Raw genomic sequence first — 244,230 nt, 5'->3', positions numbered from 1 at the left:
AGTTTCGAGAAATTAAAGGATAAAGTGCGAGATTGGCTACATTACGCTCAGATCAGGGAGGTTTTTAATTTGGATAAAAAAATAGGTTTCCAGGTGGAAAAATCGAAACTAGAAACAGAGCTGTTAGAACCTAAGACCAAGGTACTTTCAAAAATGTATAACTTGCTGTTGAAATGGAATACCCAAGACGAAACGGTTAAATCAGCTATGATAAAGTGGGCACAGGACATTGGGTACAATATTATGTTTGCTGATTGGGAAAGGTTATGGACCACCAGTGTGAAGTTCACGGCATGTAATGCCTTGAAAGAAAATGTTATGAAAATGATATATAGGTGGTACATGACCCCAGTCAAGCTTGCAAAAATATATCACCTGCCTGATAACAAATGTTGGAAATGTAAGGAGATTGAAGGAACATTCTTTCACCTCTGGTGGGACTTGTCCGAAAGTGAAGGCCTTCTGGGAAATGATCTATAATGAGTTTAAAAGGGTATTTAAGTATACCTTCCCTAAGAAACCAGAGGCTTTCCTTTTAGGCATCGTTGGCCAGAAGGTGTTAAAGAAGGACAGAATTTTTTTTATGTATGCAACAACAGCAGCAAGAATACTCATCGCAAAGCATTGGAAGACACAGGATTTGCCCACTCTGGAAGAATGGCAGACGCAACTGATAGACTACATGGAACTGGCCGAAATGACTGGCAGAATTCGAGAATTGGGAGAAGAGATGGTGGAAGAGGACTGGAAAAAGTTTAAAGACTATTTACAAAAACATTATAAGCTGTATGAATGCTAAGAGAATGCACGAAAGAAAATAATACGGCGTCAGTAATTTAGTTGTAAGATATATGAATAAGTGATGTTTAAGGAATTGATGAAATTTGAAGTAATATTATGTTTAAGTTAAGCAGTTCAGCATATGATAAAAACAGCCAAAATTTGGGACATAATATTCGAGAACTATAATAATAAGAATTGAAATAAGGAAATAAATTGCTGCCTATAACTATATGACTGAGAACACAGGAAAGGGTGATGCAAGGAAGTCCAAAGATTATGAAAATATGATTTATGGATAATTGATTCTGTTGTACTTTTTTTCCCTTCACTCTATGTTTATTCTCTAAACTTTTTCTGTCTTTTTTTCTTTATGTTCTGTTTTATGGTGATGGTATTGTATATGTTTGATGGTTTGTTTTTTGTTGAAAATTTGCAATAAATATTTTATAAAAAAAAACAAAAAAACAAAAACGCCCTGTGCACAGATTCAGGTAGGTAGCCATGTTGGTCTGACAGAGTCGAAATAAATTAAGAAATTGTCCAGTAGCACCTTAGAGACCAACCCAGAACAAATTTTGTTGGTCTCTAAGGTGCTACTTGGGACGCGGGTGGCACTGTGGGTTAAACCACAGGGCCTAGGACTTGCCGATCAGAAGGTTGGTGGTTCGAATCCCCGTGACGGGGTTTGCTCCTGTTCCTCAGTCCCTGCTCCTGCCAACCTAGCAGTTCGAAAGCACGTCAAAGTGCAAGTAGATAAATAGGTACCGCTCTGGCGGGAAGGTAAATGGCGTTTCCTTGCGCTGCTCTGGTTCGCCAGAAGCGGCTTAGTCATGTTGGCCACCTGACCCGGAAGCTGTACACCAGAGTCGGCCATGACTGGACCTAATGGTCAGGGGTCCCTTTACCTTTACCTTAAGGTGCTACTGAACAAATTTTTAATTTATTCCCTGTGCACAGAAAGGTAGCAAGTCAGGGAAGAATGCACCCTAGCTTTCTCCCCACTGGGCTTATCTTCTACACTGGGTAACACAGCAGAGCATTCCGGTTTCCAAAAACGCCTTCACCCCCTGCCTCCCCGTTCGAAACTTGCGAACACCACAGAGGCCTGGATCCTGTTATTTTTCTGTAGCTGAGCATCTTAATCCCCTGGAATCTGGAGAGTTATAACTCTCTGAGGGGGGTGGAGAACCTTTCTGCTTGGGATATTTTGCCATGATTCACAGACTAATAAAACTTTGCGGAATTTGTGATTAACATAACGTTAAGACCAAAGAACCACATCGCACGCACGCAAGGTCCACGTGCGACTCACACTTTCCTCATTTTCTCTTTTTCCTTTCGGGGTAAAATAGTGAATCAGACATGGCCCCGATTGGTTAAACACTCTCCGTCTTACTAAACCACCACAGCCATGACCAGCTTTAAACAGCTTTATCACTCCTCTTGAGATAACTGGAGATAGATAGGCCTCTCTCTCTGTTTGTGTTGCAAACAGCTCCTTTTTCTCTAGTGGGTTCGTCTAGCAGTTTATCCCCCGCTCCCAGCGCACAACATCGCAGGTGACCCAGAGGTGGTTCTGATGGAGAGTTCGAACACCGACCTGTACGAGATAATTCCTGCCGGGAGTTGCTGGCAAGCTCTCCGGTTAAAAAGTGGCTTTATTTATTTTGCCAGAGTTATGCCATTTGGAAGTACAGTGGTACCTCGGGTTAAGTACTTAATTCGTTCCGGAGGTCTGTTCTTAACCTGAAACTGTTCTTAACCTGAAGCACCACTTTAGCTAATGGGGCCTCCTGCTGCCACTGCGCCGCCGGAGCACGATTTCTGTTCTCATCCTGAAGCAAAGTTCTTAACCCGAGGTAATATCTCTGGGTTAGCGGAGTCTGTAACCTGAAGCGTCTGTAACCTGAAGCATATGTAACCCAAGGTACCACTGTTCCTTCTCATGCATTTCTGACATTTTGGCATATAATAATTGATAGGTGTCCAAACTGAGGTCTAAAAAGAGGCTGAGTACGGAGGTAAGGACACCTTTTGGCCCAAAAGGGTGTGTTCTCTTGTTGCTAACCCTCTGAAGGCCAAATGCCAGAGATAGATTGACCTTGAGAGATGGAAAGGACCAAATTTGCCTGTGAGCAGGGTCTCCCTCTCTCCCATGGATGGCAGGCACAATTCCTCCTACTGCCTTAATAGGTTCCCAGTACGTTTCCGAGCACAATTCACAGTGTTGGTGTTGACTGTGAAAGCCCTAAATGGCTTCAGCCCTGTATACCTGAAGGAACGTCTCCACCCCCATCGTTCACCCGGACACTGAGGTCCAGCTCCGAGGGAGTTCTGGCGGTTCCCTCCCTGCGAGAAGTGAGGTTGCAGGGAACCAGGCAGAGGGCCTTCTTGGTGGTGGCACCTGCCTCCCATCAGATGCCAAGGAAATAAACAAGTTTCTGACTTTTAGAAGACATCTGAAGGCAGCTCTCCTTCATGGATCACTGCCTTGTTGTGGCAAAGGAGTTTGAATAACTCAGAGAAGCTATGAGCTATGCCGTAAAGGCCACCCAAGATGGACAGGTCATAGTGGAGAGTTTTGACCAAATGTGACCAAACCTGGAGCAGGAACCGGCAAGCCACTCCAGTATCCCTGCCAAGAAAACTCCATGGACAACAGCTATGGTTTTCCCAGTAGTGATGTATGGAAGTGAGAACTGGACCATAAAGAAGGCTGATCGCCGAAGAATAGATGCTTTTGAATTATGGTGCTGGAGTCTTGAGAGTCTAATGGACTGCAAGAAGACCAAACCTATCCATTCTTGAGGAAATCAGCCCTGAGTGCTCACTGGAAGGACAGATCCTGAAGCTGAGGCTCCAATACTTTGGCCACCTCATGAGAAGAGAAGACTCCCTGGAAAAGACCCTGATGCTAGGAAAGATGGAGGGCACAAGGAGAAGGGGACGAGAAGGATGAGATGGTTGGATAGTGTTCTCGAAGCTACCAGCATGAGTTTGACCAAACTGTGGGAGGCAGTGGAAGACAGGAGTGCTGGCGTGCTCTGGTCCATGGGGTCATGAAGAGTCGGACATGACTAAACGACTAAACAACAGCAAAGAAGGCAGCCCTTTTTAGGGAAGTTTTTAATATTTGATGTTTTATCATGCTTTTAATATTCTGTTGCGAGCTGCCCAGAGTGGCTGGGAAAACCCACCCAGATGAGTGGGGTATAAATAATAAATTATTATTATTATCGCCTACCAGGGATGATGATGATGATGATAATAATAATAATAATAATAATAATCAATATTATTATTATTTTGCCTTTCTTTCAGGAATAAAGTTCTCTCTCTCTCTCTCTCTCTCTCTCTCTCTCTCTCTCTCTCTCTCTCTCTCTCTCTCTGTATCCTGTTAATCTACCATAAATCTTCCACATTTGCTTCGTCATTTGAGTGCAGCCTAAGATGCTGTTATTCCAAGAACTATACAGTGGTACCTCCGGTTACAGATGCTTCAGGTTACGGACGCTTCAGGTTACAGACTCTGTTAACCCAGAAATAGTACCTCGAGTTTAGAACTTTGCTTCAGGATGAGAACAGAAATCGTGCTCTTGCGGCGCGGCGGCAGCAGGAGGCCCCATTAGCTAAAGTGCTGCTTCAGGTTAAGAACAGTTTCAGGTTAAGAACGGACCTCCGGAACAAATTAAGTACTAAACCCGAGGTGCCACTGTAATCCAAATGTGCAGATTGCTCAGACAGTTGGCATGTGCACGAACCCTACCGCTGCTGCATTTGCAAGTTTGTACCTTAACCCTGCGACACTCACACGTGACAACATCGGTCAAACCAACCTGTAGCAGCTGCTACCAACAGGGATGGCTTTAAAAGAAGGCTCGTTGCCACAATGGTGATGCTCTGCATTCACAGGGTTGGCTACTGTGAGAACAGGATGGATGGATGGACTAGACAGGCCATGGGTGTGATCCAGGAGGCTCGCCTTATGTTATTATTTATGCCCCGGAGTCTGCTTAAAGGTAAAGGGTAAAGGGACCCCTGACCATTAGGTCCAGTCGTGACCGACTCTGGGGGTGCGGCGCTCATCTCGCTTTATTGGCCAAGGGAGCTTCCAGGTACAGCTTCCAGGTCATGGCCAGCATGACTAAGCCACTTCTGGCGAACCAGAGCAGTGCACGGAAATGCCGTTTACCTTCCCGCTGGAGCGGTACCTATTTATCTACTTGCACTTTGAGGTGCTTTCGAACTGCTAGGTTGGCAGGAGCAGGGACCGAGCAACAGGAACTCACCCCATCACGGGGATTCGAACCGCTGACCTTCTGATCGGCAAGCCCTAGGCTCTGTGGTTTAACCCATGTCCCCGGAGTCTGCTTAGGTGGCATCAAAACACCACATGCCCAGCTATAGCCTCTCCAGCACCCACGCTGTGCAACATGCTCTGGCTTGAATTAGCTTGGTGCCCTCCTAACTGCTTCCAGGAACGCTCAGACTTCCTGTCTGGCGCGGTGGCTGTTCCAGCCCAGCAGCCCAACCCGGCCTTCACATTTTCTGAAGCCACTGTCAACAGCCTCCAGAGGCACCCCCCTAGCTGCCTCAACCCCACTGTGACCCAGGGAAAGGCAGCGTCAATTTAGGATGACCTCGTCTCGAAAATGCTGCTGGCTAGCCAGGGTCTGACTCGCACGGAGAGAGTCCGGATGCCAGGGAGCGAAACCGAGGCGGGAGTAGCTCTGTTGCAATATCACGGCCTTATTCAGTTCTTTCCTCCCTAATTATGTATTCAGACTTGCAATACGAAGCAGGAAGTGAGCTAATTCAAGCACTTAATCTGATTGCAAACAGACCTTTCCCCAATAAGATTCGGTGACGAAAAGTCCAGATTCTTTCCAGGCCACTCCTGATCATTGATGAATGATTCCTAGTCCCATCCAAGAAGCCCTTTTCCTGTGATTATATTTAAGGGAAGAAGAGAGAGGGAGAGCTTCTTTCCTGCTCTGTATGCCTCCAAATCTGTTCCTAGATTCACCTTATGAGGGATGTCTTGGCTACCGCAGGCTCAGGACCGCAATACCTCAAGGACCGCCTCTTTCCATATGAACCTACCTGGACCCGGAGATCATCTTCTGAGGCCCACCTTTGTGTGTCACTTCCCCAAGAGGTTCGGAGGGTGGCAACACGAGAACGGGGCCTTCTCTGCAGTGGCTCCCCGTCTGTGGAATGCTCTCCTCAGGGATGTTCGCCTGGTGCCTTCATAAAGTGAGATGAGCGCTGCAAACCCAGAGTCAGCCACGACTGGACCTAATGGTCAGGGGTCGCTTTACCTTTACGTTAAACATGCACATAGGACTGAAAACCGCATACAGTGGTACCTCAGGTTACAGACACTTCAGGTTACAGACGCTTCAGGTTACAGACTCCGCTAACCCAGAAATAGTACCTCGGGTTAAGAACTTTGCTTCAGGATGAGAACAGAAATTGTGCTCCGGCGGCGCAGCGGCAATGGGAGGCCCCATTAGCTAAAGTGGTGCTTCAGGTTAAGAACAGTTTCAGGTTAAGTACGGACCTCCGGAATGAATTAAGTACTTAACCCGAGGTACCGCTGTACAAAGATTGAGTTATATTTGGGGAAATTGCTTTGCAAAAATGTGTATATTAGGCAAAATTACATATACAACTGTGTACAGAAAATTGCGGAAAGATACTGATGAGTTTTCACGAGACCTTTCTTTTAAAAAATTGCAAACTGATGTGGAAATGTGGAGAACTGAACTCTAAGACTGTAGAAACGAGAAACCGAGAGAAGCTGAAATTGACATATTCGCCTGCCCCTATTGGAGTGTCTTAGAAATCATCTCTCAGGTGATCTACACTCTGCAGCCTTCCCGGGTGCCTGCATTTCCCATTCAAAGTCTGTCTTTACCATGAACTCACCAGGTAGCTTTAGGTGAGCTTCAGACCTCTCACTTTCAAAGCGGAGGTAACAATTGCTAGAGCAAAGTACGGGTGATCAAAATGATGTGGCGAAATGCTTGGAACAAAACGCTCAAGTGGTGTTGTTTGTTGTTATGATCGCGAGGAAATCGTCTGGCTGGCAGCATTCCCTTTAATTGGAACAAAGAATGTTTGCTGCCGCCACCGTCCTCGTTTCCAAGAGAACAATTCGGACCATATGCCATTCCAGCTCCCACCCCCAATCCGTCTGCATCCGGTTTGCTGAGAAACAATAGCTGGATATACAGATCATAAACTGTGCATGCGCTGGGCACTGATCTTGAGATAGGCCCCACGTCTACAGTGATGCTATCGGGCTTGCATGGAAAGGCGCTTCCAAAATACTTGCTAATTGCTTTGTTGTGTCTGCCGTGCATCGCACAGCCAAGGCTCAACTCAGGTCCTGCAGAACTTTGAAGGTCTGGTGCGATGCAACTGCGGCAAACTTCCTTTGAGCTTGAATTGTGTGGTGTGATTGAAAATTCAGCACCTTTGCAAACAGGCCTCTTGCCCTCTGCTCTGCTGTATCTTCCTCACATTCACCTTGCAGGCTCAACTGACAAAGTGCTTGGCCATATTCAAAGTGTTGGTGCTGACCTTGAAAGCCCTCAACGGCCTCGGCCCAGTATACCTGAAGGAGCGTCTCCACCCCCATCGTTCAGCCCCGACACTGAAGTCCAACGCAAAGGGCCTTCTGGTGGTTTCCTCACTGCGAGAAGTGAAATTACAGGGAACCAGGCAGAGGGCCTTCTCAGTGGTGGCACCCACCCTGTGTAACACCCTCCCAGCAGATGTCAAGGAGATAAACAACTATCTGACTTTTAGAAGACATCTGAAGGCAGCCCTATTTAAGGAAGTTTTGAATGACTGATGTTTTAATGTACTTTTAATCTTTTGTTGGAAGCCGCCCAGAGTGGCTGGGGAAACCCAGCCAGATGGGCGGGATGTAAATAATAAATTATTATTATTATTATTATTGTGCCGCCCTACACAACGGCCCTGTGAGGTAGGCCACAGAGCCTCCATAGACCTACCTCGTGCCTGTGCCTCCATAGACCTACCTCGTGCCTCGTGCACATCCATCCCCGTGTTCCATTCTGTGCTAATGCAGGCCACGCCACGGGCATTTCCCAAACACTTTCAAAGCCCTACTTGTCATCTCAAGGGCTAGAAACTTGTTTTGCTTAAATGAAAGGAGAGAAAGGGCCGAGAGAGTGAGAGAGAGAGAGAGAGAGAGAGAGAGAGAGAGAGATGCACGGTTTCTTTTTCTTTCTTGTGACTTTCCAGCTATGAATCTGAACGCACGAGATCCAGTTTCAGAAATGTGTTTTTTCCCCAAATACTGGAGCCCATAGGATGGTACTGAGTCACTCTCTCTTTCAGCCTGGCTTCCCTCACAGAGACGCTCTGAGGATTTATGAGTTACATTGCACAATCTGTTCTGCACAATCCCTTTGGGATTGGCTGCTCTAAAAAAACCCCATTCTCTCCGTAAGCTCATGTGCCATGTAGGTAGGAGGACTCAGCAACCGTTCAATGAGGGCTGCGCATGCTCAGAGGATACTTGGCAGTGGGGAAAAGATAGGGATTTCCCCAGCTGCTCCATTATTCCAGTTGGCAGCAGGGGGGTGCGGGTGGCGCTGTGGTCTTTTCCTCCAAGGGGCTCAAGGCGGTTCCTCCTGCCCCCCACCCCACCCCACTTTATTTTCACAACAACCCCATGAGGTAGGTTGGCCCCAGGGATGTTGGCTGGCCCACGAGCTTCATGGTTGAGAGGAGATTCGAACCCTGGTTCTCAAAGTCTTCGTCCAACACTCTAACCTTTATGTCACAATGTAGGACAAACAACTTACGCCTTAACTTAAAGAAAACAAAAGAGATCACTGTGGACTTTAGGAAATGTAAATTGAATATTCAGCCACTTATTATTGAGGGGAAGTGCGTGGAACAGGTCTCGGTGTTTCGATTTCTGGGAATGGAGCTGAGAGATGACCTAACCTGGGTAGAAAACAACAAAGACCTGATGAAGAGAGCACAGCAGAGGTTATATTTTCTGAGAATCCTCCGGAAAAAACAATCTCTCAAAGGACCTGTTGATGGCATTTTACCATTGTACTGTGGAGAGCGTACTAACCTATGGTCTCTGTGTGTGGTTTGGGAGCTGCACAGCCAGGGAAAAAACAATGCTGTCCAGGGTTGTAAAGACTGCAGAGAGAATAATTGGGTGCACTCTTCCCACCTTGGATCAAATCTATGCTTCCAGGTGCCATAAGAAAGAGGCAGAGATAGCGCAGGATAGTGCGCACCCCGGAAATGATCTCTTTCAGCTTCTGCCTTCTGGAATAAGGTATAGGGTTATAAAGACTAGGACTAGCCGCCTGAGAAACAGTTTCTACGCAAATGCAATTCTGGTTCTAAATACAGCATAAGGGGTCTCTATAGTCTAGTGTATTTTAAAGTAGGGTTTCTGAGTTTTTAGGGGTTTTTGAATGTTTTATGTAGTTTTTCAATTTCATTGTTATGCATGGGACAATGACAATAAAGATATCGTATATATATCAAGGCAAGCTGCCCTTAAACTTAGAAAGACGCTGCACACGAGGAAAGAAGGGTGGGGAGGTGAAAGAAACCAGCAAGTGCCTTAAAGTCACAGTTCCTATACAGACCAGCTGGGACAGAAACAGTTCAGGTAGCCCAGCCTTGACCTATTTCTGGCCCAGGCCGTGCCGGCAACTTGGGTTTAGAATCATAGAATCATAGAGTTGGAAGAGACCACAAGGGCCATCGAGTCCAACCCCCTGCCAAGCAGGGTTTTCCCAGCATGGGTGTCTGGTTGGCTCCTTTGAGAACAGGATACTGGACTTAGATGGGCCTGATCCACCAGCCTCCTCTTAGATTCCTAAACACTAGATCAGCATTGGCCAACGAAAGGTAAAAAGTCCATTGTGGTTTATTGCTTCGAAGCGTCAACAAACATTTCTCGTTTTTATTTTTAACAACTCCGGCTCTCGATTTTGCAGGATCAGAAACGTGCAAAATCTCTGATGAAACATGCCTGGTCAACCCACCCAGCAAGGCTCTTGATAAACCAGGGGGACCCCCAGCCTGTGGCCCCTCAAAGCTCCCTCTATGGCCCTTGAGACCCTCTCAGCCACAGTCGTCACTTGGCCATGCTTTGGACCAGCCTGGTGTATTTTTGCTGGCCTCAAATGTGCCCATTATCAGCTTGGATAAATGCTTCTTCTTTGCCTGGGAGCGGTTTGTGTGTCTAGGAAGCAGCCTATTCTTCAAAGGCAGACATTTGCATTTGTTGCTCTGTCCCCTTTTGCCTCTGAGCCCCCTAATGCCCAACACTGGCATGTGGCCCCCAGATGGTTGCCCAGAAGAGAATGTGGCCTCTTCTGAGCCAGTGTGGTGTAGTGGTTAAGAGCGGTAGTCACGTAGTTTATTAATCAGAGTCCAATCCTTCCTTGCTTTGGGAATGCTACACTCCATGTGCTCACCCCCCCCCAGTCTTCACCCAGACAAGCAAGAAGCATCGCCAGAGTCCGAGGACACATTCCAGCGAGGCAAAAATATTAGACGATGGTGGGAAGCAGGGCGGGTGGGAGATGTGTGCTGGGGCAGAGGACTTGTGTCTCAGAAGGGCGTGTGGCCTGCAGACAGTTCTGAAGACCAGGTAGATGGACCTTTGGCCCCTTAGCCTGAAATTTCCCACCCCTGTGATAGATGGGAGAGGAAATACGGGTGGTTTCTTAATTATAAGAATGATTGATGCACCTCCCATTCTAATCCAGAAAAAAATGGAGTCCCAGGTGTCAACAGTTTGAGAAATGTGGGTGGGTTGCTCTTCACAGTGGGAGGATCCCCAAATGAGGTGTTTTTTTGGGGGGACTGTTTCTCAGTAACCTGGTCACCAAGTGAGGACTTGCATGTATGCGGCTCCTCTGTTAGCTGAGGGGGCATCTATTTTGAGCACATTTTAAACCAGAACTGCAGGAGAACTTGAAGGTCTTAGTGCTTGTGGGCAAGGACAGGGACTCTGTCCAAAGACCCATTTGTAGCTTTGCACTTTCCAAGCCACACATCTGACCTGGAGTCCATTTTTGGTCCCAGCCAGCCCCATCTCTCTGCCCCAAGAAAGACAATAGCACTGCCTGTCTGGCTGGACTTGACTGTTCCAGAGCGTTGACATGATTCCTTTGCAAACTGTTCTGTAAACATATGTCTTATGCTCAAATTATTTAAGGAGATCATGTGCGCTATGCATCATTGCTCAGCAGCTCAAAAGATGAATGTACAATTTTAATTGGAAAATAAAGTAGATTTGTTCTGCATGTGTGAATGAGTCATCGCAGAGTAATCCCACAGACCAAGCTTTCATCTTCTCACCTCCCATGTTCTTCAGTGGGGTCTGTTCACACCTTTGGATGTGAGTCGTCCAGTGGTGAGGGATGTAGGGATGGAAGCCTACCTCAGATGTAAGACCTATGCCTTAAAGTGTCGGCCAAACATGTGCCTGCGATAGCAGCAAAACACACCCACCCCGACGACGACCAGGGACAGAGCCAGGACGGCCGCCACCAAGATCAAGACGCTCATCTTCTTGAGGTCCTCCTCGCAATCTTCTGGCCTGATGTCCCTGACCGCCATTTCTTCTTCGTAGCCAAAGCTCTTGGCGTACTGACATTTGGTGAGGTCCAAGTTGGGGATCTCCACAGTGGCCCTGTGGATCATTTGGGAGAGCCAAATGTTCCCGCAGCAACTGAGCGGGTTGCCCGCCAGGTACAAGTTCCGTAGGTTCTTCTCCAAAGTTGGGATCTTGCTACCTTTGAGGTCGCTGAAGCTGTTGTTCTGCAGATCCAGGACTTCCAGGACACAGCAGTTCTCAGACCAAGCAGGCAACCAGCTCAACCGGTTGTCTGACAAGTTGAGATATACGAGGTGCGGGAAAAGCGGGAAGTCGGTGCTCAGAGATGTCATGCCGTTCCCGTGCAAATCCATATATTTTAGAGACATCTCCAAGCCCGAGAAAGATTTGGGCTCTATGTGGAGTCCCCAGTTCAGAGAGAGGTCCAAGGCTACGAGTTGAGTCCTGTAGAAAGCATGCATGGGGATCCTCTTCAGCTTGTTGTCGGAAAGGTACAAGTACTGAAGTTCAGGAAGGTCGACGAACGAGACGCAGCCGCGGTCCTCCCCAGCGAGCCTTTTCCTGGCTAACCCTGAATAGAAGCCACAAAGACAGAGGTTGTTGCTTCGGAGGTTCAGGAGCGAGAGGCGAGGGAGGTTGGCAAAGATGTCTGGTGGCAGTGCTTGGAGACGGTTGCCTTGGAGGAAGAGCTTCTGCAAGTTGACCAGGGTGCCGGAACCCCAATCCAGATGCTGCAAAGAATTAGAACTGAGGTCGAGGATGGTCAGTGAGACCAGCTCGGCACTTGCCATGAAAGTCTGGAGGCAGTTTTTGCTGAGGTTGAGAACCTGAAGGGCAGACATGGAAGTAAAGAACTCGCTTGGGATGGTTTGGATCTCATTGTAGCTCAGGTCCAAATATAACAGTCCAGGCAGATGTGGAGAGATGGTGTTGTTCTTCTGAGCCTGCTTCTGAAGACCAAGAGTTGGGTCCATCCAGCCGTAGTCGCCATCATCGTCATCACGTGGAGATTCCACCATAACAAACTGCATTATGTTCTTGGATAAATTCAGGTAGGCCAGTTTGCTTGCCTGCGTGAGAAATGGGAAGCGGAGGAGCTTATTCTCGCTCAAGTCCAGCCAAACCAAGTTGAACTCCTCCTCGGATTTGGTGGAATGGAAGGTCTCGATGCTGTTCCGGCTGAGATCGAGAACTCTCAGCTGTTTCAGGTTGAAGCCAGCAATACAGGTGAGGGAGTTCATAGAGAGGTTGAGCTTGGAGAGCTGTGACAGGATCTCAAAGGCTCCTTCTTCTATCTCCATGATCATATTGCTGTGAAGGTTCACTTCAACCAGACCTGGAGACCCTTGGAACGTCCTTTGTGAAATTTCTATGATGCTGTTCTCCGCCAAGGAAAGATGCCGAAGCGAAGGAGCTTTGTGGATGAAATGTTCAGCCATCCCAGTGTAGAGTCTGTTGCGGGACAAGTCTAGCGTTCTGACTTGGGGGAGCGAGCCAAGCCACAGGTCGTGCTGAGCCAACTGGTAGAGCTGGTTGTCGGCCAAGTTGATCTCCTCCAAATTCCTCATATCTCTGAAGATTTCAGACTCGATGAAACCGATAGAATTGGAACTTAAGTCTAGATGGCGGAGGGAGGTGTAAAAAGCCAGGGGGCTTTCTGTGATGTTCAGGAGCTTGTTTTTGGAGAGGTTGATCTTACGTAAATTTGGGTGAAGCTCCGGAGGTATGTGGTGAAGATCTTTGCCGTGACAAAATGCCTCCATACTTCTCTACAGAAAAGGAGAAAGAGAGAGAAAGAGAGAGAGACAAATGAGCTAGGATGACATTCACATTGCCTACAGCTCAAAGGCATCCAACGAAATAAATGTTGGAAGATTAGGGGCATATAAAAGAAGGAACCTCGATACAGTGCACAGAATTAAATTATGGGGACCATAATAAATAAATTCCATTTTTTTTATTAGGAATTGTAGGTACTGATATTCCAAAAGAGCAGAAAAGACTTTTTATGTATGTGACAACATACTAGCCCCCAAATGGAAAGAAGATAAAGTCCCTACCAGAGAGAAATGGCAAATTAAGCTGTTGGACTACGCCGAAATGGCGAGACTGACTGGAAAGCTCAGGAAACCAAGAAAACCAAAACTTCAATAAAGAAAGGGGGAAATTTATAATTTATCTTGGATAACACTTGTAATGTAGCAAATGCTATGGATAAAATGGAGAGACATAAAATATGGATTATGAAATAATATGCAGTTGAAAAGGATGACAATAGGACCGGTGGAGGAGAAGATGGAAAGTCGAGAGATCAGGAGAAATCTCTAAATAAGGATATGTATTTTTGTATTGTACTGTTATGATACTATATCTGTAAAACCAAATGAAAATTATTTCAAAAAAATATTATGTGGATCATAGACTTGTAGAGTTGAAAGGAACCCAAGGGTCATCTAGTCCAACCCCCTCAATGCAGGGATGTTTTGCCCATTGTGTGGCTCAAACCCACAACCCTGGGAGTCTCACGCTCTACCAACAGAGCTATCCCTCCATAGTGTGCATGCAGTAATGTCCTTGCAGGAGAAGTTGTGATGACCGCAAACTTAGATGGCTTTAAAAGAGGATCAGACAAATTCATGGACATGGTGGTGCCTTGGTTCTCAAATGCCTTGGTTCTCAAACACCGAAAACCCGGAAGTGAGTGTTCCGGTTTCTGAATGTTTTTTGGAAGCTGAACATCCACTGACGCTGTCAGCTATTGTTTCTGGGGCGCCTGCACCAATCAGAAGCTGTGCCTTGGTTTTTGAACATTTCGGAAGTCAAACGGACTTCCAGAACAGATTAGGTTTGGCACTTTAGTTTTTGCTATTTATTCTGCGTTTTTGTTTTTGAGGCTTTTTTGGTTAATCTGTTTTTGTGACTGTGTGGAACCCAGTTCAGCTACTGATTGATAGATTGTGTGACTGCGGAAATAGTTAAAAGCCCTCCATCCAAACAATGACTATCATCAGTGCAGGTAAGGGGGGGGGATTAATTTTAATTTTTATCATCTACAATAATGTCTTATTTATTTTATAGTACAGTACATTGGCTATTGCATTCATTTTATGGATTGATGGTCTCGTTAGATAGTAAAATCCATGTTAAATTGCTGTTTCAGGGGTTGTTTTTAAAAGTCTGGAACAGATTAATCCGTTCTGCATTGTTTTCTATGGGAAAGAGTGCCTTGGTTTTGGAATGCTTTGGTTTTGGAACGGACTTCTGGAATGGATTAAGTCTGAGAACCAAGGTACCACTGTATTGGTAAAGTAGGCTTGTTTTTGACACATACCCAATCCTGCATACAGGGAAGCTAAAGGTATTATCAGAGCTCAAGAGCACATTTTAGCCAGATGGACACTTTCAAAGAAGGGTGCAAAGCAGGGCCAATGAGGAGAGTCCTGAGGGCCAGACGTAGAGGCATGGAGGGCCACGTTCAGTGCCCAGGTCCGGCATGAGTAAGCGTTCTCTGCATTGGGTCGCCTTCCACCTCTGCTCCTCACCCTTCCCTTCTTGTTTGCATCTGTCAGGGGTAGGCAACCTAGGGCCCGGGGGCCGGATCCAGCCCAGTCGCCTTCTCAATCCGGCCTGTGGATGGTCCGGGAAGCAGCATGTTTTGACATGAGTAGAATGTGTGCTTTTATTTAACATGCATCTCTGGGTTATTTGTGGGGCCTGCCTGGTGTTTCTACATGAGTAGAATGTGTGCTTTTATTTAACATGCATCTCTGGGTTATTTGTGGGGCATAGGAATTCGTTCATTTCTCCCCCCGCCAAAAATATATATATATAGTCCAGCCCCCCACAAGGTCTGAGGGATGGTGGACCGGCCCACGGCTGAAAAAGGTTGCATCTATCACTGGAGATTTTGCTGAGCACCCTCCCCACCCATCATAATTCCCAAACAAAGCCTGTCTATCTCTTTCCACTTTGGGGGGGGGGCTCCCCCCTTTCACCACCCTCTCCTTTCCTGCCCAGACATTACTTTTGAACCCCGTCCAAGTTTCTCCAGATCTCTCTTCTGCTTTGCAAATATAATCTCCTTTCTTTCTTGGCTCCGCGACCGCAGTCTATTCGGGGGTATTCCATATGGAATAGGAAAGAATGCCGAAGGAAAACAGGATGCGTGTCGTTCGCACGGGCTCCAGCCCTCGCAGGAACAGCCGAGGGAACTACTTGGAGGCTAGGCAATGCTTCGGACCTCTCAGAGAGACCCATCGTTTTCTCAACTTACTCATGTTCCTTTGATCAGCAGCTTTGTTCTAACACTTCCCAAGGGGAAGGTTCTTCCGAACTTGAGAAGCATCCTTCATGCTAAGACAAGTAAAAAGGTAAAGGGACCCCTGACCATTAGGTCCAGTCGTGGCCGACTCTGGGGTTGCGGCGCTCATCTCGCTTTACTGGCCGAGGGAGCCGGCATACAGCTTCCGGGTCCTGTGGCCAGCATGACTAAGCCGCTTCTGGTGAACCAGTGCAGCGCATGGAAACGCCATTTACCTTCCCGCCGGAGTGGTACCTATTTATCTATTTGCACTTTGACATGCTTTCGAACTGCTAGGTGGGCAGGAGCAGGGACCAAGCAATGGGCTCACCCATCGTGGGGATTCAAACCACCGACCTTCTGATCGGCAAGCCCTAGGCTCTGTGGTTTAACTCACAGCACCACAGACCATCCACCAAACGAAACTCAGTATTACCTGCACTGACTGACAGCACCTGCATCAATTGGGCTGCATCAATAGGAGTATAGCATCTAGATCAAGGGAAGTAATAGTGCCACTGTATTCTGCTCTGGTCAGACCTCACCTGGAGTACTGTGTCCAGTTCTGGGCACCACAATTCAAGAAGGACACTGACAAACTGGAACGTGTCCAGAGGAGGGCAACCAAAATGGTCAAACGCCTGGAAACGATGCCTTATGAGGAACGGCTAAGGGAGCTGGGCATGTTTAGCCTGGAGAAGAGGAGGTTAAGGGGTGATATGATAGCCATGTTCAAATATATAAAAGGATGTCACATAGAGGAGGGAGAAAGGTTGTTTGCTGCTCCAGAGAAGCGGACACAGAGCAATGGATCCAAACTACAAGAAAGAAGATTCCACCTAAACATTAGGAAGAACTTCCTGACAGTAAGAGCTGTTTGACAGTGGAATTTGCTGCCAAGGAGTGTGGTGGAGTCTCCTACTTTGGAGGTCTTTAAGCAGAGGCTTGACAACCATATGTCAGGAGTGCTCTGATGGTGTTTCCTGCTTGGCAGGGGGTTGGACTCGATGGCCCTTGTGGTCTCTTCCAACTCTATGATTCTATGATTGACCTCTCCAGGGTTCACAGCACTGAATCTCTCCCAGCGCTACCTGAAGGGAACCAACGTGCGTTTTCAGCATGCAAAGCAGATGTTCTACCCACTAGGCTATGGAAGCAGGTAGCTGCTACTTAGGTTAAGCAATAGCAGGCCAGATGTACCGATGGCCTGACTCAGTATAATGCAGCTTTGTTGCTGAGCAGATAGTTGAATCCTTAATAATAATAATAATAATAATAATAATAATAATAATAATAATAATTTATTTATACCCTGCCCATCTGGCTGGGCTTCCCCAGCCACTCTGGGCGGCTTCCAAAAAATAATAAAATACTACAATACATCAAACATTAAAAGCTTCCCTAAACAGGGCTGCCTTCAGACGTCTTTTAAAAGTTTGGTAGTTATTTTTCTCTTTGACATCTGGTGGGAGGGTGTTCCACAGGGCGGGTGCCACTACCGAGAAGGCCCTCTGCCTGGTTCCCTGTTGCTTTGCTTCTCGCAGGGAGAGAACCGCCAGAAGGCCCTCGGAGCTGGACCTCAGTGTCCGGGCAGAAGGATGGGGGTGGAGGCGCTCCTTCAGATATACTGGACCGAGGCCGTTTAGGGCTTTAAAGGTCAGCACCAACACTTTGAATTGTGCTCTGAAATGTACTGGGAGCCAATGTAGGTCTTTCAAGGTGTTATATGGTCTCGGCGGCCGCTCCCAGTCACCAGTCTGGCTGCCGCATTCTGGATTAGTTGCAGTTTCCAGGTCACCTTCCAAGGTAGCCCCACATAGAGCGCATTGCAGTAGTCCAAGCAGAAGATAACCAGAGCTTGCACCACTCTGGCGAGACAGTCCGCAACTGAGGTACCACTATATAAAGGAAACCACAATGGATCACTTCAGTCGTGCTTTTCTGCAGAGAAATAGCTGAGGGTAAGAGAGAGTTCCATAGTCTGATCTGGCCTGCAGTAAATGCACACCCAGTGATAATCTTTTCTACAAATCCTGTCCATAGTCACCTGAGTTTGCTGCCTTCTTCCTGTATGTCGCTGTCTCCCAGACTGAACTAAAGGCACCCAGTCTCAAGAAGCTGTCTTTGAAGGACTCAGACCATGGATTCATCGAGGTTCCTATAGGGTACACTGGCTGGCAGCTGCTCTCAGGGTTTAGGGCAGCTATGCCCTGTTAATGCTTCATTCTTGGCCAAGCGATTCTAGTGTCTCTTCGCTGGAACGAATCAAAGACCTTCAAAGGTAGCCCCACGTAGAGCGCATGGCAGTAGTCCAAGCGGGAGATAACCAGAGCATGCACCGCTCTGGAGATGCAGTCCGCAGGCAGATAGGGTCTCCGCCTGCGTACCAGATGGAGCTGGTAAATCCTTCTTTCAGTCCACCTGCTGGTGGCCCCAGATTGCTCTAGGTCAGGGTGGCCAACTCCCAAGAGACTGTGATCTACTCAAAACTGGCAGTGATCTACCCCCTTTTGGGGGGTTCAGGTCAAAGTTGTTGAGTTTTTTTCAGGGAGGAGGTAAAATGTTGAGCTTTTTTTTAGGAGAGCCACAGTTGTTCAGCTTCTTTAGGGGAGCCAATGATCTACCGGTGATCTACTGCAAACGTCCAGTGATCTACCGGTAGATCACAATCTACCTGTTGGAGATGGCTGCTCTAGGTGTCTTCATCCAGGACAACCCGGGGCTGTTTCCACACATCTTGGGCAAAGCCCAGATCCCTCAAATATTCAGGAATCCTATAATTCCCGAGGAGAACTGAGCGAGAGTTCTTCAGAATGACTGTTCTCTGGGAAAACCCTCCCCAAAACATCTGCTGGTGCTTCAGCGTGGACAAAATCAGACAGGCAGAATGGTTTCGAAGGAGCTGAGCAATGTCCAGCTCACTCGTGCCTGTGAGTAATGCAAGATGTGTACAACTGCAGATGAACAGGCCGGACGAAGCGCAGGCTACACCCAAATGGCACATTCCCCCAGAGGCTTGGCTCACTGACTCGGGCGACAGCTCACAGTTGTTTCCATGCTAGAGCCCATTGGCACTGTGAAGGGATTACTCTTCCACAATTAAAGGTAAAGGTAAAGGGACCCCTGACCATTAGGTCCAGTTGTGGCTGACTCTGGGGTTGCGGCGCTCATCTCGCTTTATTGGCCAAGGGAGCTGGAGTACAGCTTCCGGGTCATGTGGCCAGCATGACTAAGGCACTTCTGGCGAACCAGTGCAGTGCACGAAAACGCCGTTTACCTTCCCGCCAGAGCGGTACCTATTTATCTACTTGCACTTTGATGTGCTTTCGAACTGCTAGGTTGGCAGGAGCAGGGACCAAGCAACGGGAGCTCACCCCGTCGTGGGGATTCGAACCGGTGACCTTCTGGTCAGCAAGTCCTAGGCTCTGTGGTTTAACCCACAGCGCCACCCGCGTCCCTATCTTCCACAATTAACAGGGGTTAAAAGGGTGGTTCCACACTTAATATAGCATGATAGGGACCAGCAGTGCCCTTCTCCTTGGCCCAAATCCTGTTGTAACATACATCCTATTCAGCTAAGGTTTCCAGCAATGTTAATTAAAAGTTTCCTGTTGGCAGGTTGCCCCTGAATTAGTCCTCTTCCACCCTGGTGTATATCTGTGTTAATTATTACTAGCCTCCAGCCATTCTTGTTATAGTGTAATAGAAAGCAATTGAACAAATCTGAAAACAGGAAGCTTTTGATTAAAGGTACAGTTGCTCTTTAAAAGCCCAGGCAGCTCAAACCTTGCGCACGCCAGAAATGCATTTTCATGCTCTCCTCTGGCCAAATCAGGTCTGCAAAAAACAAGGGAAGACAACCCAGCAAGCACTGGAACGCAACCATTTGGCAGCAATGCCGCATGGATTCCCTTTCCAACAAGAACAAGCAAAAGATGGGATTTCCAGAGTTTGTGTACAACTAACTCTTCAAACAGGGCTTGTTGAAGACGACTCCGTGCACCCCTAAATTCCCTGATCAACTTGGGGCATAAATTTAACAGGAAACTCTTCCGAAGAAGCTTTGTGGAAAGGCACAGGAGAGCATGAGAATGATTTCAAGATCTGCCAACGGAGAAGGCTGCCTGTCCTTGCTTTATGTTACAGCTGGCTCTCTGGCTTGAAGACAAGACGGCTTAACGAAACCTGAATCTCCTGACCTCCCCACGTCCTCACAGAGCATCCCAGTCAACAACGGCGAGAGAACGAGAGCTTTACTCGGTCTTTGATTCGTTCCAGCGAAGAGACACTAGAATCGCTTGGCCAAGAACAAAGCATTAACCGGGCATAGCTGCCCTAAACCCTGAGAGCAGCTGCCAGCCAGTGTAGCCTATAGGAACCTCGATGAATCCATGGTCTGAGTCCTTCAAAGACAGCTTCTTGAGACTGGGTGCCTTTAGTTCAGTCTGGGAGACAGCGACATACAGGAAGAAGGTAGCAAACTCAGGTGACTATGGACAGGATTTGTAGAACAGATTATCACTGGGTGTGCATTTGCTGCAGGCCAGATCAGACCATGGAACTCTCTCTTACCCTCAGCTATATCTCTGCAGAAAAGCACGACTGAAGTGATCCATTGTGGTTTCCTTTATATAGTGGTACCTCAGTTGCGGACTGTCTCGCCAGAGTGGTGCAAGCTCTGGTTATCTTCCGCTTGGACTACTGCAATGCGCTCTACGTGGGGCTACCTTGGAAGGTGACCCGGAAACTACAACTAATCCAGAATGCAGCAGCCAGATTGGTGACTGGGAGCGGCCGCCGAGACCATATAACACCTTGAAAGACCTACATTGGCTCCCAGTATGTTTCCGAGCACAATTCAAAGTGTTGGTGCAGACCTTGAAAGCCCTAAACGGCCTTGATCCAGTATATCTGAAGGAACGTCTCCACCCCCATCGTTCTGCCCGGACACTGAGGTTCAGCTCCGAGGGCCTTCTGGCGGTTCCCTCCCTGCGAGAAGCAAAGCAACAGGGAACCAGGCAGAGGGCCTTCTCGGTAGTGGCACCCGCCCTGTGGAACGCCCTCCCACCAGATGTCAAAGAGAAAAACAACTATCTTACTTCTAGAAGACATCTGAAGGCAGCCCTGTTTAGGGAAGCTTTTAATGTCTTTTAATTTTTTTGGGGAAGCCGCCCAGAGTGGCTGGGGAAGCCCAGCCAGATGGGCGGAGTATAAATAAATTATTATTATTATTATTATTATTATTATTATTATTATTATTATTATTATTATTATTATTATTATTATTATCATCTCAGGTGTCAAACGTAATCCATTCCGGAATACCGTTCGACTTCCAAAACAGTTAACGACCGAGGCTCAACGGGTGGTTGGCAAATGTCATTGAGAAAATGGAGAAATGTGCCTCAGAAGCTGTTCGACTCCTGAGGCACATTCGAAAATGGAAGCATTCACTTTTGGTTTTTCAGTGTTCGAAAAACCAAAACGTTCGGCTTCTGAAGCATTTTACAACCAAGGCACCGCTGTATGTGATTGCAAAATACAGTGGTACCTCTGGTTAAGAACTTAATTCGTTCCGGAGGTCCGTTCTTAACCTGAAACTGTTCTTAACCTGAGGTACCACTTTAGCTAGTGGGGCCTCCCGCTGCCGCCGCACAATTTCTGTTCTCATCCTGAAGCAAAGTTCTTAACCTGAGGTACTATTTATGGGTTAGCGGAGTCTGTAACCTGAAGTGTCTGCAACCTGAAGCGACTGTAACATACAATTTGGTTTTTGTGCATGTGTGTGTGATATACATGGGTGAATGGATAGTAAAGGTAAAGGGACCCCTGACCATTAGGTCCAGTCGTGACCGACTCTGGGGTTGCGGCGCTCATCTTGCTTTAGTGGCCGAGGGAGTCGGCATACAGCTTCCGGGTCATGTGGCCAGCATGACTAAGCCGCTTCTGGCGAACCAGAGCAGCGCACGGAAACGCCGTTCACCTTCCTGCCAGAGCGGTACCTATTTATCTACTTGCACTGGCATGCTTTCGAACTGCTAGGTTGGCAGGAGCAGGGACCGAGCAACGGGAGCTCACCCCGTCGCGGGGATTCGAACCGCCAACCTTCTGATCGGCAAGTCCTAGGGTCTGTGGTTTAACCCACAGCGCCACCCGCGTCCGGGTGAATGGATATCTAACGATAATTGCACAAATGCCATGGGGAAGGCTGTGGCTCAGTAGCAGAGCCCTTGATTGGCATGCAGAAGGTCCAGAGTTCAACTTTTGGCATCTCCAAGAAGGGCTGCGGAAAGTCACCTTGCCCGAAACCTTGAACAGCCACTTTCAGTCAGTGGGTATAAAAGACAGCTTTCTGTGTTCCTACATTATGTTTGGGCAGTTTATTTTAATTGAATTTGCAATGCCTGAAAGAAGAAGTGCCAATCTGTACTCGGATGGGTAAGAACGAAACCAAGGTGAAAGCTGGCATCGTTCGGACGCTGCCCCAATCTGAGCTCTCTTCGCTTAGCACTGTTGCAGAAATGTGAAGCGGGCACAGTTCCTAGCTTATGAGAGCAACCCTACAGCAAGGATGTGTGCGGCTAGGAGCCAGCTGAGCTGGGAGGATCCTGGTGCGTTCAGGCTACGGTGGTGTAACTCTCCATCCTTCATGGTTTAAGCGGAGATACCTCCAGCAGATCTTATGCCAGTATAAATCCTGGAAAGGGGGAGTTCTTGGGGGGGGGGTATGAAATGACTAGAGAGGGAGGACTTAGACCGGGTCCTAGTAACCCTTGACCTGGTGACCTTGTGGCAGTGGCCCAAAGGGCCACAATCAATGTGACTATGTGTACCCCTGTAAATCCTTGAGTGTGCTTCTAATAGAAAAGTAGCCTGTCACAAGGCAGATGAGTTTATGGAGTTTATGGAGCTGGCTGATCTCACCGGGAGAATCCTCGACGAGAAGGTGGAGGAACACCAAGAAGACTGGAATAAATTCAAAGACTATTTGAATAAATATTGTAATATTAAAGATATGTAACCACTTGAAGGAATTAATTAGGCCTAGGACTAAATTAGGATTAAGTATTTAAATAAAAAAAAGTATGATAAGAAAAGTTAGAAAATATGATTATGACTATGATATGGTTTTATGAAATAATGATATTGGAAACTGCTATATATAATTACTAAGAAATTCAGATGGAAGAGATTAGAAGAAGTCAAGTAATATGTTGATCAAGATGGATTTTAATTAATTAATTAAGTCTTAATTTACGTGGTGGTTGGATGTATTTTATGTTTTATATTCTTTCTTCCTTTTTTTCTTTTCATTTTTCCCCCTTTTATTATTGTTTATTCTCTCTTTTGTTATGTTTTTGTATGAAAATAATAAATATTATTGTGAATAAAAGAAAAGAAAAGTAGCCTGTCACTTTATGAAACTGGTGATTTTGCAAGTTGCTGCCCCCCCCCCCCAATTGGGGCAGAAATACGGCTAATATGTGAATCACAAAGATACAGCTCAAAGATAGAACAGGGCTCAGCAAGGTTTATCTTCCCTGGGCCGGATCGGTCCCGCGGAGATCCCTCCATGGGCCGGATCGTGTGTGCACATGAGCGTGCGCCCCCGCGATTTTTGGCGTCTGCACATGTACAGATGTGACTTTCGGTGTCTGTGTCTGTGCAGACGCGATTTTCGGCACCACAGAAGCGAGTCTCTGTGCCGTGCTGTGCTGATTTGGCGCAGCATGAGAGTGGGCAACTCAGTTCGGGGGCGCCGAAAATCACATCTGCGCATGCGCAGCCACCAAAAATCGTGGCTGCACATGCTCATGCAAGCACACAATCCATGGGCCTTCGGTTGCTGACCCCTGAGCTAGAACGTAAGTTGCTGCATGGTGCAAATGGCTCCACGTAACACAGTTTCCCAACATGCACACTAACACAATGTAACAGAACACAGTGGGAATCAGAACTTAATCAGAAGAAATTGCCACTGCTTATTGCGCATGTGTATTAAACATGAAATGAGGTAATGATGTGTATGATTGGTGGAAATTGAAATGCTTTGTTTGCAATTTTATAAATACCACTGGCTGGACTACCGGGAGGGGTTGCAGTTTTGCGGAAAGATCCGACTGTAACCTATTGCTTTGCAATAAACAATGTTGGATTCCTAACTCCTCTCATTTCTGAGTTTTGTTGGCGTAAACTCAGGAGATAAGCCATTTTCTGGCTTACAACAACATGCCAGTTAAGCTGGCAAAAAGGACCATTGTGATAGGAATTTTATGGTCTTAGATATATGGTAATGTTCATACCAACCAAGCATGTACATAGATCAGCACAGGAAGACCGACCTGGAACCATTTTGATTCCCAAACTGACCAAATGTTTTCTCTGCAAGGTCAAAGGAAAATGGAAAAGCCTCCCCATTCTCTTTTCCTTCACAAATCCTGTCTTAAGGGTATGTCTGTGTTTGAACAGGGTGTGAGCCTGTGACCTGGCCCAGGAACTAAGTATTTGTCATTACAAAAGACTGGCCAGGCTCCCCAGGTAATCCAATCAAGTAACCTGCCAGACAGGAGATAAACAAGGACAGGAGAAAAACAACATTCAAAATTTCTGTTTTAGACCGCCTTTTTTGTGATGTAGGTATGATGTATCTGAGAGGTGGCCTCAGGTTACACCCCTTCTATGATGTATGTATGATGTTTCTGGGGGTGGTCTTGATCTACAGGGTAGCAATTTCAAAAGTCTTTATAAGGCCTTGCGCGCCATTTTTCTGGGTTCCTCCTCTCTCCTGCGGGTGAGGGGAGCACCCTGTTGCAACAGATCAATAAAGATCAAGCTTACTAGCTGCTTTGCTTCTCAATATTCTCTGGTTGGCCTCTGTTATTTTCTCCTACCAATAGGGAACCTATGTAAGGACTCTATATGGGCTCTTGGATACCCCATAAGGGGAAAGGGCAGATTTTTGTTTATAATACCATGCGACTCAAACACTACTTTAAAGGTGTGTTTTTCCTCTGCCAGGCTTAGCTACAGCCCTCCCAATTTGCTGCCATCTGCAAATTGGATGAGCATCCCTTCAGTTCCTTCATCCAAGTTGTTTATGAAGAAGAGGATGACGAGGAACCATTTGTGAGTACTCTTGGGGTTCGGTCAGTCAACCAGCTACAAATCCACCTGACCTCGTTTGGATAAATAAGGAAGTAGAAGGGAATATAAAAAGAATGAGACAAAGAAACTTTGAATTCACGAATAAATCAGGAAAATGGCTGGCGTGGCAGATTAAGAAGAGAAAGGAACAGAATACAGCAAACAAAATCATTATCGACGGCACAGAAATAGAAAACCCGAAACAAATTAGAAAAGGATTCTTGGATTTCTACAGACAACTATATAAAAGCAAGGAAAAGAATAATATGAGAAAGATAGAAATATTTTTAAAGGAAAAAGAAGTGCAGAAGATCCCGACGGAGAAAAAAGATTTTTTGAACGCCCCAATTGAAACAGAAGAAATAAAAGAGGTAATAAAGGAATTGAAAAAAGGGAAAGCTCCAGGACCAGATGGATTTACAGCCAGATATTATAAGGAAATGAGAAGCACCCTACCATTGAAAGAAGTCATAAACAACATATCAAAGAACTGTGAAATTCCGGAAACATGGAAAGAAGCCTTTATCACACTTATCCCAAAACAAGATTTGGATTTGACACAGGTTAAAAATTATAGGCCTATTTCACTGTTGAACATTGACTATAAAATCTTTGTGAGTATACTAGCTAAGAGAATGAAAAAAGTATTGCAAGAATTTATACATTAGGATCAAGCGGGCTTTCTTCCTGGCAGACAGATGAAAGATAATATAAGAAACATAATAAATATATTGGAATATCTGAATGCCAGAAATGAAAAACAAGCTATTTTAATCTTTGTGGATGCTGAAAAGGCCTTCGATAATATATCATGGAACTTTATGTTAAAAAACCTAGAGTATATGGAAGTGGGTAAGGAATTTTATAATGGGATAAAGGCAATATATACAGAACAGAAAGCGAAGCTAATAGTAAACAACTATACCACAGAAGATATTAAAATAACCAAAGGTACAAGGCAGGGATGCCCACTGTCGCCACTATTAGTCATTCTGGTGCTGGAAGTTTTGCTAAAATCAGTAAGAAAAAATGAAGATATAAAAGGGGTGTCTATAGGGAAAAATGAATACAAAGTTAAAGCATTCGTGGATGACTTGGTATTGACAGTAGAAGAACCAGTGGAAAGTATTGAAAGAATCTTAGAAGAAATAGAACAATTTGGTCGAGTTGCAGGATTTTATCTCAACAAAAAAAAGACGAAAATCATGGCTAAAAACATGAATCAAGAACTAATTGAGGAAATACAACAAAGGACAGAGATAGAAGTGGTGAACAAAGTGAAGTATTTAGGAATATGGTTAACCCCCAAAAACATTGATTTGTTTCAAAACAATTACTTACCTATGTGGAATCAGATAAAAAGGGATTTGGAGGTGTGGGAAAGACTGAAATTGTCCTTTTGGGGGAGAATATCCACAATAAAAATGAGTGTGCTACCAAAGATGCTATTCCTTTTCCAATCATTGCCGATAATTAAGGGGGCATCAATTTTTAAAGAATGGCAAAAAATAATTTCAAGATATATCTGGCAGGGTAAGAAGCCAAGGATTCAGTTTAAGTTATTAACAGATGCAAAAGAGAGAGGTGGCTTCGCCCTGCCAGATTTGAAATTATATTATGAAGCATCATGCCTCTGTTGGATAAAGGAATGGATTAAATTAGAGAATGGAGAGCTGTTAGATTTAGAAGGATTTGACAACAGATTTGGTTGGCATGCTTACCTATGGTGTGACAAGAAAAAAATTCACAAAGGTTTTGAAAACCACATCTTCCGAAGATCACTGATAGAGGTGTGGGAGAGGTATAAAAACTTGTTGGAACCTAGACTCCCCCATTGGATTTCACCATTAGAAGTGATGAGTGTGAAAAAAATTAACATGAGGGGGAGGTGGATAACATATGGAGAATTGGTAATAAGAGAGGGGGGAATGGAAAATGAAAACTTATGAAGAGGTGAAAGAATTTGTTTACGACTGGTTACACTACTTTCAGATTAATGAAATGTTTTAAAAAGATTGTAAAATGTGTGGGTATGAAGGTAAAGAATCAAAATTCCAAGTGGAGGTATTGAATAATGAGTATAAAAACCTGTCTAAAATGTATAAAGTGTTGCTGGAGTGGCATACAAAAGATGAAGAGGTAAAAGTAGTAATGATACACTGGGCAAGAGACTTTGGTTACAATATACAGTATGATGATTGGATGAAATTATGGAATGAAAGGCTAAAATTTACGGCATGTACTGCGTTGAAAGAAAATGTAATGAAAATGTTTTACAGATGGTATATAACGCCAGTTAAACTGGCCAAAATGTATAAAACATGCAATAAGTGTTGGAAATGTAAAGAAAAAGAAGGTACTTTCTATCATATGTGGTGGGAGTGTAAAAAGGTGAAAGACTTCTGGGAAATGATATACAATGAATTGAAAAAGATGTTGAAATATACGTTCGTTAAAAAACAAGAAGCCTTTCTATTAGGAATGGTAGGAAACGAAATCAATAGGAGAGACTGTAAACTGTTTCAATATGCAGTGACTGCCGCAAGGATACTTTTGGCCCAAAGATGGAAACAGGAAGAAATTCCAACAGTGGAAGAATGGAGAAGGAAATTGATCGAATATGCAGAATTGGACAAAATTGACTGGGAAGATTCGATACCAGAAAGACCAAATGTTTATCAAGGACTGGGGGAAATTTACAGAATATCTGAAAAATATATGTGATGCACAGACAACGCTTGTTGGTTTTGAAGAGACTCTGTGAAATAGTAAGAAATACTGCAAAAAAGAGAGTAAGAGGAAAAGGAGTGGGGAAAGGCAATTTCATGTTCAGAAATGCGTCAATAAATAGAAATTTTTCGAAAGATTGACAGAGAAACTGAGGGAAGTCAAAAATTGAAGCATGAGTGTAAAATAATTTGTTGACTGTATAAAACTTGTTTGGAAAATGAATAAAAATTATTTTTTTTAAAAAAAGACAATGACCTCGTTTGACCCCCATTTTGCCAGCTTCCTCTAGAGAATATCATGGTGGGTTTTGTCAAAAGCCTTACTGAAACCAAGACATTACACCAGGTTCTTGCAGGATTTGCCCTGCTTGGGTTCGAACCCTTTGCCAAAGTTCTTACAATTTCACAGGGCGACCGTTCCATCATTGAGAAGGTTGAGACGTCTCCATTCAGCGCTGCGAGGAAGAGAAAGAGGTAGAATTTCATGGCTCTGTAGAGTGGGAGACAAAGGGAGTCCAAGTTAGAGACCAAACCAGTTGTTTAAGGTAGGGGTTGGAAGAAACGGGTTTTTGAAAGCTGTGATAGGCATCATGAAGAACAAATAGCGGCTACGGATGGGAAAATTGGTCGATTTCAGTTTCTCATTTCTCCAATCTTAAATTCAGTTCTCCACATTTTCACGTCAATTTGCAAAATTGTTTTTGAATATTCCTCATGAAAATTCATCCGGATTTTAGTGTGAACTGAATGCACACATTTCTATACCACTTTGTCTATTATGTGCATCTTTGCAAAGAAACTTCCTCCCAAATAATTCAATTTTTCTATGCTATTTCAGCTACTATATGAATTCTTAAGGTACGCTTTTATGCCTTTTAGCACACGCCACTCGTCTGGAGAACTGTACTGCGAAATTCAGAGAATTTCGAATTTCAAAGCCTTGCCATGTTTCGGTTCGCATATTGTTTCTGAAAGTGCAAGCTAGGTAGCTTTGCTTTTAAATTTGAGTTACTTTGAGTGTCTCTTCCATTCCTTCTTGCGGCAGAGGATTGTCTAGGATGCCAAATTAATGCTTACTTTGGCTTCTTTGTTTGTTTTCAAATGTATTTCTAATCAATCAAAAATTAGGTGTAGCGTGAACATTTTTTTTATTCTGATATACGATATACAATATACAATATCTTTATTGTCATTGTTCCATGCAGAACAATGAAATTGAAAAACTACATAAAACATTCAAAACCCCCTAAAAACTCTGAAACCCCATTTTAAAATACACTATACTACAGAGACCCCTTATGCTGCGTTTAGAACCAGAATTGCATTTGCGTAGAAACTGTTTCTCAGGCGGCTAGTCCTGGTCTTTATAACCCTATACCTTATTCCAGAAGGCAGAAGCTGAAAGAGATCATTTCCGGGGTGCGCACTATCCTGCGCTATCTCTGCCGCTTTCTTATGGCACCTGGCAGCATAGATTTGATCCAAGGTGGGAAGAGTGCACCCAATTATTCTCTCTGCAGTCTTTACAACCCTGGACAGCATTGTTTTTCCCCTGGCCGTGCAGCTCCCAAACCACACACACAGACCATAAGTTAATAAGCTCTCCACAGTGCAATGGTAAAATGCCATCAACAGGTCCTTTGAGAGATTGTTTTTCCGGAGGATTCTCAGAAAATATAACCTCTGCTGTGCTCTCTTCATCTGGTCTTTGCTGTTTTCTCCCCAGGTTAGGTCGTCTGTCAACTCCATTCCCAGATATCGAAACACCGAGACCTGTTCCACGCACTTCCCCTCAATAATAAGTGTGCCCCAGAGAAAAAAGTTTGAGAACCACCACTCTAGACCTAGCAATGGGGTCCCCAGTGCTGGACAAGGGGTGGCAGCAATGGTGGAGCTTGGCTATTTAGGGTAAGTTTGGGGCAAGTGGTCTGGCTTAAAAAAAAGAAATACTCTTTTCCTGGTCAGCTGACTTTGCTCTTGGGGAATGGTTGACTTATCAACCATAGGTTTTATCAGAAGGGATCTGTCAGCATGGGTATTTACTTTAGGTTTTTCTGCGTCTGCTTGAAAATCCCCAAATATCTTTTTTAAAAAAACCAAAGAGTGAATGGTATAAACCTCAAAGGATTGGGGGGTGGAGGTTGCTGTAAAATCACTCAGCATAAAGATTGGAGATAGACTTTTACGGGAAGTTGTGATATGATGGAGCCCTTGTTGCTCAAAGTCCTTATACACTCATTATTTTTTCCTGTCTCACTGTCGTATCCAGTAGAACAGGCTTTGTAGGTCCGTCCGTCCCCGTTCAAGATCCTTCAAAACTGTGAGTTAAAATAACTCAGTGTGTCCATGATGTGAAATGGTGATTGTCAGTTTCAATTTCTCTCATTTTCTTATTTTTTCAGTACTCTACATTTTCATATCAGTTTGCAAATAATTTTCTGTCTTCTTTTTTATTATTCTTATTGCATTTGTATCCCACCTTTGTCTCCAAGGAGCTCAAAGTGGCAAACATGGTTTCCCTCCTACTGATTTAATTCCTGCAACAACTCTGTGAGGTAGGTCGCGAGGAGAGGCAGTGGCTGGCCCAAGGTCACCCAGCGAACATCATAGCTGAGAGGGGATTTGAACCCTGTACCTTCTGGGTCATAGTCTGATACTCTAACCACTAGACCACACTGTCTTAACGGCTCAAGAATATTCATCAAAATTTTAGAAGGACCTAACATAGAGTACATATGTTTCTATAATAATAATAATAATGATAATTTTTTATTTATATCCCACCCTCCCCAGCCGAAGCTGGCCTCAGAGCGGCTAACAACAATAAAAGTAGCACAGCATTCCAAAATCAATTCATTTAAAAATCAATTCAAAATCAAATTAATGGCAACCATTGGGCTAGAGTTTTGTGAAGATTATAGAAGGAGAGAGGGGGTCAGGCTGTGCCCTGGCCAAAGGCCTGGTGGAACAGCTCTGTCTTGGAGGCCCTGCAGAAAGATGTCAAGTCCCGCAGGGCCCTAGTCTCTTGTGACAGAGTGTTCCACCAGATCGGAGCCACAGCCGAAAAAGCCCTGGCTCAGGTTGAGGCCAGCCTAACCTCCCTGTGGCCCGGGACCTCCAAGATGTTTTTGTCTGAAGACCATAAGGTCCTCTGTGGGACATACCAGGAGAGGCGGTCCCATAGGTATGAGGTTCCTAGGCCGTATAGGGCTTTAAAGGTTAAAACCAGCACCTTAAACCTGATCCTGTACTCCACCGGGAGCCAGTGCAGCTGGTATAGCACTGGGTGAATGTGATCCTGTGGCAAGGAACCCATAAGGAGCCGCGCTGCAGCATCCTGCACCCGCTGGAGTTTCTGGGTCAGTCTCAAGGGCAGCCCCACGTAGAGTGACTATGCAATTCTCTGTTGGATCCCTCTATTTGCAAAGCAACCTTCCTGAACCCATTGCATTTTTGTACGCTGCTTCCGCCAACTTATGCACCTGAATGTGCATTTTACCCTAGCAAATGCATTTTGGTACGCATGACTTGGCTGGAGCGCTGCATTGCAAAATTTGGAGAAGTGCAAATTTCAAAGGATAGCTTTTGTTCTCGGACTGTTTCAGGGAGTGAATACGAGGTAAGTTTGCCTTTAAATGTGAACTGAACTGAATCCCCCCCCCAATCCCTAGTGGTGACTTTTAATTAAAAATAACAATAAGAAAGCCTTATGCGGATGAGTTGAGGGAGTTGGAAGTGTTTAGCCTGGAAAACAAGAGGCTGAGAAGAGATTTGATAGCCGTCTTCAAATGTCTCAAGGGCCGTCACATGGAAAATGGAGCAAACTTGTTTTCTCCTGCTCTGGAGGGCAGGTTCTGAACGACAGGATGAACTTTCCTAATGTATGAACTGTTTGACAGGGGAACAGATTCCCTCAGGAGGTGATGGGCTTTCTTTCCTTGGAGGTTTCTAGGCAGAGGTTGGGTGGCCATCTGTCATGGATGCTTTCGCTGAGATTTCTGCATTGCAGGCTTGTCTGGAGGCGGTTGGAGGATGAATGGCGGCTAACAGATTGAGGCTGAATCCTGACAAGACAAAAGTACTGTTTTTGGGGGACAGGAGGCGGGCAGGTGTGGAAGACTCCCTGGTCCTGAATGGCGTATCTGTGCCCCTGAAGGACCAGGTGCGCAGCCTGGGAGTCATTCTGGACTCAGAGCTGTCCATGAAGGCGCAGGTCAATTCTGTGTCCAGGGCGGCTGTCTACCAGCTCCATCTGGTATGCAGGCTGAGACCCTCTCTGCCCGCAGACTGTCTCGCCAGAGTGGTGCATGCTCTAGTTATCCCTCGCTTGGACTACTGCAATGGGCTCTACGTGGGGCTACCTTTGAAGGTGACCCGGAAACTACAACTAATCCAGAATGCGGCAGCTAGACTGGTTACAGGGAGCGGCCGCCGAGACCACATAACACTGGTCTTGAAAGACCTACACTGGGACTTCCGGGTTGGCGCGATTCGGAAATGGCGGATTCCCTCCGAGCTGCGGAGGGAATCGGCTCAACCAAGGACGGGTCTTTGCCGCTCCGGCGACGCGGGGACCCTTAAAAACCGCAGGCGCGGAAGCCTGCGGACTGAAGACTCGGCGGGTGCCTTAAGCGCCCCCGATCCACGAAGAGCCTTTTTAAAGGCTGCGGAGAGGATACGGAGGGCGGCGTGGCACTGAGAGTCGATCGCTACCTTGGTGGAGCGAAGCCGCGAGCCATGACCGGAGAGCGCTGACTTCCTTCCTTGAAATTTGGACTGAAAAGAATAACCCATGAGTAAGACGGAATTGGATCTTAAAAACATTACCTTGAATTGGAGACGACCGGGGGGTGTGCTAAAAGGAAGTCCGCACCCCCCCCTTGCAGACGATCTAAGCAACGACAAAGTGCTAAGCTGGAGAGCCTACCCTTGGAGGGGTGAGTTATTAAAGGACACTAACTTCCAAGATTTAGCTAAAAGAAATTTTGAGCTGGAGAGTGGAGACTGGGAAGCATTCTTTTTGCTTTAAACAACCCCCCCTCCCGGGCCCGGGAGCGTCCTGTCTCTGTGCCTGTGTAAGAGCTGCGGAGTTTGACAGCTGTCAAAGCTGTCTAAAGGGTGGTTTAGAGTGGAAAAATTGCTATTTAAGATCCCTCTGGACTAAGAGCTACAATTGAACCAAGATTGTTGGAAACAAAGTAACAAAAATAAGTTAAAGGATTGTTGGAGAAAAGACTAATAAGTAACCAGATTCCCCCTAGGGGGAATTCTGTGAAACTACAATGGCTACAATGGCTGTGGATGGAAAGTTACTAGTGGAAATCGAAAGGATGTTTCAATTGGTGGGAATCTTACAAGAGCAGAGCTTGGCTATGAATAAACAACTTGTGACCTTGACTTCTGGAACAGGCAGCTCTGCTGTATGTATTGAGGACCTGAATGAGAAAGAATCCACAGCTGAATGGGAAATGATATCTAAAGAGGTGGAAGAGACTAAACAAGAAAAAGAGAAAGTAAGGCTGGGAAGCAACAACCAAAAGCCGACATCTGTGGAATACAAGCAAGGAGACTTTTGGATTACATCTACCACAAGTCTGCGAAAGACGCAGAAGATGAAGGAGGAGGTCCCGGGAGTTTATGGAATACAGGAACTTAAAACAAAGAAATATGACTGGGGCCTCCATTCTGACTTTGACTCTGAAGATGCAGGATTTGTGGAAGTTTTCCAGCAGTTGTTTTCAAATGTCCTTGTGGGAAGAGAATATGGTTTGATGGCGAAAGAACTTTTTCCAGACTTGATGACTGACACAAAGGACTACCAACAAGACCGGCGGAGAGGGACTGAAAGAGACTTGAAAGCCTGGGACGTGAGGAACCCAGGCTAAGAACTGCTATTCTGGATATGTATTGGGAAGGGACAAAAACCGGGGATGGGAGGGAGGGAAGAAGAGAATCTTAAAAACACTCAAGACTTTTAGGTTTAGTTAATATGACTTCTAACTAAGACAAAATGAGAAATCGATGGAAGAGAATTTGAGTCCAACTTAGGAAAAATCTATATTTCTTTATAAAAAAAGGTAATAAGATGGTTAAGAGGAGAAACACCAATTTGCTGACACAATTTTGGGAATTGGGATGCACGAGGGGGGGTGGGGGGAAGTCAGGGAATAGGGTTAGGAAACTAGGATTTTCTGAATTTATACATGTTCTTGTCTTGTGTCTTTTTTGTGTGTGTTTTGTCTTTATAAAAGCGGAAAAACCAATAATTTTATTTTTTTTTTTAATGAAAGACCTACACTGGCTCCCAGTACATTTCCGATCACAATTCAAAGTGTTGGTGCTGACCTTTAAAGCCCTAAATGGCCTCGGTCCAGAATACCTGAAGGAGCGTCTCCGCCCCCATCGTTCTACCTGGACACTGAGATCCAGCTCCGAGGGCCTTCTGGCGGTTCGCTCTCTGCGAGAAGTGAGGTTACAGGGGACCAGGAAGAGGGCCTTCTTGGTAGTGGCGCCCTCACTGTGGAACGCCCTTCCACCAGATGCCAAAGAGAAAAATAACTACCAAACTTTTAGAAGACATCTAAAGGCAGCTCTGTTTAGGGAAGCTTTTAATGTTTAATAGGTTGTTGTATTTTAGTGTTTTGTTGGAAGTCATCCAGAGTGGCTGGGGGGACCCAGCCAGATGGGCAGGGTATAAATAATAAATTATTATTATTATTATTATTATTATTATTATTATTATTATTAGGCTTGATGACTTTCCAACTCTATAATTTTATGATTCTGTGCTGGCCTGGTTGCAGCCAGTTCCTGGATGGGAGGCCTAAGTAGCCTTCATCTACCACCTTGAGTGGTCCCAGGTCCAATTTCTGGTATCTTCAGGTAGGTCTAGGAGAGACCTTTGCCTAAACCCCCGGAAAGTCGCAACCATTCTGTGACAGATAAAAACAATGAGCCGGATTGGCCAACTGCCAGACTCAGTAGAAGACAACTTCTTCCTATGTTCCTCTGCAATAAATAAAATAAGCCATGCGCCAGCTTGAGGTCGTAAATGTGTCAAACAGTCGCGTTGCAACGGCTGTTGCCTGGAGGACAGCAAAGACCACATTTACCAGCCATACTCCAAACAGGAAATAGCTGTGGTAGCCCACAGAACAACAGCAAATGGGACACTTCGGTCAAGAATCAGCCCAAGAGGGAGGCCACCTAGGGGTGACACGAAGAAACCAAGTGATGCAACAATCCACTATTTCATGGGGTGACCCCCATCTTCCTATGAGGAATGGTTCCTCCCACTGACCCTTCTTCCCATCTTCCCAGAGCCATTCATAGATTCAGGGTTCCTCAACTCCAACTCTCTGCGTTGCAGGAATCTCAGCTAGAGCATCCATTCCTTGAGGCCTTCATCAAATGCCTTGTTTACAATGCAACTCCATACTTGTCAGGTAAAGGGACCCCTGACCATTAGGTCCAGTCGTGGCCGACTCTGGGGTTGCGGCGCTCATCGTGCTTTATTGGCCGAGGGAGCGGTGTACAGCTTCCGGGTCATGTGGCCAGCATGACTAAACCGCTTCTGGCGAACCAGAGCAGCACACGGAAACGCCGTTTACCTTCCCGCTGGAGTGGTATTTATCTACTTGGACTTTGACGTGCTTTCGAACTGCTAGGTTGGCAGGAGCAGGGACCGAGCAACGGGAGCTCACCCTGTCGCGGGGATTCAAACCACCGACCTTCTGATCGGCAAGTCCTAGGCTCTGTGGTTTAGACCACAGCGCCACCGGCGTCCCATCCATACTTGTCTACTCAGGGTAAAAAAACACACAATAACCATAGACTTGAATGGGATTGATTCCATGTCAATATGTATAGGATTTCAGCCTTCACGAAATATCGGCCTTTGGTTACGTATATTGTGAACGATGAAAGCCAAGTCAGCATCTGAAAGCTCACGTCTTCTTCTCATGTGAGATGTTTCAGGAGCACACCTGAAGTCCATGAGATGTTTGGAACATAGAATCACAGAAATTGCAGAGTTGGAATGGCAAACACTTCTTTGCAAACACACACACATTGCATTGGTTCATAAGAACATAAGAAGTAAAAGGCGAAAGTTTTATACGATGTGAAGAGAAACCAGAGTGTGGTCATGTAAGGTGATAAAAGCTTTCTGGGAGATGACATATACAGTGGTACCTTGGTTCTCAGACTTAATCCGATCCGGAAGTCCGTTCCAAAACCAAAGCGTTCCAAAACCAAGCCGCGCTTTTCCATAGAAAGTAATGCAAAATGGATTGATCCATTCCAGACTTTTAAAAACAACCCCGAAAACAGCAGTTTGACATGGAATTTACTATCTAACAAGACCATCGATCAATAAATGAAAGCAATAAACAATGTACTGCAGTCACACAATCAATCAATCAATCAGTAGCTGAACTGGGTTCCACATAGTCACAAAAACAAAAACCCAAAAGAAATAGCAAAAACAGACAGACCTCAGTGTAGCACTCAAATTGGAAGTCTGGCACTCTAAACGGAAACGTAACACTCAAAACGGAGCAAGTTTGGCTTCTGAAAAACGTTCGCAAACCGGAACACTTATTTCCGGGTTTGCAGTGTTTGGGTTCCAAGTTGTTTGAGTACCAAGGCATTTGAGGACCAAGGTACCACTGTAATTAAGTGGAAAAAAATGTTTTAAATAACTTTTGTTAAAAAACCAGAAGCTTTTCTATCAGGAATTATAGGTACCGACATTCCAAAGGAGCAGAAAAGACTTGTTATGTATGCAACAACAGCCGCACGGATGCTACTAGCCCAGAGATGGAAAGAAGAAAGATTTGCCCAGGTGATGGACGTGATCTTGCAGCGCTATACGATGGCAGGGGAATCTTTCAGGTAACCTGGTCCTGAGTCGTTAATCGCAAGACCTTGAGCATATCTAGGGATGCCATAAGTCCAGAATTTCCTGGAAATAGCCAGGATTCATCCTTGAAAAATGGATAGAATATTCACATTTGTGTCCGGGTTTCACTTCTTGAAATATGACAGCCATAGCATATCCCAGTAGCTATCTGGCAGCTAGTGATGTTCCTCCAGCACAGACATGATATTTGCCCATCCAAGTTCTCCATTCAGCAACTTGGCTGCAGCATCCGGACCCAACCCCAGGGGAAGCCCCACACAGAGCACTTTACAGCAGTCTAATCATGAGGCTGGATGAATCACGGTGTAAAACAGCCATCAGCATGAATAACCCTACCCTTCCCTAAGAGCCGAGCTGAGTCGTCCTAACCATGACATCACCCTTGTTTAGTCCATCCTCCATCACATTTGTTAAATGCACAGGATGAGACCTGGCTGAGTTGAACAACCCTGGTAGTGCAATCTCCTGCATGTTTACTCAGAAGTAGGGATGGGGAAGAAATTCAGTTCGGTTCACCTTTTAGCCTACCTAATTTGTACTTCCCAAAGGAAGCACCACACAAATATCCTTCAAAATTTGCACTTCTCTGAACTTTTCAGCATGGTTCTCCAACCCCCAAAAATTGTGTCCCCCAAAAAGTGTGTGTTAGGGGAAAGAGTCCATGAAAATGAATGTATTGGTGAAAGTAACATACAAAAATGTCATTCCAGGGGGAAGCAGAAATCTTATGTTGTTTTATATCAGGAGGGATGTACGTTAAATTCGCCTGAGAATTTTTGTGAGTTTTTTAAATGTTTCGTTCGCAAACTGATGTAGAAATGTGGAAGGACGGACATTTGACAGATTTGCCCCTCCTTCCTCAAAAGCAAGTCTCCGTGCTTTCAGTGGAGCTTACTCCCAGGTAAACGCATGCATAGGATTGCAGCCCTGACCCTCTTGATTTCAGCGGGCGAGACACCCAATACAGCCCTCAGTGTGTTTACTCCAAAGTCAGTTCCTCTGAGCCAAATTGGACTTTCTTTCTAGGAACTGTGCATGAGAGCACAGCTTTAAGCCAATGTTCAGCTGCCTCACAGTGGGAAATTAATCAGTTGGCAAACTGCTGCCCTTTGCTTAGCATAGCTGTCAACTTTTCCCTTTTCTTGCGAGGAATCCTATTTGGAATAAGGGAATTTCCCTTTAAAAAGGGGGAAAGTTGACAGCTATGTTGCTTAGACGGTGCCCCAGAGTTTTATTTTATTTTTCCTGCTGTTGAACGAAAAACAGAAAGGGAGCAACAGATGTTTCTCTTACGCCGTGCTGTAAGAGTATCCAGAACAAGTCGGAAAATTCCCAGGGGTTCCTTCCATCGGAGAGACGCCTGTGCCGATTCCCCTTCCCCTTTGATCCTATTCAGAGAAATCCTCTCCCATACTCACCTAGCGTTGTGGCAAAAGTGGCCGCTGTCAAGTCCTCCCTCTCCGTTCTTCACCAGAGGTGCTCAGCCCGTGAACCGCTGGCGCTCCTGACAGGGGGGTCTCGCCGTCTTGCGGCATTCAAGCGGACTGAGGATCTCGGAAAGCCAAGAGGAAAGTTAAGTCACTGGAGGAGGGGTGGGAGAAGGGAGAGAGAGAGTTCACGAATGAAGAAACTCCTCGCAGATCAGCCTGCAGTAGATTGGATTCCTTTGCACTTATCTTCTGAAGCTCCTCCAAAGCATGTGAGCTTCGCTGTAATGATTTCAAAGCATGTGTCTCTCTCTGTGTGTGTGCGCGCTCCTCCAGTGCTCTTTATGTTCCAAACGCTCACATTTTTACAGCGGCCAGTTTCCTGGAGCATCTCGCGTGGGTGAGGACTTCTCCTCTCACATTGACACATGCAAAGAATCCTAAGAATGCCAGCTGAAATTCCCTCTTTGCAGATGTGTGTCCCGAGCAAAACGTCGCTGCTTGGAGGTCGCAAAGATCGCTCGCCTGAGATACAGATGTGCGCGGCTGTGGGTGTCTGGGTCAAGTTGTGTTCATCTTAAAGCGTGGTGAGGGGGGTCAGGGGGTCGGGGAGAAGGGACAGCAGCCCCGCCGTGCAATAGACCCAGAGCATATGGTCCAAAGGGGGATGTGAATTGGCGATAATTCGTGCCTTCGCCCACGCAGCGTGGAAAGAAAGGGAATCTAACACTGCAACAGTTGTGTTTGGATTTTTTGGGTGTGTGTGTGTTATTCAAAACTAGCTCCACAAGCGTAACAGTTTAGTCTGTAGTAGCAAAACAAAAAAGGCAGTTCTAAACTGTTTTCATGAGGGATTCGAACACGAAACCATCAGATTCAGATTGCAAGATGAGAGTGGAGTTGGAGGTTTTGTGTAACAAACGGGCTCTCTGCCCCCAACCCCAACCGCCTGCTCAAAGATCTGGCTTTTTGCATGAAGGGAAGATTGCAAAAACTCCACTAGATAAGCGTCGGATAGTAGTTGCTCAATGCAAGTGATGTTAATCTATGGAACTCTCTGCCACTGGGGGCAATGCTCTGCCCTGCCTCCATACTTACAAGCAGCCATGCTTCTGAACGCCAGTTACTGGAAACCACAGAAGGGGAGAGGGTTTTTGTGCCCGGTTCCTGCTTGTGGGTTTCGTGCAGACATATGGTTGGCCTCTACGAGAAGAGGGTGCTGGGCTGCATGGGCCATTGGTCTGATTCAGCAGACTGCTCTTATGCTCTTATGAGATGCTCTACCACTGAGCATGGCCCTCCCGCAATGCGCTAAGGTTTTTTGTTTGTTTTTTAACTTTTATTTTTTTACCAACCACCAAAACACAAACAGTGAAACCCCCCTGGTGGCTGATACATTGGGTATACAATATTCAATAATATACCGTATTTTTTGCTCTATAGGGCGCACCAGACCATAGGGCGCACCTAGTTTTTTTTGGGGGGGGAAATAAAGAAAATATATATATATATATTTTATAATGATATTTATTAAAGTTTCCAATTTTTAACAAACAAAAAGAAAAAACCAACACAAAAATATTAAAAACACATAAAGTTCACAACTTATTTTCTTGTAACTTGTTTCCCCGACCTCCTCGTACCTCCCCTTCTTGTATACCTGGTTTAAGTTGTTTATACAGCAAATCCTTATCTCAACCTTTAAATTATTATAGCTTTAAATTCTTACTTACAAAAAATAGAAACATTTAATCATAATTACAACTTGAAACCCCTTAAGTTCAATCCAACATCATTCAACATTCCTTAATTTTACAATATTTTTGTAAATAGTCTTTAAATTTTTTCCAATCTTCTTCTGCCGACTCTTCTCCCTGGTCACGGATTCTGCCAGTCATTTCTGCCAGTCCCATTCAGTCAATCAGCTTCATCTGCCATTCTTCCAAAGTGCGTAGATCTTGTGTCTTCCAATACTTTGCAATAAGTATTCTTGCTGCTGTTGTAGCGTACAAAGAAATATATATATATATTCCCCCCCCCAGCCCCAAAGAGCAAAGAAGCCAAGACAGCCAGTGGGATCCATCCGGGCTGCGCTCCCCGGGATTCGGGCTGCTGCCTGCTATCCGCTGGGCTCCAAAGGCTTGCGGATAGCTGCCCAAAGCCCGGGGTGCGTAGCGCTGCGCTCCCGGGCTTCGGGCTGCAGGCTACTATCCACAAGCCTTGGGAGCCCGGCGGGAACTCCTGCCGCTCTCCGAAGGCTTGCAGATAGCTTCCTGAAGCCTGGAGAGCAAGAGGGGTCAGTGCGCACCGACCCCTCTCGCTCTCCAGGCTTCAGCGAAAGCCTGCATTCGCCCCATAGGATGCACACACATTTCCCCTTCATTTTTGAAGGGGGGAAAGTGCGTCCTATAGAGTAAAAAATACAGTACATATTCAATAATATAGATATTCAATAATATTCAATAATAACATATTCAAATTAGCCATATGTACACTTCTATACCCCTTAACACTCCTCCTTCCACAAGATTTATTTAACTTTTAACATTTTAATTGCCCCAAATTGTTCAAACCTACTCAAATAATTCAGTATCTTCTCAAACCAATCCTCTTTCTCACTGACCTTAAACCCTTTCATTCTATGTAGCTTCACAGTTAGGTATTCTAAAATTATAATATTATTCAGTTTTTTTCCTCCATTGGTTCACCCCTAGCTCTTCTGCATTTTTCCAATTACTCGCTATAACCTGGCTGCAAGTACCATCAATTTTACCCATTTGCATTCCTCTTTTGTTTTTAACTCAGCACTACTCAGGGTAATAAGAACCATTAATTTAGTTATTTCCACGTTCCTTCCCACAGTGCCCAATATTTCTATACCAATCTGTTTCCAAAATTCATTAACTAATGGACAATCCCACCACATATGACTGTACGTTCCCATCACTCCACATTTCCTCCAGCAATTCTTACTTCCAGATTTTGTAATATGATATAACCTTACTGGTATATAATACCATTTTTGTACCAGCGTCAACCCCTGTTCCTGGACTATCCTAGAGGTCGCTAAAGGTTTGACCTTAAGCCAACAGCAAGGTGCGTTCCATCTTGAATTATATCCCTGCTCCTCATGTTGCAGGACTCAAAATCCAAGCATTCCCTGGAGAGCTTAGCTAGGTGGACCAAGGGTCCAACTCTGTTATGGCAGCTTTCCATTTCCCTAGCATATTTCTAGGGCAGTGGTCTCCAGCAACTGGTACTCAGAAGCAGGTACAGTGGTGCCTTGCAAGACGAAATTAATACGTTCTGCGAGTATCTTCGTCTAGCGGTTTTTTCGTCTTGCGAAGCAACCCTATTAGCGGCTTAGCGGATTAGCGCTATTAGCGGTTTGGCGGCTATTAAAGGCTTAGCGGCTTAGCTGCTAAAAGGCTATTAAAGGCTTAGCGGCTTAGAAAAAAGGGGGGAAGCGAAAAAAAATCTCAAGACTCGCAAGACATTTTCGTCCTGCGAAGCAAGCCCATAGGGAAATTCGTCCTGCGAAGCGCATTGAAAAATGGAAAACCCTTTCGTTTAGCGGGTTTTCCGTCTTGCGAGGCATTCATCTTGCGGGGCACCCCTGTAAAGGTAAAGGACCCCTGGGTGGTTAAGTCCAGTCAAAGGCAACAGCAACCCGGGGTTGGTCCGGATGCTGCAGCCAAGTTGCTGAATGGAGTACTTGGATGGGCAAATATCACACCTGTGCTGGAGGAACATCACTGGCTGCCAAATAGCTACTGGGATATGCTATGGCTGCCATATTTCAAGAAGTAAAAACCCAGACACAAATGTGAATATTCTATCCATTAAGTACTTAATTCGTTCTGGAGGTCCGTTCTTAACCTGAAACAGTTCTTAACCTGAAGCACTACTTTAGCTAATGGGGCCTCCTGCTGCTGCCGTGCCGCCGCTGCACGATTTCTGTTCTCATCCTGAAGCAAAGTTCTTAACCCGAGGTACTCTTTCTGGGTTAGCGGAGTCTGTAACCTGAAGCGTATGTAACCTGAAGCGTATGTAACCCGAGGTGCCACTGTATATGTATGTGTTTTATATGTTAATAAAATAAATAAATAAATACATAAATACATAAAGCAAGCGAGCTGATCCTTTGGGCATTGTTTTTGAATGCCTTTTGTGCTGGTATTCTGTTATGCCGACTGTTTTTTTGTAAGCCCAGTCATTTTCTTCTTATTCACTATTCCATTTATATCCCATATTCCCCCCCCCAGGAGATCAATGTAAACAGGGAGGAAGAGGAGCTTATCGTCACAACGACCCTGTGAGGAAGGCTAGACTGACCCCCCCCCACAGAGTAGCTGGCCTAAGTGAGCTTCAGAGGCGAACCGAGTCCTAACCCAAGACACAAATTCTTTTTCGTGAACACCACCAATTCATTTCAATGCATGAAGCAACTCTGCAGTTTGTGGAGTTTACCAACCAATGGGGTCCTTACTTTGCATGACCATTTTTTATTTTTTATTGTTTGCAGGGCTTGCAGCTTTGGTCTTCTAAGTCTTCACTCCGTCTCAGAGTCCTGACCTCTGACCTCTGCCTGGACAATATCCTCTGCCTGACCCTTCAGCTTCTGTTCTTCTGTCCTCCTCGGTGAACTCTGCTGTGGACAGACTCCAAACCATATTCCTGGCACACTTCAGACCATCACACCTTCCTGTCCAAATCCCTTTTAAAAGCCATGCACCCTGTGATTCTCCCTGTGTTCTTAACCCAGATGTTTCCTTCTGCGGTCCCAGCAAGAAATCTTTGCACCACAGTCTTGTGGTGAGTGCGAAAGTTCGGATGTACAATTCCCGGCACCTAACAATGGTTTCTCCATTTATTTATGTACTTATGTGTAAAGATCCAGATCCTTTGTTTACTGGGAAAATCTATGTTTATTTTGGGACCCAATGTTCTATTTAAATCTAGTTTATTATTCAGAGGAAATAATATTACCCCTCTGTTCTGCCTTGGTGAGACTTCACCTGCAATGCTGTGTCCAGTTCTGGGCACCACAATGTAAGAAGGATATTGACATGCTGGAAGTTGTGCAGAAAAGGTCTGGAAACCAAATCCTATAAATTAACAAGCAATACACTAGTAGCTCTTACATAGCTTCCTGTGCAGAACAGAGAAATGAAATGTAAACGACAATCAGGGTTATAGCATTTACACTGCAACTTTAAACATTTCATCTCAGGAATTTTCCCACTTAGTTCAGTGGGCCTTCTTCCTTGGCCAATGGGCACAGGATCGCATCCTCCAATATAATGAAATCTTTCAATCAAGGAAAGTCTTCCTGCCGAATCAGCTAGGAGATTATTATTACAGTGGTACCTCTGGTTACGTCCGCTTCATGTTACGTTCTTTCAGGTTACGTCCTGCGGCGACCCGGAAGTACCGGAAAGGGTTACTTCCGGATTTCGCGACTCGTGCATGCGCAGATGTGCAAAATGACGTCACGCGCATGCGCAGAAGCGGGAAATCACGACTCACACGTGCGCAGACGCACCACTGCGGGTTGCGCTCTTTTTCTTTTTCTTCTTTTTTAAAAAATAAATTTTATTAGTATTTTCCACGCAGCAACAACACGAAAGATATCAAAAAATAACAATACACAACACACACAAATCAACATTTGAAAACTAAAGAAAGCAACAACAACAACAAAAACAAAACAAAAAACAAATCCATATCTTACAAGTTAATATTATAAACACTAAAACAACAACAAGACATTTTTTGGGGGGGGGTGCGCTCTTTTCATGTTGCGAACGGGCCTCCGGAACGGATCCCGTTCGCAACCAGAGGTACCGCTGTATTTATATTTTTTTAAACCAGCCATTTTAATTATTTGCAATACATTTGGCACACACACAACCCCCCCTCCCAAAAAAACCACCCTGCATACGGTAACCTCCTTTTTAGAAGAGGCAATGCGTGTCTCCTAAATTGTGATGTGAGTATCATCAAACACCAATCAAGGGGGTTGTTCTCTTAGGAATTATTTCATGCCGATGGATGGATTCCAATTGATACAATCAATCAGCTCTGGGGTTGTTGTTTTTTAATCTGCTGATGGTCTTAATATGAAGAATTAATGAATACAAATTGATCAGCCAGGGTTTTTCCCCTTCTTCAAATCAAGCGTCCATTACAGTAAAACCAGTCTGGCTGAAAGCAAGCCAATAAATGACCAATTGATGGCTGAATAAATGAGCTGAAATCGAACTCAGATGCAGCTGAGAGAGAAGAAGAGATTGGTTGGCAGCGTACATAACTGGGTGTCTGGATCTGCCCTGACTCAATGAGATATATATATATATATGCCAACTGCAAATGAGCTGATGGTCTGGTCCCCAGCGGATTACGATTCGGCCGAGAGCAGCCCAGTCTCCCAGACTTCGCTGTCCGTATGGCGTTTGCCTTCCAGATGTTTTACAGCTTGGAAAGACGTTTCTCATCCCCGAGAAATGTAAAGAATTTCTAAATAGGATTTTTTTTTAAGGGTTCAGCCTGCGTTACTCAGCAGGCAAAGTTAGCGAGGGATGTGATGGGGGATGAGAAAAGTTGGAGGGGGGCAGAGGGGAGGATCTAAAAAGGAAAAGATTTGGCAGCCGGGCCGTTTCCACCCGTTCGGAAGTCACAAATGTGAGCCTTGTCTACATGTGCTCTCGCGCACAGGCACACACAGATTTAGTGTGGATTTTAATGAGCGCTTCATGCCTGCCCCCTAGTGGAAAGAGATGTGCCTTCCTTTGCTATGTTCAGGTAGATGGGTGTTTCCCAAACTTTGGACTACAATTCCCATCGTCCCTGGCCACTGCTAAGGATGATGGGAGTTGTAGTCCAAAAATGGCTGGAGACCCAAATTCACAGGTGATAATAGTAGTAGTAGTAATATTTTTTTATTTATACCCCACCCTCCCGGGCTGGGCTCAGGGTGGCTAACACCGAATATAAATTACAATAAAACATAATAGAAAAAAACAAAAAAAGAAAAAAACAATTAAAGTACGGCTTAAAATACGGCTTAAAATGCAGCCTCATTTTAGTAGTAGCCCATAAATCAAGACCATAAAGGGAGGGAACCTCAGATATTCACCCGAGCCAGCTATCCATGCTGGTCCTACATGGGCCAGCAAAAAAGTCAAGGGAAAATATATATGCCAAATCCCATATAAGGGGTCAGAGTGAGTCTAAGCCAAAGGCCAGGTGGAACAGCTCTGTCTTGCAGCCCTGCAGAAAGATGTCAAATCCTGCAGGGCCCTCGTCTCTTGTGACAGAGTGTTCCACCAAGTCAGGGCCAGTACTGAAAAGGCTCTGGCCCTAGTTGAGACCAATCTAACCTCCTTGAGGCTTGGGACCTCCAAAGTGTTGTTATTTATGGACCTTAAGGTCCTCCTCGGGGCATACCAGGAGAGGTGGTCCCATAGGTATGAGGGTCCTAGTCTGTAAATGGACAGGATGGGCATTTCCTTAGGTTCTTAACGGGAATCTTTTCATTCTCAGTAGCTTCTCCCAGATGCTGAACAGGTCAACGCAGGAGGCAGGACACAAAATCCTTTAAAGATGTCACACGTTGATTGCAAGACGGCAAACCAGTCAGTCAAACGGTGTCAAAGAACGTCAAAAATTGTCAAGTATTTTAACACATTCATTTTATTAGAGCGGGATGTGAACACACAAAAATACAGGGATACAGGAAGTGGCCTTATCCAAAGCTGATCTGTCTAGCCTGTCTGCTGTTTGCCAAGGTTTCAGATGGGGATTTCTTGAGACACCAGGAACTGAACCTGGGGCAATCTGCCAGGTGTTCCACCACTGAGCTATAGGTCTTCCCCAAAGGAAATTTGTCTTCACCTGAGGGCTGGGACCATAGCTCAGGGTTTAGGCTCAGCTTGCAGACGTTCCCAGGTCCAATCCCTGGCATCGCCCATCAGAAGGATCAGGTAGCAGGTGGGCCGCAGGGACTGTGCCAAAGATCCCAGCTGGCCATTGCTTGTCAAAATAGACATGACTGAAGGAGAGTCTCCCCCCCCCCTCATTCTGCCCGGACGCTGAGGTCCAGCTCCGAGGGCCTTCTGGTAGTTCCCTCGCTGCGAGAAGCAAAGCTACAGGGAACCAGGCAGAGGGCCTTCTCGGTGGTGGCGCCCACCCTGTGGAACACCCTCCCATCAGATGTCAAAGAGATAAACAACTACCTAACATTTAGAAGACATCTGAAGGCAGCCCTGTTGAGGGAAGTTTTTAATGTGTGACATTTTAATGTATTTTTAATCTTTGTTGGAAGCCGCCCAGAGTGGCTGGGGAAATCCAGCCAGATGGGTGGGGTACAAATAATAATTTATGATGATGACGATGACTGAATTAGATGGGTAAACACCCTGACCTAATGCAAGGCTACTACTGTGTATGTTCAACAGATCAGCACCTGCCATTCTACATGGTTAAATACCTTAGAAAGCTTCTTAAGGCAGACATCAAGCCTTCTATTATCTTTCGTATTTTCCTCTAAAATTGATAGTGCTCTACAAATAATGGCCTGTTATTATGGTTTTCCAGAAATAACGTTTATAGACCTCACAGTCACAGAGATATGTCTGGATCAGACAAGCTGGCAGGGATGATTTCTCCTCCAGCAGCTGCCATAGTGCAGCACTCCATCCCCCTAAATTGCAGAAATACAGCACTGTGGCACATATTGCACAATTTTGGTTGTCCCTCTTCTTCTCTCTTCCTGATCAAAGCTTTTAGATTCACAGTGCTCAGTCCACCTGGCTGGGAGAAGATGGTGCAGAGTTATGGTAGCTGCATGTTCAAATCTCTCTCCCTCTCTCTCTCTCTCTCTCTCTCTCTCTCTCTCTCTCCTCCTCCTCCCTAAAAGGACTACAGGCGGAACACAGAGATCTCGTTCTCACTGAGGTGCTAAACATGGGCCCGTGGTCTTCCCCTGACAAGTTATTGTTTCTACGTGGAAGGATGTTATGGACTGTTTGGACACAGAGGAATGGTGGGCGGAAGCAGCTGGGGAACCACCAAGGGAAGACCAGTGGTGGGATGACAACAAGATGTCAGAAGGAGAAGAGGAACCAGACTAGGAACAGGTGTCGGAAGGTGGAGCTGCAACAGGGAAAAGTGAGCAGGGCGAGTCGGTGACAGACAGCAGTCCAGAATCAGAGGTAGAAGGTGAAGTAGGCTAGTGGATGGAGGGAGGCCAAGAGGGAGAGAGGAGTCGGGTTGGTGAAGAAACGAGGGTGTCTCCCTCTCCTGCTACAACAAGCGCCCCTCCCTGCTGGTCTCCCAGGACCCACCCAAAGAAGCACAAAGAGGGTGAGGCTGTGATCAAAGGGGGCATGTCTGTTGCATCCTCCTTGCGCTGCCCTACCAGCATGGGCTGGAAAGCTAGTAATATCCAAGTCAACATGATAACCAAATACAATGATACAATATCAATATACAGTGGTACCTTGGGTTAAGTACTTAATTCGTTCCGGAGGTCCTCTCTTAACCTGAAACTGTTCTTAACCTGAAGCACCTCTTTAGCTAATGGGGCCTCCTGCTGCCGCCGCACGATTTCTGTTCTCATCCTGAAGCAAAGTTCTTAACCCGAGGTACTATTTCTGGGTTAGCGGAGTCTGTAACCTGAAGCGTCTGTAACCTGAAGCGTATGTAACCCGAGGTACCACTGTACACTCTTTATATAATATGAAATATATGAAATCACATAAACAGAAAACTTGTGAATCTCTGAAAGACACAAAATATGCACTCTTAATGGATTCTCTTGAAAACATAAAACCAAATAGACATACCGTATTTTTCGCTCTATAACACGCACCCGACCATAACACGCACGTAATTTTTAGAGGAGGAAAACCCGTAGGCATGCCACCCATAGGCATTCCCTCCATAACACGCACAGACATTTCCCCTTACTTTATAGGAGGAAAAAAGTGAGTGTTATGGTGCAAAAAATACGGTAAGTCTTATAAGTCTCTGAAAGTCTTTGAAGACTATGCAAGTCTCTGAAAGAAGCAATGTATCAGATTCTTATCTGGTAAAAAGCAGGCTGTAATGATTTGCTTATAGCGTCCAACGCTGCCAAAGTAGTTCGCAAACAGACGTTGTGAACAGTGATTCTGGATATACCCACTGTTTCGTGGAATTCTTCTTCAGCACAGCAGGATACAGAAATGCTTCATAAACCCATCTATATGGTGAATGGAAAAGTATAACAACAATTGCTATGGAGCAGTGGTCATAAAGAGAATCCATTAAGAGTTCATATTTTATGACTTTCAGAGATTCATAAGTTTTCTGCTTATGTGATTTCATATATTTCATATTACATAAAGAGTGTATATTGATATCGTATCATTGTATTTGGTCATCGTGTTGCCTGGGATATCACTGACTATTGTTTGCAACACAGGGGTTACATGGGCTGGAAACAGGGGTTACATGAGATGAGGAGGAAGCAACTGATTTGCCGCAACGCTTTGCAAGAGGTGGGATCGGACCCTGGACCCCTATGCCCCCTATGCAATGCCACTGGAGATGCCATCAAGCTCAAACTCCTGCAATGCCGGAATCACAACTAAAACCGCATCATTTCCCCAGCCCAGGAATCCTAAATATTGCCACGGGGCTAGAATCCTGCACACAGATTTCCATGCTGGTTCCATCCAGACCTTTCTCAGCAGCAAAACCGAAGCAGGCACAGAGGTGGTGGCCCGGATCGTGGCGATCAGCCACGGCTTTAAAAGAAACAGAATTTACCGCTATTTCCCCGCAGTTCTTCTTTGCCTTCTGTCTCTTCAGGACTGTTTGTGGAGCTTGCTCATGGACTTTCTCTTGGAATCCCTCAAGGCGGCTTTGATTTCTTGAGTCACCGTGTCCTGCCATGGCTGGCTGTAAAAGATGAGTGGAAAATAGGAGACCACCTCTTGGGGGGGGGGCAATAAGGACTTTGCTGAGCTGAATCTCATTCGCTCCCCATGCCCAGAGCAACCCGCTCTAGTATAAAAACCTGCTTGCACAATCAACAGTCAGAACTTCCTGTCCTGAGATAACAGGAATTTATGTGCTTTGCTTTGGAAGGTTTATGAGCTGTTTCATCCAAGGGTTGCCAACATGGCGCCAATGGCAGGGCCAATGGTGGCCACATACCGCCCTGTAGTAATGAGCTTTCACTCTCTGGGAAAGTACATAGAGCTGAAGGAGGAAGTTGGAAGAACGGCGCTCTTCCCTACTTCCTCTTGCACCTCTATGGGCTTCTCAAGGCTCAGATTCATTCTAAGGGATCTGACTTTTGCCCACATTCCTTGGAAAAGTGAAGTATGTTGTTTCCACACATATTTTTGTGGCTCCCTGATCAGGAAGAGAGGGTGTCGCCCACAGTTTTCTCTTTTTGTTAAGCGCTTTGAGGGGTTTTGTTTGTTTGTTCACAATGTATAAATGTTAATAAATAAAAAATAAATATTTTGCTCATTCCAGGACTACCTTTGAAGGTGACCCAGAAACTCCAACTATTCAAGAATGCAGCAGCTAGACTGGTGACTGGGAGCGGCCGCCAAGACCATATAACACCGGTCTTGAAAGACCTACATTGGCTCCCAGTACGTTTCCAAGCACAATTCAAAGTGTTGGTGCTGACCTTCAAAGCCTTAAACAGCCTTGGCCCAGTAGACCTGAAGGAGCGTCTCCACCCCCATCTTCCAGCCCGGACACTGAGATCCAGCGCCGAAGGCCTTCTGGTGGCTCCTTCATTGCAAGAAGTGAGGGTACAGGGAACCAGGCAGAGGGCCTTCTTGGTAGTGGTGCCCACCCCTGTGGAATGCCCTCCCATCAGATGTCAAAGAGATAAACAACTACCTGACTTTTAGAAGACATCTGAAGGCAGCCCTGTTTAGGGAAGTTTTAAATGTTTGATGTTTTATTGTATTTTGAATATTCTGTTTTGAGCCACCCGGAGGTCTGTTCTTAACCTGAAACTGTTCTTAACCTGAGGTACCACTTTAGCTAATGGGGCCTCCTGTTGCCGCTGCGTCGCTGCTTCGTGATTTCTGTTCTCATGCTGAAGCAAAGTTCTTAACCTGAGGTACTATTTCTGGGTTAGAGGAGTCTGTAACCTGAAGTGTCTGTAACCCGAGGTACCACTGTGAATTTGTGTGTGTGTTGTTGTTGTTGTTGTTGTTGTTGTTGTTGTTGTTGTTGTTGTTAAAGCCCACAACTGTACTCACCCTGGTTTAACTTCAGGAGGACGTGGTAATGGTTTGGTGAAGCCCTTCTTTCCTACCAGCCAATAGGTTTCTTCCAACCCTTTGCCCTACAAGCATGGAAAAGGGAGACCATCAAAAACTCACTGGAAAGGTCAGTGCAATTTTGCAAATAATAACCAGAAGTCTTCTGACTGGGAAGTGCAGATGTGTTCGGCCCAGCAAAGTAATTGCACAAGCACAACAAATCCTGCATGTGCAACAGAATTTCCCCCAGTCCCCCTGTATACCCGGGAACCCCCAAAATCTGCAGATCTGCCCTGGGGGTTCCCCAACCCTCCAGATCAGATTTGGAGAAGTGCAGAAGCAGGAGGAGGAAGAGGGCACCTTCTGTGGTGCATAAAAGGTAAAGGGTAAAGGGACCGCTGACCATTAGGTCCAGTCGTGGCCGACTCTGGGGTTGCGGCGCTCATCTTGCTTTATTGGCCGAGGGAGCCAGCATACAGCTTCCGGGTCATGTGGCCAGCATGACTAAGGCGCTTCTGGTGAACCAGAGCAGCGCACGGAAACGCCGTTTACCTTCCCGCCGGAGTGGTACCTATTTATCTACTTGCACTTTGACGTGCTTTCGAACTGCTAGGTTGGCAGGAGCAGGGGCTGGGCAACGGGAGCTCACCCTGTCGCAGGGATTCGAACCGCCGACCTTCTGATCGGCAAGTCCTAGGCTATGTGGTTTAACCCACAGTGCCACCCAGGTCCCTGTGTGGTGCATAGGAAGGGACAAGTCCATCAATTTCACTTTCTTTCAGATCCCCATTTCTACATCCGTTTGCATAATTTTTAAGCCATCGTGAAAATTCATCAACCTTTTAGTGCAAATTTCCCCTGGCATAAATACGTTTCTGTGCAATTTGGCCCAAGAAACTGGTTTTTGCAAAGCCATTTCCCCATATTATACGTTATGTTCACTATTAGATGCATTTTAAAATAATAATTTATTATTTATACCCCGCCCATCTGGCTGGGTTTCCCCAGCCACTCTGGGCGGCTTCCAACCGAATATTAAAAACAATACAGCACACTGGCATGTGCATTTTTGCTCACATTATCTGGCTGGAGAACTGCTTTGCAAAATTCAGAGAAGTGTGACTTTCAAAGAACGGCTGTGTTTTGGTTCAGGTATCATTTCGGCAAGCAAAATATTCAGTAGGCTGGTCTTCAAATGCAAACTGAATTGAATTTCTCCTCCATCCTGAGTGGAATGAGTCGTTCCACTTGTACACTTCGGGCTGAGCAGCCTTCCCTCCACCAGGTGACCTGCAGATGTCTTGGACTAAGATCTACGTAGTTTCCCCTGCTTCTCCTTACATCTCATTTAAAGATCTCTGAGAGATCTGCATTGGCTCCCAGTACGTTTCCGAGCACAATTCAAAGTGTTGGTGCTGACCTTTAAAGCCCTAAACGGCCTCGGTCCAGTATACCTGAAGGAACATCTCCAATCGTTCAGCCCAGACACTGAGGTCCAGCTCTGAGGGCCTTCTGGCGATTCCCTCATTGCGAGAAGTGAGGTTACAGGGAACCAGACTGAGGGCCTTCTCGGTGCTGGCACCCACCCTGTGGAACACCCTCCCTTCAGATGTGAAGGAAATAAGCAGCTATCCTATCTTTAAAAGACATCTGAAGACCCTGTTCAGGGAAGTTTTTAATATTTAACGCTGTACTGTTTTTAACACTTGATTGGGAGCCACCCAGAGTGGCTGGGGAAACTCAGCCAGATGGGCGGGGTATAAATAAATTATTATTATTATTATTATTATTATTATTATTATTATTATTATTATATTAAAGCTAATCTCTACCAGTCCAGGGACCTTTTGGTCCACCAAGCTGAGTGTTGCCTCCTGGCTGGCAGAAGCTCCTCCTGGTTCTCCAACAAAGCTTTTCCCCATCATCTGCTTTCTAAGACCATCTAACACAGCCTTTCTCAAGCTGAACTACAACTACCATCACCCCTAGGTGGCAAGGCCAGAGCTCAGGAATGATGGGAGTTGTAGTCCAACAACATCTGGGGACCCACAGGTTGAGAACCGCTGATCTAACAGGAGAAGCTGGAGATTGAACCTGAGACCTCCTCGGTCCTTTTGCCTGGGGTTCCATACGCCCAGAATTTCCAAGACTTATCCAGGATTTATCTGTCGGAAACGGTGCGTGGGTGGAATTTCCTAAAATCGGTAAAAATGTCTGGGGAAACCCGGGCGTATGGCAAAGCATATCAGAAGTGTTGGTTTTTGGCGCGAATTTCCTAAAATGAAATGAACCTTCTGCATTCACAGCAGATGTCCTGTCTCCAACCTGTGGCCATTCTCTATTTTTGATGGTTGGTGTTTGTGCTGATGAACAAAGGAAACTGCCTTCTAATAGAATCAGTCTAGAGCATAGCTGTCAACTTTCAGATTTGAAAATAAGGGATCAGCAGCCTCCCCTGTCCCGGGAACAGTCTATGGGATATCTAACAATCCGGGATAGCAGCGGGAAGCCGCGGGAAACAGCGCTGGCATAAGGGGAAAGGTAAAGGTAAAGGGACCCCTGACCATTAGGTCCAGTTGTGGCCGACTCTGGGGTTTCGGCACTTATCTCACTTTACTGGCTGAGGGAGCCGGCGTACAGCTTCCGGGTCATGTGGCCAGCATGACTAAGCCGCTTCTGGCGAACCAGAGCAGCGCACGGAAACACCGTTTACCTTCCCGCTGGAGCGGTACCTATTTATCTACTTGCACTTTGACGTGCTTTCGAACTGATAGGTTGGCAGGAGCAGGGACCGAGCAACGGGAGCTCACCCCGTTGCGGGGATTCGAACCGCCGACCTTCTGATCGGCAAGTCCTAGGCTCAGTGGTTTAGACCACAGCGCCTCCCGCGTCCCATCCATACTTGTCTACTCAGGGGTAAAACAAACTAGGCTCTGTGGTTTAACCCACAGCAGGAATTTCCCGCAAAAAACAGGAAGGTTGACAGGGATGGCCTAAAGTCAGCCTACACCAGGGGTCAGCAAACGTTTTCAGCAGGGGGCCGGTCCATTGTCCCTCAGACCATGTGATGGGCCGGGCTATATTTTTTGGGGGAGGGGGGGATGAACAAATTCCTAATCCCCACAAATAACTTAGAGATGCATTTGAAATAAAAGGACACATTCTACTCATGGAAAAACACACTGATTCGCGGGCTGGATTGAGAAGGCGATTGGGCTGGATCTGGCCCCCGGGCCTTAGTTTGCCTACCCATGGCCTACACTGACTAGAAGCATCTCTCCAGGGTGTTGGGGAGGGAATATGCGCAACCCTACCTGAAAATGCTGGTGGCTAAACCTGAGACCTTCTACATGCTAAGCATATGTTCCGTCACTGAGCTACGGCCCCTCGTTGCTCTATCACTCCCCTGAAAGTGAGAATGTTGTCTTTGGCGAACTAAGAGGGTTGGCCAGGAGACAAGATCCTTACAGCCAGATGTCTCCGTCCAGCTCAGATTCCTTACCTTCAGCTCAGTCTTCCCCCTGAATTCTATTTTATAACCTTCGTTTAGGCTCTTCAGGGTTTTCATGGTGCTTCGGCTGATGTGGATTCTGTACGCTGCCATTTTTATTTTTTAAAAAAAGAGGGAAAAGGAAGAAAAGTTTCAACCTCAGATCTTTGTCATGTTTCCAAGGGTCGGAGTCCACCTGTCAGGGCCGGCCCACCCATCAACCTCGCTGAGGCAGTCGCCTCAGGCGGCAGGTTGGGAAAAGCTGGGTGGGGTGGAAGATCCGGAAAGAGAGGGGCATCCCTCACATGTCTTTGCTGCGCCTTCTTTGGCTGAGGAAAGGAACCACCGCCATCCTAAAGGTAAAGGGACCCCTGACCATTAGGTCCAGTCGTGGCCGACTCTGGGGTTGCAGCGCTCATCTCGCTTTACTGGCCGAGGGAGCCGGTGTACAGCTTCCGGGTCATGTGGCCAGCAGGACTAAGCCGCTTCTGGCAAACCAGAGCAGCGCATGGAAACACTGTTTACCTTCCTGTTGGAGAGGTACCTATTTATCTACTTGCACTTTGAGGTGCTTTCGAACTGCTAGGTTGGCAGGAGCAGGGAGCGAACAACGGGAGCTCACCCCATCGTGGGGATTCGAACCGCCGACCTTCTGATCAGCAAGCCCTAGGCTCTGTGGTTTTACCCACAGTCTCCCCCTAATGGGGAAGGTTCCTCCACCAACTCAGAAAGAGCCACCTGTCCGGGCAAAGACATACCACATATGAAAAAAACACAATCTTTTTATATGCAACAACAGTTGCCAGGGTAGTGATTGCTACTAAGTGGAAATCTCAGGACATACCAACCAAGGAAGAGTGGATTTGTAAATAAAGTGAGTATATAGAATTGGCAAACTTAACTTCGATTGTAAGATATTGATCAAATCAATAGTTAAGAATGGAGTGGAAGTATTTCGAAGGTTATACGTCAAAATATTGTTCTAAAACTGACACGTTAGTAGGCTTAGAATAAAAAGTGTAAGCCGTAACAAAACAAAGAAAGTAGGAAAAATCAGAATTTAACAAAAGTAGTTTATTATAGAATGCAAGGGAAGAAAAGGTGGAAAGAAATATAAAGAAGTCAAATTGCTGTGGAGGGAAGTGGAGGGTGAGTGGTGGGTTTTATAATTAAGTGTATAATTATGCAACTGTTGTAATTTAGATATTATATTTTATGTGAGGGAATCATTGGGAATTTTGGTTATTATGTATATATGTTAAGTTTCAATAAAGATCTTTGAAAAATAAAAATAAAGGAAGAGCCACCTGAGGAGAACACCACTTGCCACCTGGGATGACCAAGGCCGCTGCCGCCATGGCTGCTCCTTTCCACCACCCGTTTTCATACCCCTGAACTGTACCCAAAAAACCGGGACATCCCCTTTTTCACGCGAGATCTTGGCACCCAAAATGGCCGCCGCAGCCTTGGCCCCCCAAAAAGCTTTTTTTCAGGGCCACAATCTTGTATGGGGTAACATGACTGTTATGTACTAAGCTGAATAGGATCCAAAATGCAGCAGTCTGATTGGTCCTAGAACAATAGGATTCAGAATGCAGCAGTCGGATTGGCCCTAGAAAATTGGATCCAGAATGCAGCAGTCTGATTGGTCCTAGAACAATAGGATTCAGAATGCAGCAGTCTGATTGGTCCTAGAACAATCGGATTCAGAATGCAGCAGTCGGATTGGTCCACAGGAGCCACCCAATCCAGCTCCAGGTGGAAGTAAATCCGCAACCTGATTGGCCTACAGGAGAATCCCTGAATTAGCCAATCACGTGGGGCCCATTGTGTAAATAATGTATATAAAGCAGATATTGTGGGGGAACTTCCATTCCTCCTCACCACTATGGGCTGAATAAAGAGCATGAAATCCACTCTCAACTCTGAGTATATTTCAATGACTTGTGCAGGCGTGCTGCCCAGGAAGATGGCGTCCTGGTTTTTATCTGTGACGTGTTGAAGGGTTTGCTTTTCTCTCTCTTCCCTCCTGCTTTCAGCATGCAACTGCTTCCCTGGGCTGCCTCCAGTCACCTCAGCTGGCAACGGAGGAGGCAGGGACGCCATATTGTTTTGCCTCAAGTGGCAAAATGGCTTGGGCCGGCCCTGCCGTTGGTGCCTGTTTTCGAAAAGCGCCAATAGAGGTGGGGCAGGAATTAGTAGGAACTTCAGAAGCTGCCATTGACCGAGTCAGACCATTGCTCAATCTCTCTCACTGCGGCCTGCACTGACCGGCAGAGGCTCTCTAGGATTTTGGGCATGGAAACTTTCTCATCACTTCCTGGGGTTGCTACGGAAGGAATCTGGGATCTTCTGCAGAAAAGCAGGTATTCCACCACTGATTTATGTAGGTCTTTCCCCATCCAAGAGAGGACTAATCCATCTCTGAGGACGTTCCACTGGCAGGAAGAGCTGCTTATTCAATCATTCAGACAGGCCTTTGGCCAACGGGTTGAAATGTGTTTAAAAAATTGGTTTTAACATCGTTTTTATGCATTGATTTAATCACTTTGTTTCCCCAACTTCCTCCCCAAGGAGCCTAGAATGGCCAACAGCCAGAGAACAATACAATTACAATACAATGAAAATATTCAAAACATTCTAAAGCAGTTAAACTACACACATACCCCCACAGCTAATTACTGCAGCTCACTGGGAACGTTTTTCGATTCTCCCGGAGTGATCTACCTCAATTATACATAAGAACACAAAGAGAGCCTGCGGGATCAGGCCTATGGGCCATCTATACCAAGATAAAAGCACACCAAGAACTCAGGCCAATATAAGTTTCAGTAGTGGGAGTGGTCAATACTCGCAAATCAATAGTCGATTGTAACAAAAAATAATCCATTCAAAAGGCCTTGCATGAGAACGTTTTCAATACAGTGGTGCCCGGCAAGACGAATGCCTCGCAAGACGGAAAACTCGCTAGACGAAAGAGTTTTCCGTTTTGGAGGTGCTTCGCAAAACGAATTTCCTATGGGCTTGCTTCACAAGACGACAATGTCTTGCGAGTTCCTGCTGGTTTTTTCCCTCCCCCCTTTTTCTAAGCCGCTAAGCCGCTTATCAGCTGATCCGATCAGCAGATAAGCCACTAAAAGCTGCTAAAAGCTGCTAATAGCGCTAATCCGCTAATCCGTCAATGGGCTTGCTTCGCAAGACGAAAAAACCGCTAGACGAAGAGAATCACAGAACGGATTCTTTTCGTCTTGCGAGGCACCACTGTACAGTGGCACCTCGGTTTTCGAACAGTTTAGTTCACAAACAACTTGGAACCTAAATGCTGCAAAACCGGAAGTAGGTGTTCTGGTTTTCAAACTTTTTTTTGGAAGTTGAATGTACTCCGTTTTGAGTCCGCCTGGGTTTCCTGTTGCGCTGCTAATTTGCATCCCCCCATTGTAATTCAAGCCTTCCGTTTCCGAATGCAGTGTTCTGAGGTGATATTTGGAGCTTATATTTGGTCTTTTGTTTTTGCTATTTATTTTGCGTCTTTTGTTTTGAGGCTTTTTCAGTTAATTTGTTTTTGTGACTGCGTGGATCCCAGTTCAGTTGCTGATTGATTGATTGATTGATTGACTGATTGTGTGATAAATGGATAAAAGCCCCCCCCCGACAAACAATGACTATCATCAGTGCGGGTAAGAAATTATCATCATCATCTACAATACTGTTTTATTTATTTTATAGTACAGTACATTGATTATACTTTCATTTTAAGGAGCAATGGTCTCGTTAGATAGTAAAATCAATGTTGAATTGCTGTTTTAGGGGTTGTTTTTAAAAGGTTGGAACGGATTAATCCATTTTGCATTGCTTTCTATGGGAAAGCACGTCTTGGTTTTGGAACGCTTTGGTTTTGGAACGGACTTCCGGAAAAAGATTAAGTTTGAGAACCAAGGTATCACTGTGCTTGTGGCCAAGCCAGCATTTGCTAAAAAAAAAAAACCCCAAGAAGACTTACGCAACCCGGTGGACTCTATCCGCGAAGCTGTATTCACCGTGTCCCCAAAGAGACAGTAGCGTGGCATAGTGAGACCCACCACCCCAGCAGCGCAAGGACCTAGAAAACAGAAATGCATTGTGGGTGAAGGTGGAATGGATATGAGCTGCACCAGATATTGAAACACAGAAACCCTTAGTCCATCTAGCTTTCTAATGCCAACACTGACCGGCAGAGGCTCTCCCTGGTTTCAGACATGGGCACTGGTGCCAATTCTATGGGCAAAGGTGTCCCTCAAGATCTGTGGGGAGGGTCCCTTCAATGCTGAGGGGGCGGAAGGGGTCAAGTGTGGAGCTGAGAATGGTGTGTTTTCAGTGACTGGCTCCTCCTGAGTGCAAGAGAGGAGGCCACGCCACGCTGGGCTCCCCACTCGGCCTCCTCCCGGCGATGTGACATGCACCACGCACACGTCACGCATGCACAACGCACATCGCACACATGACATCACACAAGCACCAGGCCTTCTCAATCTTGGGCGCAAGTCTTCAGCTCTGGACATGGGTCTTTCCAGTCCTGTCCAGTGACACCAAAGACAGGGCCTTCTCAGTAGTGGCACTCGCCCTGTGGAACGCCCTCCCACCAGATGTCAAAGAGAACAACAACTACCAGACTTTTAGAAGACATCCAAAGGCAGCCCTGTTTAGGGAAGCTTTTAATGTTTGATGGATTACTGTAGTTTAATCTTCTGTTGGAAGCCACCCAGAGTGGCTGGGGAAACCTAGCCAGATGGGCGGGGTATGAATAACAAATTATTATTATTATTATTATTATTATTATTATTATTATTATTATTATTATTATTATTATCATCATCATCATCATCATCATCATCATCATCATCATCATTATTGGAACCGGGGTCTTTTGCATGCAAAGCATGGGCTCTAAGACCAAACTAGGTCCATTTCCCCTAAAAAATAAAGCAAGAATCCAAGGTTTGGAATAAAGGGCTGGATAAAAGAGGATTGTTGAATGTTGTAAACCGGCCTGTGATCTTCAGACAGAGGTTTTCCCCAGGCCTACCTAAAACACCAGGAATGGAACCTGGGACATTCTGAGCTCCTTGTTTGTTAATTTATAGACCACACACCCCCACACACAATACTTTCCCTCCAATTATCATTGGAGCATAATTATAAGACGGTTGTTTAATCTTTGATGGTTGGGTAATTTCAGAAGGGGCCGTGGCTGTGGGGGAGAATGGCTGTGAATTTCGTGAAGGCACCCTGCGCTTCTGAATTTTTGTCCCCACTCTTCTGTCTGTCACATGTCAGGCATGTCACCGGTTAAACGTTCTCAGCTGCTAAACACCGCAGCTCTTAAATGCTCTCTCCAATGCTGAACAGCTAAGCCGCCGTACACATTTCCACCGCTGGCTGGAAGTCAGACTCAAAACTCTTTACAATTCCTGGCAAAGTCTCGGACCACCCAGCCTCCCCCCTCCTTTTTTGGGGGAACTGGAGATCTGATTAACTAATCCACCAGACGAGCTGTGTTTTTCTGTCTGTTATCTTATCCCTGAGTGACAGCTTCATCCCTTCCAGAGGTAGTCCAGAAAACAGAAAATCCAAGCCATTTTTCAGGGTTCCCTCCCCAACCCCATGTTGAGAAATACAGTGCTTCTGAACACCCACACAACACACATGGCAGTCTGAAAATTATACTACCGTTATACATATCTATGGGGTGACCGCATTTGGGACACTGAATACAATTATAGGGGTTGGGTGTCATGGGTTGAGATTCCTGCATTGTAGGGGATTGGACTTGATGTCCCTTCCAACTCTATGATTCTAGGGAAACAGTGATCAAGGGGCTGGACCAACTCCCTTGTGAGGAAAGGTGGCGACATTTAGGGAAGCTTCATATCTTAAAAAAAGGTTCAGATCTTAAAATGTCCTTCCTTTTGTCTGTCCTTAACCTTCCAACAGTGAGAGATTTTACTTTCTTGGGCTCCATGATCACTGCAGATGGTGACAGCAGCCACAAAATTAAAAAACGCCTGCTTCTTGGGAGAAAAGCAATGACAAACCTAGACAGAATCTTAAAAAGCAGAGACATCACCTTGCCAACAAAGGTCTGTATAGTTAAAGCTCTGGTTTTCCCAGTAGTGATGTATGGAAGTGAGAGCTGGACCATAAAGAAGGCTGATCGCCGAAGAACTGATGCTTTTGAATTCTGGTGCTGGAGGAGACTCTTGAGAGTCCCATGGACTGCAAGAAGATCAAGCCTATCCATTCTGAAGGAAATCAGCCCTGAGTGCTCACTGGAAGGACAGATCCTGAAGCTGAGGCTCCAATACTTTGGCCACCTCATGAGAAGAGAAGACTCCCTGGAAAAGACCCTGATGTTGGGAAAGATGGAGGGCACAAGGAGAAGGAGACGACAGAGGACGAGATGGTTGGACAGTGTTCTCGAAGCTACCAGCATGAGTTTGACTAAACTGCAGGAGGCAGGGGAAGACAGGAGTGCCTGGCGTGCTCTGGTCCAGGGGGTCACAAAGAGTCGGACACTACAAAACGACTGAACAACAACAAACTTCCAACATTCACCTTCACTGGAGTTCTAGTGTTATGAGAGAGGAAGGAAAATTTTCTCTAATACACTTTCTCTATGGCATGTAAACTTTTAAACAAGCCATCAGCCCCTGCCCCACCCCTTGGTGCAGGAGTGTTCTCCCTTGTCCAGTCAGCCTCCATCAGGTGACTCTTGAGAGCAACAGGTTTCCAAGATGCAGTTCGGATGTCTAATTAGGTCAGGTTTCTCCTCCACAGACTCGTCCTTGTTGTTTTTCCTTACCCCAACGGCTGCTTGCCAGAAGCGCTGGATAGGCTGATGAGGCATGTTAGCTTATCTTCTGCAATAACCATCGAGGATGCCAGGGGGAACCTACAAACTCAGAGCAGGGCTGGGTGGCTACAGGCCAAAGATTTCAAGGTCTTGACAAACAAACACCCATCTGGGCCCCTCTGCTTGGAAAAGAAACTCCTCCTCCTCCTCCTCCTCCTCCTCCTCCTCCTTCCCTTTCTCTTCCTCCCTTCTCCTTCTCCTTCTCCTCTCCCTGTCCCTCTCCCTCTCCCTCTCCGATGGCCTGGGACTCGGACTTGGAACCAGAGGAGTCTCAGTCTGCACCGGATCCTTTGCCTCAGGCATCATCTGAACCAAGTCTGGGGCCTGATCCTGAAGAGTCCCAGTCTGCACAGGTTCCCCTGCAACAAGCACCAGCTGGGCCGAGTCAGGGGCCTGATCCTGCCCTGGCTCCAGATGCAGGGATGACCTCGTTGCCTTCAGCCGGGCCATCACTCACAGCTGCTCCACTACTGGTTTAGTCAGGAGAGGCTGAGGCGGCCCCTGGGTCTAGTAACCCATTGACGTCTCCCGAGCTGCAGAGAATGAGGTCTGAGAGAAGGAGAGACCTGAGTACTCACAGGAGGAGTGCTCGCCTTTGGGCTAAGCAGGGAAGCAAGTCGCTGGGGGATCAGGGCCGGCCATTACCCCGACAAAGATAAAAGGCCGTCAGACCCTGCCCCAGGTTGCGGGAGCGACATTGCTGTATGCTAGATCCTGCCTGAGATCCTGTACCTGTCCTTGCTTGGTTTCCTGCCTCGTGTCCTGCCTTGGCCCTGTCGGACTGACTCCTCACAGAACCCTTGGATTCAGGACCAGACCTGGACCGCGGTTCTCGGGTTACCCCTGGGCCCAGCACACCCTCTCCTCCCTTTCTCCTCCCTCTCCCCCTCCCTCTCTCTCTCTCTCTCTCTCTCTCTCTCTCTCTCTCTCTCACACACACACACACACACGACTTTCTCTCTATGTTTAGGTCCAGCCTGAATACTTCTAAGTTAGCTCCTTTCATTGGCAAGATAAAGCAAAATTTCAAAAGAAAAATAAACTGCTTTGAGGGTGTGTTTTTTAAAAAAGATACAACAGTAATCAAGCGGTGTAAGAAATTCATGAAATAAATAATAATAAAATAAGTGGCTGCTGTTGCTGGCCCCCCCCCCCAGCTTCCCTCTGCTGGGAAGACCCTTCCCCATCACCATTGCTGCTGCCGCCCGGCCCTAACCGGGGGTACAATATTTGGCTCCCCGCCCCCCCCGGGGCAACCTATGCTACACCACTGGTGATAGAGTCATCTTAGATCACATCCTGACTCAGAAGATGACCTTTAGAAAGCTCTCCAGTTCAATTCCTCAGCATTTCCAGTTCTTATGGAATGTCCAGGAACAGATACGGGAGACAACAGACAGTTGCACTAGAATCAGGGACCGGCAAAGTTTTTCAGCAGGGGGCCAGTCCACTGTCCCTCAGACCTTGTGGGGGGGCCAGACTTTTTTTTTTTAATGAATGAATTCCCACAAATATCCCAGAGATGCATTTTAAATAAAAGGACACATTCTGCAGTGGTACCTCGGGTTAAGAACTTAATTCGTTCCGGAGGTCCGTTCTTAACCTGAAACCGCTCTTAACTTGAGGTACCACTTTAGCTAATGGGGCCTCCTGCTGCCACCGCATGATTTCTGTTCTCATCCTGAAGCAAAGTTCTTAACCCAAGGCACTATTTCTGGGTGAGCAGAGTCTGTAACCTGAAGCGTCTGTAACCCGAGGTACCACTGTACTCAGGTAAGCCATTTCCCCCTGACTCTCCCCTCCCTTCTCCACAGCACTGGATGAGCCCCGGTGGCTGCCTACCTTTGCTTTGCAAGCAGCAGGGGCTGGCGGTGGCGGCAGGACGATGAGCGGTGTGTGAAAGGGCTCTGGAGAGGGACCAGCAGCAACAAAGCCCGAAATGAGTCCGCTTACAATCAGTGGCGTAGCGTGGGGGGTGCAGGGGGGACCGGGCGCAACATCTGGGGGGCGCGCGCTCGCGCTCACAGCTCTCTGCCCCTACCTGGCTCACTCACTCTCTCTCACTGCAGTGCTGGCTGTGCGAATCCGATCCGAGCCGCTGGGTCGCCGCCCACTGTGGAGGAGGGGTGCCAGGCATGCGGTGCGGAGAGAGAGCGAGGGACTATCTGGGGAAGGGACAGTGTAGCGGCTGCCCAGCGCAGCACTGAGCGCGGGAGAGAACCACACCAGACCAGACCAGGAAGCAGCAAGAAGAAGCTGGCAGCGGCGGCAGGTTAGGGGGCGCAAATTACTTGCCTTGCCCCGGGTTAGGGGGCGCAAATTACTTGCCTTGCCCCGGGTGCTGACAACCCACGCTACGCCGCTGCTTACAATGGCGGCCACTCAAGCGCTAACGCTGCTGCTGCTGTCCCCAACAAAGCCCAGTGCCCTTCCTCTCTGCTCTAGGCAGGGCAGGGAGAAGCCAGGAGGAGGGAGGGGGGAGGGCCGCTGAATGTGCACGCTGGCGCAGCCCAAACGATGAGATCCCCGGTGATTCCCGGACTGTCTGCGGGCCGGATCCAGAAGGCAGCTGGGCCAGATCTGGGCCCCGGGCCTTAGTTTGCCTACCCATGCACTAGGTGGACCAAGAACCTGACTTCCTGTTTTCCCCAAGACTGACAATTCCACTTTTTCCCCACTATGAGCCCAGGTAAGGCAGAGAGTGGGTTAACAGCATTACCTGAATGCAGCCCCATCCGTACCCTGATGGGCACGTGGGGGAGGTGTTTCGCTCGAAATGACCCCACGGAGCTGAGGATGTCCAGGGACATGTTGGCGATCTCGGAGGCATGTCTGCGGCCGTTGCGTTTCGGAAGCCCTGAAGCCACCATATAGGCGTCGCCGATGGTTTCCACCTGGAAATCAAAGAGTATTGCTTTTCCCCAAAGGGCAATTAGAACTGCAGATGGGTTGACTAAGAGCTGAAGGCTAAACGATGCTCACTTCTTGTGCGGGTTGTGGTGGAGCAGTAGGATCTGCGTCAAGCAAGGCTCGTAGGCAACCAGGCCAGGTTCAAAGTTCTTGTGATGCTGCACAGCTTGGGCCCAGGATACCTGAAGGACCACCCCCCCTCAAGCCCTTATATCCCAGCCTGAACACTCAGATCATCTGGAGAAGTACTGTTGGCTCTTAAGACTCCACCTTCACCTGGAGCCTTCTCTAGAACTTCATGTTTCCCTCACATACACATCCTCCTCCAAAGTAGGTGCGCCAAGACCTCACCTTGTAGACGTCATGATGGCCAATGATGGCATCAAACAGAGTGTAAAGGTCATTGAGAAGATCCACGATCTCGATGGGCTCGCTGAGGGCGGAGATGGTCGTGAAGCCAATGATGTCGCTGAAGTAGATGGTGACCTCGTCAAAATACTCAGGTTCAACGGTGGCCCCGGTTTTCAGCGTTTCCGCCACCGACCTGAAACGACACGAGGATGTCAACCTGAGCGACTGGAAGGGAAGAATCTTCTAAGGCTCAAGACATTGAGATGTCTTGGCAGGCTGTTTGTGGATTATTTAATTATTGCATTTCTATTCGACCTCCACGACTCTGAATATCAGCGGCTGGGAACTGTAGGAGGGAAGAGCGCTGTTGCGTTCAGTTCTGATTGTAGGATACCCACAGGCATCTGGTGAGACCAGGATGCTGGCCTAGACGGGCCATTGGCCCTGGTCCAGCAGGCTCTAATTACCTTCTCATGTTCTCACAAGACCTGGATTCCAGACCCCTCACCATGCTGGCCACCCTCCTCTGGACATGTTTCATTTTGCCAATGTCCTCCTTCAAATGTGGTGGACTGTGATTGGCAGAAATGACTGGCACAATCTGTGACCAGGGAGAAGAGTCAGTGGAAGAAGACTGGAAGACATTTAAAGGCTACTTGCAGAAATACTGTAAAATTAATGAATGTTAAAATGACGTTGGAACGGAAAATAAGTGGTATTGGTAAAAAGATTATTAAGGATATGCAAAAATGGATCGACAATGGTTGAAAATACATAGTTATAATAGGTTAAGATATTGAGTAAAGATAAATGATAGAGGGTAAGGATTTGCTGAAAGGACTTTTAAACGGGAATACAAAAGGGGAGGTGTGAGGAGGTCAAAGAAATAAGGAAACTAGCTGAAAGATTATTGAAGGATGGATTTTATTCTAATTTTTTTCCCTTTTTTTCTTTTTCTATTTAGCTACTATCTTCTCTTTCTTGTCTAGATATCTTTCCTAAGTGATTTTTTTCTTCTTTCTTTCTTTTTTCTTTCTTTTTAGGTTGTTAAGTTTTTTTAATTTTTTCTTATATTGTAAACTTATGATTTTGTAAACCCTATTGTGTAAACCTATGTTTTCTGTAAACTTATGTTTTATGTTAAACCTTAATAAATATTTTATAAAAAACAACAACAAAAAACCCAAATGTGGTGGACTGTGATGGCCTGGGACTCGGGCTCAGACTTGGAACCAGAGGAGTCTCAGTCTGCACCGGATCCTTTGCCTCAGGCGGCATCTGAACCAAGTCTGGGGCCTGATTCTGAAGAGTCCCAGTCTGCACAGGTTCCCCTGCAACAAACACCAGCTGGGCCAAGTCAGGGGCCTGAGCCTGCCCTGGCTCCAGATGCGGGGATGACCTTGTTGCCTCCAGCTGGGCCATCACTTACAGCTGCTCCACTGCCAGTTGGGTCAGGGGAGGCTGAGGCGGCCCCTGGGTCTAGTAACCCACTGACATCTCCAGAGCTGCAGAGACTGAGGTCTGAGAGAAGGAGAGACCTGAGTACTCGCAGGAGGAGTGCTCGCCTTCAGGTGAGACAGGAAGGTGAGTCGCTGATAGGACTGGCTGCTACCCCGAAAAAGATAAAAGGCTGTCAGACCTCGCCCCAGGTTGCGGGAGCAACGTTGCTGTTTGCTAGAACCTGCCTGAGACCCTGTGCTTGACCCTGCCTGGTTTCCCTCCTTGTGACCTGCCTTGGCCCTGTCGGACTGACTCCTCGCAGAACCCTTGGATTCGGGACTGGACCTGGACCGCATTGCTTGGGTTACCCCCGGGCCCAGCACATGGACAGAGCTGGACAAAATATCCCAGTGTCAGGGACGTGGCTGAATTGAATGCCTGGGAAGAGGCTGAGTCTGGAGACAAAGGAATGCCAGTACAGAGGGAGCCAGGGTCTGACTATGGAGACCAGGAATTGCAGCCACAGACAGAGCAGGAATGGGTTAGTTCGGGGGCCCCTTCACCGAGAGTTCCCAGACTCAGATAGAGCAGCAGACTCGGAAAGCTTGCAGGCAGAGGGAGGGGAGGAGATAGATGATATTGAGGGGGTTGCTATGCAACCAGGGAAGAGGCAATATTTGGAGGGATCTTGGTTTGATAGTGGGGGGAGTTCACCCACCTTCTCCCTGAACCATAAGAGCTGAAAGGGTTAAAATGCAACGGAAGTACAAGAGAGGAAGGACTGGACTTTGGCGCCCTTCATGCTGCGAAAGGGGTGGAGACTCAGAGTGACCAACTCATAGCAAAGAGTGGCAGGCTCAGAACCACGCTATGGATATAAATTGTAAATAAACATGCCATAAAACTGCTGCAGACTCGTTAATTCTTATGGGGGCTTGCTTGCCTTCCTGAGATCATTACACCCAGCAGTGGCAGTAGGCTTTAAAATCTCAGCAAACCCCTGTGCAATGTTAAAATCCAAGCACTCCTCACCTTCCATTCTACATTATTGTTACAACACCCTCTTGGTTCAGTGCCCAGTGCGGACAAACCAGTTGTGGTCCCCTAAAGCCACCTGTGATTCCAGATCTGACTTGACCAGTGCAGAAGATACAGAATTCTTCTGAATTTTTTAAAATTAATTTTCCAAAAAGTTTTTTAGACAAACAAACAAAAATCTCAACCTTATTTGTACCAATCATAGTAACATTGTTAAGTGACTTCCTCATATCCCCCTGGTTGAATTTCAATGTATATCCTATTAACAGTTTTCCAAAACCAATATTCTTATAAAATTAACTTAATCACTTATCATCTTTCTTTCTTTCAAATTTGGCATCAAACATAATAATTCATCACATTACATAATTAAATCCTAAGCCTATCTGACAAGAAATACCAACAGTGGAAGATTGGCAGATGAAGATGCTGGACTTTCCGGAGCTAGCCGACCTGACTGGAAGAGTCTGTGACCAGAAGAAGGAGGGTTACCAGGAGTAATGGAAGAAATTTAAAGACTATTATTTAAATAAATATTTGCAAGCTATTCCAATTAAGTTAATTTAACATATTAAATTAACTTAATTGGAATAGCTTGCCAATATGAGAAGATACAGAATTCTTGGAGGTCATTCCCATTTCACGCAAGGTTGACGTGACAGAGTTAAAGCGGCAGTGACCAATATTTGTCACTCGCTTCTCTTCCTTCTCCCCAGTCTGCAGCAGCAGAAGCAGCACTTTTTCCCACTTGGAAGCAGCTTGGGGCAGAGCCTACATGTGGCAGGGATATTGCCCTGACATTTCGACTTACAGGGGAAGCATCTGAGTCAGGAGTTTATCCGTCTTCTGCTTTTCCATCTCCAGCTCCTCCGTCCGCTCTCGGATCAACTCTTCCAGGTTGCTGGAATACTGTTCCAGCATCCGCAGCATGGAGTCGATGATATTGGTCCGTCGGCCTTTATTGATGGATTTGAACTGGGGTTGGAGAATTAGAACAAGGTTCTTTGGTGCTCAGTTCTCCAGCTGACTCAGGAAAACTAAGCTGATTGGCTAAAGAATAAGTTACGCACAAGAAAGAACAGATGGGTGGAAAGCATAAGGTTTTATCCAACGAAGTTAACGTATTTTTTGCTCTATAAGACTCACTTTTTCCCTCCTGAAAAGTAAGGGGAAATGTGTGTGCGTCTTATGGAGCGAATGCAGGCTGCGCAGCTATCCCAGAAGCCAGAAGAGCAAGAGGGATTGCTGCTTTCACTGCGCAGCGATCCCTCTTGCTGTTCTGGCTTCTGGGATTCAGAATTTTTTCTCTCTTGTTTTCCTCCTCCCAAAACTACGGTCTTACGGTCTGGTGCGTCTTATAGAGCGAAAAATACAGTATACCCAGAGCAGTCCTGTTGAAAATAATGGATTGAAGTTCATCATGTCCATTATTTTATCCATGCATTCATTCTTTATAAAAAATATTTATATACTGCTATTCGTTAAAAATACCAGCGTGTTTTACAACAACTGCATGTACAGTCATACCTCAGGTTAAATATGCTTCATGTTGAGCGCATTCGAGCTGTGCTCCGTGGCAACCCGGAAGTAACGGAGCGCGTTACTTCTGGGTTTTGCCGCTCGCGCATGCGCAGATGCTCAAAATGACGTCACACGCATGCGCAGAAGCGGCGAAAAGTGACGTGCACATGTGCAGACATGCTGTCGCTAGTTACGTTTGCTTCTGGATGCGAATGGGGCTCCAGAACGGATCTCGTTCGCATCCCGAGGTACCACTGTACAGTAATACCTTGGTTCTCGAACTTAATCCGTTCTGGAAGTCTGTTTGACTCCTGGAGCTGTTCGAAAACCAAGATGCAGCTTCCGATTGGCTGCAGGAGCTTCCTGCACTCAAACAGAAGCCACACCGGACGTTCAGCTTCCGATAACCATTCGCAAACCAGAACACTGACTTTCGGGTTTGCGGTGTTTGAGAGCCGATTTGTTCGGCAGCTAAGCCATTCGAGAACCAAGGTATTACTGTAGAACAAAAACCACCCCAAAATATTAAACTCAGAAATCAGCTATTATAGAAAGATGCATTCTTTTTATTATTATTACTAAAGATTTTCTTGATTTACAGAAGTATATGTAATGTCTCTCCTATTTTTTCCATGTAACATTTTTACAAATCAGTTTCATTTGTTGAGACATTAGAAAGAAAAGGGGTGGGGGTGTCGGGTGGGGTGGGGTTTGGTCGGGTGGCGATGTTTCTATTTTGCTTAATATATGTAGAGTTTGGTGTCAGCGTTACTCGTGCCGGTTCTCTGCTGTTCACTTGTGTTTCTTTGGTGGGGAGAGAGGTTGGGGTTGTCCCAGGGTGTGGTGGCTTGTTTGTGATGGGCTGTGGTCATCTTTGTTTTCATGTGTGAGTGGGGTGGGTGGGTGTTTTGGATCAGGTTAGCCATATTGATTTGTATGTTGTTGGTGGATTAATGTCATTGTCTTGTTGGGCTGTGTATGTGATAAAGGGGAGCCATACCAGGGTGAAGGTGTCTTCTTCTGTTTGTCCCTGTGTCAGTTTCAGTTTATTGGCTGATTTTTCTAGTAGGGCAGTTTCCCATACTATTTGGTATCATTGGTCCATGCTTACTCCTGACAGGTCTCTCCAGTGTCTGGTTATGGTGTTTCTGGCTGCTGAGAGCAGGTGGGTTATGAGTTCATTGTGGTGTAAATGGGCATTGTTGTCTTGGAAGATGTTTAGTAGGGCCAATTCTGGGGTGATGTCTAATACTTGCTTAGTTATTTTACATATTTCTTGTATGGCTGTTGTCCAGAATAGTTGGATTTTGGGGCACTCCCACCACATGTGGAGGTATGTGCTTGTGGAGGTGCACCCTCTCCAACATTTTGGTGAGGTTCCTGGGCGTATTAGCACTAGTTTTCTTGAGAAAGATGCATTCTTAACTGCAGAAGCCTGATGGAATGGGAACAAGGAATGACCTCTTGAAAGATCTCGTCAAAGCTTGGCCTACGATCTGGTCTCTCACTCCAGCACTGTTTCATGAGCTGAATGCATTCCAGCGGGGCATTTTCAGGAGAAACACTCGGGCGATACAACGGCGGAGGCTTCTTCAGTTTGCGGATGATTTCTGGAGCAAGGAGAGGGTTTCACAATGACAGCATGCCCTAACCTCGTACCCCACCCCCCAGTCCCTTGGACTACATACTGGGGTTCTCTCACCAAAGAGTATTTGCCCCAGAAGGATCTTCCTTCCTATATTATTTTTTCCTTGCCACCACCACCTTTAAAGTCATCCCATGTTGTCATAATGATGTAAAGTAATTGACAAGTGGGTGGCTCCGCCCATCTGTCGGAGTCGACCCATGAGTGGTGGGGGCGCAAGGATCTGGTTGACTGGCCTGATCCAGTTCCGCACCCCTACCAATGAGCGCACCGCCTCATGTGAACAAAACAAAAACTGCCTCTTTGGATCAGTATTGTCATTGAAATTCTACTCAGCATTGACCCAGAGCAGACTCCAATGTATAGTTAGCAGAGTAAAAACTTAGACATGTTGCAGGATTCCAAAAAAGTACAGGTGAAACTCGAAAAATTAGAATAGCGTGGAAAAGTTCATTGATTTCAGTAATTCAACTTAAAAGGTGAAACTAACATATGAGATCGACTCATGGCATGCACAGCGAGATATGCTTCTACTTCTCAGAGGTCCAATCTTGCTCTATTTGCAATCCTTGTTTTGCTGATTTCGTTGAATATTCTAATTTTCTGAGATGGTTAATTTGGGGTTTTCATCAGCTGTACGTCATGATCATCACAATTATAACAAAGAAAGGCTTAGCGTATCTCGCTTTGCATGTTATGAGTCTATCTCATATATGAGTTTCACCTTTTAAGTTGAATTACAGAAATCAAGAAACTTTCCCACGGTATTCTAATTTTTCGAGTTTCACCTGTAGACCAGAGGCAATTGATATTTCATCCAGCAGAGCTTTACTGCTTCTGAAGGCAAATGAGCATAATGGTCACAAATCCAATACATTCAGGATTGGCGCTGTCCATAAGAAATCCAGCTGCAGCAAACGTAACTTAAACTTACAATAACTTATAAGTCTAAACCTTAACACTAAGCATACTGTGTACAGAACACCACACCAGAAGGAAAAGAGATAGAAAAAGAAAGAGTGAAACATGGGCTCCTTTTGGCCCTGCTTTTATAGTCAGCATCACCTTAACAGAAAAGATAAGAGAACCAGTTTAAAGCAGCTGTACTCAGCTTCTCGGAAGGAATAACCCAAACATCAAGAACCTCCTGCTTGTTTCTTTCACAGAGAGAAGCTTCCAGAACCCTCTTGAATTAAGTAGAATAGGAAAGATCTCTACACACCTGATCAATACTTTCTGCACTAAGAAATTCAGACTGACAAGTACTGTATCTCAGTGTTTCCCAACCTTTTTTGGGCAAAGGCACACTTGTTTCATGAAAAAAATCTCGAGGCACACCACCATTACAGCCCCGTGACGTCAGCGCGCAGCGTCACGCCGGGAGGGACGCACGAAAGTGTAAGTTTCAATTTTTTCCCCTCCCCCTTGCCTTCCTTCTGTGCCAACCGCCAAAAAGCCAAGAAAAAAGCCAAGACTTTAGGGCAGCAGGTCGACACGGAAGAAGCTCCTACCTAAGGACAGGTGCGACGGCCGTGTCCTCTTCTGCCACACTTGGCAGCCCTGCCTCACGGTCGTGACTCCCACCCTGATTTCTCCCCGCAGGTCGAGCGGCACAGGCAGCCCAATGTGTCCAGCCCAGACACAAGCCCCGCTTCCCCACTCTAGATCCTGAATGCGACCAAGTGTTCTGGACTCCCGAGCAGGGTGGGAAAGAGGACTCGCATCTGGTAGCCTCCGGGCTCCTCGCCTGCTCGAGGAATGGCATTGCAGGCAAGCTGCCGGCCGTCACCATCGCCGCCCTGTCATGCGAGTGGACCTGCCCGGAGTGGTGGGCCGGGGGAGGCTCGCTCTCTGTGGGGATGTGGCCCGCACGCGCGGCCCCGCTTCCTCCTGCCCAGGGCTGAGCTCCTTACCCGCGATCTCGGTCTCGCGCATGCGGATCCCACTTATTCCGAAGCTCGCGCCACTAGCCGGGGCTCTCACACCGTGCCAGGGCGAGGCGGCGCGGCCCACTGACGTCACCGCGGCTCGCCGCCGCCCTCGACTTCCCTGTTCCCTCCCCTCCCTCGGGTCGCCGTGGTTACCGAGGACTGCAAGCTGCTCGGGCGAGCGTGGGGCATTAAGTGGGAGAAGGAAAATTAAAATTAAAACTCGCCTGAAGGCCGCCTCTCCGGATATGAAGCTATCTTTCGAATTTTTTAATTTTTACCGCGGCACACCAGGCAACGTCTCGCGGCACACTAGTGTGCCGCAGAACACCGGTTGGGAAACACTGCTGTATCTAGCCTAGTCTTCAACACTGGCCGGCCAAATCAAACGAGTGTGATTGTGTCTATTTTGCTGTACACATTCAAATACCGGGGCTGGAGGGGCGGATTGTGCTCACCTTCAGCTGACATTTCAGACATGCAGTATGGGGGTCCCCGAAGAACAACTTCTTGCAGGATAATAGCAAAACTATAGACGTCTCCTTTTATGGTGCCTTTCGGGGACGTCGCTGGATTTCTCAATATCTCGGGAGCTGTCCAGAGCAATTCTGGGAGAAAAAAGATCAATTTATCCAGAATCAACTTGATCCCCTCCCCCTCTTTCCTTTCTCCTTCTGTGATGGAACTCCTATTTGGGGACTTCCCTGGCTTTTTTCTGGCCCACGTAGGACCAGTCTGGATAGTTGGCCTTGGTGAAGATTTGATGTTTTCATCCCCCCAAAGTTTTTGATTTGGGTTTCTACTGAAATGAGGCTGCATTTTAATGTTACATTTTAATCTTGTTTTTAAGTTGTATTTTAATCAATTGTTTGTATACCTGGTGTTAGCTGCCCTGAGCCCAGTATTGGCTGGGGAAGGCAGGGTATAAATATAATTTATTATTATTATTATTATTATTATTATTATTATTATTATTATTATTATGCCTTGCAGGAAGGACCACTGTGTTAGACTGCAAGTAGTGAAGTCTCTTGGTACCATTAGAGACTAAGTCCCTATCTGTACTGAAGAATTTCATTAGCTTTTAACCCCAACCCCCCCCCAAATGTTTACTGTCATGGCTTCCTTAAAGAATCTGAGGGACCGAGTTCTTTTAGGTGAACTCAGAGCTGTTAACAACACAGAAACAGAAAATTGCCAAGCAACACGATATATTACAGTACTTGAATAAGCAGTCAGATCAGTGGTTCTAAAAAATAACAATTCTCGCCACACCCTTTGAGAACCACTGAGTTAGATGATTGAATCAGTAGTCTGGTTATTGGCTCAGCCTCTCCCAAAGGCCTCCCTAACTAGCCATACAGTGATGGGTCCCTGCAGGCCTCTCTAGGTAGGGAAAGTCAGACTGTCTGTGCCACCACCGAAAAGGCCCTGTTCCTTGTGCTGAACCTCAGCTGACGGGGAGGCCTGACCCCAGAGGTCAAAGAGAGCCTGTGGAAGGGGACCCAGAAGAGAAAGCGATCCTTTAAGGTTCCAGATCCTAAGCCAAATCAGGGCTGGGTGGCGAACCTCAGACCCAGGGGGCAAATGTGGCCCTTCAGACCTCTCCTTCTGGCCCTTGATAGTGTCCTCAGACCACGACTTCTCACCTCAGCCTACATCCATCACCGGCCTTGCTTCACACTCACCTTGAGTGTTTTTGCCTTTACTTCAATATGTCACTGAACTCTGAAAAAATGCCCTTGTTTGCCTGGGTGCAGGACAAAGAGGAGTGTGTTTGTGGAAATCAGCCGATGACATTTATATTCCTTGCTCCACCTACTTGTGCCTCTGGCCCCATCCTTCACTGGTGTGTGGCCCTTGGAAGGCTGCTCAGAAGAGGATGTTGCCCCCAGGCTTTAAGAAAAGGTTCTGCGCCCTTGATTTTGAGCTATTAAGGGAGAAATGAACACCTTGAATTGAGCCTGAAAATCAGTGGGTAAGAAGTGCAATGGTGCTGGTCGCATGAAGATCAAACCTCTCCATTCTGAAGGAAATCAGCCCTGAGTGCTCACTAGAAGGACAGATCATGAAGCTGAAGCTCCAAGACTTTGGACACCTCATGAGAAGAGAAGACTCCCTGGAAAAGACCCTGATGTTGGGAAAGATGGAGGGCACAAGGAGAAGGGGACAACAGAGGACGAAATGGTTGGACAGTGTTATCGAAGCTACCAGCATGAGTTTGATCAAACTGCGGGAGGCAGTGGAAGACAGGAGTGCCTGGCATGCTCTGGTCCATGGGGTCACGAAGAGTCGGACACGACTAAACGACTAAACAACAACAACAAGAAGAAGTGCAATGCAATGCGGATAGAACTACTGTAGGGTTATGGATGGGCAGCATCATTTTGCATCAGCTGAGGTTTCTGGACCCTTTCCAAGGTCAAAACCACAAACATACAGAGCATGACAATTACTTCTTACCTTCTGCAGGGGGCTGAACGCCTAAGTCACTCAATGTCGCCAGGAGCTCGCCGTAGCTGTAGTCGGTGATCTTCAACATAAACCGCCCGTCCACAACGCAGTTGCGAGACTTGAGACGTCCATGGGGGATCTCCTGGTGGTGCAAATATTTCATTCCCTGAAAAGGAGAGGGATCAAATGCTTCAGTTTGGGCATCTCCAGAGCTGAGGCACATAAACCCCAGTTAAAAACCTGCCCGGTCCAGCATTCTCTGCCGGCGAGATTCAGAGCTCGATGGTGAAAGCTGGCGACTGCAATTTCATGGTGTTTAGCTTGTGGTTTCCATTTTTAGCTGTTTGGGCTAACCTCTCGAGACAGAGCTACCCTCCCTGCCATGGACCGACCTAGCCTCCTTGAAGTTGCCCTGGTGCGATCAAGACAGGACTTTGGTGCAGTTGTCTAGGGGCTCAGTCTTGGCAGCCCATCAGCGATTCCTCCTTGGCCATCTCCCACTGTTGGAGATCAGAGGTATGTGTGCTACAGACCTCTGAGACACCCCCTAAATTAGCCTGCAGTTTATCCGTCCCCACGATGCATAAAGGTAAAGGTAAAGGGACCCCTGACCATTAGGTCCAGACATGGCCGACTCTGGGGTTACGGCGCTCAGCTTGCTTTATTGGCTGAGGGAGCCGGCATACAGCTTCCGGGTCATGTGGCCAGCATGACTAAGCCGCTTCTGGCGAACCAGAGCAGCACACGGAAACGCCATTTACCTTCCCGCCGGAGCTGTACCTATTTATCTACTTGCACTTTGACGTGCTTTCGAACTGCTAGGTTGGCAGGAGCAGGGACCGAGCAACGGGAGCTCACCCCGTCGCGGGGATTCGAACCGCCGACCTTCTGATTGGCAAGTCCTAGGCTCTGTGGTTTAGACCACAGCATCATCCGTGTCCAGCGCCACCCCACAATGCATAGCAGGGTGCTTATTCCATTAACAGAGTTGAAGTGTGATTCAACTAGCACTCATGACCTTTGGATACAAAGGCTTTTATCCAAAATTAGTCATACTCGAAGGGACCCACTGAAATGAGTGGACATGAATAACTTAGATCCATTCATTCCAATGGGCCACAGTTAATTAACCCAGTGCACTAGCGGAAACCAGAGTAAGAATTTCTACTAGTGCATTGGGGCTTTCCCTACTTCTCTACCCACCTGCACCCCCTGTGCCTCCCCCAAATCCACGCTGCAGGGGCAGAGAAACCCTCAGAATAGTGTGCAAGGAAGGGAAAGGGGGATAGAACAATTACCGAAGCCTGACGTTGGATTCCACTGAAAGCATCTACTAAAAGCAGGACTTAGTTGGATAAAACTCAAAACGTCTTGAGTTGGTTCTGCATAAAGGACCTTTTTAAGTCTTCCAAGGATCTGGCCAGAACCCATGGCTCATTTTCAGAGCTGAGGACAATATGACAGCAAAGATTCTCTCCCTTTGTATGACCCATTGTGCTCAATTTTGCATTTTTGATAGAACATCCTTCCTTTTCACCTCCAGAATAAGGAGAGAACTTACTTTAATTAAGTCCATCAGAAGAGATGATTTGAACATCCAGTCCAGCTTTATGTTTGTGTTTTGCAGCAAATCCTCTAGGCTCCCTCTGGAGCAAAACTCCATCACGATGGCAGAGAGACCCCCATCAGATAAAAGGCCTAGAAATGGGTTCACATTTTCATGGCGTACATCCTTCATCTGGGGACACAAGGAGCAAATTGCAAGAGAGATTGAGGATCTCTGACTTTCTTTTCTTTGATACTCAGGTTGAGATGCCCACAAGCAAAATAAAGGTATCATCATGTCAGATATGAAGACTGCAAGGATGCAGAATGCAGGTTGCTCCACAATTATTCTGTAAAGTTTTAAGGGCACTTCTGGAGTTGCATGTGATATTTATTTTGTTGTTTATTCCACTTGCTTCCCACCTTCCCATTTCAGAAAATCAGCAATGCATAACGCAACTGAACCAAAACAGCACAAAATAACAATGCAATCATCCAACAGAAAACTGAAAGTTAGTCCCACTGTCTGCTGATGGCAAATGATAAACTTGAGTGGTCACGGCACAGACTAAAGGCTGGCTGCCCTCTTTGCTGCTCTCAGTAGACCAGGTCAAGTGGCTGCAGCATGGACCTCCTCTAAGACCCATCTCTATAGCTAATTGTGAATTCAAAGATGGGCTTGGGTAATGTTTTGAAAGATATTTATTGAGATTTTCAAAAAAATTACCAAATATAAAAGAAAAAAAAGGGGGGAAAGAAAAAATACAAAATAAAAATAGTTAAAAACAATTCAGTCTTTCCATCACATATTATCATTTGCTTATTTCCCGGACCTCCTCATGCCTCCCTTTTCTGTATTCCAATTCAAATTTTTAATTCAGCAAATCCCTCCCCCTTCAATCATCTTAATCTTCAATTTTAAAATTTTATAACATTAAGTTTTTACCTGTTAATAACCATTTTCTCGTATTCTCTTATAACATTACAGCTAAAGACCACTTAGTTTCTATCCAACATCATTCTAACATTCATTAATTTTACAATATTTCTGAAGATAGTCTTTAAATTTCTTCCAATCTTCTTCCACCGACTCTTCTCCCTGGTCTTGGATTCTGCCAGTCATTTCCACCAGTTCCATATAGTCCATCACCTTCATCTGCCATTCTTCCAGGGTGGGTAGATCTTGTGTTTTCCAATACTTTGCAATAAGTATTCTTGCTGCTGTTGTGGCATACATAAAAAAAGTTCTGCCTTTCTTTGGCACCAATTGGCCGACTATGCCCAGGAGAAAGGCCTCTGGTTTCTTCAAGAAGGTATATTTAAATACCTTTTTCAGGGGGTTGGGTAATGTTTTGGAGCTGTTAAATTGGGCAGAGAGATAAAAATAAAGTAAATAAGATGCTGGGTTTGCCCCATTGAAAGTGTTCACTGCAAAATAACCTGCAGCTTCTGAAAATGCCATTGTATCTTAAAAAGCAGAGACATCACCTTGCCGACAAAGGTCTGTATAGTTAAAGCTATGGTTTTCCCAGTAGTGATGTATTGAAGTGAGAGCTGGACCATAAAGAAGGCTGATCGCCGAAGAATTGATGCTTTTGAATTATGGTGCTGGAGGAGACTCTTGAGAGTCCCATGGACTGCAAGAAGATCAAACCTCTCCATTCTGAAGGAAATCAGCCCTGAGTGCTCCCTGGAAGGACAGATCCTGAAGCTGAGGCTCCAAGACTTTGGCCACCTCATGAGAAGAGAAGACTCCCTGGAAAACACCCTGATGTTGGGAAAGATGGAGGGCGCAAGGAGAAGGGGATGACAGAGGACGAGATGGTTGGACAGTGTTTTCAAAGCTACCAGCATGAGTTTGACCAAACTGCAGGAGGCAGTGGGAGACAGGAGGGCCTGGCGTGCTCTGGTCCAGGGGGTCACGAAGAGTTGGACACGACTAAACAACATTATGTGTGGGAGTTCTTATTTCAGTTTATTGGAATGAGATCTTCCTAGCTATTGACTCAGCTGAAGCAGTGGAATGTTTATGAACATTCTGCTGTTTTGAGGTGGTTAAAACTCAGTTCCATAAAGTATAGGGATAGAGTGTATGGTGTTCTTTTAGTGGGAAAGCGAACACAAGAAGATGAAGGACATGCAGGCTAGCTCCACGACAACACCTTCTGCTGCCCCTGCAGCAGACACACACACCCCCCGCGCCATCCATGCATTGGTTCCATGTGGCAAAGAGCTCAGAGTTTTCCCATGTGGTTGGGCTAGTAGAGCTCTAAGCATGGATACCAGAATGCACATAGAGGTGTTTTGCACACTGGCTGAATGCACAGACTGGGTGGAAGTGTTTCCACTGTGAGCAGCAGGGGCAGGGTGGGCATAGACATGCCATGTATCGTTATAGGGATTTGGACTAATTCTGTGACCCCTCCTTTTGCATTTTTCTCAAAGCATTGGGGGAAAGTGTTATATGAACCTCCTTGAGAGCAGTCACGAAAAAGACACAGAAAATATGCAGTTCTGTGTATACATGTGAATCACCATAACAATCCCTACCTGGCTTAACAAGCTGGCAGTCCTCTGTCTCAGGTCACTGGTTGCTCCAGATTCCAGTTTCTTCAACCATACCCAGTCGCCCTGGCCAGAAAAGGTATCAGTAAATGATTAAGAAAGGCCCTAGGCTAATTCTAGAATTGAAACACAGGTATGCACCCTTTTGCAATGTTTACAAAACATCATGATTCAGATTCACACGTTGCATGTTTCCAGATTTCACAGATTCCAAATGGTTAGGGGCTGATTTGAAAATAGGGGGTTGTTGCTTGACAATATATCAGAATCAAAATTGTTTTTCAGATATCGTGGTGGAATGTCTGAAGGAGTGTTCGTTTTGGATCCCTGATTAGCTAGAATCATTGATGAGAAGAAGAAGAAGAGGAGGAGGAGGAGGAGGAGGAGGTGTTTGGATTTGATATCCTGCTTTATCACTACCCTAAGTGGAAAACAATCTCCTTTTCCTTCCTCCCCCACAACAAACACTCTGTGAGGTGAGTGAGGCTGAGAGACTTCAGAGAAGTGTGACTAGCCCAAGGTCACCCAGCAGCTGCATGTGGAGGAGCGGGGAAGCGAACGTGGTTCACCAGATCACGAGTCCACTGCTCTTAACCACTACACCACACTGGCTCAGCAAATAGCCAATTCACAGAATCATAGAACTGCAGAGTTGGAAGGGACCCCTAGGGTCATCTAGTCCAACCCCCTTGTGATGCAGGAAACTCAACTAAAGCACCCATGACAGATGGCCCTCTGAAACTAAAAAAGTCCCTGCAGAGAAAATCTCCCATCCCTTCTCTTTGCTTCCCTTCACCTAAACTTTGTTTCCCTTCATAATCTCCCCTTCCCCCTAGGATGAGTGTAACCTTTCACTTGCTACCCAGGTACCAGGCAGCGTCTACAAACAGGCTGCAAGTATTCACTGGGAAAGATGTTGTGACCAGTATGTGGTTCCTGATTCTGGGATCACATGATTCCTGCATTTCAGGGGGTTGAACTAAATGACCCTTGTGGTCCCTTCCAACCCTACAATTCTACGATTCTATTCCTCACCAGGCATAATTTTATACCCATTGTTCTATGGCCATTTGGAGGGACTAACGCATTTCTAGGCTCATTCTATGTTATTTTAAAAATATGTCTTAACAGCATCACTTTGGGATCCTGATATACCCACCCCCTAAAAATCCAAGAACGGCTAGATTTAATCAGTGTTCCACTACCTTGTATATTGCCACATTGGAGGTTTCGTATGTCACAGCTGTGCTTTTCACCGACAAAGAATGTGTGGCAGATCTCAGGCTTCGAACTTCCAAGTTGCTCTTAGAATCGCTCAGGCTATCCACCGCCAGTCTCTGTGAATAGGAAACACAGCCAGGGACGAATCACGGAGCGCGTCCTACTGATCAAGGCTCAACATCTCGTTCAGATTCAGTGTTGACACAATGGCAAGTCAGATGGCTAGTCGACGTTTCTCCCACCTCAAAGTGCCATGATTTCCAGTGCAAAAAAGCTAAAAGGTAAAGGACCCCTGGACAGTTAAGTCCAGTCAAAGGCAACTATGGGGTTGCAGCGCTCATCTCGCTTTCAGGCCGAGGGAGCCGGCGTTTGTCCACAGACAGGTTTCTAGGTGATGTGACCAGCATGACTAAACCGCTTCTGGCACAGACGCTTCTGTGACGGAAACCAGAGCGCACGAAAACGCTGTTTACCTTCCTGCCGCAGTGGTACCTATTTATCTACTTGAACTGGCCTGCTTTTGAAATGCTAGGTTGGCAGGAGCTGGGACAGAGCAACGGGAGCTTACTCCATCGCGGGGATTTGAACCGCTGACCTTCTGATCGGCAAGCCCAAGAGGCTCAGTGGTTTAGCTCCTTCTCATGAGTTATCTTTTCAGCTAAATGTCCACCCACCTACTCCCCCCATGTAAACTGCCCATATGACACCACAATCTACTCAGAATTGTTGGAGAAGCTGTGTGTGGGGGAGGCACTTTTTCCACATATGGTGGGAGTGCCCCCAGATATCTTGACAATGGCTTATCAAGAAATGACCAAAATACTCAGTTATCCCATTCAAACTTCACCACAGCTTTGTTTACTAAATCTATGGAACAATCAACTGAAATATTTCAGCTCTCAGGAACTTTTGTCAAGGGTGATGGCAGCTGCCAGAAGTCCAATTGCTCCCAAGTGGAAAATCTTGCAGGATTTGAAATTTTTGCTTTGCTATAAAAATATGTGCAGTTAACACTTAGCTGAAAAGATAACTCATGAGAAGGAGCTCCTGTGACGGTGTAATGAAAAAAGGTGGGAGGAAACTCCTCCCCATGAACAGATTTCGCTTAGGTGCAAAGTCAGTGCCAGCTGTTGCATGACTTGGATTGCCTACTGTCAGGGAACTGCCATCAGAGGCACGGGAGAAGGAGAGGGTCTCTGATTCTGCAGGCGAAGGTCCCAGCGCTAAGGGGAGACTCAGCTGGGAAGAAGGGGAAGAGAATGAGTGTAACACCAGGGATCCAGGAGAGCAACGGGGCAGGGAGGTGCAGGGGCTCCAGGACTCTTCGTTGGAAGTGAGTGAGGAGAGCCCAAGCACCCCGCTGCCCACGCCCACCCTGCGCAGGAGACTCCCGCGCAGTGAGAGGCGGAGACGATTGGGCATCAAACAACTCTTATGTTGGCAACGCTTTAAGAAACGCCCACAGACAGATTCTACGAGTGACTAAGGGCAGCCACGCTGAGATGGGCTGTGCAGTCTGGAGGGTTTAACCAGGCAATCTAATGCTCAAACGGAGCAGGATTACGCACGAGTAACTCCCAACCATTATACCTACCATTCTGCTGAGTTTGGTGTTGACGAAAGTGAGGTCATCCAGAGTCAGCAGTAACTTCTTAGGCCCTTTGATGACTTGGTGATAGAGGGCGCTGTGCCTGAAAAGGAGCCAGGAAAGCATCGTTATATTTTGTAACTATCTATACAGATCATAGCAAATCACGCCCACTTTACATGGGTCTGCTGGAAGGTGTCTGGTAGGCAGGTGGCCAGTCAAATTATGGAACCCTGGGGGTGAACAGAGTCTATAATTCAGGATAACCACCTTTCAGTTGGGGTTGGGTGGACTTTGAGGTCTTTTTTTGGTGAAAAGCGGTACATAAATACTGGAAATAAATAAAGTAAGTAAGTAAGTAAGTAAGTAAGTAAGTAAGTAAGTAAGTATCAGGAGTCCAGGTTCCCCACTTGATAACACAGTAAGGTAAAGGTAAAGGTACCCCTGCCCGAACGGGCCAGTCTTGACAGACTCTGGGGTTTGTGCGCCCATCTCACATCTATAGGCCGGGGGCCAGCGCTGTCCGGAGACACTTCCGGGTCACGTGGCCAGCGTGACAAAGCTGCATCTGGCGAGCCAGCGCAGCACACGGAACGCCGTTTACCTTCCCGCTGGTAAGCGGTACCTATTTATCTACTTGCACCCGGGGGTGCTTTCGAACTGCTAGGTTGGCAGGCGCTGGGACCGAGCAGCGGGAGCGCACCCCGCCGCGGGGATTCGAACCGCCGACCTTTCGATCGGCAAGCCCTAGGCGCTGAGGCTTTTACCCACAGCGCCACCCGCGTCCCTACACAGTAAGTGTAGGTAATTAAAAAGGAGGATTTATTGCAAAAACAAACAGATAGCTATGGTCTGCTTCAACCAAGCCTCCAGCATCATTACTCAAGATGACCCTTCTGAAGACTCCTTCCAGAGATGACAGAAGATATTGAATTTATGACCCTTACGTCTCTTGTATTGCTTCCTATCTAACAGCCCTCCCATTTGCCGACTTTTTGGACTGAGTGGATCACCTCCAACCTCTTCCTGTTCTGAGAGGCTATTCACACTGTTTTGTGCTTCCTGTGAGCTTTGGCTGTGTTCTAGCTTGCTCTCAGCTACTGCCTTATCAGCTCGCTCGTCAAGGTCAGGAAGAGTCGGAGTCTGCAGCTGCCGGCTCTCCCCTGCCTGACTAACATCTGAGTCTCCCTGTTCCTGGCTGCTTTCTGCAGTTGACTGCAAACCTTTGCTTGGAACTGGCTCATTCCTGACGTAAGTAAGTAAGTAAGTAAGTAAGTAAGTAAGTAAGTACAACAGCCTGGAGTGCAAAAACTGAGCCTTACCTGTAGATAAACAGATGGGAAAGCTTCAGTTGCCTAATTAGAGCATGTTGCTCTACTTTAGTTCCACAACAGCATAAGATTGCCCCCCTCCAGATGGCAATAATGGAGAAACATTGGGGAAGCATTGCAGAACAACGATTAAAGTGGAATGATTGCACAACAACTAAGGAAGTGCGGACGGTCCAGTACAAATCCATCACAAATGCACTATTATTGTATCAATGATGCAGTGTGATTTCTTCTTATGTGGGGGTCCAGGGAAATGTGTATATGCAAACCCTCGGAATTAAACCCCGCGAGAATATCCCGGCACAGAATCAGTACACCATCTTCAGATGTCCTGGGATGCTCTCGTGAGATCTCATGGGGCCATCTGAGTTCCTGCAAGATCTTCAATAAACCATTTCCATTCTTTTATAAAACGTTTGTTATTTTGATTGTATGTTTCACCATTTCTGCATATTCCAGAAGTTTTTGAATCCACTATTCCTGTGCTGGGACTTCTGCTTCTTTCCATTTTGGGGCAAGTAACATTCTTGCCGCTGCAGTCGCGTACATGAATAAGTTTCTATACAGTTTAGGTAGTTCTGTCCCTATAATTCCCAAAAGAAAGGCTTCTGGGCTTGTTTGTTTATTTTTACAAAGGTTATTTCAAACATCCTTTTCAATTCATTATAGATTTCCCATGGGAAATCGTATCCCATTCTGGGTAACAGGTAAAAGCTAAAAAGGTAAAGGACCCCTGGACGGTTAAGTCCAGTCAAAGGCGACTACGGGGTTGCACCACTCATCTTGCTTTCAGGTTAAGGGAGCCGGCGTTTGTCCACAGACAGCTTTCCAGGTCATGTGGCCAGCAGGACTAAACCGCTTCTGGCGCAATGGGACACCGTGACGGAAACCAGAGCACACGGATGTGAAGAGAATCAGAACTTACAGGGTTAAACAGTTCTGAGTGACGTCTCACATTCTGAGGCGTGGTTATGTTCACATACGGGAATGTTCTCTGTGTGTGAGTTCTCTTTCGGTTTTGACCGAGAGGCGAAAGACGTGTGCTCTTTCGCCGGGCTGATTTATGTTGTTTTGCTACACGATTAAAGACTGTTGGAGATAAGCAAGAAGCCTGCGTACAGTCTGATTTATTACCCACACACTGCAACAGTTTCTACCGCTGCGGAGACTCTGCTGAGACGAAGCTAAGAGAGAGCTAGGCACAGGAGCGCAGCAAAATGTGCCGGACGCCATCATAAAGCCACAACGGAAACACCGTTTACCTTCCTACCACAAAAGGGTCCTGAGTTGAGGGAGCATTTCCTTCTCTCCTTCCTTCCCTCCCTCCTCTACATGTTTGCCTCCTTCCCATCTTCTCCCTGCCTGTGGCCAGCGCCAGACACTGCTCTGTGGGGCTTTCGGCATGGCGCCTCCTCCTCTGAGGAGACCCGAGAAGACTCCCGAGTCAGCGGAGGGTGGCGGACCTGCTGCTGGGTTCCCCTGCTGGGCGGGCACTGTGGTGCATGGCGCCACTCAGCCAAATGGAAAAGATAGCTCTGAATACGTATTTATCTACTTGCACTGGTGTGCTTTCAAACTGCTAGGTTGGCAGGAGCTGGGTCCGAGCAACAGGAGCTCACCCTGTCCCGGGGATTCAAACCGCCGACCTTCTGACCAGCAAGCCCAAGAGGCTCAGTGGGAGTGGCGGGCTCATAGCTACCTCATGCCATTATCTCAATTCATAGATCAAATCCAAAAGCCAGTCACCCAATTACAGGACCCAGATCAATTTCGCCTCCACCCGTGGCTGATGAAGATATCTGAGTCATTCACTTGAGCAGGCTATAAGGACCAGAATGAATGAATGTGGTGATGTCAGAAGGTCTTAGGACAGCTTTGTCATCTTGGTGCAGGTGGAAGGCTGGCAGGTTATCCCTCCCAGGCCCAGACAGAGGGGGGCGAGCCATACGGGCCACTTAGCCCGGTCCTCCGATTCCAAAGGGGGCCTTGGTCAGCATATTCACAATCCTTTTCCCTATGTATTTTTAAAAAGCACTATTGTATATCTATATTTTCCATTTTGTCTTTATATGCAGATACGGTTCAAGCCTTGAAATAAAATAATTTGTCAGCGTAAAGTTTGTGAAAATTATTTATATACTTACCTATTTATAAGACTTCAGTTATCCCCAGGGTAAAAAAGGGGGGGCACATTATCTACCTGGCCCGGGCCTCTGCCTGGCTCTGCAAGGCCCTGATCCCTCCTGTAAATCAGAAGGTGATTTCATGGTTCCCCAGAGAGCATCTGATCTGCATTGTATTGACTCTGGACGCAAGCCTTTTTCTGGCATGCTGGCCGGACCACCCTCACTCTGAACAAGCGCGCACCATTCTTGGGCCAAGAAGCAACAGCTGCAACAACAGCAACACCTTCTGCACACACCCTACATTTCGTAACCATCGCCGGGGGTGGCTGGACAAGGCGGGAGACCGTCTGGACCGTGATTTCATGCAAAGGCATATTTATGTACCATGATAATTTAACAAATTAGAGGCACTCGCTATCAGAGACTGGCTGGAAGATGAGGAGTAGTGGGAGGCACCAGCCATGGACCCCCCCCCCCCAAGGGAAACCCCAGAGGCGGAAGGGTCAAGGGAACCCCCAAGGGAATCCCCAGAGAAGGAAGGTGGGGCATTGAAGGAGAGGTCAGAAGTGGAAGATTGAGAAGAGGTGCTAGATGCTGATGGAGAAACAGGGTTTAGTGAGCAGGAAGAGCCTGTGACAGGAAGCAGTTCAGACTCTGACCCTGAAACAGAGGGGGGTCAAGGGACTGCTGGAAAATCCAGGGAACTGCATGGTCCGGGGAAAACAATGCTGTCCAGGGTTGTAAAGACTGCAGAGTGAATAATTGGCTGCACTCTTCCCACCTTGGATCAAATCTATGCTTCCAGGTGCCATAAGAAAGCGGCAGAGATAGAGCAGGATAGTGCACACCCCAGAAATGATCTCTTTCAGCTTCTGCCTTCTGGAATAAGGTCTAGGGTTATAAAGACTAGGACTAGCCGCCTGAGAAACAGTTTCTATCCAAATGCGATTTTGGTTTTAAACACGGTGTAAGGTAGTCTCTATGGGAGCATATTGTATTTCAAAAATGGGGTATCAGAGTTTTTAGGGGGCTAACCAGGTTGGCATAGCTGGGATAGCAGGCTTGTTGGTTTTGAATGCCTCATGTAGATTTTTTTTTCAATTTCGTTGTTCTGTATGGGCCAAAGAAAATAAAGATTATCGTATCGCCTCTCTCTCCTGCTGTAACAAGCTCCTACACCCGAGACTCCAAAAATTTGCAAAGTAATGGGGAGGTCAGAGGTGCACAGACACAGTTTGAGACTGATTGGGAAACATCCAGGAAAGAAGGAGCCTTAGAAAGGTGGAAGGCAGAGACCTTCAATCCTGGCAACTGCTCCATAGGGGGTGTTGCTGAGACCACTAAGCCGAGTTGTATGTTCCTTGAATGTTGTTGTTTAGTAGTTTAGTCATGTCCGACTCTTCGTGACCCCATGGACCAGAGCACGCCAGGCACTCCTGTCTTCCACTGCCTCCCACAGTTTGGTCAAACTCATGCTGATAGCTTCGAGAACACTGTCCCACCATCTCGTCCTCTGTCGTCCCCTTCTCCTTGCGCCCTCCATCTTTCCCAACTTCGGACTCTTTTCCAGGGAGTCTTCTCTTCTCATGAGGTGGCCAAAGTATTAGAGCTTCAGCTTCAGGCTCCGTCCTTCCAGTGAGCACTCAGGGCTGATTTCCTTCAGAATGGAGAGGTTTGATCTTCTTGCAGTCCATGGGACTCTCAAGAGTCTCCTCCAGCACCAGAATTCAAAAGCATCCATTCTTCGGCGATCAGCCTTCTTGATGGTCCAGCTCTCACTTCCATACAACACTACTGGGAAAACCATAGCTTTAACTCTACGGACCTTTGTCGGCAAGGTGATGTCTCTGCTTTTTAAGATGCTGTCTAGGTTTGTCATTGCTTTTCTCCCAAGAAGCAGGCGTCTTTTAATTTCGTGACTGCTGTTCCTGAAATAAAGAGTTAACTTCATTGACAACGGAGATCTGCTTCCTTTATTACTGACCTGCAACTGACTCCAGCCCTGACACCCCCACCCTCTCTGGGCCCAAATTAGTCCCTCGGAGAGGAGGCTGCCCGACTTCTCTCTGCGTGATCCACTTTCTTCCTTCCAGTCAGCCTAGGAAGGGGAACTTCATCATTCCTCCATCACGGGTGCAACCAGGTCATTCAATCAACCCCAAAAACGGCTCTCTGTAACTCCCAAGCTATTCATGTTAGGCAGTCATGTTCACTGTATTACTTTTGGCACAGCAGAATTATCCACGCTCAGAGAAGGTTGCCTGTCACACCCCAGCCTGAGTCTCCCTTCTTGGACTTGCCTCTGTCCCATCTGACTCTGCTAGGGGAATGATTTTGGGGGAATAACTTGGCTGCATCGGAGATGATTTTATCACTGAAGCCCTCGCAATGCACAGGCCCAGCTAAATTATCAGTCCTGGGGGAGTCCTGTTGCACCCCAGCCTGAATCACTGCTCAGTCCTCTTCTCCTTCACAAGCATATAATTAAAGCATCCCCCCCTTTAAATTGTACTTTTTTGATGGAAACTCTTAGATTCAGTTAATATAAGTGTCGGATTCTCAGGCCGCAGTCAGAGGTAACTGGCCATTCTCCAGGCATTCGGCTTGAGATCCTGGTTGACCTCCCCGTCTGCGTCTCCCGGCAGGATACAGGCGAGGTCACTATCGGCGATCCCACTCAGCGTGAGAGGGACACACCTCTCCTCCCTCCTCCCTGCTTCCCTCAGGGAGGGGAAAGAGCATACAGAAATCTATTTACATGTCTTTATTTCTGTCATTGCAGCAGTACAGAGAAACACGTCTGCACTCTCCAGTCTCCAACAGTAGAGAGAGATAACCCACCCCTGTACTTCCAGTACAGGTCAGATGACACTCTGAGCTAACATCCGGTGCTCAGTACAGTGAATAGACTGCCCCTTTGTTCCAATAGTACAGTCCCAAACATCAACATCCTGTTTTGCATTCCAGACACCTGCAGCTCGCTCTTGCATTGCTGCTTTTTCCTGACAATAAGTACAGTGTCTTTCAAGCAGACATTAATTGCTCCATCACCACCACCACAAACCACTTTGCAGTTTTTTTTTACAAACCAAGCGGTGTACAGATTTTCCAAAACAGATAAATTCTGAAATAAATAAAGCTCATCTCAAACCCCATCCCAAAATAGGTGTTTGCTCTTCACATGGCACCAGCCTCGGAGAGCTTGCCTCGGCATTTCCAGGCATTTCCAGTTCTTTGTTAAGCATCGAAGTGTCTCGGATCGTTCCAAATTTCCTTCGAAGCAAATCATGTAGGTGAAATTGGAAATCCCTTCCCCTGGAGAAACACCCATGGGATTTATGTGGGAAATAGTGGTACTTTGGTTCTCAAACAATGCCTTGGTTCCCAAACGCCAAAAACCCAGAAATAAGTGTTCTGGTTTGCGAACGTTTTTTGGAAGCTGAACGTCCGATGCGGCTGTCAGCTATTGTTTCTGGGGTGCGCCTTGGTTTTCGAACATTTTGCAAGTCAAACAGACTTCTGGAACCGATTAAGCTTGGCGCTTTTATTTCCGCTATTAATTTTGCATTTTTGTTTTTGAGGTTTTCCCCGGTTCATTTGTTTTCGTGACTCTGTGGAACCCTGTTCAGCTACTGACTGATTGTGTGGCTGCGGAAATGGATCAAAGCCCCCCATCCAAACGACAACTAGCATCAGTGCAGGTAAGAAGAAAGAATAATTTTACTTTTTATCATCTACAATACTATCTTATTCATTTTATAGTACAGTACATTGATTATTGCTTTCGTTTTAGGGATCAGTGGTCTCGTTAGATAGTGCAATTCATGCTAAATTGCTGCTGGGGTTGCTTTTAAAAGTCTAGAAAAGGGTTAATCCGTTTTGCATTGCTTTCTATGGGAAAGCATGCTTGGTTTTGGAACAGACTTCTGGAACGGATTAAGTTTGGGAACCAAAGTACCACCGTCAATCACAGTTTCAATAAACCTGCTACAACAGCAGCAAGAATACTCATCGCAAAGTATTGGAAGACACAAGATTTACCCACTCTGGAAGAATGGCAGATGAAAGTGATGGACTACATGGAATTGGCGGAAATGACTGGTAGAATCCGAGATCAGGGAGAAGAGTCGGTGGAAGAAGATTGGAAGAAATTTAAAGACTATTTACAGAAGTATTGCAAAATTAATGAATGTTAGAATGATGTTTGAATGAAGTTAAGCAGTTTCTAGCTGCAATGATATAAAAGAATATGGAAAATTGGATTTTTAAATAGGTAAAAATTTAATGTTATAATATATTAAGATCAAAGATCAGGATAATAAGGAGGGAAAGAAATTGCTGAATTAATTAATTGAATTGGAATACAAAAATGGGAGGTATGAGGAGGTCAGGTAAACAAGGATATGAATGAAAGATATGGAAAGGTTGATTTTTTATTTTTATTTTTTTATCTGTGTACTTATTCTGTATTTTTCTTGTATTTTTATTTTTGTCTTTTATTTTTGTACTTTTTTGTTTTTACGCAATTTCTTTTTCTGAAACTTTAATAAATATTAATAATAATAATAATAATAATAAACCTGCCAAATTTTATCAGTCGGTGGCCCACACAACCCTGCTCAGATAAACTGATGCAGGTTGTACAATCAAGCTCTGCTGTTGTTATTGCCTATCTCTCATCAGTTCTGGGATGTCTTGTTGGGAATCCAAGTTTGCCCCCCCAAAAAAACAAACAAACAAACAAATATCCTCTACAACAGCTTCCTCTACCCCATGTCCTCCAGAGACTTTTCTTCAGCTGGGAATGAAGACTCTTGTGACACCTGAAAGCTCTTTCTTGTACGCATCCATCTGGTATGAAGGCTGAGACCCTCCCTGCCCACAGAGTGTCTCTCCAGAGTGGTGCATGCTCTAGTTATCTCTCGCTTGGACTACTGCAATGCGCTCTATGTGGGGCTACCTTTGAAGGTGACCCGGAAACTACAACTAATCCAGAATGCGGCAGCTAGACGGGTGACTGTGAGCGGCCACCGAGACCACATAACACCGGTCTTGAAAGACCTACATTGGCTCCCAGTACGTTTCCTAGCACAATTCAAAGTGTTGGTGCTGACCTTGAAAGCCCTAAACGGCCTCGGTCCTGTATACCTGAAGGAGCGTCTCCACCCCCATCGTTCTGTCCGGACACTGAGGTCCAGTGCCGAGGGCCTTCTGGCGGTTCCCTCCCTGTGAGAAGTGAGGTTACAGGGAACCAGTCAGAGGGCCTTCTTGGTAGCGGCACCCACCCTGTGGAATGCTCTCCCACCAGATGTCAAAGAGAACAACAACTACCAGACTTTTAGAAGGCATCTGAAGGCAGCCCTGTTTGGGGAAGCTTTTAATGTTTAATAGGTTATTGTATTTTAATATTCTGTTGGAAGCCGCCCAGAGTGGCTGGGGAAACCCATCCAGATGGGCGGGGTATAAATAATAAATTATTATTATTATTATTGCCTACAAGGGATCTTCTACAAAAGTAGGGATGCAGATGGATGTCATAGTGCAATTTTGGTCTCAAGCTGTTTTTGGACTACAGATCCTATCATCCCTGACCACTGGTCCTGCTAGCTAGGGATGATGGGAGTTGTAGTCTGAAACAAGCTGGAGACCCACGTTTGGGAAACCCTGCTATAGTCCAACGACATCACCCTGGCCTAGACCATTTTAGGGTCAACGCCAAACGTTGCAAGTGGGCGCTTGCTCACCTTAATGTATTAATGATTCGGTGCTCTTATTTTTCTAAGTGCTAAGCAGGAAATCTGCGAACTCCTGAATTGTCAGAGGATTTTGAACACCTGGCATGTCATAATTGTTCCACGCGTAACACTTAGTTAGCACAATTTATTTCCCAAGGTCTGCAGTCATTAACCAATTAGACCTCCCAGTAACTCTCCCTTTGTGAGACTGAAGGCTGTCGATGACTCAGAATAGACAGTCGTCAAAACGTGGAGCGGATTCCTGCCTATGGCTGGGTTGGAAGGAGCCGTGCAAGCCAAATGGAGCCTGAATGAACTCTGTGCTAGAGTGGATCGCAAAGTTTGTGCCAAGCTGGATGTTCCATGAGAATTTGGATGGCCAGCCAAAGCTGAGAACCTGTTTTGCATCTGTTAAATTATGTAACTTATGTTTTTATATTGTGATTTAATCTTGTGAACCCCCCTGAGACCTGTGGTTATAGGGCTGTAGACTACTACTAATACAACTATGACTTATAATAATAAATGTACAAAGCCCTTGTTATTATTAATCATGCATGTATCTAGGGATGAGGAAGAACTATCCCTAGGACAACTATCCCTCTCACCTCAAGCCACACCCCTCATTGGCTCTGATACTGTTGTTACATACGGTTACTGATTCACACTTGTGTGCATGAAAGAGTTAACCTGAGCCCAGAGATCAGGTTGCAGGTGGGTGTGGCTTAACAGGTTCTCAGCAGGCTCTGCCCCCCAATCTGTCTAGTGCTTCCTGGAATAAGCAAAGAAGGAGACATGCAGTCAGTGGCTCCCAGTTGCAGGAAAAACCAAGTGAATTGAATCTATCCAGAAGAGAGATTGTATAGCCTGCATCTTTGTTAACCCAAAGACTGCAGGTGCTTTTTTGTAAGGAAAACAAGTACTGTACAAAAAGGGGGGGCACTTGCAACCTTTTTCTTTTCTATTTACTGCCATCAGATGGAGACTTGTTTTTGGTAACTTCTGGAAACTCTGTGAGTAAAGCATTCACTTACTCGCAAAGCTACGTGTCTGTGATTTATTCTAGCCTAAGTATTTTTGTGGGAAACATTTGTTTAAAGATGGATGAGGGCAGATGTAAATCTAACCAGGTTTTAATGTGCTTGGAGCAACTGCCATTGCGCTAACTCTGCTGCAAGAGAATAAGGATCTCGTTCCCAAATCTTTCTCTCCAACAGCTTTGCACCTTCCAGGAGTGCTTTGCCTGAGTGAAAGGTATCCCTGAACTCTGGCAATGCCTCTTGCTTGTCTCGATGGAGAATGGAGAGGCCATGTGTGTGTGTAGAAGCAAGTGGTGTGGAAAAGTAATATATATTACCCCACCCCCTTTTGACTCTGGCCCCTCCCACCCAGTGGCGTAGCGTTGGGGGTGCCAGGGGTGCCGGCCGCACCGGGCGTAACATCTGGGGGGGCGCGAGTCCAGAGGGCCCAGCCGCGTCGTGCCCTCGGCCCGCCCCTATTGTCAGAGCGGCCGGCCAGCCTCCGCCTGCTCCTACCTTGCCCACCCGAGGACTGCGGCAGCGCCCGCCCCCGTGGCCACCTACCCCCGCCTCGCCCATTGGCTCGCCTCCCTCGGCCCCGCCTCTCTCCGATGGCTGCGGGGGGGTGTCCTGCTCGGCGCCGGCACCTTTTTTCAGGAGGTAGGGAGGCTGGACGGGGAGGTGGGGTCGGAAGCGGGCGGAGAAGGAGGGGAGCTCGTAGCCAAAAGGGCTGTGCCGGCTGGCAAAGGGCCGGGGAAAGTTTGGAGAGGAGAAACGCACCGTCATGATTTCCCGGTGGAAGCGGCAGGATTAGGGATGGCGAAGCGTAATTACGCACAAATTTCGCTGGGTGAGAGCTTCGGGGATCGATCGGAGGAAATGGGAATCAATTGGAATATGAGAAAGAGAGAGAGAGAGGGACCATCATTCATAGGCATAGATTTGTAGGGTTAGGGGGCGCAAATCCACGGCTTAGGGGGCGCAAATTAATTGCCTTGCCCCGGGTTAGGGGGCGCAAATTACTTGCCTTGCCCCGGGTGCTGACAACCCACGCTACGCCGCTGCTCCCACCACAGACATGTGGTCCTCAGAAGGTCACCCAGAAGGTAATTTGGCCCTTGGGATGAGAAAATGTTTTTTCCCCACCCTGCCTCAGATAATGGCTCAAATGTCATGATGAGCTTGCCTCCTGACCAGTGAGCTAGGCAGAGGCCTTCTTCAAAACTAGAAAGAGAAGAAAATGCTCTTACCTGATCAGGTATGCCAGGCACATCCCGAAGAGCAGAAGGGTGAGTGGCGGCAGCAGGATCAATACCACGACGGGTGGCTCCAGACCTAGACAAGTAACAGGGACAAGGGATGGGTCAAGGCAGGGCTACATGAACTGTTTCCATCCCAGGTGGTCATTCTAAAAACTGTGACTTTAAGAAGCTTGCTCTTTACTTTTTCCTCTACCCTCCCCACACCTCTTTCCTCGTGTGCCGTACCTTTTTAGATTTTTTTAGCCCAAGGGCAGGGATTGTCTTACTACAGTGTGGTGTAATGGTTAGAGTGTTGGACCAGGACCTGGGAAACCAGGGTTCAAATCCAGACTCAGTCATGAAGCTGACTTTGGGCCAGTTGCAATCTCTTTGCCAAGCCTGCTTGCAGGGTTGCTGTGAGGTTGAAATGGGGAGGAGAACCATGTAAATAATGATAATAATAATAATAATAATAATAATAATAATAATAATAATAATAATAATAATAATAATAATTTATTTATACCCTGCCCATCTGGCTGGGTTTCCCCAGCCACTCTGGGTGGCTTCCAACAGAATATTAAAATACAATAGTCTATGAAACATTAAAAGCTTCCCTAAACAGGGCTGCCTTCAGATGTCTTCTGAAAGTCTGGTAGTTGTTTTTCTCTTTGACATCTGATGGGAGGGCGTTCCACAGGGCGGGTGCCACTACCCAGAAGGCCCTCTGCCCTTTGTTCCCTGTAATTTGGCTTCTTGCAGGGAGGGAACCACCAGAAGGCCCTCAGAGCTGGACCTCAGTGTCCGGGCAGAATGATGGGGGTGGAGACGCTCCTTCAGGTATACTGGACCGAGGCCGTTTAGGGCTTTCAAGGTCAGCACCAACACTTTGAATTGTGCTTGGAAATGTACTGGGAAGCCAATGTAGGTCTTTCAAGACTGGTGTTATGTGGTTCCGGCGGCCGCTCCCAGTCACCAGTCTAGCTGCCACATTCTGGATTAATAGTTTCCAGGTCACCTTCAAAGGTAGCCCCACGTAGAGCGCATTGCAGTAGTCCAAGCGGGAGATAACCAGAGCATGCACCACTCTGGCGAGACAGTCTGCGGGCAGATAGAGTCTCATCCTGCATACCAGATGGAGCTGATAAACAGCTGCCCTGGACACAGAATTGACCTGCGCCTCCATGGACAGCTGTGAGTCCAAAATGACTCCCAGGCTGCGCACCTGGTCCTTCAGGGGCACCATTACCCCATTCAAGACCAGGGAATCCCCCACACCAACCCGCCCCCTGTCCCCCAAAAACAGTACTTCTGTCTTGTCAGGATTCAACCTCAATCTGTTAGCCACCATCCAATGAGCTCCTTGGAAGGTATTGCAAATCACTTTGGGGTATCTCATGAGAAGCAATTAACAAATGAATAATAATTGCAAGCATTGCCTACTCTGACTGGCAACATCTCAAGCAGCGGTCTTGCCCAGCGCTTGCCCCCTGGAGATCCTTTTATTGCCAAGGACAGAAGCTGGCCCCTCTCTGCCTGCAGACCCTGCAATCCCTCTCTGGAGGTTTCAGGTGTTAACTTTTGCCCCAACTTTAAAGGTAAAGGGATCCCTGACCATTAGGTCCAGTCGTGACCGACTCTGGGGTTGCACGCTCATCTCTCTCTATAAGCCGAGGGAGCCAGCGTACAGCATCCGGGTCATGTGGCCAGCATGACTAAGCCACTTCAGCGCACGGAAACACCGTTTACCTTCCCACCAGAGTGGTACCTATTTATCTACTTGCACTTCGACGTGCTTTCGAACTGCTAGGTTGGCAGGAGCAGGGACCGAACAACGGGAGCTCACCCTGTCACGGGGATTCGAACCGCCCACCTTCTGATCGGCAAGTCCTAGGCTCTGTGGTTTAACCCACAGCGCCACCCGCGTCCCACGCCCCAACTTTAGTTGCAAACAAAATGCCTGAAAGTCTTTTGTCCCCTCCCTCCCCCCTCCCCAGGGAAGAACTATGCCCCACTCCCAGTTTCTTGACTGCCACCTTTGTCTTTGGAAACAACTCAAATTATATTAAGTTCTTTTCTTTTCTTGATAGGATAAGCCGAGTATTCCCCATGCCATTTCTAATTGCCAGAAGCCAGCGTAAATACACAACAGCCGTCAGCAGCGAGGAGATCTACAGCTGAAATACCCCAGATCTGCTTTACAGTGGTACCTCGGGTTACAGACGCTTCAGGTTACAGACTCCGCTAACCCAGAAATATTACCTCGGGTTAAGAACGTTGCTTCAGGATGAGAACAGAAATTGTGCTTCGGCGGCACGGCAGCAGTGGGAGGCCCCATTAGCTAAAGCGGTGCTTCAGGTTAAGAACGGACCTCCGGAACGAATTAAGTGCTTAACCCGAGGTACCACTGTATTGTAAACTTGGGCGAGGCAGAGGGACTCAGGACCTGAAGGCTAAATGTGGCCCCCAGCCCTCTCTATTTGGCCTTCGATAATCTCACTAGGCTATACAACCCCTGAGCCCTGCTCCGTGCCACCCCTTGGGTGTTTTTGCCTGACTGGAAACGTGTCCAAGATCTGAGATAAAGCCTCTATATTTGTTTCAAATGTTTTTAAATACTGATCTTTAAATGGTTGAAACCGTTGTGACACCTGCTGGGGAAGACTGGACAATGCATTTAACAACAACAAACAGATAAGTTTGACCTTCCTTGCTCCACCCACTTTTGCCTCTGTCCTAATAATAATAATAATAATAATAATAATAATAATAATAATAATAATAATAATTTATTATTTATACCCCGCCCATCTGGCTGGGTTTCTCCAGCCACTCTGGGCAGTTTCCAATAAAACACTAAAATACAATAACCTATTAAACATTAAAAGCTTCCCTAAACAGGTCTGCCTTCAGATGTCTTCTAAAAGTCTGGGAGTTGTTGTTCTCTTTGACATCTGGTGGGAGGGTGTTCCACAGGGTGGGCGCCACCACCGAGAAGGCCCTCTGCCTGATTCCCTGTAACTTGGCTTCTCACAGCGAGGGAACTGCCAGAAGGCCCTCAGCACTGGACCTCAGTGTCCGGGCACCCACCTCTGGCACACGGCCCCCAGAAGATCGTCTTGTTAAGGTAAAAAATTCCAGGGTGAGAGACTACTCAACAGACCTGCTTGCCGGGCTCTGATAATAAAAACCTACCGTATGTATTTTAAAACAGCTGATAAAATGGAGTAATAAAAAGGCTGCTTATGTATGCCACTACTTCAGCCCATGTTCTGTTAGCTCCCAAATGGAAAGACTAAAGAAGAATGGCAACAGAAACTGATGGAATATGTGCAGCTTTTGGACCTAACACATAGAATAAGAGAAGAACATACATTTAAAGAAGATTGGAAAACGTTTGTTGAATATATGGAGGGAAATTGTGTTTATTTGAAAATGTGGGCATCATTAAGATAAATTCAACAGTGTAAATAAGTTTTGATGGATGTAATACAGTGGTACCTCAGGTTACAGACACTTCAGGTTACAGACTCCGCTAACCCAGAAATAGTACCTCGGGTTAAGAACTTTGCTTCAGGATGAGAATAGAAATCATGTGGCGGTGGTGTGGCAGCAGCAGGAGACCCCATTAGCTAAAGTGGTGCTTCAGGTTAAGAAAAGTTTCAGGTTAAGAACGGACCTCCAGAACGAATTAAGTTCTTAACCCAAGGTACCACTGTAATGGAATACTGAATGGTTTTAGCTTATGTAAAATATTCAGGGATTTATGTTATGCAAAATGAACCACGGAAAGAGAAGAAGGGAAGTCATTGATATTTTAAGGATGTGTAAATGAGTATTCTAAATTGTAAAACAGAAAATTCAATTAAAAATTATAGAGGGGGGGAACGGAGCAATAAAAATAAACATCAGGAAAGGAGGGGTGGGAAGTTATGTGTGTATAAAAATATGATATGGTTTGAAATATCTCCAGAGACGTAATAAAAACGAGACATGGATTAAGAAGGAGTGTCAACAAAGTGCAAGGATGTTAGATATGGGCGATACGGGCACCACTTACCTCTGATGCAGGGAACATCTGGATCGAACCAACAGCTGGAATCAGCTGGGGGTGGGCTTCCTCCAGGAAAGTGTGTCGCCCTTTCCAGGGGTTGTACCAAGCCAGAGGATGCCACCAGCAAGTAGGTGGGGAAGAAATGGCTCCCTCTGCCGTCTGTGTCCAGGACGATATATTGGGCCAGAGGTTTTCCTTTGCTGTCAGCCTCTACCCTGCGGCTGAACCCCGCAAAGTCGAGGTTTCTGACGTGCTGAGTCAACGTTTCCCCCGAGACCTCAGTCGCCCCCTGTTGATGGGCCTTGGCTAAAGCTTTTGCAACCAGGTAAATGGCGTCATAGATGGTGCCGAAGAGTGGAGAGACCTGAAAAAGACAGCAGGTTTTTAGCGCCTACCAAAACCTGGGAAATGGTCTGGCTCAGAGGCAAACTAGAGCTGACATCCATCATATCGTTTAGCTGACTTTTGCTTCCACAAATGCCCAGTAAGGGGAGGAGAGAGCAAGCGAAGGATGGGGGAGATATTTTATGAAATAAAGAAATCCAGCTTCCCAACTCTCTTTCCCACCTGACTCCAAATGTTGCCTATTTGGGAAAGGAAAAGGAGCTAAGCCAACGTGCTGTGTTGGAAATGGCTTCTAGCCATTCTTGGTTAATTATTGGGGGAAGCCAATGCGTTCAAAAATTATGGAAGTACAGAGAATATCTCCTGAATGGTGAGGCTTGCTGACCTCCCAGTAAAGCAAAAATTCGATCTTCTCCTGTTAGGCAAAAACCACAAAATGACCCAGAATGTCACCAGATTCTGCAGGTAGAGAATAGACTCTGTATGGATTTCCAAAGAATTGGAAACAAGAGTCAAAAAAATTGAAATCAATCCCAGAACCTTTTCAGACCATAATTCCCTGACTATGGAATTACAAAAAGAAAGCCAAATCTCTTTTAGATGGAGATTAGATGATGATTTATTAGATGATCACAAATTTGTTGAAAAAGCAGATTCTGCGCACAGATCTGTAGGCGCAGACCATCCCCTGATTCAATCTAGTTTGTTAAGAAAATTCCCAAACCCAGATCCACGGGTGACTTTGGGTCATTTCTCTAAGGTAGTCTATTTTAAAGTTTGTATGTGTTTATATACCTATCACACTTTTAAACTTAAAAGCCGTTGCTGTATATTGTTTTAAATGTTTGCTTTGCTATTGGGATTGTAGTTCCATTTGCGTTTCTCAAGCTGCTTTTCTGACCATAATAAATTTCATGTTCATGTATCTCCTGAATGGAGTGCAAGGTTTTTTGCTGAGCTCATTTGCGAGGTTACCCAAAGCAGGTTTGCAAGGGACCTTCCATTCATTCTACAAATCACTTCTCTGGTGGTCCATTGTGTCTGGTGGGGGTAGAAGACAGGAAGATCCACAGTAGGTGGATTACAGACAAGGACACCTGGGGTTTGGTCCTCCCTTCCTCTCCGCCAAGTGCATTTCTACAGCTATAATGTGGAGGTGGATTGCTGAAGAAGGCAACCGTGATTGATTAGGATGGGTGCAGGAATGATATTTAGCTTTACATTTACATTTCCAGGCACAATTCAAAGTGTTGGTGCTGACCTTTAAAGTCCTAAAGGGCCTTGGCCCAGTAGACCTGAAGGAGCATCTCCACCCCCATTGTTCACTGAGGTCCAGCTCAGAGGACCTTCGGGCGGTTCCCTCACTGCGAGAAGTGAGATTGCAGGGAACCAGGAAGAGGGCCTTCTTGGTGGTGGCGCCTGCCCTATGGAACACCCTCCCAGCAGATGTCAAGGCAATAAACAACCATCTGACTTTTAGAAGACATCTGAAGGCAGCCTTGTTTAGGGACGCTTTTAATATTTGATGAATTATTGTATTCAATATTTTGCTGGAAACCTAGCCAGCTGGATGGGGTATAAATATATTATTATTATTATTATTATTATTATTATTATTATTATTATTATTATTATTATTATTATTTGGAGCAAAATGGAAGCCTTCTGCTCTATGCAGTCCTGACCTGCTCAGGTTCCAGATCGAGAGGGATTTCACCCCTTCGTTTCGCTGCCTCAAACGCCTCATAAAACGTTTTGTCCCCGGACTGCAAAGTAATGGTCAACACTGCATCGTAGGCTTCCCGGAAGGAGCGGTCGTTTTCCAGAATGAAGTAGGAGTGGTTTCGGTACGGGAGGCTGTAGAACAACGTGTCGTACGGCAGGAAGACGTATCTGCCATCGGCCAGACCCATTTCTTGGGCCTTCGTAAGCAAGGTGGCCTGATCCTCTCCTCCGATGAGAGCCGAATGCATGCACAAAATGATAACTGTGGCACAGAAATCAAAGAGTCATTTTAAGAACACCAAAATGGCCAGGCTGCTGAATCAAACCAAAGGCCCAGGTATAATGACTCCCGACAGTGGATGTAAAACATCATGGTCCTTACAAGAGCTGTATAAGGTACATAAGGCAGCCCAGGATAATTTCTGTCATAACAGAAGAGCCTTAATGGGTCAAATTAAAGACCTATCTAACATACCCTCCAACATTCCTCAGATAAAAATAGGGACATTCTGTTCTACATCAGTAATAATTTATTTATACATACATACATACATTCAAACATACATACATACATACATACATACATACATATGGGATGCGGGTGGTGCTGTGGGTTAAACCACAGAGCCTAGGACTTGCCGATCGGAAGGTCGGTGGTTCAAATCCCCGCAACGGGGTGAGCTCCCGTTGCTTGGTCCCTGCTCCTGCCAACCTAGCAGTTCGAAAGCACGTCAAAGTGCAAATAGATAAATAGGTACCGCTCCGGCAGGAAGGTAAACGGCGCTGCTCTGGTTCGCCAGAAGCGGCTTAGTCATGCTGGCCACATGACCCGGAAGCTGTCTGCAGACAAACACCGGCTCCCTCGGCCAATAAAGCGAGATGAGCGCCGCAACCCCAGAGTCGGTCACGACTGGACCTAATGGTCAGGGGTCCCTTTACCTTTACATACATACATTCATTCATACATACATACATACATACATACATACCGCATCCATCTGGGTGGGTTTCCCCGGCCACTCTGGGCAGCTCCCAACAGAATATTTAAAGCACGATAAAACATCAAACATTAAAAACTTCCCTAAACAGGGTTGCCTTCAGATATCTTCTGCAAGTAAAACAGTTGTTGAATCCCACCCAAAACAGTGACAGTCTGCAAGTGCCCTGAAACCTTCTCTATTCCCGCTGGGCCAAGAGTTCATTCTCACCCTCCTTACCTTTAATGTCACCGGCAGCTTGGATCTTGGCCCAAGTTCCTTCAGCATCTCCATCTCCTCTCCCCATTGAGGTGACGACACCCACCGGGAGCCCCCGGTTCCTCAGCGCCGTTGCCAATTTGTTAGCCGTGTCCCTCCAAAGCTCCTCTTGGGAAGAGACAATGCCGACATGAGCCCAGCTGAAATATTTCAACAGGGAGAGAAGGATCCCCGGCGGAGAGGGCAACGTTCTTACAAAAGTAGGGTGATGGCCTGGGCTGTCCAATTCATCGCTGACGCAGGCCCAGGAAAACACAGCTTTGTTCCAGCTCCTGCCAAGCAGGGAGGCTGCGGCGCAGTAGCCTGGGTTCAGGGGACCTATGAAAGCTGACAGGTGCTTTTCATAGCCAATGAATCCAGCCAGGGCTTTAGAAGTTTGGCAGCCTTCCTCGCATAACATGCAGTCCAGCTGATGGGGAGAGTTAACAGAAGGATCTACCCTTATTCGCTCCATAGCAAGCTTCGCAGCAACTTGGGGGAAAGCCTTGGAGAAGAAGGGGTCGCAGGTCCAAGGTCCCACCAGGCCGACGTTAAAGGCTGCGCAATATATTGGGAGAGGGAGCAGGGCCAAGCCAAGAGCCGCCCACCACAGCCCCATGGCAATCTTGCAGGGCAGTGGAATTGTACATAGTCTTGCACACCTCAAGATGTCTGGAAGGAAGCAGCTAGAACTTTGCAGCAAAATGGCCATCGTCTCCTGGCTGATTAGTGGCAAGTGAAGAATGAATGAATGAATCTTTATTTATGGATCTAGGAGCCAGTGTGGTGTAGTGGTTAGGAGCGGTAGACTCGTAATCTGGTGAACCGGGTTCGCTTCCCCGCTCCTCCACATGCAGCTGCTGGGTGACCTTGGGCTAGTCACACTTCTCTGAAGTCTCCCAGCCCCACTCACCTCACAGAGTGTTTGTTGTGGGGGAGGAAGGGAAAGGAGAATGTTAGCCGCTTTGAGACTCCTTCGGGTCGTGAGAAAGCGGGATATCAAATCCAAGCTCTTCTCTTCTTCTTGTGTCAGCCATCGGCCATAGCAATAATACAACAATACCATAGACAAAAAATAGAAATAAAAAGTCAATTATATAAACTACAGTCATGCCTTGAGTTACAGACGATTCAGGTTGCGTTTTTTTGGGTTATGGACCACTGAAACCCGGAAGTACCAGGAGGGGTTACTTCCGGGTTTCGGTGGTCGCGCATGCGCAGAAGCACCGAATCGCAACCTGTGCCGATGCGCAGCTGCGGGTTGTAAACGCTGCAGGTTGCGAACGTGCATCACGCATGGATCACGTTCACAACCCGAGCGTCCACTGTACATTTTAGGGTTTTGAATCAATACAATGGTACCTCGGGTTACAGACGCTTCAGGTTACAGACTCCACTAACCCAGAAATAGTACCTCGGGTTAAGAACTTTGCTTCAGGATGAGAACAGAAATCTTGCTCCGGTGGTGCGGCAGCAGCAGGAGGCCCCATCAGCTAAAGTGGTGCTTCAGGTTAAGAACAGTTTCAGGTTAAGAAGGGACCTCCAGAACGAATTAAGTACGTATCCAGAGGTACCACTGTAGTCAAACAGAGGGTCTTATTCTGATTGCCCCAGCTGAAAACCTTGCAACATTTGTTGTCACCTGCTCATTTTGCTCTGCCAAGTGAAAGGACACTGTGGCAGTGGCTGGGCGACCCGGAATGGACAGTATATTTTAGAACTGCTAGGTTATGCAGATAGGGTGCCAGAGAGGGTGGCAAGTGAAGGTGTTTGGGGCTACCTGGTCCGTCAACCGAGGACGCACATCACAAGTGGAATGGGTAGATTCTCTCCAGGTGGGATGCAGAAAGGACTGTAGCTCATTGGCAGAGCATATGTCTTGCCTGCAGGACGTCCCTGGGGAAAACGTTCTGCAAATGGGGAACCACCACAGAAAGATTCTCTGAGGTAAGGACCACCACCTCTTTTTTCTGTTTTCTTGGCAAAGTAATCATCATATATAAATAAGAATAAATACCTGACTCCACTGCCGAGAGCATTCCATTGTAACTATCCAACCTCCCAAAATTCCAACACCTCTTGCAATGGTTTGACCCCTTTCCGTTTCAACAGTACAGATTCTACAAACACCTTCCATATCTCCTCCAAATCATTCCTCCTGCACATTCCCCGTCTTACCTTAATGCCACATGTTAATTTATCATGAATAGCTATATCCCACACCTCTTCATACCATTCTTCCATTTTATATTCTGTTTCCCCTTCCACTTCCTAGCTATAGTAATTCGTGCAGCTGTCAATAAATTTGTGAGCGAGTCCTTCATAGCCTGTCAACCTTCCACCCCATCGTAAATTGATAATAATGCTACCTCTGGGCTTTCGGTCAGCTTTAACCCAGCGATTTCTGTCATCTCCTTAAACACCCTTTGCCCAAAGAATTGTACATATTTACACCCCCACCACATGTGAACATAATTCCTTGTTTCCTGGCACCCCCTCCGATATAACACCGAATATTCCTTGTTTATTTGATCTAATCTGACTGGTGTTAAATACCAACTCCAAACTAATTTATATATATAAAAAATCTTTTATTCTTACAGTCAACATTTTCAGTGTACAATTCTTCTATATATTTCCCCAGCTTTGACTATCTGTCTGCCCTATCTATCACCTCTTTTTTGATGCCCATGGCAGCCATGTCATGCTGGCATCTGCAGCACTTTTATCAAGATATGAGTACTGGTACCTCATTTTTTTACCCCCCTCCCCAAAAAGTGCGAATGACACCTGCACATTCAGGAAATCTTCTACAGCATCCTTGACCCGAGGTTTTTCCGCCTCTGCTTCAAAAATCCACCCCACTAAAAGGCAGTCTGCTCTTATAAGCTTGCACCACCAGCAAGTTCTTCCGTATGTCCAGCAAAAATATCCTCTTTGTTATATTTCAGCCCATTGCTCCAAGCTCTAGAAACTGAATGAGGCAAAGTGATATTGGTATTGGCCCAGGAACTTACCATTGGGGTGGGCTAGTCATGGAAATAAACCATTTTCCGCGACCATCTCTTATTTTCAAAGAGATCTTCAGCTATCTGTGTGGATGGGGAAACTGTTGCTCTGTGGGTTTTACGGAGATATTATTTCAGATCATCTTTCTAGCAGGTGCTCAAGATGAGGAGAGACGTTTCCAACTTCACATCGCGATGCCCACAAAAATAAGAGTAGCTATCCTCTCCCGTCCACCTGTTTCTTGACTGTTTGATCAAACGAGCTCTAATGGACCATTTTGGATCAGTTTTATCACAGTCAGGTTTTGGAGATCAGGACTTTGGAGAACAAGGCTGTATTTGGTCAGTTGCAGTTGGTCTGCTTCCTCAATCTACATTTCATTCATCTACAAGAAAACCACATGGAATCGACTTACCGGCTCAGTTGAATGTAGTTACAGACATTACTGACCACCACAACGCAGCCAGCAGAGTTCGAGGGAGATACTTCACAACAGCAGGCTCAGTGGAAGCCCTTGGTTTTTCTTACAGCTTGAAGAAAATTCATTTACGAATGAAATAACCAGTCCTCAACTGCCAGAAGAGGCGCCGACAGTTGCCCTGAAGTTGGTTATAGAAAATGGCACGTTCAGCACTACGGAGAGTTCCTCCCTTGGGATTCCTAATTGGAACTGCTTAGACAGCAGGCTAACTAATGCTCTTGGTAGCGAATTATCAAATGAAAGGCACTGCTCTCGTTTCAAAGTTGTTCTCCTTTGGGAGGCTGCCACCAACCTGAGTGTCTCAAAGTAGCCCCAAATGCGAAGCAGCATCTTAAATCCCGACTCCATTCATCAGCGAGTGAGGCAGCGCTTGTGAGCAGCCGTTCCTTTGTGAAAACACGTCCCAGCTCCGAATCGGAGGTGCCCGCCATGACTGCAATTGCAGGAAGAGCATGTTAAACCTCTCTTACTTGGGTTAAGAGGATTTCGATTCGTACAATACGGGTTTTGTTGCAGAGCTGGGAGGGCAATACAAATCCAGAGGGATCAAGGCCCTGGTGTTGGGGACATGGATTCAGAGTGAGTTTAGCGGGAAGTATACCACACTTAAGAATTTTCCTCCCTATGGGGAGTTTCCCTCCAGAAGCTGCAGTTCGGGTAGAATGCTGCAGCGCAATTGCTGACACACCTTGTTAACATACACACTCAAACCTTATTGTCGAATACAGTGGCGTAGCGTGGGTTGTCAGCGCCCGGGGCAAGGCAAGTAATTTGCGCCCCCTAACCCGTGGATTTGCGCCCCCTAACCTGTGGATTTGCGCCCCCTAACCCTAACCCCCAGATGTTGCGCCTGGTGCGGCCGGCCCCCCCTGCACCCCCCACGCTACGCCACTGGTCGAATATAATCCATTCAGGAAGCCCATTCAGCTTCTGAAACGTTCGACAACCGAGGTGCGGCTTCTAATGGTTGCAGGAGCTTCCTGAACTCAAACGGAAGCCGTGTCAGACGTTTGGCTTCCAAAAAATGTTTAAAAACCAGAGCATTGATTTCCGGGTTTGTGGCATTCTGGAGCCGAAACATTCCAAAATGGAGGCCCTCAGGATACGAGGTTTGACTGTAACACCTGTGCTCAGAGATCTCCACTGGTTGCTGATCTGCTACTAAGCCAGATTCAAGGCATTACTGTTAGTCAGGAGTCAGCAAACTTTTTCAGCAGGGGGCCGGTCCACTGTCCCTCAGACCTTGTGGGGGACCACACTATATTCTGGGGGGGAAAGAAGAATGAATTCCTTTGCCCCACAAATAACCCAGAGATGCATTTTAAATAAAAGGAGACATTCTACTCAGGTAAAAACACGCTGATTCCCGGACCGTCCGCAGGCCGGATTTAGAAGGCGATTGGGCCAGATCCGGCCCCCGGGCCTTAGTTGGCCTACCCATGCTATTAGTACATAAAGCCCCAAACAATTTGTGACCAGTTTACCTATGAGATCGCCTTATCCCCAAAATGCTACACCTTCCACTGTTACCACATACCCATTTTTTAGAACTTGATCTTTTAGCTTTGCAGCACCTATACTCCCTGCCTATTGACATCAGGAATAGGCCTTTACGGTACTCTTCTCAGTGCCGGGTAAACCCATCTTTCTTTAGATAAGCCTACCCAGATGTTTTTGTATTATGGTGCTGAAGGAGACTCTTGAGAGTCCCATGGACTGCAAGAAGATCAAACCTCTCCATGCTTAAGGAAATCAGCCCTGAGTGCTCACTGGAAGGACAGATCCTGAAGCTGAGACTCCAAGACTTTGGCCACCTCATGAGAAGAGAAGACTCCCTGGAAAAGACCCCGATGCTGGGAAAGATGGAGGGCACAAGGAGAAGGGGACGACAGAGGACAAGATGGTTGGACAGTGTTCTCGAAGCTACCAGCATGAGTCTGACCAAACTGCGGGAGGCAGTGGAAGACAGGAGTGCCTGGCGTGCTCTGGTCCAGGGGGTCACGAAGAGTCGGACACGACTAAACGACTAAACAACAACAACAACCCATAAGTTTAGAAAGTCAATGGGAGTTTCAATCTATTCTCAGTCTTTTCTTTTTGAAAACTTAACATTGCTTTTGCTAAAGTTTTAATAGATGGTTTTTTGTGTGTGTTTTATGTTTGTTTTTACTTTGAGGTTGTTGCTGTTTTTACAATCCAGCAGTGTCTAAATCTTATCAAACAAATAACAGGGGTCTCAGAGGAGCAGACTGAAAGTCCTTTTACACCGGCATCCTGGCTGTGGCAGTGAAAAGCTCACAAATGGTTTTGTGTCATCCCAATGTTGTTTGTGTGTTTGTTTCATAAAACCTCTATGCCACTTATATAATTTATAATAATAATATATTACTTATACCCCTCCCATCTGACTGGGTTTCCCCAGCCACTCTGCGTGGCTCCCAACAGAATATTGAAAACACGATAAAACATCAAACATTAAAAACGTCCCTAAACAGGGCTGCCTTCAGACGTCTTCTAAAAGTCAGATAGTTGTTTATTTCCTTGACATCTGATGGGAGGGCATTCCACAGGGCGGGCACCACCACCAAGAAGGCCCTCTGCCGGGTTTTTAAACTTGCTTATTGTTATTTTTTAAAAACCCACCTCAAAGCAGTTTACGTACCAAGCTGCAAGTGGGGAAGGGGTCAGGGAAAAGGCTGCTAAATTTATGTTATGCAGGTTCTATGTGCAGATGTGCAGCCCTAACATTATACAGATGCAAGTTTCACTGATTTGAGGGGAAACATTTAGGCAGATAACTGGCTTTGGCCCGGGCTTGTATCTCCCTATATGAACTTGCCTGGGTGCTGAGATCCTTGGATGAGCACCTTCTCTCAGTCCCATCACCATCAGAAGCATGACTGGTGGTGACACAAGGCGGAGCCTTTTCTGTAGCTGCTCCAAAATTCTTGGCTCCCTCTTTGTTATCCTTCCACCAGCAGGCTAAGACCTTCCTGTTCAGACAGGGCTTTGGAAACTAAGGTACAAGCAATGATGCTCAACGGGCTGCTGTTTAGAGCAAACTGCATTTTAATTGCTGATTCTATTATTATTATTATTATTATTATTATTATTATTATTATTATTATACTGCCCTATACCCAGAGGTCTCAGGGCAGTTCACAGAATAAAATCAAAATATCAAAAACAACTCAATAACACCCCCCCAACACCCCCCCCCCACATTTTAAAAGGGCATAGGATGTCTATCAAATCAACCAAAAGCCTGGTTAAAAAGGAACCTTTTTGCCTGGTGGTTCCAAATGTGCTTCTGATGCATTTTGATTATTGTTTCAAACTAGCTTGTTTTTTATTATTATTACCGCCAATCAGAAGGTCAGCGGTTCGAATCCCCACGACGGAGTGAGCTCCCGTTGCTCGATCCCTGCTCCTGCCAACCCAGCAGTTCAAAAGCACCTCAAAGTGCAAGTAGATCAATAGGTACCGCTCCGGCGGGAAGGTAAACGGCATTTCTGTGCGCTGCTCTGGTTCACCAGCAGTGGCTTAGTCATGCTGGCCACATGACCCGGAAGCTGTACGCCAGGTCCCTTGGCCAGTAATGCGAGATGAGTGCCGCAACCCTAGAGTCGGCCATGACTGGACCTAATGGTCAGGGGTCCCTTTACCCTTTACCTATGATGCTTTAAAGCAGGCTTCCTCAACCTCAGCCGTCCAGAAGTTTTGAGACTACAATTCCCATCATCCCTGACCACTAGTCCTGCTATCTAGGGATCATGGGAGTTGTAGGCCAAAAAAATCTGGATGGAAAAGGTTCAGGAAGCCTGGTTTAAACACTGGGAGCTGCCTTGAATCCCCATTTGGGAAAAAGGTGGGATATAAAATTATATAATTATTGAGCTGGAAGGGACCTGTAGTCCAACCCCCTGAGATGCAGAAATCTCAGCACACAGTCCCCCATCCAACCTGAAACCATACCAGACCTTGCTTAGCTTTGCTAAATAAATGGACTGCACTTAGGAGTTGCAAGAAAGGGAGCAGGGAATGAAATAATCCCCTTTTGCCCACATTGCTGTGAGATGCTTTAATAGCTTCTGCAGGGACAACTGGGCCAGTTTTTCTCATTAAACAGAAGCAGGTGCTTAAGGACTCCTGAAAGGCTAATTTTCCAGCTGGTTATGTGATTTGATAATGAAAAGTGCTTCTTGCATAGAAGGTCTATTTAAAAAGAAGGGGGGGGGGGAGTGGGGCCCTAGGTCCTGCCGCTCAGCAGTTTTTGCTGGAGTTTGATTACAATTGATAGCTGAAGCACAAGCAAGTCCAAACTTGCCCTCCTGAGTAACAGCCGTTTCCTCTTCCTAGCCTGTTTTTCACATTTGCAACATCAGCCTGTAGTACAGAGCCAAGAGGAAGGAAAGCAAGAGTAGCACTGAAAAATGGGTCCTAAATTCAGTGTGGTGTAGTGGTTAGAGTGCTCTTCTATGACTTGGATTGAGACCAGGGTTCAAATCGCTACTCAGACATGAAACCCGCTGGGTGACTTTGGGGCAGTCTGAGCTACCAATAATAATAATAATAATAATAAATTTTATTTATATCCCGCCCTCCCCAGCCGAAGCCGGGCTCAGGGCGGCTAACAACACTAAAATAGTGCAACATCATAAAAACATCATAAGAATTAATTAAAATCAAAATTGATGGCAACCATAAACTAAAGTATTGTAAAGATTGCCGAGGGAGGGAGTCAGGCTGTGCCCTAGCCAAAGGCCTGGTGGAACAGCTCTGTCTTGCAGGCCCTGCGGAAAGATGTCAAGTCCCGCAGGGCCCTAGTCTCTTGTGACAGAGCGTTCCACCAGGTTGGAGCCACAGCCGAAAAAGCCCTGGCTCTAGTTGAGGCCAGCCTAACCTACCACTCTGATTATTATGTTTTTTTAATTGAAGGGCAGCATTGGTGGAGGGGAAAGGAGTACGACAAGGCTGTATATTGTCTCCCTGCTTATTTAACTTATATGCAGAATTCATCACGCAAAAGGCTGGGCTGGATGAATCCCAAGCCGGAATTAAGATTGCCGGAAGAAATATCAACAACCTCAGATATGCAGATGACACAACCTTGATGGCAGAAAGTGAGGAGGAATTAAAGAACCTTTTAATGAGGGTGAAAGAGGAGAGCGCAAAATATGGTCTGAAGCTCAACATCAAAAAAACGAAGATCATGGCCACTGGTCCCATCACCTCCTGGCAAATAGAAGGGGAAGGAATGGAGGCAGTGAGAGATTTTACTTTCTTGGGCTCCATGATCACTGCAGATGGTGACAGCAGTCACGAAATTAAAAGACGCCTGCTTCTTGGGACAAAAGCAATGACAAACCTAGACAGCATCTTAAAAAGCAGAGACATCACCTTGCCAACAAAGGTCTGTATAGTTAAAGCTATGGTTTTCCCAGTAGTGATGTATGGAAGTGAGAGCTGGACCATCAAGAAGGCTGATCGCGGAAGAATTGATGCTTTTGAATTATGGTGCTGGAGGAGACTCTTGAGAGTCCCATGGACTGCAAGAAGATCAAACCTATCCATTCTGAAGGAAATCAGCCCTGAGTGGTCACTGGAAGGACAGATCCTGAAACTGAGGCTCCAACTTTGGCCACCTCATGGGAAGAGAAGTCTCCCTGGAAAAGACCCTGATGTTGGGAAAGATTGAGGGCACAAGGAGAAGGGGGCGGCAGACGACAAGATGGCTGGACAGTGCTCTCGAAGCTACCAGCATGAATTTGACTAAACTGCGGGAGGCAGTGGAAGACAGGAGTGCCTGGCGTGTTCTGGTCCATGGGGTCACGAAGAGTCGGACACGACTAAACGACTAAACACCAACAAATTGGTGGAGGGGGGGATATCTTCAAACAAACACGCAAATAAAATTTAAGAAGGGTATCTCCACCATCTAAGTGTTAGAATTCCTGCTCTGTGATTGCAGTCATGGGATTGTTGTCTTTCACATGACGGTGTATGTTTTGACTTCACAGAGTGGGAAGTGACAGACAGAGGATGTTTGTTTTCCTGTGTTCCATGAAGTGGGACTATTGTCCTTTGTTCTTTTTATCTTTGCTGTCTGATGCTAGAGAGAGAGGGAGCCATGTTGCAGTGCTAGGTGTGTGTTTATGTGTAAATAAAGTAGATTAGCCAAAATGCTGAGTTCCTGCGGTCTGTCACGCGCAAGTTGCGCAAACTCTGTGGATCCCTAAGTGTGCTGGTGTCTGTAGGCATTGGTCGCTGGGATGTTCGGGAAGAAGAGAGCTTTTGAAGCTCCTGAACGAAAGACCAGGAGGAAGGGAACATGCCAGTCGTGCATGTGTCTCTACCAGGGTCCTACTCGAGTGTAGGCTTAACTACTGACACTAAGCCCTACCACTTTCTGGATCCTACAGAGAATCCTGCAGATAATCCGGATTGTGGCAACTAGACTGGTGACTGGGAGTGGCCGCCGAGGTCATATAACACCGGTCCTGAAAGACCTACATTGGCTCCCAGTACATTTCCGAGCACAATTCAAAGTGTTGGTGCTGACCTTGAAAGCCCTAAACGGCCTCAGCCCAGTAGACCTGAAGGAGCGTCTCCACCCCCATCGTTCTGCCCGGACACCGAGGTCCAGCTCCGAGGGCCTTTTGGTGGTTCCCTCCCTACGAGAAGCCAAGTTACAGGGAACCAGGCAGAGGGCCTTTTAGGTGGTGGCGCCCACCCTGTGGAACGCCCTCCCATCAGATGTCAAAGAGATAAACTACAGTGGTACCTCAGGTTAAGGACTTAATTCGTTCTGGAGGTCCGTTCTTAACCTGAAGCTCTTCTTAACCTGAAGCACCACTTTAGCTAATGGGGCCTCCTGCCGCCACCACGCGATTTCTGTTCTCATCCTGAAGCAAAGTTCTTAACCCGAGGTACAATTTCTGGGTTAGCGGAGTCTGTAACCTGAAGCGTATGTAACCGGAGGTACCACTGTATCTGACTTTTAGAAGAAATCTGAAGGCAGCCCTGTTTAGGGAAGTTTTTTATGTTTGATGTTTTATTGTGTTTTTAATATGCTGTCCAGCCAGAGTGGCGGGGGAAACCCAGCCAGATGGGCGGTGTATAAATAAAAAAATAAATAAATAATTTGCTGCATTTTCAGGCAGAGAGAGGTGGCAGAAGTAATCTGGAAGAGAGAAATTGAAGCCAAATTGCGAAGAGAGAGAAAAACTGAGGATTCAAATTATTATTAGCATTTTCATCCCACTCTTCAGACAGAAAAAAAGTCTCCCAGAGCAGCTCACAAATATCTCTGGGAAGACAGTGGGGTCTTGTTTCCTGGGCATCCCGGGACCTCCAGACACACTGCCCCAGCTTGCGCCCCAGAGAGGCCACTTTGCTGCTGCTAACACAGCGGTCTGACTACAGGAGGCGCCCTCCATTATCTCTTGAGACCGATGGATGTGCCAACAATGTAGATATAGTCTATAGCCTGGTGGAATGGCTCTTTCAGCAGAGCAGATGGAGACGACCTGTAGACCCATCGCCCTCTGCTGCAGCCTGATGGAACGACTGCTGCCAATTACAAATAAAAATGATGAAACATTACATCGTCCTCACTTTGTGTTATGTACTGAGTTGAATAGGATCCAAAAGGCAGCAGTCTGATTGGTCCTAGAACAATAGGATCCAAATTCAGCAGTCTGATTGGTCCTAGAACAATGCAGCAATCTGATTGGTCTGCAGGAGCCACCCAATCCAGCTCCAGATGGAAGTGAATCTACAACTTGATTGGCCTACAGGAGAATTCTGGAATTAGCCAATCACGTGCAGCCCATTGTGTAAATAATGTATATAAAGCAGATACTTTGGGGAAACTTTCATTCCTCCTCACCACTATAAGCTGAAAAAAGGGCATGAAATCCACTCTCGACTCCGAGTATATTTCACTTTTGAAATTCAGTTTCGAGAGATACTTAACAAAAGCACTCAGGAAAAAAACTAACTTATTTCTATACGCGACAACAGCAGTGAGAATTTTGATTGCTAGCTATTGGAAAGAAGACAGCATTCCAACAAAAAGAGAATGGTTGGGGAGACTTTGCGAGTACCTGGAACTAGCAAAACTGATGGATATAATAAGGAGAAAATCCAAAACTATGGTTATGAAGCAATGGGAGTTCTTAAATGATTATTTACAAAACCAGGGCTCGACTACAAAAATCTGGTTGTGTTTAGAATAATCTTGTGCGTAATATAAAAAATACAAAGTGAGACATCAAGGAAATCCAAAGGGAAAATATGAAGAACAGAGGATCTGACAAACGGATTATTAAAAACGCGTGAGGCAAACGGTGGAAGTCTTTTAAAAAACACACTTTATTTAGGGTAGATAAGGACAAGATGAAATTATACAACTGAATATAAATATAGATGGGAAACGGCTATGTATAGTGAATACTTATCTACTTTTAAAAATTTTCACTTACGATCTTTTTCTTTTACTTCTTTTTTTGTACTTTTTCCTTTTTTCTGATATCTTATCTTTCATTTCACTCCTTTATTGTGAATAGCATTTTATAGAGGTATAAATAACTGTAGATGTGAAAAGAGACAAAGTATTTTCTAATTTTCCCCCTTGGTTATATGTATTTTCTTTCCTTTTGTATTTTCTTTTGTTGTAAAGATGTATGTTTTCTAATTTGTACTTAATAAAAATTAAAAAAAAATTAAAAAAGCAGTCAGAGCACAACCCTATCTGTGTTTATTATCCCATTCAGTTCAGTGGGACTTACTTCCCAGTCCACGGAGTATATAGTTGGCCTTGTTGGTTAATGTTAAGGGCGACCTTCCGCAATTCAAGGGGTTAAAAAAACAAAAAACAAAACAAAACATTGTCTACAATTGGGAATGTTAGAGATAATATTTGACGTGGCGTCTAAATTGGAGTGGAATCATTAGACCCAGAGAATTTAGCGGCCGTCCCCAGGGAGAAAGGATATTAAATGCATAAGCCGTTGTTGATTTGAGAATCTGGATGAGCAAAGAAAAGAAGATTAGAGGCACACATTGTTCCCAGGAATTAGAAGACTTTGAAACTGGAAACACACAGGGTGCCATACACAAACTTTTTTGATATAAGATACACATGGCCAGCAGGCTACTTCTTTCTAGACAAAGAACCAATATCTCTGGCGATTCCCTGGTCCGCATAACGCAAACACCACCAGTGCTCTTAAACTACACTGCATTTTCTGGCATTTTAATCCTAGATACGTCCCAGGGTAGCCTTTGAGTTTTTGCAGAGAGCCCTCCCCCCCCCCCCGAAACCTCTTCTCCCCTCCGTCCTCCAACCAAAAAGCCAATGGTATTTGTTAGTGTATAAGTAAGAAAAACTGTTCCTTTTCCCTTATGGGGTACCTAAGAGCCCATATAGAGTCCTTACATAGGTTCCCTATTGGTAGGAGAAAATGACAGAAGTCAACTAGAGAATATTGAGAAGCAAAGCAGCTAGTATTCTTGATCTTTATTGATCTGTTGCAACAGGGTGCTCCCCCCACACCCAGGAGAAGGAGGAGGACCCCGAACCAAGGTGTGGCCACCCTTATATAGACATTTTAAATTGCCCGCCCTGAAGTCCAAGACCGCCCCCAGAAACATCATACATGCATCACAGAAAAGGCGGTCTACAACAGAAATCTGAGTGCTTCGTTTATCACCTGTCTGGCAAGTTACCTGATTGCATTATCTGGGTTTTGGCCACTCTTTTGTTATTATAACTACTTAATTCCTGAATCTAGGTCACAGGTCACAGGCTCACACCCTCTTCATATCTTGAATGTGCCCTTAGGATTTGTGAGGAAAGAGACAATGAGGAGGTTTCCCACTTTAACCTTGCAGAGAAATAAAGGTAAAGGTACCCCTGCCCGTACGGGCCAGTCTTGCCAGACTCTAGGGTTGTGTGCCCATCTCACTCAAGAGGCCGGGGGCCAGCGCTGTCCGAAGACACTTCCGGGTCACGTGGCCAGCGTGACATCGCTGCTCTGGCGAACCAGAGCCGCACACGGAAACGCCGTTTTACCTTCCCGCTTGTAAGCGGTCCCTATTTATCTACTTGCACCCGGGGGTGCTTTCGAACTGCTAGGTTGGCAGGCGCTGGGACCGAACGACGGGAGCGCACCCCGCCGCAGGGATTCGAACCGCCGACCTTTCGATCGGCAAGCCCTAGGTGCTGAGGCTTTTACCCACAGCGCCACCTGCGTCCCACTGCAGAGAAATATTTGAGGTCAATTTGTTCAGGACCTTTTCTATGGGGTTTCAGACATGCAGTTTATATATACAGTTATGAACATTTAATTTTTTTAATATATGACCTTAAAATTCTTATAACAATCATCATTATCATCTTCACTTTTAATTTGTCTACCGTCTTTCTATCTTACAATGCCCAAGGCGGTTTACAAGCTGAAGAAACAAAGAATGTACACCTTATAACAATCTAATGCAATACAAAAATGTGATAATAAAGCATAACTTTAAAATAAGCAACCCACATTTAAAAAGTAACATTCAACAATCATTAGAATAGTATAGAATAATAATATCAGCCAATAAAAATTAAACAGAAACCCACTCTTAACAATTGCAACAAATAATTTCTAAACTGCACTCAGTAAAACAATGGCAAGCCACAGTGCATAAAATAATACAATTAAATCGAGAAGCAGAGACTAGAGGGTGGGGCAAGGCAGGTGGAAGGAGGCCTTGCCTGATGAATAATAATAATAAAATAATAATTTATTATTTATACCCTGCCCATCTGGCTGAGTTTCCCCAGCCACTCTGGGCGGCTCCCAATCGAGTGCTAAAAACAATACAGCATTAAATATTAAAAACTTCCCTAAACAGGGCCGCCTTCAGCAGTGGCATAGCATGGGTTGTCAGCACCCAGGGCAAGGCAAGTAATTTGCGCCCCCTAACCCGTGGATTTGCGCCCCTAACCCTAACCCCCAGATGTTGCGGCCGCCCCCCCTGCACCCCCACACTACGCCACTGGCCTTCAGTTGTCTTTTAAAAGTAGAATAGTTGTTTATTTCCTTGACATCTGGTGGGAGGGCGTTCTACGTGGCGGGCGCCACCACCGAGAAGGCCCTCTGCCTGGTTCCCTGTAACCTCACTTCTCACAATGAGGGAACCGCCAGAAGGCCCTCAGCGCTGGATCTCTTCTCATGCATGGTTGCCTAAATATGCAGCAGGTGGCTCTTTGAATAGGAACAGTGATGGCCACGGCTGACCCAACATATTTTGGCGCCCGAGGCAAACCACAAAATGGTGCCTCCTCCCCTTCCGGGAAGAAGGGCTGATCAAAGATCTACATCAGGAACAAGGGGGGAATAAAGCTGTACATCTGGATCCGCTGCTCCTGTGGATCCTGCTGCCTGAGGTGGTCTCCTCATCTTGCCTCATGAGCGGGCCAACCCTGGCGACGGCTCAGGAGAGCAGTGAACTCAGGGCTGAAGCCTGGATGGAGATGTTCATTGCTACTCTGTGCAGAGAAGAGAAGACTCCCTGGAAAAGACCCTGATGTTGGGAAAGATGGAGGGCACAAGGAGAAGGGGACAACAGAGGACGAGATGGTTGGACAGTGTTCTCGAAGCTACCAGCATGAGTTTGACCAAACTGCGGGAGGCAGCGGAAGACAGGAGGGCCTGGCGTGCTCTGGTCCAGGGGGTCACAAAGAGTCGGACACGACTAAACGGCTAAACAACAACAACAACTCTGTGCAGATTCCCAGGCTCCATCAAAATGTCAACCTTCAAATATCGGAAGCAGGGGCATGTTACCCATAGAGGCTAGTGGCGCAAGGCGCCAGGGCGCGGAGTTCTGGAGGGCACCAGGGACACACCTCCTGGCATCAGCTCGCTGCCCGTGCTCACCTCCACCATCCTGCGCCGAAGCAGCGCCGCGCCCGGAGCCTCTGTCTGCCGTGGCCACAAAGCGGCCAGCAAAGCCGGAAAGCGCCATGTCCAGCCTCTTCCTCTTCATAGTGGGTCCCCAAGACAGTTGGTTGAAGCCTTGTATATTTTTTTAAAAAAAGATATTTATTAAAGTTTTTTAAAATATAACAATGAAAATGAAAAATAAAAAGAAACAAAATACAACATAAAAACAGTTAAAAAACAAATAATTTTCCATAACATATCTTCCTTACACTTATTTCCCCAAACCTCCTCATACCTCCCTTCTTTGTATTCCACTTCAATTTGTTAGTTCAGCAAATCCTTACCATTAGGCTTTTACCAATTTGTAAACCTTTTTTTTTTCGTATCTCCTAAAGCGTAACAGCTGGAAACCCCTTAGTTTCTATCCAACATCCTTCTAGCATTCATTAATTTTACAATATTTCTGTAAATAGTCTTTAAATTTCTTCCAGTCTTCTTTCACCATCTCTTCTCCCTGGTCTCGGATTCTGCCAGTCATTTCTGCCAATTCCATGTAGTCGATCACCTTCATCTGCCATTCTTCCAGAGTGGGTAAATCTTGTGTCTTCCAATACTTCGCAATGAAGTAGTCTTGCTGCTGTTGTGGCATACATAAAGAAAGTTCTGTCCTTCTTTAGCACCAATTGGCCGACAATGCCCAGGAGAAAGGCCTCTGGTTTCTTCAGGAAGGTATATTTAAATACCTTTTTCAGTTCATTATATATCATTTCCCAGAAAGCCTTAATCTTTGGGCACGTCCATCTTTGGGCACGTCCATCTTTGGGCACGTCCAGACAGTTGGTTGAAGCCTTGTAACGCCTCCTTCCGGCAATTCCTGCAGCCAAGCTGGTGCCAAACGTCTTACTCTGCTTTCCTTTGGACCACATCAGCGAGGCTGAGAGACGGGTCTTGTTGTCTGGGCAGCCCAGTTCCCTCTACAGCATGCGCAGAAACTGCTTTCTTGGGCTGGGGAACGGCAGCAAGAAAATGCTGTTATGCCGATACCCTTCATTTTTTTGCTTCCCACTGGCATTTAGTGGGCCATTATGGAATACAGGACGCTGGACCTTTGGCAGGGCTCATCTCATGTTCTTACGATCTGCATACAGGTGGAAGTCCATTTGAGGAAAAGACTGCAATCACGCAGATCAAATGCACCCACAGAGACATCCACACCTGCGCCGGTTCTTTCAGCAACTTTTCGACATGTGATTATCATCTGCTGATGTTTCTCCTCTCAGTCACCAGGTGGCGCTCGGTCCCTCTTAGTAGACTGCTCTGACATAAGTCGGGCGCAGATTCCAGTTAACTTCTTAGATCATAGAATCATAGAATCATAGAATCCTAGAGTTGGAAGAGACCACAAGGGTCATCGAGTCCAACCCCCTGCCAAGCAGGAAACACCATCAGAGCACTCCTGACATATGGTTGTCAAGCCTCTGCTTAAAGACCTCCAAAGTAGGAGACTCCACCACACTCCTTGGCAGCAAATTCCACTGTCGAACAGCTCTTACTGTCAGGAAGTTCTTCCTAATGTTTAGGTGGAATCTTCTTTCTTGTAGTTTGGATCCATTGCTCCGTGTCCGCTTCTCTGGAGCAGCAGAAAACAACCTTTCTCCCTCCTCTATGTGACATCCTTTTATATATTTGAACATGGCTATCATATCACCCCTTAACCTCCTCTTCTCCAGGCTAAACATGCCCAGCTCCCTTAGCCGTTCCTCATAAGGCATCGTTTCCAGGCCTTTGACCATTTTGGTTGCCCTCCTCTGGACACGTTCCAGTTTGTCAGTGTCCTTCTTGAACTGTGGTGCCCAGAACTGGACACAGTACTCCAGGTGAGGTCTGACCAGAGCAGAATACAGTGGCACTATTACTTCCCTTGATCTAGATGCTATACTCCTATTGATGCAGCCCAGAATTGCATTGGCTTTTTTAGCTGCCGCGTCACACTGTTGGCTCATGTGAAGTTTGTGGTCAACCAAGACTCCTAGATCCTTTTCACATGTACTGCTCTCAAGCCAGGTGTCCCCCATCTTGTATTTGTGCCTCTCATTTTTTTTGCCCAAGTGCAATACTTTACATTTCTCCCTGTTAAAATTCATCTTGTTTGTTTTGGCCCAGTTCTCTAATCTGTCAAGGTCGTTTTGAAGTGTGATCCTGTCCTCTGGGGTGTTAGCCACCCCTCCCAGTTTGGTGTCATCTGCAAATTTGATCAGGATGCCCTTGAGTCCATCATCCAAGTCGTTGATAAAGATGTTGAATAAGACCGGGCCCAAGACAGAACCCTGTGGCACCCCACTAGTCACTCTTCTCCAGGATGAAGAGGAACCATTGATGAGCACTCTTTGGGTTCGGTCAGTCATCCAGTTACAAATCCACTGAGTGGTAGCATAGTCAAGACCACATTTTACCAGTTTCTTTACAAGAATATCATGGGGCACCTTGTCAAATGCCTTGCTGAAATCAAGGTAGGCTACATCCACTGCGTTCCCTTCATCTACCAGGCTTGTAATTCTGTCAAAAAACGAGATCAGGTTAGTCTGACATGACTTATTTTTCAGAAATCCATGCTGACTATTGGTGATCACAGCATTCCTTTCTAGGTGCGCACAGACTGTTTGCTTAATGATCTGCTCCAGAATCTTCCCTGGTATTGATGTCAGACTGACTGGGCGGTAATTATTTGGGTCCTCTCTTTTCCCCTTTTTGAAAATAGGGACAACATTTGCCCTCTTCCAGTCTGCCGGGACTTCGCCTGTTCTCCAGGAATTCTCAAAGATGACTGCCAGTGGTTCTGAGATCACATCTGCCAGTTCTTTTAATACTCTTGGATGCAGTTCATCTGGCCCTGGAGACTTGAATACATCTAAACTGGCCAAGTATTCTTGTACTATCTCCTTAGTTATTCTGGGCTGTGTTTCCTTTGCTGAATCACTTGCTCCAAATTCTTCAGGTCGGGCATTGTTTTCCTTATCGGAGAAGACTGAGGCAAAGAAGGCATTGAGGAGTTCAGCCCTTTCTGTGTCCCCTGTTTGCATTTCACCATCTTCTCCTCTGAGTGACCCCACTGTTTCTTTGCTCTTCCTTTTGCTACGAACATACCCATAGAAGCCTTTTTTGTTGCTTTTAACCTCTCTAGCAAGCCTGAGTTCATTCTGTGCTTTAGCTTTTCTGACTTTGTGTCTACACGTGCTGGCTATTTGTTTGAATTCCTCTTTGGTGGTTTCCCCCCTTTTCCATTTTTTGTACACATCCTTTTTTAATCTTAACTCAGTTAAAAGTTCTTTAGATAGCCACCCTGGCTTCTTTAGGCACCTTCCATGTTTCCCTCTCATTGGTATTGCCTGACGTTGTGCTTTTAGTATCTCCCTCTTAACAAACTCCCAGCCATCATGAGCTCCCTTTCCTTTTAGTATTACTGTCCATGGGATCTCACCCAGCACTTCCCTAAGTTTTATGAAGTCGGCTTTCTTAAAGTCAAGAAATTGAGTCCTAGTATGCTTGGCTGCTCCTTTCCGCTGGAGGTCATTTTTCCTGGAGGAATTTCTGGAGGGCGTTTGCAGGAGCCAAAGGGGTGGGGCGGGGAGAAGCAGGGGGTCTCTCAAGTCTTGCTTGGTAGATTAGAAGTAGTTTGCCAGCCTTCACTTTTCTCTTGGCTGCATTCTTTGATCCTCATTAATTGCCCAGTGCCAGAGGCTTCTCAGATTAAATGCCAAATCTGCAAGCAACTGTGTGTCTCTTTATAGGTATCGTACACTAGGGGTTGGCAGCTGCAGGCCTGGAAACCAAATACAGTCTTTCTCTCTTTTGTTTTGTTTACCCCCCCCCCCCCCGTTATTAACTATTATTGAAATACTTTATCAAGAAAGTGTCGGCTAGGGTGTGAATCATCCCTTGAGTATTTTCTTCACTCTCCTGAGGCAACATTCTTCCGCGATGTCATCCAGCAGATTCACGGGACAGCCCATAATATCTTGTGCTGTATTCACCACCCTCTGTAGGCACTTCCTATCAGCTGATGTCAAACCAGCGTACCACACCGTGATGCAGTAGGAAAGGACACTTTCTATTATGGACCGGTAGAAGGAGATCATCAATTTGACATCGTTCTTCTGCAATACTCTGAGGAGATGGAGTCTCTGTTGGGCTTTCTTAACCACCTGGGTTGTATTTATTTTCCAAGTAAGGTCTTCACTGAGATAAACTCCTAGGAATTTAAAGGAAGAGACTCTCTCCACACAGCCCTCCCCGATGTACAGCGGGGCTAGTTCTCCTCTCTTCCTCCGAAGGTCCAACACCATCTCCTTTGTCTTGCTGATATTAAGGTGCAAGTTGTTTCCTAGGCACCATGTAGATATTTTTTGGACCTCCCCTCTATACGCTGATTCATCTCCACCTGTTATTGAACCCATTATGTCACCATTATGTATATAGTATTATGTATATAGTACAGTGGTACCTCAGGCTAAATATTTAATTCATTCTGGAGGTCCGTTCTTAACCTGAAACTGTTCTTAACCTGAGGTACCACTTTAGCTAATGGGGCCTCCCACTGCTGCCGCGCGATTTCTGTTCTCATCCTGAAGCAAAGTTCTTAACCTGAAGCACTACTTCCATACACCCGCTGTATTAGTATCGCACTATTCTGCCTTGGTCAGACCACACCCGGAATACAGTGGTACCTCTGGTGAAAAACTTAATTCATTCCAAAGGTCCGTTCCTAACCTGAAACTGTTCTTAACCTGAGGTACCACTTTAGCTAATGGGGCCTCCTGCTGCCGCTGCGCCACCGGAGCACGATTTCTGTTCTCATCCTGAAGCAAAGTTCTTAACCCGAGGTACTATTTCTGGGTTAGCGGAGACTGTAACCTGAAGCGTATGTAACCTGAGGTACCACTGTATTATGTATATAGTGGTGTCACCATTGTGATGGTGTTATATAGGGGCTTTACCTCTGCTCATGTCATTTGCCAACTCACTACTATTCCCCCTCATTAATCCCCTAGAACTTCCCTTTCCCGTCTCCTTCAACTACTTCCCAATCCCATTTAAGAACATAAGAGGAGCCTGCTAGATCAGGCGCATCTAGTCCAGCGTCCTGTTCTTGCAGGGGCCAACCGGATGCTTGTGGGAAACCAGCAAGCAGGATTTGAACACAAGAGCATCCCTGCATTGCAAGGGGCTGGACCATATGGAGTCCCTTCCAACTCTGCAATTCTGTGGTTTTACGATTCCCGTCCTGTGGTCTTCAGCAACTGGTGTTTAGAAGCATCGCTGCCTCCAGCTGTGAAGGCTGCAAAGCTATGGTGCCCAGCAGCCATTTCTGAAGCTTTTTCTGCACTCCTTTACGATATGATACAATACGATAATCTTTATTGTCATTCTCCCATACAGAACAACGAAACTGAAAAAAATCTACATCAGACATTCAAAAACCAACAAGCCTGATATCCCAGCTATCCCAACCTGGTTAGCCCCTAAAAACTCTGATACCCCATAATTAAATACAATATACTCGTAGGTGGCGCTGTGGTCTAAACCACATAGCCCAGGACTTGCCGATCAGAAGGTCGGCAGTTCGAATCCCCGCGATGGGGTGAGCTCCCGTTGCTCGGTCCCTGCTCCTGCCAACCTAGCAGTTCGAAAGCACATCAAAGTGCAAGTAGATAAATAGGTATCACTCTGGTGGGAAGGTAAACGGCGTTTCCGTGTGCTGCTCTGGTTCGCCAGAAGCGGCTTAGTCATGCTGGCCACATGACCCAGAAGTTGAATGCCAGCTCCCTCGGCCAATAAAGCGAGATGAGCGCTGCAACCCCAGAGTTGGCTACGACTGGACCTAACGGTCAGGGGTCCCTTTACCTTTACTCCCAAAGAGACTACCTTACACTGCGTTTAAAACCCAAATCGCATTTGGATAGAAACTGTTTCTCAGGCGGCTAGTCCTAGTCTTTATAACCCTGGACCTTCTTCCAGGAGGCAGAAGCTGAAAGAGATCATTTCCGGAGTGCGCACTATCCTGCACTATCTCTGCAGCTTTCTTATGGCACCTGGCAGCATAGATTTGATCCAAGGTGGGAAGAGTGCACCCAATTATTCTCTCCGCAGTCTTTGCACCCCTATTTACACCTTCAACCCCTTGTCCACGCTTCCTCCTCAGCCTCCTTTTCTGCAAACATCTCTTACCAGTTCTGGGCACCGTGTCTTTCTTTTGTAAGCCATTATATGGGCCTAAGTTGGCTGACATTCTTTGCTAGGGAAAAAGTATACCAGGAGAGGAGAGGGAAAGAGAGGCTAACAGATGGCCACCCATTGAGTTTTATGGATGAACAGGGACTTGACCCTTGACCTTCCTGGTGCTCTCCCAGTATTCTGATCGCTGTGTCACAAATTTCCCACAGCTTGCAGAGAAGGAGCAGTGAGCCAACATCTTCTGGAGGAGACACGGCTCCAGGCTGTTGCCAAACAACAGAAAAACACAACTGCATCAGATAAGCTGTTTTATTACATGTAAACTGTTGGAAGGGTTCCTGGATCAGTTATATGCACATGTGAGCTGCAAGTAAGCATGACTCACGGCGATTGTTAAACAGCTGGGTGTTCCTTTGGGTGCAATTTGTCGGTGTTGGAAAAGAGATGTACACATTCGTCCAGCAAGCGTTCTGCATCGCTGTCACCTGTGGACTTCATAGCTGTCAACTTTCCCCCTTTTTAAAAGGGAAATTCCCTTATTCCGAATAGGATTCCTCGCAAGAAAAGGGAAAAGTTGACAGCTGTAGTGGACTTGGGGGGAGGCATCCGAACCTAGATCAACTGTCCTCGGGGGAAATGGAGGACTGGTTCCCACCTGCTTGGAAGCTGCTTGGTAACTCATTGATGAATTTCAGAGAAATGCAGGGGAAAGGATTGGATAACAACGTGTAACAGAAAAAGAAGCAGAAAGCTGGTTTAAAAGTGTGTGAAAGAAAGTAATAGAAGTGGAAAGAAATTGCAATTGAGTAGATTGGAAGTCTAACACAAGGGTGGGGTGAGGGGTGAGGGATGGTGGTGGGAAAAGGAAGCATGTGTGGGATTGCGTGTGGGTATGTATGAATATTTTTAAGGACTGTATGAAATGTATGTTTGTTTGTAGATTTGTAATATGTATGAATTAATGTTGAATTATTTTAATAATAATAATTCTTTTTAAAAAAGAAAGAAATCGAGAGAGACAGAAATTGGCGTAATTGCCCAACCCTGGAGGGAAAAGGCTGCTTGTAGCTGACCTGTTTATTCATCATTCATTCTGTCTCCTTTGCAGGGAGGTGAGATGATGATGTATGAAGTGTGGTGCAGTGGTTAGAGTGTCAGCTCAGGACTGGGGGGACCCGGGTTCAAATCTCCCGCTCAGCCATGAAGCTCACTGGTTTTGACCTTGGGGGTCAAATGAAATAAATAACCCCCATGCTTTCTAGCACGTTTCCTCGTGTTAACGGAGAAATCTGAGGGCTCCCTTGGACAAAAAAAACAAGGACACCAGCCAGGAATACCAGAGCAAAACAGCAGCCAGTAGGCTTGGTCTTTATTGAAGACTGTCGCGACAGGACTCCCACCTGCCACAAGGTGGAACAAGATGGAAGCCCTGAACAAAAGAAGACCCCAACGTGTATTAGCTACTAATCCCCCATGCTAGGGACGTGGGTGGCGCTGTGGGTTAAACCACAGAGCCTAGGACTTGCCGATCGAAAGGTCAGCGGTTCGAATCCCCTTGATGGGCTGAGCTCCCGTTGCTCAGTCCCTGCTCCTGCCAACCTAGCAGTTCGAAAGCACGTCAAAGTGCAAGTAGATGAAAGGTACCGCTTCGGCAGGAAGGCAAATGGCGTTTCCGTGCGCTGCTCTGGTTCGCCAGAAGTGGCTTAGTCATGCTGGCCACATGACCCGGAAGCTGTACACTGGCTCCCTTGGCCAATAAAGCGAGATGAGCGCCACAACCCCAGAGTCATCCGCGACTGTACCTAATGGTCAGGGGTCCCTTTACCTTTTTAATCCCCCATGCTACACCACTAAGACTACATTATGACTACATCACTGACACATCACAAAGAGGAGGGGTTCAGGGAGGAGTTGTGGTGGTAACCTGAGTGTCTTGTCACCTGTCCGGTTCCTCCTTTCCCCCTCCCCAAAATTACATTCCTGAGGACAAAGAGGAGTTCGCTGTTTCCTGCCCCCAGAGGGAAGGGCTGGTCACTGTCCTATGTTTCAGTCTGTACTGAATCCACTTCCATATGCAGGTCCTTTGTGAGTGTAATGATCTTCTGTCTAGGACCATCAAGGTTGGCATGCCAACTGGGTAGGGCTCTCTGCAGACGTGTTGGCTGCCTTGTGTCAAGTCTCTCCCCCCCTTAGATAGTCCTTCCTTCATGGTGTAAAATAAAAGTGGAACGGTACAGATCTGATGTACGGGTGGTTTTCTATGAATTTATAACAGAAGCGTCGCGTATGTCGCGTGTGAGTGTGTGTAAGTGGTGTTTGTACAAACTGAATGATGGGGGGGGGGTTCCTGCAACACTTGCCATCTTCCTTACCACCAAAAAAAGCCCACCCTTTGGGCAGAGGAGCAGGTTTGCTGTGCAGCAGCTCTGAACCGACTTTAACCGTGCAACTTGCCTTTGCCGGTGCGCATTCGAATTCCGCGCAAAAATAGGGACAGCCTGGAAGCGCCCGGAGGGGGAAAAGGAGAGAGACACTGAGAGGGAAAGGTAGGTGGCATGGCAACTGTCCAGCTCGATAAATCAGTCTCACCCACCCATTGCGAGGGTGCGGGCGTTGTTGGCGCATACGCGAGATGCCTCTCGCACCTCGGCCGAGCGTCTCCTGCGCGGATTTCGCACGCCGTACGGGGGAAGCATCCGATCGCACCCCACGTGTTCAGAAAGCGAAGCATTCCAGATTTAGCCAAAGCCCTGCAAAGCCCTTCCATTGCTTCCTGGCCCTTGCCTGTCTCGCCCGACTTCAAAGAGAAATGGTGCCTTAAATAGTCATTACTTAATCAATTGACATGTAAGGCAGCCTCTAGGAGAGCTCGGGTGATTGATGGTGGCCTATACTGACCTTTCCGGGGGGCCCACAAGCCCTTGTTCCCCGCTTGACCAGCTGATCGCTCTGGTCAGGGGTCAAGAATCTGAACGGAAAGTCACTTTGATTCCAACAATAGACCAGAGTCTGGCGCTTGTTGGTGGCTTATTTTCATTTTTTAAAAAAAAATAATACATGTTTGGCTATCTCGATCAAAGCTCAGGCTCTTTCTGATTCTGGCACAAAGTTCCCTGGACAAATTGTCATGCTATGCCACCTCACTTGGTTTTGGGGCCATTTTGGCTCTTGACACTCGGGGACATATTTTCTGTTTTCCAAGCCAGTGGCTGGTGTTTTCGTTTTTGAGGGGGACTTGTGAATATGTCTAATGAGGCACGTCACCTGGGAAGCCGGCGGTATTTCATTGGGACAATAGGCCCTCAAAACGCGCCCGTTGAATTAAAATGATACGGGCTCTGAATAGATGCGTTATTGATCACCGAAAACTGCCTTGTGGAGTCAGGAACATAACTTCCAAGTCTTCCTTTAGGAGTCCGGCTGCTCCAGCATGAGAAAATGACAGCCAAGGGCTTCTGAAAATGCATACACAAGACGGCTAATAATAGTAGTAGTAGTGATAATAATAATAATAATAATAATAATAATAATAATAATAATAATAATAATAATAATTTATTTATACCCCACCTATGTGGCTGGGATTCCCCAGCCACTCTGGGCGGCTTCCAACAAAATATTAAAATACAATAGTGCACCAAACATTAAAAGCTTCCCTAAAGAGGGCTGCCCTCAGATGTCTTCTAATAGTCTGGTGGTTGTTTTTTCTCTTTGACATCTGGTGGGATGGCATTCCACAGGGCGGGTGCCACTACTGAGAAGGCCCTCTGCCTGGTTCCCTGTAACTTGGCTTCTCACAGTGAGGGAACTGCCAGAAGGCCCTCGGAGCTGGACCTCAGTGTCCGGGCACAACGATGGAGGTGGAGATGCTCCTTCAGGTATACTGCCTTCGAAAAGTCTGGTGGTTGTTTTTCTCTTTGACATCTGATGGGAGGGTGTTCCACAGGGCGGGCGCCACCACCGAGAAGGCCCTCTCAGCTTAACCTACCTCGCAGGGCTGTTCTGGAGATCAAATAGAGAAAGGGGAAAACCACGTTCGCTGCCGTGAGTTCCCTGGAAGAAAGCTGGGCAATGAATGTGATTTTTAAAAGAATTGTGAGAAAGGCCAGATTTGCGGAAGCAGAATGAAATCAATGCCACATGTTTGGCAGATCGGTTCTTCACCGAATGACGCTTTTCGAGCCGTCAACTGGCTTGGGGATTAATTTCCTCCTCTTTTGGCTGATGGCACAATGTTCCACTGTGAGCACATGTTTGTTCATGAGCTGGAGCAAGTTAACATTTTCATTTGGGCTGTTCCAACAGTAAGAAGGAGGGAGGGGGAGGGGATTATTCTCAGCAGAGCTGTTGAACACTCTGGTAAATGCTGCGGCAGCCAATCATCTGGCTGGAAGAAATCATTTACTTAACAGAGGTAAGCGCCAGCCAAGCCATTTCCCCATGCAAGATGAGAACCAGCCCTGGGGTTTGAAAAGGGCGGTGGGGAGGCAGGGGCAGGAACCGTGACTGGCAATAAAAAAACAAAACAAAACTGCAGTCTTGAAAACCAAGTGAAAAAATTTACAGCCGTTATTGAAATATTCTGTTTATTTATTTCATGAAAATTATATACCACTTGATTGTTTTTTAAAAAACAACTCAACGCGCTTTGCAAAAAAAATTATTATTATTTGTTAGCTGCTTTTTCTTGCCCAAGGCAATTAAAATCAATGTACGACCGACCAAATGACGAAACCTACACAGATATATTAAAAACCAAGGAGGGGAATACATTGAAAACATCCCACCCACTCTGAAAACGAACAAAGCCATGAAATTATCAGTAGAAACAACCGATCGGAAAAGTTTGAAAACATAAGCCAATGTTCAGCATGTCTGGGTAGGCATGTCTAAACAAAAATGCTTTTAGCAGGCACTTAAAATAAAAGTATGCCTCATTTGGGTCTTTTTAATTTAGAGAGGAAAAGCAAGGCATATGATAAAGGTGAATAAGATTATGAAGAACATAAGTGTCCAAGTCTCCCTGTTTTCCAGAGACAGTCCCAGATTTACAGAAGCCATCCCGGTTTCTGATTTGATCCCAGAATGCCCCGCTTTTCCTTAGGAAATCCCTATTTGCATTGGTCAAATGTTGGAGGGCTATGGTAAGGTAAAGGTAAAGGGACCCCTGACCATTAGGTCCAGTCGTGGCCGACTCTGGGGTTGCGGCGCTCATCTCGCTTTATTGGCTGAGGGAGCCGGCATACAGCTTCCGGGTCATGTGGCGAGCATGACTAAGCCGCTTCTGGTGAACCAGAGCAGCGCACGGAAACGCCGTTTACCTTCCCGCCAGAGTGGTACCTATTTATCTACTTGCATTTTGACGTGCTTTCGAACTGCTAGGTGGGCAGGAGCAGGGACCGAGCAATGGGAGTTCACCCCGTCGTGGGGATTCAAACCGTGACCTTCTGATCGGAAAGCTCTAGGCTCTGTGGTTTAACTCACAGCGCTACCCACGTCCCTGGACGGCTGTGGAAGGATGTTCCTACTTTTATCTGATAGATGTTGGAGGGACATCTCTGTTTTCATGTGAGAAATGTTGGAGGGTACGTATATAGGGCCATGCAGACCACAGCCTGAGCAGAGGTCATGAAAGCTGGCATCTGTGAGCCACAGAAACAAAATTATTCACATGCTAGTTTCCAGATATCCAGCCCGTCTCTTTAACTCGGTCTTTAACTTGGTCTTTAGCAGTAGTTTGGAGGTAATAATGTTTATTTCTGTTATGTACTGAGCTTGGATCCTAGAACAATATGCAGGTAAGATCCTAGAAGGCAGCAACCTGATTGGTCTGCAGAAGCTGCCCAATCCGGCTCCAGGAGGAAGTGAATCAGCAACCTGATTGGCCTGCAGGAACAGTCCAATCAGGCTCCAGGAGGGGAGTTGAGTCAGCCAATCACACGGGGACCCATGGTGTAAATAATGTATATACAGTGGTACCTCTGGTTACATACACTTCAGGTTACACACGCTTCAGGTTACAGACTCTGCTAACCCAGAAATAGTGCTTCAGGTTAAGAACTTTGCTTCAGGATGAGAACAGAAATTGTGCTCCGGCGGCGCGGCAGCAGCAAGAGGCCCCATTAGCTAAAGTGGTGCTTCAGGTTAAGAACAGTTTCAGGTTAAGTACAGACCTCCGGAACCAATTAAGTACTTAACCCGAGGTACCACTGTATAGCCAGAGGTTTTAGGGGGAAAGCACTCACTCACTGTTTATCACAAGCTGAAATAAAGAGCATGAAATCAGCACTCAACTCCGAGTATATTTCAATTTCCCTGCTGTGAAAAGCCTTACCTGCTGTTTCCTACAAATACCAGAGACGCTCTTAAAAAGCAGAGCAAGCTCTCTCATCTTCCAATTTCCCCTCTCCCCTCGCACAATTTGCTCTGGCCGATTACACATGCACACACAGAGAGCCACTATTTTGTGGGGTGGATTAGTGCAGAAGAACTGGGGCTCCTCATGTACCCCTTACATTACAGGGACGGCCCTTTGGATTCCCACCAACTCATTCCCATGATAACGCCCGTGACTGAAATCCATGGGGAAGGACAGTGAATGTGATTGTTACCAATGTTGGATGCCATCTCCACGCTCTGCTGAGCTGCAGCAAGACCCCAGAGGGTCCTAGGAGCTCACCCAGTGTCTGTGTTCCTTTGGAGAACTGAGACATGGCGGAGGCTGTTGTAGCATTTAAGAAAGATGGTCTATTCGCCTATTTACTCCTTCAGTCTGCAAGGAAGGAGTCCAGATCTTACAGCACGGTCCTTCCAAGAGGAGCTTGTACCCCGCAGCAGTCCAAGGCATCTCTCCCAGACAGCCTGCGGCCAACCTGCCCAAGATGGATCCCAATCTTTCTTCTTCTTTCTTCTTCTCATTACAGGTAGGTGGCCGTGTTGGTCTGCCGTAGTAGAAACAAAATAGAAAAATTCCTTCCAGTAGCGCCTTAGAGACCAGCTAAGTTTGTTATTGGTATGAGCTTTTGTGTGCATGCACACTTCTGCAGATACGTATCCAAACAATGACTATCATCAGTGCAGGTAAGAAAAAAATATTAGTTTTAATTTTTATCATCTACAATATGGTCTTATTTATTTTATAATACGGTACATTGATTATTGGGACGCAGGTGGCGTTGTGGGTTAAACCACAGAGCCTAGGACTTGCTGATCAGAAGGTCGGCGGTTCGAATCCCCACGACGGGGTGAGCTCCCGTTGCTCGGTCCCTGCTCCTGCCCACCTAGCAGTTCGAAAGCACGTCAAAGGGCAAGTAGATAAATAGGTACCGCTCTAGTGGGAAGGTAAACAGTGTTTCCATGCACTGCTCTGGTTTGCCAGAAGCGGCTTGGTCATGCTGGCCACATGACTCGGAAGCTGTAGATAGTAAAATTCATGTTAAATTGCTGTTTTAGGGCTAGTTACAGGTAGGTAGCCGTGTTGGTCTGCCGTAGTCGAAACAAAATAAAAAAATTCTTTCCAGTAGTACCTTAGAGACCGACTAAGTTTGTTATTGGTATGAGCTTTCGTATCTAAAGAAGTGTGTATGCACACGAAAGCTCATACCAATAACAAATGTGGTTGGACTCTAAGGTGCTAACTGGAAACAATTTTTTTATTTTTCTTCCTCTCATCACCCCTTGCTCAAAAACTCTCTCTTCCTGTCACTTCAAACATACATCCCATCACCTTGGCAACATCTGTCTCCCCAGACCAAAGGCTTCCTCTCGTATGACCCCTTTGGTCATGTTAAAAGATTTAGTCTTTGCTAGGCCAGCCAAGCTGGTTTGCAGAAGCCAACCCAGGGATTCCTTGTCTAGCCTAGCAGCTTGTACTTTCATCCATATCCCAATTAAACAAATTGCTACCATTTATTACTTTCTAAGGTTTAGGGTGTCTTTCTCCAAAATCTATAACACCGCCTTAATGGGTGAATAACCAAACTAATGAGGTTTTAAGAGCAAAAAAAAAACTGAATGGCGGGAGGGACTGCAGATTTTTACCCCAGATTGAAGCAAGGACACCATGTATTTGGAAAATGTAATGCCTGGGCTCAAATACCAGCACTATTTGTCAACCGGATTCCAGCCCAACGAGTATATTGCTCGCATTTATTTGCTGCGGCTCAGATTACAAAGGGAGCCCCATGCCTCAGTGATTTTTGGATTACCGGAGATATCGTCTCACGAGTTTCCTTTACATCCAAAGCCTGCTTAAAGGAAGCTTCTAAAAGGATTTGTTTATTTATCTCAAGGTTTGCTGGCCATTCAAGAAGGGAACCAGCTAATCTCTAGGAAGTACCACACAACCTGGGCCAATTTGTCTTGAGGTCGAGTCACAGGCTGGTAACAACTGCCACCTTTTGCCTCGGGACGGTGCATGAAGATAACAACAACAACAACAATTTATTATTTATACCCCATCCATCTGGCTGGGTTTCCCCAGCCACTTTGGGTGGTTTCCAACAAAATATTAAAATACAATAGTCCTTCAGATATTAAAAGCTTCCCTAAACAGGGCTGCCTTCAGATGTCTTCTAAAAGTCTGATACAGTGGTACCTCGGGTTACAATCGCTTCAGTTTACAGACTCCACTATCCCAGAAATAGTACCTCGGGTTAAAAACTTTGCTTCAGGATGAGAACAGAAATCATGCTCCAGCAGCGCGGCAGCAGCAGGAGGCCCCATTAGCTAAAGTGGTACCTCAGGTTAAGAACAGTTTCAGGTTAAGAACAGACCTCCAGAATGAATTAAGTTTTTAAGCTGAGGTACCACTGTAGTTGTTTTTTTCCTTTGACATCTGGTGGGAGGGCATTCCACAGGGCAGGTGCCACTACTAAGAAGGCCCTCTGCCTGGTTCCTTGTAACTTCGCGTCTCGCATGGAGGGAACCCCCAGAAGGCCTTCGGTGCTAGACCTCAGTGTCCGGGCACAACGATGGAGGTGGAGATGCTCCTTCAGGTATACTGGGACGAGGCCATTTAGGGCTTTCAAGGTCAGCACCAACACTTTGAATTGTGCTCGGAAACATACTGGGAGCCAATGTGGGTCTTTCAAGACCAGTGTTATATGGTCTCGGCAGCTGCTCCCAATCACCAGTTTAGCTGCCACATTCTGGATTAATTGTAGTGTCTGGGTCACCTACAAAGGTAGCCCCACATAGATCGCATTGCAGTAGTCCAAGTGAGAGATAACCAGAGCATGCATCACTCTGGGGAGACAGTCTGCAGGAAGGTAGGGTCTCATCCTGCGTACCAGGTGGAGTTGGTAGACAGCTGCCCTGGATACAGAATTGACCTGTGCCTCCATGGACAGCTGTGAGTCCAAAATGACTTCTAGGCTGCGCACCTGGTCCTTCAGGGGCACAGTTACCCCATTCAGGACCAGGGAGTCCTCCACACCTGCCCGCCTTGTGCCCTGGTGAGGCATCGGCAGTTCTCCGCCTTCTCCTCTTTTCCAGAAGGGTTATCCAGTTTACTAGTGTGTGTCCTGCAGAACAAGAATGTATAAGAACATAAGTCCTACAGGATCAGGCCAGGGGCCCATTCAGGCTCACACATCTGGGCTTTAAAGTTCCATGTGGGTTCTTTAATCCTGGGAAAACCTTTGTTTCCCTACTGAATGACAACAAAGAGCCATCAAGTTTCCCAAAGATTGCTCCAATTCAGGGGCAAATCATGGTTTGGCACCCATGTCTGGCATCGTGTTCTCACAGCGGCCAACCACATGCCCATGGGATACCCATGAACAGGACCTAAATGCAGTAGAAGTCTCTGCAGTTTCCAGCAGCTGCTATTCTGTTTTTTTGTTTTTTAAAAAATATTTTTATTAAATTTCACAATAAAAAAGCATACAAAGACAAAGAAAATACAAAGTCACAAAAAACAATACAATACAAAAATGGGAACATTAAACACATCAAAAGAAAAAAAGAGAAAAAGATAAAAACACATATAGTAACAAAAAACAAAAATTTCCCTCTTTCTTAATTTCTCATCTTCAATTAACTTATTTTCCCGACTTCCTCACGTCTCCCATTCTTGTATCCCTTTTTTAGAAATTAATTCAGCAGATTCATATCCTTTTTTAATTTATCTGTTGTTAATCCAATCTTACATTTTACTTTGTTGCTAAAGCCCCTGCAATTCATTTCAATGTCTTTAACATTCATAAATTTTACAATATTTCTGCAAATAAATTTTAAATTTCTTCCAATCTTCCTCCACCATCTCCTCGCCCTGGTCCAGCAGCTGCTATTCTGAAGCATACAAAAGGAACGTTCCAACACTGCTGTCACAATAAGCAGGAGGACAGGAGCAAATTTGACAATACTGCAACTCCCAAGCAGCAGCCTTGGGCCGGGACTTGGTCATGAGGTCATGTTTCTAGCCCTGACAGCTGCAGAAATATGAAGTTGGCCCTGTCTGGTGACATCCCAGAAGACAGTGGATCAGGGGCGTCTTGCCCATAGAGGCAAGTGGTGCGGGGCGCCAGGGTGCCAAGTTCTGGAGGGCGCCAGGGAAGAGGCGGAGGCTGAGTGCGACACCTCCCGGCATCAGCTCGCCCGCCTCGCTGAAGCAGCGCCATTTTCCCCGTCCTCCAGCTGTCGCCCGCCTCCTCCAGCCCCGCAAAGCTGCTGTCAGCGCCATAAAAAAGTTGGCAACTCTGGGAAATGGGTGTGTGTGCCAGAGGGATCTTTGCACCACGGCGCCAGATATACTTAAGACGGCCCTGCAGTGGATGAAGGAAAGCAGAGCTTTTCTGAGGTTAAGGAGCAATGGATACTGGCCCCAATCCCCTCCCTATCTCCTAAGCAAATACAGTGGTACCTCCGGTTACATACACTTCAGGTTACATGCACTTCAGACTACACTAACCCAGAAATAGTACCTCGGGTTAAGAACTTTGCTTCAGGATGAGAACAGAACCTGCGTGGCAGCAGCAGGAGGCCCCATTAGCTAAAGTGGTGCTTCAGGTTAAGAACAGTTTCAGGTTAAGAACGGACCTCCGGAACGAATTAAGTACTTAACACAAGGTACCACTGTAAATAATAATAATAATAATAATAATAATAATAATAATAATAATAATAATAATAATAATAATGGGTTATTATTTGTAACCCACCCATCTGGCTGGGCTTTCCCAGCCACTCTGGGCGGCTTCCAACAAAGATTAAAAATACATCAAAATGTCACACATGAAAAACTTCCCTGAACAGGGCTGCCTTCAGATGTCTTCTAAATGTCAGGTAGCTGTTTATCTCTTTGACATCTGATGGGAGGGCGTTCCACAGGGCGAGCGCCACCACCGAGAAGGCCCTCTGCCTGGTTCCCTGTGGCTTTGCTTCTCGCAGTGAGGGAACCACCAGAAGTCCCTCGGCGCTGGACCTCAGGGTCTGGGCAGAACAATGGGGGTATACAGATGTCCTCATTTTTGTTCTCAAACAGTACCTCTCAAAACCCTAGAAGATCAAGAAACTCATTACGTCAAACAACGAGGAAGTTTCCAAATGTTGCTCACAAATGTCTGCTGTATTTAGAGAGCCTGGGAATCTTTTTGAAATAATCTACAGGCAGATGCAAGCCGAATAGACACTGACTTTTATGTTTTGGTTTCTTCCCTCGCACAGAACGGCAATCAGATTTTTACTCTTCCTTTCAGGCACCAATTGTCCTTCCCATCTACTGAGATGAATTAGACTTTGATTAACTGTGGGCTTTCTGAAATATTGCCCTGGACTTGATAATAGATCTGTCATAAACATGGCATCATCGTTCAAAACCCCTTTTCTTAGAGACTGGAAAGTTGCCTTTTGAAATAATATTTCTTTAAAACCAGACGTTCTCGGGATGCAGAAAATTGTGCCTCCAATATCAGTTTCTGCCCTTTGTACTAAGAGAATGCTGTAGTCTACAATTCCCAAAGACATGTGTTATGAAACCAGATTCAAAGCGGCAAAGTGGCTTGGTCATGATGACGACTCTGAAGGCAGGTTAATAAAACAAACCAGGCTTATCAGCTTCGGGATTGAAGTCCTGGATCCCAAAGAGGGAATGGTTACCAGATGTCCGTTCTTCTTAGTACAAAAATGATGGTTCCTTTATCCTCAGGCTCATTTCTGATGTTATGCATTTCTATGTTTGTTTAAAGCTTGCAAAAGGCCCTGGGATCAATGGGCAGGATGAAAAAATGTCGCCGAGAAATAAGTAAAAGTTTAAAGAATGGGGATTACCGTATTTTTCGCTCTTTAGGACGGACCCGACCATAGGACGCACCTTGTTTTAGAGGGGGAGAACAAGGGGAAAAAATTCTCCCCCTCTCTGCTCAGCGCCCCTTCAGCGAAGCGGCAGGAGAAACGGAGCCCCTTCCATTTCTCCTCCCTCTTCGCTGAAGGGGGGCTGCGCAGAGAGGGAGAGTTTTTTTCTCCTTGTTCTCCCCCTCTAAAACAAGGTGCGTTCTGTGCGGTCAAGGTGCGTTCACCCGAAGCCTCCGGAGCGCAGTGGGAGTTCCCGCTGCGCTTTGGAGGCTTCAGGCGGCTACCTTGGAAGCCTGGAGAGCGAGAGGGGTCGCTGTGCACTGACCCCTCTCGCTCTCCAGGCTTCAGTGAAGGCAACCCGAAGCCTCAGGAGCGCTGCGGGAGTTCCCTCTGGGCTCCGGAGGCTTCGGGTCCTTTCAACCTGCTCTTTGGGGCTGACGGAGGGAAGCGCTGCTTTCCCCCACCGCCAGCCTCAAAGATCCCTGAAGCCTTCAGAGCGCAGTGCAAATTCTTGCTGCGCTCCGCAGGCTTTGGGTTCCTTTTGCTGAACCCGAAGCCTTTGGAGCGCAGGGGGAACTCACGCTGAGCTCCGGAGGCTTCAGGCAGCTATCCCTGGCTCTCCAGTCTTCAGCGAAAGCACCGCGAAGCCTCCGGAGCGCGGAGGGAGCGCTCCGTCTGCGCTTCGGTGGCTTTGCCTTGCTATCGCTGAAGCCAAGGAGCCTGCATTCGCTCCATAGGACGCACACACATTTCCCCTTAATTTTTGGAGGGGGAAAAGTGCGTCCTATAGAGCGAAAAATACGGTATCCTAGATTGTTGCTAGGTGCTGAAAATATTGGGAGGTGACCCCTGGGTTAGAGATTGGGGCAGGGCATAGCAATATCTTAAAGAGGTCTATATTTGGAATTCTACCTGCCAATGTAGTGGGTAGCATGTCAGACTCGGACCTGGGAGACCAGGGTTCAAATCCTGAACTCGGGCCATGAAATGCTCACTGGGTGACCATGGGCCAGCCGCTGCCTCTCAACCTAGCCTACCTTGCAAGGCTGTTGTTGTTGGTTAAATGAGGAGGGGAAGAAGCATGCATACCACTCCTTAGAGGAAAAGGTAGGCTAGAAATCAGATAAATAAACAAACACCAAGCTGGTATTTTACGAGAGCGGGAACCTCAGATGAGAAGATGCACACATCTTGCCTGATCACCTGCAGACAGTTCTTATTCAGCTAATAATAATAATAATAATAATAATAATAATAATAATAATAATAATTTATACCCCGCCCATCTGGCTGGGCTTCCCCAGCCACTCTGGGCGGCTTCCAACAAAGTATTAAAATACAGTAATGCATCAAACATTAAAAGCTTCCCTAAACAGGGCTGCCTTCAGATGTCTTCTAAAAGTCTGGTAGTTGCTCTTCTCTTTGACATCTGGTAGGAGGGCATTCCACAGGGCAGGCGCCACCACTGAGAAGGCTCCCTGCCTGGTTCCCTGTAATTTGGCTTCTTGCAGGGAGGGAACCGCCAGAAGGCCCTCGGCGCTGGACCTCAGCGTCCGGGCACAACGATGGAGGTGGAGATGCTCCTTCAGGTATACTGGACTGAGTCCGTACATATCCTCACACATTTCTCCGATGAAAATAAGGACGTTCTATTCCATAAAGATAATGTTACTATTTATGCCCCACACATCTTACCGGGTTGCCCCATCCACTCTGGGCAGCTTCTGACATATATAAAAACATAACAAAACGTTGAACATTTTAAAAAACCTTCCCTATACAGGATTGCCTTCAGATAGCTCAGGGGTCGGATAACTCCATACCCTCCAACATTTCTCCAATGAAAATAGGGACATCCTAAGGCAAGGGTCAGCAAACTTTTTCAGCAGGGGGCCGGTCCACTGTCCCTCAGACCATGTGGGGGGCCGGACTATATTGGTGGAGGAATGAACGAATTCCTATGCCCCACAAAGAACCCAGAGATGCATTTTAAATAAGAGGACACATTCTACTCGTGTAAAAACACACTGATTCCTGGACCATCTGCAGGCTGGATTTAGAAGGTGATTGGGCCGGATCCAGCCCCCGGGCCTTAGTTTGCCTACCCATGTTCTACGGAGAAGCAGGACAATTCCAGGATCAAATCAGAAACTGGGACAGCTTCTCTAAATCAGGGATGTCCCTGGAAAATAGGGATACAGTGGTGCCTCGGGTTAAGTACTTAATTCGTTCCGGAGATCGTTCTTAACCTGAAACTGTTCTTAACCTGAAGCAGCACTTTCGCTAATGGCCTCCTGCTGCCGCCGCGCCACCGGTGCATGATTTCTGTTCTTATCCTGAAGCAAAGTTCTTAACCTGAGGTAATATTTCTGGGTTAGCGGAGTCTGTAACCTGAAGCGTATGTAACCCGAGGTACCACTGTACTTGGAGGGTATGGAAGCAGTGATATGTAAGCCTTCTGGCTCCTGCTCTCTGGGAGCACCGCAAACAGGTAGGCAGCTTGCTGGATTCGCAGAACTAAGTAGGCAGAGAATATGCATCTGAAATTCAAGGATCAGGAATCTTTTCCTGAGAAGTCCCACTGAGCTTAACGGGGCTGACTCTGAAACAAACACGCACAGGATCGCCTCCTTCGACGCCCGGTTTCAAAGTACCGTAAACAGAGTTTCCAGACATCCCAAAACTCGTGAACCAGCATGCTGGCTAGGATCCAAGAGGGACTGGAGAGGTTTCAGGGAACGCCCGTGGCCAGAGCTCAGCACTTCTGCACATGTGTCTTTGGTATAGGAACGTCTGATGCATTATGAAATCAAGCCACAATAAGTCAAGGCACAGCTTCCCGGAGTCTCCCCCAGCTGCAAAATCTTCGGCCCCTGCGGGAATAGGAAGGGGAGAGGGAGGAGATGGGTTGAATAAGAGAAACTTAAATCTTGCTGCGTCCCCTCCCTGTTTTATGTAATTGGTGTCATTTTTCTGGGTTTTTTTCTTTTTCTTTTTTGTGCAATTGCAGCTGGAAAGACTTAAAATGTCAGGCAGGGACAATCGCTGCTATTGAGGCTTGAGGAGCAGCTGTACGGAGAAATCCTAGCCGGCCAGGGGGCGGGGCGAAGCTGGGCTCCATTTAACTGGTAATTAGCCAACGCATTTGAAGAGAGTGAAGGTTTTGGGGGTGTTATGTAGTGCAGTGTTTCCCAACCACTGTTCCGCGGCACACTAGTGTGCCGCGAGATGTTGCCTGGTGTGCCGCGGGAAAAATTTAAAATTTCAAAAGATTTTTTTTTTTAAAGTCAAATTTTCGATTGGGGCGCCGTCACTAGATGACCCCTGGGGTTCCCTCCCTCCCTCCCGCTCTGCGCCTCCCTCCTCCTCCTCCGTGGGAGGCCCTTCCTGGCTCTCGGCCAAGGCTTGGCGGCTGCCACTCACTCACTCGCTCGCCCACCCGTCCCTCCATCCCTGCACCTGGCCTCTCCCCCTCCGTCCCCGGCGCGGGGGCTGCCGGGATCCGTAGTCCCCTCGCCCTTGGGCTCCGCGCCCGCGCGGGGTGCGCGAACTACGTTTCCCAGCGTGGCCTGGTGGGCCGGGCGTTTTGTTTGAAGCGCTCTTCTCCCGGCCATGGAATGAGCGCAGCAGCGGCGGCCGGGCGGGCAGGGGCTCTTCCGCGCAGACCCCGCGCAGCCTGCCTGCGCCCCCGCAGAGATCGGGCGGCATGATGGAGCCCGGGGATCCCAGCGGAGGCGGAGCGGCGGCGGCGGAGGCTGCCCCCCAGGTAGGGCTGCGTCGGGGGGGGGTTATTTTTGCAATGCTGCATCCGCACCGGAGGGGACGCATCGGACCGCGGGGAGACCCCTTGGCGGGCGTGCAAGGCAATGCATGCGTGCAGGCGTTGCATGGAGTGCAGTGCAATGCAATGGCAACGCGGTGCCCTGCATGCATGCATGCAACTTCCACCGGCGCTCCGGACTTGGCAGGTGAGGGGGGTCCCCAGTGGGCGGCAGAGAGAGCCGGGAGGGCGAAGGGGAGCTGGGGGGGAGCAGCGCTGCTCCCCGAGCCAAGCCCGGGGGGAAACTTCAGCGTCGTTGCGCCGGGTGTTGGAAGCGGAGGCTGGCGGGGGCCCCTCACCTGCAAAACCTGGTCGCCTCTCATATATTTCGTGCATTGCATTCATCGCCCGCTTTCTCCTCCAAGGAGCTCCCGGGGGCGCGCGTGGTTCTCCCCGTGTTATCCTCGCAACAACAGCCCTGCGAGGTGGGTCAGGCGAGTGGCCCAAGGGAGCACCCAGGGATTGTCCTGGCCAGGTGGGGTGATTTGAACCCTGCTCTCTGCCCGGTCTTCGTCCTCATTTAGCCCCCACATGTGCATGACTGTGCATGACTGAGGTTTTCCCCCCTCGTCTTGGCTATGGTGTGAGTCTGTGCTGTTAATTAATGGGGTTCTGCCTTCGGAGAAGATGAGCCAGCCCTCAAGGAGGTGATTATGTAATTTGCTAGCAATTCATGTCCCTCCCGGCGTGACGCTGCGCGCTGACGTCACGGGGCTGTAATGGTGGTGTGCCTCGAGATTTTTTTCATGAAACAAGTGTGCCTTTGCCCAAAAAAGGTTGGGAAACACTGATGTAGTGAGCTGAATAGGATCCGAAAGGCAGCAGTCTGATTGGTCCTAGAACAATAGGATCCAGAATGCAGCAAGTCTGACTGGTCCACAGGAGCCACCCAATCCAGCTACAGTTGGAAGTGAATCCGCAACCTGAATTCCCCAGCCACTCTGGGCGGCTTCCAACAAAGATTAAAATACATTAAAATGTCACACATTAAAAACTTCCCTGAACAGGGCTACCTTCAAATGTCTTCTAGATGTCAGGTAGTTCTTTATCTCCTTGGCATCTGATGGGTGGGCGCCACTACCGAGAAGGCCCTCTGCCTGGTTCCCTATAGTTTTGCTTCTCTCAATGAGGGAACCAGCAGAAGGCCCTCGGCGCTGGACCTCAGCGTCCGGGCAGAACGATGGGGGGTAGAGACGCTCCTTCAGGTCTACTGGGCCGACACCGTTTAGGGCTTTAAAGGTCAACACCAACACTTTGTATTGTGCTCGGAAACGTTAGAGCACCAGATCAGATCATTTTCTTTTGGTCCCATCTTTTGCATTCGTTCAGGTGTGTCGCAAAGGGGGTAAGGGGGTGCGGTCCACCGGGTGGATCATCATTGCGGCGCTCGAACCCCCAGCAGATTTTCGTGATTGGTGCGATCGGCGTCGTAAAAATCCGCCTGTTGATCGCGCAGATATGCCCGGTGATCAGCCTGGCACCCCCTGGCAAGTGCCGTTCTCACCCCCCGGTGAGCGTATTTTCGTGATTGGCAGAATGCTAAAAAAAGCTCAAGGGGTGCGGGTGGCGCTGTGGGTTAAACCACAGAACCTAGGGCTTGCCGATCAGAAGGTCAGCGGTTCGAACCCCCGCGACGGGCTGAGCTCCCGTTGCTCAGTCCCTGCTCCTGCCAACCTAGCAGTTCGAAAGCACATCAAAGTGCAAGTAGATAAATAGGTACCGCTCCGGTGGGAAGATAAACGGCGTTTCCGTGCGTTGCTCTGGTTCGCCAGAAGCGGCTTAGTCATGCTGGCCACGTGACCCAGAAGCTGTACGCCGGCTCCCTCGGCCAGTAAAGCGAGATGAGCGCCACAACCCCAGAGTCGGCCACGACTGGACCTAATGGTCAGGGGTCCCTTTACCTTTACCTTTAAGTAGTGAGCACACGCACAAGTCTCAGGAATCATCAGCATAAAAGGGGAGTTAGAGAAAGGCAGACTGGAAGAAATGAGTGAGTCGAAAAGGCACATTTGAAGGTCTGTATTGAATGGACCATTTGTAGTTCCATAGGAGCAACCAGAGTACCACCACTGAAAAGGCCCTGTCACTTGGGTCTGCCTTGATTGACTGGACCTAATGGTCAGGGGTCCCTTTACCTTTTTAAAAAAGCTCCACAACTCTGGGCAATGTTCCCAAAAACTGCAATGTGGGGGGGGGGGGGAATTGCACCGGCTACCACCTGACTTTGCTACGCCTCTGCGTATGTTCTGGTGCATTCAGCAAAATGTAAACAACTCAGATAGGGAATCCAGGAAGGATAATAGAATATGAGACCCTGAGGTCATCTGCTTCAACCACCTGTAATGCGGTAATCACTGATAAAGGATCCCTGCCAGATGTCCATCCAGCCTCTGTTAAAAAAGCTCCAAGGAAGGAGAGTTCTAAGGCAGACCATTCCACTGTCAAACAGCTCTTACCACCAGAAAGTTCTTCCTGATGTAGAGTCAGAATCTCCTTGCTTGTCGTTTAAATCCATTCGTTCTGGTCCTCTCTTCTGGAGCAGGAGAAAGCGAGCAGGAGAAAGCAAGTGTGCTCCATCTCCCATTTGATAGCTCTTCAGAGATTGGAAGATGGCCATTGTATCACCTCTCAGTCTTCTCTTCTCATCTGTGGCTCTCTGGAGTTCTCCTCCCAGAACCGCCATTCCACTTGGCTGCTGCTGAAGGACAAGTGAGATAGTGAGGTCCCCTCCATCTTCTCACCGGGGCCCTCCTTTGGTGGCCATACCACCTGGCCATTACGTAATATTATGCAGGGCCCCAGAATTTCTATGTGTTACTCCTCCCTTCCCAGGGCTTGGTCAGAAGAGTCCCGGGAACTGTGAGTGTAGATGATAAGCAGTAAAGTTGGCATGTTATATTCAGCTGTAAAGTTTACCTGCTGCATGACTGAGCCCCAAATTAAATCCTTAGATCTGAACCGACTTTCAAGTCAAGTCACGGGGCATCAGTTTCAAGATTTGAGTCCATCCTTTATGCCAAAGTTTCCCACTTGCCTCTCCCTGCTAACTTATTAGGTTTAGAGACAATAACAATAATTTTTATTTCGGTTACAGACCAGTTCCAGCCCACATACAATATCAAGGAAGTCATAAAACACGATAGAGATAGATTTGAATTTGCAATTAGGTATAACAGGGACACTTGTTAGGTTTTTATTTTATTTTGCATGGAAGAGATGGCCTGCAATCTGTACAGCCCAGACACAAGCAAACAGCCTAGCATCAGTGAGGACCAAGTCTCCATCTTTGCACTGTGTTCCAGGTGGGTGTTCGCCCCCCCCCCCCGCAAGGTGCAAAAGCCCCTGCTTTCTGTGCAAAATCTCCCAGGTCCAATCCCTGGCACCTGCAGTTTAGGGGGTCTCCAATGTCAGAGCCCTTTGAAAACTGAATGTCAAGCTGTACTGAAAGGTGAACTCACCCGGTGCAGCAAGTGTACATTTGCTGCATCATTAACTAAACAGAGATGACTAGCCTAAAAAGATTTCAGTCTGCAAGCCATGACCCAAGTTCCTCCATCCTTATCTTCAGCCCTGTAAACACAACTCTCACGCAGAATAGCTGCCTCTTCTGGAACAAAGGCAAAAACAGTGCGTTCTGGCTATGTACACCTGAATATTTCTGACCGTAGTTTTAACGCTGGTTGTTGCAATTGCTCGGGACAGGCAGAAATTCAAGGGGTGCAGACAGGAAATTTGGCTTCCAGGTGGAGAAATCAAAATTAGAAACAGAACTGTTAGAACCTAATACTAAGAACTTATCAAGAATGTATAACTTGCTGCTGAAATGGAATACACAAGATGAAACAGTGAAATCAGCTATGATAAAATGGACACAAGACATTGGTCATAATATTATGTTTGCTGACTGGGAACAGTTGTGGACCACCGGGATAAAATTTACGGCAAGTAATGCCTTAAGAGAGAATATTATGAAAATGATATACAGGTGGTACATGACCCCAGTCAAGCTTGCAAAAATCTATCATTTGCCTGATAATAAATGTTGGAAATGTAAAGAAACTGAAGGTACTTTTTTTCACCTTTGGTGGACATGCCCAAAGATTAAGGCCTTCTGGGAGATGATATATAATGAAATGAAAAAGGTACTTAAATGTACCTTCCCTAAGAAACCAGAGGCTTTTCTCCTGGGCATTGTCGGCCAATTGGTGTCAAAGAAAGATAGAACTTTTTTTATGTGTGCGACAACAGCTGCAAGAATACTCATCACAAAGTATTGGAAGACACAAGATCTACCCACCATGGAAGAATGGCAGACGAAGGTGATAGACTATATGGGACTGGCCGAAATGACTGGCAGAATCCGGGACCAGGGGAAAGAGACAGCGGAAGAAGATTGGAGGAAATTTAAAATCTATCTTAAGAAATATTGCAAAATTAATGATTGCTAAAATGTTGTGGTTATAGTGAATAGGGGATTATAGAAGTAAAATATCATGTAAAAGAAAAGAATGAGGAAAAAGTAGATAAAATTAAGGGGGAAGAATTTGCTGAAACAATTTGTGAATTGGGATGCAGAAAGGGGAGGTATGGGGAAGTCGGTGAAGTAAGCTTTAAGAAAAAAGGTTTTGAAATTATGCATGTTTGTTTTTGTGTGTGTATTTATTGTGTATTGTGTATTGTGTGTGTGTTTGTTAAAATTTGTGAAAACCAATAAATATCTTTAATTAAAAAAAAGAAATTCAAGGGGTGCAGCTAGCTTTGTCAAGCCTCAGCTGTGGACTTGCAAAACGTTGGGCTCACTTGCTGCAAGACATGGACCCACCAGGTTAAATCTATTATTTATATAAAATTTTATTAGCTTTTTAACATATCATTTCCAACAGTAATTAAACATACTTTTACATCTTACTCAATTTTTTTGACTTCCATCAATCCTGTCTGAAAATTTTCCAATCTAGTCTCTCAGTATGCATTTCTTATTTTCACTATTACATTTCAAACTCATAACCAATATCATTCTCTTTTTCTACTTTGTAACGCTTTGTATATTTCTCCTTACAAAACTTCTTGTAGTCCTACTCACGTAATTTGTTGATTACAGCTGCTCTTCAAATAATTCATATACTTCTTCCAATCTTCTGTAAATCTCTGGTCCCGCAGGTTTCGAATCCTTCCTGTAATTTTGTCCAGTTCTGCATAGTCCATTAATTTCATCTGCCATTCTTCTTTCGTCGGAATTTCTTCTTGCTTCCATTTCTGGGCTAACAATACTCTTGCCGCTGTTGTTGCATATAAGAACAGTTTGACATCTTGTCTATTCCCCCCCCCCCCGTCACTCCCCTAAGGAGCTCAAGACAGCATGTGGGGCTGGCCACCCCCTGTCCCCCCTTTGTCATCAAAACAACCCTGAAGGGTAGGTTAGGATGAGAGGGAGGGACAGGTCACCCTGGGAAATTCATGCCTGAGTGGGATTTGAACTCTGGTCTGTGGGTTAAACCACAGAGCCTAGGACTTGCCGATCAGAAGGTTGGAGGTTCGAATCCCCACGACGGGGTGAGCTCCCGTTGCTCGGTCCCTGCTCCTGCCAACCTAGCAGTTTGAAAGCACATCAAAGTGCAAGTAGATAAATAGGTCCCGCTCCGGCGGGAAGGTAAACGGTGTTTCCGTGCGCTGCTCTGATTCGCCAGAAGCGGCTTAGTCATGCTGGCCACATGACCCGGAAGCTGTACGCCGGCTCCCTCGGCCAGTAAAGCAAGATGGGTGTCGCAACCCCAGAGTCGGCCACGACTGGACCTAAGGGTCAGGGGACCCTTTACCTTTACTCCCAGGTCCAAGTCTCACTAACCAATACAACATTCCTACTCACTGCCAGGGGTGGGAAGATCTGTTCATTTCAAATTCTCTGTTTCTCATTTCCCCTCCCATCTCAAATTTGGTCCTCTACATTTCACAGCAATTTGTGAATATTATCATTATGTCTTTTCAAAAACTCACCAGCTTTTTTAGTGTGAATTTCTCCCAGTAAACACATTTTTCTATGTGTTCTTGACCACTGCGCCCGCATTTGCAAGCCGTTTCCCATAATACAATGCATTTTTCCAAGTCGTTTGCTCTCAGATCCTCGTTTCTGTGAACACTTTCCCCAAATAGAATACAGTGGTACGTCAGGTTACATACACTTCAGGTTACAGACTCCACTAACCCAGAAATAGTGCTTCAGGTTAAGAACTTTGCTTCAGAATGAGAACAGAAATTGTGCTCCGGCGGCGCGGCGGCAGCAGGAGGCCCCATTAGCTAAAGTGGTGCTTCAGGTTAAGAACAGTTTCAGGTTAAGAACGGACCTCCAAAACGAATTAAATACTTAACCTGAGGTACCACTGTACGTTTTTGCAAACCTTGTTTGCTTGGAGAACTGCTTCGCAAAATTCAGATCCTTGAGAATTCCAAAGGGTGGTTATGTTTCAGCTCAAAAGTTCTTTTGGAAAGTATAAAGTGGACAGATTTTTTGTTTTAATGCATGCTGAATTTTATCTCTCCTCCCTCTCTACTCACCATACACCACACTGACACAATTACACCGCTGATGCTCATTATTACCTAATAGGCCTGAAACCTAATAAGCGCTACACTATGTTGGCTCTGGGACGCAGGTGGCACTGTGGGTTAAACCACAGAGCCTAGGACTTGCCGATCAGGAGGTCGGCGGTTCAAATCCCACAACGGGATGAGCTCCTGTTGCTCGGTCCCTGCTCCTGCCAACCTAGCAGTTCAAAAGCACGTCAGAGTACAAGTAGATTAATAGGTATCACTCTGGTGGGAAGGTAAACGGTGTTTCCGTGTGCTGCTCTGGTTCACCAGAAGCGGCTTAGTCATGGTGACCACATGACCCGGAAGCTGTATGCCGGCTCCCTCAGCCAATAAAGCGAGATGAGCGCTGCAACCCCGACTGGGCCTAATGGTCAGGGGTCCCTATACCTTTATGTTGGCTCTCAATAGGCCCTCTTCCCCGCATGATTCTTGCATACTTCTTTTTTCAGTTTTTATTTACAAGTACCTTTCATCTGATGAAACTGCTCTGAGAAGTTTGGAGAGGTGTCTTTGTGATTGACATAAATAGTAAATAACCTTTTATTTCTACCCCACCCTTCCAGATTCAGAAAACCGGGCTCAGGGCGGCTAACAACAAATTTAAAACACTTAATTGATGCAACAAAAAACAGCATAAAATACAGTATAAAATGTGAATAACAATAAATTCAGAATTCAAAAATCAATTTAGGGGGGGAAATCCATCTAATAAACATTAGATGATCACCAGGGCTAGCTGGCTAAGTTAGTCCTATCTGGGCCAGCGAGAAGACCAGGGGAGAATTAGCTGTGGGATCACAGAGCGGGTAATCTTCATAAAAAGGGGAGGGGGAGGGAAGGAAGGGGAACAAAAGATCAGGCTAAGTTCAAATTGAAAGCCAGGCGGAATAGCTCTGTCTTACAGGCCCTGCGGAAGGAAGTCAAATCCTACAGGGCCCTGGTCTCATGGGACAGAGCATTCCACCAGGTTGGAGCCAACACTGAGAAGGCCCTGGCCCTGGTGGAGGATAATCTGACTTCCTTAGGGCCTGGGACCTCTAAACTATGATTATTCATGGACCTTAAGGTCCTCCGTAGGGCATACCAGGAGAGGCAGTCCCGTAAATACGAGGGCCCTAAGCCACAAAGGGCTTTAAAGGTCAAAACCAGCACCTTGAACCTGACCCAATACTCCACTGAAAGCCAGTGCAACTGGTAAAGCACTGGGTGAATCTGCTCCCATGGCAGGGACCCCGTGAGGAGCCTCGCTGCAGCATCCTGCACCCGCTGGAGTTTCTGGGACAGTTTCAAGGGCAGCCCTGCAAAACCTGTGTCCAGCGCTGCTCTGACAAAGAAAAATGTGAGTTCAGAATGTGTGTTTGTTGAAGGTGCACTGCCATCTTTCAAAACACAGAGTCTCACAACTCCTCAAAGGCTGGCCAATTTGATTCTGGCATCAGCTGCTGTGGGCCAGAGACCCCTTTATCAAAGACATGACGTGTCATTAATCCTCTAATTGCAGGTATATGAATGCTTTATGGTAAACAAACATGAGTTTGACCAAACTGCGGGAGGCAGTGGAAGACAGGAGTGCCTGGTGTGCTCTGGTCCAGGGGGTCACGAAGAGTTGGACACGACTAAACAACTAAACAACAACAACATGGTAAACAACAGGTGTGGGGGTGTCGCAAACTGTGGGGTCAGAGGGAGAGGACTTGCAACAAACATAGATTGTAAAAATCAATTAGATCTGAAACTAAGCACAGAGGCCCTTTAAAGTTGATAGGTGATGAAAGGATCCGCTTGGCAACGCCAAATTAATTCGCATCTGTCGTGGGGAAGGAAACCATTGTCTCCATTTAGACGCAAATGAAGAGAGATGGGATTTCTTGATGAATTGTCATCCGGCACTTTTTGCCCTTCTGAATTTCCTTTGTTCAAGTGTGACCACCAAAAGATCAGCGGCAGATGGAAGTGTTCTCCTACTGGGGTACAACAGCACCGCTATCTCTGATGCCAGGTTTCAGTCCATTGATTCGGGGCAAAACTGCTGGATGGCAATCCATCAAGAAGTTCGGCTTTATTCACTTGGGCTTGAATGGAGACAATGGTTTTCTTCCTCAAGGCAGACGTTAATTAACTCGGCATGCCTAAGCAAATTGCCTGATCCCCTCTGCCTGCTGTTGCAAAGAGTCGCTGTGCTTTATTTGCATACATCCTGCCTCTAATTGAATTGCTCCTGCTTTGCTTATCATTTCCCTATGACCTCACCGCTCACAACTTCCCGCACCCTTGGCACTTCATGCTTCTGAAGAAATTTGATGCCACTTTTGTTGTTTAGTCATTTAGTCGTGTCTGCCTCTTCGTGGCCCCATGGACCAGAGCACGCCAGGCACTCCTGTCTTCCACTGCCTCCCACAGTTTGGTCAAACTCATGCTGGTAGCTTCGAGAACACTGTCCAGCCATCTCGTCCTCTGTCGTCCCCTTCTCCTTGTGCCCTCCATCTTTCCCAACATCAGGGTCTTTTCCAGGGAGTCTTCTCTTCTCATGAGGTGGCCAAAGTATTGGAGGCTCAGCTTCACGATCTGTCCTTCCAGTGAGCACTCAGGGCTGATTTCCTTAAGAATGGAGAGGTTTGCCTGGTGCCACTAAGGTAGTATAAAACACACACACACAAACACACATCTAAAGCCCATCCACTGGTTGGCATCCATCTGTCCCCAGAGACAACTGTTGGAGAGTTACAGCGCCGGCTGTGACTGTAGAGACTGATGAAGGAGAGCGCAGCCCTCGCTGAAATGAAAGATGAAATGGAAACAAAATGGAAACATCTGGGGGGGGACCTTCTATAATAATATAGTGGTACCTCGGGTTACATACGCTTCAGGTTACATACACTTCAGGTTACAGACTCTGCTAACCCAGAAATAGTACCTTGGGTTAAGTGTTATGTACTAAAGTTCTCACCCTGGGCCAGCAGGGGGATACTGTAGATAATTTTCACTCAGGTCCACATATGCAAATAAGGAATTGAAAGTGACGTTCAGTGATTGGATAGTTACAGAAAGTTGCTACTGTTGCTTTGTAGTTGAGCTCTATATAAGCAGGTTGGCTGAATCATTTAGCTCAGTTCTTTTCTGGCCTGTGAATAAACAAGAGCTGTTTGAAGAACTGCTGTGTCGTCTGATATGTTCACCCACAACTTGACATTAAGAACTTTGCTTCAGGATGAGAACAGAAATCATGCTCCAGCGGCACGGCGGCAGCAGGAGGCCCCATTAGCTAAAGTGGTGCTTCAGGTTAAGAACAGTTTCAGGTTAAGAACGGACCTCCGGAACGAATTAAGTACTTAACCCGAGGTACCACTGTAATAATAAAATTCTATTTATACCCGGTCAGAGCTGGGCTCAGGGCGGCTAACACCAGTAAAAATTACAGTAAAAACATAATGGGGGGGGGGACCAATTTAAAATGCAGGTTAAAATGCAATTTAAAATACAGCCTCATTTTAAAAGTAGCCCATAGATCACATAAAGTGAGAGAAACATAAGGGTCAACCTGAGTCCAAACCAAAGGCCAGGCGGAACAGCTGTGTCTTGCAGGCCCTGTAGAAAGAAATCAGATCCCGCAGGGCCCTGGTCTCATGAGACAGAGCGTTCCACCAGGCCGGAGCCAGTGCTGAGAAGGCCCTGGCTCTGGTTGAGGCTAATCTAACTTCCTTAGGGCCCAGGACCTCTAGGGTCTTGCTATTTATGGACCTTAAGGTCCTCCGTGGGGCATACCAAGAGAGGCAGTCCCGTAGGTACAAGGGTCCTAGGCCGCATAGGGCTTTAAAGGTCAAAACCAGCACCTTAAACCTGATCCTGTACTCCACCGGGAGCCAGTGCAGCTGGTAAAGCACTGGATGAATGTGATCCCGCAGCAAGGACCCTGTAAGGAGCCTTGCTGCAGCATTCTGCACCCGCTGAATTTTCTGGGTCAGCTTCAAGGGCAGCCCCGTGTAGAGCGAGTTACAGTAATCAAGGAACTTTGTTGTTGTTCTTTAGTCGTTTAGTCGTGTCCGACTCTTTGTGACCCCCTGGACCAGAGCACGCCAGGCCCTCCTGTCTTCCACTGCCTCCCGCAGTTTGGTCAAACTCATGCTGGTAGCTTCGAGAACACTGTCCAACCATCTCGTCCTCTGTCATCCCCTTCTCCTTGTGCCCTCCATCTTTCCCAACATCAGGGTCTTTTCCAGGGAGTCTTCTCTTCTCATGAGGTAGCCAAAGTATTGGAGTCTCAGCTTCAGGATCTGTCCTTCCAGGGAGCATTCAGGGCTGATTTCCTTCAGAATGGATCCGTTTGATCTTCTTGCAGTCCATGGGACTCTCAAGAGTCTCCTCCAGCACCAGAATTCAAAAGCATCAATTCTTCGGTGATCAGCCTTCTTTATGGTCCAGCTCTCACTTCCATACATCACTACTGGGAAAACCAGAGCTTTAACTATCAAGCAACTAGCAAATCTAACTATTGTTAATACTAATAACTGATAAAGTGGGTTGGTTCAGAAGAGGGCATGGGAAGAAGCACGTTGAGAGATGCTGTGGCCATTCATTCAGGGACGAGATTTACAAGCAGGAAAGCAGCTTGTCCAAACTCAAAATAACCCAACGTCCCTGAAAAAGCCATACGTATATAATAACAGAGTCGGAGGAATGAGTCCTCCATTTGGGTTAGCTTTATCCTTCTAATCAGGTAGTCGCTCAGTTACCTCCTCCTACGATTTTCGGTCTAATTTAAAGCATGTGGAGCAATTTTCGCTAGAAATTGGAGATAGCACCAGGAGAGCTGGGGGGAGGAAGAAGATGACAGGAAGCCCCATAACTCAGCGGAAGAGCATCCTCTTTGCCTGCAGAAGGTTCAGTTTTCTGCTAGAATCTCCAGGCGGGGCTGGGAGAGACTCTTGGGCCTGCTGAATGGAAGGTTGGCAGTTCGAATCCCCGCAATGGAGTGAGCTCTCATTGCTCTGTACCAGCTCCTGCCAACCTAGCAGTTTGAAAGCACACCAGTGCAAGTAGATAAATAGGTACCACTGCAGCAGGAAGGTAAATGGTGTTTCCGTGTGCTCTGGTTTCCATCACGGTGTCCCGTTGCGCTGGAAGTGGTTTATTCCTGCTGTCCACATGACCCAGAAAGCTGCCTGTGGACAAACGCTGGCTCCCTCGGCCTGAAAGCGAGATGAGCGCTGCAACCCCAAAGCGGCAAGTAAGCCTGATCTTTATTAACTGTTGCAACAGGGTCCCCACTCGGCACACGCAGGAGGGAGGAGGAACCCAGAACATTGGTGCGCAAGCTCTTATATAGACTTTTGAAATTGCCACCCTGTAGCCCAAGACCATCCCCTTGAAACATCATGCATACATCACAGAAGGAGGCAGGCCTACAGCAGAGGAGGCGGTCTATAGCTGAAACCCTGTCTGACAGGAAACCTGTTGATGGGTTTAAAGGTAAAGGGACCCCTGACCATTAGGTCCAGTCGTGGCCAACTCTGGGGTTGCAGCGCTCATCTCGCTTTATTGGCCGAGGGAGCCGGCATACAGCTTCCGGGTCATGTGGCCAGCATGACTAAGCCGCTTCTGGCGAACCAGAGCAGCGCATGGAAACGCTGTTTACCTTCCCGCCAGAGCGGTACCTATTTATCTACTTGCACTTTGACGTGCTTTTGAACTGCTAGCTTAGCAGGAGCAGGGACCGAGCAACGGGAGCTCACCCCGTTGCGGGGATTCGAATCGCCGACCTTCTGATCGGCAAGCCCTAGGCTATGTGGTTTAACCCACAGCGCCACCCGCGTCTCATTGATGGGTTTACCTGGCTGTTAATGGGTTTACGAACAGTTTGGTCCCGAACAGTTTGGCTACATTTCATCCTCTTCCCTGTGTTTTTATCAGCGTAGGCCAACGTAAGTAAGTCAATAGCCTCTTTCTTGCTGAGTGTTCAGTCATTGCAACAGCGCTCTCTGTGCCGACAAATGTCACCTCTGCAAGACCCCTGTGTCTGATAACAGCAGAGCTTTCTCTGCCATCCTTGGTCCCCTGCTCTTCCCTCAAGCCACAGTTTCCAGGCTCTCTATCACATCAGGTCTAAACTACACCCTGTGCATACTTATCTATTTCCTGGTGTGCATGTTCTAAAAACAAAACAAAACACAGCCATCCGAGACTGAGGCTGCTTCTGGGCAGTCTGTTTATTGAGCTCAAAACCTGATTTGTTTGCAGGGAGATTACACGGTGCCTGCTATTTAATGAGCATTTGTTCTGATTTGTTTCCGGGGAGGTTAGATGATATTGTGTCAAAGCAGGGTGTTATCTCACACTTTCCAGTGTATTTTCTCATCATCACTTTCCTTATTGCAGAAGGATACAGATAGGTCTAGGATGGCCATATTTCAGAGAGTGAAAATCCAGAAACAACAGTTGTTGAGCTTTCTTTGGCAAAAAAATCTAGACTTCTGACATGGGTTGTCATACGTCTGGAATTTCTCAGACATTTCATAGATTTTCGCCGGGACACTGTTTCCGACTGCCATATTCTGTCTATTCCATCTATGTCCAGGAAATTCCAGACGTATGACAACCCTAAGATAGGTAGATATGGGTAGATAGATGGATAGATCGATAGATGAAAGTGGGTTTGCTGTGCAAGATCTCCCAATCAACTATAGTTTCTCAACCTGAATTTATTGCCATGTAACTGAATCCCATTCAGGGGGAATAATGAATGTCTGGAAATGCCCAGAAGCTGTGAGTTTGAATGGGGCACAGAAAGAGAAACTGCCTGATCCTTGTCACCCTCCTCTAGTTTGTTTTCAGCTCATAATCACCCTCCCCAACTGCTCTTTCATCCACAGAAAAAAATCCACGATGTATGATCTGTATGAAGTGTGAGGGGAGGAAGAGTGAATTTAATAAAATCTAGACGCCATACAGAGAGAGAAAGAGAATCTTTTGGGTAATAATAATAATAATTAATAATAATAATAATTTATTTATACCCCACCCATCTGGATGGGTTCCCTCAGTCACTCTGGGTGACTCCCAACAGAATATTAAAAATAGAATGAAACATTAAAATCTTCCCTAAACAGGGCTAGCTTCAGATGTCTTCTAAAAGTCTGATCGTTGTTTATTTCCTTGACATCTGACGGAAGGGCATTCCACAGGGCGGGCGCCACCACCGAGAAGGCCCTCTGCTTGGTTCCCTGTAACCTCACTTCTCACAGGGAGGGAACCACCAGAAGGCCCTCAGAGCTGGACCTCAGTGTCCAGGCTGAATGATGGGGATGGATACACGCCTTCAGGTCTACTGGGCAGAAGCCGTTTAGGGCTTTAAAGGTCAGCACCAAAACTCTGAATTGCGCACGGAAATGTACTGGGAGCCAAACCTACTCAATCCCGCACCCCCTCTAATTTATGCCCTGCATGAGCTTCCCCATGTCTTTCACACTACCAAGAAAAAAATGTTTATTTATTTTTATTGTATTATATTAATATCCCACCCTCCCTACGTAAGGAGCCCACGGGCAACAAATGCAAGAGGATCAAAATTGAAATGAAAAACATCTAAAAACAATAAACGGCCTCGGCCCAGTATACCTGAAGGAGCACCTCCCATCAGATGTCAAGGAGATAAAGAACTACCTGACATTTAGAAGACATCTGAAGGCAGCCCTGTTCAGGGAAGTTTTTAATGGTTGACATTTTAATGTATTTTTAATCTTTGTAGGAAGCTGCCCAGAGTGGCTGAGGAAACCCAGCCAGATGGGCGGATTACAAATAATAAATTATTATTATTATTATTATTATTATTATTATTATTATTATTATTACTACTACTACTACTATATGCAGAATTCATCATGCGAAAGGCTGGGCTGGATGAATCCCAAGCCGGAATTAAGATTGCCGGAAGAAATATCAACAACCTCAGATATGCAGATGACACAACCTTGATGGCAGAAAGTGAGGAGGAATTAAAGACCCTATTAATGAGGGTGAAAGAGGAGAGCGCAAAATATGGTCTGAAGCTCAACATCAAAAAAACAAAGATCATGGCCACTGGGCCCATCACCTCCTGGCAAATAGAAGGGGAAGAAATGGAGGCAGTGAGAGATTTTACTTTCTTGGGCTCCATGATCACTGCAGATGGTGACAGCAGTCAAGAAATTAAAAAAACGCCTGCTCCTTGGGAGAAAGGCGATGGCAAACCTAGACAGCATCTTAAAAAGCAGAGACATCACCTTGCCAACAAAGGTCCGTATAGTTAAAGCCATGGTTTTCCCAGTAGTGATGTATGGAAGTGAGAGCTGGACCATAAAGAAGGCTGATCTCTGAAGAATTGATGCTTTTGAATTCTGGTGCTGGAGGAGACTCTTGAGAGTCCCATGGACTGCAAGAAGATCAAACCTCTCCATTCTTAATGAAATCAGCCCAGAGTGCTCACTGGAAGGACAGATCCTGAAGCTGAGGCTCCAAGACTTTGGCCACCTCGTGAGAAGAGAAGACTCCCTGGAAAAGACCCTGATGTTGGGAAAGATGGAGGGCACAAGGAGAAGGGGACGACAGCGGACGAGATGGTTGGACAGTGTTCTCGAAGCTACAAACATGAGTTTGACCAAACTGCGGGAGGCAGTGGAAGACAGGAGTGCCTGGTGTGCTCTGGTCCAGGGGGTCACGAATAGTCAGACACGACTAAACGACTAAACAACAACAACAAGATGTCTTCTGTCAGGAGTGTGTGCAGGAGCCAGGCCCTGTGAGTAGTACGGCTTCGCAGGACTGGGGCCTTCCTAGGTGAGAAGAGAAGACTCCCTGGAAAAGACCCTGATGTTGGGAAAGATGGATGACAGCGGACGAGATGGCTGGACAGTGTTCTCGAAGCTACAAACATGAGTCTGACCAAACTGCGGAAGGCAGTGGAAGACAGGAGGGCCTGGCGTGCTCTGGTCCAGGGGGTCACGAAGAGTCGGTCACGACTAAACGGCTAAACAACAAATAAACAGAGAAAAACAGTGGACTCCCTCAGAATGTAGCAGCCTCTCCTTCCTCAGAGGTTTTCAAACAGAGTCATGTGTCAGGGATTCATCAGCATTGCAGGGGGTTGGACTAGATGATCTTGGGGGAGCTCCCTCCCAAATCTACAATTCAGTGATTCCAGGGATCCGAACCCACAATGCCCTTCGGCTGAGGAGCTAGGCTTGCCCCCAGAGCCTTACCCAGGGAAACCTGCCCCCCCCCTTTGATTTGATTTCCCTTTTGCCTTGAAATAGCTCTCCCCATCACACCTCCTGATTTATCCTGTTTCCAGGGTGGTGGGGCGAAATTGGGAGGGAGAAAAAGCAGGCTTCTTTGACCGTGGAAAAGGTCACAGCTGGGAAAACACAACCGGAGGGGGGGGGGAGTTTGGCGGGGTAGGATTTTCCGGGGACAGAAAGCCGCCCGGGCCTCTCTCGGCACAATCTCTTCTTTATCCAGCCGCTGCTTGACATGGGAGTCAGGAAGTGACGGGAGCAGAGTTCAGGCGCAGACTATGCGCCAGGAATGATAACAGTCCACAGTGGAGGCGGTGGAGCCTTCGGAAACATCACGCAGAGCACTTGTGTCACCTCCAGTGCCAGATTTACGTGTAAGCTAAACAAGCTATAGCTTAGGGCCCCATTCTCTTGGGGGCCCCAAAAAAATTTAAAGGGGAAGAAAACTGGAGGTACATTTCCAAAATACAATCATACCTCGGGTTAAATATGCTTCAGGTTGAGCGCTTTCGGGTTGTGCTCCGCGGCGAGCCAGAAGTAACGGAATGTGTTACTTCCGGGTTTTGCCGCTCGCGCATGCGCAGATGGTCAAAATGACTTCACGCACATGTGCGGACGTGGCGAATCGCAACCCACGCAGGTGCGCAGACACGGGTTGCATTCACTTCAGGATGTGAACAGGGATCCGAAACAGATCCCGTTCATATCCAGAGGTCCCACTGTATAAGATAAAAAACAAATAAAATAAAACCTTCATGCAGCAACAGTGTTTTGTGTTGTGTAGGCTCCTACGATGTAAGTCATGGGCCCCGCCTGCTAGCCTGCTCCCTAAATTATCACTGGTTTGCTCCTTTCTATATATAGGGTGCCTACATTCTGCATGGACTGTTAACATGGCAACATGTGCAAATGGCTTGAGATACCTGTTAGGTCCATAAATTGCCATATATTCAACACAAAAAACAGTGACCATTTGTTGTTGACAAAGGACAGCTGGACATATAAAGGGCCCCACGACCTTCAGTAGCTTAGGGCCTCATCAAACCTAAATCCGACCCTGGTCACCCCTTCTAGCCAGATCCAATGTAAACAAGCCAAGTGACTGCTAGCCATGGGTGGCACCTTAATGACTGGGGTTGGCACCTGTGCCAGACACAGGTTGTTGTTTTTTTACATGATGAGATCCTCTCTCTAAGCAGACCTCTTCCTGTCAACCTTGGCTCCCTTGCCTTCATAGGGTGACCTTGGGTTCATACTGTAGATATATATAATTTTTATTAAACTTGCTGTTTTGCAATTTAGAATACTCATTTAAACAACCTTAAAATATTAATGGCTTCCTGTCTTCTCTTTCCATGGTTCATTTTGCATACAGTGGTACCTCGGGTTAAGTACTTAATTCGTTCCGGAGGTCCGTTCTTAACCTGAAACTGTTCTTAACCTGAAGCACCACTTTAGCTAATGGGGCCTCCTGCTGCCGCTGTGCCACCGCCGTGTGATTTCTGTTCTCATCCTGAAGCAAAGTTCTTAACCCGAGGTACTATTTCTGGGTTAGCGGAGTCTGTAACCTGAAGCATATGTAACCTGAAGCATATGTAACCCAAGGTACCACTGTATTTTACATAAACTAAACCATTCAGTATTCCATTATTACATCTATCAAAACTGATTCACACTGTTGAATTTATCTTAAGGCTGCCCACGTTTTCAAGTGTACACAATTTCCCCCATATATTCAATAAACATTTTCCAATCTCCTTCAAACGCACGTTCATCTTGTTCTCTTATTCTATATGTTAAGTCTGCAAACTGCGCATATTCCATCAGTTTAAGCTGCCATTCTTCTTTAGCTGGGACCTCGCTCGTTTTCCATTTTTGGGCTAACACCAAAATGCTTTTCCCACAGGGGATTTTCTCCAGCCTTTATTCATTTGAGCTGCCCTTTCCTGAACCTTTTCCAATTCTGCAATATTCTTTTTGGGGATGCTGGCTAGCAAGTCCCAGGAGAGTGGGGGAACGTGCTGGATAACTGACAAGACTGCAAGGATTGCCAAACAACCAGGTTGAATTGCATAGACAGTGAGGGGAAGAGTTCAATTATACAATTTCTCCCCGGCAGGGAAAGTTCCAGGAGCATTTCTTTATTTATTTACCGTTTGACCTGCCCTTTGTGTAGATTACCTTTGGAAAGGCAGAGTTTGTGCTTTGAACTCCATTGCCCTGTCGTGAGAAGCCTGGGCTGGCAGAGAAATAGCCCGGCTGAGTTGAAAATTGGCTAGGAAGATAATTCAGAATCCTCGGTGTCTGCTTGTAAACAGCTCTTAAGATGACTGCGCAATTTCAAAGGTTATCACAGGGAGATAATGAGGAGCAGATGAAGGTCCATAGGGAATGCGTGAGCGCGCGCGCACACACACACACACACACACACACACACCAGGCACAAAAATATACCTGAAGGAGCGTCTCCACCCCCATCATTCAACCCGGACCCTGAGGTCCGGCACCGAGGGCCTTCTGGCGGTTCTCTCCCTGCGAGGTTGCCAGGAACCAGGGCCTTCTCAGTGGTGGCACCCGCCCTGTGGAATGCCCTCCCGTCAGATGTCAAAGGCAGCTCTGTTTAGGGAGGTTTTTAATGACTGGTGTTTTAATGTATTTTTAATCTTTTGTTGGAAGCCGGCCAGAGTGGCTGGGGAAACCCAGCCAGATGGGCGGGGTAGAAATAATAAATTAATTATCATCATCATCATCATCATTATACAAGGAATGCTCTACATGCCCAAGTTGTGGAATATTTATTAGTGGTATAGTCTAAAAGTGTGCAGATAATTGTAAATAAATAGCATGGACCATGCTCCAAGCCCAGGTAGGCCCTGAAGCAGACAGGGACTGATGTTCGCAGCATAATGAGGTGGTCTGAGGTAATCTTCTTTCTTCTCTGGCGATCCCTCGTAACCGAGTAAGATTGTCTTCCATGAATGTGGTCTTAATGGTGTGTCTGTAAGTGACTGCGGAGGCCAATTTTGGATCCACACTTCCTTCCACAGTGGGGACGTAGGTTTCTGGGTGGGAGTTCATCACGGTGAGGGTTTGCTAAGCGTGCCTTCCTCTTAGCACGTTTTGCCCTTTCGCCCTGAGTTCGAGTGTCTTCAAAGGCTATTCTCCAATCGGAGCGCTCACAGACTGGGGTAGTGCAGTGCATGGGACTGTACCACTTCATATGCAGTTGGTGGTATGTGAGACTATGCCACTTCAGATATGTGGGACTGGATGTCATGGTTTGCTGCAGACGAAGGGTGGGCGGAACTAGCTGGGGAATCTTCAAGGGAAGAAGCTTCAGAGCCCAGGGAGTGGTGGTGGGAGGACGATGAGGGGTCAGAGGGAGAAGGAGGAGCAGACTGAGAGAAGGAGGTGTCGGAAAATGGAGAGGGAACAGGGATCAGTGAGTGGGGAGAGTCTGTGGCAGAGAGAAGTTTAGAATCAGATGCTGAAGGTGAAGGAGACCAAGAGGCAGAAGTGAAGGGAGGTGAAGAACCACAAGCTTCCCTCCTCCCCCCCCCCCAGTCTCCCAGAACCAGGAGAGGTATGAAGAGGGCAGAGGAGAGGTTGGCTTCATGCAGACACAGTCTCTAATTACTTGGGGAAAACCTTGGAGAGGAGGAGACATAGACATCTATGAGGAGGCGGGCACTTTTAGTCTCAGCAACTGATCCATAGGGACTGTGAGGTCGAGACAGAGCGTACTGGCAATTTGGGTTTTAAAAAAGCAACATGTAGTCTTAGGAGAAGCAGCTGTGGGAGTTGGGGATATTTAGTCTGGAAAAGAGGAGACTGAGAGGAGGTACAGTATGATAGACTTGCTGATTAGGTTGGCGGTTTGAATCCCCACGACGGTGTGAGCTCCTGTTGCTCTGTCCCAGCTCCTGCCAACCTAGCAGTTCGAAAACACACCAGCGCAAGTAGATAAACAGGTACCACTGCAGCAGGAAGGTAAACGGAATTTCGTGCGCTCTGGTTTCTGTCACGGTGTCCTGTTGCCCCAGAAGTGGGTTAGGCCTGCTGGCCCTGTGACCCGGAAAGCTGTCTGTGGACAAATGCTGGCTCCCTCGGCCTCAAAGCGAGATGAGCGCCGCAACCCCATAGTCACCTTTGACTGTACTTAACCGTCCAGGGCTCCTTTTCCTTATACCTTTACCTTACAGTATGATAGTTATCTCAAGGGCTGTCACATAGAAGCTTGTTTTCTCCTACTCCGGAGGGTAGGGCCCAAACCAATGGATTCAAGTTCTAGGAAAGGAGATTCTGACAAAGGGCTTCCTGACAGTAAGAGCTGTTTGACAGTGGAACAAACTCCCTCAGGAAGTGAGGTGCTAGTGGGGTGCCACAGGATTCTGTCTTGGGCCCGGTCTTATTCAACATCTTTATCAACGACTTGGATGATGGACTCAAGGGCATCCTGATCAAATTTGCAGATGACACCAAACTGGGAGGGGTGGCTAACACCCCAGAGGACAGGATCACACTTCAAAACGACCTTGACAGATTAGAGAACTGGGCAAAAACAAACAAGATGAATTTTAACAGGGAGAAATGTAAAGTATTGCACTTGGGCAAAAAAAATGAGAGGCACAAATACAAGATGGGGGACACCTGGCTTGAGAGCAGTACATGTGAAAAGGATCTAGGAGTCTTGGTTGACCACAAACTTGACATGAGCCAACAGTGTGATGCGGCAGCTAAAAAAGCCAATGCAATTCTAGGCTGCATCAATAGGAGTATAGCATCTAGATCAAGGGTAGTAATAGTGCCACTGTATTCTGCTCTGGTGAGACCTCACCTGGAGTACTGTGTCCAGTTCTGGGCACCACAGTTCAAGAAGGACACTGACAAACTGGAACGTGTCCAGAGGAGGGCAACCAAAATGGTCAAAGGCCTGGAAACGATGCCTTATGAGGAACGGCTAAGGGAGCTGGGCATGTTTAGCCTGGAGAAGAGGAGGTTAAGGGGTGATATGATAGCCATGTTCAAAGATATAAAAGGATGTCACATAGAGGAGGGAGAAAGGTTGTTTTCTGCTGCTCCAGAGAAGCGGACACGGAGCAATGGATCCAAACTACAAGAAAGAAGATTCCACCTAAACATGAGGAAGAACTTCCTGACAGTAAGAGCTGTTTGACAGTGGAATTTGCTGCCAAGGAGTGTGGTGGAGTCTCCTACTTTGGAGGTCTTTAAGCAGAGGCTTGACATCCATATGTCAGGAGTGCTCTGATGGTGTTTCCTGCTTGGCAGGGGGTTGGACTCGATGGCCCTTGTGGTCTCTTCCAACTCTATGATTCTATGATTCTATGATGGGCTCTCCTTCCTTGGAGGTTTCCAAGCAGAAGCTGGATGACCATCTGTTATGGATGCCTCAGCTGAGATTACTGCAATGCAGAGGGTTGGACTAGATGACCCCAAGGTCCCTTCTGTTGTAAACAAAAATCTGTTCTTCTTCCCTTATGGAGTATCCAAGAGCCCATATAGAGTCCTTACATAGGTTCCCTATTGGTAGGAGAAAATAACAGAGGCCAACCAGAGAATATTGAGAAGCAAAGCAGCTAGTAAGCCTGATCTTTATTGAACTGTCGCAACAGGGTGCTCCCCTCACACGCAGCAGAAGGAGAACCCAGAACCCAGGTGTGACCGCCCTTATATAGACATTTTAAATTGCCAGCCCTAGAGTCCAAGACCACCTTCAGATACATCATACCTACATCACAGAAAGGGCGGTCTACAACAGAAATCTGAGTGCATTGTTTACCTCCTGTCTGGCAGGTTACCTGTTAATGCGTACTTGATTGGATTGCCTGGGTAGCCTGGCCAGTCTTTTGTAATGATAAATACTTATTTCCTGAGCCAGGTCACAGGCTCACACCCTATGCATATCTTAAATGTGCCCTTAAGACAGGATTTGTGAAGGAAAAGGTAATGGGGAGGCTTTTCCATTTTCTTTTGACGTTGCAGGGAAAACCTTTGGTCAGTTTGGGAGCCAAAATGGCTTCATGGCTGTTTTCCTGTGCTGATTCAGACATGTGGTTTATATATTTATGTACGTCTTTGCTTGGTACATTTATGAACATTTATTATATATATAAGACCTTAATATATATATTATATACGGTATAAAAGACCTGTACACGTGAAGGAGCGTCTCCACCCCCATCGTTTAGCCCGGACGCTGAGGTCCAGCTCCGAGGGCCTTCTGGCGGTTCCCTTGCTGCGAGAAGCCAAGTTACGGGGAACCAGGCAGAGGGCCTTCTTGGTGGTGGCGCCCGCCCTGTGGAACACCCTCCCTTCAGATGTGAAGGAAATAAGCAGCTATCCTATCTTTAGAAGACATCTGAAGGCAGCCCTGTTTAGGGAAGTTTTTAATATTTAACGCTGTACTGTTATTAATATTTGATTGGGAGCCGCCCAGAGTGGCTGGGGAGACTCAGCCAGATGGGCGGGGTATAAATAATAAATTATTATAATATTATTATTATTATTTAATTCTTATAACAATTCCAACACTAAGATGCCAACTCCCACCAGCCACTTCAGGCACAAGCACCAGGTTGCATGAGGCTGCTGCAGAAGATGGCATGTGAGCTTGTACCCCAGGGGCAACGGGCCTCTGACTCAGCGCTATTTTGCTAGATAACCGGCTCATTAAACTGCTTAGTTAATAAGTCGCTAGCGGGTCAAGGAAGGGCAATCCTTTTGACAATCAACATTTCCCAATGCTGCAAAGGCTCTACTTTGATTTGGCTCGGATGAGCCAACAGCTCTGTGACAGGTCAGATGAATACAGTTTGTAGCACCCGACCCAGTCCACACCCAGCGTAAGCAAAAGAGTTTGTGTTAATGAGTGACTGAATGGGTTAAGGTTAACTTTGCCCAGATCTTGAAGGGCAAGGGGCAAGCCACAAACTTAGGAGGCATCAAGAAGCTTGTCTGTTTAGTAACATATCTAAGCACCATCACAGGGGCGTCAAAAAATTGTGTGCAATCCCTACTCGGCTGCACACTTTTAAGTAAAAACATAAAAAAGACTTATAAGAAACAAGTAGGCCTTTTGCCTATCAACATTCTCACCTCCTTGCCCAATATTGTTATCCTGACTGCCAATGGCATGCCCTCCAACATTTCTCCGATGGAAATAGGGATATCCTATTCCATGGGACGCGGGTGGCGCTGTGGGTTAAATCACAGAGCCTAGGACTTGCCGATCAGAAGGTCGGCGGTTCGAATCCCCGTGACGGGGTGAGCTCCCATTGCTCGGTCCCTGCACCTGCCAACCTAGCAGTTCGAAAACACACCAGTGCAAGTAGATAAATAGGTACCACTCCGGTGGGAAGGTAAACGGTGTTTCCGTGCGCTGCTCTGGTTTGCCAGAAGCTGCTTAGTCATGCTGGCCACATGACCCGGAAGCTGTACTCTGGCTCCCTTGGCCAATAAAGCGAGATGAGCGCCGCAACCCCAAAGTTGGCCACGACTGGACCTAATGGTCAGGGGTCCCTTTACGTATTCCATAATACCTTGGTTTTCAAACAGCTTAGTTCTCAAACATTTTGGCTCCCGAATGCCGCAAACCCGGAAGTAACTGTTTGGAAGTAACTATTTTTGGAAGCCGAAATCCGACAGGGCTTCTGCGGCTTCCGATTGGCTACAGGAGCTTCCTGCATCCAATCAGAAACCGCGCTTTGGTTTCCGAACATTTTTGAAGTTGAACGGACTTCCAGAATGGATTCCATTCGACTTCCAAGGTACGACTGCAGTAATAATAGTAATAATAAATGGGAGGAATGGATTTGTAAAATGGGAGGAATGGATTTGCAGACTAAATGAATACTTAACTCTGGCAAAACTAACAGTTATTAAAAGAAACCAATCGAATCAAAAATTTAAAAAGAAGTGGGAATGTTTTGATGAATATATGGTAAAATGTGGCTCAGAAAAAGATATGCTAATATGCCTGAGGGAAGGTAAATTAGTAAGGAAAGATAATAAGAATATACAGAAGATTTGAGAAGATTGTAAAATGCAAAGATAAATGTAATCTCAGAATGTAGAGGAAATGGAGTGGGGGCGGGGGGAGGGACAAAAGATGTGGTGTAATATGGAAAAAAAACCAATAAAATGTTGTATTGAAATTCAAATTGTTGTTGTTGTTAATTTTTTTATATTATTATTATTATTATTATTATTATTATTATTATTATTATTATTATTATTATTATTATATTTATATCCCATCCGACTGGGTTGCAGCAGCCACTCTTAGTGGCTTCCAACACATATAAAAACATAATAAAGCATGAAACACTAACAGGCTTCCCCATTCAGGCTAACTTCAGGTATCTTGTAAAGGCTGTATACAGTAGTTACTTATTTCCTTGGCTCCGGAGTCACATAACTCCATACCCTCCAACATTTCTCTGATGAAAAGAGGAATGTCCTAAGGAAAAGTGGGATATTCCGGGATCAAATCAGAAACCAGGATGGCTTCTGTAAATCCATGACTGTCCTGGAAATAGGGGTATTTTTATGCCTTTTCCATTTTAAAAGGGATCTCCCCTACTCCAGGTCTAATTGCTGCAAAGAGGTGTGTGCCCCAAGCATAGCTGTCAACCGTCCCTTATTTGGTGGGACAGTCCCTTATCCCAGCGCCGTGTCCCGCTGCTGTCCCTTATTGATGATGTCCCTTAAATTTCCCGGGTTTCAAAGGAAGCAGCTCCTCTCCCTCCCTGCCAACCAGGGAGGAGGGAGGCTCCAATGTGTTGCTTGGCTGCATTGCTCACCCAATAAGGAGTCTAAGAATGGCTGAGGGGTGGAGCTTGCATGCCTTGTGCCAATCAAATCGGCCATGTTGCCTGGGGACTCGCCTTTGCTCAGCGCTTCCCAGCGGAGAGGTGACGGTGGTTTTCCTTGCTGCATCCCCCTTGCCGGGTTGCTGCGCTGTGGGAACCACCGCTTGAGGCTTCTTTTGGCTGCTGGCTGGGTTTTCTGCCTTTGGCTCGGAGGGGCTCAGAAGTTGAACATACCTGTGCTTGGAAAATCCCTTATTTTGGCTGCTGGTCCCTTATTTTTGAGGCTGCTGGTCCCTTATTTTCAAATCTGTAAGTTGACAGCTATGGCCCCAAGTGTGGGGGCAAAGAGGCTACATTTCAGGGGGGCAGAAAGGAGCTATGGAACAGGGCAGAGGGTAATTATGGTGATGAGAAAATCCTGGTCCGTGGTTTAATTCCCCACGCAGACTTGACCGTTCTTCCCGAGGGCAGAGATTTCTCTCAGCCTGGACCCTCGGCTGCTGGAAGGAAAAAAGGCAGATAAATGGTCACCATGGTGACCAGGCCTTGGCCAAGCTCTGAGACAATGGACCAGTGTGAAGGAGCCATGGGGTGGGATGCCTCCAATGGCTCTGAGCCCAGAAGACCCCAGGATCATGTCAGTCTCCCGGAGACAAAATGAAGCTGTCCTTCAGCAGCAAAGTGGCGTCAGGAACTCCTGACCCCACCGCCATTTACAGAGTCCTGAATTTTAGTTATGAGCAAATTTGGAGGCGGGTGCAAAGAAGAGAAACCAGTCAATGAGCAGGGAGAGCTTTTTGGAGGAGGAAACAGAGGGTAAACTTCAATTTCTCACCAGACTTCATAGAAGGCCAAATAAAAGAATCCTTTAGTTCTGTATTTGTGCCAATAAGTGCAGGGTTCGAATGTTAGAATTGTAGAGTTTCCAGGAATGTGGGGCACAATATCATGATGGTGGGTTGGGAGAAATTGTGGGAAAGGGGAATCAAATTTACAGCTTGTAATGTATTAAGAGAAAATTTGATGAAAATGATGTACAGATGGTATTTAGCACCAGTGAAGTTAGCAAAAATGTATCATACTCATGATAATAAATGCTGGAAACGTAGAGAAAAAGAAGGAACCTTTTACCACATGTGGTGGACGTGCCCCAAGGTAAAAGACTTCTGGGAAAGGATTTATAATGAATTGAAAAAAGTGTTGAAAAACACATTTACTAAAAAACCAGAAGCCTTTTTACTTGGTATAGTGGGGGGTGAAATCCCCCAAAAGGATGTTACTTTTTTTCTGTATGCCACAACAGCTGCGAGAATATTATTAGCGAAGATTGGAAGAAACAAAATTTACCAACTATTGAAGAATGGCAGATGAAGATGATAGACTATATGGAACATGCCGAACTGACCAGGAGACTCTGAGACCAGAGAGAAGAGACGGTGGAAGAAGACTGGAAGAAGTTTAAGGAATATTTAAAAAATATGTTAATATTTAAACCTTAGAATAGCTTTGGAAGTGGATATAGGCTGTAGGGTTAGAAGTAGAAGATAGGGTATTTTAAAATACCATATTTTTCACGCTATAGGACGCACCTTTTCCCCTCCAAAAATGAAGGGGAAATGTGTGTGCGTCCTATGGGGCGAATGCAGGCTTTCGCTGAAGCCTGGAGAGCGAGAGGGGTCGGTGCACACCGACCCCTCTCGCTCTCCAGGCTTCAGGAAGCTAACCCCCCAGCCGCGCAAGGTCCCAGAGCGATGCCGAAGGTGCGCGCACCTTCGCCATCACTCTCCGACCCGTTCGCGGGGCTGGGGTCGGGGGAAGCTCCGGCTTCCCCCGCCCCCAGCTGCGCAAGGTCCCAGAGCGATGCCGAAAGTGCGCGCACCTTTGCCATCGCTCTCCGACCTGTTGGGGGGCTGGGGTCGGGGGAAGCTCCGGCTTCCCCCACCCCCAGTCCCGCAAGCTCCTGTAGCGATGGCGAAGGTGTGCTCACCTTCGCCAGCGCTCTCCGACCTGCTCTGGGGGCAGGGGAAGCTCGGTCTTCCACCACCCCCAGCCCCTGCAAGCTCCGGGAGCAATGGCAAAGGTGCGCTCACCTTCGCCATCGCTCTCGGACCCTTTCTGGGGGCTGGGGGTGGGGGAAGCTCGGGCCTCCCCCACCCCCAGCCCCGCAAGCTCTGGGAGTGATGGCGAAGGTGCGCTCACCTTCGCCATCGCTCTCGGACCCTTTCTGGGGGCTGGGGGTGGGGGAAGCTCGGGCTTCCCCCACCCCCAGCCCCGCAAGCTCCGGGAGCCACTCTGGCTCCCATTCTGGGGGCTGGGGTCGGGGGAAGCTCGGGCTTCTCCCGCCCCAGCCCCGCACCTGGGGTGGGGAATAATTTTTTCCCCCTTTATTTCCCCCCAAAAAATCTAGGTGCGTCTTATGGGCCGGTGTGTCCTATAGGGTGGAAAATACGGTAGTATTATCTGTAAATGATAAAATGTGAAGTTATTTTAAGTATGATTAAAAATAATAATTGTTAGAAATTATGATATATGTAAACTGCTAAAGATGAAGTAAAATGAAAATCAGATAGGTGGGACTTGAGGAAGCCCACTTAACAATATTTAGAAAAATAAGGATATGACAAGAATTTGTTTGTATTGTTTGTCTTTTCTGTCTGAGTTTTTTATTTAGGTTATAAAATGAATAAAAAAAATTGGGGGGGGAGAATTGTAGAGTTGCTTAATGAACAGCTCTTACCATCAGAAAGTTTTATGTGCGAGGGAAAGTGTCCCCGTGATCCACGTGTGTGGGGTAAACAACAAAAGAATAAGCTGGATACCTGGATTCAAATCATGGGACTGTCCAATATACGTTGTTAGACCCTTTCATCCTGTTTGGTTGCATACAGCACTGCCCTCTTTCTACCCCTCTTGCAATGAACAGACCACATACTGTTTTCCCCCATAAGATTTTATTAAAGCTTCTTCATAATGCAATAAAATATACTGATCTAAATAAAAACAAAAACAGAGAAAGAGAAAGAGTAAAGAAAGCACAGAGTCAATGGTAGCTCTTAGCCCTTGTCATCCACAGAAAGTGGTGGGCCTTCCTAGCTCTCACCTGGGACCACACACTGTTAAGTAAGTTTAAAAATGCTTTACTTACAAAATTTTCCAAAGGTCAGATTCATGCATTGATCCAAGCAGCAGCAAGAGGAGCACAGGAAGAATACCCTTAGGTAGAAAATACGAAAAGTTAGCTTCAAACACATGCTCTAAGCTTGGAGCAAAGCTTGGACACATCCTCCCTGGTTGGATACATGGAACAGAGAGAGTGAGGAAAAGGAAATAGGTTTCACTCCCTCTCTCATCAGAGAAGAGGGGGTGTGACCTAGCTGAGTCTAGGAATCCAGCTCTATTGCCTTAACCCCTTCATGCATTAACTAGCACTCATGCATAGTTTAACTGCAATCTCCCACAAGTTGTTCCTGATGTTTAGTTGGAACGTCCTTTCTTGTAACTTGAAGCCATTGGTTCAGGTCTATCTAGCATGTGACAGCCCTTGAGATATCTGAAGATGACTTTCAGTCTCCTCTTTTTCAAGCTAATTACTCTCAGCTCCCTCAATTGTTCCTTATAAGGCTTGGCTTCCAGACCTCTTTGATCATCTTGGTCACCCTCCTCTGCACGTGTTCCAGCTTGTCAATATCCTTCTTAAATTGTAGTGCCCAGAACTGGACACAGTATTCCAGGTGTGGTCTGACCAAGACAGAATAGAGTAGGACTATTACTTCCCTTGATCTGGACACTAGACTTCTGTTTATGCAGCTAGAATAGCATTTGCTTTTTTTGCTGCTGCGTCACACTGTTGCCTCATGTTAAGCTTGTGGTCCACTAAGACCCCAAATCCTTTTCACACATACCATATTTTTCGCTCCATAGGACACACTTTTTCCCCTCCAAAAATTAAGGGGAAATGTGTGTGCGTCCTATGGAGCGAATGCAGGCTCCTTGGCTTCAGCGATAGCAACACGAAGCCTCCGAAGCCTACGCTCCGGAGGCTTCGCGTTGTTTTCGCTGAAGCCAGGAGAGTCTGGTCTTTGAGGCTGGTGGTGGGGGAAAGCAGCGCTTCCCCCCACCGCCAGCCCCACAAGCTCGGTCGAAAAGCCCGCAGGAGCCTCACACTCTTTAAAGGTTGCGTGGCTCCTGTGGGCTTTTGCGGGAGATGGGGGAATTCCCCCACCTCCTGCAAAAGCCCGCAGGAGCCGCGCAACCTTTAAAGAGCACGTCGCTTTTGGGGGATTTTCCCCAAGGAGGGAGAAGGGACTGACTGGCCGAGTCAGTCCCTTCTCCCTCCTGTGGGCTTTTGCGGGAGATGGGGGGATTCCCCCACCACCTGCAAAAGCTGCGCGCTCTTTAAAGGGGCTCCACGGTTTCTGCTGGCTTTTCTAGGAGGTGGGGGAATTCCCCCACCTCCTAGAAAAGCCCGCAGGAGGCCCGCACCCTTTGAAGAGCGTGCCACTCTTGGGGGCTTTTCCCCGAGGAGGGACAAGGGACTGACTGGCCGCGTCAGTCCCTTCTCCCTCCTGGTCGAAAAACCCGCAGGAGCCGTCCGCAGCTCCTGTGGGCTTTTTGCGGGAGGTGGGGGAATTCCCCCACCTCCCGCAATAGCAGGGAGAAGGTCTGGGAGAAGGGGAAATCATATTTTCCCCCTTGATTTCCCCCTCTGAAAACTAGGTGCGCTCTATGGTCAGGTGCGCCCTATAGAGTGAAAAATACAGTACTTCTGTGAAGCCAGGGGTCTCCCATCTTGTACTTTTGCAGCTGTTTCTTCCTGCTTAAATGTAAAAGCTTACACTTGTCCCTACTGAAATTCATTTTGTTAGCTGTAGACCAAAACAAACAGAGGGCAAACCGAAGGCTGTTGTGTACTTTTATTTGGTTGCTCAGAGTATAAACGGGACAGAATAGAGTGGCTGGGAACTGGAACCAAAACAATCCATGCTGCAACTTTTTGTTTCAGATGCCCTGCTTGTAGATAACAATTCATGAAGCATTTAATGTGCATGCTAGGTGCCGTTAACAGAATATTTTTTTCAATATGCACAGGATCACAATCTTTTTTTTTTAAAAAAAAGGACAAAACCAAAAAAAGGAGAAAGAGAGACTTTCACAAACAGTGGGGAAAGGTAACAGAAAAGGACCGACAAAAAAGTAGGAAAGGCATTTTTGAAAGCCATCAAGAATGGCAGCGCAAAAAGAGAAAAGGTGTCATTTTCATTTCTGCTGTTGTCCTCCTTCCTTTCAGCGTTTTCCCAAAGTGTTTGCAATTAGGAAAGTGCGTTGCGACAGAAGAGGAAGCTACCCGCTGCGGAGAGCTCTCTATACCCCCTTCCTGGGTTTTTATTGTCTGAGTCAGCTTCTTCATTCCAGCTGCAAGCTTTTATTATTCCAAGAATTATTGTCCTTTGGCTCAGGCTCCTTGCGGGCTCAGGGGGGAACAGAGACTCTGAAGTCTGCCGTGCAGATGGAGTCCAGCCCAGGGGCTGAAGAGCAACGTTTGAAGCAGATCTTTATGAATTTAGCTCCGAAGGGTGGGGCGGAAAACAAAAGAGGAGCTGCGCTTCTATTCCGTTTGCAACTCATTGCGTTAAAAGCATGTAAGAGGAAGGCGACTTATGCTGAGTCAGCGGGGGCTGGCAAAGCAGGTCTGACTCAGCATAAGACGCCTTCCTCTACATGTTTTTAAGTCAGACTTAAAAAGCAGAGACATCACCTTGCCAACAAAGGTCCGTATAGTTAAAGCTATGGTTTTCCCAGTAGTGATGTATGGAAGTGAGAGCTGGACCATAAAGAAGGCTGATTGCCAAAGAATTGATGCTTTTGAATTATGGTGCTGGAGGAGACTCTTGAGAGTCCCGTGGAGTGCAAGAAGATCAAACGCATCCATTCTGAAGGAAATCAGCCCTGAGTGCTCACTGGAAGGACAGATCCTGAAGCTGAGGCTCCAATACTTTGGCCACCTCATGAGAAGAGAAGACTCGCTGGAAAAGACCCTGATGTTGGGAAAGATGGAGGGCACAAGGAGAAGGGGACGACAGGACGAGATGGTGGGACAGTGTTCTCAAAGCTACAAACATAAGTTTGACCAAACTGCAGGAGGCAGTGGAAGACGTGAGGGCCTGCTCTGGTCCATGGGGCATGCTGTCGTCCATGGGGTCACGAAAAGACGGACACGACTAAACAACAACAACAACTTCGCCAGCCTCTGCCAACCTGCTAGGCCTCTCGGATGTTTGCACAACAACCCTCCATCCATCCCAAGCACAAGGCATAAATGTGCTGGGCCCGAGGGTAACCCATGAAAGGCGGTCCAGGTCTGGTCCAGATCCGAAGGTTCCGCTGGGAGTCAGTCCGACAGAGCCAAGGCAGGGGACGAGGCAGGAAACCAGGCGAGGACAGGTACAGGATCTCAGGCAGGATCTAGCATACAGCAATGTCGCTCCCGCAACCTGGGGCAGGGTCTGACAGCCTTTGTCAGGGTAGTGGCCGGTCCTGATCCCCCAGCGACTCACCTCCCTGTTTCGCCCGAAGGCGAGCACTCCTCCTGCGAGTACTCAGGTCTCTCCTTCTCTCAGACCTCAGTCTCTGCAGCTCGGGAGACATCGGTGGGTTACTAGACCCAGGGGCCGCCTCAGCCTCCCCTGAGCCAACTGGTAGTGGAGCAGCTGTAAGTGATGGCCCAGCTGGAGGCAACGAGGTCATCCCCGCATCTGGAGCCAGGGCAGGCTCAGGCCCCTGACTCGGCCCAGCTGGGGAACCTGTGCAGACTGCGACTCTTCAGGATCAGGCCCCAGAATTGGTTCAGGTGGTGCCTGAGGCAAAGGATCCGGTGCAGACTGAGACTCCTCTGGTTCCGAGTGTAAGCCCAAGTCCCAGACCATCAAAATAGAGAACTGTTGTCCAAAACATCTGGAGGGTGTCAGGTTGGTGTCGAGTCTGGTCTGCATGTCCTGGCAGCAGTTTTCTGGGGCTTCAGGTAAGGAACAACCCCAGTCCTTACCTGGAGATGCCTGGGACTGGACCTGAGACCTTCTGCTTGCAAGAAAGATGCTCGGCCTCTGAGCTACAGCCCTTTGCCAGCATCAGGAGTAAGCAGATTTGTTAGCGGGTGCAAAGGGGAAGGAGAGGTGGAAACTCCCATTGTGCTAGCAGGACTCCTTTTGCAGCTACTCATTTGGATTGCAGGGGATTGGACCAGATGATGCTTTGGGTCCTTCCCATGTCTACATATGTGGAAGGAGAGAGAGGGGGGGGGATTTGCGTCCAAAATCCCCCATTACTGCATAATATTTCTCTGCTACTTAGTGTGGGAATTGTCAGGAGTCCAGGTTCGGAGCTTGATAACACAGTAAGCGTAGGTAATTAAAATGGAGGATTTATTGCAAAAACAAACAGATAGCTCCAGACGGCTCTAACAAAGCCCCCGGCACCATACTCAAGATGACCCTTCTGAAGACTCCTTCCAACGTTGGCAGAAGATATTGAACTTACGACCCTTACATCTCGTTTTGCTTCCTGTCTAACAGCCGTCCTATTGCTCCAACTCTTAGGACTTAGTGAATCAGCTCCAACCTCTTCTTGTTCAGAGGAGCTGTCTCTGAGTTTGTTCACGCCATTTTGTGCTTCCTGTGAGCTTTGGCTGTGTTCCAGCCTGCTCTCAGCCACTGCCTTATCAACCCGCCCATCAAGGTCAGGAAGAGCCGAAGTCTGCAGCTGCCGGCTCTCCCCTGCCTGACTAACATCTAAGCCTCTCTGTTCCTGGCTGCTTTCTGCCATTGGCTGCAAACCTTTGCTTGGAGCTGGCTCATTCCTGACAGGAATGTTGTAGATATTAGGAGAGGATATATTGATTTAATAGTATCCTTCCTAACTTACGCTTGTGAGTCAGCAGCCGAGCGACACTCCCCAATATATAGCAGGGAGCTAGTTGTTGGTATTAAAGGGTTAAGAAGCTCTAATCAAGACGCTCTAGTCACTGAGCAGCTGGAGGTCGTTAAGCTTCCTGGAATGTGAGTTTGTATAAATAGTCAACTCACTTGTGTGTTTGCCGCGCCTTTCCCCCCCCTTCTTTTCTTTTGGGGCGTGTTTGCTGAAATGTGTGATTCTTCACCAGGGTTTTTTTTGTTTTGTGTAAATAAACCTTTTATTTGAGTTCCAAACTGCTTGCTCCAAGATTCCTTTATTGAAAAGATGCTGACTCTCCAGCCCTTCTTGAGCCGCTGTGCGAAATGCTCTGCTGTAATGGGACATTGTGGCATCGGAAGCGCACTGGACATTTGATTAGCATTAAACTAATTAAAGTTTAATGGGACAGGTTATGGTTGTTTGTACATCAAGAAGGAGATAAGGAGTGCAGTTCAGAGTGATTTATGAAAGGACTGGAGCGAAGACAGAAGCGGTTGCCGACAACAAAAGCCTTCAAAGCAGCTTGAGTCCTGCAACGTGCCTAGGAAAAGTTTTAAAGAGGCACTGTGCAGTTTGTACTCGCTGGAAGACGTCTTATTCCTCGAGGAGCCACCTCAGCAGCTGGGAGACGGTCTACAGGTCTGTGAGTATCGTTCCTAAGCCCCAGGGAGGATGGCAGAGTCCCAGGAAAGTTTTGCTGTCCCATTTACGCGACTCAATGGGAAAAATTGGCAAGATTGGAAGGCTAGAGTAAGGGTTTGGTTGCAAGCAAAAGAGTTGTGGAGTTGTACTGAAGCACCGCCTTTACAGGCAGCTGCAGACGCGTCTGCAGAAGACAAAGCAGCAGCGACAGCTTCTCAGAAACGCGACAGGAAAGCCCAAGGTCTACTAGTTTTGGCAGTGGGACCAGAGCAAATGCCTTATGTTTCTGAGTTAAAGAACACGCATGAGGTCTGGACGGTTCTGCAGCGGCTAAATTCCAGAAACACTGCGGGGGCCAAGATCCATGCTACAAGATGTTTGTTTGATTTACGTCTCCAACCGGGAGCGTGTGTGAAAGATCATATTGCCAAAATGGTGTCTGCCTTTAATCAACTAAGACAGCTGGGCATTCCTTTCTCTATGGAGCAGCAGTCATACATATTGTTGTCTTCTCTTGATAAAAGCTATGAGACTCTAGCTTTAACTTTGGAAGCTATGCCTTCATCTGAATTAACCCTTGAATACATTTCTTCTCGACTTGCTGATGAACAGGATAAAAGGCAAAGAGAAAGAGGTTTGTCTTCAAAGGGGAGTTATGCTGTGCATAAGAGTGGGGATGCTGAGTTTGAGAACACAGTAAATGCTTTTGCAGCTAGACACTGTTTTCGCTGTGGTTCCTCTTCCCATTTAATCAGGAACTGCACACGTGAACCTGGTCAAGACAGCACCAAGGCCGTTACCCCTAGTTACCAGACAAGGAGTTCCAGGGGACATCGAAGAAGAGGAGGAGGTCGTGGCTACTCCCACAGCACACAGCACATGGCTTCAGCAATGGCGTTGATGCAAGGGCGTGGCCAAGGCAGCAATCTACGCTGGTTGATCGACAGTGGTGCATCTCACCACTTGGTGGCGCCATCTAGTGTCCGTTTGCAGAATTGCAGGCATTTGCAAACCCTTAAAGTTGTGACAATGGCAGATTCAACTAAACGTTCCTTAGAGACTGTAGGCACAGTGTTTTTGAAGTGTTTGCAAACAGAAATTGATGCCTACGTGCTAAAGGGAATGAAGGGGTGTATTTTGTCTGTGTCAGAACTTGATAGAAATGGGTTTAAAACTGTGTTTGAAAATGGGGTTTGCACTATTTCAAATAATAACGTATCTCTTTTGCAGGTGGAATGCAGAGATGGGTTATATTATTTTGAGACAAGTCCAGATGAAGTTGAACAGGTTCATGCTGGTTGTGTGAACTCGCCAACCCATAATTCTTGTGTTCATTTATGGCACCGCCATTTGGGACATATTAATTTTCAGTATGTTAAAAGACAACCTGAATTATCAGAAGGGTGCAAATTGAACAAATGTGCTAAGTATTTGGATTGTACTGCATGCAAAAGGGCGAAGGTTCATAGATGCAGCTATCCCAGTTCAAATAGGAAATCTGACAAAGTATTCCAACTTGTGCATATGGACCTATGTGGCCCAATGCCTGTTGCTAGCATGGGAGGTTCAAGGTATGCACTGTGTCTCTCAGATGACAAAACAAAGGTTACATGGTTTTATCCTCTCAAAACAAAAGCAGATACTGCAGAAACAGTTAAAAATTGGGTTCATGCAGTAGAACTTGAATTCGGTACTAGAGTACTTGCTTTTCAAACAGACAGAGGGTCAGAATTTACCGGGTCTGTGTTGCAGAATTCCTTTAAGAAAAAGGGAATTAAGCATCGTCTGTCTACACCTTATTCCCCCCAAGAAGGAGGTGTGGCCGAACGTAAAAACAGGGTTCTGCAAGAGTTGGCAAACTCTATGTTGTTTGATGCTAAACTTCCTCAAAGTTACTGGGCGGAAGCCTGGAAGACGGCTACTCATGTTCTGAACCGAGTATATAATTCGGTAATTGAGACTACGCCATATTTTGCTTTATATGGGAAGAAGCCCAAAGTTAATTACTTTCGGGTGTTTGGATCTCAAGCCTATGTACTTATCCCAAAAGCGTTAAGGAAAAAGGGAAGTCCAAGGGCTAGGAAACTCATCTTTTGTGGGTACGAACCACACGCCAAATCTTGGAGGTTCGTGAACCCAGATGGGGATACTACAAGAATGGTCCTCAGTAGGAGCGCTGAATTTTGTGAGCAATCCGGATGGACTCACTTACATGCTAACCCTGACATTTTGAGAGATGATTTAGGCATTTATGCTGAGAAAGAAAGTCCAGAGGGTGATGAGCCAGAAGGGGATGGTGCACATGGTTCAGATGCAGATTCTGACCAGGCACAAGGTTCTTCTCCTAAGGTAGAAAAGCCAGAATCTAAGAGTGTTCCAACATCGCCAGTCATTAGGCCTAGCAGACAGCAAAAGCGAAGCAGGTCGCCTGCAACACCAAGCCCAAGGGAGGTATCTAAACGGAGGTCTTTATCCCTAGAGGCACGTCCAGACATAAAGTCTGAGACAGATTCTGACAGCCAACGGTCAGAGGGGGCACAAGAGGAGCAATTGCGCAGGTCAAAACGTGCCACAAAGGGCAAGCCGCCAGAGCGGTTTAAGGTGACAAGTGTATACGTAAATATGGCACAGTGTGAGCCAGATAGCTATGTAGAGGTACAACAGCTTCCAAGCTCAGAAGCCGCAAAGTGGCAGGAAGCAATGGAAAAAGAGATGGCTTCAATGAAGTCTCTCGGTGTGTTTACAAGTACAGAGCTTCCAAAAGGGCAACAAGCTGTAGGTTGTCGATGGGTATATCGTTTAAAGCCCACAACTACTGAGGAGTTGCAATATAAAGCCTGACTAGTTGCAAAAGGGTTTTCGCAGCGCAAAGGAGTTCACTATTCTCAAATTTATGCCCCTACTTCAAGATCGGAGTCATTAAGAATGCTTTTAGCCTCTTCAGCTAAGAAGGGAAATAAGCTGTTTCATTTTGATGTCAATGTGGCTTATTTAAATGCAGAATTACAGGAGGAAGTCTATATGACGCCACCACCAGGTTTTGAAGGAGACAAGCCAAACCAGGTCTGGCGCTTACACAAATCCATTTATGGGTTGAAACAGTCCGCCCGTAATTGGAATTCCTGCTTAAACGATGCTCTAGAGAGCATGGGGTTCAGAAAGAGCGCAGCAGATGCGTGTCTTTATCTAAAAGGCTCGGGATGTGAACAAGAAGCAGTCTTGATATTTGTTGATGATTTATTATACAGTGGAAAGGACGATAAACTTGCACAACAATTTGCCACAAAGCTTGGAGAAAAGTTTCAGATAAAATCACTAGGCAATGTATCTGTTTATCTAGGAGTTAAAATTCAGCAAGATGAAGATGGGAACTATTGGCTCAGCCAAGAAGCTAAGATCCAGCAGTTGCTGGAAAGGTTTAAAATGGACAACTGTGCTGGTGTTAAAACCCCAATGGAGTTAAGTTACACAAAGGATGCTCAAACTGAGCAACAGGCAGAGTTCTGTAATCCCGGGGTTTACCAGTCAGCGACAGGCAGTCTACTCCACATTGCACAGTGGACTCGGCCCGATATAACATATGCTGTCAACATGCTGTGTAGACAAGCTGAAAAACCATCAATGCATGCTTGGCAAGGAGTAAAAAGAGTTTTAAGGTATCTCCAAACTGCCAAAAGGTTTCGCTTAAAACTATCAGCAGAGGGCAGCACACAACTTGAATGTTGGGCTGACAGCAGTTGGGCTGATGCTGGACCAGATAGAAAATCAGTGTCAGGAATGGCGATAAAATTTGGAAATGCACTAATTGGTTGGAGATCAAGAAAACAATCACTTATAGCTTTAAGTTCAACTGAATCTGAGTTCAATGCATTATCAGATGTATGTAGAGAACTGGAATTTTATAAGCAACTGGTACAAGAATTGTTTGGAGAATGTTCCCTACCTATCAGAGTGTGGGAAGACAATCAACCTTGTATTAAACTAGCTAAATCAGGTCAATTCAAGGCACACACAAAACATTTGGATATCCGTTATCAAAATGTATGCCAAAGTGTAAAACAAGGTTTAATTGAACTAAAGTATTGTCCAAGCCAAGAAAATCTCGCAGACGGTTTTACAAAAGCTTTGAGTCCGCAATATCATAAATGTTTCTGTTCAGGTTTAAATTTGAATTAAGGTTGGTACAGCTCAGTGTTACGAGCGAGAGGGGGTGTTGGTATTAAAGGGTTAAGAAGCTCTAATCAAGACGCTCTAGTCACTGAGCAGCTGGAGGTCGTTAAGCTTCCTGGAATGTGAGTTTGTATAAATAGTCAACTCACTTGTGTGTTTGCCGCGCCTTTCCCCCCCCCCCCCTTCTTTTCTTTTGGGGCGTGTTTGCTGAAATGTGTGATTCTTCACCAGGGTTTTTTTTGTTTTGTGTAAATAAACCTTTTATTTGAGTTCCAAACTGCTTGCTCCAAGATTCCTTTATTGAAAAGATGCTGACTCTCCAGCCCTTCTTGAGCCGCTGTGCGAAATGCTCTGCTGTAATGGGACATTGTGGCATCGGAAGCGCACTGGACATTTGATTAGCATTAAACTAATTAAAGTTTAATGGGACACTAGTTGGTAGATTTGTTTGCATCTCTTTACTTAAGCAATCCAATCTGGCTTTGTTCAGATTGGAGTATATTCCTGGTAAGACCCTTTTTATCCCACCTAAAAGGAATAAAGACACAAGAAACCTCTTTTAAAAGTAACTAGAAGTTTACTCACATTCAGTTCACAGTGGATCCCTGAAGGCAGGCTTTAGCTTGTAGTTACAGATACAGTGTGGCTTACATCCTTGCAAGGATGGGCCCATGTGCTGCTGGCAGAGAATACATAAAAGGCATCAAAAGAAGAAGGTGGTTGAGTGACTGGACCTTTTGTGGGGTCTCCCAAGGTCATGCCCACCTACGTTTCTGAGCACAATTCAAAGTGTTGGTGGGGACCTTTAAAGCCCTAAACGGCCTCGGCCCAGTAGACCTGAAGGAGCTTCTCCACCCCCATTGTTCAGCCCGGACGCTGAGGTCCAGCGCCGAGGGCCTTCTGGCAGTTCCCTCAGTGTGAGAAGCCAAGTTACAGGGAACCAGGCAGAGGGCCTTCTCGGTGGTGACTCCTGCCCTGTGGAACGCCCTCCCATCAGATGTCAAAGAGATAAACAACTACCTGACTTTTAGAAGACATCTGAAGGCAGCCCTGTTCATGGAAGTTTTTAATGTGTGACATTTTAATGTATTTTTAATCTTTGTTGGAAGCCGCCCAGAGTGGCTGGGGAAACCCAGCCAGATGGGTGGGGTGCAAATAATAAATTATTATTATTATTATTATTATTATTATTATTATTATTATTACTACTACTACTACTACTACTATTAATATTATATACCTGGTCACATGCAGGGGGAGGATGCTCCAGACCAGGTGTAACAACTGGCTGGATCAACATGCCCCTGTTCAACTGGCTGGATCAACTGGCTGGATCAACATGCCCCTGTCTGTGTCCACTCTAGGCAAACGAGGAATGTTGTATTTGACTGCTCCACTGGATTACATCCCACATTTAGTAATCCTGAAATATCTCTGAGGTGCCTGGATGGAATCCACCCTTCCCACCACATGAACACAGTTGGCTGACTTACATAGACGAATACATGAATCTGAGAAGGAGGGGGAAAACTTCCGCAGTTGCCGGCTCCGCTGTGGCACAGCATGTGTTAAGCACATCCCAAATATTGATTCAGCAGTTGTTGACAAAGGTAAATGTTGAACTTTGCCCTGACGGATGCCTAATATTTACACAGAAGTACTGTTACACAAAATGCATGGTTTTGATAACAATTTGTTACTGTATAATAATGAAGAAGAAGAATGCCCAATTTCTGTGGGTGAAGTTTTAGGAATACCCTCTTCTTTCTCTCTAGTGTGGATTTTGCACAGTTCAGATAAATCAGAACCAGCGGCAGTTTCCCATAGGGGAACTGCAGGATACAACAGAAGTAAGCAATATCACAACACGGATTTATCTCAGAAGTTTCTTCTCAAAGGAGGTAGGTCTCTGAGTGCCTAAAGCAGGGGTCGGCAACCTAAGGCCCATGGGCCGGAAGCAGCCCACGGAGGCCGTTTAACTGACCCACAAGCTGCCCCCAAACCAAGCCGCCCACTCGACGAGTCCCCATGCGCTGCGCTAAACCAGCACAGCGCAGCTCGGGGACTCTCTTCCATGGTTCTGGAAATCACTTCTGCGTATGCCCAGACACTGAAAATCGCTTCTGTGCAGGCACAATTTTCGGTATCTGGGCACACGCGGAAGTGAGTTCCGGCACCCCAGACATGCGCAGACGCAATTTCTGTCGTCAAGCTGCGCCGGTCCATCCCACGGAGGATCTCCGCAGGAGTGATCCGGCACATGCCCGGTAAGCCTTGCCGACCCCTGGCTTAAAGGAAACTGAGCTCAGTTCACCTCAGGGGGCTTGGGAATCATAGAATCATAGAGTCACAGAATCATAGAGTTGGAAGGAACCACGAGGGTCATCTAGTCCAATCCCCTGCTATGCAGAAATCTTTTGTCCACTGTAGGGCTCAAACCCACGACACTGAGACTCATGCTCCTTTTATCTTTTTTTTTATAAAAAAATTTATTAAGTTTTCAGTTTTACGTTTTTGAGTATTCATTTAAACAACCTTAAAATATCAACCCCTTCTTTTTTTCCATGGTTCATTTCACATTCCATAAATTCCTGCATCTTTTGCATAAATTAAACCATTCCTTATTCCATTATTCCATCCATCAAAACTTATTTTCACCGTTGAATTTATCTTAACTCTGCCGTTTTCAAATGTACACTATTTCCCCCATATATTTTAAAAAACATTTTCCAGTCTTCTTTAAACATATGTTCTTCTTGTTCTCTTATTCTATATGTTAAGTTTGCAAGTTGTGCATATTCCATCAGTTTGAGTTGCCATTCTTCTTTAGTTGGGACTTTGCTCGTTTTCCATTTTGGGGCTAACAAAACATGGGCCGCAGTAGTAGCATACATAAATAATCTTTTTTGACCTCTGGGAATTTCTTTCCCCAACAAGAAGGACTCTGGGTTTTTTTGAAAAGTACTTTTAAACATCCCCCCCTTGTAAATTATCTCCCAATACTGTTTTACCTTTTTACAGATCCACCACATATGACAGAATGTACCCTCAACCTCAGTACATCTCCAGCATTTATTTACACATACAGTGGTACCTTGGTTCTTAAACTTAGTCCGTTCCAGAAGTCCGTTCCAAACCAAAGCATTCCAAAACCAAGGCGCGCTTTCCCATAGAAAGCCATGCAAAAGGGATTAATCCATTCCAGACTTTTAAAAACATCCTCCAAAACAGCAATTTGACATGAATTTTACTATCTAGCAAGACCGTTGATAAAATGAAAGCAATAAACAATGTACTGCTGTCGCACAATCAATCAATCAGTAGCTGGACTGGGTTCCACACAGTCACAAAAACCAAACAAAAAGAGCCGCAAAAACAAAAAGGCAAAATAAAAAGCAAAAACAGACAGACCTCAGGGTAACACTCAAAACAGAAGCGTGGCACTCAAAGTTCACAAACCGGAACACTTACTTCTGGGTTTGCAGTGTTTGGGTTCCAAGTTGCAGATAGGTAGCCGTGTTGGTCTGCCATAGTCAAAATAAAAAAATTCCTTCCAGTAGCACCTTAAAGACCAACTAAGTTAGTTCTTGGTATGAGCTTTCGTGTGCATGCACACTTCTTCAGATACACTGAAACAGAAGTTGCCAGATCCTTCTATATAGTGAGAAGGTGGGGAGGGGTATTACTCAGAAGGGTGGTGGGAATGGGAGATTGGCAGATAGCTGAGATGAGCCTGTTGACGACTCTTAACAACTGTAATAGGTCTTACAGGAAAAGGCAAGGGGTGAGAAGGTGAGAAATGGCTTAGTCATGTATAGTGAGATAAGAATCCAGTGTCTTTGTTAAGACCAGGTCTCTCCATGGTTTTAAGTTTGGTAATGAGTTGCAATTCAGCAGCTTCTCTTTCCAGTCTATTTCTGAAATTCCTTTGTAGTAAAACAGCTACTTTGAGATCTTGTATAGAATGTCCTGGGAGATTGAAGTGTTCTCCTTACCAAACTTAAGAGTCGTCAACAGGCTCATCTCAGCTACCTGCCAATCTCCAATTCCAATTCCCACCACCCTTCTGAGTAATACCCCTCCCCACCTTCTCACTATATAGAAGGATCTGACAACTTCTGTTTCAGTGTATCTGAAGAAGTGTGCATGCACACGAAAGCTCATACCAAGAACTAACTTAGTTGGTCTTTAAGGTGCTACTGGAAGGAATTTTTTTATTTGGGTTCCAAGTTGTTTGAGTACCAAGGCGTTTGAGAAGGTACCACTGTAAACACAACCTGTGACTTCTCCATTAATCACAGATTTGGCTCCAGCACAGGGCAAGCATGTCTCGGTCTCTCCAGTCGCCAGGCTGCTTCCAGCACTGGCTCTTGTTCTCCTACCTAGCAGCTAGGTCCTTCCCACCGGAGCGGCAGAAAACAAGCTTTCTCCATCCTCCATGTGACAGATATTTGAAGATGGTTCCCATATCTCCTCTCAGTCTCCTTTTTATCAGGGTAGTCATAGCCCTCCTCCATTAATTTGTAAAGAAGGGCTGTAGCTCAAGTGGCAGAGCACCTTGCCTTGCATGCAGAGTGCCCTGGGTTCGAATCCAAACATCTCCATGGAGGGCTGGGAACATCCCATGGCTGAAACCCTGAGGAACTGCTGCCAGTTAGTGTATACAATGCTGAGCTGGGTGGACCCACTGGTCTGGCTCAATATAAAGCACCTTCCTATGGGAGCCAGTGTGGTGTAGTGGTTAAGAGCGGTAGACTCGTAATCTGGTGAACCGGGTTCGCGTCTCTGCTCCTCCACCTGCAGCTGCTGGGTGACCTTGGGCCAGTCACACTTAGAATCATAGAATCATAGAATCATAGAATCATAGAGTTGGAAGAGACCACAAGGGCCATCGAGTCCAACCCCCTGCCAAGCAGGAAACACCATCAGAGCACTCCTGACATATGGTTGTCAAGCCTCTGCTTAAAGACCTCCAAAGGAGGAGACTCCACCACACTCCTTGGCAGCAAATTCCACTGTCGAACAGCTCTTACTGTCAGGAAGTTCTTCCTAATGTTTAGGTGGAATCTTCTTTCCTGTAGTTTGGATCCACTGCTCCGTGTCCGCTTCTCTGGAGCAGCAGAAAACAACCTTTCTCCCTCCTCTATGTGACATCCTTTTATATCTTTGAACATGGCTATCATATCACCCCTTAACCTCCTCTTCTCCAGGCTAAACATGCCCAGCTCCCTTAGCCGTTCCTCATAAGGCATCGTTGCCAGGCCTTTGACCATTTTGGTTGCCCTCCTCTGGACACGTTCCAGTTTGTCAGTGTCCTTCTTGAACTGTGGTGCCCAGAACTGGACACAGTACTCCAGGTGAGGTCTGACCAGAGCAGAATACAGTGGCACTATTACTTCCCTTGATCTAGATGCTATACTCCTATTGATGCAGCCCAGAATTGCATTGGCTTTTTTAGCTGCTGCGTCACACTGTTGGCTCATGTCAAGTTTGTGGTCAACCAAGACTCCTAGATCCTTTTCACATGTACTGTTCTCAAGCCAGGTGTCGCCCATCTTGTATTTGTGCCTCTCATTTTTTTTGCCCAAGTGCAATACTTTACATTTCTCCCTGTTAAAGTTCATCTTGTTTGTTTTGGCCCAGTTCTCTAATCTGCCAAGGTCGTTTTGAAGTGTGATCCTGTCCTCTGGGGTGTTAGCCACCCCTCCCAGTTTGGTGTCATCTGCAAATTTGATCAGGATGCCCTTGAGTCCATCATCCAGGTCGTTGATAAAGATGTTGAATAAGACCGGGCCCAAGACAGAACCCTGTGGCACCCCACTAGTCACTCTTCTCCAGGATGAAGAGGAACCATTGATGAGCACCCTTTGGGTTCGGTCAGTCAGCCAGTTACAAATCCACTGAGTGGTAGCAGAGTCAAGACCGCATTTTACCAGCTTCTTTACAAGAATATCATGGGGCACCTTGTCAAATGCCTTACTGAAATCAAGGTAGGCTATATCCACTGAGTTCCCTTCATCTACCAGGCTTGTAATTCTGTCAAAAAATGAGATCAGGTTAGTCTGACATGACTTATTTTTCAGAAATCCATGCTGACTATTGGTGATCACAGCATTCCTTTCTAGGTGCTCACAGACTGTTTGCTTAATGATCTGCTCCAGAATCTTCCCTGGTATTGATGTCAGACTGACTGGGCGGTAATTATTTGGGTCCTCTCTTTCCCCCTTTTTGAAAATAGGGACAACACTTGCCCTCCTCCAGTCTGCTGGGACTTCGCCTGTTCTCCAGGAATTCTCAAAGATGACTGCCAGTGGTTCTGAAGTCTCTCAGCCCCACTCACCTCACAGAGTGTTTGTTGTGGGGGAGGAAGGGAAAGGAGAATGTTAGCCGCTTTGAGACTCCTTCAGGTAGTGATAAAGCGGGATATCAAATCCAAACTCCTACTCCTCCTCCTCCTCCTCCTCCTCCTCCTCCTCCTCCTCTTCTTCTTCTTCTTCTATGTTGCCAATCCTGGGGTACAGTTCAAGGCTCAGAGAGACCCGGATTCTATAATCTGGTCCAGCTAAGGTCCAGCGCTGAGGGCCTTCTGGTGGTTTCCTCACTGCAAGAAGCCAAATTACAGGGAACCAGGCAGAGGGCCTTCTCAGTAGTGGCACCCGCCCTGTGGAACGCCCTCCCATCAGATGTCAAGGAAATAAACAACTACCTCACATTTAGAAGACATCTGAAGGCAGCCCTGTTTAGGGAAGCTTTTAATGTTTGATGCATTGCTGTATTTTAATATTTTGTTGGATGCTGCCCAGAGTGGCTGGGGAAACCCAGCCAGATGGGCGGGGTATAAATATTAAATTATTATTTATTATTAAACCATCTCCTTCCTTCAAGAGCCAACATTTGTAAAGGCTGCAAAACTGCACAGCAATGGTGGCGAAGGGGGAGGGAAGCTGTCATCCACCTCTCTCACTTTGCAGATTGCGCTTGGCAGCCAGAAGTGTATACACAGCAAATACTTTCCTAAAGGTTTCCCCCTTTGCCTGGTCCCTTATGTAATCTTGGTTCATCCATCCTTGGCTCCGAACGATGCATAAGGGAAGTCACAGTGACTCACCCTCGGGGTTTTGCGTTGTCAGATTCTTTTCCTGTTTGCAGCTGGAATTGGAATTGCATATGCCTTATTGTTCGTGCAAACCAAACCACTGGCCTGAATGGCAGAAAACCAGCTCGTCTCCCTTTCTGGACCAGCCGGTGTATAATCCTGATGCAGACCTTCTAAATCTAGGCGCAACCAATATCGCGAAGACATGGAGCAGCTGAGATTATGGCTGCTGGCCTCGCCCATGGTGACTATGCATTTGATCAGACCTTCCTGATCCTGCATGCAACCAACCTCTCCTTGGCCTTTTCATGCCTCTTCTGGTTCTGGGAGTGTCAGGGGCTGGTCTGGATTGCAAGATGGGGAATGCAATCTCAGGGAGATCAGCTCCTAACAGAAAATGGGGGGGGGAATTGGGATGGGGGGCCCTGCTTCCAGCTTTTCCAGAAGCAGAGAGACAGGCAGACACAGAAGCTGCACAGTTGAGAGAGGAGCTGTCCAGCTATTAGATAGTAGCTAAGCAACCAGCAGGGAGGGAGCAGCTGGGCGATACATCAATCGAGAGTGGGGGAGGCACCTCCTCCCTCCTCCTGAATTTGGAGGTCCGAGTGTGTCAGAGAACAGGGAGGAAGGGACTTCCCATTGGCATGCTTCTTGCTGCAGAAGTGAGGAGGAGTCAGAGTCTTCTTCTTTAGCGATCCCTCATAGCCGAGTAAGATTGCCTTCCATCAACACAGTTTTAACAATGAGTCTGTAAGTGACTGTGGAGGCCAATTCTGGATCCACACGTCCTTCCACAGTGGGGACATTGGTTTCCGGGCTGGAGTCGATCACAGTGTGGATTTGCCGAGCGTGCCTTCCTCCTAGCACGTTTCTCCCTTGTGTCCTGAGTTTGAGTGTCTTCAAAACCCAAACACCTTTGGTAAAGGCTGTTCTCCAACTGGAGTGCTCACAGGCCAGTGTTTCCCAGTTGTCAGTGTTTATACTACCATGTTTATGCCTATTTGTGCTTGCAATGAAGCAAGGGTTTTCTGATAAACAACAGACCAATAGAGTTCAAGGAAAATCACCTTTATTTCATAACTGCAGTTATGGTCCCCAGTCCAGACGGACTGAGGCCATGTGTGCAGCTCAGTCCAGGCTTTTATACATTTCGAAAGGGATGTCCACATGATATAAGAGCATTTAGAACCATCTCTCTTATGATACCAGATGAGCAACAGGTCAAGAAGGTCATTACAGCATGCAAGCATGTAGTGCCAATTTCTTACATGGCTTTCCATTCTTCCCTTAGATCAGCGGTTCTCAACCTGTGGGTCCCCAGGTGTTGTTGGACTACAACTCCCATCATCCCTGAGCTCTGGCCTTGCTAGCTAGAGGTGATGGGAGTTGTAGTTCAACAACATCTGGGGACCCACAGGTAGAGAAAGGCTGCCATAGATCTCTTGCCAAAGATAACAATTGGCCAGCTTCCCAGCTTTTCTGGGTTACCCTTAGCATGCAAGCATCTTGAATCACACTGACCTAACTCTGACCTGGGACGCAGTTGGCGCAGTGGGTTAAACCACAGAGCCTAGGACTTGCTGATCAGAAGGTTGGCGGTTCGAATCCCCATGACGGGGGGAGCTCCCATTGCTCAGTCCCTGCCCCTGCCAACCTAGCAGTTTGAAAGCACGTCAAAGTGCAAGTAGATAAATAGGTACTGCTCCAGTGGGAAGGTAAACGGTGTTTCCATGCGCTGCTCTGGTTCACCAGAAGCAGCTTAGTCATGCTAGCCACATGACCCTCGGCCAATAAAGCGAGATGAGCGCCGCAACCCCAGAGTTGGCCATGACTGGACCCAACGGTCAGGGGTCCCTTTACCTTTAACTCTGACCTAGCTTGCATGGATTCAATCACTCACTGTTCATGCCTTACAAGTTTCTAACCTGGGTCAGCTTTACCTGTTAGCGAACAGCAAATTACTGCAGAGGGAACGTTTCCCTTTGTTTTCAAGCTTAGGTACATCTGTAAACTTGGTTATTTTCTACTCAATTTTGTGGTTCAAAATAAATTTGATTTGGCTCTTCTTTCAGCAACATAACGCTGTAATAAAAGGACTACAAATCTCCCAAATGCCTGTTAATTCTTATTGGTGAGCTACCAGAAGGGAGAGGGGAATCTCTGGGGGGGGGGGCAACTTGTCACAGCAGGAGGGGGAGACACCTAGGACTCTTCACCCAACCTGACTCATCTCTTGGCCTCCCTCATCCCACACTCCTACTTCAGTTTCTGCCTCCAATTCTGGACTTTTCTGTGCCACAGACTCCTGCTGTTGCCAGGGCTGGAGTCAAACGCACATCAGCAAAAAAGGAAGCAGATCTCCATTGTCAGTGAAGTTAACTCTTTATTCAAGGAAACAGACAGACAACTCGGCCTAGTGGTCTCAGCAATGCTTCCCAGTAAGTGTTGCCCCTGCCAAAAAGATCCCTACATCCTTCAAAACCAAACGACTTCAGATCCAGTTTTCAGGCACACCTGAAACACTGTACAGGCGCAGCGTCAAACTTTGATGTAGCGTAGACCTACAGAATTTCTGCAAAGGGATCTTTTAGGCTCAGATTGAAAGAAATTAAAATTTCGCCGCTCTTGCTTTCGGTATCTGGACAGAGTGCATTATGGGAAACCAATGGCTGCCACCTCTGTGACAAACTAGCATCACAACTGAAAGTGAAAGAAGTCTTTTTGGTATTCGGCAGGATCGGTGATTGAAATTCCACTGAGAAGAAAAGGAACTCTTTCTCTGATGAAAACATCATTTTTAACAGACAAGAGAAGTTATCGGAACGCTTCTTAACAGGCTCTCAAATTTATGGCCTGGGTGGAAGAATTGCAGTGTCAGGCTTTATGGCCTGTGCTATGAATTTTATAGCTGGCAGGGAGTGTTATGATAATACCATCTGACCTCCTGTACAAAATAAGCCGGAGTATATTACTCAACAGAGCTTTTATGGAGCCTGTAACTTCTGACTGCTCTGGAAACTGGGCTCAAAAGTGCCTCTCAGCTGTCACATTTAATTCCTTCCCTGTTGCCATTGTGAATCATTTATTTTTCTTAATTTTCATTTGTGTTTAATCCAAACAGCAGAGAAAATCTCAAGAATCATTGCAGGAAACCATTACATTCCTTGTTCTGATACCGAGTAAACATGCATTTTTGTCGATTATTAATCTTTATATAATGGATGTTGGAAGTTTGGGGGCAACTCTGCTTGCCGAAAAGGGTTTGTGGGGGGTTTAAGCAGATCGAATAAGGGACCTCCAGATTTCCAGGCTACCTCTGTACCTTTAACCTCTATGCCAGGGGTCAGCAAGGTTTATCTTGCCTGGGCCGGATTGGTACCGTGGAGATCACTCTGTGGGCTGGTTCATGCATGCGCCCGTGATTTCCAGCACCGCAGAAGCGAGTCCCAACGCTGAGCCACACCGGTTTAGTGCAGCCCGCAGCTCAGTTCGGGGGCGGCTCGTGGGCAGATCGAACCACCTCTACAGGCTGCTTCTAGCCCATGGGCCTAGGTTGCTGACCCCTGCTCTATGCTGACCTCTCACTGTCCTTTAAAGTTTAGACTGATACTACTTAGCTTTCATCCAGTTTACAATTTCCTCCTCCTCACACTTTTCCTGGACCTCAAGGTGTAAAGTCATCTTGGATGTGAAATAAAAAATTTAAGGTGTTTTATATATATATATATATATATATATATATATATATATATATATGCAGGTTTTGGTGTCTTCGGGTGTCTTCCCGTGTAAGAGTTGGGGTGTCTAGGCGACGTTTCGACGAGGTCTCACTCGTCATCTTCAGGCTGGTGCTTTCGGCTTCTTGTTACTGGAACAGAGCAGGATCTCAGTGTTTGAGTTCCTATAAATACTGTTGAGGGGGTGTGGTGTATAGCCTCCAACGTTCTGGGCAGAGAGGGAGTTCCCAGGTTAGTGTGCCTTTTCTTCTTTTGTTCCTTAATTACTTGAGGGATATCTTGAGTGATTTCTTGAGTGATATTCTGAGTACCACTTAGGAGGGTCATTAGGTGTGGATTAGTTTGCTCTTTAACATGGAACATCACCACAAGAGAATAATCATGGAAGCCATTGAGATAGAGAAACACCCTCACAACATGAACAAGCGTGACGACACGTCCCGCCTGCCAGACATCTGGAAATTAGCCCTCCCCACAAAAACCGACACCAGAACCAGAGACACACAGAACGCCATCTCCAATCAACCACACCAGACCCAAACCCAGACCCTCTCCACAGATAAAGTACAGACACCATCCAGTAGCCAAACCATAGTGGCACCTCCGGATGCTGCACCCCCCTGCAATCCCTACACAGATCTGGCTGGCACAGGGCACAAAACCACAGCTCGCCCCTATACACGAAGCCAAGCCAGAGCACAACTAAGTGCAGTACAGCCATCTTCTCAGAAAAACTTTTCACAAGCTCAAGAGGTCAAGACACGAAAGCTTTAGCAACTAATCCACACCTAATGACCCTCCTAAGTGGTACTCAGAATATCACTCAAGAAATCACTCAAGATATCCCTCAAGTAATTAAGGAACAAAAGAAGAAAAGGCACACTAACCTGGGAACTCCCTCTCTGCCCAGAACGTTGGAGGCTATACACCACACCCCCTCAACAGTATTTATAGGAACTCAAACACTGAGATCCTGCTCTGTTCTAGTAACAAGAAGCCGAAAGCACCAGCCTGAAGATGACGAGTGAGACCTCGTCGAAACGTCGCCTAGACACCCCAACTCTTACACGGGAAGACACCCGAAGACACCAAAACCTGCATTCCTGTACCCGTGAAAATCTACGAAAGCAAATATATATATATATATATAGTGGTACCTCAGGTTAAGTACTTTAATAATAATAATAATAATAATAATAATAATAATAATAATAATAATAATATCTTTATTGTCATTGCCCCCTTTGGGGACAACGAAATTACTTGACTGCTCCATAAAAACACTAATTAAACAATACAATATAATACAGCAAGGAAGATTAGATGACTTTCAAAGTCCAGTCTTCCCATTCAGGGCCGAGATCGCTCTGGAGAAGAAGCTGTTCTTAAGACGACTCGTTCTTGTCTTCATCGACCTGTATCTCCGTCCCGACGGCAAGAGCTCGAAGAGACAGTGACCAGGATGCGATGGATCTTTTACTATGTCCAGTGCCTTCCTATGGCACCTTGTGGCATAAATCTGCTCTAAGGTGGAGAGTGGGCAGCCAACAATGCTCTCTGCTGCCTTAACAACCCTGCACAACCCCATCCTGTCTTGGGTAGTACAGCTTCTGTACCACACACATAAGCCATAAGGGAGCACGCTCTCAATGGCACAGTGATAGAAGGCAAGCAGCAGTTTCTGCGGAAGATGGTTTTTCCTTAGTATTCTCAAAAAGTACAGTCTCTGCTGCGCCTTCTTCACAAGCCCCCTTGTGTTGACACTCCAGGAGGTCCATACTTAACCTGAAACTGTTCTTAACATGAAGCAACACTTTAGCTAATGGAGCCTCCTGCTGCCGCCACGCCACCGGAGCATGATTTTTGTTCTCATCCTGAAGCAAAGTTCTTAACCTGAAGCACTATTTCTGGGTTAGCGGAGTCTGTAACCTGAAGCGTATGTAACCTGAGGTACCACTGTGTGTGTGTGTGTGTGTGTGTGTGTGTGTGCGTGTGTGTGTGTGTGTCCATAAATGTACCAAGCAAACACATACATAAATATATAAAGCACATGTCTGAAGCAGCACAGGAAAACAGCCCTGGAACCATTTTGACTCCCAAACTGACCAAATGATTTCTCTGCAAAGCCCAGCAAAATGGAAAAGCCTCCCCATTGTCTTTTCATTCACAAATCCTGTCTGAAGGGTATGTCTGTGTATGAATAGGGTGAGCCTGTGACCTGGCTCAGGAACTAAGTATTTATCATTACAAAAGACTGGCCAGGCTCCCCAGGGTATCCAATCGAGTAAGCATTAACAGGTAACCTGCCAGACAGGAGGTAAACAATGCACTCAGATTTCTGTTGTAGACCGCCTCTTCTGTGATGTAGGTATCTGGGGGTGGTCTTGGACTCCAGGGCTGGCAAATTAAAATGTTTATATAAGGGTGGACACACCTTGGTTCTGGGTCCTCCTCCTTCTCCTGCGTGTGAGGGGAGCACCCTGTTGCAACAGTTCAATAAAGATCAGGCTTACTAGCTGCTTTGCTTCTCCATATTCTCTGGTTGGCTTCTGTTGTTTTCCCCAACCGATGGAGAACCTGCAAAGGACTCTATACGGGCTCTTGTGTCCCCCATAAGGGAATAAGGGCAGATTTTCGTTTATTACAGATGTGTCTTCTGAGAACAAAGGGACATTATGGCTTCTCTGCTTCTCCAGAAAATTAGCTCATTAGGACTTTAGAACTCTTCCCAATGCAGAATGTATTTCTCTAAATAAGCACACTAAGTCTGGTTCTGAATTTGTTTTGACTGAAGTTGGGCTTTGAGCAAGGATTCGTTTCCCTGACTTAACTTCTGCTGTTGCATACAAACTCTGCACGCTAACAATGGGAGACAGGGCTCAAGGCAGGCAGATCGTGGCTTGTTGGTAGGCTATTGGCCAATCCCTGGGGAACCACAAAGTTACTGACTGTGACTGCTGGATGCTGGGATTCTTGCTGAGTCAGGCAAAAGGATAGAGGTCTTCACATAGCATATCGTTTAACTATGGCATTTGCTTCCTCAAGATGAGCTGATGGCTACTTGGATGGCTTTAAAATGGGGCAAACCCATGGAGGATAAAATGCCATCAGTGGCTGCAAGTTGATATTAGGGATGGGGAGGAAATGAACCCACGCAATTCACACTTTGTGCGGCAATTTGCAGCCGTCCTTCAAAAGCTGCAGTTTTCTGAATTTTGCAAGGAAAGTTCCTCCGGCCAAGCAATGTGTACAGAAACTGCGCACATCGCTAGGCGGGCACAAAAATGTTCATGTTTGTGAAACGGCATTATAAATGCACGATGCTCAGGGAAATAGCTTTGCAAAAACACATACAAATCTGTATATGGGGAGAAATTTGTTGACAGGTTTTCATGTGTCCTGTTTTAACAAAATTGCAGATTGGTGTGAAAATGCTGAGAATGGGAGATGGGGGTAAATCAGAAACTGATAGGAACCAAAATTGACCAGTTTGTCCATCCCTAGTTATCATAACTATGTTCTGACTTCTAGTTTTTCTTCATCATTGTCATAATTTATTATGCCCCACCAACTCTGGATGGCTTCCAACAATAAAACAGTAAAAGCACAAAACAACATCACACCCTTAAAGCTTCCCTGAACAGGGCTGCCTTCAGATGCCTTCTAAAAGTTAGTTGTTTTTCTCTTTGACATCTGGCTGGAGGTCATTCCATAGGGCGGGTGCCACCACCGAGAAGGCCCTCTGCCTGGTTCCTTGTAACCTCACTTCTCGCAGTGAGGGAACTGCCAGACGACCCTCGGAGCTGGACCTCAGTGTCTGGGCTGAACGATGGGGGTGGAGACGCTCCTTCAATCTACAGCACATGAGCTTCCCTCCTCCCAGCCCACCCTCCTTCCTGTTTGCCATTCCTGCCAATCACTGAGAAGATCTTTGTCTGGATGAGTGGCAATGATCCCCCGGTCTCATTCCTCCTCCAAGCTCAGCAGAGGGCTCGAAGGAGGACCAAGTGAGAGAACTGAGGTTTCAGTTCATTTTGCAGGTTTCCTTGCAGAGGCGGCTGAGCTCAGGGACACAGAAACTGCAGATTGAGTCTTGACGCGCCTTGCAGTGAGGCTGCGCTACCCCAGCCGACAGAGCTAGGGCCTTGGCGCACAAGTCTCCTTGCTTCCGACAGCTGTGCTTTTCTTCCAGAGATGTTTTGATATGCTAATCGGTCCCTGTCATATCTCATAAAGGCGTTTTGCAGATGGAGAGGGCCCTTTGCTTGAATGTAATCTGTCTGAGCGGCGCTTTTTTTATAAATTTTCCAAATTTTACCAAATCGGCCTCAATTTAAGACAAATCTAATACAATTTTCCCCAAAACCCGTTTCCTGCAACCAGTTCTTGATGCGTCCAAAGTTTCCTCTTGTTGCTACTTTATTTTCCTAATTGTTCGCATTCCGTTCGTTACAGTTAACCTTATATTACAATGGTTCCTTGTTGTTTTTATTTATCCTTAGCCATCAGCAATCCTCTTGCCACTTCCGGCACGTACAATATTTTAATATTTGCGGGATCTGCAAGTGAGTTACTCCGCAAATTATCAATCCACAATAAACCGGTACTTATCATTTCTAAAATAAATTCCTTTCCTTCCTTCTGCATGCATAAAAGCCCATGCGTTCGCTTTTACTAGATGTGCAGTCCCCTCTATCCAAGATCCTGTCCAGACCTTTTGCTTGGATGTAATCTAAGCGCCACCCTTTCTCCCTCTCTTGAAGATGAAAGGATTTGGTGGTCGGTAGTCGCAACTGTGAAATGGCTGGCATGTGTCATGGGCTGGCTGGATGCAGAGGAAAGGTGGGAGGAAGCAGCTGGGGAACCCCCAAGGTAACCCCAGAGGAGGAAGGCTCAGAGTTGGAGAATTGGTGGTGGGACACTGAGGAGAGATCAGAGGGAGAAGATTGGAAGGAGGGGCTGGATGCAGCAGGGGAAACAGGGTTTAGTGAGCAGGAAGAGCCTGTGATAGGGAGCAGTTCAGACTCTGGCACTGAAGCAGAGAGGGGACTTCTGAAGAATTCAGGGAGTCTCTCTCTCCTGCTGTGACAATCTCCCCTCTGCTCTGATCTCCAAGAACTCGCAGAGTAATGAGAAGAGCAGAACAGAGGTCAGAGGTGTGCAGGCGCCATTGGGAAATATCCAGGAGAGGAGGAGCCTTAGAAAGTGTGGAAGGCAGGGACCTTCTACAAGTTTTTTTATTACTATTATTCATTTTCACTTTTAACATTTACCATCAGACACAAATCTTAATCATTTTACAAGTAGGATTCTCGGAATCCCTGGACATCCCTCCACCCATCCCTGGTTTCCCCAAATATTCTTTCCAAACTGCATCTTAACATATTCTCCATATTTTCTTAAATCTCAATTTTTATCATAATTCTCGCTTCATTGCAAGTGTTTTTAAAATGCTGCCAATGTTTCCAATTGCTTACAATGTTCTTTCAAGTAACTTATAAAATTTCCCCGTTCTTTATTAAATTTATTGTCCTCCTGATCTTGGATTTTCCTGGTAATTTTCACCAGTTTGGTGTAGTCCATCATCTTTATCATCTGTTCTTCTATTGTAGGTAAATTGTCCTCCTTCCATCTCTGTGCAAGTAGCATCCGCACAGCGGTAGTGTAGACCGCCTCCTTCTGTGATGTATGTATGATGTTTTTGGGGGTGATCTTCTTGAGCTACAGGGTGGGCAATTTCCAAAGACTATATAAGGGCTTACAGTTGCACACCATTGTTCTGGGTTCCTCCTCCCTCCTGTGTGAGCACCTTGTTGCAACAGCAGTAATAAAGATCAGGCTTAATAGCCGCTTTGCTCCGACTTGACCGTGGTTGATCTCCGTTTCCTTCTTCCAACTGATAGGTAACCTTTTAGGTTCTTATATGGGTTTCCCAGCAAGCCTCCTACAGGCAGGGAAACGGGTTTGCTGAATTCCGTTTTCAGAAGGGACCACAAGGGACATCTAGTCCAAACCCCTGAAATGCAGGAGTCACAGCAGAATCATTCATGACAGATGGCCATCCATCATCTGTTTGAAAATCTCCAACGAAAGAGAGCCCAACATTTCTTGTGCCACTCTGTTCCACTGTCATACAGCTCTTGCCGTCAGAAAGTTCTTCCTGATGTTGCGTCAGAATCTCCTTTCTTGTAACTTGAAGCCATGGGTTCGAGTCCTAGCCTCTGAGTCAAGAAAAAAGAAGCTTGCTCCATCTTCCATGTGGCAGCCCTTGAGATATTTGAAGATGGCTGGACACAGGACTCCAGGTGTGGTCTGACCAAGGCAGAATAGAGTTGTACAATTATGTACATTTAAGATGTCTTGCCAACAAAGGTCCGTATAGTTAAAGCTATGGTTTTCCCAGTAGTGATGTATGGAAGTGAGAGCTGGACCATCAAGAAGGCTGATCGCCGAAGAATTGATGCTTTTGAATTCTGGTGCTGGAGGAGACTCTTGAGAGTCCCATGGACTGCAAGAAGATCAAACCTCTCCATTCTGAAGGAAATCAGCCCTGAGTGCTCACTGGAAGGACAGATCCTGAAGCTGAGGCTCCAAGACTTTGGCCACCTCATGAGAAGAGAAGACTCCCTGGAAAAGACCCTGATGTTGGGAAAGATGGAGGGCACAAGGAGAAGGGGACGACAGAGGACGAGATGGTTGGACAGTGTTCTCGAAGCTACCAGCATGAGTTTGACCAAACTGCGGGACGCAGTGGAAGACAGGAGTGCCTGATGTGCTCTGGTCCAGGGGGTCACGAACAGTCAGACACGACTAAACAACAACAACAAGATGTCTTCTGTCAGGAGTGTGTGCAGGAGCCAGGCCCTGTGAGTAGTATGGCTTCGCAGGACTGGGGCCTTCCAAGGTTTGTTCTGGAGAGGCAAGGCGTGGCCACACACGTGAGGCCACTTGGTAACTCACAGCACCTGGTGGCAAGAGCCAGGAAGGGATATAAGGTCAGCATTTCCCTTTGGCGCTTTGCCACAGCAACACATTTGCTGATCCTCAGACCTCAGCTTCTTGACTCCTTGCTTCTTGACCCTTGGACCCTTGACTTCGTGACTCCCTGCTTCTTGACTCTCGGACCCCTGGCTTCTGGACTCTTGTTCCTGCTCCCACCCCGCCATCTTGCCCCCAGTCCCGATGTCCTCAGCCGGGACTTCGATCACCCGTAGACCGGACCGTGACATCTTCCTTTTTAAAAAACCAAATGAAATGAAACTGGTTTATAGGTTAACAAATACAGTGGTGCCCTGCAAGAGGAATGCCTCGCAAGACGGAAAACTCGCTAGACGAAAGAGTTTTCCGTTTTGGAGGTGCTACGCAAAACGAATTTCCTATGGGCTTGCTTCGCAAGACGACAATGTCTTGCGAGTTCCTGCTGGTTTTTTTTCCTCCCCCCCTTTTTCTAAGCCGCTAAGCTGCTTATCAGCTGATCCGATCAGCAGATAAGCCGCTAAAAGCCGCTAATAGCGCTAATCCACTAATCCGTCAATGGGCTTGCTTCGCAAGACGAAAAAACCGCTAGACGAAGAGAATCACAGAACGGATTCTTTTCGTCTTGCGAGGCACCACTGTATTGCCACTATTTCCTTTCTTCTTCAGTCTTTGAAACTGAAATTGCTATTTACACTAATGAAGGTCTGCAAGGATTGAACAACCTTTTCTCCACCTCCCAAGTGCTCGCCTCCATTTCCCTCCATTTAATCAGGGTTTACTCTTTCAGTGGAAAACCCAGTAAAACAACTTGTCAGCAACATACTGTTTAGGATATTGGAACAGCATTTTTGCAGCCCCCATCTGGAAACATCCCATTTGTCTTGAATAAAGCGACAAGATTCACATGCTTACACCTAATACAGAAGAAGCCTCTTGCCACCCTACTCATTTTTCCCTGGAGACACAGCAAACAGCTTGACAGTCCATAATAATCCAGGCTGAAAGATGCCAACCTTCTATCTCACAAGTCACAGGCACCCCAGATGTTTAAACTGCATCCTGGGAACAGGGCCTTCTCATTTTAATGCTGTATTGTTTTTAACACTCGATTGGGAGCCGCCCAGAGTGGCTGGGGAAACTCAGCCAGATGGGCGGGGTATAAATAATAAATTTATTATTATTGTTATTGTTATTGTTATTGTTATTGTTATTGTTATTGTTATTGTTATTGTTATTGTTATTGTTATTGTTATTACAGGGCTACAGTTCCTAGCTGTTATGTACTGAGTTGAATAGGATCCAAACTGCAGCAGTCTGATTGGTCCTAGAACAATAGGATCCAAATTGCAGCAGTCTGATTAGTCCTAGAACAATAGGATTCAGAATGCAGCAGTCGGATTGGTCCTAGAACAATGCAGCAGTATGATTGGTTGGCAGGAACCACCCAATCCTGCTGCAGATAGAAGCGAATCCACAACCTGATTGGCTTACAGTAGAATTCCGGAATTAGCCAATCATGTGCAGCCCATTGTGTAAATAATGTATATAAAGCAGATACTTTGAGGGGACTTTCATTCATTCCTCCTCACCACTATGAGCTGAATAAAGAGCATGAAATCACTTTGCGACTCTGAGTATATATCACTAGCGCTCTTAATAAACTACAGATCTCAAGATTTTTTGCGGGAAGCACTGTGTTTAAACAAATAATGTGATGGTGACCACAGACTCTGGATTGTCAACAGTTCAGCTGAAAATGAAACCAAACCCAATGTGTTTTCGTTATTGTTCTTAATCTACCAGAAACTCCAATTGTTGATAGTGAGCTTCCTATGAACCTCGGGGAAATCTCAGAAGTTGCTCCTTGTTTTTTGAGATACCAAAATGCAGCTATCCGTCATGAGGAACCAGGATGCAAATGCCTTCAGGCTTCACCGTTCAGGCCAATTTTGCCATGGCTGAATGTGTTTTGTTGTTATAATTCATGTTAGTCCAAGGCAGCAAGGAGGAGGAATGTAAGCTTACATCGTCGGGTGTGCCTCAGATTACAAAATGTCTCAGTGAAGTCACCAGGGTGGGTTCATCTGCGATAGTCTGGGCTGACTAATGTAATTTTCTGTAATGACCTTTCTTGATGCATCAGCTAACCCGCGCCAGCTTAAGCAAGGGTGCAGAGCAGATGTGTTTGTAACAATGGCAACAGCAGTGTTAATATTTGCTGCTGCAAATTTTATTACAGGGTGCCCGGGGAGACTGAAACAAACAAACTTGAGTAAATCTGGTGCAACTGTTAGTACAACTCCAGATGGCGGCTGCCTGAGGCTTCGATACTCTTGCTGGTGTGCCCCTTAAAAGGTAAAGGGACCCCTGACCATTAGGTCCAGTCGTGGCCGACTCTGGGGTTGCGGCGCTCATCTTGCTTTATTGGCAGAGGGAGCTGGCGTACAGCTTCCGGGTCATGTGGCCTGCATGACTAAGCTGCTTCTGGCAAACCAGGGCAGTGCACGGAAACGCCGTTTACCTTCCCGCCAGAGTGGTACCTATTTATCTACTTGCACTGGCATGCTTTCGAACTGCTAGGTTGGCAGGAGCAGGGACCGAGCAACGGGAGCACACCCTATTGCAGGGATTTGAACCGCCGACCTTCTGATCAGCAAGTCCTAGGCTCTGCGGTTTAACCCACAGCGCCACCCACGTCCCTTGCATGCTACCTATTCATAGAACACTTTGGTCCCTGCCAATATTACAAACACACTGACAATAGGATATGGAAGGTGTGCAGAGGAGGACGACCAAGATGATCACAGGTCTGGAAACCAAGCCTGATGAGGAACGGTTGAAGGAGCTGGGTATGTTTAGCCTGGAAGAAGAGGAGATAGCCATCGTCAAATATCTCAAGGGCAGTTTCATGGAGGATGGAGCAAGCTTGTTTTCTCCTGCTCTGGGTGGTAGGACTCGAACCCAGGATCGTTGTCTCCGTTGGGAATTCAAGCATGTTGGAGACTGCTTATTTTACACATGGGTCTCGGTGGAGGAAGAGAGCTTGCAGCATTACACCTTGATCTCCACAGCACTGGAGTCCAAGACATCCTGCACACCATTTCCATGTCTCTGTCCCAGCCTGGCAAGATGGTTCTGCCCCGAAAAAGCCTATCTGTTCTGGCCCTGTCACGGTCCAGTCTACGAGCGATCAAAGTCCTGGCTGAGGACGTCGGGACCGGGGACAAGATGGCGGGGTGGGAGCAGGAACGAGAGTCCAGAAGCCAGGGGTCCAAGGGTCAGGAAGCAAGGAGTCACGAAGTCGAGGTCCGAGGATCAGGAAGCAAGCCGCCAAACGCAGCAAGTCAGGAAGCGTGTTGCTGTGGCAAAGAGCCGAAGGGAAATGCTGACCCTTTTATATATATATTTTTATATATATATATATATATATATATATATATATATATATATATATATATAAAATTTTTTATTAGTTTTTTTAACATATCATTTTCAACAGTAATTAAACATACTTTTACATCTTATTCAAATTTTTGACTTCCATCAATCCTGTCTGAAAATTTTCCAATCTCATCTCTCAGTATGCATTTCTTATCTTCCCTATTACATTTCAAACTCATAACCAATATCTCTATCTTTTTGTTCTTTGTAACACTTTGTATATTTCTCCTTAAAAAACCTCTTGTGTCCTACTAGCGTAATTTGTTGATTACAGTTGCTCTTCAAATAATTCCTATACTTCTTCCAATCTTCTGTAAATCTCTGGTCCCGCAGGTTTCAAAGCCTTCCTGTCATTTTGTCCAATTCTGCATAGCCCATTAATTTCATCTGCCATTCTTCTTTCGTCGGAATTTCTTCTTGTTTCCATTTCTGGGCTAACAATACTCTTGCCGCAAGGAAACGGGAGTCCAGAAGCCAGGAGTTGGGAAGCCAAGAGTCTGAGGGTCAGAGAGCTGGGAGTCAAGAAGCCAAGGGTCTGAGGGTCAGGAAGCAAGGCATCACAAAGTCAGGGGTCCAAGGGTCAAGAATCAAGGAGTCAAGGGTCTGAGGGTCAGGAAGCAAGGAGTCAAGGAGCCAAACACAGCAAGGCAGGAAACGTGTTGCTGTGGCAAAGAGCCGAAGGGAAATGCTGACCTTATATCCCTCCCTGGCTCTTGCCACCAGGTGCAACAAGTTACTAAGTGGCCTCACCTGTGCGACCGCGCCTTGTCTCTCCAGAACAAACTTAGGAAGGCCCCAGTCCTGCGAAGCCCTACTGGTCACAGGGCCCAGCTCCTGCACGCACTCCTTACAGTCCCCTCCTTTCTCCTTCCCAAGAACATTGGCTAAATGTCCCCTCTCCTTCTCCAAACCTTAAACGGACACATCTTTCCTGTGTGACGTCTTCTCCACTCTTTGCAGCAGGGGGAAAGATAGCTTTTGGCATTGCCAGTTGGCCTTAATGGCCAATTCCTGGCTCCCTATTGCTTCTCAGTTGCTCGGCACTTATCTCACCTGACGGGGCTGGTTCGCATGAGCTAACCCAAGAAATTCTTTCCCGGTACCTGTTCTGCAGCCCCTAACCCCAGCTGTTACTGGGCACCAAGAGGATGCACTTTGCACATGGTCAGAGTCTAGTCTACCCATATCTGTGTAGTGAAAGCCTGATCTTTTGCTACCCTGTACAGTGGTACCTCGGGTTAAGTACTTAATTCGTGCTGGAGGTCCGTTCTTAACCTGAAACTGTTCTTAACTTGAAGCACCACTTTAGCTAATGGGGCCTCCCACTGCTGCTGCTGGAGCACGATTTCTGTTCTCATCCTGAAGCAAAGTTCTTAACTTGAGGTAATATTTCTGGGTTAACGGAGTCTGTAACCTGAAGCGTATGTAACCCCAGGTACCACTGTACAGATCTAGGCTGAAAACTCCATTGAATTAGTTATGCTCTGGTGGAGGTTAGCCGGTTTAGGAATATTTAGTATAAATCCACCACTTCCAGGATAAAAAGAAAAGGTAAAGGACCTCTGGAGAGCCACAATGGGTGGATTCAAACTGCCAACCTTCTGATCAGCAAGCCCAGTGGTTTACACCACAGTACCCCCCCCCCTTTGTGGCTGACTCAACCTACGTCCTTAGCAAGCAGCACCAAATTTATCACCAAAATGAAAGAAAGCTGGAATAATTGTTCCGCCTCATCCCAACCCATCTCCTAGGACCTCTCTCTGCCCTCCACCAAGCTGTTACTCGGGGGGGGGGGCTGGAAAAGAGCCCAAAACCTCCCCTCCCCCCTCCCACAGATGTTCCCTTCTCTGCATCCATCTGCTGAAACTTTCTACCTTCCCCCCCCCAACCGCTCGCCACCTCCTCCTTCTGTCCCTAACATACAAACCCACCCCCTCCGGAGTTGGGTGGGTGGAAAAGGAGTGGGAGCGAGCGAGATCCAGCCCCCCCCCCCCGTACAGTGGTACCTCGGGTTACAGACGCTTCAGGTGACAGATGCTTGAGGTTACAGACTTCGCTAATCCAGAAATAGTACCTCGGGTTAAGAACGTTGCTTCAGGATGAGAACAGAAATCGCACAGCAGCGATACGGCAGCAGCAGGAGGCCCCATTAGCTAAAGTGGTGCTTCAGGTTAAGAACAGTTTCAGGTTAAGAACGGACCTCCGGAACGAGTTAAGTTCTTAACCCGAGATACCACTGTACCTCTGCTTTTGAAAGACTGCCCCCCCCCTTATCCTTGCCTGCAGTACACACACACACACACACTTATCTCTCCTTGCAAAGTTGCACCCTCATTTCATGGGCATAGCCAGGATTTTTGTTAGGAGGGGGCCCAACAAGTTGATGAGGTGTTTTGAGGAAACCTCCCCCAAAAGCTTTTTTTTGGGGGGAGATGGGTGACAGGCTTCTGGGGGGAGCAGAACATCCGTTAAGTGCTGTATTTTTCGCTCTATAAGACGCACCAGACCACAAGACGCACCTAGAGCTGGACCATAAAGAAGGCTGTTTGCCAAAGAATTGATGCTGTTGAATTCTGGTGCTGGAGGAGACTCTTGAGAGTCCCATGGACTGCAAGAAGATCAAACCTCTCCATTCTGAAGGAAATCAGCTCTGAGTGCTCACTGGAAGGACAGATCCTGAAGCTGAGGCTCCAAGACTTTGGCCACCTCGTGAGAAGAGAAGACTCCCTGGAAAAGACCCTGATGTTGGGAAAGATGGAGGGCACAAGGAGAAGGGGATGACAGAGGATGAGATGGTTGGACAGCGTTCTCGAAGCTACCAGCATGAGTTTGACCAAACTGCGGGAGGCAGTGGAAGACAGGAGTGCCTGGCGTGCTCTGGTCCATGGAGTCACGAAGAGTCGGACACGACTAAACAACAACAACCAAAGCCACCCCGCCCAACTCAGAGAGACGATCCCCGTGTGCCTCTCTCCGCGCGCGCAGCAGCAGCCCAAGTGCGCGCCCTCTCCAAACCAGCTGGCGGCCGCTTTGGTTGGGCGCGCGGGGCGGAGCTGTGCACTTTGGAGACGCTCCCCGCCCGGGGAAGGCAGGGAAAGAGGAGTTGCAGCCGCCGCTGCCGCCGTTCAGCTGGTGCCTTTGGAGAGGCAGCCGGCACATGCTAGCACAGAGCGCGCGCCCGCCCGCCCGCCCGGCCGCTGGAGAGGAGGAGATGCGGGGAAAGAAGGAGGGATTAGTGCACTGAAGGGGGAAGAAGAGGAGGAGGGGTTGCATCGAGCAGAGGTGAAAGGCTGATCCCAGAGGGGTGTGTTTTGTGTGTGTGCGCGGAGAAAAGAGATCCAGTTCGCCTGCTGGGGACTTCCACAAAAAGAGACAAGCCGAGCAGCCGCGATTTTGCAAAGCGCTGGCCGTGGAGGCGGCAGCTGCTTCGTCTACTTCGGAAAGCTGCTTTCCTTGTGGATTCCATTGCAAGCCTCGCTTTTTTTCCCTCCCCCTTCTTGCTCCATTGCCGGTTGGGTTGTATTTTTCTTTTTGAAATTGCGTCTTCCCAGCCCCGGTCTGCTCCGCTTGGCGAGGAGCTTGGCTGCCGAGGAGGAGACGGAAGCAGAGAAACCTCTCCTCCATTGCAAGTCTCCGAAGCCAAAAATTATAAAACAGGAAGGTGAGCGGCCGCCTGTGCTCTTCTTGCAAAACTTTCCGATTTTGGCAACCCTCTCTTGGAAGTCTTTTTGTGAGGGAAGGGGTGGGGGTCGGCGCTGGCTTGCTCTGCCGGAGACCCGAACTTGGGAAAGGGCGGGCGCGAATGCGAATTGGATTCGCATCGTTTGCGGAGAGCAGGCGCGGGGAGGGACTCTTTCCAGGTTGCAAGCGCTGGAGAAAGGCAGACAAAGGTGAGCTTTATGAAAGTTGCGCCGCGTTTTCCCCGGAGCTCGTTTCCCCTGACGGGAAGGCAGGCTCGCCACATCTCCTCCATCATGGGTGCATTCAGACGTGCTGATGTCCTGCATCTTTCCCCCTTTCCCCCTTTCATTCATTCATTTATTTTTTTACTCGATGCTAAACTACTACGTTGGATACCTGGTCTGTTTCCTATCCATCCATCCATACTTGGGGTGGATTTTTAAAGCACCCATTTCTGTCCCCGGGGGTGGAACAAGCGTGTACACACACACACACACACACACACACACACACACGTGCTTTGAAACTTAAAGGGTCGGTTTCCAGAGAAACTGCGATGGAGTGAGCTGATCAAAACCGAGGGACGCCCTTGAAGCCGGTCTGTTCAACAGAGGTGTGTGTGTGTGTTTGTGTATGTCTGTTTTCCCTTCCTGAAATCAAAGGCATTCATTATTTTCCAGGACTTTTGCAAAGTTCTGGCTTAAGAAAGGATGCTTTCAAATGGAACTGCTTTCTTGCCAGCTGAGTGAGGAGTGTAAAACATTTCATTGCGAAGAAGCTGCTGTTATTAGTATTATTATTATTATTAAATTGCCTTGCTGGTGTGTTTATTAGCCTTGGATGCAGCTAACACGTGTTAGTGTGTGGAATGAATTCATTGGATTCCTTAGGGCTGATTCCTTAGGTGTTTAGGTAGTTACATACTTAAGACATTTAAAGTGTAGCGGTCAAACATTGTAAGGTGGTGAACAGGTCATTAAAACGAAGAGGCAAATGTGTGTTTGCATGTACACACACTGGGCTGTTGGTCTACTCTGCACACACCCAGCGATGCCTTGCACATGTGAACGGAACAGGAACGGACCAGAAACCCACTATGTAGCTGCGAGGGATCGAGACATGTGGGTAGTAGAATAAGGTGGTATGGTTCTGAAATGGGGAATGGACTGTATCGCTGGAGGTCAGAGTTCATGTTTTTGGATGCTCCCCGCTTGCAAGTTTCTGCGCAAGGTGCAGGCTCACCTGGAACATTAACCTCCACATGTTTCTGTTTCCTTTTTTAAAAAGCAAATAAGTGGGGCGGTGGGGGAATAATGATTTGAGCGAGCATTTGAAAAATGGCCCCTCCTTATTCCAGTTGTACAATTCGCTCCGCCACTCCAGGGTTAGCAGAATTGAGTTTCATGTTGTCCATCTTTCACTAGCCGGGTTCCCTTCAGATGTTTTGGGGTGACAGCCTGGAGAGCTCAGTTTGTGAGAGCGTGGTGCTGACAATGGCAACCTTGCAGGTTTGATTCCCATACAGGGCAACTGCATATCATTCTACCCGGACACTGAGGTCCAGCTCCAAGGGCCTTCTGACTGTTCCCTCCCTGCGAGAAGCAAAGCTACAGGGAACCAGGCAGAGGGCCTTCTCGGTGGTGGCGCCCGCTCTGTGGAACGCCCTCCCACCAGATGTCAAAGAGAACAACAACCACCAGACTTTTAGAAGACATCTGAAGGCAGCCCTGTTTAGGGAAGCTTTTAATGTTTGATGTATTACAGTATTCTATTTTTTTTTTGGAAGCCGCCCAGAGTGGCTGGGGAAGCCCAGCCAGATGGGCGGGGTATAAATAAATTATTATTATTATTATTATTATTATTATTATTATTATTATTATTATTATTATTATTATTATATTCCTGCATTGCAAGGGGTTGGGCTGGATGACCCTCGAGGTCCCTTCCGACTGTAGGATTCTTTCATTCTGCAAACCATCTGAAAGCGGGTCTACATTAAATGGAAGGAGCTCCTTTCAGTGTTTCAGACAGGGCAGTTCCCATCCCTACCTGTAAGTGCCAGGGATTGAACCTGGTGCCTTCTGCATGCTAAGTAGGTACTCCAGAACCATAAGCTCATACGAATCCGCTTTCGACTGAGTCAGACATAAGTGGGTCTCCTGAACTCCAGCCCTACCTTAAGATGCTAGGTTTCGAAAATGAGACTTTCTGCACTCCAAGCAGGTGTACTGCCCCTGAGTTGCTGGGACCCTTCTGTTGCCTCACTGAGCTGCATGTGTGGAGAAATCGGGTGATACCAATGGGAACCAATTTCTTTCTTCTTTGGCAATCCCTCGTAGCCGAGTAAGATAGTCTTCCAGAACAGGGTTTTAGTGGCTGTGGAGGCCAATTCTGGATCCACACATCCTTCCACAGTGGGGACATTGGTTTCCAGGCGGGAGTTGATCACGGTGTGGATTTGCCAAGCGTGCCTTCCTCTTAGTGCATTTCTCCCTTGCGTCCTGAGTTCGAGTGTCTTCAAAGCCCCTGACACCTTTGGTAAAGGCTGTTCTCCATTAGGGAGGAGGTTTCGCCTCCTGTCAAGTCTGAAAGGGAATTCCGCTGGGTGAGGAAACCTGCCTTCCCAAGGCAAATGAAATTGGCTATAGAGTGGTACCTTGGGTTACATATGCTTCAGGTTACATACGCTTCAGGTTACACACTCCGCTAACCCAGAAATAGTGCCTCGGGTTCAGAACTTTGCTTCAGGATGAGAACAGAAATCGTGCTCTGGTGGCGCAGCGGCAGCAGGAGGCCCCATTAGCTAAAGTGGCGCTTCAGGTTAAGAACAGTTTCAGGTTGAGAACAGACCTCCGGAATGAATTAAGTACTTAACCCGAGGTACAGTGGTACCTTGGTTCTCAAACGCCTTGGTACTCAAACCACTTGGAACCCAAACACTGCAAACCCAGAAGTAAGTGTCCCGGTTTGCGAACTTTTTTCGGAATCCGAACTTGCTCTGTTTCGAGTATTACATTTCCGTTTAGAGTGCCACACTTCTGATTTGAGTGTTACTCTGACGTCTGTCTGTTTCTGCTATTTATTTTGCGCTTTTGTTTTTGCTCTTTTTGTTTTGTTTTGTTGACTGTGTGGAACCCAGTCCAGCTACTGATTGATTGTGTGACTGCAGTACATCGTTTATCGCTTTCATTTTACGGATCAATGGTCTCGTTGGATCGTAAAATTCATGTCAAATTGCTGTTTGAGGGGTTGTTTTTAAAAGTCTGGAACGGATCAATTGATTTTGCATTGCTTTCTATGGGAAAGCGCGCCTTGGTTTTGGAACGGACTTTTGGAACGGATTAAGTCTGAAAATCAAGGTACCGCTGTATTTCTAGAATCTTGAACTGCTCCTTTCCTTTGGCTCCCTCTTTCCACTTTCTGATCTGGGTTTCTCCTCTTCCTGGAAGTGTGCTAGCAATTGCCACGGTGGCTGCAAGTAATATGATCGGCGGCTGGCGTTCTGGTGCCTGCCTCCAGTGCCCAGTCTTGGCTTTCAAACATTGCCCCCTTCTCTGTTTTCATGACCACCCACCCACCCACAGCAGCCCTCCACCTTGCAGTTTACCCTCCTCTCTCTCCCTTCTCCTTCCTCCCCCCACCCCATCCCCCAAACAGGCCAAATTATCGGGAAAAGAGTCGTGAAAGTGAGTAGGAGCCTGTTTCTGGGACCTTTGCTGTAAAAACTTCCCTAGTACGTTATGACAGGATTAAAGGGATTCCTGAATTGAGGGAGGGGGAACCCCCTTCTCTGAACACAAAGCTTGAGAGAGGTTAAAAAGTTTGCTCTTGGGAGATAAGCCCAGACATGTCAATTGCCCTGTCTGGACTGAAATTCCAGGACGTAAAAATAGAGATCTGGGCTGGGTTTGGGTGCAATGCTTGAATGTCTGCGCCAAAGAAGAAAGCAGGAATGGCTCCGACTTTTAGAATACCCTGTCTTTGGTGTAAGAAGAGATCATTGTTTCATGTGTTTTTTACATGGCACATTCCTTGGAGGTTTTTAGGCAGAGGCCGGATGGCCATCTGTCAGGGATGCTTCAGCTGTGATGCTTGCACTGCAGAGGGTTGGACTAGATGATCCCTGAAGGTCCCTTCCAACTCTACAATTCTCTGATTCACTGCCTGTGGTGCCTTGCTGTATTGTGCACAGGCTAGGAGAGGTGGGTCTCTGCTCTCTAGGAATCTACAATCTGAAATTGTCATTGGACAATGAGGAATAATAATAATAATAATAATACAGTGGTACCTCTGGATGCGAACAGGATCCATTCCGGAGCCCCGTTCGCATCCTGAAGCAAACGCAGCCCGCATCCGTGCGTCCTCACATGCGCAGGTCACAATTCGCCACTTCCGCGCATGCGCGTGACTTCATTTTGACCGTCTGCGCACGGACGAGCGGTGAAACCCGGAAGTAATGCGCTCCGTTACTTCTGGGTCGCCACAGCGCGCAACCTGAAAATACTCATCCCAAAGCGACTTCAACCTGAGGTATGACTGTACAGTCATGCCTCATGTTACGTCCGCTTCATGTTACGTTTTTTCAGGTTACGTTCCCGTGGCAACCCAGAAGTACCGGAAAGGGTTACTTCTGGGTTTTGCCGCATGCGCAGAAGCACAAAATGACGTCACGCGCATGCACAGAAGCGGCGAATTGCAACCCGCGCGTTCGCAGATACGCCGCTACGGGTTGCGCTCTTTTCATGTTGCGAACGGGCCTCCAGAACAGATCCCATTCGCAACCAGAGGTACCACTGTAATAATAATAATAATAATATTTTATTTGTACCCCACCCGTCCCAGCCGGAGCCAGGCTCAAGGCGGCTAACATAATAAAACTACCGTATTTTTTGCTCCATAAGACACATCTTTTCCCTCCTAAAAGTAAGGGGAAATGTGTGTGCGTCCTATGGAGTGAATGCAGGGGGGAGGCAGGCGGGAAAAGCCCCCAAGAGCCACACACAAGCTCCACGCGGCCAGTCAGTCCCTTCTCCCTCCTCATAGAAAAGGCTGCAGGAGCCACACGCTCCTTAAAAGGTGCGCGGCTCCTGTGGCCTTTTGCGGGAGGTGGGGGTATTGCCATACCCACGCACAGCCTCTCCCGGCTGGAGAGGTTGCGCGCGGCTAAAGAGGAAGCCAAGACAGCCAGCGGGATGGATCCCGCTGGCTGTCTTGGCTTCTTTGCTCTTTGGGGCTGGGGGGGGGGATAATTTTTTTTCCCTTGATTTCCCCCTCTAAAAACTAGGTGCGCCTTATGGTCCGGTGCGCCTTATGGAGCGAAAAATGCGGTAACACAGTATACAAAGAACATAAGAACATAAAAACAGGCAAAGGAAGATGAACAGGCATGAGTGTCAAGTGAGAAAATAGCATGGCATGGCCTTCAAGGTGGGTGGCTCTGCTAGGTTGGACCAGCTGGGCCTTCTCAGTGGTGGCTCCCTGTTTGTGAAATATCCTCCCCAAGGAGGCCCACCTGGCAGAGTCATTGCCTATGTTCAGGCACCAGGCAAAGCCATTTTTATTTACCCAGGACTTTTTTGCCCTCAACTTGGAGGGTTATTGGATATGCGTATGGCATCTCACGCTTTCGGTGGCGTGAGTTGGATATGTCTTTTTGTGACTATTTACGCACTTTTTAGGTTCTGGTTTTATCCTTGTTCCTGCGCACGGTGATATTTGTTGCTATTTCTTGTTTTGCATTGTAAGTCGCTTCGAGACACTTTGAGGTAGCAGATGATGGGAGCTGGTCAAGTGTCTGGCTGGGCAGCTAGCAGCGAGTGACGAGGACGCCGCTCCGGTTTCTGCGGCGGTAGACAGGGGGAGAAGTCCACCTGAAAAAGTTGTGCCCACAGGTACTAATATGGGTGCCCCCTGCGATCCTATTGCAAGGGGTTGCACTAGATCTGCCCCTCAGTGGTACCCAGCAACTCTACAGTTCTGCGATCCTATACATGTAGGCGAGTCAAGGCCTAGATTTCCAGCATGGACAGAATTCATGCCTCTGCAAGGAAAAAAAATTGTCATATTTAAAGAAAACCTCTGGTGAACTTTGCAACCGGGCAAGAAAATGGGGAAAGGTTTATTAGTCATGCCTTAGTCAAAAGGAAGTCCGAGACAGATGAATCGACTCTGAACCATTGTGCGTTTGGGTTTGGGGGGGGGTATTTAAAAAAAATAAACAGATGGAAGCCTTATTCTGCTGATTCAGAAACCGAAAACAGGCTGTGCATACCTTTAATGCACATTCTTTCCCTCAAAGAGTTCTGGGCAATGTCAATTAGTCCTCTCAGGGTTAAGAGGTCCCAGCAGCCCTTAAAGAATTCTTTGAGGGGGGAAAATATGGTTTAAAGATATATAAAGGTGTACACAGCTTTGGTCTGCGTTAGCCTTAATAGAAGAAGCAAGACAAATTCTGCATAGAGGTGCTAAACCGCCACACATTTAGGGCTCCTTTCCATCCAATCTATGCATCGCTTCTGCATGGTCTGAAGGAGTCCAGGAAAGACTAACAGGAACAAGAACAGGCAGAATAAAATATATAAATCAAAAATGCATTAAAGCAATTATACTGAAACGGCAACGAGGGCCAGGTTCGTGTTACTATTAGCAGGTAAAGCCCGCCCGCTTAAGACAAGCCTACCCAGATATTTAGAAAGTTGGTGTGAGTTTCAATCTGTTTGTTGTTTATTCTTGTTTTAACTTTCCTAAAGTCTTACTGACGATTTTATTGTTTGGTGTTTATACCTGCAAACCGCTTTGAGGTTTCTTTACAATCAAGCGGGGTTCGAAATTGATGAAATGAATGAAAACAAACAGCAGCCTAAAATAACCCCCGCACCCATCCAAACAATAAACCACCCCAAAATGGACTGTTACTTATTTTCCCAGGCATTTGGAGAGAACCATATATTTGTCTGTCATCCCTGAGACTGTAATGTTTGCCAAAGAGGCTTTCCTGGGAAGAACATTCCACACTGGGGCCACCCCGGAAGAGACCTCTTATCTCACCACCCTCTGAGCATCTTTTGGGAGTTGGTGCCCCTGGTGAACGTCCGTTCTCCTTGTGGCAACTGAGGATATGTGTCAGACAAAGTTGGAGTCTGTCTCCCTTGGTCTAGTACAGGGGTCTGCAACCCGCAGCTCTGGAGCCGCATGTGGCTCTTTTACACCTTTGTCGTGGCTCCGGGGCGGATACTAGCGAGGGGAGGAGGCGCATTGTGCGCCCTGACACTCCCCACTGTGGCGGGCGCTGTACTGGCTGTGACGTCACATGGGGGCAGTGCGTTCGTTAGTCACGCACCGTCCCGACGTCACCTTCCCGCCCACCCGCTACATTGTAAGGGGCATGTACGCTGGTCACTGCATTGAAAGGGGGCATGTACGCTGGTCACTGTTTTGAAGGGGAGTGAAGAACACACAAACATACACAAAAGGTAACTTGTTAATTTAACGTTTATTTCTATGAGGAGGAGTAATTCTGAGGGGTCAAACAAAGAAATAATAAAAAAGTGACAAAAAAGTTATTTTTATAATGACGAGTTTTGCGGCTGCCAGTTTTTTTTTCCCTTCGGAAACTGGTCCAAGTGGCTCTTTTTGTCTTAAAGGTTGCAGGCCCCTGGTCTAGTAGAGCTCTCCTTCCAGACAACTTGGGGAGAGGCAGGTTCCCCGTTCATGATTGTTGTCTTCTTCTTTGGTGATCCCTCGTAAGATTGTCTTCCATGAACACGAACTTAACAATGAGTCCATAAGTGACTATGGAGGCCAATTCTGGATCCACACATCCTTCCACAGTGGGGACATTGGTTTCCGGGCAGGAGTTGATCACGGTGGGGGTTTGCCAAGCATGCCTTCCTCTTTCTCCCTTTCGTCCTGAATTCAAGCGTCTTCAGAGCCCATGACACCTTTGGTAAAGGCTGTTCTCCAACTGGAGCGCTCAAAGGCCAGTGTTTCATGGTTGTTGGTGAAATTTTAAAGATTTGCCTTGAGAGAGTCTTTGAACCTCTTTTGTTGACCACCAGCATTACGCTTTCCATTTTGGAATGGAGTACAGTGGTACCTGGGGTTACATACGCTTCAGGTTACAGACTCCGCTAATCCAGAAATAGTATCTCGGGTTAAGAACTTTGCTTCAGGATGAGAACAGAAATCGTGCGGCGGCAGCAGTGGGAGGCCCCATTAGCTAAAGTGGTGCTTCACGTTAAGCACAGTTTCCGGTTAAAAACGGACCTCCGGAACGAATTAAGTACGTAACCAGAGGTACCACTGTAATTGCTTTGGAAGCCGATAATCAGGCATCCGCACAACATTGAACTGAACACAATTGATGTCGAAAAATCATTGCTTCGACATGGGTGATATTTGCTTCTTCCAACACACTGGCATTAGTGAGCCTGTGAATTTCGTAGTGTTGGCTCACTGTGGGATTGGTCATAGCAGAGGATTCCAAGCCATGTTCCTTGGAAAATTCTCTGGGGGGCAATGAATGAGATGATCAATGATGATGGATGAACGTCCTTAAAAGACCAGCTGCCCTACCCTGCTGAACTTCCTTTGCAAATGTGCGGCTACAGAGGAAGGATGGATGTGTCCTAAGATGCACTTTTGGTCAAAAGAGGGTGATGTCCTGCAAGCCTGGCCGGTAATTATTGCAAGTGAGACTTGCAACAAAATTTTGCAGTGCATCCTTGCCTCCTAACAGGAGTGCTCATCTTCAAGGTACCAGCCAGCTGTGCTCTTCTCCATCAGATCATCACCCCGTCTTCTGTTTTTAGGAGAGCTTGCTGGATCAGGCCAGTGGCCCACCCAGTACAGTGTCCTGTTCTTGCAGTGACCACCCAGATGCCAGTGAGAAACCAGCAAGCAGGTCCTGAAGACAAGAGCAACTCTCCCCTCTGTCCATCAACTGAAGTATTGCTCTAGCTGTGGAGGCAGAATGTAGCCGCCATAAATGATCTACAATGTTCATCAGCTCGAGGCTCCGTACAAGTTGCAGCCCATGCTCTTGGCCGCTGTGTTACACCATCTCTTTGCAGGGTGGGGACACAACTAATATTTACATGCAATCGAGGTCACTGTGGCTTCCAGCAACTGCTATTCTGAAGCAAAAGGTAAAGGGACGCGGGTGGCGCTGTGGTCTAAACCACTGAACCTCTTGGGCTTGCTGATCGGAAGGTCAGCGGTTTGAATCCCTGTGACAGAGTGAGCTCCCGTTGCTTTGTCCCAGCTCCTGCCAACCTAGCAGTTTGAAAGCACACCAGTGCAAGTAGATAAATAGGTACTGCTGCAGCGGGAAGGTAAACAGCGTTTCCGTGCACTCTGGCTTCCGTCACTGTGTCCCGCTGCACCAGAAGCAGTTTAGTCCTGCTGGCCACATGACCCAGAAAGCTGTCTGTGGACAAACGCCGGCTCCCTCGGCCTGAAAGCAAGATGAGCACCACAACCCCATAGTTACCTTTGACTGGACTTAATCATCCAGGGGTCCTTTACCTTTACCTATTCTGAAGCCTCCAACTGTTGCAGATTCGATCCCCTCATGGGCCACATGCCTGGTAGGATGTCTCTTCCAACTCTACGATTCTATAATCCCACTTCAGTTGTTGTCCTCAAAATCTTAGTATTCAACCCTCCCCTGCCATCAGCTTGCTGAAAACTCCCCTTGTATTTTTAGGCGGTGCCCTTTTCCGTCGGCTCTCATACCTGAGTTTGCTGTTAAGAGGGAGTGATGGTTTTGTTGCAGTGTTTCCTTGGTTCACCTGTGGCTGAAAAGAAAAGTAAAGTAATCACTAAAGCCAAATATCCCTGTTATAGCTCACGTCTTGTAGTATTGTCTGTTTGTTAGGGGGACAGACATTTTTTAAAAATACAGCCAGTTCCGCAGGAGGATACTCCGTGCAACTAAGGGCTTTATCTGGAAGGAGAATTTTTTGGGGTAACTTAGGTAGCCATAGCCTTTGTTGTTGTTTAGTCGTTTAGTCATGTCCGACTCTTCGTGACCTCATGGACCAGAGCACGCCAGGCACTCCTGTCTTCCACTGCCTCCCGCAGTTTGGTCAAACTCATGCTGGTAGCTTCGAAAACACTGTCCAACCATCTCATCCTCTGTCGTCCCCTTCTCCTTGTGCCCTCCATCTTTCCCAACATCAGGGTCTTTTCCAGGGAGTCTTCTCTTCTCATGAGGCGGCCAAAGTCTTGGAGCCTCAGCTTCAGGATCTGTCCTTCCAGTGAGCACTCAGGGCTGATTTCCTCAAGAATGGATAGGTTTGATCTTCTTGCAGTCCATGGGACTCTCAAGAGTTTCCTCCAGCACCATAATCAAAATCATCAATTCTTCGGCAATCAGCCTTCTTTATGGTCCAGCTCTCACTTCCATACATCATGGCCATGGCCTACTGTAAGCTATAAGGGAGCTGCAAACTCTACTCTCCCAGCACTGAAGGGTCGTCGTAGGCTTCTGTCTCAGCCCAGTTTGCAATGGGCTACAGGCAATGGATAACAATGCACAATTGTACCTTCTCAGGGTGAGTCTAATCCAGGCATCCCCAAACTCAGCCCTCCAGATGTTTTGGGACTACAACTCCCATCACCCCTAGCTAACAGGACCAGTGGTCAGGGATGATGGGAACTGTAGTCGCAAAACATCTGAAGGGCCGAATTTGGGGGTGCCTGGTCTAGTCTCTAGTGCTTCTGCACAGCACAGTAGCATTCTTGAAAACCACTCAGAGCCTGGCCTGCAGTTTTCCCGTGTGAACTACACTACAGGCGTCCCGTTAAGTCACCTCTTCCTGTGACTGTTCCAGTCTTCAGCCTGGAACTGCATTTGCCTTGGCAGGGATTTTATAAAAATTGAACCACAGTGTTACCTTGGTTCTCAAACTTAATCCGTTCTGGAAGTCAGTTCCAAAACCAAAAGCGTTCCAAAACCAAGGCGCACTTTCCCATAGAAAGTAATGCAAAACGGATTAATCCGTTCCAGACTTGTAAAAACAACCCCCAAAACAGCAATTTGACATGAATTTTACTATCTAACAAGACCATTGATCCATAAAATGAAAGCAATAAAGGATGTACTGCAGTCACACAACCAATCAATCAGTAGCTGGACTGGGTTCCACACAGTCACAAAAAAGCCACGAAAACAAAAACGCAAAATAAATAGCAAAAACAGACAGACCTCAGCGTAACACTCAAATCGGAAGTGTAGCACTCAAAACGGAGCACGTTCAGCTTCCGAAAAAAGTTTGCAAACCGGAACACTTACTTCTGGGTTTGCAGCGTTCGGGTTCCAAGTGGTTTGAGTACCAAGGCATTTGAGAACCAAGGTACCACTGTAAATAATAACTGTGTTGCAGAAGGACCTCTTCTTCCTGCTGCTACATTTTGTGTTCGCAACAACAACAAAACGTTACCAGTTCCAGTTGCATTAAAGTCTTTACTTTTTCTAACTAACCCTCGTTGGTGCCTATAAGCAGCTCTCTTTTCCATCCCTGGAAACATTTAAAAATAGCCTCTCAGTGTGAGCCAGGAAGTGAGACCTATCCAGACAATGAGATTGTTCTTTCCGTATATCTCTTGTCTCTGTCCTCCTGTTCCAGCCACCGCAGGGAAGGCTTTGACTTCCACCAGTCTGTCTCATCCTCTTTTCAAACCACCTAAGTTGGTGGCTATCCGTGAAGCACATTCTGCAGATTAACAATGGTCTGTGCCCTCCTTCTTTCTGTCTAGCCTGAATCATCCAACGTTCATTTTTATTATTATTGTATGTTCCTGAGTTCCATTGTTATGTGCGAGGGGAAAGAAATCTCTGCTTTCTCTGCACCATAATTTTATACGCTCCCGGTCATGGTTCCCCCATCTTACCCTCATTTCCCCCAACTTAAAAAGGGAGAATTGCACCTTGATCATTTTTGGATAGCCATTTCTGAACTTTTTCCAGCTCTGCCATTTCCAGCTGACACCATCTGAACTTTTTAGAGTCTTCCAAGTGTGGTTGCACAAGGTGATTTCTGTTAGCAGTTTTTTGCTATTGCAATCAAAGCGGCTTGCGAAGGAGAAAAGGAAAGGGAAAGAAAACCAAATTTAAACGTCAAATAGCACTTTAAAATGATAGAAAGCACGACAGTGGCAGTCTTCTCTCTTTGGCGATCACTCATAGCCGAATAAGATTGCCTTCCATGAACACGGTTTTAACAGTGAGTCCGTAAGTGGCTGTGGAGGCCAATTCTGGATCCACATGTCCTTCCACGGTGGGGACAGAGGTTTCTGGGCAGGAGTTGATCACGGTGAGGGTTTGCCAAGCGTGCCTTCCTCTTAGCACATTTCTCCCTTGCGTCCTGAGTTTGAGCATCTTCAAAACCCGTGACACCTTTGGTAAAGGCTGTTCTCCAATTGGAGCGCTTGCAGGCCAGTGTTTCCCAGTTGCTGATGTTTATACTACATTTTTTCTGATTTGCCTTGGGAGAGTTTTTGAACCTCTGATGTTGACCACCAGCCTTACGCTTTCCATTTTTAAGTTCTGAATAGAGTAGTTGCTTTGGAAGACGACAATCAGGCATCCACACAACATGACCAGTCCAACAAAGTTGATCTTGAAGAATCATTGCTTCAACACTGGTGATCTTTGCTTCTTTCAGTACACTGGCATTAGTTCACCTGCCTTCCCAGGTGATGTGTAAAAATTTTCGGAGATACGATTGATGGAATCTTTCAAGGAGTTGGAGATGGTGTTTATAAGTGGCAAACCCAGAAGTGTTTCGCTGCTCGCGCATGCGCAGAAGTGCTAAACCGCACCACGCGCATGCACAGAAGCAGTGCTCCGGTTGCGAAAACTTCGGGATACGGGCGGACCTCCGGAACGGATCCCGTTCAAAACCGGAGGTACCACTGTACAGTGGTACCTCTGGCTACGTACTTAATTCGTTCTGGAGGTCCATTCTTAACCTGAAACTGTTCTTAACCTGAAGCACCACTTTAGCTAATGGGGCCTCCTGCTGCCGCTGCTGCATAATTTCTGTTCTCATCCTGAAGCAAAGTTCTTAACCCGAGGTAATATTTCTGGGTTAGCGGAGTCTGTAACCTGAAGCGCATGTAACCTGAAGTGTATGTAACCCGAGGTACCACTGTACTTCCCTTGATCTGGATGAGGATTTGCGAACCAGCCTCTGGAGAACTCGGAAAGCGTGTCATTAAAAAAGTGACCTGCGTTTTATTTAAAAGGTGCATCGGCGAGAGGCAACAGTGCTTCCTAACGCCAGCTACTGGAAACCTCAGGAGGAGAAGCGAATGCTTTTGTGCTTGAATCCTCCTTGCGGGTTTGCTGCAGTCATCTGCTTGGCCAGGAATAGGACAGGAGGCTGGAGTAGATGAGCCGTTGACCCCATCCATCTGCAGACCTCTTCTTCTCCTGAACTCCTGAATTCCATCTCTCTTCCATGCCACTGAACGCAAGCAGCTTTTCCATGAGGCGTGGGACTTTTCCCACTCTCCCTTAGCTGGTTCCTCCACTGGCCCTCCTGTGGAAGGAGGAGGAGGAGGAGGCAGCGTTTGTGCAAAGGAGGGGCCTGCGCACACTTTTTTGAAGACAAGTATTCCTTTTACATTTGTCTTCGCAGTTTCTTGAGAGTTTCAAGCCAAGCGAGGCAGGACACACAGAGAGAAGGCTGGCCGTGTGTCACTTTTTGGCTGGTTCTTTCTCTCAGTCAATTCCCCACCAATTTTATCTATATAGTGTTTTAACATATTAAACAATGAAGTTCAAACTCGTTTATAAGAAAACGAGTTTGTATAGAAAAGGAAAAGAGAAAAAAGAACAGAGAAAGAGACCCTTTATCACATTATTTTGTGCCAGATTTTGGATGAAGTACAGTGGTACCTCGGGTTACATACGCTTCAGGTTACATACGCTTCAGGTTACAGACTCCGCTAACCCAGAAATAGTACCTTGGGTTAAGAACTTTGCTTCAGGATGAGAACAGAAATTGTGCTCCGGTGGCGCGGCGGCAGCAGGAGGCCCCATTAGCTAAAGTGGTGCTTCAGGTTAAGAACGGACCTCCGAACGGACGAATTAAGTATTTAACCCGAGGTACCACTGCAAAATGATTTTGGAGCACCGAGACTTATATTTTTTGCAGGGGGGGGCGGTTTGCAGAGAGACAGATACCCCAAAGCAGGTAGGCACGGATATAAGATCAGAAACGTGAAATTCAGACTGCAGTGAGGCCCTCTGACAATCCGAGCCTTGCGACGTGCTTACTCAGAAGTAAGTTCCGCTCGGCAAAGTGAGGTTCCCTTCCTGATTCGTCTGCTTACAGCCAAGGCTTGATATTTGTCTTATCTCTGTGGTTTTGCTATGTAGCTGCTCTGCAAGAGTGCCTGCCTGGCAGAATTTGGCTCAGCAGGCTATTTGAAATAATCCTTCGTTTGGGACGGAAATAGATGTGTGCATGGCTTGAAATGCAGGCCAGGGTCTGCCCTTCCCTGTCGATAAACTTTAATGAGTCCCGCAGAGACAAAAGTTGCTGTTTCTCCGGCGGCATATAGTCATACGCTGGGCAGTACGGTATAGTGGATAGAGCAGCCTCTCTCTGCCCCGGCAACCTGGTGTCCTCTAAAGGTTTTGAATCATACTCTCAGCCACAGCCAGGATGCAGTGTTAGAAATTAGCTGGGCGCGTTTTGCTACTGGCGCAGGTCCAAATGCGGAGATTTTTGGTTACCCTCTGCCTTAGTCCATAGTTAATATCATTTCCATTTCAACTGTGTGTGTCTCTCCTCTTTGCATACCGGACAAGTGGATTGTTGTAAGAGCAAGTTGCAGTCAAGCAAGGTACATCTGTACAGTGGTACCTCGGGTTAAGTACTTAATTCGTTCCAGAGGTCCGTTCTTAACCTGAAACTGTTCTTAACCTGAACCACCACTTTAGCTAATGGGGCCTCTAGCTGCTGCCGCCGCGTCACTGCTGCATGATTTCTGTTCTCATCCTGAAGCAAAGTTCTTAACCTGAGGTACTATTTCTGGGTTAGTGGAGTCTGTAACCTGAAGCGTATGCAACCCGAGGTACCACTGTACCTTGGTTAATGAACGCCTTGCAAGTCAAATGCTTTGGCTCCTGAACGCCGCAAACCCAGAAGCGACTGTTCCGGTTTTCGAATGTTCTTTCGGAAACCGAACGTCCGGTGATGCTTCCGATTGGCCGCAGGAGCTTCCTGCAGCCTATCGGAAGCTGCGCTTTGGTTTCTGAATGTTTTGGAAGTCGACCGGACTTCTGGAACGGATTCCGTCCGACTTCCGAGGTACGACTGTAGTTGAGATCATAGAATTGTAGCATTGGGAGGGACACCCCTTAGTTAATCCAACCCCCTGGTGAAAAGACATTCTGCTGTGGCGACTGCAACCTAGATTTCATGTGCCATCGGGCACCTAGCTTGCATATCTGAGTTTCTAACACCTCCAGCATGCGATACCTAGGACTGATGGGAGTTGTAGTCCAAAACATCTACCGGGCCTCAGGTTGGGGGAGATTGGGATATAGTGTTGAATTCATAACTCATTCAAGGATGGAACTTGGATCTCGGCTCTTGAAGTGGCCACATTCCTCCTGAATCTCCTTGGCCAATATCTTGGGGAGCCAATTTCCCCAGTAAATTTGAGTAAAAAGGTAAAGGGACCCCTGACCATTAGGTCCAGTCGTGGCTGACTCTGGGGTTGCGGCGCTCATCTCGCTTTATTGGCCGAGGGAGCTGGCGTACAGCTTCTGGGTCATGTGGCCAGCAGGACTAAGCCGCTTCTGGCAAACCAGAGCAGCACATGGAAACGCCGTTTACCTTCCCACCAGAGCAGTACCTATTGATCTACTTGCACATTGACGTGCTTTCGAACTGCTCGGTTGGCAGGAGCAGGGACCGAGCAACGGGAGCTCACCCCATCGCGGGGATTCGAACTGCCGACCTTCTGATCGGCAAGTCCTAGGCTCTGTGGTTTAACCCACAGCGCCACCCGCGTCCCTTCAAAATTAGAGTATTCAAGTATTAAAGCCTGTTGCCTTCTTCCCAAAGCCCGGGAAGCTTCCCAGCTTAGGGAGGGAGACGTGATGCTCATGCTTGTGATGTCAGGATGTCCCAGCGTTGGCCCCGCCCCCGCCAATCACCCTCGCAAGCTGGCGCCTCTGCCCTTACAAAAAAATTCACCGCATGCCACTGATCACAACCTCATTTGTGCAAGACCCGTGCAGGTGCTGGGGAACATTTGCAAGGGGCGATGTTCAAGGCAGCCATGCAATTGTCCTGTCGTACGTTGTTTCCAATGTTTCGGCACAGAGACACGCTCCCTTGTGTGCATCAGCCCCCCCCCCCAAGCCCCTCGTGGCACCACAATAGTCCTTTTGTCTTTTTGAGACGGTGGACCAACGCTTCTGGAATCCTGCCCAGACACAGGCTGGCTTGTTCCACTTCCTTGCCTTGGCAGGTGGTAGCTGTAGGAATCTTTCCCGCAGGTTGGCACCTAGCCTGTGGTCAGCCAGCCGTGCTCAGGGCAGGCAGTTCAGCTTTGGGCACGGACAGGCTCTGGAACGATGTCTGTGGGCTGAAGGCATCAGTGTCAGATTGGTTTGCAAAGCAGCACAGCAGATCCCCAATGGGGACTCCTTGCAGCTGCAGGAATTCCACCCGTAGATCTTGCAGCATCTCAAACGGCCGTTTGGAAACCCTGCCCTCGGAACCGTTGAGGCTTCTCAACGGTTCCTCGTCGTTAAGATCGCTTGCGGTGAGCAAGCATCCCTGCAAGCTTGCCTGTTGTTAGCAATGCCCTGTGGTGCAACAGCCACAGGCCAGGGCTTCAGCACATCTCAAGGCGTTCTAGCCCAGTGTTGCAGGCTGGTTGGAAGCAGTGGTGTAGCGTGGGTTGCCAGAGCCCATGGCTGCACAGAAGGGGTGGGTGGAAGGTAAATGGTTGGAATACACACACAATGCAGGCATGGCCAAACTTGGCCCTCCAGCTGTTTTGGGACTACAATCCCCATCATCCCATACCCACTGGTCCTGTTAGCTAGGGATGATGGGAGTTGTAGTCCCAAAACATCTGGAGAGCCAAGTTTGGCCATACCTGGCCTAATGGCATCCATGTCACCCAGGAGATCTCAGTCACAGAGATAAGAAAAGTTGTTCCATTGTCTGGAGAGGTCATTTTCTGGTTTGCATGGAGAAGCCGTTTTGTGTGGAAGCCTGCAGCTATATTGAGGCAGCACCAGGTGTTGAAATTTTGCATCCCTTTCAATTTTGTGCCCGGAGCAACCACCCCCTTGGACCCCATGCTACACCACTGGTTGGATGCAGAAGAATGGTGGGAGGAACCAGCTGGGGGACCCCCAAGGGAAGAAGGTTCATTGGCCGGAGAGTGATGGTGGGACAACGATGAGAGGTCAGAGGGAGAAGACTGGGGGTGTCGGAAGCTGCGGAGGCCACAGGGTTTAGTGAGCAGGGAGAGTCTGTGGCAGAGAGAAGGCCAGAATCGGAGGCAGAAGCAGAGGCTGGAGAGGAAGGAGGCCAAGAGACGGGTCAGGCTGGTGAAGAGTCACAGGTGTCTCCCTCTCCTGCTGCAACAAGCTCCCCTCCTCGCTTGTCTCCCAGAACCAGAAGAGGCATGAAAAGGGTGGAGGAAAGGTTGGCTGCATGCAGGCGCAGTCTCCGATTGCTTGGGGAAAGAACCCTGGAGAGGGAGGGGACTTAGCTGGCTGTGAGAAGGAGGGGACTTTCAATCTCAGCAACTGATCCCTCGGGCAAGACCCACCTCCGATGAGATTCTTGTGCTCATTCGGCCTGACACTCCTTTGCCAATTTTGCTAATAAAGACTTAACTCTTGTTGCATGCTGTGATTTACTGCTGGGAGGAGTAAATCCCCTGTTGAACAAGTCCTCCCCTCTGAACGTTCTTCCTAATATTTAGTCAGAATCCTTGTCGCCTGAATCCATTGGTTCGGATCCTGCCCTCTGGAGAAGCAGAAAGCAAGCTTGCTCCATCTTCCATGGGGAGAGCACTTCCCATATTTCAAGATGGCTCTCGTATCAGTTTCCTTTTCTCCAGGCTAAACCTGCCCAGCAGTCCCAGCCTGCGCTCCAAATAAACAAAAAACGCATCCCAGAAATAGAGATGTTTCCTCAGTTTAATTAACCTGATTAATCGGTTAGAGCCGTGCGTAAATTGCAAAGCAGACTCCTGATTGTCCCTGAGGCCAGCTTATTTTATCTTGGAACATTTTGTCTCTGCTGCGATGCCATGCCCCTCCTATCAGGAACTGGGAGGCTGCAGGAGCTGCTTGAATGATCTGGAGAAGTTGATGGAGTGCTGTCTTTCTATCCCACTCCTGTGATCTGGGAGACCTGGGTTCAAATCTCCACTTGGCCAGGAACTTACCGTATTTTTCGCCCCATAGGACGCACCGGCCCATAGGACGCATCAAGTTTTTTTTGGGGGGGAAATAAAGGGGAAAAAATTATTTGCCCCCCCCAGGCGCTTGTGGGTCCGGCAGCGGGGAGAAGCACTCTTCTCCCCGCAGCCCGCCTTCAGATCAGGTCCGGGGACAGCAGGAAGACGCGCTGCACCTCCCTGCTGTCCCCGGAGCTTGCGGGGCAGGCAGCGGGGAGAAGCGCTCTTCTCCCCGCCACCCGCCTTCAGATCAGGTCCGGGGACAGCGGGGAGATGCGCTGCGCCTCCCCACTGTCCCCGGAGCTTGCGGGCTGGCGGCGGGGTCTCCCCGCCGTCAGCCTCCAAACCACTTCGGGAGACAGCGGGATGGCGGCGTTCCGCCTCCCTCTGTCCCCCGACCTTGTGGGGCTGGTGCTGGGGCTCTCCTGAAGCCTGGAGAGCGAGAGGGGCCGGTGCGCACCGACCCCTCTCGCTCTCCAGGCTTCAGCAAAAGCCTGCATTCGCCCCATAGGACGCACCCACATTTCCCCTTCATTTTTGGAGGGGGAAAAGTGCGTCTTATAGGGCGAAAAATACGGTAGTTGGGTAACCTTGGGCCAACCACTCACTCTCAGCCTAGCCTACCTCACAGTATTGTTTTCAGGAGAGAATGGAGAGGGGAGAAACACATAAGAGCTCCTTGGAGGAACGATGGGAGATAAATTCCTAATTTAAGCACATAGGAAAAGCCTTGCTGGTTCTGGCCAATGGGAGCCCATCTAGTTCAACATCCTGTTTTCTCCATGGCCAGCCAGATCACCACAGCAGACCCTCTTCCCTCCTGCGGTTTCCAGCAACCTAATCAAAGGATCAGGTGATGGGGAATGACCTTCTGTGGCTCTGACCCTGAAGGGCAGCTGCCAGCCAGAGTACAGCGTGCTGAGCTAGACGGACCAAACTTGAGGAAGGCATTGCGCAAATTCATGGGAGATAAGGGCTATCGATGGCTACTATCCACGGGGGAGATGCTTTGCTTCCACCACCAGAGGTGGTGATCCAGCAACCTATTCTTTCATTGTTAAGTGTATATTCTCTCTCTCTTAATTCATTAATTTACAACAAGTAAACAAATTGCATGATTTAAATCACATCATTATTATTGACTTCCCTTCTCCCTCCTTCCATGGCTCATTATAATTTTCCCCTTTCTGCTGCATATTCAAAGTACAGTGGTACCTCGGGTTACATACGCTTCAGGTTACAGACTCCGCTAACCCAGAAATAGTGCTTCAGGTTAAGAACTTTGCTTCAGGATGAGAACAGAAATCATGCCCCGATGGCACGGCGGCAGCAGGAGGCCCCATTAGCTGAAGTGGTGCTTCAGGTTAAAAACAGTTCCAGGTTAAGAACGGACCTCCGGAACGAATTAAGTACTTAACCTGAGGTACCACTGTACTCCTTTTTCTTTCTGTTTCACCATCTTACCTTATTTTATTCCCCCGCCACCCCCGCTCCAATTACAGTGGTACCTCAGGTTACATACACTTCAGGTTACAGACTCCGCTAACCCAGAAATATTACTTAGAGTTAAGAACTTTGCTTCAGGATGAGAACAGAAATCGTGTGGCGGCAGCGGGAGGCCCCATTAGCTAAAGTGGTGCTTCAGCTTAAGAACAGTTTCAGGTTAAGAACGGACCTCCAGAACGAATTTTAGTTCTTAACCCGAGATACCACTGTAGTCTGACCCTGCTAATGTTTCTAGTCATTTACAATGATTTTTCATATATTCCACCAATTTCCCCCGTTCTTTCTTAAAAACTTCCTTCTCTGGTCTTGAATTCTAATTTTTAATTCAGCCATTTCGGCATACAGTTGTACCTAGGGTTAAGAACTTGATTCGTTCTGGAGGTCCGTTCTTAACCTGAAACTGTTTTTAACCTGAGGCACCACTTTAGCTAAGGGGGCCTCCCACTGCCGCCATACGCGCGATTTGTGTTCTCATCCTGAAGCAAAGTTCTTAACCTGAGGTACTATTTCTGGGTTAGCGGAGTCTGTAACCTGAAGTGTCAGTAACCTGAAGCGTCTGTAACCCGAGGTGCCACTGTATTCTGTCCATTTCATCTGCCAATCCTCCTTCGCTGGAACTGCTCCTTCCTTCCACTTCTAACTGGAGATTCCCCGGCCCTTTCTGGGTGCAAATAAAACCCCTCAAACCCACATCTTAGCTGTGATCCCTCTCCCAGTTGAGGTCAGAGTACTGTTGGCTTGTGCAATAGCGAGTTGGCTGCGGATGAAGCTGCCCTTCCCCTTTTCTGTGCCTGCTGAGGACTTCTGACAGACCCATCGTCTCTTCCAACTGCTTTGTGTGTTGCAACATAACGTTCACAAGTCTGCCAAGGGCTGTGGGGAGATGAGGCACTTTGGCTAAGGACTTGTGACATTGTGGTTTTCAACGCAAGCTCTTCATCCTCCTCCTGTCTGGCGGCAAGGCTACCTCAAACTGGCGGCTTTCTAAGATTTTCCTTCCCCTTCTATAGTTTATTTTCTTGGAACTTGACAGCAAAAGGTCCTGGTTGGCACAATCTGGGAGATGGGAGTTTAGAGGAGTGGGGCAAGTTGGCATTTGCAGGTATGTCGTACAAACTACTGTTTATAGCAGGGGTAGGCAACCGAAGGCCCATGGGCTGGATTTGGCCCAATTGCCTTCTCAATCCAGCCCGCGGACAGTCTGGGAATCAGCGTGTTTTTACATGAGTAGAATGTATGCTTTTATTTAAAATGCATCTCTGGGTTATTTGTGGGGCATAGGAATTCGTTCATTTTTTTTCGTTCATTAGCTAAAGTGGTACCTCAGGTTAAGAACAGTTTCAGGTTAAGAACGGACCTCCGGAACAAATTAAGTTCTTAACCCGGGGTACCACTGTATTCTGGGTGTGGTCTGACCAAGGCAGAATAGTGCGATACTAATACAGTGGATGTATGGAAGTAGTGCTTCAGGTTAAGAACTTTGCTTCAGGATGAGAACAGAAATCATGCTCTGGCGGCGCGGCAGCAGTGGGAGGCCCCATTAGCTAAAGTGCTGCTTCAGGTTAAGAACAGTTTCAGGTTAAGAATGGACCTCCGGGACGAATTAAGTTCCTAACCTGAGGTACCACTGTACAGGGAACCAGGCAAAGGGCCTTCTCGGTGGTGGCGCCCACCCTGTGGAACGCCCTCCCACCAGATGTCAAAGAGATAAACAACTACCTGACATTTAGAAGACATCTGAAGGCTGTTTTTAATGTGTGACATTTTAAAGTATTTTTAATCTTTGTTGGAAGCCACCCAGAGTAGCTGGGGAAGCCCAGCCAGATGGGTGAGGTACAAATAAATTATTATTATTATTATTATTATTATTATTATTATTATTATTATTATTATTATTGATTAATTTATTAGTTTACCTGGGCATTACATTCCAAGGAGTTTAAGCAAAATTGCGTATATTGGGGGCACCATTGAAAAAGCTCACAAACAGGACAGCCGCTCCCTCCAAACCTTTTTGCTCACAGTCCCAACTCTCCAGGAGCCGCAAGGGCAGTGTTAAAAAGGGCACCTTAAACCCTAGGTTTTTGTTGCCGCAACAGAATTCCTAGGCACCTTTTTTAAAATCGGTGAGGTTTATTTTTTATTCATTTTATTTTGATTCCACTTTATATTTTAAAGAAAAAAGAATCTCTGTTTTAAAAATATTTTTATTAGGAATTTCAACAAAACATTTTATCAAAAAATATATCACCCTTAATTCCCCCCCCCCATTTCCCCCCTCCCCATAAAGTAAGCTCCTCTCTCTGGTTTATCAACAAATGTTATTCTCTGCATGTTACAAAGTTGTATAGATCCTTAATTTGTCTGACTAGCTGTTGTCAATAAAAAGTTTGTGGTGGTTTATTCAAAACCTGCCAAGGAGTCCAGTTCACTTTGTTGTTTCTTTAAGTACTTTGTAAAGGGTTCCCATTCATCTTTGAAGTCCCAGTTGTCCCATAGTTTGTGTGTCAGTTTTGCCAATTCTGCGTAGTCCATCAGTTTCTCTTGCCATAGTTCGTTAGTCGGGATTTCCTCGTTCTTCCATCCTTGTGCTATTAGGACTCTTGCCGCCGTTGTCGCATACATGAAGATATTTTTCGCTTTCCTTGGCAGGTCTTTTCCTACAATCCCTAACAGAATCTCTTAAGTGTTGTGCAAAACATTAAAACAGAAAAGGACGGGGGCAGGGGGGAATGCAATGAATAAGATGTACCTGCTTCAGAAAACTGGAGGGGCCAGGCAAATCGAGAGGTCCATCATCCACCTGGCCCCCGGAGATCTCCGTGTGGTCACAATTTGAACCCGTGCCAGTAGCAAAACGTGCCCGGCTAATTTCTACCCCTGTGCAAGGGCTCCTGGGACTGAACTCACAAAGGCCCGCGGGATTGCTAGATGACGTTTTTGCGCTATTTTTGCCATTTTTGTGGCGATTCGTGCAAAAGTCCCACGGAGAATTGAGTCAAACCAAAAGCCCCACCCGCCTGGTGGGATATCAAGAGTCAGTGTGGTGTAGTGGTTAGAGTGTTGGACTAGGACCTTGGGAGACCAGGGTTCGAATCACCACTCAGCCATGAAGTTCACTATATGACCCTGGACCAATCACTTTATCTCTTAGCCTAACCTACTTCACAGGGTTGTTGTGAGGATAAAATGGGGAGAACTGTGTGGGAAAGGTGGGATACGAATGCAATTAATAATAGTACTAATAATATTGTTTGAACCTGAGAGCCTACTCTCCCTTTTAAGGTTCTTGTAAAAATATTTCGGCTCCTAACAAACCTGAATTTCAGCTCCCAACAGACCTGAATTTCAGCTCCTAACAAACTGAAGTCTCAAGCAGTGGGTGGTCTTTTTTTTTTGTTCTTTACCTCCTGTTTATAAGACGAAACCTGTCATGAAGAGGTGCCAGGCCTGCAGGTTTAATCCCTTTCCGCTGTCTTCAGGACATTTCCACCCTGCTGCGACCTAAGTGCTTTCTCTAGACCTGCAAGTGTGTTAGAGAGAAGCTGGGTTTTGTGTGTGTATCTCTCCCCCCACCCTCTTTTCCTGCCACTGAGTTCCTCTTGATGCACTCAAAGCCAATACTTTCAATCTGCTTTTTTTGGGGGGGGGGCGGGAGTTTAAATAAAAGGTACTGCATGCTGTGATAGGAATTTTGAGGTCTTAGATATATGGTAATGTTCATAAGCATACCAACCAAGCACGTACATAGATCAGTACAGGAAGACCGACCTGGAACCATTTTGATTCCCAAACTGACCAAGTGTTTTCTCTGCAAGGTCAAAGTGGGAAACCTCCCCATTGTCTTTTCCTTCACAAATCCTGTCTTAAGGGCACATTTAAGATATGAATGGGGTGTGAGCCTGTGAACTGGCCCAGGAACTAAGTATTTATCACTACAGAAGAATGGCCAGGCTCCCCAGGAAATCCAATCAAGTAACCTGCCAGACAGGAGATAAACAAGGACAGGAGAAAAACAACATTCAAATTTCTCTTTTAGACCGCCTTTTTTGTAATGTAGGTATGATGTATCTGAGGGGTGGTCTTAGGTTACACCCCTTCTGTGATGTAAATATGATGTTTCTGGGGGTGGTCTTGATCTACAGGGTGGCAATTTCAAAAGTCTTTATAAGGCCTTGCGCGCCATTTTTCTGGGTCCCTCCTCTCTCCTGCGGGTGAGGGGAGCACCCTGTTGCAACAGATCAATAAAGATCAGGCTTACTAGCTGCTTTGCTTCTCAATATTCTCTGATTGGCCTCTGTTATTTTCTCCTACCAATAGGGAACCTATGTAAGGACTCTATATGGGCTCTGGGATACCCCATAAGGGAAAAGGGCAGATTTTTGTTTACAACAGTGCGATGGGGCAAGGTTCAGGTAGGGAAATGATTTTTTGGGTGCGTGGGAGGGCCAATTAGACACAAGCACAGGCAATGCCTGTGTCCTGTTCTGCGTCACTGTCGGATGGAGGAGGGAATGTTTTTGTGTCTTCCACAGTGGGGGGGGGGGGAAAGATGAAAACCATGTGTTAGCTTTTGCAAGATATGTACAAAAGCCCCTTTACAAATGATTTTTCGGTCGTTGGAGCCAGAACCAAGAGGGCTCGGTTGCCAACACGGCGCCCTCCAAAAAGTTATATAAATCTGGAGGTGAAGGAAATAAATCGGCGGCACTGAGGTCCAGCGCCAAGGGCCTTCTGGCTGTTCCCTCGCTGCGTGAAGCCAAGTTACAGGAACCAGGCAAAGGGCCTTCTCGGTGGTGGCACCCGCCCTGTGGAACGCCCTCCCACCAGATGTCAAAGAGAAAAACAACTACAGTGGTACCTCGGGTTAAGAACGTAATTTGTTCCAGAGGTCCGTTCTTAACCTGAAACTGCTCTTAACCTGAGGTACCACTTTAGCTAATGGGGCTAACAGAATGGGATTTCTGTTCTCATCCTGAAGCAAAGTTCTTAACCCGAGGTACTATTTCTGGGTTAGCGGAGTCTGTAACCTGAAGCGTCTGTAACCCCAGGTACCACTGTACCAGACTTTTAGAAAACATCTGAAGGCAGCCCTCTTTAGGGAAGCTTTTAATGTTGAATAGATTATTGTATTTTAATACAGCGGTACTGCGGGTTACAGACGCTTCAGGTTACAGACACTTCAGGTTACGGACTCCGCTAACCCAGAAATAGTACCTGGGGTTAAGAAGTTTGCTTCAGGATGAGAACAGAAATTGCACAGATGGCGGCAGCGGGAGGCCCCGTTAGCTAAAGTGGTACCTCAGGTTAAGAACAGTTTCAGGTTAAGAACGGACCTCCGGAACGAATTAAGTTCTTAACCCGAGGTACCACTGTATTCTGTTCAAAGCCGTCCAGAGTGGCTGGGGAAACCAAGCCCGATGGTTGGGGTATAAATAATAAATTATTAGTAGTAGTATTATCTGAAGAGATATCCTGGCACTTGATGGGGCGGGGGGAGTTTGGGAAGACAGGTGGGGGCGACAGGTCTCTTTCCTCCTCTCCTCTTGCAGTAAATCCCCCTCCGTTCGGCCGCAGATGTTGAGTTATGGCTTTGGCAAGAGGGAAGCCGTAAGCCAAGGTGCATCAGAGTATTATCCTTGCTCCAAGGACAGGCTTAAAAAATATAGGTGGGCAGGATTTTTTTTAGGGGGGTGTATGCAGGACAAGGACACTGGTGGCCACAGAGCCTAGGACTTGCGGATCAGAAGGTCGGCAGTTTGAATCCCCGCGACGGAGTGAGCTCCCGTTGCTCGGTCCCTGCTCCTGCCAACCTAGCAGTTCGAAAGCACCTCAAAGTGCAAGTAGATAAATAGGTACCACTCCAGCGGGAAGGTAAACGGCATTTCCGTGCGCTGCTCTGGTTCGCCAGAAGCGGCTTAGTCATGCTGGCCACATGACCCGGAAGCTGTACGCCGGCTCCCTCGGCCAATAAAGCGAGATGAGCGCCGCAACCCCAGAGTCGGTCACGACTGGACCTGATGGTCAGGGGTCCCTTTACCTTATGCCAGGCAGGGGGACAGGGGAAGCAGCAAGAGCCTCAGATGTCCTCTCTTCTCTCCCACCACCTGGGAGCAACCATTGCACCACACTGCCTCAGTGGGAGAGATTGGGGAAGCAGGGCTCGCTCCTGCTGCTTAGCCAAAACCCCAGCTCCATCAGACACTTCCTCGACCCTCCTTGTCCCTTTTTCCTTGCATGCCAGGTTTATTTTAATTATTATTTAATTGTATGCTGCCCTTCAGCCGTAGCTCTCACGGCGGTTCACAATATAAAAATACAATATATATTTTAAAAACACACAAAATACACGATAAAGATAGGAACGAAAACACATAATAATTCTCCTCTCCCACAAAAACATCATGGGTTGGGCACAAAAAATCCTGCATTGTGGGGGATTGGACGAGATGACGCCTATGGTCTGTTCCAACTCTATAATTCTATGATTCTGGGATCTAAAGGGGTATTGGAAGTTATCAGCCCAAGGCCTAGTGGAAAGGGAACTTTAATTTGTAAGCTTGCAGACAGAGATGTCTTGTTCTAGTTGATTGACTGCAAGCTGCTCTGGCAACCTTTTGAAAAAATGTGTTTATTCTTTAAATTCTTTTAAAAATGTATTCTTTAAATTTCCCCTGAACACTCCCCCCCCCCAAAAAAAAATACATTGTGAAGACTTACCTTTCCATACAGGCACCATGACTCCTACAACATGTTCTATTCAGTGATTCAGAAGTTAGTATAAACCTTCAGGACTCGTCTTGGGGATGGGGTTTTGTTTTTGTGTGTGGAGAATTTGCCTGAGATTTCTTTGTTTTTCCTCTTCCCTCCCTAACCCTTTCCCCTTGTGTGTCGTGCGTTTCAGATTGCAAGCCTGCAGGTGGGGGCTGTCTGGTCTGAATTGATTCTACTCGAGCCGCAATGGGGGGCCTTTTTGAAGCGCAGGGTAGAAACTCTCTAAATAAGTGAAGTTTTGTAGCTGCAGGGACTCGTTCAAGAGGAAGCAGGGATGCTGCCCGTTTTGGGGGCTAAAAAGCAGGCATCTGGGGTTAATTAAGGGCTGAGCATGAAGCTTTTCTTCCTCTCTTGGCGGCGGAGTCTCTGTTTGCTTTTGGTCGGCTTATTTGTCTTCATAGCTTTCTATTTGTTTTCTTGGAGGGATAAAACCACTCCTGTCTCTCCCCCCCCCAAAAAAAAAGAAGAGCAGGCAAACTCAGGAGAACCGTAAATCGCCCTGAATAATGTTCAGACAGTGAAGGAGCTCATTTAGGGCCTGTTTGCCTGGAAAGGGTCGGAAATCTATTCTGAACACAGGACTGCTTGATTTGTGGTTCAGATGCTGAGCTCAGGGGTGTCAGCAGGCAGGTCAGGATGAGATTCACTGATCGGAGCTTGGATCCTGACAAGACAGAAGTACTGTTTCTGGGGAACAGTAGTCAGGCAGGTGTGGGGGACTCCCCAATCCTGAATGGGGCAACTGTGCCCCTGAACGACCGGGTGCAGAGCCTGGAGTTCATTTTGGGCTCACAGCTGTCCATGGAGGCACAGGTCAGTTCTGTGTCCAGGGCAGCTGTCTACCAGCTCCATCTGGTACGTAGGATGAGACCCTCCCTGCCCACAGACTGTCTCGCCAGACTGCTCTAGTTATCTCCCGCTTGGACTACTGCAATGCGCTCTACGTGGGGCTACCTTTGAAGGTGACCCGGAAACTACAACTAATCCAGAATGTGGCAGTTAGACTGGTGACTGGGAGTGGCTGCCGGGACCATATAACACCAGTCCTGAAAGACCGACACTGGCTCCCAGTATGTTTCCAAGCACAATTCAAAGTGTTGGTGCTGACCTTTCAAGCCCTAAACGGCCTCAGTCCAGTATACCTGAAGGAGCGTCTCCACCCCCATCGCTCAGCCCAGGCACAGAGGTCCAGCTCCGAGGGCCTTCTGGCGGTTCCCTCCCTGTGAGAAGTGAGGTTACAGGGAACCAGGCAGAGGGCCTTCTCGGTGGTGGCACCCGCCCTGTGGAACGCCCTCCCATCAGATGTAAAGGAAATAAACAACTAGCTGACTTTTAGAAGACATCTGAAGGCAGCCCTGTTTAGGGAAGCTTTTAATGTTTGATGCATTGTTGTTCTTTAGTCGTTTAGTCGTGTCCGACTCTTCGTGACCCCATGGACCAGAGCGCGCCAGGCATGCATTACTGTATTTTAATACAGTCATACCTCGGGTTGAAGTAGCTTCGGGATAAGCATTTTCGGTTTGCGCTCCGCGGTGACCCAGAAGTAACGGAGCACGTTACTTCTGGGTTTCACCGCTCACGCATGCGCAGACGCTCAAAATGACGTCATGCACAGAAGCGGCGAATCACGACCTGCGCGGATGCGGGTTGCGTTCTCTTCAGGATGCGAACTGGGCTCCGTTCGCATCCAGAGGTACCACTGTATTTTGTTGGAAGTCGCCCAGAGTGGCTGGGGAAGCCCAGCCAGATGGATGGGGTATATATTATTATTATTATTATTATTATTATTATTATTATTATTATTATTCATATTAATAGTACCTATGTAAGAGGCTCGTTTATAATTATATTTTGGGAATGTTCTTATGTTTCATTCTTTCTCCATGCCCCGTGATCATATTATAAAGTAGCTGTGATCTGTGTTATAAATCAATCCCTGCTAGGGGCTGCCTCTTTTTGATTTCCAGTGTATTTCTTATCAATAAGAAATTCAGTGCAGTGCGAACAAAGTGTGGCCTGGGGTGTGTGTGTGTGTGTGTGTGTGTGTGTGTGTGTGTGTGTGGAGTTTGAGAACCACTGCCCAGGCATCTCACTGCTTTGAACGCTCACGGCTTCCCCCAAGGAATGCTGGGAACTGTAGTTTGCTAAAAGGGTGCGGAGAGTTGTTAAGAGACCCCTACATCCACTCACAGAGCTACAATTTCCAGAGCGGTTTACCAGTCAATCCTTCTTCCTCTGGGATAGCTCAGTTGGTAGAGCATGAGACCTATGGGTTGCAGGTTCGAGCGCTGCGTTGGGCAAAGCCCGCATTGCAGGTGGTTGGACTAGATCAAGGGTCAGCAAACTTTTTCAGCAGGGGGCGGGTCCACTGTCCCTCAGTCCTTGTGGGGGGCCGGACTATTTTCTTGGGGGGTGGGGGGGAAATGAACAAATTCCTATGCCCCACAAATAACCCAGAGATGCATTTTAAATAAAAGCACACGTTCTACTCATGTAAAAACACCAGGCAGGACCCACAAATAACCCAGAGATGCAGTTTAATAAAAGGACACATACTCCCGGTATGCCCCACGGAGAGCCTCAAGGTCCATAAATAGCAACACCCTAGAGGTCCCGGGCCCTAAGGAAGTCAGATTAGCCTCAACCAGAGGCAGGGCCTTTTCAACACTGGCTCCAGCCTGGTGGAATGCTCTGTCTCATGAGACCAGGGCCCTGCGGGATCTGATTTCTTTCCGCAGGGCCTGTAAGACAGAGTTGGCCTTTGGCTCGGAGCCAATTTGATTCCCTCCCCCTCTTTTCTTTTTCCTTTCTCCTCCTGTGATGAGGCTGCATTTTAATATTTTAATGTTTCAATATTTTAATCTTGTTTTTAAGTTGTATTCATTCAACTTGTTTTTATTATTGTTTGTTAGCCGCCCTGAGCCTGGCCTTGGCTGGGGAGGGCGGAGTATAAATAAAAATTATTATTATTATTATTATTATTATTATTATTATTATTATTATTATTATTACTCATGTAAAAACACGCTGATACCCGGACCGTCCACGGACCGGATTTAGAAGGCAATTGGGCCAGATCCGCTCCCCAGGCCTTAGTTTGCCTACCCATGGACTAGATTGTCATAGAATCATAGAGTTGGAAGAGACCACAAGGGCCATCGAGTCCAACCCCCTGCCAAGCAGGAAACCCCATCAGAGCACTCCTGACATATGGTTGTCAAGCCTCTGCTTAAAGACCTCCAAAGAAGGAGACTCCATTACACTCCTTGGCAGCAAATTCCACTGTCGAACAGCTCTTACTGTCAGGAAGTTCTTCCTAATGTTTAGGTGGAAACATTCTTCCTAATGTTCTTCCTAATGTTTAGGTGGAAACATGTCCTCTGGTCCCTTCCGACTCTACAATTCTGATTCTCCACCCTCATCACTTATTAGCTTTTATGGTTGAGCATGATATTTGGCAAGCAGTTGGCAAGAACCAGCTTCTTGCTACTCTCCTTGAGGCTTCAGCTTAAAACAGCTAAACGTCTGCGTCCGTCCGTCCCCCCCCCCTTTTTTTTAACATGACCTGCGTCGGAAAAACAAGAGCGGCAGCAAATCTGTGTGCAACTAGCTGTGGAGTCTTGACTTAAATGCAGGTGGACAGATTAATCAGTGCTTTTGGCAGGGGGAGAGCAACCCAGGAGTCTATTAAAACTTGACAAACAGCAGGTACGGTTTTGGGGGGACGTTTTTTAGAAGGGGGATGCTTTAAAGGGCTGGCAAAGCGAGGCTATTAAAACAACATCACTCGAGGTTTGATTTATTTCCTACAGCTTTATTCACTGCTAGGCTGCTGTCTCTCTCTCTTTCCTGTTTAAAAATAGAAGGCCCTAATGATCGTTCCTTTCCTCCCGAGGCTGTGGAATTTATCTCTATTGTCTGCCATCATTTTCAAATAGCTCTTTCTCTCTCTTTCTCTCCCCCTGCCTTCCCTCGATCTCTTTTTTCCTTCCGCTAAACTTTTCCACCTCTGTAAATTCACACTGGGTTCCGACTGCTTCGGTTTTTGAGATGAATCAGGCCAGTTCCAAAGTTTATGGCTGTTAATGGCGCTTGCCAGGGGTATAAACTGCCTTTCCTCACCTCTCCCAGAGAAAAGAAGAGAGCGCCGTGTGGCTATTAGGAAGTATTGACCCCGTTGGGTTCAATTATTTGAAACGGGGAGTGCCATTTGTTTAAGAAAAAAGGGAGAGGAGCCTGATTTTATTGTCAAGCATGCAGAAATGGCATATTTCAAAGTTCAATAGGCTTTAAAAATCCATCCGCTCTCATCAGGGAGCCCACGGGGGAAATGTGCCCATTATGGTCACCGCTTTCAGAGAAACAAAAACTTTGGCATAGAACCGTAGATTTGGAAAGGGTTCCGAGGGTCATCTAGTCCAACCCCCTACTGTTAAGTTGTGGGTGAACATATCAGACGACACAGCGATTCTTCAAACAGCTCTTCTTTATTCAGAGGCCAGAACAGAACTGAACTGAAGGGTTCAGCCAGCCTGCTTATATAGAGCTCCAGTACAACGTTACTGTAACAACTTTCTAAAACTATCCAATCACTGAACGTCACTTTCAATCCCTTATTTGCATAACTATCTACAGTATCCCCCTGCTGGCCCAGGGTGAGAACTTCAGTACATAACACCTACAATGAAGGAATGTTTGGCCCACAACCCTGAGATTAAGAGTGAGTCTCGTGCTTTGCTGACTGAGCTATCCCAGCTGAATCACCGTGGTAAGAGCATGAGACTCTTAATTTCAGGGTTGTGGGGTGGAAAACCATGGCAAATGGCACTTATGCCAATTCTGAGATTTGTTTCAGAAACTTGAAGGAAGTTGAATCCAGATGGCAGCTTGAGATGAACTCAGGAGAGAGGCACCCGACCAAACGATAGCAGAACCAGGGCAAAGATGCACCCAGCCCTATTTGCAAAGCTTGCTTAAATAAAGGAGTGTATCACGGCGCGAGCGCACGTATTTTCTCAGTGCGTGACACCAGCGCATAGGAGCGTGCTAGACTTTGGCAAGAAGGGCGCACGCCAAATTAATATTCCACCTTTCCCCCAGAACTGGGACTCAAGGTGGCTCACGGAAATTAAAACCAACCCCGATAAAATGCAGAAAGCTAAAAACGTATAAAAGATAATAGTTGAAAAAAGTTCGATCAACAGAACTGGCACTACTATTGCACCACATAATTCCCGTTCCGCGTTTGTAGGAACTCGTTAACTTTGGAGCTACCTGCCTATTGAGATAAATCACGTGCTTTCACTGTACTCTTTTCGGTGCCTACCAGAATTTTTTTTTGCTTTGACAAGCCTACCCAGATGCATAGGAAGTTGAAGGTAATATTAGTCGGTTTTAGTATTTTAACTTTTGTATGTTTTAAGTCGGGTTGTGAATTTTTCTCGTTTTTATTCTATCTTTGAGGGTGGTTGTTGTTTACAATTAAGTGGTGTATAGATCTCATGAAATAAATAAAAAACTACTTAAACGTTTGGAACAAAAAGCAGATTTTGCCAGAAAATGCAGGCGGTGGTTGCCTGGGCACTCAGGTGAAAATTATGGCAAGCAGTGGATATGTGGGAGTCCGGACAAAGTCTGGAAACCAAACACCATCTAGAAACCAGATCACTTCATTTTCAGCTTCCAAATCAGGGTAATTTTGTAAGGACCACCCCTGCTTTTGAATATTCTTCTCGGAACTATCCATCCCGCTAATTGTATCTTCTTCACGCTGCCGCTATTTGGTGACTCCTCCTGACGTTCCGCTTGTGTTTCCTCTTTGCAGATTCCAGCAATGCCTTTCTTAATCTGGTTCAACCTGCTGCTGCTCTCCCCGAACATTGGCGCTTCGAAGACTTGCTTCCCAGGGTGCCACTGTGAAGTGGAGAGCTTCGGTCTCTTCGACAGCTTCAGCCTAACCAAGGTGGACTGCAGTGGGATTGGGCCCCATATCGTGCCTGTCCCCATTCCTCTGGACACGACCTACTTGGATTTATCGTCAAACAACCTGGACTCCATCAACGAGTCCATGTTGACCGGCCCCGGATATACCACGCTGGTTAGCTTGGACTTGAGCTACAATAAGATCTCCAGGATCTTTCCCACCACTTTCTCCAGACTCCGCTATCTGGAATCTTTGGATCTGAGTCACAACACTTTGGTGGCCCTTCCGGACGAATGCTTCTCGGGGTCGCCTTTGGGGGATGTCGACCTCAGCAACAACTTCATCCTGGACATCACCACCAACATCTTTGCATCCAGAGGTCAAGGGAAGCCCATCAACGTGGACCTCTCCAACAACTTGATCAGCCTCGTTTCGAGACACCAGGGCAAAGCCATTCCCAACATCCAGAGCTTGAACCTGTCCGGAAACAGGTTGAAGAGGATTCCCGACCTTCAAGGAATCCCTCTTCGGTTCCTCAACCTTGATGGGAACCCAGTGGCGGCCATTGAGAAAGGGGCTTTTCAGGGGCTGAAGGATTTGATCCACCTGTCTCTCAGTGGGATTCCCGACCTGGCGGAGATTTCGCCCTACGCCTTCCAAGACCTGCCAGCTCTCCAAGCGCTCGATTTGTCCAACAACCCCAACGTCAAATCCTTGAACGCGGAGGTTTTCTACAGCCTCAATTTTTTGCAGGAGCTCAACCTGTCTGGCACAGGGGTGGCGAACTCCGTATCCAAAACAATGCTGAAATTTCTGCCTTCCATCAAAAGCATCACCCTCGGGAAGGATGTCAAGTGCATTAAGACGATCCGGGAAGGCCAGTACCACAGACAGACCGGGCTGACCAAGAAAGAGATTCTAAGTTGTCACGACAGCCATGGGTCAGTAGCAGCAGCGCCCTATGCTTTGTGACAAGGGTCAAGGAGATTGTGTGGATGCCTGGACTTCAATAAGCCTCAAATGTGCCTTCTGTAAAAACTGTTAATTTATATATTTTGTATAATTCGATACTTGATTACAATGATTGATTGGAGACACAGGTTGTGGTGCGTGAGTTAATTTGATTTATTCTTCCAGCTCCCAATATCTCCCCTTATTAAGCCTGGCAATATCCCTAACTAGGAACGATGGGAAAGACACACGTCCTCCAATGGTTGCCTAGATCTACAGGTCTTAGAGGACCACATGCTGAACATGAGTCAACAGAGTGACACAGCAGCCAAAAAAGCTAATGGTATTCTAGGCTGCATCCACAGACGTCTAGTGCCCAGGTCAGGGGAAGTAATAACACTGCTCTATCCTGCCTTAGGGACGCGGGTGGCGCTGTGGGTTAAACCACAGAGCCTAGGAATTGCCGATCAGAAGGTTGGCAGTTCGAATCCCCATGACGGGGTGAGCTCCCGTTGCTCGGTCCCTGCTCCTGCCAACCTAGCAGTTCGAAAGCACGTCAAAGTGCAAGTAGATAAATAGGTACCACTCTGGCGGGAAGGTAAATGGTGTTTCCGTGCACTGCTCTGGTTCGCCAGAAGCGGCTTTGTCATGCTGACCACATGACCCGGAAGCTGTACGCCGGCTCCCTCGGCCAGTAAAGCGAGATGAGCGCCGCAACCCCAGAGTCGGCCACAACTGGACCTAACGTCGGTTTAGCTTTTGATGCCACAAGCATGGTGTGGTCATGCCGACGGAACTCTAAAACAGTCATGCTAGCTGAGGCTGATGGGAGTTATAGTCCAAAAGATCTGGAAGGCACCAGGTTAGTCTGGGGAACCACAGAACCAGGGGTTTCAAATGATATTCCCAGCCCATGCCAGAGTTACTCTTCAGGGATTCCTCCGTGAGAACATCAGCGGTGGCCAAAAAGCTGATAGAACTTTCCCACTGTGATGGATCTTTTCCCTTGCCACGTGGAACCCCAGATTGGTGTGTCAAACTTATAAGTCGTACTCTCAGTTTTTAGACTTAAAGGGTGGGAGACATGGCAAATAGGTTTGTGTTGTTGTTGTTTAGTCGTTTAGTCGTGTCCGACTCTTCGTGACCCCCTGGACCAGAGCACACCAGGCACTCCTGTCTTCCACTGCCTCCCACAGTTTGGTCAAACTCATGCTGGTAGCTTCGAGAACACTGTCCAACCATCTTGTCCTCTGTCGTCCCCTTCTCCTTGTGCCCTCCATCTTTCCCAACATCAGGGTCTTTTCCAGGGATTCTTCTCTTCTCATGAGGTGGCCAAAGTCTTGGAGCCTCAGCTTCAGGATCTGCCCTTCCAATGAGCACTCAGGACTGATTTCCTTCAGAATGGATTGGTTTGATCTTCTTGCAGTCCATGGGACTCTCAAGAGCCTCCTCCAGCACCATAATTCAAAAGCATAGGTTTGTAAGATTACTGAATAATGTGAATAATGGGGAGTGGAAGGGTTGTTTGAGGGAGAGAGAGAACAGAATACTATAACATACCGTACCTGGTTGGAAGTGCTGCTAAAGCAACAATCATTAATGATCGTACAGGGTGTTAATTGAAAAGTTAAGTGTTGAGCTCGGATTATTTCCTATCGCCTGCAGAACATCCCCTGAGACAGAGCTATGGGTGGAATAAGCTCCTGGGTCGTGTTTATACGAGTTTTTACAATGACTTATAAAGTAGCTAATGGCTTGTTTGTTTTTATTTTTCTGTACTTCCTTTTTCCTGAGAATCCAAAGTTCCACTTATCTGGATAACCTTGTCAAACCTCTCCCAGGCCTATAGGATTGAATGGGCTGTTTTCCACTCCTGTGACTCGCAGGAACTCTTTGATGCTGTTGGGGAGGAAGAAGCAAAAACACTGATCAGCTGATGTGGAAAGGCAAAGAGTCCTGTGAACCACAACTTGCTTATCTGGCATCACAAAGCGGCTCAAGAATTCTGGGGAAAGCCTTTTTTTTTTTAACACATGAGATGCTTGCCTTGTGCTTCGTCTGCCATAAAATCCTCTTTGATCTCGACATGACACGCCAGCACAGCTCCTTTTCATGGTATCTGATGACTGCAGCTGCTGAACGTGGCCAACAAGGAGTCAAACTAGAATAATCCAGATTTCTGTGATTGATAAAGGGACGTATTTCAGGGCAAGATGCTGGACTGAGATGGGGAATCAGTAGTTCTCCAGATGTTGCGGTAAAGTTTCCATCATCCGTGACCATTGGCTATGCTGGCTGGGTCTAAAAAGAATATGTTTCAGGGAGAAAAGTTGGACCACTCAACATCTTCACACAGAACATGGTTGAAATTTGGAACTCAGTCCCATAGGAGGTGTCAGGGAACTGACATCGGAGCCAGAGGTGGAGGCAGGGCTCCCAAGTGATGCTGGAGAAGGGCCCAGCAGGGAGAGAGGCAGCTCATCAGCTGGGGAAGGAAATCAGTGTAACACCAGGGATAAAGGGGGGCAGATGGGGGAATCGGCTCCAGGACTCCTCGCCGGAGACCAGCAGGGAGAGCGCGGGTCCTCCGCTACCCACACCCTCCCTGCGCAGAAGACTTCAGCGCAGGGAGAGTAGGAGGAGACTTGGCGTCAAACAGCTTTTATGCTGGAAAAGGTTTAAGAAACGCCCACTGACGGATTCTGCTAGCGACTGAAACAGCCACGAAGTGAAGGGCTGTCCGGACAAGAAAAGGTTTAACCAGGCAACCTAGCCAGGAGTGGCGGCAACTTACGCACGAGCAACCCCTATTATTATTACAGGAGGCAACTGGGATGGGCGTTTAAAAAGGGATTGTACAAATGCATGGGACGAGAGGGCTATCGATGGCTACTAGCCACAATGGCTATGCGCAATGCTTCTGAATACCAGAGATGCTCTTGCGCTGGAATCCTGCTTGTGGGTTTACCCCAAGCATCTGGTTGGCCACTGTGAGAAGAGTGCGCTGGACCAGATGGGCCATTGGCCTGATCCTGCAAGCTCTTCTCATGTTAATTATGTTAGAAACGGGGAACCTCTGACCCTCCGTGAGATGATGTGCTACAACTCACATCCCTGACCAGTGGCCATGCTGGCTTTGGCTAGTGGGAGCTGCAGTCCCAACAACATTTGTAGGTTTCCCAGCTACTCTCAGCTTTAGGGTTCTTTGACACTACAAAATGGGGATTCTCCTTGGGGGCGAGTTTTATCCCCCATCTCTCCTCTGCCTTTGAACCAAGATCTGCTCCCAAAGTGTCTTCCGACTATAGACAATACTTCTCTTCTTGGTCCCTTGCAGGTTCCAGACTCGACTCTGCAGAGGGAAGAAGAAGAAGAGTTTAGATTTTATATACCGCTTTATCACTATCCTAAGGAGTCGCGGGTGGCGCTGAGAAGTGTCGGTTAAAGTATGGATTTTCTACGAATTTATAAATCTAGGGATCTTCCCTGAGCTATCAAGTCGAAAGGATACATTCAGGCATAATATTTGTAACATTGTAACAACTTTACAATACACAGGTGGCGCTGTGGTCTAAACCACAGAGCCTAGGGCTTACCAATCAGAAGGTCGGCAGTTCGAATCCCCACGACGGGGTGAGCTCCTGTGGTTCGATCCCTGCTCCTGCCAACCTAGCAGTTCGAAAGCATGTCAAAGTGCAAGTAGATAAATAGGTACCGCTCCAGTGGGAAGGTAAACAACATTTTCGTGCTCTGCTCTGGTTCGCCAGAAGTGGCTTAGTCCTGCTGGCCACATGACCCGGAAGCTGTACGCCGGCTCCCTTGGCCACTAAAGCGAGATGAGCGCCTCAACCCCAGAGTTGTTCGCAACTGGAACTAACGGTTAGGGGTCCCTTTACCTTTTTAAGGAGTCTCAAAGCAGTTAACAACCTCCTTTCCCTTCCTCCCCCACAACAAACACTCTGTGAGGTGAGTGAGGCTGAGAGACTTCAGAGAAGTGTGACTGGCCCAAGGTCACCCAGCAGCTGTATGTGGAAGAGCAAGGAAGCGAACCCAGTTCACCAGATTACGAGTCTACCGCACTTAACCACTACACCACACTGGCTCTGTGGATGCAGCAATGACCTGCAAATGAAAACACAACAAAACAAAACCCTGCTTCTGTGAATGCCAGGAAGAGACCATCCGTTCCCAACAAGTAGGGCTGAGTTTACATGACACGAACGGGAAATGGCTGTGCAGTTATTCTCTTGTGGGAAATGGCCTCCTCTTCCTTCTCTATCATGAAGCAGCAAACATCAAAACAGATTAGAAATCAAGGCTATGGAACAAAAATGGAGGGCTTTTGTCATGCACCTCTTTACTGTACCCTTTGACACCATACAGAGCCGGCCCTGGGGTTTTCCCGAACCCTCCTTTTAATACGCCAGCCCTAATCCTAACGTCCTTCCCTACCAGAACATCAGGGCAGGCCTTAAACGAGTAGGATAAATAAAAGATGACGTCCATTGCTTCCTTTTTAGCAAGGGAAGCTATTGGCACGTTCCCGTTAATTGCCGTTTTGCCGCGCTGGGAGTTCCGGCATGCATTTTGAAAGGACCATTAACCTTTCCTGTTCCTCTTTTGAGTCGCGTCTCGGGGCTAGGCCAGCTTCAAGGCAAACATTATGAGCCTCCCCGTTACTCCTTCTCAAAGGCCTTTGCGATGCCCTGTTCGTTTTCAACTGAGCTGACATTTACGCCCAAGCGCTTCCTGCCTCGCTGGTAAATGGCGTCTGGTTGCTACATTCTCCGCAGGCACACTTAAAACTCCAGCCACGAATTCAAACTCGCTGTGATGGCAGAGGTTCTGTGTGTGTCCAAACTGCCCCAATAACACAAAGATGGTGTTGGGAGCGAGTAGAGCATGAGGCTCTTAATCTCAAGGTTCGAGCCCCACGTTGGGCAAAAGATTCCTGCATTGCAGGGGGTTGGACTAGATGACTCTCACGGTCCCTTCCAGATCTACCATTCTATGATTCTGATGTATAGATTTTGCATCATAGAATCGTAGAATTCTTTTAGGAACCACAAGGGTCTTGAAGATAAGATGGTGTGATGGCCTGGGACTAGGGCTCGGACTCTGAACCAGAGGAGTCTCAGTCTGCACAGGATCCTTTGCCTCAGGCATCATCTGAACCAAGTCTGGGGCCTGATCCTGAAGAGTCCCAGTCTGCACAGGTTCCCCTGCAACAAGCACCAGCTGGGCCGAGTCAGGGGCCTGAGCCTGCCCTGGCTCCAGATGTGGGGATGACCTCGTTGCCTCCAGCTGGGCCATCACTTACAGCTGCTCCACTACCGGTTGGGTCAGGGGAGGCTGAGGCAGCCCCTGGGTCTAGTAACCCAGAGCTGCAGAGACTGAGGTCTGAGAGAAGGAGAGACCTGAGTACTCGCAGGAGGAGTGCTCGCCTTCGGGCGAAACAGGGAGGTGAGTCGCCGGGGGATCAGGACCGGCCGCTACCCCGACAAAGATAAAAGGCTGTTGGACCTCGCCCCGGGTTGCGGGAGCAACATTGCTGTATGCCTGAGATCCTGTACCTGTCCTTGCCTGGTTTTCTGCCTCGTGTCCTGCCTCGGCCCTGTCAGACTGACTCTTAGCAGAACCTTCGGATTCTGGACCTGTCCTGGACCGTGTTTCACGGGTTACCCCTGGGCCCAGCACAGATGTGCCGAGCCCTCGGTCTCTCAAATACAGCTTACTTCCCCAGAGGACTCTATCTGCAGGCTTCTCTGATACCAAAAGTATGCATGGCCCTCTATATATTGTTGGACTATAGCTCCCACCCCCCCCAACTAACATGCCCAGTGGTCAAGGATTATGGGAACTGTAGTTCAATTATATTAGGAAGGCATCAAGTTGGGGAAAGCCTACTTTAGAATTTTGTCATTGAGGTGCTTCAACCCCTTGACCGGTTTCCAGAAGCAATTGCCTTGCCTGTTAGTGGCCACTTGACATTTGAGGTCACAGGAGCGTGCCAGTCAGTAATCGCACTCTTCAAAGTTGGAGTTAACTCTTTATTAGCAACAACACGATCTCCACTGACTTGATTGTCTAGTAACCCACCGACGTGTCCTGAGCTGCAGAGACTAAGGTCTGAGAGAAGGAGAGACCTGAGTACTCGCAGGAGGAGTGCTCGCCTTCGGGCGAAACAGGGAGGTGAGTCGCTGGGGGATCAGGACCGGCCGCTACCCCGACAAAGATAAAAGCCTGTTGGACCTCGCCCCGGGTTGCGGGAGCAACATTGCTGTATGCCTGAGATCCTGTACCTGTCCTTGCCTGGTTTCCTGCCTCGTGTCCTGCCTTGGCCCTGTTGGACTGACTCCCAGAGGAACCTCCGGATTCTGGACGGGTCCTGGACCGCGTTTCATGGGTTACCCCTGGTCCCAGCACATCACCACTCCCTGGGCTCTGAGCCTTCTTCCCTTGGGGGTTCCCCAGCTGGTTCCCCCCACCCTTCCTCTGTGTCCACCCAGTCCATGGCAATTCCACTCACAGGACCTGTATGTATTTTAGCAAGTGCCATCTTACATGAGGCATTCCCTCCTGCATGAGAAGGAAATGTGCAGAATACTGTAATTATATTGTTTTGTCACTAAAGCAGTACTGGATTTAATGAACTTGGGAGTCTCCCATTTCTGCAATAATGCAATAGCACTGGGGAAGCATTGCAGAACCACTCATAATGTGGAAGGTCCACCGCTTAATAAGAATTAATAAATACACCACTAATCCACTAATGGGTCATGGGTGGCACTGTGGTCTAAACCACAGAGCCTAGGACTTGCCGATCAGAACGTTGGAGGTTCGAATCCCGACGACGGGGTGAGCTCCTGCTGCTCAGTCCCTGCTCCTACCAACCTAGCAGTTCGAAAGCACAAAGTGCAAGTAGATAAATGGCCGACTCTGGGGTTGCGACGCTCATCTCGCTTTATTGGCCGAGGGAGCCGGCGTACAGCTTCCGGGTCATGTGGCCAGCATGACTAAGCCGCTTCTGGCGAACCAGAGCAGCTCACGGAAACACCGTTTACCTTCCCGCCAGAGCAGTACCTATTTATCTACTTGCACTTTGACGTGCTTTCGAACTGCTAGGTTGGCGGGAGCAGGGACCGAGCAACGAGAGCTCACTCCTTTGCAGGGATTCGAACCGCCAACCTTCTGATCGGTAAGCCCTAGGCTCTGTGGTTTAACCCACAGCACCACCCGCACCATTTGCATAGGTACTTATTAAAAACAATTAACATTTTAAAAAAAATGTGTTTCCCACTTAATCAGGGTTGCCGTTTTAGTCAACTGACCGCGCTTTTAATCATGAAACAATTAAGTAATTTAGGTTTCTTAACCGACACAGAATTTTTCACTGAATAGTTTTGAGAAAACTATTCAGTGCTACTAAAAAAATCTTTTGTTCTCCTCGTACTTTCCACAGAAAGCCTCTCGCTTTTGGGATATTTGAGACTCTCCTTCAACTTAAATAGAGCTCGCCACGTGTGACACCTTTCCCTTCATTTCTCGCCCCCTCCCCTTTCACAAATGTTTCCTTTGAATGCTGTTTCTGTTCCAAAACAAATACAGGAAAGCCAATTTACTAGCTATAACCATTCTCTTCTTTATAGCAATGTAAATACTCTCTGGGGAATTCCGTTTCTTGGAAGGAAAAGTAAACGGCTTCCTTGGGTTTCTCTTTTGTTGAATTTTCACAGGAGGGTTGGGGGTGGGGTATGGATTTTTTCGTAATAAAAAACAACTAATACCCTTTGTTATTATAAGAATTTTAAGGTCTTATATATTTAAAGTAAATGTTCATAAATGTACCTAGCAAGCACATACATAAATGTACAGACCACATGTCTGAGACCCACAGAAAAAGTCCTGAAACCATTTGTCACTTCCAAATTGACATCAAATATTTCGCTGCAAGGTCGATGGAAATGGGGAGCCGCCCCATTGTCTCTTTGCTCACAAATCTCAAGGGCACATTTAAGATATGAATAGGGTGAGCCTGTGACCTGGATTCAGGGATTGAGTAGTTATCATAACAAAAGAGTGTCCAGGTGCCCAGGTAATCCAATCAGGTAACCTGGCAGACAGGATAAAAACAACGCACTCAGATTTCTGTTGTAGACCGCCTTTACTGTGATGTAGGTATGGTGTATCTGGGGGGTGGTCTTGGGCTACACCCCTTCTGTGATGTATATATGTTGTTTCTGGGGGTGGTCTTGGACTCCAGGGCGGGCAATTTAAAATGTCTATATAAGAGCTTGCACACCTTTGCCCTAGGTCCTCCTCCTTTCTCCTGGGTGTGGGGGGAGCACCCTGTTGCAACAGCTTTAATAAAGATCAGGCTTACTAGCTGCTTTGCTTCTCAATATTCTCTGGTTGGCCTCTGTTACTTTCTCCTACTGATGGAGAACCTACAAAGGACTCTATAAGGGCTCTTGTATACCCCATAAGGGAAAGGGAGCAGTTTTTGTTTACACCACCTTGCAGTGGTCTAGAATTTCCACTAGTTTAAACAAACTACCGTATTTTTCGCTCCATAAGATGCACTTTTTTCCTCCTAAAATGTAAGGGGAAATGTCTGTGCGTCTTATGGAGCGAATGTGTGATCCCTGGAGCTGAATTACCCAGGGGTGAAAAGCAGATCGTGTTTTTTTAGAAAGAGGGAAGAGGGTGTTGAAACAAAGCTGCTGAGCGGCTGATCGGCAAGCGATCGGAGGGAGATAAGGGACGCTAACGATAAAGGAGGCTGCCTGGGAGGAGGGAGGTAAAAGCCCATGGATCCTCAGGATATTTGCATTGAGTCACCCCAAATTCACCATCAGATCACATAGCATGTCCATGGCGACAGCCGGCACCAAAAAAAATCACACATCCACTGTTTCCTGGGGCTGCAATGGTGCAAAAACATGGTTACAAAGCACAGAACCACAAGGATCGTCAGGATTTTTGCATTGGGCTACCCCAAATTCACCGTCAAATCACATAGCATGTCTGTGGCCACAGCATGAACCACAAAAATCATACATCCACTGTTTTGTTCAGATTTTTTTTTTCTTGTTTTCCTCCTCTAAAAACTAGGTGCATCTTATGGAGCGAAAAAAACGGTATACAGTTCCAGGAAAATAGCAGCAGAAGCAGCTCTTGACATCAGTTGAACACTGTGCCCTAGGTTAAACATTCAGAGTAAATAGTGTAATGGCGGGTGCCATTCTGATTTTTTTCTGGGGTTTATTGCTGTGTAGATCATAGCATCGGTACAGTTAGCCCCAGTATGAACTATCTTTATGGAAGTGAGTCATGGGCAACTTACAACCTCCGGGAGTGATGATTTTTGCAAAGATCCACACATATTTTTTTAAAAAAAGAAGTATGAATGCACATGGTGGCTGTGTTAAGTTCTTAGTGAGGTAATGAGTTGAGCCACACCCTGCCTTTCCTACCTTGTCTCGAAACTGGCGCTCTGAAAGCCCACTCATTCCACGCAATCCTTTTGGGAAGATGCTTATACCGTCCTGTGCCAGTTCCAAGCCCTAACCTATTGCCATGGTCTCCCACTGTACTTCTCCCATGGAAATATGAAGCTTACATAATTATCAGCCACATTGATTTTTGTCTGTTCTGCTCCTGTGACGCTGGTAGTTGAATCAGCAGCAAACAGGGTTCAAAAGGAGTCCATTAGCTTCGTACAAAATGCGGGCGGGTTGCCAGCTTCCTTTATTAATTTTGTTTAATTTGATCATATTGCTCGATACGTCTTTGCTGAGTCAGTGACGTGGGGTTACTCCTGAATGGTACTTGTGGAGCTGATGCACAAACTCCCCTCACACACTGGATTTTGCACGGGACAGCTGCAATTAGGATCAACCCTAGGTTTTGTTTTATCAATTAAGAGCTCCAAGGAGCTGCTCTGAAGGTCAGGGAAGCCTCGCGGAGAGAGAGGCCATTTTAACCTCTTCCTCCTGTAACTGTTCTTTGATTGAAGTCCATTTACCCCATTGCACCAGCCTGGTTAGCGTCTGCGCCATCTCAGAACAAAATAAAAAAAATTCCTTCCAGTAGCACCTTATAGACCAACTAAGTTAGTTCTTGGTATGAGCTTTCGTGTGCATGCACACTTCTTCAGATACACAGAGGTTTGAGTGGGTAGGAGTTTAGGAAACGTTGTTCTAAATCTGCCATGAAGATGTTGGCATACTGTGGGGCCATGCGGGTGCCCATTGCTGTGCCGCTGATCTGAAGGAACAGGTCATCACCGAATTTGAAGTTGTTGTGGGTAAGGACAAATTGGCAGAGTTTGGTGGCAAGGTCCGCTGTGGTTTTATCTGAAATGGTGTTCCTTATAGCTTGTAAACCATTGTTGTGTGGGATGTTGGTATACAGAGATTCCACATCCATAGTAGCTAGTATAGTATTGTTGGGAAGATTATTTAAAGATTGTATTTTCCTCAGAAAATCTGTGGTGTCACGTACATAGCTGGGAGCACTGGTGGCATATGGTTTCAGAACAGAGTCCATATAACCGGAGACACCCACTGTAATAGTGCCAATACCTGAGATGATGGGGCGTCCTGGATTTCCTGGTTTGTGTATTTTAGGTAGAAGATAGAAAGTTCCTGGTCGAGGTTCTGTTGGTGTGTTGGTGAGGATCTGTTCTTGGATGTGTGGGGGTAGCTCCTTAACAATCTTGTTCAGTTCTTTCTTGTATTCTTGTATTCTTGTGTGGTGTGTATCTGAAGAAGTGTGCATGCACACGAAAGCTCATACCAAGAACTAACTTAGTTGGTCTTTAAGGTGCTATGGAAGGATTTTTT

General features: G+C 46.9%; 3 protein-coding genes and 1 long non-coding RNA gene across 7 annotated transcripts; 1 reads left to right on the top strand and 3 right to left on the bottom strand.

Moving 5' to 3' along the window:
- Window positions 1-10,220: 10,220 nt before the first annotated feature.
- LRRC32 (leucine rich repeat containing 32) lies at window positions 10,221-38,297 on the bottom strand. 3 transcript variants are annotated; one of them, XM_081197370.1, is made up of 3 exons: window positions 37,940-38,297; window positions 27,998-28,053; window positions 10,221-13,194 (listed from the first exon to the last, which is right to left on the bottom strand). In XM_081197370.1, exons 2-3 carry the CDS (start codon window positions 28,022-28,024, stop codon window positions 11,263-11,265), a joined length of 1,959 nt encoding a protein of 652 aa, XP_081053496.1. In that variant the 5' UTR covers window positions 28,025-28,053; window positions 37,940-38,297; the 3' UTR covers window positions 10,221-11,262. The 3 variants fall into 3 exon arrangements, with proteins under 3 accessions (XP_081053496.1, XP_081053495.1, XP_081053497.1); XM_081197369.1 differs by having other exon boundaries at window positions 27,998-28,088; window positions 37,940-38,296; XM_081197371.1 differs by lacking the exon at window positions 27,998-28,053.
- Window positions 38,298-48,795: 10,498 nt separating this feature from the next.
- Window positions 48,796-115,157, bottom strand: LOC308588529 (retinal guanylyl cyclase 2-like; the record flags this gene model as incomplete). Its single annotated transcript, XM_081196942.1, has 19 exons — window positions 48,796-48,895; window positions 50,227-50,312; window positions 53,732-53,826; window positions 57,720-57,818; window positions 63,328-63,502; window positions 63,870-64,062; window positions 67,159-67,322; window positions 69,330-69,478; window positions 71,900-72,049; window positions 73,905-74,061; window positions 75,457-75,633; window positions 77,991-78,071; window positions 79,211-79,342; window positions 91,542-91,764; window positions 92,276-92,360; window positions 96,327-96,684; window positions 98,351-98,652; window positions 99,608-100,183; window positions 115,049-115,157. 19 exons carry the CDS (start codon window positions 115,155-115,157, stop codon window positions 48,802-48,804), a joined length of 3,405 nt encoding a protein of 1,134 aa, XP_081053068.1. The 3' UTR covers window positions 48,796-48,801.
- Window positions 115,158-199,359: 84,202 nt separating this feature from the next.
- On the top strand, window positions 199,360-233,525 carry TSKU (tsukushi, small leucine rich proteoglycan). Of its 2 annotated transcripts, none has more exons than XM_081197441.1 (2): window positions 199,360-199,756; window positions 232,334-233,525. In XM_081197441.1, the coding sequence occupies exon 2, from the start codon at window positions 232,343-232,345 to the stop codon at window positions 233,402-233,404; it is 1,062 nt and encodes a 353-aa protein (XP_081053567.1). In that variant the 5' UTR covers window positions 199,360-199,756; window positions 232,334-232,342; the 3' UTR covers window positions 233,405-233,525. The 2 variants fall into 2 exon arrangements, with proteins under 2 accessions (XP_081053567.1, XP_081053568.1); XM_081197442.1 differs by lacking the exon at window positions 199,360-199,756 and adding an exon at window positions 199,844-199,985.
- On the bottom strand, window positions 223,389-224,976 carry LOC308588858. The gene is made up of 2 exons (XR_014008938.1): window positions 223,831-224,976; window positions 223,389-223,779 (listed from the first exon to the last, which is right to left on the bottom strand). It is a non-coding gene; the product is annotated as an uncharacterized lncRNA (long non-coding RNA).
- Window positions 233,526-244,230: the final 10,705 nt, after the last annotated feature.

Source organism: Podarcis bocagei (assembly GCF_964188305.1).
Source record: "Podarcis bocagei genome assembly, chromosome: 6".
In the NCBI taxonomy this organism is placed as follows: domain Eukaryota; kingdom Metazoa; phylum Chordata; class Lepidosauria; order Squamata; family Lacertidae; genus Podarcis; species Podarcis bocagei.
Note: the sequence above shows the minus strand (reverse complement) of the source record. Positions and strands in the feature narration are given on the sequence as shown.

Bases quoted from the DNA above. Each gene is read 5' to 3' on its own strand.
- LRRC32 (XM_081197369.1), bottom strand. From the start codon at position 28,084: ATGAAATTCTACCTCTTTCTCTTCCTCGCAGCGCTGAATGGAGACGTC. The intron at 13,195-27,997 runs GTAAGAACTTTG...CCTTTTCTGTAG, and splicing joins AACGGTCGCCCTGTGAAATT to AGAAGTATGGAGGCATTTTG.
- TSKU (XM_081197441.1), top strand. From the start codon at position 232,343: ATGCCTTTCTTAATCTGGTTCAACCTGCTGCTGCTCTCCCCGAACATT.